At 37.9% G+C, this 213,310-nt stretch overlaps 2 protein-coding genes across 29 annotated transcripts in view; one reads left to right on the top strand and one right to left on the bottom strand.

Moving 5' to 3' along the window:
• The window catches only part of LYSMD4 (LysM domain containing 4), a 6,685-nt gene extending 5,390 nt beyond the window's left edge, over positions 1-1,295 (top strand). For all 4 annotated transcript variants that reach the window (XM_045899509.3, XM_045899511.3, XM_045899510.3 and 1 more), the window contains one exon: positions 1-1,295. This exon is cut by the window's left edge and continues 1,164 nt beyond it. The gene's annotated coding sequence lies outside the window, so the exon portion shown is untranslated.
• A 23,940-nt stretch (positions 1,296-25,235) lies between these two features.
• Positions 25,236-201,028, bottom strand: MEF2A (myocyte enhancer factor 2A). Of its 25 annotated transcripts, none has more exons than XM_054513342.2 (14): positions 200,494-201,024; positions 161,004-161,089; positions 158,471-158,530; positions 156,399-156,514; positions 120,696-120,886; positions 91,542-91,745; positions 62,909-63,058; positions 60,560-60,779; positions 59,385-59,444; positions 47,575-47,762; positions 38,214-38,237; positions 34,493-34,619; positions 30,678-30,804; positions 25,236-29,349 (listed from the first exon to the last, which is right to left on the bottom strand). In XM_054513342.2, the coding sequence occupies exons 5-14, from the start codon at positions 120,747-120,749 to the stop codon at positions 28,995-28,997; spliced, it is 1,509 nt and encodes a 502-aa protein (XP_054369317.1). In that variant the 5' UTR covers positions 120,750-120,886; positions 156,399-156,514; positions 158,471-158,530; positions 161,004-161,089; positions 200,494-201,024; the 3' UTR covers positions 25,236-28,994. The 25 variants fall into 25 exon arrangements, 24 of the variants coding, with proteins under 24 accessions (XP_054369317.1, XP_064426047.1, XP_064426048.1 ...); XM_064569977.1 differs by lacking the exon at positions 200,494-201,024 and adding an exon at positions 199,860-200,145; XM_064569978.1 differs by lacking the exon at positions 200,494-201,024 and adding an exon at positions 199,819-199,834.
• Between the last annotated feature and the right edge of the window lie 12,282 nt (positions 201,029-213,310).

The raw sequence follows: 213,310 nt of genomic DNA, 5'->3' as shown, positions 1-213,310 counted from the left end.
AGCCTTTTTTGAGGCAGTGTCACTTCTAGAATTGAAAAAGCCCTGAATCCGAATTGCTCTAATATCAAGTAAAGGGCAGTTCTCTTCCTTGTACTTCTAGAACTACTTAGTAATACCCAGGCTGGCTTTAAGGTGCCGCATGGTGTGGCCGGCACTTCCTGGCCAGAACATTTGGAGGCTTTTGCTCAGTTTCCCCTGAGGTGCATCCCCACTGCAGTGGCTGCCCAGATTACCCAAGTTAGCATTCTTGGAAAGAATTCTTGCTGGCCAGTGACTGGAGCTGAGTAGGTGCAGAGAAAAAGATGAGTGCCTATGACCGAGGTCCCAACAGGTGACACTTCTAAGGCCGAACAGTCTGGCATTGCTGAGAGCGGCAGCCCCTGGGTGTACCTGGAAAACAGGCGTAGGGAGAATAGGTGTGCTTTGTGCTGCTTCCCTTACTCTAATCTTGGGAAGTCTAGAGCCATTGCCCCAGAATGGGCCTCAGTGTTTTTCTTCGGGTAAATACACTTTATATAGTGTAGCTCATGATGTTAAAAACCAAACCACTTATTGGAGGGCCTAGAGGTGACCGTTGCTGTGAAGGCCATAAAAAGAGGGGTCAGGCTCCCATCAGTCTGAGGTTTTCCCATCTACACAGCAGCAGTCATGCTGGAGGCTCAAGGGAGGCATGGGTCAGCCTCTGAGGCCTTGCAGGTGGAGCAGGGGTACGTGAGGTGAGGGTGAAAGCCTGTTTGGCTGGAGCCCATCTCAGTCCCACGGAAAAATGGAAATGGGCTCACGTGGCTCGGAGAAGCCCGCCACCAGAGAGGAAAACAGACTGCACAAATGCTGAGCTTTGAGCTTTGAGCGAGGTTTATGTCATTGGACACATCAGGCCTAGAGATGAATTGAGAAGATTTCATCATTGTAAGAGGAGGTGAGTGTTGCAGAAGAGTACTTGAAATTGGCTTCTCATTTTTCTCCTCTCAGCTATGTGGAGAACGATTTGCCCTGGGTTCACTTAGTAAATTTAAAGTATCTTCAAAAGTAAATCTTTTCTTCAAAACCAAAATGGTCTTCAGGATAAAATGAACTCGTGAATTTTTGCTACAGGAAATGTTTTGATCATGTGAATGCTTTTCCAGCCAAATGTTTGTGCTCACTATGCCCCCTGGAGGCCACAGGTTTCTCTAACATATCACCATTAACTTAACGAGGCAGAGCCTGGAATCCCACGGGAAAATGGCTTTTGCCAGGCAAAGAATAAATATCTGTATCCTTTACTTTTTAAAAATGGAATAAAATAATTTCTTCTGTGAAGGAAAATTGATTCTTCTTTTTTTTAATTGGGGAGGGGTGGTATTTCCGAATTAAAAGATGTGCGACAATGTTGGAGAACATGGAGGTGTCCATGTCCAGGGGGTGAGGCCTGCCCAAGGGCTTGTGCTCAAGGTCACCAGAACAGGTGAAGAACAGAAGTGGTAAACCAGCACAGTCTCACTGATTGGTCTGTACAACATGCTTTAAAGTGGTTTTATTAAGTATACATGAGAGATACCATGAAGCTCATTTTCTACACATTTTACTGCATTTTTGGTGTCTTGGGAGTTAATGTTTTAAAGAAGTAATTAGATTTGATAGGTTGTGTTCGGTCCTTTTGATTGAACTATAGTGCCCAAGATTGTGGACACCTAGGGAATCTACGTCGTCAGGCAAACGATGCTCCCGTTTTACCCTGGGGTGACAAGGCTGCAGAGACTAAGCAGAAGTCTCAGGGTCACCCAGAGCAGGACTGCCCAGCCAAGGCCATGCCACAATCCTTCCTTGGGAAGCTGGTTCTTTAAATTGCCTCTGTTGGGGCGCCTCGGTGGCTCAGTCATTAAGTATCTGCCTTCGGCTCAGGTCATGATCCCAAGGTCCTAGGATCGAGCCCCGCATCAGGCTCCCTGCTCCGCGGGAAGCCTGCTTCTCCCTCTCCCACTCCCCCTGCTTGTGTTCCCTCTCTCACTGTGCCTCTCTCTGTCAAATAAATAAATAAAATCTTAAAAAAAAATAAACTGCCTCTGTTAATAGTGAAGCCTTCCCAGGGTTGAGGAAGAATGATAAACGTTCTTATTTCTCTACATCCGCACCAACATTTGTGAACTCTTGTCGTTTTGATGATAGCCATTCTAACAGGATGGGATATCTCACTGTGGTTTTGATTTGCATTTCCCTAATGGTTAGTGATGTTGAGCACCTTTTCATGTACCTGTTGGCCATTTGTATAATTTATTTGGGAAAATGTCTATTCAGGTGCTTTGCCCATTTTTTAATTGTTATATTTATATATATTTATTTTGCTGCTGAGTTGTGTGAGTTCCTTATGTATTTGGGCTGTTAACTCTTTATTGGATATATGGTTTGCAAATATTTTTTCCCACTCTGTAGGTTGTCTTCATTTTGTTGCTTGTTTCTTTTGCTATGCAGAAGCTTTAGTTTGATATAGTCTCACTTGTTTATTCTTGCTTCTTTTACTTATGTTTTTGGTATTATATCCAGAAAATCATTGCTAAGACCACTGTCAAGGAGTTTACCACCAAGGAGCTTATATTCAAGTCTTTAATCCATTTTGAGTTAATTTTTATGAGTGGAAAAAGATAGGGGTCTGCTTTCATTTGTTTACACATGAATATACATTTTCTCAGCACCATTTATTGAGGAGACTATATTTTCTCCATTGAGTATTCTTGGCTCCCTTCTCAATACGACTGTATATGCACCGATGTATTTCTGGGTTCTCACTTCTGTTGGTCTGTATTTGTTTTAATGCCATTACCAAACTGTTTTAATTACTATAGCTTTTATAATATAACTTGAAATCAGGAAGTGTGATGCCCTGCTTTGTACTTCTTTCTCAGGATTCCTTTGGCTATTCAGAGTCTTTTCTGCTTCCATATAAATTTTAGGATTTTTTTTTCTACTTCTGTAAAATTTGCTATTAGAATCTTGATAGGGATAGCACTGAATCTATAGATGGCTTTGAATAATATGGAAATGTAAACAATATTCAGTTTTCTAGCCCATGAACACAGGATACCTTTCCATTTATTTTTATCTTCTTTCATCAATGTTTTATAGTGTTCAGTGTAGAGTTCTTTCAACCTCCTTGGTTAAATTTATTCTTAAATATTTGTTTTTGATGTTACTGTAAATGGGATCATTTTATTTCTTTTCAGATAATTGTTAGTGTACAGACACACTACCAATTTCTATGTTAATGTTATATTAATAATTTTATGTTTATGTTAATTTTGTATCCTGGAACTTTACTGAATTCATTGATAAGATCTAACAGTTTTTTTTTTTATGAGTTTTTAGGATTTTATATATATAAAATCATGTCATCTACAAATAGAGATAATTTTACATTTTTTTTTTCAATTTCCTGCTTTTTATTTTTTTCTTGCCTGATCACTCTGGCTAGGGCTTCCAGTACTATGTTGAAAAGAGTGGTGAGAGTGAGCATCCTTGTTTTGTTCCTGATCTTAGAGAAAAAGCTTTCACCCCTTCATCATTAGGCATAAAGTTAGCTGTGGACTTGTCATATATGGCCTTTATTATGTTGAGGTACATTCCTTCTACACCTTATTTGTTGTTAAGAGTTTTTATCATGAACAGATGTTGAATTTTGTCAAATGTTTTTTCTCCGTCTATTGAGAGGATCATGATTTTTGTCCATTTTGTTAATAAGGTGTATCACATTGATTGCATATGTTGAACCACCTTCCATCCCTGAAATAAATCCCACTTGATCATGGTGAATGATCTCTGTAATGTGCTGCTGAATTTGGTTTGCTGGTATTTTATTGAGAATTTTTGCACCTATATTCATAGGGATATTGGCTTATAGTGTCCTTTTCTGTCTTTGGTATCAGGCAGTGCCTGATACTTTTCTGCCTTTGGTATCAGGCCTCATAAAATAAGTTTGGAAATGTTCCCTCCTTTTTCTTTTTTTTTTTTTTTTTAAGTTTGGAAAGTATTGGCATTAATGCTTCTTTAAATGCTTGGTAAAAGTCACTGTGAAGCCATCTGGTCCTGGGTTTTTCTTTTTTGGCAGATTTTTGATTACCAATTCAATCTCTTTACTAGTAACTGATCTGTTCTGATTTTCTGTTTCTTCCTGATTCAGTCTTGGTAGATTATATATTTTTAAAATTTATTCTAGGTTGTCCAGTTTGTTGGTGAATAGTTGTTCATAGTAGTCTCTTATGATCCTTTGTATATTTGTGGTATCAGTTGTGATGTCTCCTTTTTCTTTTATAATTTTGTTGACTTGGGTCCTCTCTCTTTTTTCCTTGTTTAGTCCAGCTAAAGGTTTGTCAGTTTTGCTTATCTTTCCAAAGAACCAGCTGTTAGTTTTATTAATCTTTTCTATTGTTTTCCTATTCTCTATTTCATTTATCTGCTCTAATCTTTATTTCCTTCTTTCTGCTAACATTGGGTTTACTTTGTTCTTCTTTTTCTAGTTTCTTAAAATGTTAGATTGTTTAAGATCTTGTTTCTTAATGTGGGTGCTTGTTGCTATGAATTTTCTTCTTATAACTACTTTTTGCACATATTCCATAAGTTTTGGTATGTTGTGTTTCCATTTTAGTTTGTCACAGGATAGTTTTTTATTCCCCCCCTTTAATTTCCTCTTTGATCCATTTGTTGTTCAGGAGAGCGGTGTTTAATTTCCATTTATCCATGAATTTTCCAGTTTTCTTCCTGTTATTTCCAGTTTCATACCATGTGTTCAGAGAAGATACATGATATGAGTTTAATCTTCTTGAATTTGCTTAGGCTTTTTTTGTGGCCTAATATATGGTCTATCCTAGAAAGTGTTTCAAGGGCACTTGGCAAGAATGTGTATTCTGCTGTTGTAGGATAATAATGTTCTGTATATATCTGTTAGGTCCGTTTGGGTCTATAGTGTTGTTCAAATCCACTGTTTTGTTTTTTTGATTCTCTGGATGATCTAGCCATTGTTGAAAGTGAGGTATTAAAGTCTCCAACAATTATTATATTGCTGTTTATTTCTCCTTTTATCCTCTGTTTTTGCTTTATATATTTAGGTGCTCCAATGTTGAATGCATAAATATTTACATTTTATATCTTTTTGATGGGTAGACCCCTTTATCTATATGTAATGACCTTCTGTGTCTCTTACCATTTTTAGTTTAAAGTCTATTTTGTTTGGTATAAGTACAGCTACCCCTGTTTTGTTGTTTTTGTTTGGTTACTGTTTGCTTGGAATACCTTTTTCCATCTCTTCATTCACAGTCTGTGTGTCTTGAGGCTAAAGTGAGTCTCAGGTAGGCAGCATATCATTGGGTCTTGCGGTTTTTCTTTTTTTTTTTTTTAATCTAGTCAGCTATTTTATGTCTTTTGACTGAAGAATTTAATCCATTTATGTTTAAAGTAATTATTGATAGGTAAGGACTTACTGTTGCCATTTCAATAATTGTTTTCTGGCTGTTTTGTAGATCCATTGTTCTTTGTTTCTTATCCTATTGTCTTGTTTTGTATCTTGAGGTCTTTTGGTGTCAATATGCTTTGAATTCTTTATTATTATTATTTTTTTGTGTGTGATAACTACAGGTTTTCCCTTTGTGGTTACCATGAGGCTTACATAAAATATCTTATAACACCTTATTTTATATTTTATTATTTATTTTTTTTAATTTTTAAAAAATGTTTATTATGTTATGTTAGTCACCATACATCATTACTTTTTGATGTAGTGATCCATGATTCATTGTTTTCGTATAACACCTAGTGCTCCATGCAGTACGTGCCCTCCTTAATACCCATCACCGGGCTAACCCACCCCCCCAACCCCCCGCCCCTCTAAAACCCTCAGATTGTTTCTCAGAGTCCATAGTCTCTCATGATTCATCTCTCCCTCCGATCTCCCCCCTTCATTTTTCCCTTCCTTTTCCTATGTCCTCCATACTATTCCTTATGTTCCACAAATAAGTGAAATCATATGGTAATTGACTTTCTCTGCTTGACTTATTTCACTTAGCATAATCTCCTCCAGTCCCATCCATGTTGATGTAAAAGTTGGGTATTCATCCTTTCTGATGGCTGAGTAATATTCCATTGTATATATGGACCACATCTTTATCCATTCATCTGTTGAAGGGCATCTCAGCTCTTTCCACAGTTTGGCTATTGCAGACATTGCTGCTATGAACATTGGGGTGATGACACCTTATTTTAAACTGACAACGTTTACTTCTCTCCCTTACATTTTAGGTTATTGATGTTAAAGTTTACATATTTTTTATATTCTGAAACCAATCACGTTGTAATTATGGTTATTATTACTACTATTTTTTGTCTTTTAAAGTAGAGCTGTAAGTCAATTATGCGTCACAGTTACTGTTTTACAGAATCTAATGTAATTTTGACTACATATACCAGGTAGTTTTATGTTACTTTCTTATGCTTTTATGAAATTAATCAGCATCCTTTTAATTCCACTAAAGAACTCCCTTTAACATTTCTTGGAAGGCAAGTTTAGTGGTGATGAACTCCCTCAGCTTTTGCTTGTTTAGGAAAGTATAACTCTCCTTCATTTCTGGAGCACAACTTGCTGGGTATAGAAATCTTGGCTGACAGTTTTTGTTTTTTTTTTCTTTCAATATTGTCAATGTATCATCCCTGGCCTGAAATGTGTCTGTTGAGAAATCTGCTGGTAGTCTTATGGGAATTCCCTTGTATGTAACTTCTCTTTTTTTTGTTGCCACTTTCAAAATTCTTTGTCTTTGATGACTTTTGACATTTTAATTATGATGTGTTGTAGTATACCCCTATTCAGGTTCAACCTATTTAGAGTCCTTTTGGCCTCATGGATCTGGATATCAATTTCTCTCTCCAGATTTGGGAAGTTTTCAGCCATTATTGTTTTAAGTATACTTACTGTCCTTTTCTCTTTCTCTTCTCCTTTGGCAGTTCCCATAATGCTGATATTGTTTGTGTTCCTTAAGTCTTGTAAGCTTTCTTCACTCTTCCTCATTCTTCTTTTTTTTCTTTTCTCTGGATAATTTCAAATATCCTATCTTCTAGAACATTGATTCTTTTGCCTTGTCGAGTCTGTTTTGAAGCTATTAAATTCTTCATTGTATTTTTCAGCTTTAGGATTTCTTTTTTTTTTTTTAATTTTTATTGTTATGTTAATCACCATACATTACATCATTAGTTTTTGATGCAGTGTTCCATGATTCATTGTTTGTGCATAACACCTAATGCTCGATGCAGAATATGCCCTCTTTAATACCCATCACCAGGCTAACCCATCCTCCCACCCCCCTCCCCTCTAGAACCCTCAGTTTGTTTTTCAGAATCCATCATCCCTCATGCTTTGTCTCCCCCTCCGATTCCCCCCCTTCGTTCTTCCCCTCTTGCTATCATCTTCTTTTTTGTTGTTTCCTTAACATATATTGCATTATTTGTTTCAGAGGTACAGATCTGAGATTCAACAGTCTTGCACAATTCACAGCACTTACCAGAGCACATACCCTCTCCAGTGTCTATCACCCAGTCACCCCATCCCTCCCACCCCACCCCCCACTCCAGCAACCCTCAGTTTGTTTCCTGAGATTAAGAACTCCTCATATCAGTGAGGTCATGATACATGTCTTTCTCTGATTGACTTATTTCCCTCAGCATAACACCATCCAGTTCCATCCATGTCGTTGCAGATGGCAAGATCTCATTCCTTTTGATGGCTGCATAATATTCCATTGTGTATACACACCACATCTTCTTTATCCATTCATCTGTCGATGGACATCTTGGCTCTTTCCACAGTTTGGCTATTGTGGACATTACTGCTATAAACATCAGGGTGCATGTACCCCTTCGGATCCCTACATTTGTATCTTTGGGGTAAATACCCAGTAGTGCAATTGCTGGATCGTATGGTAGCTCTATTTTCAACTTTTTGAGGAACCTGCATACTGTTTTCCAGAGTGGCTGCACCAGCTTGCATTCCCACCAACAGTGTAGGAGGGTTCCCCTTTCTCCGCATCCCTGCCAACATCTGTCGTTTCCTGACTTGTTAATTTTAGCCATTCTGACTGGTGTGAGGTGGTATCTCATTGAGGTTTTGATTTGGATTTCCCTGATGCCGAGTGATGTTGAGCACTTTTTCATGTCTTTTGTCCATTTGGATGTCTTCTTTGGAAAAATGTCTGTTCATGTCTTCTGACCATTTCTTGATTGGATTCTTTGTTCTTTGGGTGTTGAGTTTGATAAGTTCTTTATAGATTTTGGATACTAGCCCTTTATCTGATATGTCATTTGCAAATATGTTCTCCCATTCTGTCGGTTGTCTTTTGGTTTTGTTGACTGTTTCTTTTGCTGTGCAGAAGCTTTTTATCTTGATCAAATCCCGATAGTTCATTTTTGCCCTTGCTTCCCTTGCCTTTGGCGATGTTTCTAGGAAGAAGTTGCTGCGGCTGAAGTTGAAGAAGTTGCTGCCTGTGTTCTCCTCTAGGATTTTGATGGATTCCTGTCTCACATTGAGGTCTTTTAACCATTTGGAGTCTATTTTTGTGTGTGGTGTACGGAAATGGTCCAGTTTCATTCTTCTGCATGTGGCTGTCCAATTTTGCCAACACCATTTGTTGAAGAGACTGTCTTTTTTCCATTGGACATTCTTTCCTGCTTTGTCAAAGATGAGTTGACCATAGAGTTGAGGGTCCATTTCTGGGCTCTCTATTCTGTTCCATTGATCTATGTGTCTGTTTTTGTGTCAGTACCATACTGTCTTGATGATGACAGCTTTGTAATAGAGCTGGAAGTCCAGAATTGTGATGCTGCCAGCTTTACTTTTCTTTTTCAGCATTCCTCTGGCTATTTGGGGTCTTTTCTGGTTCCATACAAATTTTACGATTATTTGTTCCATTTCTTTGAAAAAAAGTGGATGGTATTTTGATGGGGATTGCATTGAATGTGTAGATTACTCTAGGTAGCATTGACATCTTCACAATATTTGTTCTTCCAATCCATGAGCATGGAACGTTTTTCCATTTCTTTGTGTCTTCCTCAATTTCTTTCATGAGTATTTTATAGTTTTCTGAGTAGAGATCCTTTGCCTCTTTGGTTAAATTTATTCCTAGGTATCTTATGGTTTTGGGTGCAATTGTAAATGGGATCGACGCCTTAATTTCTCTTTCTTCTGTCTTGTTGTTGGTGTATAGGAATGCCACTGATTTCTCTGCATTGATTTTATATCCTGCCACTTGACTGAATTCCTCTATGAGTTCTAGCAGTTTTGGGGTAGAGTCTTTTGGGTTTTCCACATAAAGTATCAAATCATCTGCAAAGAGTGAGTTTGACTTCTTTGCCGATTTGGATGCCTTTGATTTCTTTTTGTTGTCTGATTGCTGTGGCTAGGACTTCTAATACTATGTTGAATAGCAGTGGTGATAGTGGACATTCCTGCCGTGTTTCTGACCTTAGGGGGAAAGCTCTCAGTTTTTCCCCATTGAGAATGATAATTGCTGTGGGTTTTTCATAGATGGCTTTTATGATATTGAGGTATGTACCCTCTATCCCTATACTCTGAAGAGTTTTGATCCAGAAAGGATGCTGTACTTTGTCAGATACTTTTTCTGCATCTATTGAGAGGATCATATGATTCTTGTTCTTTCTTTTGTTAATGTATTGTATCACGTTGATTGATTTGCAGATGTTGAACCAACCTTGCAGCCCAGGGATAAATCCCACTTGGTCGTGGTGAATAATCCTTTTAATGTACCGTTGGATCCTATTGGTTAGTATTTTGATGAGAATTTTTGCATCCATGTTCATCAAGGATATTGGTCTGTAATTCTCCTTTTTAATGGGGTCTTTTTCTGGTTTGGGAGTCAAGGTAATGGTGGCCTCATAAAACGAGTTTGGAAGTTTTCCTTCCATTTCTATTTTTTGGAACAGTTTCAGAAGAATAGGTATTAATTCTTCTTGAAATGTTTGGTAGAATTCCCCTGGGAAGCCACCTGGCCCTGGGCTTTTATTTGTTGGGAGATTTTTGATGACTGCTTCAATTTTCTTAGTGGTTATAGGTCTGCTCAGGTGTTCTATTTCTTCCTGGTTCAGTTTTGGTAGTTGATACATCTCTAGGAATGCATCCATTTCTTCCAGTTTATCTAATTTGCTGGCATACAGTTGCTCATAATATGTTCTTATAATTGTTTGTATTTCCTTGGTGTTGGTTGTGGTCTCTCCTCTTTCATTCATGATTTTGTTGATTTGGGTCATTTCTCTTTTCTTTTTGATAAATCTGGCCAGGGGTTTATCCATCTTGTTAATTCTTTCAGAGAACCAGCTCCTACTTTCATTGATCTGTTCTGCTGTTCTTTTGGTTTCTATTTCACTGATTTCTGCTCTGATCTTTATGATTTCTCTTCTCCTGCTGGGTTTAGGCTTTATTTGCTGTTTTTTCTCTAGCTCCTTTAGGTGTAGGGTTAGGTTGCGTATTTGAGACCTTTCTTGTTTCTTGAGAAAGGCTTGTATTGCTGTATACTTTCCCCTTAGGACTGCCTTTGCTGCATCCCAAAGATTTTGAACAGTTGTGTTTTCATTTTCATTGGTTTCCATGAATTTTTTTAATTCCTCTTTAATTTCCTGGTTGACCCATTCATTCTTTAGTAGGATGCTCTTTAGCCTCCATGTATTTGAGTTCTTTCCGACTTTCCTCTTGTGATTGAGTTCTGGTTTTGAAGCATCGTGGTCTGAAAATAGGCAGGGAATGATCCCAATCTTTTGGTACTGGTTGAGACCTGATTTATGAACTAGGATGTGATCGATTCTGGAGAATATTCCATGGGCACTAGAGAAGAATGTGTATTCCGTTGCTTTGGGATGGAATGTTCTGAATATGTCTGTGAAGTCCATTTGGTCCAGTGTGTCATTTAAAGTCTTTATTTCCTTGTTGATCTTTTGCTTAGATGATCTGTCCATTTCAGTGAGGGGGGTTTTAAAGTCCCCCACTATTATTGTATTATTGTCAATGTGTTTCTTTGCTTTTGGTATTAGTTGCCTTATATAATTGGCTGCTCCCATGTTAGGGGCATAGATATTTACAATTGTTAGATCTTATTGTTGGATAGACCCTTTAAGTAGGATATAGTGTCCTTCCTCATCTATTACAGTCTTTGGTTTAAAATCTAATTTGTCTGATATAAGGATTGCCACCCCAGCTTTCTTTTGGTGTCCATTAGCATGGTAAATGGTTTTCCACCCCCTCACTTTCAATCTGGGGGTGTCTTTGGGTCTAAAATGAGTTTCTTGTAGACAGCATATTGATGGGTCTTGTTTTTTAATCCAATCTGATAACCTGTGTCTTTTGATTGGGGCATTTAGCCCATTTACATTCAGGGTAACTATTGAAAGATAGGAATTTAGTGCCATTGTATTGCCTGTAAGGTGACTGTTCTTGTATATTGTCTGTGTTCCTTTCTGGTCTATGTTGCTTTTAGGCTCTCTCTTTGCTTAGAGGACCCCTTTCAAGATTTCTTGTAGGGCTGGTTTTGTGTTTGCAAATTCCTTTAGTTTTTGTTTGTCCTGGAAGCTTTTTATCTCTCCATCTATTTTCAATGACAGCCTAGCTGGATTTCATATTCTTGGCTGCATATTTTTCTCGTTTAGTGCTCTGAATATATCATGCCAGTCCTTTCTGGCCTGCCAGGTCTCTGTGGATAGGTCTGTTGACAATCTAATGTTTCTACCATTGTAGGTTACAGATCTCGTCTCCCGAGCTGCTTTCAGGATTTTCTCTTTGTCTCTGGGACTCATAAGTATTACTATTAGATGTCAGGGTGTTGACCTATTTTTATTGATTTTGAGTGGGGTTCTCTGTGCCTCCTGATTTTGATGCCTGTTTCCTTCCCCAAATTAGGGAGGTTCTCTGCTCTAATTTGCTCCAATATACCTTCTGCCCCCCTGTCTCTTTCTTCTTCTTCTGGGATCCCAATTATTCTAATGTCGTTTTGTCTTATGGTATCGCTTATCTCTCGAATTCTGCCCTCGTGATCCAGTAGTTGTTTATGTCTCTTTTTCTCAGCTTCTTTATTTTCCATCATTTGGTCTTCTGTATCACTGATTCTCTCTCCAGCCTCATTTATCCTAGCAGTTAGCACCCCCATTTTTTATTGCACCTCATTAATAGCCTTTTTGATTTCAACTTGGTTAGATTTTAGTTCTTTTATTTCTCCAGAAAGGGTTTCTCTAATAACTTCCATGCTTTCTTCAAGCCCAGCTAGTATCTTTAAAGTGATGATTCTGAACTCTAGATCTGACATCGTACTAATGTCCATATTGAGTAGGTCCCTGACAGTCGGTACGACCTCTTGTTCTTTTTGTTGAGGTGATTTTTTCCATCTTGTCATTTTGTCCAGAGGAGAATAGGTGAATAAGAGAACAAAATGCTAACAGGGCAACAACCTCCCCAGAAAATATACTCTAAACAAATCAGAAAAGACCTGAAGCCAGGGGAGAAGAAAGGGAAAGAAAGAAAAAAGAAAAAGAAAAAAAAAAAGGTAAAAACAAACAAAAACAGAACAAAACAAAAAAAACAGAATATGATCAAATATGATCAGGCTGGTGCATAGATCATTGCCACACACTAGATTCTGGGTGTATTTTGGTCTGTTAGAAGAAAGTGCCTCCCAAAATTTTAAAGAAAGAAAAACTTATATATGTACAAAAATAAGGGTTGATAGGATGAAGGGATGGAATATGACTGTAAAGATGAAAATTATAAAATTTTATAAAAGGAATTGATAAGTTGTTTGAAAAAAAGAAGAGGATTTAAAAAAAAAGGGGGAGAGAATGTGATCAGGCAGGAGACTAGAACAAAGCCATACACTAGAGATTTAGGGTATATTTTGATCTGTTAGAAGAAAGTGTATCTCAAAATTTTAAAGAGAGAACAACTTTATATATATATATGCCAAAAACAAGGGTAACTACTATGAAGGGATAGAATATGACTCTAAAAATGAAAAATAAAAATGTTTTTTTAAAAAGGGATTGATTAGATGTTGGTTGAAAAAGGGAAAAAGAAAAATTCAAAAAAAAAAGTTAAAAAAAAAATTAACTTTCAAAGACTAAAGAATCATGGGGAAAAAAGCCATGGACTCTATGTGCTGTATTCCCCTAGCGTTGGAGTTCTGGCATTCTCATTGATTGGTAAACTTGGTCTTGGCTGGCTGTTCTTGCTGATCTTCCAGGGGAGGGGCCTGTTGCTGTGGTTTCCAAATGTCTTTGCTGGAAGTGGAATTGCCCTGCCCTTGCCCGGTCCGGGCTAAGTAATCTGCTCAGGTTTGCTCTCGGGAGCTTTTGCTCCCTGCAAGCTTTCTGTTCAGCTTTGGAGGACGAGAGTGAAAATGGCGGCCTCCCAATCTCCGCCCCGGAGGAGCCGAGAACTGGGGCCCCCACTCCTCAGTGCGCCCCCAGAGAAAAGCAGTCAGTCACTCCCATCTCCCCGGTCTCTGGCCACGCTCTGTGCTCACCCGGCCTGTGACCAAGCATTTCTATCTCTGGCACCCGACCCCATGTGGAGTCTCTAAACCCTGCAGATCCCTGCGGTGCGCTCCCGCTCCACTCCTCCCGGGGGAGGAAGGGGAGTCTCCCCAGATCTGCCGCTTGTTGGGTCCCTGCTGGAGGAGCAGTGGCCCAACTGTGCCATGGATCACGGTTTATGGCAACCCCGAGCTGAGAGCCCACTCCTTGCTCCGTCTCTGCAGCCAGCTTCCCCGTTTTGATACCTGGGAGCTCTGCCACACTCAGGCACCCCCGGTCTTTCTGTGACCCTGAGGGTCCTGAGACCACACTGTCCCGCGAGGGTTCCATCCCCCGCTTAGCCACCGGAGTGACGTCCCTCAGCGGAGCAGACTTCTAAAAGTTCCAATTTCGTGCTCCGCAGCTCTATCACTTGCCAGAAGCGGCCGACGGAGGCCCCTCCCCCGCCGTCTATTCTCCCGAATATCGCCTCGGATTCACTTCTCCACACGTCCTATCTTCCAGAATGTGGTCGCTTTTCTGTTCAGAGAGTTGTTGCTCTTCTTTTCTTCGATCTCCTGTTGAGTTTGTAGGTGTTCAGAATGGTTTGATCCCTATCCAGCTGAATTCCTGAGACCAGACGAAATCCAGGTCTCCTACTCCTCCGCCATCTTGCTCTGCACCCCTTTCTTTTTTTTTTATATGGTTTCTTTTTGTTGAACTTCTTGTTTTGCTCATGCATTGTTTTCCTAATTTCATTTAGTTTTCTGTGTATTCTTGTAGTTCACTAAACTTCTTTAAGAGGAATTTAAGGGGATTATTCTGAATTCTTTGTCTGGCAGTTCAGATTTTCATTTCTTTAGGGTCAGTTATTGGAGCTGTTACTAGCTTTCTTTGGCAATGTCACCTGTATCTGATTTTTTGTGATCCTTGATTCCTGACATTGGTATATGCACATCTGAAAAGTATTCTCTTCCGGACTTTACAGGTTCTAGACTTTACAGGGGGTTAAGCCCTGCAGTCTCCCCTGCAGTCACCATGGGGCAAGGGTGGAGGCTTTCAGAGAGGGGCCCACAATGCTGGGGGAGTTGGATTTCCACCCCGGGCTCTTTTTTCCCCGCTAGAGGAACAGTAGGCTATTGGTGTGCTACTGTGCAGGCCTGAGTGGGGGGCAGTGAAGTCAGTGTGTAGCCACGCCTCTTGCTAATTACCTTTCTACTGTGATCTGTCTTGGTCTCTGTGGTGCTTCAACCTCACCTCCATATTCTAGGGTTCTTCCAGTGGTGTCTTGTACATGAATAATTGTTCTTGTGGGGGGGGGGTAGTAAAGTCAGGAATGATTTATGTTGTCATCTTGGTGATGTCATTCCTCTAATATTTTTCATCAAGTCTAACTACTTAGTTTATTTTTGGGTTGTCTAACATAGTTTTTAAAAATTTTTATTGTAAAATATACATAACATAAATACACCGTTTTTAAGTGTACAATTCTATGTTACTAAGTACATTCAGTCTTGTGCAACCATCACCACTGTTCATTTCCAGAACTTTAATCTTCCCAGACAGAAACTCTTTATTTATTAAAGACTAACTCTCTTTCTCCCCTTCCCATGGCCCTGGATAGACCTTCTGTCTCTATGAATTTGTCTACTCTAGTAGTTCCATATTAGTGGAATCATACACTCATATTTGTCTTTTTTGTGTGTCTAGCTTTTTCACTTAGCATATTGTCTTCACAGTTCATCCATGTTGTTCCATGTGTCAGAATTTCATTCTTAAGGTGGAATAATTCCATTATATGTATATACCACATTTTGTTTATCCATTTAGCCATTGATGGACACTTGGATTGCTTCCATTAACATAGTTTTAAAGGGATCCATTTAAATAGATTTTCAGTGTTCTATTCTGCCCTTGATCAGAGAGCCAGAAATCTCACATTTAATTATTATTTTTGGTAGAAAAAAAATGTATTTGCCAACAATTGTTACCTTTTTCCTTTCTCCCTTTTTATTAAAGTAAATTCACTCACTGACTCATTCATTCATTCATTCATTCATTCATTCAGTAGACTCTGTGTTGACTATATGCCTGGCCCTGTAGGCGATACAGCTGTAGTAGAGTTTATCTTCCCAATACACAGTAAACAATAGACGATAAAACAGTCACTTCAGATATAAAAAGTACTATGAAGATGGCATCAGGGAATTTTGGTAGAGTATACATGTATGGGGGGAGTATACATGTAGGAGGGGGAGTGTACTTTGGAGTTCCAAGGAGGTGATATTTGAATATAATCCATGTGCAGAATCCTGAAAGATCTCACCAAATAGTCCATATTCCCTTTCAGTTGCACTCTGAAGCCTTTGGGGAAAAAGAATAAATTTCAAATTTCAATAGGCAAAAAGCTGTCTTCAGGGAATACTTAAAAGATACAAGATGAGAGGAAAGCCAGTCAGATATACATTGTTCATAACTACTTGAGGAAAGAGGAAAAAGGAAGAAAGTCTCAGTGTTACTGCTTAAAACATTGCCTGGCACCAAAGGGCATTGTCCAGAGTTCTGAGCACAGGCGACTGTGCAAGCTGAACTGAGGTGGTTTGGAAGCCTGGGCATCACCTGATCCAGAGAACAGTAATCACTTGGAAGCCATGTGTAAGAGAGCAGACAAAGGGGCAGATTTCTGTACAAGGTGATATCGGAATCTCAGTTTCCCAGTCAGTTGGCTGGTGTTGAAATGCTGCTGCAGAGTAGGACAGTGATTGCAGCTTTGATTACAGGGTGCTTGCTTGCTTGTTTTTTTAAAATTTTATTTATGAGCGGGTGAGAGAGAGCACAAGCAGGGGGAGCAGCAGGCAGAGGGAGAAGCAGGCTTCCCGCTGAGCAGGGAGCCCGATGCAGGGCTTGATCCCAGGACCCTGGGACCATGACCTGAGCCACAGGCAGATGCTTAACCGACTGAGCCACTCAGGTGCCCCTCTTTTGTTTTGTTTTGTTTTTTGGTTAAAGAATGTTAGTAGTAAGTTTTTTTTTTTTTTAAGATTGATTTATTTATTTTAGAGAGACAAAGAGTGCAAGTGGGGGGAGGGGCAGAGGGAGGGGAGAGAGAGAGAGAGCAAGAGAGAGTCCTTAAGCAGACTCCCTGTTGGGCATGGAGCCTGATGCAGGGTTGGATCCCAGGACTCAGATCATGACCTGAGCTCAAATCAAGAGTTAGATGCTCAATGGACTGAGCCACTCAGGTGCCCCAGGAAGCTTTTCTTAGAAGGGTTTGCTACTCACTTGTAGCTACTATGCAGGGGGCAATGCCTGCCTGTTCCCTGTGGGGTTTTCTCCAGCTACAACCATTGCTTTCATGTTGCTTTTTATTTTCTTTTTGGTTATTTATTTTTCAAAGATTTTATTTACTTGAGAGAGCATGGTGGGGGGGGGGCAGAGGGAGAAGCAGAGTACCCCCTGAGCATGGAGCCTGATATGGGGCTCAGTCCCAGGACCCTGAGATCATGACCTGAGCCAAAGTGAGCTGCTTAACTGACTGAGCCACACAGGCGCCCCTCAAGTTGCTTTTTAAACGAGCAGAGAAGCTTCCCTCTCCTGGCCTGTTTTCTACCATTTCTTGGAAAGCTTCTTCCTGACATAAGCCAGGAGCTCTTTGTGGAAATGTTTGTCTGAAAGAGTTACAACCATTTGTATATAAGATGGGGTTTAAAAATGTTTGCTTTCCCTAGGAGATCAGGGTAGCTGTCCCTGTGTTTTGGCAGGCCCACCACTCCCTCCTACCTGGTGTCCTGGAGGGAGTGTCTGAGAAGGCAATGGGATGACCTCCTGGTGGGTAATGTATCCATTTATTCAAGCAATGTATTTGGAGCACTGTGTCTGCCAGGTGCTAGCTGGGACGGCCCTCAGAGGTGAGGAAGATTTGCCTGGAAGATTCCACCGGGGAGATGGTCACAGCTCCAGGTAAGGCCTTGGCTGCAGTAGGATGGAGTGTGGAGGGAAGAATTGGGAGGAGACACGTCTAAAGTCATTGAATTGAGACAGTAGCCGCTTGGATTGGCAAGGCAGGACGGAGCTTGGCTATAGGAAGGACCCAAACAGATGTGAAGATTTCTCTTTGGGAAAAGACTGGGATGAAGTGCAGAATAAAAACAATCCTCATATAATCCATGGCACTCCTCAGATGCCAGGTAATGCTCTAAGAGCTTTATACACCAACTCATTTATTTCACCCTTACGGTATCCTCGGGAGGTTGGCACTTACTATTCCTATTTTATTAATGGAAAAACAAAGCTAAGATCCTGTAACTTGTAAATGGAGATGCTGGGAGTCCCACCCAGGTTGACTGGCTTGGGACCCTGTGCTCTTTAGTCCCTTTGCTTGGGGCTTTGCTGCTCTGTGCCTCCCAAGACAGAGTTTTAGGAGGAGACAGAATTGAGAGAAGAGAAGGAAGAGAAGAACTGAGAAAATATCATCTGATCCGCAATGGGTTACTGGCCATGTGTGATAAGTCAGATCCACTGCCTTCACCCGAAGAACTGTAGACTCGGCATTTACCTGCCTATTTTCTGGGTGGTGCCAGTGAGCTAGGCTTCTTAACTATGAAAAAATAAACCTCATTTGTGTCAGTAAAGGAGTCTTCCTTAGCCATTTCCCTGTGGTACTTAACACCTTGGGCCAGGTTCCTCCAAGCTTATTTCCAGCGAGAAGGGCCTGCTGGTTTCACCAGGCCAAGCAGAGGCATGGGGTGTGGGAGATCTATTTTGCCTGTTCTCCAGGAGCCACCTGGGTACAGCGAAGCTGCTGAGGAGAGATGGGGCCACCCTCCCTGCTGTCCCACACAGGCCCCACAGCCCCAGGAAGGACTGGCAGGGGTGACGTGCAGATCCAACCTGTGCCCTGTGCCCTCTTCCATCCCTTCATCGTGTGGGAGTCCCAAGGGACTGCTACGGCAGTGCTCTGGGGAGGGGGTCTGATCACATGGAGACCTTCCCAGATCTTTAGAAAATACTATTGTTATTTTAAATTCCATTCACCACCCCGAGTAAGGAACATGTGCTACCATTCATTCATTCACAAACCTTTCAGAGCACCAATTATATACCAAGAGGCTGTGTGAAAACAAGGCATGGCCCCTGCCCTCAAGGTGCTTATAATCTAGTGGGAAAGGTAAGATTTATATAAGGGTGGTGATGTGGTAGAACGTGCTGGGCCCCGTGAGAAGGAAATGGAGAAGATGATACATGGTTGATAAAACAAGACAGGTTTTCTAGAGAAGGTGGCATTTCCTTAGTTGACACCTGAAAGGGCAGGGGGAGATATCTTTTTGATATCCTGTCATTTCCTTTTGATATATACCCAGAAGTGGGATTTCTTATTTTTAATTTTTTGAGGAACCTCCATGCTGTTTTCCATAGTGACTGAAGCAATTGATGCTCTCATCAACAGAGCATAAGGGTTTTCTTTTCTCCACACCCTTACTAACACTTGTTACCTCTTTTTGATGAAGGTGGGGTGATACCTCATTTTGTTTTGATTTGCATTTTCCTGATGAGTAGTGATGTTGAGCATCTTTTCATGTACCTGTTTGTCATCCTTACGTCTTCTTTGGGAAGATGTCTATTTAGATCCTCTGCCCATTTTTAAATCAGATGGTTTGTTTTTATACTGTTGAATTGTATGAGTTTTTATGTATTTTGGATATTAGCCCCTTATCGGATATGTGGTTTGCAAATATCTTCTCCCATTCGTAGAGTGCCTTTTCATTTTGTTGTTTCTTTTGCTTTTTAGTTTGATATAGGCCCACTTGTTGATTTTTGCTTTTGATGTTTGTGCTTTTGGTGTCATATCCAAAAACTCATTGCCAAGACCAATTTTAAGGAACTTTTTTCCTATTTTTTTATAGAAGTTTTATGGTTTCAGGTCTTATGTTTAAGTCTTTAATCCATTTTGAGTTAATTTTTGTGAATGGTATAAGATAGAAGTACAAGGTCATTCTTCTGCATGTGGTCATCCAGTTTTCCCCATACCATTTATTAAAGAGACCATCTTTTCCCCAGTACGTATTCCTGGCTCCCTTGTCAGTATTAGTTGACTCTATATGCAGGTTTGTTTGTTTGTTTTCCTGGGCTCTCAATTCTGTTCCGTTGGCCTGTGTGCCTGTTATTTTGATTACTATGGCTTTTGTAATATAGGTTGAAATCAGGAAATGTGATGCGTCCGGGTTTGTTCTTCTTTCTCAGTATTGCTTTGACAGTTCAAGGTCTTTTGTGGCTCCATATAGACTTTAGGATTGTTTTTCTATTTCTGTGAAAATGCCATGGGGATTTTGATACAGTTTACACGGAGTCTCTAGATGGCTTTGGGCAGTATGGACATTTTAACAATATCCTTCCCATCCATGAATGCAGGTCACTGTTCCATTTCTTTGTCTTCCTCAATTTCTTGCATCAAAGTCTTACAATTTTCACCACACAAAACTTTCACCTTCTTGGTTAGATTGTCCTAAGTATTTTATTGTTTTAGATGCTAGTGTAAATGGGATTATTTTATTTCTTTTTCAGATATTTTGTTGTTAATGTGTAGAAACACAGCTGTTTTGCGTATGTTTATTTTGTATCCTGCAACTTTACTGAATTTGTCAATTAGTTCTGGCAGTGTTTTGGTTGTGTCTTTAGGATTTTCTATATATAAGATCATACCATTCATAAGCAAAGACAGTTTCACTTCTTGTCTTATTTGGATGCCTTTTATTATCTTTTTAACTGATTGCTCTGGCTAGGAGTGTGACAGTAGGTATCTTTCTCTTATTCCTGATCTTAGAGGAAAAGCTTTCAACCTTTTACCATTATGATGTTGGCTGTGGGTTTGTCATATATGGCCTTTGTTGTGTTGATGTGTCTTCCTCCTATACTTAATTTGTTGAGCATTTTTATTATGAAAAGTTGTTGTATTTGTCAAATGCCTTTTCTGCATCTGTTGAGATGATCGTATGATTTTTATCTCATTCTACTACTGTGTCTAACATCCATCCATTGATTTGTGTGTGTTGAACCACCTTGCATTCCAGGGATGAATCCCACTTGATGGTGAATGATTCTTTTAATGTGGTAATGAATTTGGTTTGCTAATATTTTGCTGAGGATTTTTGCATCTATATTAATCAGGTATAGTTGTTCGTAATTTTGTCTTGTAGGCTCCTTATCTGGCTTTGGTATCAGGTAATGCTGGCCATGTAAAATTAGTTTGGGAGTGTTTCCTTCTCTTCATTTTTTTGGAATAGTTTGAGAAAGATTGTCATTGACTCTTCTTTAAATATTTGGTAAAATTCACCAGTGAAACTGTCTGGTCTTGTACTTTTCTGTGTTGGGAGGCTTTTGTGTGTGTGTGTGTGTGTGTGCGCGCGTTGGGAGGTTTTTGATTACGATTCAATCTCCTTTATACTTGTCCACTCAGATTTTCAAGTTCTTCATGTTTCAGTCTTGGAAGGTTGTACATTTCTAGGAATTTATCCATAGCCTATGGATTATCCATTTTGTTGGCATATAATTATTTATAGTCTCTCATGATCCTTTGTATTCCTGTAGTATTTTGGAGTTCCCATGAGGTTTACATAAAAAATCTTATAGATATCAGGGTGTATTTTATGCTAATAACAATTTAATTTGATTGCATATAAAAAAATCTATCCTCTTCTCTGTTTTACATTTTTGATGACACCATTTACATTGTTTATTGTGTATTCATTAATGAACTGTCAAAGCTATACCTAGGTTTCATACTTTTGCCTTTTAATCTTTTTTTTTTTTTAAGATTTTATTTATTTATTTGACAGAGACACAGCAAGAGCAGGAACACAAGCAGGGGGAGTGGGCGAGGGAGAAGCAGGCTTCCCCCTGAGGAGGGAGCCCGATGTGGGACTTGATCCCAGGACCCTGGGATCATGACCTGAGCCAAAGGCAGATGCTTAACGACTGAGCCACCCAGGCGCCCCTTGCCTTTTAATCTTTAGGTGAATCTTTATCTAGCACATCACCATATTAACAGTGTTAAGGTACTCTAAGCCTGACTCTATACTTCTCTTTACCAGTGTGTCCTATATTTCCATATGTTTTGAAGCTACTAGTTAGTATCCTTTTGTTTCAGCTTGAGGAACACCTTTTAGCATTTTTAAAAAAATTTTTTTTAAAATGTATTTTTTTTTTTTTTTTAAAGATTTTATTTATTTATTTGACAGAGACACAGCGAGAGAGGGAATACAAACAGGGGGAATGGGAGAGGGAGAAGCAGGCTTCCCAGGGAGCAGGGAGCCCGATGCGGGGCTCGATCCCAGGACCCCGGGATCATGACCTGAGCCGAAGGCAGACGCCCAACGACTGAGCCACCCAGGCGCCCCAAAAATGTATTTTTTTAAAGATTTTATTTGACAGAGAGAGACAGCGAGAGGGGGAACACAAGCAGGGAGAGTGGGAGAGGGAGAAGCAGGCTTCCCACTGAGCAGGGAACCTGATGTGGGGCTCTATCCCAGGACCTTGGGATCATGATCTGAGCTGAAGGCAGACACTTAATGTCTGAGCCGCCCTGGTGCCCCCCAAAATTTATTTAACGTGGGCTCATTAAAATATTATTTTATGATATAAATTTGAGTTGGGCAAGGAGCCCAACACAGGGCTTGAACTCACAACCCTGAGATCAAGACCTAAGCTGAGATCAACAGTCAGACAATTAACCGACTGAGCCATGCAGGCGCCCCCCCCCCCCCTTTTAGCATTTCTTGTGTAGTTTAGTGGCAAAAGTTTAGCAGCTTTTGTTTATTAGGGGAAGATTTTATTATTTCACTTTCATTTCTGAAGGACAGTTTTGCTGGGTGAAGTATTTTGGCTGGCAATGTCTTTCTTTCAGCACTTTGAATTTATCATTCCACTCTCTCTTTGCTGTAAGGTATCTGGTGATAAATCCACTAAGAGCCTTATGGGGGTTCCCTTGGTTGAGAGAACTTTTTTTCTCTTCCAGCTTTTAAAATTCTTTCTTTGGTTTTAGACTATTTCATTATTATGTATCTTGGAGAACATTTTGGGGTGAAATTTTGTGGTGACCAAGCTTTATGAACTTGGATATCCAGTTCTCTTCCCAGTCATGATTTCTTTAAGCTTTTCATTCCTTTCTCCCTCTCTTCTTCTGAGACTCCAGTAATATGTACATTTTCTTTTGATTGTGCCCCATAACTCCTGTTGGCATGTTCCTTTTCATTATTTTTTCTAATTGCTCTAATTGCTTAAATTCAACTGATCTGCCTTCTCACCCACTGCCTCTATCTGTTCAACTCTGCTGTTGAAACTATTGAATTCTTCAGTTCATTGTATTCTTCAGCTCCAAAATTTGGTTCTTTTCTCTTTCTTGAGCTTCTCATTTTGTTCTTGTATTGTGTTCCTCATACTGTTGAATCATTTTTGTGTTCTCTTGTAGCTTTGAGCATCTGTATTACAATTATTTTGAATTCTTTGTTGGGCAATATTTGCATCTCTATTTCTTTGGGTCCAGTTAGTGGACTCTTCCTTTGGTAGAGACATTTCCCTCACCTCTTCCAGACTTCCAGACGTTATGGACGGATTTTGGTTAGAGAAGCCTTTCACTTACAGATAGGGGTGCAGTGGATCATGTTGTGGCCCAGGTCTAGTGGTGCAGGGCAACAAACGCTGGGGTGCGTGGTAGCAGTAGGTCCAGTTGGGGCAGGATGGCTCTTTGGCTCAAGCCACCGGGGCCCATGCTCTTGGTGACAGCATATCCCTTTGTCATCACCGCAGGGGTGTGCAGTGCCTGTGAGGGCTCCTGGGCTTCTCCGCCATGCCTCAAGAACCAGTAAGTAGCTAGGGACCAGGGCAGGCAGCATTGGTGGCTGGGGCCAATGGTGTGCACACACTCGGCTGTGAGGGGCCGGCTGTAGGTCTCTTTGCAGACGAAGTCATAGCGATGGGTGTCAGGGAAGGTGGCAAGGACTAGGGCCAACTATGGGCTCCCTGGCAGTGGCAGAGGACGCGAGTGTCAGCATGCTGCCCCTGGGCGAGCGTACTGCAGTGGAGGTCAGTGACAGGGGTCAGGTTGCAGAAAAGGTGGAGGAGGGCATGAAGGTCCTCGGCCGGAGGGACCAGCTCTAGCTGCAGGCAGGCCCAGTGGTGCTGGCCAGTAACACGAGGCAGGGCTGCCCCGTCGCTGTACCAGGGGGCACACACAGCGGCAGAGCTACTTACAGGTGGGCGTGGTGATGCCGGCCACGACGGAGGGGGCCTTAGTTGTCCTGTAACAGGGTCAGTTTCCTGATAGTGTTCAAAGTAAAGTTTAAAAAAAGCTTAAAAACGGGAGTTGGGGGGGAGTATACAGTGAAACCAATTAGTACAACTGTGATTTTGATTTTCTTCCCCAGCTGCCTTCAGCTGCTTTGGTCCAGAGCGATGCTGGCAGATGAGGTCAGAAAGTGACTGAAGTCTAGGACACGTTCTCTAAAGCTGGGTGAGCTGCTTGTCAGTTTGGGTCGTCTGGGAAGCAGATGCAGACGGAGCTGGGAGCGCAAAAGAGGTCTCGCAGGAGGGAAGGGGCGTACCCCAGCTGTGTGCAGTCACTGGCGGGGGGCTGGCCGAGAAGAGCTTGTCCTCAGCTCACACCCTGGGACAGCTGGGGACCAGGGCTCACCTCTCACACGCTGAGCTCAGCACGCTCTGCGGCGTGACGACACTAGCCTGCTGGCTCCGGCTCCCTCTCTGGACCCCCCTCACTCTTTGTGGAGGACGGGGAGACACGCCGGTTTCCGCAGTTCTACGACCAGGTGGTGCTCGGGCCCCTGCCGAGCGACTGGTCGGGCAGAGGAGAGCAGCCTGGAGGCTCCAGCTGGCGGAGGGCTCCAACTGAACACCCCTCTCCGTGGCTGGTGCCAGTCAGGCCCAGAAGGAGCTTAAAAGCAGGCTAAAGCCTAGAGGAAGGCACCCGCGGGAGTGAACCAGGAAATCGCAATGAATTGATTTTAAGTAGCTGCAGCTGGGATTAGGCTATTTTTAGCCACAGGACTCAACCAGCTTTCAAAACCTGCTAATAAGAGCCTCACTGTAGCCAGCGAGTAAAACCAGCACAAAAATTTAGCTTTTAATTTAACTGACAGCAAGAAACAGCTCAGTTAGGAGCTGGCTTAAAAGGCAAATCCAAGGAAGAGAACACTTTCCACTGCCAAGTTTAAGATAAGTTTTCACACTTGTCACTTTTGAAAATAATTCACTTAGTAAATCTGTCTTCTGCTGCCGCTCGCTCGGTATTGTGTGTGCATTTTGGGTAGACAGAACTTGCGTTCATTAGATTCCGTTTAACAGTAACCACCCCCCCCCCCCGCCCCCCGCAAGTATATCCTGCAAGCAGTCGTCAGTAGAGCCTGAAGCGGCTTACCCGATCCGATCCGATCCGCACCGACTGCAGAACAGCCCGGCTGGCCGATGCTAGGCCCTGGAGGGCCTGCTGCTTCCTGCAGGGACCCGGGCGGCCCAGGAGGGCAGTTCTCAGGAGCAGCTATGGGCGAGGCTGGCAAGACGCCGCCACCGTTTCCTTGACTAAGCCTCAAAGTAAGTAAAGGGGATCTGCAGGTGGAAAAGGTCTTTGTGAGGGGAAAGGACAGGAGAGGCATGGGGGGGAGGGGGGCAAGGGCGGGGGCGACTGGCGGCAAACATGACAGAGTCTGGAGTACACAGGAAAAGCCAGTCCGTCTTTACTGTAGTGAGTGCAGGATACAAATAGTTTACAACAACCTCTAGCATTTTCTTAACCATTTGATAAAAAGTTCACTATAATATTTATTGTATAATGAAGAAAAAACAACACATTCAGGGAAAAATTGAGATTAACTTATTTTTCTTAAAAGGTTCATCTCAAGGATGGCAACAAAGTCCAGCTTGTGCCGCCAAACGGTTTTACATGATCAAACCGTGTACAGCTTCTTGTGTGAACTGTTGACTACAAACATTTACCAAATACATAAATCTCTTTTTAAAAAAGCCATTTTAAATATAGCAAAGCAGTGTCTTCTTGCACAGCAAAGTGAAGAAAGTTTCTACAGAGAAATAAAAGTTTTACATTTGTAAAATCTTTTTCACATTCTAATCATCTAGCTTCTTATGATCCAATGCCAGGAGTTTTCTGGTTCCTTATTTACTATGTATTTCTTGTGCGCACGATGGTTAATACAGAAAATAGGTTAATGCTTTGTTAGTTGTCCTTATAGTTAAAGGAAATGGTAAAACATATGTTGTTCTTTCAGAACAAACCCCTGATTTAGTCTCTAACACAATGGACATAATTAGGGCTCAAAAGATGGAGTTTCGATCGGGACCATCTGCAGACATACAATGGTGACTCTCACTCTCAATGTAGGACCGGTTAGCGCACTGAGGGAAGGACAGCTGTTGGAAACCGTACTTGAACCAGTGCAGTGTCCTCTAAGCTTTTTTTGTTTTTGTCTTTTAGTAATAAAATACTTCATCTGAAGGATAAAATTTTCTTGTGATGGTGTCATACAAAACACACGAGTCTAAAACGGTAAGAAAAGTCAGTTCTAAAGAAACACCATTCGTGTCTTCCCCGCTCTGAGTTGGTTTCCACCAGGAGATGTGCATGTGTATGTGTTTGTACATGGAGTCTGGGTGAGGGGTGTCTGTCAAGTCCATACGCTCCAGGTCACACTGGGCAGACAGGAAAAGGGTTAACAGTCAAATATTCACTTCCTGAAAACGGAATACATTGTTACTTGGTCAGCGTAATTGAAATACAAACTCCGAGCCTCGTGTAATAGTATTTTAGAAAACAGTAGTTGTACTGATTATAAACCTGCATAGAAAGAAAGACTATTGAGATACAGTCAGAAAAGCCATCTCATAAGGCACACAAGAAAATAGACAGTAAATGCGAATGTGGTAACTCCTATTCCAATGTACAGCAGAAGTTCATGAACGTGCATGAATAGTAACGAAAGAATCACTTAACACTTTCAAAGCTATAAATGGTTTACAAAGTGGTAAGGATTATCTTGGAAATTCAGTGTTGGGAGACTGTCTTGTTTCCATCAGGTGTGACCTTATGAAGAAACGTGCCTGTATGCGGTTCAGTAAAGTAAGTACATTTTAAAGAGAAACTAATCCTTTCTGAATAAGAGCCCAACGGCCATCCTGACGAGAGGAGACAGCACGTCACCCTCCCTTTTTTTTTGGCTTCTATTGAAATTTACTACCCAAACTGTTCCTAAAACCGAATCCATTTTGTAGCTGTGAACACCACAGGTTTCCCCTGTACCTAATACCCATGTGTCAGTCAGGAAATCTGGCTGATGATTTGTCACAAATAGCATGAGGAAAATGTCAGAAGGCAGGCAATTTAGGGGGAAAAGCAAAATGTAAGTAAAAAATTGTAGGTAGCTGCTCAACATTAAGTTTAAAATACAAAATAGCAGCAATGTTTAAACCCTTACTTTGAGTTTCTCAGGAAAGGGAGTATTTAAAAATCTATGAGGAAAGATATACAGGACTTTGAATTTTGTTTGTGGCACAAGCCCAGGAAACGGACGAACCTGCCATCACGGCTTTGCTGTCTTCCTGTAGGAGGAAGGCCTCATTCAAAGGCTAAGCTGAGTGCGGCCCGGGTTTCGTGAGGACGGTGAGCCATGCCGGCTAGCGAAGGGCCCGGGAGAGAGCTTCTCCCCCCACCGAAGTGCCACTGCCATGCACAGAGAGTGGCGAAGGGTAGTATCTTGTGACCAGGTGCATCGTTCTATTTCAGAGGGGCCAGGAAAAAAAGATCCCTTCCCCCACAAATATTTTTCCCTAATCATTTACCACTTATAAAACCTTTGTGCTCATCTACTATTTTGCCATGTTCTCTAATATTAAATTAGGCCAGCTTTTTCTACTATATTTCTTTTCCTCACAAAAGGCAAGTTTTAAGTAATGCCTTATAAAATCTGTTACAACACATTTTATATTTATGCAAGATGAACTTAACACGTTTTTTTTGCCACTTTGCTATTTATGTACACATATAAAATATATAATGATGCTCAACCCATACAGCACAAAGATTACAATGTAACATCATCACACATTCACCACCAGTGAGGGGAGAAACCCCTTTATACAATCCTCTGAAAAGACTGGGCTAATAATTAAAATCCAAAGTACAGTATATTTAACAAAATAGTAAATATTAAACAGTGAATACTCTACTTAATAAGGATCTCGCCTTTTCCCCCCAAATTGGCGGCAATCCACAAAAATATACTTTTTAATCTGGTGACCATACAATACATAGGTACTTACATCAAAGGTGATCATATATTTAAGATGCTATATACACAAAAGAGTTTGGCTCAACTTTTAATTTACATATAGAATAATAAGTGTTCATGGCTTTTTTTTTCCAAGGTTCTGCTTGCAAGGTATTTTTGTTTGTTTTTTTTTTTCCCCTCTTAAAATAAAACTAAAAAGTTAAAACAAGATAAAGCTATTCTCTTAAAAAAAAAAGTTACAACATACAGCTTTGGCTTATATAAATAATTCATAGCAGAATGTGTTCAAAAGTAGTGAATATAATTTTATATATAGTCATCAATTCATAAGGGTGTTTTCTTTCATATAAAATATACATGAGCTAAAATCAGTTTCTTTAAGATATGAATGTAAAAAGAAACTTCTGACATAGTCCAATTATAACTTAATATATTAATTTATTTTGTTAATGCTCTATATTTCTAGGCTAGTATTTTCTGAATATCTCATGCGTGTTTTCTACTCTCTCTCTTTTTTATTAGCTAAAGATCACTTCTTTGACCCAATACATTTTTGCACGTGCAAAACAGTTATGTGTGGGGCTTTTTTGTTTTGTTTTTTGTTTTTTTTTTTTTTAAATATCAACAGCCCTTCCCATGCACCCCTCTGCAACAGAGACCCATGCCAGGCTGGGTAATTAATATAAATGACATTTTATGTACAGTATTGCTTTCTTGGTTCCTGCTTTTCTACTGCTCTGTTCTACAAAGCATTTTTCTTAAGTAACTACAGTCACTGCACAGTTAAATAAAACAAATAGGGGCCCTCTAGGTTTCTGCAAGCTAGTGTGGGAGAATTATATATGGGTACACGTTTCTCTGCAAAAACTGGTTATCTTATGAAACAAGTAGTCCAAGGAAGTGCCAGACTAGACTCTGCCTACAGGGCGCTTTGTTTGCCATGGGACGCACATCTGCAGATCTACGAGGCAGGTAAGTGCCCAATTCTGTATGCAACACACACCCACACACACACACACACACACTCACGCCCACATACATATATATATAAAGGGATATATATGTATGTATGTACGTATAAATATAGTTAACTCATGTCCTTATTTACCGATGTAGATATGTAGGGCAGTTCGCTGCAGATCACGAAGTACGAACACCAGCCCGGGAGCCTTAGGTCACCCACGCGTCCATCCTCATTCGCTTGACGGAAGGGCTTTCTCTGTCCTCCGTGGTGGGGGGCCGGCCAAGCACGATTGGAGAATGGAAGTCGCCCCGTGGGTCCTCCCGGTCACTACCATCATAGGAACTGCTCGAGCTGCTCAGACTGTCCACAGGGGAGCGCCCCATTTCCTGCCGGGGCTGGGGGGGCTGGGGGGGCTGGGGGGGCGGCGGCTGCGGCGGCTGCGGCTGGAAGCCTGACGGGGTCATTCGATCCCGGGGAGGTGAAATTGGTTCTGACTTAATGTTGATGTTCTGGTTGGTATTAATGGATAAATTCGAACCCTGAGATAACTGCCCTCCAGCACTGAAGGAAAGAAAAGATGTTAGACGGTGGGTGAGTGCATCTGCATAACCGGAATGGTACTGCAGCCACCGCCCGACTGGAAGCCCGTCAGAATTCCCAGGACTGCCTTTAATGCCCTCTCCGTGGAAGGAAAAAAATGCCCAGGACGGTGGAGAGCTTTGGGGTCTAGCTCCCCTGGCCACGGCCTGGGTCCTTCTGCAGGGAAAGGAGCCGAAACTGTGCGTCTGCGGCTGCGCGGGGAGCAGAATGGGAGGGAAGGACTACGGGCCCTGCGCGCAGCTTCCTCTCTGCTCTGGCCCTGGGACGGGCGCAGCTCATCTGTGCGCACGGCAACGCGAAGGCCGCCACCGGACCCTATTTTCCAGGGGGAGGAAACCGCCTCGGAAGGCCAACTTGCTCAGAGCAGCAGTGTGTACAGGCTTCTCCCCCAGTCTGCGCGCCAAGCCCTTTCCGCTTGCCGTGTGTTCATTTAGGACGAACAGACCCCCTGAGGGCCAACGGGCCAAGAAAATCAAAGAAGGAAACTCTCCTTGGCTTTCTCCGTGGACAGGAGGGGAGGAACAACAGGGGTGGGGTATCTTGTGTGTGAATCCGGCTACTGGGGTTCATGTGGTTGATCCCAGCCCGCTGCACACACCGAACCTCACTAAGAAGAGTTCAACAAAGAGAACATTCCTTATGGGCAGGGTGAGGGCACAGGAGGGAGACGAGCTTACGGTGGTGCCCAGGGGGTATCCGAGAGCGCTAGCAGGAGGGAGAACCAGGATGACGGCCAGGTGGAGGAGAGCATCTCAGAAGAGGGGACACAACAGCAGACCCAGTTGGCTTCCATGAGTGTTGGCTATTTTCCTATTCCCTTTGTGCACGGATAACCACCAAAGCAAAAAAAAAAAAGTGTGTGTGGGGGGGGTGGTGGGCCTGAATACCTTTAAGCTGCCTTTCTTCCAACACTGGGATCAGATGTAGACGTGGGAAAGGAGGGGTGGGACTGGGTGGCTTAATGGTTGGCTGGTAGGTAGAAGGGAGGTGCAGGTGGGAGACGTCTGTGCCTCAGTACCCCTTGGTTACTATTTTGAGTCCCTCTACCTCCACAGTAGAGAAGCCTTGCTCCCCAGATCTCTTCAGGGAATGCCTAGTTTGATCAGTATCCAAGCTATTATCTAGAATCACATAAAGGAAATATTTTCTCCAAACACTTGTACCACGTAAAAAAGAGATCATTCTAGGACAGCCACATGACAGTAAACAGCACAAAAGACTGTAACCGACAGAAAAATAAAGCGCACGGGCTGGGGGGAGAGACTCGGGGACAATCTCTAGGTACTCACACCAGAGAGCTGAGGGCTGCTTGTCCTAAATGGTGCTGCTGCCAGGCCGACACCTGTCCCAGAGACAGCATGCCCGGGGAGTTGAAGCCCTGCAGGGCCGACAGGTCTGCGCTAGTCAGCGAGTAATCTAGGACAAGGGAAGAAGTATTACTCGTGTGTGGGCGAGAAGGCCCAAGCAAATCCGTTTTTCACAGAGTAGCTCCAAAAGTTCCCCGGTTGAGAGAAGCCAGGTACTTCCTAACATAAAAGACACAGGTCTAAACCGACAACAGTTTTTCTTTGGGGAGGTTTACAGGTCCTAGCTGCATTTGCTTGTGTGGGATTATCTCAATAAAGTCAGTCTCAACTCTGTACTACATGTTTACAGTTTCCTAGCTCACAGAAAGTTGAGATCCTTTTTCCAGACTTGTAAATAGAAATAATGACCAGGCCATCGCTAAGGGACGTGCGTATGCAGCTGTCACCTTACACATGCCCATCGCTCCCCGCCCCCGGGGAAAAAGGAGCGACAGATGGGACAGAGCCTCGATCAGCAGCTCTTCTCTTCTTGAAGTACCGGGGAGCAGGAAGGACAGAGCACCCCTTCTCGTGCGGGGCCAAGCTCAGGGGCCTGGAGAAAACGTTAGCACACGACTGATGAACGGCGGTCGTTCACAGTACGGGGCTGTCGAAGATCCCGGACTGCGTGCAACACAACTTCATGAACAAACTTACGTGTGACAAGAGTATAATAGAGAATATAGCTCATTTTCTCTGAATGCCTCAGTCATAATCACTTTGGCCGAGACTCAGGACAGTAGGTATCATGCACACGTCGAGCTATTTCAGTTCTTCATTAACACTTCTCTTTTCCATACAGTTTTAAAGAGAGGTGGCAAAAACTCTTCTACTTTTTACTGCTTTCTCATGTCTCAAGAGAGGTATTTAAAGAAGCTGGTCTTCCTAGTGAATTAACACTAATAAAAAAGGGACTGAGTGGCAAGGACATAGCTGGTGCTTAGGACTCTGCCTGCCTCTGCACTCTGCTCATGCCACGATCTCCGACCGCCTCATCCACTCCCCGAGGCGGCGGCACGGGAGGTCCCGCACACTGGTGCCTTCCACAGCGCCCCCTGCGGCCCCCAACTCTCTACCTCTAGGTCCTCCCAACTACCTACTTGGTATGCCCATTTGGATGTCTCTCCAAACACCTCAAATTTGCCACCCGAACTGGCCGCCTCGTCCCCTCCAAACCTGCTCCTTATCTTAATAAACGGCACCGATATTCACCTGGTTGCCCGTGCCAGAAACCTGCGAGTGTTCTTGATCCTTCTCTCCTACCTCCACCACCACCCACCAAGGCCGGTCTGATCTCTGTGTTCTCTCAAACCTGCCCGTTTCACCAGCTCTCCTGCCACCGCTAAGCCATCAGGATCCACTACTTGGGCCACCATGCTACCCTCCCGTGTGGTCTCCTGGCACGCAGTTCTGCCCCTATGAACACTAGCCAAAGTGATCTTAAAGTTAACAAATATGCTCCAGGTACCTCTCTGCCTCAAACTTTCTGGCTTCCCAGTGCTCCCAATATCCAAAATCTTCAACATGGCCTATAAATTGTTACTCACCTCTATAGTTTCAACTCTACACACCCTGCTACCTCCCCCCATCCCTCCAGCCATGCTCCGCTCTGCTAGCCTTTGTACACAGTGCTCCCTCTCCCTGGAACATTCTTCCTGCTCTGCCCGGCTGAATCATGTGTGCCCCTTTAGTGAAGCTTCAAGTAGCTCTTCACATGACTATAATAAATGATTCCTAGAGCCGTCAGTCCTGTGTCTTTCTCCACTGGCAACCATACACTCTTGTGTGCCCGGCCCAGTACCTGCCACATAGCAAGTGCTCAATAAATATGTGTTGAATGGATGCGCGAGCAGGTCTGTGAAGCTAGGCGTGACCTTACTGATGGGCATGAGGAAGTATCTGGGATTCCTCCACATAAAAACTGTTGTACTTTCTGAAATGTCGCTCATCTCTTCATCCCTTTCCTGACCATTTGGTGTGAGTTTGACTCTATGTACAGAAAGGCAGATGACATTCTAGAGAAAGATGAAAACGGACATGTGTTTAAAAAGGGCAACTAAATACAGTAAAAATAATATTGTTTAAAATTAAGCCAAAGACATGCTCCGGAAAAGAGCATAGAGACCAAGTCAGTGAAAAGAAGGAATGAGACTGAGGCCAAGGGATTGATAGTTTTGAGAGAATCGGACTCTGTTTTTATGTTTTGGTAATTCCTTCTGGACTTTTAAAAAACAAGTTCTTGCTAATCCAATAGCATGTCTAAAAGCATGCACAGTGGAACGTCTACGTATACTGGAAAACCTGTCATGAAGTGCTCAGGAAACTGCTCTCGCTTCGAACCAGTTCAAGCCCCATCTTTGCCGCCCGTGCTCCTCTGAACCTTTCAGCTTGTACGTGTCCCTCTTTCCTCACGTTCTCAAGAGTGCAAACTGCTAAGCTCCGCTGCTCAGGACTTCACCTCCAGAGCTGCCACCTCAGGTACATCCTGTCTCCCTAGCTGGCATGAATCTGGGACAAAAGCTCCATCCCTGGCATACTGTCACTCATACAGCTGATGATCACTGCAAGGACACAGAATTTCTATGGATGTGTTATCTCTTGCTTTACTCTAGATTTGCACTTAATAGATTTGGACATTTTTTCATACTGATTGTTAGAAAAGGTAGTGGACATTTTCCTAAGAGGCTTTCTTTTTTCAACAAAACCTTTTAAAATTCTGTTTTAAATGAACTACATGGAATTAAAGTGACAATCAAATGTATCAATGGCCTCAGGGAGCTTCAGACAGCAGTTTGAAAGCACCGTGCTAAAGCATTTACTCTGAAGTCTAAAATTAGATGATTTTTATTATAGTCTACTTAGAAGAATCATGAAAGGATGAATGCCCTGCACTGCAGTCTGAATAACTGACAAGGTATCATTTAACTATTTCCTTCTTTCCTTCCTCCTTTGAAGCATCAGGTGTTTGGCTCAGCGGGTGAGAAAGCGAAACCACACGCGCCGGCCTTCGGCCTCTCCTCAGAACGGCTAATCTGGAAGAAACCTGCTGCACGTTGGGCCTCTGCAGACCGCCTGCGTGGCTAAGAGCGCCCCTCCGATCACTCAGCAGTGCTAACTTTGCCTACCAAACCCCCGAAACAGGGTATTTTAAAATGAAATGTCTAAATAAACATAAATGAGTGAGAAGCTCCTCTCAGAAGGGAGGAGTGACTGGCTCTGAGGAGAAACAAGAAAGGTCCCGGTTTGGCTCCTAAGGCACAAAGGACAGAAACAAAACCAGGCAGTTACACAGAGGAAAACACAACCTGCCCGGCGCAGCGACACATCTGCCACATTTCGGAGTCCTGAGTCCCAGGGGATTCCGTCTTTCTGCCAGTGGGTTAACACAGGTGAGAAAACGGTCTCCCTTCACCAGCCTGGAGGAGTGGCATACTGTGTAATGAGACACGACCGAGAAAATGCCAAGCAGCAGTCTCTCCTCCTCCCTGGTTTGACGCACAGGCCGTAATTCTGGGAACAGCTACCTGTTTCTTCGTCAAGGGTAAGTAAAAGTTGACACTGGGAAATCATTCTCCAATCAATGTATTTTTTTGTACATTTTTCAAAGCTAACTTTTGTTTTTTAATACACTCAAATGTGAACCTAAAGAACTGGAAATAATTTATTTCAATCAATATACTTTTAAAAAAATCACAGAAGCACATGTTGATCACAAAACAAAGACCTAAAATCCACAGAAGGCAAGAGAGCAGGCTCACCAGTGTTGTAGGCGGTCGGCATGGCTGAGTACACGAGTCCCTGTGGAGGCAAGCTCGGGGTGGTCACAGACACGACCGGGGTAGCTAGAGGCTGAGTAGCTTGAGAACTGCTTATCCTCTGGGTATTCTGTGAGAGAGAGAAAAAAGTGTCATTATTTGAGTATTTATATTCAAGCCTAGTATTTTAAAAATAACATTCAATTTAAAAGTGACATTTTTCACAGTTTTATGATGTGAATGTCATTATTTCTTAAAGCAGTCATGATGTGAAAAAAACCTTAAAAATACTAATGGGAACAACTAAATATTTAATTTCAAGGGACACAGTTGTACATTAATTATTCATTTTCCCTTGTCTTTCATAGTGTTTATTGATGGCAAGGATATATCCTTAAAACAGAAACTTGCATTATGGGCGAGAATGCTTTGATGTGTCACCATAAATGAGGACTTGCAGGCACTGCAAACACCACACCAGGCTGCCCCAAATCAAACACCTAGGTTTTCGAGACTTGAGGAGAGCCAAAAGTCATTTGTATCCTGAGAGTGTAAGTCCATGAGTTTAGGGATCAAAACTACTTGTATTTGCAGCATTCACATGTTAACGTGGTGTTAAGTCTTGGCATCCTGAAGTACAGCTTGCTTTCAGTTTTCCTTCCCTGTGATCCTGCAGTTGCTACACACACACACACACACGCACACACATGCGCGCGCGCGCACCCCCCCCCCCCGCAAGTGCCCCGCCCCCAAACATGCTCAGCCTCCCCCACGGTCACCACCACCCACCCAGTGACCTATTTCTTGGCAGCAGGTTCAGATATGCTTCCCTCTGCATAGGCTCCTGACTCTTCTGAAACGAGAGGCTTTGCGTAGAGAGCCTGTGACTAACGTACTTTTCGTAGGACTGTGAATGGAGCAATATTAAATGCTTGCTGACCGACTCCATCTACACAGTATCCTATCCACACTGGCAATGAATTTAAAAAAACCAACTACTGAATAATCAAGTCAGCCTGAGATGGCCACTCCCCTACGTGTCGGGAGATGACGACACCTTCTCACCACAGGGGCTTCAGGGAACGCTCCAAAACCAAGTTCAGAGGGAGAGAACGGACTCCATGATCCATGGGGTCAGCACCCAAGAAGGCCAAAGCACAACTACTCCAGGGTTATACATGTATGTGTGTGTGTGTGTGTGTGTGTGTGTGTGTGTATGTATTTAATGAAGAAGTTACAGCCTGATAATGACATTTGGGGGTCTAAGCCGTATCAGTGAAAGTACATTCAGTGCCCTTGAGGTTATAAAGAGACAGAGTGTGATTCAATTTTCCCTCTCACCACTTCCAAAGGGTAATCAGATGAGGGCCTTTGGCTAGATTTAGATACTTGAATGTTAATCATCTCAGTTTATTTCATTAGTTTGTATTTTCCACCCAATCTTAAGTTTCTGTTCTAATTAAGAAAGACCATTCAGGAGGTGGTTACAGCACCTGTGTTTCTGTCCCAAATTCACTACTTCCTAAGCAGGGGGGAAATCATTTCACCTTTCTGAACCTCTGTTTGTACAGTAGGGAAGACAGTGATCTTTGTGCTGCCGGCCTGTGCACCACTGTGAAGCTCTAGCGAGCCAAGAGGTGGGAAGTGCTTTGGTAACTCAAGTACTACACAAATATAACATAGTATCCTTAAATGATCTTCCCAAGAAACCCTCTGGCCCAAGATTTCTACATAACTGGTGGGACAAATTTCTACATAACTTCGGAGCCACATAACTTCGGAGCCACAGGTATGGCCCCTGGAGCAACCCTGGAGTAGAGGCGCTTTAGAACAGCAAGGCTTCTTAAGGAATGTCAGCAGTCTGCCTCTCACCAGAAGAGTCTTTAGTGGAGGTTCCTGTTTTTCCTCACTTTGGGTCCGAGCCATCCAGGATTATATTTGAGATTTCAAACCAATCTGAACAACTTTCTAAATGCTAAGAATCATTGGGATCATATTTTGGTTCTGACCACAAAGCTCTGCATTTAAAACTGATTAAGTTTTAGAGTCTGAATCAGCTTAAGTTTTAAAGAACATGAACTGTTTACGGTTTTTGGTTATGTCTTTGTTTCTTAATTACAAATATTTTTTATTTCTTCATTTTGTAGTTTTCAAAGATTTAGAGAAATTTATCTCTGAGACTCTATCTGGGGGGTGAACTTTAAGTGGGTGGAAGTCAGTGTACGGTAAGTGGCAATACCCTTTCATCTCAGCATCAAGTTAATAATTTTAATGAATTTTTGAGGTAGAGATACACTTTGGACTTAATCTAAGATTTGATCACTGGAAACTCAAGAGTCAGACAGTAGGCAAAAGAACACAGCATGACCCAGTTTGGCCTGGCTCTATCCATGGCAGGACTTCATTTCCAAGGCAATCTTCTGGCATGGCCTCATGTGTGTAATAGTGAATGCCACTGTATCGGTTCCATGCATCAAAGCTCCTAATGTCAATGGCATTGATTTTTCTGAGTAAGAGACTTGTGGGACCACTAGAGGGCAACATACTGCTACAGAATTGAAAGGAAGCATTTGTGACAACTTCCTAAGGGTAAATAGTCAAATTATTTTATCTTGAATTATAAACTTCCATTTTCTAATTATTACCGTATCACTAAGTAAAGTATCTCCCCAGAAGAAGGTCTAAATCTGCACATGATATAATCCAATACCACAACTGATGGCAGACTTGTATATTTTAGTTTACTAAATACAAAACCACATCTAAAACTGTGAGTGATCACAAAGTTAAAGGATGATCTATTTTAAGGACAGAGCACAGACAACCTTATCTAAAAAGACATAAACGGTGCAAAACACACCAGCATGCATATATATGTAATAATAAAGTATAAATAAAACAGATGCCTTCCCCCCATGCTCTCATGCAATCTGAACCCTTGTCCATGCTACAAACTAAACATTTTCAAGTTTTTCCCCCTTAAAGTCACTAATTAGCAACTGACTTTGAATTTATATGATCATTTCTGTGAATTCTGGGTTTTAGTCCCCAAAGAAGAGAGTTATTTTTAGTTAAATTTATTTTCTAGAAGAAAAGCCAATAGAAATCATTTAAGACAAAGGGTAATAGCTACTTTTAACAACAGAGTATGTCCTGATAGAAAAAAGTAAATTTGTGTATATTAAATTACAGATATTCCTTTCAGCAAACAGGGAACCCCCCCTTATGGTTCAGATCGTCTCATGCAGTATGAAATAATTTCAACTCTGAAAAAGGTGACCTCACCAAAAATGATGTAATCTTTTTGAAAGAAAGAGAAATAACACAAGACCATGTGTTACAATCTGAGGAACTTTGAGGGTGAAGTCATTTTCTAAAAATATGTTAATAATTTGGGGAACTATATAAGGTATTTTGTATCTTTTCTTAAAAAAAAAAAGCTGTAACAAGTGTCTTGTGATCATTGACAGCTATTGTTTTAAAGGCTCTGTTCCAATGTTCCCTCCAACAAAATGGGTCAAGATATATAATTATAAAATAGAAAAACGAGATGGACTCTGCAGTACCAGTAGATTGGTTCAGTTATTAAAAGTGCTCGGATAGTGTTTAAGAACAGCAAGAAAAACTGTGTAACAAAGGGAACACTGGTTAGATAAAAACATTTAAGAGAATTAGTACTTTCTAGATCTTTTGCAACTCCCTTCAAGCAGAAACACACACTCACCAACTCCAATTCCTCTTCCTCCGACTGCACTCAGCACATGAGAGGGATACGAGAGTTACTAAGACTGTTGATACTCAAAAATAAAATATTTCTTTAGAAAAACATGTTATTTGGACACTAGCAGTTGCCTGGAACTCTAAAGAAATGATTAAATATATGCAATGAATACAAATATAAATTATTTATTGTCTCTCCACTGGGAACGGATTTCAGAAGAAAGATTGTTTTAGTCAGGCCAGGCTTTAAAGCTGTCCCTGCTCCCCGGCTTAGTCTGCTCCTGAGTCAGCCTCACCCGCACATGGCCAGGCGATTGCAACTATTTAGTTTAAAAGGAGTTCCTAAACATGATCCCAGTTTATACTTGAAACCTTGAGAATACTTCATCCTCCCATCCCTAGCCCACCTGGCTACACATGTCCATTATTAAATATCTTCTAGATGTGTGCTCTTTGGTTGGCAGGAATTATTTTGTTTTCTGATTTCCCACCACAGCTAGCACAGTTATGAAACAACAAGAACTCAAACATTTGTTAGTAACAGTTTTGAATAACAAAGATTGAGATGCAAATACAGCTTTCATATGTATAATTTCACTGCAGAAAACAATAACACGTATGAAGCAAATGAGACGGAAGAAAAATGAACTGATAAATCATGTCCAGAAAAGAAATGAAGGACACATATTTGCTCCTTTTCTCTAAGCATTTAGAAAATACTAATAGGCTAGAAATAATCGACTAAATAGTGTTTTATTTTACTTAAAGAAGTCAAGCTTTTCTGTCAATCTATGGAAGGTGTCTGTATAAACATCATTGATAGAGGAAACCCCAATCTGAAAGCCAGTTTACCTGCAAACAAACTGTAAAATAGGCAGGCTGGTTATCTACTCTGAAAAACAATCACCTGGCCTACAATTGCTATTTCAAATGTGGGTAAAATGCTCTTCAGCTGTTGAGTTATACAGATCTTCACATTCCTCCATCTACAAGATATGCATGGAAATACTGCGGGTAAGTGCTGTATGGTTTTCACTTGAACCTGCAGGGACAAGGGTGTAAAATAGTTTATATGGCAAATTCTGAGTATTCTGCAGTGATGCTTCATGATCTCTGAAACAAAGACCAGGCAGAGATAACCCTGACCAGCTGCTAAATGCCTAAATGCAGTTTTGTCCTTACATTCTGCAGTTTACTAATAATTCTTATCAACACATTTCTGAGCCTTAAATGAAACTTTCTGTAGTTTATATTTCTGAAAGAGAAGCAGGTATTTCACATCCCATTCCTGAAAGGTGAGCCAAATGACTATCCTGAATGCCCAAATGTTTTTCTTTTTGGGGTTGTTATACATGTATATATTTTTAACTTTGTATCCTGCAATAATCATATCCTTAGAGAGCAGTTGCAAAGAAAACATACTATCACATACCCCAGCATCACTCCCACCCAGGTCTACATCCCAAACATGAGACAACTGTCAAAACTAACAGAGTTTTGCAGTCCTGAGTTACTGCAGCAGCAGTAACTGAAGCTATAGGACTTCACTTGGATTTCACCAATGTCCCTTTTCTGCTCCAGGACCGGATCCTGCATCCCACATGCCCTTCCCTGTCACATACCCTTAGTCTCCTCTGGTCTGTGACCATTCCCTCCATCTTTCATTTTTCATGACCTCAACAACTTTTGAAGAGTACTGGGTGGATATCTTGTTGAATGTCCCATAATTTGGGGCTTAGATTTTCTCAGATAGCATGGATTTTTGGAAGAGTACCAAAGAGGTGATGTGACCCTCTTAGCACATCGTATCAGAAGGTTATGTCATTCCATTATCGGTGATGTTAAGCTCGATTGCCTGGTTAAAGTCGTGTCTTCCAGGATTCCCCACTGCAAAATTACTACTTTTCCCTTTGTAATCAATTATTTGGGGAGAGACATTTTGAGGCTATGCAAATACCCTGTTTCTCCTTAAACTTTCGCTCATTTTAGCATCCATTGACCCTGTGTGGCCATGATCTCTGTACTGTGGTAGTTACAATGATGATTTGCTATTTCTCTCATTCTTTCTACATGTAATAATTAGAATTCTTCTCTAAGGGAGAGCTGTCCCTTCTCCATTTATGTATTTGATCATTTATTTTTATCAATAACAGACTTGGTATTTTTTATTCCTTGGGTACTAATCCAATAGTGTTGTTACTTATTTTGTTGCTTAAATTGTTCTAGTTTGGGCCACAGGAGCTCTTCTGAAAGGCTGGTTCCTGTAACCTTTTCACCTGCACTTCCTTATCCTCTGGCACCTCCGATTCATCCAGTGTTTTCATCGCCCCAGCTCTATAATCAATCATTTCTCCAAGGAGTCCTGATTCCTTTTATTGGAGAAGGTTTTAGAAACTAAGATCTGAGTACTAGGTGTGCTCGGTTACCAGATGTCATTGTCTGAAGGGGCCTGTCAGATGAGCTAGGAAATATATGATGTATACTATTTATGTTTATACACATTTATATTTCTCTATCTATATATGTTAAGAAAGTTAAGTTCATACTGAAACCTCCACCAACAACCCAGAAACAAGGGTTCACTGTAGCCTTCCCCAACCCCCACCCACCTTGCTTATTTGTAACTTTTTCTTCCCCCAACGAGAAACCCAGCTTTAACTACAACACATTCACTGTTTGAGAGTGTGTGTGTGTGTGTGTGTGTGTATAACAAATGTACCATCTTGAGCGCAATGCTTTCCTACAATTTTTTGGTTTTCTCTATCTAGAGTTAAAACAGTTTCCAAAGTTACTGAGCACTCCTTCCCCATCCCCTTCTGTATCACCCTGTTACAGACTTGCACTACACTTGACATTCATGTGTCACGGTCTATATTCTGTCTTCAATTCCCCCTGGAATCCTGGTTGATTTTAACTGCACAAAAGCACAGACTCATATGTACATCCAACAACACAGGATCACAGAATAGTTCCATCGCCTCAAAAATTTACCTCAAATTCCCTTTGTAGTCAACTCCTCTCTCCGTCCCTGGCAACCGCTGATATGTTTTGCATTTTCCAGAATAAAATATAAATGGAATCACATGCTATGTAGTCTTTTGGATCCAGTTTCTTTCACTTAGCAAAATTCATTTAAGATTCATCTATACTGCTGTGAATAAATGGCTCATCCCTTTTTATTGCTGAGCAGTATTCCTTTGTCTGGATGTACCACAGTGGGTATATCCATCCATTCATCTGTTGGAAGGACATCTAGGTTGTTCTCAGTTTTTGGCAACTATGAAAAATACAGATTCCTGTAAGCACAGTTTTCAATTCATTTGGGTAAATTCTTTAGGAGAGGATTGTTGGGTTGTATGACAAGTATATATTTAACTTTTAAGAAGCTGCTGATCTGTTTTCCAAAAGTGGTGTATGATTTTGCATTCCAAGCATGAATATATCAGAGTTCTTGTTGCTCTGCATCCTTATCAGAACTTGACATTTTAGTATTTTTGGTTTTTGTTTTGTTTTTAAGTAGGCCTCAGTGGGGCTTGAACTGGTGATTCTGAGATCAAGAGTTGGACACTTAACCCACTGAGCCACCCAGACACCTGTTTGAGTAGAGCTGACACATAATGTTACATTATTTTCAGGTGTACAACACAGCAATTCAACAACTCTGTATGTTATGCTGTGCTCCTAAGTGTAGCTCCCATCTGTTGCCATATAATGCTATCACAGTATCACTGATTTTTTTATTTTTTAAATCTTAGCCATTCTAACAGATGTATAGTTGTATCATCCTGGAAGCAAGTCCTTTATCAGATAAGTGATTTGCAAACAGTTTCTCCTAATCTCTAGGTTGTCTTTTTATTCTCTGGATAGGATCTTTTACAGAGTAAAACTTTTTTGATAGTGAAACTATTTTGACAGCATCAATGTATCAAAATTTTCTTTATGGATCATGTTTTTGGTGTATTTTTTTTTCCAATGTTTTCTTCTAAAAGTTTCAGAGTTTTGTATTTTATGCTTGAGTCTATGCTACATTTTAACTTTTGTATAAGGTATGAGTTATATTTTAAGGTTTCATTTTTGCATATGGATGCTGAATTGTTCCAACAGAGTTAGTTGTACCAGCTATCCTTTCTCCATTGAACTGCTTCACTGCCTTTGTCAAAAAACAACTAAATATATTTGTGTAGGTCTATTTTCTGGGCTCTCTGTTTTGTCCATTGATCTATGTGCCCACCTTTTTGCCAGTACCTCTTTCATTCCTGATATTGATAACCCATGCCTTCTCTTTTAATTTGGTCAGTTCGGCTAGAAGTTTAGCAATCAAAAACTAGGCTTTGGTCTGACTGCTTTTCTCTAATGTTTTTCTGTCTTAAATTTCATTAATTTCTGCTCTTTTTCTTCTGGTTGCTTTGGGTTAAGTTTGCTCTTCTTTCTTGAGTTTAAGTAAAACCTTACTGATTTGGTACCTTTCTCTTTTCTAATATAAACATCCAATGCCTTGAGTTACACACACACACACACACACACACACACATTTTATAATTTCTCCTGAGATTTCCTCTTTGACCCGTGGGGTATTTAAAAGTGTGTTTTTTCCTCAATATATAAAGATTTTTCCTTTCTGTTATGGATTTCATTATGATCAGAGAATATAATCTGTATGATTTTGATTTTTTGAAATCTGTTGAAGTTTACTTTATGGCACAGGAAATGGTCTATCTTAGTGAATGTTCCAAGGGCCCTTAAGAAAAATGTTATGTTCTGCTGTTGTGAAGTGTTCTGTAAACGTCTCTTAGGTCAGGTTGGTTGAGTATTGCTCAGGTTGTCTAGACCATTACAGATTTTTCTGCCTACTTGTTCTGTCAATTACTGAGAGAAGAGTGTTTAAGTTTCCAACTACAATTGTGGATTTTTCTATTTCACCTTTTAGTTCCATCAGTTTTTGGTTTATGAATTCTGAAGGTGTGCTGTTAGGTGCGTATACATTAAAGATAACTTATTTCTTGGAAAACAGACTGTGTGAAGTCCTTCTTTTTCCTTGGTAATATTCCTTATTATGAAATCTACATTGTCTGAAATAATATGGCTACACTAGCCTTCTTGTGGTTAATGTTTGCTCAGTATGTTTTCTCTATCTGCTAACCTATGCCTTTATATTTAAAGTAGGGTTCTGTAGACAGTGTATAGTATGATCTTCCTTTTCTTAAACAATCTGACATTTTGTCTTTTAACTGATGTTTACGACCACATTTGGTGTGATTACTTGTATGGCTGGATTAAAATCTACAATCTTGCTATCTATTTATTTGTCCCATCTGTTCTTTATTTTTCTTTTTTCTCCCATATCTTGGGCTATTCGAGCATTTTTTTTTTATAATTCCATTTTATCTCCTCTATTGACTTTTTATACCTCTTTTAAGATTGTTTTCTGTAGTTGCACTAGGTTTTGTAACATACATCTTTAGTTAATTAGAGTTCACCTTCAAATAGATATCATATTAGATGCTTACAACTGTATTTACAATTTGCTTCTCTTTTGTTGTCCTATATTCTATTTTTACATGTGTTATAAGCACAAAATTCATTCCCACTATTTTTGCTTTAGAAAGTAGTGATCTTTTAGAGCAATTAAAAAGAGAAAGATGCTCGGATTCTGGTTTCTAAACCATTCTCCAATAAAAAGGAACCAAGGTTCCTTGGAGAAATGACTGATTCTAGGACTTGGGCAGGAAATATACAAGATGAGCCTAGAGCATTTCATAGTAACTGAAAAATTTAAAAGTAACTTCCTCCATTACCCACCCCCCGAAAAAAAAACCCCACAAGGATGAAGGTGTGTTTTCAGATGCACAGGAACCAACTGAACACTCCTCAATAGCTAGAGCTGGAATATGAGCAAACGAATAAAACAGTATTGGTAGAACTATATATAAACAGAATTTAGGAGTATTATTACCCAAAATATAAATGTCCGTAAGTTTGTATTAATATAAATCATAAAATAAATGAAAGTAAACAGGTAAGTCACCTGTTCAGAAAAACTCCAAATAATTGATGTAGATATTCCGCCCTCAAGGAGGTACAGCCTAACTCCCCACTCCTTAAGTATGGACCTTGCATAGGGACTTCTTTCCAAAGAGGACAGTACGGAAAGGAAGAAGCACAGAAACCCACGCAACGATACATCAGCAAGGAGGCCAAGGTTAACATCAATAGTAATGATTCATAATAATACTATGTACCCTTTGTATGGGTGATAAAAATGGCACTTTAGTTCTGTGGCCTTCCTCCCCGAAACCCATAACCCCAGTCTAATCATGAGAAAAACATGAGAAAAAATCCCAATGGAGGAACATTCTACAGAATACCTTACCAGTACTTCTCAAAACTGTTAAGGTCATTAAAACAAGGAAAGTCTTAGCAACTATCACAGCCAAGAGGAGTCTGAGGAGACATGGCCACTAAATGTAATGTGGTGTCCTGGATGGGGTCCCGGAACGCAACAAGACATGCAGTTAAAAACTAAGGAAAAATGAATAAAGTATGGAACTGCGGTGAATAATAATGTATCAATACTGACCCGTTAGTTGTAACTAATGTACTATACTAATGCAAGATGTTAATAATAGGAGAAACTGGTGTGAAGCATTAGGAGAACTTTCGGTACTATCTTTGTAATCTAAAATACAAGGTTTATAAAATGTAGGGGAAAATGAATTGTGTTTTATTTTATCTTCATTTATTTCATTTCCATTGTTCTATATTTCTTTGTGTAGATCCAAGTTTGTGCTGGTATCATAGTCCCTCTTCCTTCGGCGTTTCTTTAGAACAGATCTCCCAGCAATAAATTCTCCAGATTTTTGTTTGAGAAAATTTCTATTTCTCTTTCATTTCTTTTTTTTTTTTTTTTAAGATTTTATTTATTTATTTGACACACAGAGAGACATAGAGCAAAAGCAGGGGGAACAGGCAGGCAGGCAGGCAGAGGCAGAGGGAGAAGCAGGCTCTCTGCTGAGCAAGGAGTGAGATGTGGGCCTCGAAGCCAGGACCCTGGGATCATGACCTGAGCTGAAGGCAGATGCTTAACCGACTGAGCCACATAGGCACCCCTTCTCTTTCACTTCTGAAAGACATTTTTGCTGGATACAGAATTCTACGTTGAGGGTTTTTTGTTTTGAATTCCAGTACTTCAGGTTACTCCACTGTTTTGTAGCTTGCAGAGTTTCTGAAGGGAAGTATGGTATAAATTCTCATCTTTGTTCTTCTCTTTTCTCTGGCTGCCTTTAAGATTTTTTCCTTGTTGTCCTTTGCTTTTAACAATCTGAATGTGTGTATTTGTCCTACTTGGTCTTATTATTTTTTTCAACTATTTCTTCTTCTCTGTTCTCTCTCTCCTCTTTTTGGAATTCCAATGACAAAAATGTTAAACCACCTGATCAAAGTTCAGAGCTCTTGGAGGCTTTGTTTTGCTTTTTGTTTTATTTTCACTCTTCTTTCTCTTTGTATTGTAGTTTGGGTAACTCTACTGACCTACAGACCAAGAGGCCTTTCCTCTTGCTAGGTCTTTGGTGCACAGTTTAATTTAATTAGGAATCGGGCTGCATTTGAGCTTCACCGGTGCAATGGTCACCCTCAGTGCATCCAGCCTGGTCTTCACAGCCCCCTGGGAGGAAACGAGCGCTGGTTTGCCAGGCGTTGTGTGTGTTTTCCCCAGAGGCTGCTCCACTCTCAGTCAAAGCCTTTCCTCCTTCTTGGGTGTCCTGCCATGCTCCCGGCATTGTTCCTGCCCCTCTGCCACAGCTTCAGATGGCTTTCCTTTTCCATTTCTCGAGATACAATGGGAGGTCACCAATGCCCAAAGGGTGACACTTTTTGTTCATCTCCTCACAGATTAAGACTTCTGGTCCACAGGACAGAAAGGGGAGAAGGGTCTAGGCAGCACATTTGGTCCCTATCACAGGGGCTGCTCTTCCCCTTTCCCAGCCACACACCACAGTGGAGGCTTTTTCAGGACGTTCCCAATCTCTTCTGTGAGTACCCAGTGGGGTTCACAGAGAAAAAGCCTCCGAAAGAACTTGGACTCCCCCTATGTCCCAACATTAGGGCTTTACATGGGCCTGCCAGGGAACACCTGGCCTCCAGCAATTCACCAAGCATCTGAGCTGAACTCTCATTACCTGTGTCCTACCTACACAAACCAGGGCTCCAATGTCCTCTCCCTGCAGTATCTGTCTCTCCCTAGAGTCCGGGCCACTTGGGAGCCATGAAATCTCAGCACTACAATCTACTCAAGGAGAACTGGGAACTTGTTTGTCCAACTCGTTTTCCTTGTAAGGCTGGGAGCAACATAGTTTCCAGCTTTCTATCTCCAAATGAAAAATTACTCGTTTGTTTCTTGACTTAAGAGGTTTTGGTCCTGGCTCTCTTTTATATTACCTTGGACAAGTACTAACTTCTCCTTCAGTTTCTTCATTTCTACTCAGCCAAGATTATAGCAGAACTGACAATCAAATGCGACGATGCATATGAAGATGTTTGGGAACTATAAAGCATTATACATATGTAGATTATCTAAAGCCTGATGGCATCAACTTTCATTTAGCAAAAAATCAAATAGTGCTGCACTACAGAGAGAACACCTGGCATATCACACTGCATGTTAGTCAAGCCATGCTATACTAGGAATGGTTTTAAAACTTGCAAACATATTCTGATTTTTTTTCAATAAGAAGCTAAGGGAGATAAACACACTCTCCTCTTCTTCATAAACACAGGATTCAAAAGCATATGACGCTGGAACTATGAAGACATTGCCAAGGGCTGGGGTGGGGAGACCTGTATTCTTTATAGAATTGAATGGGAAGGTTATTTGAGAAGGAATAAACAAAGAAAGATTATTTGGAGAATAACTCATTCAAGTTTTGATGCATTATTCCCTATTCTACAGTGGTTCTCTCTAGTATGTAGAAACACTGACAATATAGTGTTTCTCCTACAGAAAAGCACGTGTAATCGATTACTGAAAGTATGTAAAGTCAAGATAGAAGAAATATTTAAGTCAGGTTTAATTTATGATTTTGGTGATGGAATCTCTGAGCTAAGAGACCAGCATGGTAAAATTAAAATTAAGCCTAACAACCTCTCCCCATTTAGCTTTAATTTTAAATAACCACTAAGCATATTTACATCCTGTTTTTCTATAATCTGATTTCTGTGTATTTAAAATAGACCGATCTCTTCAAATGCCAACTTCAAATAGAAATATTCCTTAAGAAAGGGTCTAGATTCTATGGAAGTACAGAAAATTCCAAGAAAAATATAGACTGGCTGTATTTTTAAAGAATAAGCTGAAGAAAAATTTAACGTACCAGTGGAGGCATCATGCCCTTGCTTGAAGGAGGGATGACAACTCGAAGATCTGGTTTTCGACTATTCATTCCAAGATTGCCACCACCTGGAGGAGGGGGAGACTTTGTAGGCATAACTTTGCCTAAACTGTTTGCACCAGTAGTTCCAATCAAATTTGGAGAAGCTCTTGAGTTTACGAATCCGTTCCCTGGAAAAAGGAAATATCATTCATTAATGTGAGAAGAGTCGTGAAAACACTTTGGTAGAAATATGAAACAAGTGTTTCCTAGTCCTAGTTTCAAATAAATTTTGTAACAAAACTCATTAGTAACTGACCACGTATCTTTGAGTATTTTAAAAATAAGCAAAAATATCAACCCAAGTCTGAAATACACATAAAACTTAAGACTTATGCCATCTATTTCCAGTCTTACTGCGTGGACCTGCTGAGAGATACTTAAAACGCAAGATCCATGTCTAACAGGGCATTTCCTACTGGGGACTGAGATAATGGAGATGTTCGAAGAAGCCGCCTGAGACCGCCCTAGTCACTCATTTGGGCAGTAGAGGGCAGCAGAGGCACCCCTACTAGTCCGAACCTGAACCCGCTACCGCGACTGGGCCAACTTCGCTACTGCAGCTTCTTTAGCACCCTAATGCTTCGTCTTCACCAGGTACTTCCTCCTTACTGCTCCACCTCTAGCCATGCTTTTCTTTGGCTGCCAGTAAGGTCTTCATTAAATATTTGTGGTTTGTCTGACTTTAATCATCCTATTCCTGGTTTTCCACTTTCTCTAAGAGAGCAGTCTCTCTCTCTCAGAGGAAGTAAGGACGTGTGTACTCGGTGGTGATGTTCTATATATGCAGTACTTCTGGGTGTCAGTTGAGCTAGGAGATCAATGTAAGAGATCATCCCTATTTTCATGGAGGCTGCAGTCCTTCTACTCCTCCTCAGGGGTAGCAGCCATGTGGTCTGGGTGAGCCGACTCCATCAATCCCTGCTTGGGGACAGTCCGAGCCACTGTACGCAGGCATTCTCCCTCACCACCATGATGGGACCTGGGAACGTCCAGTCGGATCCTAAGTAAAGCAGCTGTTACATGATGGTGAGGGAGACTCCTGCATTCCTCCAAATACGACTGAGGAAGAAGCATTTGATTCTCGAGCCATTCTGAGATTCAGAAGAAAGCCAGAATGAGGAAAAAGGTGACAGGGAAAGGAGAACTGCACCCCGGGAAGACTGCATGCCAAGAAGTGAAATGATGCGTCTCAAAGAGCTGCAATGAGTTAATGGCAGAAAACAATCACGTAATGTACGGTGATTAACATAACATAAAAAAAAAAAAGCATTTGTATTGGGTTATCAGAACATTTTAAATCTTTGAAAGTTTCTTGAATGGGACAGAAATATTATTTAAAGATTTTTTTTTTTTTTTTTATTTGAGAGAGAGCACATGAGAAGGGGGAGGGTCAGAGGGAGAGGCAGACTCCCTGCTGAGCAGGGAGCCCGATGCGGGACTCGATCCTGGGACTCCAGGATCGTGACCTGAGCCGAAGGCAATTGCTTAACCAACTGAGCCACCCAGGCGCCCTATTTAAAACCATTTACAATCCTTATAGTGTTTGGTGGTTTATAAAACATTTTCAGGGGGTGCCTGGGTGGCTCAGTCAGTGAAGCGTGTGCCTTCGGCTCAGGTCATGATCCCAGGGTTCTGGGATCGAGCCCTGCATCGGACTTCCCTGCTCAGCGGGGAGGTCTGCTTCTCCCTCTCTCTCTGCTGCTCCCCCTGCTTGTGCACACGCTCTAATAAATAAATAAAATCTTTAAAAAAAAATAAAAAATTTTCAGGTACAGTATTATAATGAATAAAGGCAACTGATCAATAGAATTCTAAAATTTAAAAAATGTAACTAGAGAGGGATTAAGTACTTGAAGATAATCAGCTGAAGAAAATGGATGCTTCAATATATCTGCTTACAGAGTTTGAAAAATATGTTAGTTATTTGGCTGTATTATTTATATGAATAACTAAAAATTGACGTTTGACAATGTGATCTAATCAACGTTACTGGATCCTAACCAGTACCATTTTCAAAGGACAAAGAAAACTGAGTGGTGAGGCGTGGCCCTGGGGAACTGGCCCGCATCTCTCCAGTCGCTGTCATTCAAACTGTCAGGATTCCAGATGACCAGTCTTCCTCTCTGCCACCACCTCCCTCACTCTCACCCAACTCACTCCTCCTGCTTTCTCCAAAACTTTTACCAAGTGACCTACCAGTTTTAATTCATTTACATGACTTAATTTTTGCTGTGAGGACTGGTATTTCAGTTAACCTGATGAGGCTATTTCCTGCATTCTACTTCCATTATCTTGAAACAGTAGGTATTAAATCTGGGCGAATCTCCTTTCCACACCCCACAGAGCAATTCCTGCATTCTGTTGAGCTTCAGAAAGCAGTGCTGTTAAACAATCTCTTCACCAGGCCAACCCCTGTGGAGCAGAGCTCATCCATGCGTTGGGCAGAGGTAACTGCTAAGGCAAGTCATCTGAATATAAAATGCTCATCAAGTAATTTTTCAAAAATAGGCTTAATAGAAACTAAAAGAATGTTGGATTAACAAGTACAGATTAACATTTCTCTCAATAGGCACAAATGTTTATAATCTCTTTGATAACATTTAGAAGATTCTTATTTACTTGATTTGTACTCAAATCTGAAGGATAAAGCAATATTTCTTCTCAAATACATTACAAGGTGATGCGAAGCTAATGCAGAAGAATGCATTATCAAGAAGCTCTAATACTCTTTACCCATGTGGATTCTAGGATGCTTTTCAGCTACATATAATACCACAGTAACCCAGAGTGAAGGGACTCTAAAAGCATGGTATTTCTTAGTGTGAAGTTGGGAGTCTGCCGCAGATAATTATTACAGAATGATGTAAGTGTCTGGTGACTTGTCAGGCTGAAACAGGATAACCTTATATGTACTATTTGTTATATTGTGGAGTGTAGTGATATACTATCAAATATACTTAATTCCCGTTCATTTTTTATGACAAAAATGTAGATACTTTCAGTATATAACTCATCTTTCCAAAGCCTACAAATTTAAGAATTAAAGTACCAACTCTAAATGAATTAACCCAATGTGATTATCATCAAAATGTGTTCTAAGGTTTTAAGGTAAATTATGCCCTGACACAAACATGATAAAAATGCTCTTGGGCAAACTGCATACCGATGCCTCCAGAAATTTAAGAAAGCTAATCTCACTTATGGTCCCTACAGCTCTAAGGCAGATCATGCAATTATATCAGTCTGGCTCATATTTCAGAATATCCTATCAGCTGGAATAATGTAGTCAAGTGTCTAGAAAGCACTCCATGTCCTTAATACCACTCTTTTAGGGCTAAATTGTAGACAATGATGTCATTAATGTTTTACTACTATGAATCTAATTCAGAAGTTGAACTAACATGCACAGGATTTTGAAAATCTCAAAGAATTCTGAAAAATTTGTCCAAAGCAAGGCTCAAGAATTGATTTTATCATATCTGACAAATTTTCATAAAATCTGACAAACTTTCAGCTGATTATTCAATAAATAAAAAAGAACATTTTAAAAATCTATACAATTATCTTTTGTATAAAGAACTGAATGAGGTTTCTAAAATTAAAAAAGACCATGGTTTGTTTTTTTTTTATTCTTATGTTAATCCCCATACATTACATCATTAGTTTTAGATGAAGTGTTCCATGATTCATTGTTTGTGCATAACACCCAGTGCTCCATGCAGAATGTGCCCTCCTCAATACCCACCACCAGGCTAACCCATCCTCCCACCCCCCTCCCCTCTAGAACCCTCAGTTTGTTTTTCAGAGTCCATCAAGACCATGGTTTTTAAAATCATAGTCGACACATTTACTTGATTCAGTGGAAATTCCTATATGACAGACAACATGGGTTCTGTCCATTAGAAGTTTATAATCTACAACAGACAATGCTCATGAAATCCTGTGTGTCTCTTCCTGAGTACTGTATTCATCCTCTCAATCTCTCCATGTGGGCAGCCCCAAAGAGGCTTCTCCTCCTTCAGAGACCTCACGCATCCCCCTGGCTTTAACCATTGCCTCAATAGGACTCTTAAGTCTGTTTCTGCTCTTTATATCTCCTAATTTCTAGTCCACATGCAACCATATCCCACAGAGATGCTGCTGTCATCTCAAACGCCACCAGTTATAAACCCGTGTACTACCACCACCCGCTGTCACTCCCATCCAACTTTCACAGAGCTCCAGCTTTGTTACTCTTTATACTGTTTCTCATTTCATCCATCTCTTGAGCTGCCACCGCCTCTGCCACACCGCAAGCCCTTACTATTACCTTCGCTTACCCCTAAACAATTCCAAGAGCTTCTTGAGCCTTTCTATTTCTAGTCCAGTGTATTTTTTTCTTTCTCAACATGTTTTAAAAAAGTGAAATTGCTGGATATCAGAGACTTTATTTTATGCTTGATCTTTAAACACAGGCCCGAAGTTAAAAGGAATTCCTGAAGTCATCTGAACTACAGTATTATCTAAGTATTAAATGTCAACTTTCAGTAGAGAAATATACTTAGTATGCCAAATCAGATGGCCACTACGGAAGATGTATACAATTTTCAGCACGTACAAAACTGGCAGGTTTTACTTGGACAATGACAGACTGAAAACAAAAAATGATGTTTCAAGGAAAAACAATTGAATGCTCTAATGTACTGTAATAAAAATGTTATGATTGTGGAGGTACCAACCATATCAATATAGAAAGTTTAAAAACTAGAAGAAGAGAGAGAGAACTCCTACTTCCACCATCCCAACATAACTATGATAATCAGTTTGGATTTCCCCTCCTTTTCGTTTTCCACATGCATATCTTTTGCATAGTTTTAAATCACAACTAAAAAGGAATTCAGTTGAAAATTTCATTTACATAATTTTCATACTGTTAATACGTTGCTTTCTTCCTATTATTCACTACTATAAATAAAGTTGCAGTCAATCTTTGAATATTCTAGTTTATTTCTTTAGGAGAGAATCCCAGCAGTGGGATTCGTGGGCTCAGGGGCATAAACATTTTTATGACTACTGAAACATCTTGCCAAAATCTTTTCAGAAAGATCATTACTAATTTACAATGCTATAAGCACACAGAAGATCATCAGTTTCCTCACACCTTCATTGGCTCTCCAGGCCACAACACAAGTGGTAACAGTTGGCAATTAGTGAGTTGTCGTTTTCTCTGCCATTTCTATTTAAATCTCCTGATACATCCTTTCCATTTTTAAAATACTAGTTGGGTTTCCTTTTTGAATTGTACATTTAGGTACATTAAAAACCCACCTACTTATTAAATATTCCCCTATCTGCGGCTTGTATTTTATCTTACTTTTTCTCTGAAGAATGAGAAAATCTTCTATCTCACATAAGACGACTGGAGAAAAGTAGCTGCAAGCCCAGTGGCTTTAGCAGCTCAGTGTGCAGGACCCTGCGCTTTCCAGCTTTCAGCTCTGCCATCCTAGGTTTTTGCTGGCCTGTCCTCTGATACCATTTTGTTTCCTGATCTCAAGATGGGGCTGTACATCCAGCTGCCACATGCAGTAACGCCCAATGAATCGAGTCTTTGCCTGAAGACTGCTAAGTCCTTCTAGGAGTAGGAATGTGTGTATGAATTTTTCTCTCTCTAGATTTCAGAATTAATAGTATAACACCTATACAATGTACATTACATTCTCTTATAATTTTAAAAGTGCCTCCACATTTGGGGTTTGTAATTCCTTTTTAAAATCAAGTGTATTTATTTAAAAACTTAGATTAATGTAGCACATAATACAAAATGGTGCACAAAACAAAAACTTACAAATCAAGGATTTAGCATAAAGTAAACATCCACGTAACCATTACATCAGTAAAAAAGAATACTGCCAAAGCCCTGAAAGTCTCTAAAACTGGGCCCCCCAAAACATTCCTGTTGTTCCACCCACCCAAAATAACCAGTACTGTAACTATTACAGTGACTTCTTTTCTTTATAGTTTTATCACCTATCTTATCTACACATGCATCCTTAGCACTGTAATATTGCTTGGCTACTTTTCGAACTTTATTTAGATAGAATCATTTCATATTTGCATCCACTGTCTTTCATTCATCATGGTGTGGTGAAATTCAGCCACCCTATTAATTCCTGCTGTAGTTTCTTCCTTTTCATTGCAGTATAGTACTCCTTCATATAAATGTACTGTCTCTTATTTATTTGTTCTACTGTTAACAGAAGCTTGGATTATTTCTAGATGTTGGCTGTAACAAATAATGCCATGCCCATTCCTTTACATATTTGTTGATGCTCATGGTACACCATGCATTTCTCTACAGTACATAAGAATGAATAAAAATGGTGGGTTGTAAAATATATATATCTACAACTTTAGTAGATAATGTCAAAATGGCTGCACCAATTTGTACCGCTATCATCAGGGAATGAGAGTTTGGAATTTCCCATAGGCTTGTCAACACTTGGTATTATCTGCTTATTCTGCTTTACCCATTCTGGTTGGTGTATGATGCTTTCTGTGGTTTTAATTTTGCATTTTCTTGGTTACTACGATTGAGCATCTTGTCACATGTTTATTGGATACCTAATAACTTCTTTTGTGAAATGTCTGTGTTCTCATGCACATTTTCAAAAATCAATTTTCTTTGGGGTGCCTGGATGGCTCAGTTGTTAAGCGTCTGCCTTCGGCTCAGGTCATGGTCCCCTCCCTGCTCGGCAGGGAGCCTGCTTCTCCCTCTCCCACTCCCCCTGCTTGTGTTCCCTCTCTCGCTATGTTTCTGTCAAATAAATAAATAAAATCTTTAAAAAAAGATCAATTTTCTTTTTCATGATGATTTGTAAGTATTCTTCATAAAAAGCCCCGTTTACTCTATGTATATGATCTACATTTCCCCACTCTGTCTTGCCTTTTCATTCTCTTCATGCTGTTTTTGATGAACAAAGATTCCTAATTTTACACAAGCAAATCAATCTTTCTTTTGTGGTTAGGCTTCCTCTCGTTTCTTATTTAACATGTCTTTCCCTATTCTGAGTTTGTTCAATGCTTAAAAACCTCAAGGATGCTTCTGCTTTCCCTATTACGTGGGCCTGAAATATCCTATCTTTTGGGAAGCAGAAGACTCAACAAAAATTAAAATAAGACTAATGGCGGGCTCATCTATAAAAATATTATGCATTTGAAAATTACAGTAGCAGTAAATATGTTATAGTTTAAAGGTTAAGCGAAACTATCTGGAAGTGGCTCATGACAAGTCTCTAAACCTGGACTGACAAAATAAAAGTTACTATACAGATTATGTATAAAAAATTTGTTTTAAACAAGGGTCTTTGGATATTGGTTGCTGGCTGAAATATTTTGTCACCAGAGAGCTTATCTCCATGTGATTAAATTCTCTGAAATTTGTTGATACTTTTTTTGTGGCCCAGCATGTGATCAATTTTTAGTTTTATGGACACAAAGAACTTTTTTTTTTTTTTTTTTTAATACAAAAGAACACATGAGACGTCTCGGTGGCTCAGTCGGTTAAGGACTGCCTTCGGCTCATGTCATGATCCCAGGGTCTTGTGTGTGTGAATTTTTTTCTCTCTAGATTTCAGAATTAATAGTATAACACCTATACAATGTACATTACATCCTCTTATAATTTTAAAAGTGCCCCCACATTTGGGGTTTATAACTCCTTTTTAAAATCAAACGTATTTATTTAAAAACTCATATTAACGTAGCACATTAATATGCTACATTTATATGTAGCATCGGGCTCCCTGCTCATAGGGGAGCCTGCTTCTCCCTCTGCCTCTGCCCCTCCTCCCTGCTCATGCTCTCTCTCTCTGACAAATAAATAAATAAAATCTTAAAAAAAAAAAAAAAGAACACAGATACTGGAAAGAATGTTTACTCTGTACTTTAAGTGTAGATGACCACACTCTAGTGTGAAGAAGGGGGATGGTGCAGACGTTAGATGTAGCTACCGCAAGGGGCTGTTACCCTCTGATTCACTCTACTTCTATGGTCCTGCCTTTTGGGAGCTCAACACAAAGTGACAGGAGCACACTGGACCCTCCCAATTCTTTGTGGGCCCTGAACTTTGATCTCTCTGTCCCCTTAGGTTTCTGAGGCTGTCCTACTCCACTGTGGAAGTGGCAAATACCACCTGAGGAAAAGCAGTCACAAATGCTGGGCTCACCCTCTTCAAGGCTCTGTCTCCATCATTCCCTGAATCTTGAGCCAGGTATTCTTCATTATCTTGTTAGTTCTCAAATGATTTCAAGCAGATTTTACAAATACTTTGCCTAGCATCTGTAGGTGTCTTCAGCGGAAGGGTTGGTCCCAATGACCAGGTCTGCTATTATCATAGCACAAGACTAACTGTCTTGCTTGTCTTTTTTTAAACCTCAATTTTAATTTCATTTATGGAAGCTTTCATTATTCAAAAACTCTATGTATCATCTTAAGATCAGAAGCAAGATTTCCCAAAATGTTTTATATGATACTAATTATGAACGATGGCTTTTCATGAGGAAAAAAAATGAAGGGTTCTATTATGCAATAACTTTGTGTAACCATATGTTATGTACTAAGTTTAATGATTCACAAAATAGATTAGCATTTTAAAGGCTCCGGTAAGTCCTACAGTGAAGAAACCTGTTTAGTTTTATTTAATGCAAGGTTTACCAAACATAGATAAATCCTTCTTCTCATACAGTTCCAAGAAACATATCTTGAAAAGTATAGATTAGAAATCATTCTCATACCTTTTAATATTTTTTCCTCTAAATTTCTCTGGGAATTTAAACTGTTTAATCTTTTCATTCATAAAGAGTATATCTAGGTATAATAATGAGTTTAAACTATTTTTTCCAAACTACTAAACCAAAATGGCACCATTGTTGAAAATGAGCTTACATATATTATCTGACTCTTCCTCACAAAAATAACATTTCTAAAATACCCATGACAGATCATTCATTTTAGGGAAAATTTATACTAAGAAACACGTTAAACCCACATATGCTCTAAGTAGTTCAGAGAAATAACTGCTTCCAGGTGGTATCTGAAATAAGTGACATAAAAGGTCTATTCAGTTAAGTCTAAATTCTGTTAAAAAGCAGCTGTAATACACACGCCATTCAGAATACAATGCAAACAAGTAGAGTTAAGTAGAAGTACACGTAGTATAGGTTAAATAGGCATGTATGAGTATGAACCAATGAAGAATCAGGACATCCCATCTTGATGTGTTATGAGATGTTGAGGTGTACCCTAAGAAGCAGGGTTTATCTCTGTGTATACGTAATAATGGAAACAGACTTTTAAATAACTCACTAAAGGGGCGCCTGGGTGGCTCAGTCGGTTAAGCGTCTGCCTCTGGGTCAGGTTGTGATCTCAGGGTCCTGGGATCGAGCCCCATGTCCAGCTCCCCACTCAGCAGGTCAGCGGGGAGGCTCCTTATCTCTCTCCCTCTCCCCCCAACTCATGTTCTCTCTCTCAATAAATAAAATCTTTAAATAAATAATTCACTAAGCACTTAAAATATTTTAATACTTACTTGAATTTAAGTTTTAATAGAAACTGATGTTCACTAATCATGATTATTAACACTAAACACATTAAAGTAGTTGCCTACGATGGGGGGAGGAAGGGCATGGGAATGGAACAGAGAGGTATAAAAAGGATAATGCACAGCATACCAAGATGCTTTATATAAACCAATGATGATGATGTGCCATGATCTGAGGAGTGTGATTATGTAGCCCTCTAAACATGAGGGTCACGATAGGGAGAGGAGGCTTATAAAAAAAGAAAAATGAATGAAAAAAACAAAAGGAAAAGGGTTATATGCAGAAGGTCAAATCAGGATGATGACAAAGTCTGAGTTTCAAATTACCAAAGGGAACACAAAAAAACCAAGCAGCAGAGACAAAGTCTAGATTTACAGTTGCATGGCAGGTAAGAAAAAAACAGTGAAGTGTGGAAAGTACAAGAAAAAAAATGAGAATTGAAACACTTGTTTGACAGGAGGAAAAACCATGTTTACAATATGCCAGAAGGCGGGAAAAAAAAGTAAAGGCAAGGGGAAAACACATTAGAAATCTCTGAAGAGTTTAACTCCATGAAATAAAACTAATTTTGGAAATAAACCAAGAGTTAGTTACAATTAACATTAAATGAAATAGAAATTTTTGCTTCTAGTCTTAACTAGGCTAGGAAGCAGAAGGCAAAGTAAGATGGACAGTACTGGGGGAGTAAAAACATATGGGAAAATTTAACACAAAAAGAGTATGTATATGGGCATGCAAATAACTAAAATGGAGTTGAAATAAACTATAAATATTTGGAAATATACATACAAGTATAGCAACCTAATGTATAACTGTTAAGACAGTTATGAATTTTCCACAATTAATTATGTTAAAAAGGATCCTACAATGGATCTCATATAATTAATTCTATTCAAAGAGCAATTAATACGTGGCAGACATATTTAGGCATTTATCCTACTTTAGGTCACTATGTTTTATAACTTGTCTCGGCAATATCTGTTTCTTTCTCATCATCTTAAATTAAGTTATTCAATCATCTCTACAATTTTCCTGAGGCAGAAGCTCCTTACATTTTTATAGAATGAATGGGCTGAATACATGCAATTGTGAATTTTTCCTAGAAGTGATCTGTGTTCCAAAGTCTCCAGGAGCACACAATATCTAAAATCAGGAAGGAAATTCCTGCCCTTGTTTTCAGATACAATGATGACAACTGTATTTATCACAGATTAAGAGACCAAGACCACTTAATGTGATGATAATCCAAAGGAATACAGTTATTCTTATAACTCTTTGACATATATGCCATATTTTTGTAATGTTCAGTTCACAGTGTATCTTTGCCAGCACTTCAAGGTTGGGCAGACATATTTAAAACATGTGTTTAAACTTGCTAGTCACCTTTGGAAAGGACTGCAAAGTAAAAAACAAAACAAAAACAAAACCAATTTGGCTATAACTGTGACAAAATGTGAATGTTTTACATGTGGTCACCAAAATAGATCCTTTGAAGACAAACTTGTCAGCAAAATCTTTGTAGCTCTAGAAGTAGGCCCACCCTTTCTTTGTATTGCAACCTCTCTAAAAACATTTCATGCTATTATAAGATGTATCAGTTTGCTAACAATCTAACTTTGGTGAGAATAGATGATACAGAAAGCTTCTCCTTAAGAAACTGGCTTGATGTAAAAACTGTATGAAGGCAATTTCATCTTTAGCAAAGCACAGTATCTGCTATAAAGGAGGCACTCAAGGCCAAGGCATAAAGAACAGAGCAGGGCTGTTATTAAAAAATGTTAAGTACTAGTAAAAGTACTCCTCAGGGGCGCCTGGGTGGCTCAGTTGGTTAAGCGACTGCCTTCAGCTCAGGTCATGATCCTGGAGTCCCTGGATCGAGTCCCGCATCGGGCTCCCTGCTCGGCAGGGGGTCTGCTTCTCCCTCTGACCCTCCCCCCTCTCATGTGCTCTCTCTCATTCTCTCTCTCTCAAATAAATAAATAAAAATCTTAAAAAAAAAAAAAAAAAAGTACTCCTCAGAAGAAAATTAAGTCTACAACAGGACATGTCTACTCTGGTCATATATCCATTTTTTCCTCTTCATTTGGTAAAAGGCCGTATTTGAGGGACAATATTCCTTTTATCTCAGACAGGATAGATGCCTACGAAGTAAAACAGGAGTAATTCACTCACCCACTGGGCTGCTCCCGGCTCCATTTGGCACTGTGAGGTCTGAAGTGCTCAACATCCCACCTAAAAATTTTGGAGAGAGAAAAGAGAGGCCAAAAAATGAACATGAATTGGTTCTCCTTATCTGAATGAAGTAACCTGCACTCCTTTCCTAAAAAACGAAAATAAAAACTAGCCTAGACTGAATTTGGCATTACTGTGTAATATGATGTAGTTGAATGTATATATAAAAGCTCACCTATCAAGCTCTGGATGCAAATGCCTTTCTGTATCAATATCAAATAGTACATATTGATAAGAATGGGGGCAGTGCTGGGGCGCCTGGGTGGCTCAGTCGTTAAGCGTCTGCCTTTGGCTCAGGTCATGATCCCAGGGTCCTGGGATCGAGCCCCGCATCGGGCTCCCTGCTCAGCGGGGAGCCTGCTTCTCCCTCCTCCACTCCCCCTGCTTGTGTTCCCTCTCTGTGTCTCTCTCTGTCAAATAAATAAAAATCTTAAAAAAAAAAAAAAAAGAAAAAAAGAATGGGGGCAGTGCTAATGGAGTACTATTAAATCTAGGACTTAAAGGAGAGGAGACACTGCATTACAAAGAGTAAAGCCGTAAATGCACTGCAAATTTCTGCTGAATTCATGAACTATTCTCTGTATTTTTGACATGAGTGACTCACACTCAAACTTTTAAATCTTTGCTCATGATATTCTTTTTTTTTTTAAAAGATTTTATTTATTTGACAGAGAGACACAGCTAGAGAGGGAACACAAGCAGGGGGAGTGGGAGAAGGAGAAGCAGGCCTCCTGCAGAGCAGGGAGCCCAATGCGGGGCTCGATCCCAGCACCCTGGGATCATGACCTGAGCCGAAGGCAGACGCTTAACGACTGAGCCACCCAGGCGCCCCTTTGCTCATGATATCCTAATTAAATTTTCTGCCTGTCAAAGTATGGCTTTCCCATGATAAGGAAAGTTATAGATGGCAGATTCTGTGTATCGTTCCACTGTGCCCGAGAGGATGCTAGAATGCCACAGTAAATCCTCAAAAATATTCTTCAAAATGGAGCCAATTATGTAGCAGTGACTCTTGCTCATCAAAGACAGAACATTAAAGGGTAGCAAGATAAGAAACTGCTTATGTTAGCAATTCTTTTCCTTAAAGAACCAGCAGAAGAGAGACCACTACGTACCTGCACTGCCAGTACTTGGTGGTCTCTGAGGGACTCCAGGGGATACATTTCTGTGTAATGTGGCTTGAGGCGGAGACAGCATGCTTGAATCTGCTAATGTCGAGCTGGCGGCCAAAGATGGGGACACAAGTGAACTCCCTGGGTTAGTGTAGGACAAAGCATTAGGGCTGGTCACAGGGACTGTGACAGACATTGAGAAGTTCTGAGGTGGCAAACCAGGCTGTAAATAAAGAACAAGAGAAAACTGTTAGTTTCATTTTCATCTATATTAAATGTAATAACTTATGAACTTTAATTTGATAAGGTAAGTCCAGTTATTAAAAGTAGAGGATGGGGATAGTTTCTTACTAAATCAATTGGCAGATTTAAGTTGCTTTCTTTAGAATTATATTTGAACATGAGTATGTTTGACATAACCTTTTCAATTTCCATTTTTATATATAAATACATATATACTACTATAACGTGTATATATATATATTTCAAATATTCTTGGAGATGAAAATTAGATGTCAGAACCTGATATTAGTGTTGTCAGATTTAGACATTACAAAATATATCGTTGTTACCAAGTAAGCATAAAATTAGCACTCTTAAATATCCAAACCAGTTTAGTAACATTACATTTCTATTGAGAGATTACAAATAACAAAAGGGGAAAAATACGTACACATATTATAAATATAATACACCAAATGTGGGACAATATAAGTAAGCCCTAGTTTGATTTAATTGACTGACATTATTAACGGACAAAACTTAAAAAAAAAAATCAAGTCATATATACACAACACACTGCAAAGAAACCATCTAAACAATTTAACCACTGACAACCTATTTTTAAATTGTATGAAGATTAAATTACAATTATAAATGCTATCTTACTTCCCTCCTAAACATTCTACACCCCCTTAAAGTAATATTTGCTATTTCTTCTTGTATTTCCTCCATTGACCACACATAATATACTTAATTAACCATGAAAATAACAGTTCTCTTTATAACAGCTTCATTATAGAGAAAGAAAAAAGCTTTCCTCTCCCCATATTTTAAAACAGCGATTGCAAAGAGCAGTAACACTGTGAATTCAAAGTTGGAAGAATATAGTTTATGTACTCTATTCAATAGTAGTTTATTTCAGAAAGAAAATTATCATTCATTAGCTGATATAAAACAATGGATATATGATAAAAATTTTTTCAAAGGAAAAGCAATTTTATTTACACAATATTTTGCAGCTTAACATTTACTACAAAGTCACCAACATCTATGTGAGGTCAGAAGGGATTTTATTTTGTTTGCTATTGTGTTTTTTTAAGAATTATAAAGGTATTAGCACAGAAATACTTCCTTAAGTCTATTTTTCATGAGCTTTTTATAGTAAAGGACTCCTTTGGAGAGATAATCCATGAAGTATAATTCAACGCATAGTTTTTAAGAGAATTATCTCCGACAATGAGATAAATACCAGCAGTGGAACCAATCTGTTCCATGAAGCCTACAATACAGATATAGCATTAGAAAATCAGATCTAGAATAGCTGTTTTAAGCAGCTCTTGCCAACGAGCTTCCCGTGAGAACTCTTTGAAGAACTATCAAAGAAGCATGAACTCAAAAAAGTACTGGTTTCCATGATGGTTAGATGTATGAGCATAAGAAAATTTTAAACCAACTATTTGTTTTACAACCAGTTTAAGAACACTGCGTCCTTAAATTAGTATCAAGCCAAGGCTCTCTTCCTCAATACCTATAGTAAAAGAAAAGAAAAGGAGTTTGGAGGTATTTTGCCAAATAGTTTTGGGACATTTACAAAGAACCAAAGAGTAAGCTACTACTATTACAGCAACTATACAAAATAATTAAAAATAATTCTAAAACACCAAATTTCCTAATAAATCTAACCATTTTATATTTTATAGTCTCAAGATCTATTTACGTACAGGTAAACTTTTTAAAAGTCATGAGAGAGAAAGGGAAATCTTATACACACCCTATATATTTACAATCATGGAAATTTAGAGCTAGAAGGGACCTTAAAAATTACATAAGCCAACTCATTCACTTTACAGATGAAAAAACTGGAATCCAGGAGGGGTTTATGCGCCCTATCCAAAGGTACAGGAGATAGTAAGTAGAACTTAGATTAGGATGTTTTCTCTTCACTTCCATGTTTAAGACATTGAACATGTATTATAAGACTGCAACAAATTTATTTTGAAGTTCTATAAAACAAAAAAAAACTAATGAAATTTTTTCCCCTTCTACTTATTGGTTATCATCACCCACTGTGAAAATAAACAAGAAGTGTAGCCAATCTCTTCATGCACAAGATAAAAGCACAAACCATACTTTAGTACTCACTGCGATTTTATGATTCCGCATCATATTATCAAATTCCTCATTAATTTTTTTATATTTTTCTTCTGTATGTGGAGTTAGCACATAGGAAGTATCAGGGTCTGGGCTGTCGCACCCTCTGTGTTCCTTCTTGTTCAGAGCCTATATAATGAAGTTAACAAAAAGGATCAACAAATAAAAAGTAGAGGTAAAGTAAAAGTACTTACAGGGCCTCGTTTGAAAATAAAATCACTATCTTCATTTAGTTTGCTGAATCTGTCCTCCGAGAGTGGACTGTGCTCAAAGTAATCGTCAGCATCAGGGCTCTCACAACCATTAAGGCCTTTCTTTCTTAAAGTCTGAAATACAATTGGAAAATTCACACACAAATGATACTAACTTGCCATGAGTTTTTTTGTAAAATTTATTAAGAGAGCACAGACTGAATGAATTGAGTTATTACAAGAGCCACTGAAATGGTTTTAAATGATCACAAATGTACTCTAATCCTCCAAATAAGGTAAACCTTAGATATAAGCAAAATTAATGCTCCCATCATACATTAAGAAAAAAAGGAATGTTTACTTGTTTGGATTCTTTCTTCCCAAACTTCCTAGAGAATATTAAATTACTCACGGCTCTGAGAGTTACAACCTGAATCTGGTAACATCCTGATCAACATATCTGATAGGGCCAATGAGTGTGCGAACTGACATAGAAATGTATCAAAATGATGCTTTGAGAAGCTATCATAGTACGTTTACAAAATGAACATTTCAGCAACTTCATCTACTGAAACTGCTTTCTGCCTGAGTTAATCCTAGCCACCAGAAAGAATCAGCATTGTATCTCAATAACTGCATTCCTAATTTGTTCTTAAATACTATCATTTTCCTACATAACTTTGAAGCATAAAAACTCAAATACTTATTTACATATGGCAGTAATGACTCTTTCCTATGTAGAATATACATATTATTAGTGACTTTATTAGTGACACTGAACATGTATTATAAGATTGCAACAAATTATTCTGAAGTTCTATAAAAGCAAAAAAAAAAACTAATGAAATTTTTCCTTCTACTTATTTTTAAAATTTGTAATAAAACTTTACTCAGCATGTATCTCCCCCCCCCCCCCCCCCCCCGCCCTTTGCTAGCTCTTTCTATAGAGCTCCTTAATGGGTTGATCTAATCCACTGAACTGACTTTCTGGAAAACTTTCTTGAGTGTCATAAAAGTATCTCCTAGACCGTATGTTCACCTTTTCTTCTTCTTACTTTGAGGTAAAAATATAATGAACAGTTGGCTTTCTGATTTTTAATTTTTTTCATTAAAATCACCATGAAATGACTTATCCAATATTTAAAAGAGTAACTTTAAAACCAGGGGCCTGACAATTCTGTGGAATATTATTTCCAGAATGTCTAAATTTTTAAAAACCCTGATGAGTCTTTTTTTAAAGTAGAATTACAGAGTTCAACAGTTTAAATAGCTTTGAGACTTGATTTTCCAGCCAACCACTGAGAAGTTCTAGGAAGTTAAAATCTTCCAAGTAAACTGACAAAGTTTAATTGGGAAACAAAGTTTGATCAATAGATTAGTATTATGTAAGTTTGTTAGTAAATGGTTATTTAAATTAGATTTAAGATATACTTTTAAGTAATTGGTAATAATCTTGGTATCCTTTAAAATATGATTTACAATAATTATGAATGCTTATTTTATACCTTTTATTCCTTGAAAGAATATAAACACACAATAGGTTAAGATTTGAGAATTATTTTAGTTTCTCTGAAGTCAAATTATTTTAAAATCACTTTAGTCAATTTGATTTTTTCATGCTTACAGAATCATAAGAAATCCTAAGTGCTGATATGTTAACTTCTCAAATTACTTAGCATACACTAGGATTCCACATACAATACCTGAAACCTCCACCACAGCACAATCACTAAACATAAGCATAGAGCAAACACTACATGTACTTCCCCAACATTGGCCCCATGGCCCTACGTTCTATGGATCTAACTAATCACATGAACTTTTATGTGTACTTAGCCATAAAAGGTCCTGTTATTTAGAACTAAGGGATGGAGACATGTATTCTCCCCCGTTCCCAGTAGCAAGTTCTGCTTGCCAAAGCTCTGCAAGTTGCTATCAGCGATGAAGATGTTAACACTCAGAATATTGGAACACAATGAACTCTTATAACCTACACAGCCCTAGAAACAAAACAAATATAGTTAAGTGCCTACACAAAGATTTCATCATGAACTTGACTTATTCTAGCCTGAAATCTCTAGATATTTTCCCATCATATTCATGTATCTTAAGACTAGGAAATTCACAGTCGTGCTCTTCTCTAACAGCAACCACCAAGTATGTGCCTCTTTGAAGTCCTTTTAAATTACTGAAGAAAAAGAATATGGCCTTTTTAAGTAATTACACAAAATTTTTATTCACAACAACAGGGTTAACCCTACTTGTACTCATGAGGAAGAATAGTGCTCTGGTATCTCCAGCTCTGCAAGCCTTCACTTCAGATGGGGTTCCTGTCATTGTGAGGGAATTTAAGAGGCTCTATCAGCTCTGGAGATAAAAGGCTCATGTACCTCTACTGCATATCCAACTTGTGTCTTATCACCAGAACACGAAGAGTTGTTGTGAGGACCAACTACCATAAAAAGACTTTTTCTGTCATCTTTATCGTTACCACATAGCTTAATAGTAAAAGTTTCTCCGGTGTCACAGGTACTAACAAATGGAATGCTGTAATCTATTAACAAGGCTAGGTGAGGCATATAAGAAACAGGCTAGCTTCAGTTTTTTCACATGCTTCAAGTTACCCACAACAAACACACTTGCTCAATGAAGAAAACACAGTCTGAAAGGCTACCATTTTGAGGAATCTGCTTTTAAGCGCATTCATTAAGGGTACTAGCACGGTGCACAGTCTGTGGCTATTACTGATGATTATAATGTTCCATTCTGAAGTAAACGGTACTTCAAAAGTACTTTACTCTTGTACATGAAATTGACAGCTTTCAGTGACGTTATGGCATACTTAAGGGGAAAATTCAATTATGCCAAAATACTTTCAATTTCAGGGGTGTGTATCATGCAAGTTGATTGAAGTTGCTTTTCTTAAATAATTAAGTTATTAATTTAAGCTAACTTGATACAACCTGTTCTATGTTCTTTTGTACCAGTGTTCCAAACACGTTTAATGATTCCAACTGCAAAGATTAGTTAAATGAAATCCTAAAATGAATGCAGCCACAATTTTCATCAGTGCATTTCTATAAAAGACAGAAATTTTATTTTTGGAGGGTCAGCTAAGCACCTTTAACAAACATTTCTACTCCTCACAATAAAGTTAAACTGTATTACGATTTTAATGGCTCTTCTTTTTATATTTTGGGCCAATTCGGTCAGGTATTTTCTGCGTACTTTAATCTACGGTATAAAATATAGGTTTTAGACTTTTTTCCCTAAGAGTATTCAAGTCTTTTACACAATAAACTTAAAAAGCAAACATATTTCAAAATGGATTGTGAATTAAAGGTGGCCAATTTTATTTTTTTAATATTTATTTATTTTAATTACCATATAACGTATTATTTGTTTCAGGGGTACAGGTCTGTGATTCATCAGTCTTACACAATTCATAGCACTCATCATAGCACATACCCTCCCCAATGTCCATTATCCAGCCTAAAGGTGGCCAATTTTAAATAGTTTTTTTAGCTTACGTGCTCTTATTAGCAAAAAATAATGTATTTAAATTTTTAGATATGCTTATTCTCCATGGAAATTATATATACACACATATACAAAAATATATAAACAAATACATATATATATACAATCATACATACGTTACCATAACCTTCCGTTTCTTAATAAAGAAATCTAGTATTCATGGTATTTTTCACTGAAATTAGTTTAAATATTTAAACTACACAAAGTCTGAAATAAGAACTGATAAAAATACCAGGGGGCTGGCATTTTCTGGAATTTTGAGATATGCTACAAAGTTTTAGACTCAGAAGTCTATACTGCCCACACCTGACAAGACTGTGGCTTTACTGCCTACAAAGAACTGAAATGCTCTTTAATGTATGCTCAATTTTATAACTGTCAAATTCCATTCCAAACAAATAGAATCACAATACTTAGAAGCAAAACTATGGAATTAAAAGTACTCAAAAGGTATATATGCATGTTTTTTTAAATGCACAAGGAGCTAATTAATCTATAATATCATCACCCACCTTAAATCTCATTTCTGTCAAGCACTGAGCAGTAAATGCTCCATAAATATGGCATGAATGGATAATCAGATCTAGCACAAGATAGGACTACTTGTAAAATAAAGGAATAGTATGTTTTAAGTTCCAAGGAACTTAAACTAAATAGAATTTTTTTAACTAAGGAAAGTTCTTCTTTTCCTCATTTTTAATAATCATTGCTAATTTTGAAAGATACTTCGTATTCTTCCTAGACACTTTGAAAATGAAAAAAAAAACCACAATTTTTTTAAACTGAAAATTTGAGAGAAAAAGGCATCAAAATTTATTAAATTCAACAATTATGAAATGAATACTAGTAATTCTAACCAAATCAAACACAGACTAGAACCAGAACCTATAGATCTCCCTCAATCACACAACTCTCTCCTCTCCCCTCTCCAGGAAATACTATCCTACCTCTGTGATGACAAAACTTTCTGGATTTTCTTTATAGGTTTAACACATATATACATCTCTAAATATATTATTTGGTTTACTTTTAAATATTATGGGAATGGAGTATTACACAATACTCTCAAGGGAGTCAAAAGTCAAACATGGATTTTCAACTGCACAGGGTGCTGTTTTCCTAACTATGGAGTTGTTCAAGGGTCAACTATAATTGCATTGAAGTACATTTCTACCTGCAATGAGGAATTGATTTGCATTCCTCTGATTATTAAGGAAATGAAGCACATTTCATACCTACTGGCTATCTGAATTTTCTTCTAAGTGCCTGTTCAAGTTTTCTATTGACTTGTTCATCTTTCTCTTATTGCTTTGTCATTTTTTAAATTTGAAATCAACATGAGTCCTTTGTTAATTTTATGCATTATAAAAATATTTTTTCATTCTGTGGCTTTAAAAAAAAAGAAACACTTGCCTTCAGATAAAAACAGGTTCTTAATTTTAACAAAGTCAAATTTACCATTTTTTTTCCTTTATAGTTTTTATGTCTTAAGAAATCCTTTCCTACCTCAAAATCATGAAGATAGTCTCCTATACCATCTTCTAAAAAGCTTTCAATTTTGCCTTTTGCATTTAAGTCTATAATCTTCCTAGAGGCAGATTTTATGCAATATATGAGGTAGGTTCCCTTAATGGTTTTCCTATATATCCAATTGTCCCAGGACAATTAAAGAGTCTGTTCTTTCCATTTATGCACATGGTTCTGTTTCTGAGCTCTCTATTACTTCACTGCTATGTTTGGCAATTGGTATTTGTGCCATTGTCATAGTATCTTCATTACTACAGCTTTAAAATTAGCTGCAATATATTGTAGAGCAAACCCTCTCACACTGTTACTCTTCAGGGTGTCTTCTTTTCCCCTTCAATTTCCTTTTATTTCAGAATCAGTTGTTGAATTCTTAAAAAAACAAAAAAATCCTTGGGATTTTGACTGGCATTTGACTCTATAAAGATTATTTTTTTGTAGCACAGATGTATAAATATTGAGTGTTCCATTCCACAATGATGGGATAATTCTGTTCAATCAACCCTGCATTCCTGAGAGCAATCCAACTTAGTCATGATGTACTGTCCCTTTTATACACTGCTGGATTTAATTTCTGTATTAGTTAGCATAAATAACATGAGATGCTTTAACAAACAAAAATCTCAGTGGCTTAACCCAATTAAGTTTCTTATTCATACAAAGCCACATGAAGATGCTTCTTATCTGAGAGAGACTTGCACGAGATTATTCAGAGCCCAGATTCATTTATCTTGTGCTTCCACACACAAGACCTCAAGAGTTCCCGTCTGGATTCTCCGTACCTGGCTAGCAAACAGGGAAGAGAGAGTACGAAGATCATGTGGGAGGTATTCGACAGATGAGGCCTGGAAGCAGCATGTGTCACTTCTACTCAAATTCCATTGGCCAATTTAGTCACACGGCCACTCCCAAAGGGAGGCTGACAGAGTCTATATGCGTGCCCAAGCAGTACAGAAAATGGATCAAAGTGAAAATAAGTGTCTCCCCTAAAAAAGATGTGAACTCAAAGAAGTAGACTAGTATTTTGTTTAGGAGTTTTGCATTTATGTTCAGTGAGGCTGACTTCTGATCCTTCTTAGAACTCTCCTTGCTGGTTTTGCTATCAAGGTCAGGCTACCTCATATAATGGTAAGACAGCACATTTCTTTTGCAGGTAGTTGTAGGCATTGCCTTCAGGCTCCTTCTCCAGTTCCTCCATAATCTTATTCCTATCTTCCTCAGTAAGAAGTGTGTGGTGTTCAAGCTATGGCTTCTTTGAATTTTAAGGTATCCAATTCTATGTTACTCCTAGGTTTGATTGCAAAGAGCCCAGCAAATGGCAGTGATACTTCTCCCCTCAACCCGGAGCAAAACCAATAGTTTTAGGGGGCCCTTAACTCACAGAAACTAGATATTGGGCAACCCAGTAGCCTCAGCTTACCAAGAGGGATAATGTAATTCTGTTGTAAATCTTCACACCTAAGTATTTCTTTTTTTTTTTTTTTAAGATTTTATTTATTTATTTGAGAGAGAATGAGAGACAGAGAGCACGAGAGGGAAGAGGGTCAGAGGGAGAAGCAGACCCCCCGCTGAGCAGGGAGCCCTATGTGGGACTTGATCCCGGGACTCCAGGATCATGACCTGAGCCGAAGGCAGTCGCTTAATCAATTGAGCCACCCAGGCGCCCTACACCTAAGTATTTCTGATAAACTTGATTCTCGGTGCACTGTGAAGTCAGGAAAGTATATCTTCAAAACTCTTGGCTCTTGGTTTTCACCATCCCTTCTTTGTGTGTTTTTTTTTTTTTTTACTTGTACAAATGACTGAATTTGCCTTCCTTTTTTCCAACAAAACTTACTGAGAGCTCCTACTAGGTTCTGATGTTCACTGATGAAATAGACATGGGTCACTGTCCACATTAAGCTTGTGAAGGTCATGTGATCTTCCCATGAAGACTAATTTCTACCATGACACTCTCACTTGGGTTTTGGACCCCTTCTTCAAAAGCCTGAGGTGGTTTAGTTGCAAAACTGATAAACAGGTTGAGGGAGGAGGAGCAAGATGGCGGAGGAGTAGGAGTCCTGGATTTCGTCTCAGGAATTCAGCTGGATAGGGATCAAACCATTCTGAACACCTACGAACTCAACAGGAGATCGAAGAAAAGAATAGCAACAACTCTCTGAACAGAAAAGCGACCACTTCCTGGAAGGTAGGACGCACAGAGAAGTGAATCCGAGGCGATATTCGGGAGGATAGACGGTGGGGGAGGGAGCCTCCGTCAGCCGCTTCTGGCAAGTGATAGAGCCCCGGAGCACAAAATCAGAACTTTCAGAAGTCGGCTCCTCTGAGGGACGTTGCTCCAGTGGCTAAACGGGGTGTGGAACCATCACTGGGACAGTGTGGTCTCAGGACCCTCGGGATCACAGAAAGACCAGGTGTGCCTGAGTGCGGCAGAGCTCCCAGGTAACGGAGCAGGGAAGCGGGCTGCAGAGGCGGAGCCGAGGAGTGGGATCTTACCTTGGGGATGCCATAAACTGTGATCAGCGGCACAGTCGAGGGGCTGCTCTTCTAGTAGGAACCCAACAAGCGGCAGATCCAGGGAGACTCCAGGTCCTCCCCCGGGAGGAGCGGTGCAGGAGCACAGCGCAGGGATCTGCTGGGTTTGGAGACTCCACACCGAGTCGGGTGCCAGAGATAGAAACGCTCAGTCACAGGCCGGGTGAGCACAGAGTGCGGCCGGAGACCGGGGAGTTGGGAGTGACTGACTGCTTTTCTCTGGGGGTGCACTGAGGAGTGCGGCCCCAAGTTCTCAGCTCCTCCGGGGCAGAGATGGGGAGGCCGCCATTTTCACATCTCGTCCTCCAAAGCTGTACTGAAAGCTTCCAGGGAACAAAAACTCCCGAGAGCAAACCCAAGCAGATTACTTAGCCCGGACTGGCAAAGGCGGGGCAATTCTGCCTCTGGCAAAGACATTTGGGAACCACGGCAACAGGCCCTCCCCCAGAAGATCAGCAAGAACAGCCAGACAAGACCAAGTTTACCAATCAATGAGAACAGCAGAACTCCAGCGCTAGGGGAATATTGCACAAAGAATCCATGGCTTTTTTACCATGATTCTTTAGTCTTTCAAAGTTAACTTTTTTAACTGTTTAATTTTTCTTTTTCCCTTTTTCAACCAACATCTAATCAATCCCTTTTTTAAAAAAAATCTTTTTTATTTTTCATTTTTAGAGTCATATTCTATCCCTTCATAGTAGTTACCCATATTTTTGGTATATATGTATATATATATATATATATATATATGTAAGTTGTTCTCTCTTTAAAATTCTGGGATACAGTTTCTTCTAACAGATCAAAATATACCCTAAATCTCTAGTGTATGGCTTTGTTCTAGTCTCCTGCCTGATCACATTGTCTCCCCCCCTTTTTTTTTAAATCCTCTTCTTTCTTTTTTCAACCAACTTATCAATTCCTTTTATAAAATCTTTTATAATTATCATCTTTACAGTCATATTCCATCATCATCGTATTAACCCTTATTTTTGTACATATATAAGTTTTTCTTTCTTTTAAATTTTGGGACGCACTTTCTTCTAACAGACCAAAATACACCCAGAATCTAGTGTGTGGCACTGATCTATGCACCAGCCTGATCATATCTGATCATATTCTGTTTTGTTTTTTTTATTTGTTTTTATCTCTTTCTTTTTTTTTCTTCTTTCTTTCCCTTTCTTTTCGCCCAGTTCCAGGTCTTTTCTGATGTGTTTAGTGTATTTTTTCTGGGGACGTCGTTACCCTGCTAGCATTTTGTTCTCTCATTCATCTATTCTCCTCTGGACAAAATGACAAGACGGAAAAAATCACCTCAACAAAAAGAACAGGAGGCAGTACTGACTGCCAGGGACCTAATCAATACGGACATTAGTAAGATGTAGGAACTAGAGTTCAGAATGAAGATTTTAAATATACTAGCTGGGCTTGAAAAAAGCATGGAAGTTATTAGAGAAACCCTTTCTGGAGAAATAATAGAACTAAAATCTAACCAAGTCGAAATCAAAAAGGCTATTAATGAGGTGCAATAAAAAATGGAGGCTCTAACTGCTAGGATAAATGAGGCAGAAGAGAGAATTAGTGATATAGAAGACAAAATGATGGAAAATAAAGAAGCTGAGAAAAAGAGAGATAAACAACTACTGGATCACGAGGGCAGAATTCGAGAGATAAGCGATACCATAAGATGAAACAACATTAGAATAATTGGGATCCCAGAAGAAGAAGAAGAAAGAGAGAGAGGGGCAGAAGGTATAATGGAGCAAATTATAGTACAGAACTTCCTTAATTTGGGGAAGGAAACAGGCATCAAAATCCAGGAGGCACAGAGAACCCCTCTCAAAATCAATAAAAATAGGTCAACACCCCGACATCTAATAGTAAAACTTACGAGTCTCAGAGACAAAGAGAAAATAAGCTGAAAGCAGCTCGGGAGAAGAGATCTGTAACCTACAATGGTAGAAACATTAGATTGTCAACAGACCTATCCACAGAGACGTGGCAGGCCAGAAAGGACTGGCATGATATATTCAGAGCACTAAACGAGAAAAATATGCAGCGAAGAATACTACATCCAGCTAGGGTGTCACTGAAAATAGAAGGAGAGATAAAAAGCTTCCAGGACAAACAAAAACTAAAGGAATTTGCAAACACAAAACCAGCCCTACAAGAAATCTTGAAAGGGGTCCTCTAAGCAAAGAGAGAGCCTAAAAGCAACATAGACCAGAAAGGAACACAGACAATATACAAGAACAGTCACCTTACAGGCAATACAATGGCACTAAATTCCTATCTTTCAATAGTTACCCTGAATGTAAATGGGCTAAATGCCCCCATCAAAACACACAGGCTATCAGATTGGATTAAAAAACAAGACCCATCGATATGCTGTCTGCAAGAGACTCATTTTAGACCCAAAGACACCCCCAGATTGAAAGTGAGGGGGTGGAAAACCATTTACCATGCTAATGAACACCAAAAGAAAGCTGGGGTGGCAATCCTTATATCAGACAAATTAGATTTTAAACCAAAGACTGTAATAAGAGATGAGGAAGGACACTATATCATACTTAAAGGATCTATCCAACAAGAAGATCTAACAATTGTAAATATCTATGCCCCTAACATGGGAGCAGCCCATTATATAAGGCAATTAATAACAAAAGCAAAGAAACACATCGACAACAATACAATAATAGTGGGGGACTTTAACATCCCCCTCACTGAAATAGACAGATCGTCTAGGCAAAAGATCAACAAGGAAATTTAAAGACTTTAAATGACATGCTGAACCAAATGGACATCACAGATATATTCAGAGCATTCCATCCCAAAGCAACGGAATACACATTCTTCTCTAGTGCCCATGGAACATTCTCCAGAAGAGATCACATCCTAGGTCACAAATCAGGTCTCAACCGGTTCCAAAAGATTGGGATCACTCCCTGCCTATTTTCAGACCACAATGCTTTGAAACTAGAACTCAATCACAAGAGGAAAATTGGAAAGAACTCAAATACATGGAGGCTAAAGAGCATCCTACTAAAGAATGAATGGGTAAACCAGGAAATTAAAGAGGAATTAAAAAAATTCATGGAAACCAATGAAAATGAAAACACAACTGTTCAAAATCTTTGGGATGCAGCAAAGGCAGTCCTAAGGGGAAAGTATATAGCAATACAAGGCTTTCTCAAGAAACAAGAAAGGTCTCAAATACACAACCTAACCCTATGCCTAAAGGAGCTGGAGAAAGAACAGCACATAAAGCCTAAACCCAGCAGGAGAAGAGAAATCATAAAGATCAGAGCAGAAATCAATGAAATAGAAACCAAAAGAACAGCAGAACAGATCAATGAAAGTAGGAGCTGGTTCTCTGAAAGAATTAACAAGATGGATAAACCCCTGGCCAGATTTATCAAAAAGAAAAGAGAAATGACCCAATTCAACAAAATCATGAATGAAAGAGGAGAGATCACAACCAACACCAAAGAAATACAATTTTAAGAACATATTGTGAGCAACTCTATGCCAGCAAATTGGATAACCTGGAAGAAATGGATGCATTCCTAAAGGTGTATCAACTACCAAAACTGAACCAGGAAGAAATAGAAAACCTGAACAGGCCTATAACCACTAAGGAAATTGAAGCAGTCATCAAAAATCTCCCAACAAACAAAAGCCCAGGGCCAGATGGCTTCCCAGGGCCAGATGGCTTCCCAGGGGAATTCTACCAAACATTTCAAGAAGAATTAATACCTATTCTTCTGAAACTGTTCCAAAACATAGAAATGGAAGGAAAACTTCCAAACTCGTTTTATGAGGCCAGCATTACCTTGATCCCCAAACCAGACAAAGACCCCATCAAAAAGGAGAATTACAGACCAATGAACCAATGAACATGGATGCAAAAATTCTCACCAAAATCCTAGCCAATAGGATCCAACACTATATTAAAAGGATTAGTCACCATGACCAAGTGGGATTTATCCCTGGGCTGCAAGGTTGGTTCAACATCCGCAGATCAGTCAATGTGATACAAGAACCATATGATCCTCTCAATAGATGCAGAAAAAGCATTTGACAAAGTACAGCATCCTTTCTGGATCAAAACTCTTCAGAGTATAGGCATAGAGGGTACATACCTCAATATCATAAAAGCCATCTATGAAAAACCTACAGGGAATATCAATCTCAATGGGGAAAAACTGAGAGCTTTCCCCCTAAGGTCAGGAATGCGGCAGGGATGTCCACTATCACCACTGCTATTCAACATAGTATTAGAAGTCCTAGCCACAGCAATCAGACAACAAAAAGAAATCAAAGGCATCTGAATCAGCAAAGAAGTCATCAAACTCTCGCTCTTTGCAGATGATTTGATACTTTATGTGGAAAACCCAAAAGACTCCCCCACAAAACTGCTAGAACTCATAGAGGAATTCAGTCAAGTGGCAGGATATAAAATCAATGCACAGAAATCAGTGGCATTCCTATACACCAACAACAAGACAGAAGAAAGAGAAATTAAGGAGTTGATCCCATTTACAACTGCACCCAAAACCATAAGATACCGAGGAATAAATCTAACCAAAGAGGCAAAGGATCTGTACTCAGAAAACTATAAAATACTCATGAAACAAATTGAGGAAGACACAAAGAAATGGAAAAATGTTCCACACTCATGGATTGGAAGAACAAATATTGTGAAGATGTCAATGCTACCTAGAGCATTCTACAAATTCAATGCAATCCCCATCAAAATACCATCCACTTTTTTCAAAGAAATGGAACAAATAATCCTAAAATTTGTATGGAACCAGAAAAGACCCCGAATTGCCAGAGGAATGTTGAAAAAGAAAAGCAAAGCTGGCGGCATCACAATTCCAGAATTCCAGCTCTATTACAAAGCTGTTATCATCAAGACAGTATGGTACTGGCACAAAAACAGACACACAGATCAATGGAACAGAATAGAGAGCCCAGAAATCGACCCTCAACTCTATGGTCAAGTAATCTTTGACAAAGCAGGAAAGAATGTCCAATGGAAAAAAGACAGTCTCTTCAACAAATGGTGTTGGGAAAACTGGACAGCCACATGCAGAAGAATGAAACTGGACCATTTCCTTACACCACACACAAAAATAGTCTCCAAATGGTTGAAAGACCTCAATGTGAGACAGGAGTCCATCAAAATCCTAGAGGAGAACACAGGCAGCAACCTCTTCGACCTCAGCCTCAGCAACTTCTTCCTAGAAACATCGCCAAAGGCAAGGGAAGCAAGGGCAAAAATGAACTATCGGGACTTCATCAAGATAAAAAGCTTTTGCACAGCAAAGGAAACAGTCAACAAAACCAAAAGACAACCGACAGAATGGGAGAACATATTTGCAAATGACATATCAGATAAAGGGCTAGTATCCAAAATCTATAAAGAACTTCTTAAACTCAACACCCAAAGAACAAATGATCCAATCAAGAAATCCAATCAAGACATGAACAGACACTTTTCCAAAGAAGACATCCAAATGGCAACAGACACATGAAAAAGTGCTCAACATCGCTCGGCATCAGGGAAATCCAAATCAAAACCTCAATGAGATACCACCTCACACCAGTCAGAATGGCTAAAATTAACAAGTCAGGAAATGACAGATGTTGGCGGGGATGTGGAGAAAGGGGAATCCTCCTACACTGTTGGTGGGAATGCAAGCTGGTGCAGCCACTCTGGAAAACAATATGGAGGTTCCTCAAAAAGTTGAGAATAGAGCTACCATACGATCCAGCAATTGCACTACTGGGTATTTAACCCAAAGATACAAATGTAGGGATCTGAAGAGGCACGTGCACCCCGATGTTTATAGCAGCCATGTCCACAATAGCTAAACTGTGGAAAGAGCCAAGATGTCCATCGACAGATGAATGGATAAAGAAGATGTGGTATATATACACAATGGAATATTATGCAGGCATCAAAAGGAATGAGATCTTGCCATTTGCAACAACATGGATGGAACTGGAGGGTGTTATGCTGAGCAAAATAAGTCAATCAGAGAAAGACATGTATCATATGACCTCACTGATATGAGGAATTCTTAATCTCAGGAAACAAACTTAGTGTAGCTGGAGTGGTGTGGTGTGGGAGGGATGGGGTGGCTGGGTGATAGACATTGGGGAGGGTATGTGCTATGGTGAGCGCTGTGAATTGTGCAAGACTGTTGAATCACAGATCTGTACCTCTGAAACAAATAATACATTATATGTTAAAAAAAAAAAAAAAAAGAAGATAGCAGGAGGGGAAGAACGAAGGGGGGGAATCGGAGGGGGAGACGAACCATGAGAGACGATGGACTCTGAAAAACAAACTGAGGGTTCTACAGGGGAGGGGGGTAGGAGGATGGGTTAGCTTGGTGATGGGTATTAAAGCAGGCAAGTTCTGCATGGAGCACTGGGTGTTATACGCAACAATGAATCATGGTACACTACGTCAAAAACTAATGATATAATGTATGGTGGTTAACATAACATAATAATAATAAAAACTAAAACGAAACTGATACACTGGTTTTGTTTTTTTTTTTTTAATGAACGAGCCAATTTATTAACCCAGCATCTGTTGTAATGCTTCTGGGTGGAAGCTGACACCTGTCTGGTGATTCTTTGCAGATCTTTTGGTGTCTGGTGTCAGTTTGCAGCCCCTATCTTGGTCCTTTTCCATTGTTTTCAGCCCCAAAGCCTTGGAGGACCGGTGGGCTACATTCCTGGAGCCTCTGTTTAAGTGGCTGGGCATGACCCCATTTCTCTGACACCCCCCATAGATCTTGGTTATGGAGCTGACCCCAGCCACGCCCTGTAGGTACAGGTGCTGTGCTGTGGAAGCAGCCCGTGTGCAGAACCAGTTCTCATCAGGGACACCTGGGTGGCTCAGTCGGTTAAGCATCTACCTTCGGCTCGGGTCATGATCCCGGGGTCCTGGGATCGAGTCCCACATCGGGTTCCTTGCTCAGCGGGGAGCCTGCTTCTCCCTCTGACTGACACTCCCCCTCCTTGTGCTCTCTCTCTCTCTGACAAATTCTTTAAAAAAAAAAAAAAAAAAAAAACAGTTCTGATCACAAGGAGCCAGCAAGCTCTTTATGCTATAGTGTCCACCCATTTAGGGACTTTCAGCTCCCCAGACTTTTTCAGGAAGATGGCCAAAGCGCTGATGAACTCCTGCTAGTTCATGTCTTTTATAGTGACTCCAGCCATAGTGTGGCCTCTGCACTGCCAGCCAGGAGAAAGGGAGCAATGGGGTTTCCCAGGCACGTAAGTCAGGCATCCTGCCTTCATTCTTGAAGATATTTTCTCTGGGTACAGAATTCTAAGTTGGATTACAACTTCTTCTCAACCCATTCAGGGTATCATTTCATTGACTATAGATTTTCATTTGCTGCTATTTAGAGTCAGCACTCCTTTGAAGATGATCTCCTCTGTTTAAGTTTGTCTCTTTGTCTTTTGTTTTCTGTAGTTTCACTATGTCTTAAATCAATCCTGGAAAATTGTCATTATCTCTTCAAATATTGCATCTGCCCCCATTCATATTCATTCTCTCTTCCCCTCCTTCTAGAACGCCAAGAAAAATTTAGGCTAGAATTTCCAACCAATCTTCCCTTTCCTCAACATCTTGTATTTTATACCTTTTCTTCTCTTCGTGCTGAGCCTCCAGATAACGTCAGTTCACAAATTCTTCAGCTATGTCAAATATATTTCCAACATGTTTACTAAGTTCTTTATTTTGGTTATTGTGGTTTTTTTCATTGCTCTAAGTATTTCATTCAATTCCGCCGTATCACTTCTAATTTCCTGTTTCTTGCAGATACTTTCAAGCTTTTTTATTAAAACAGAGTGAAGCTGTTTATAATCTATGTATAATAATGAGTATCTGAAGCATTTAGAAGTCAGTTTCTGCTATTTCTTCTGCATTTTGCTTATGGTGCCTTGTTTTCTTTTATGGTTGGTCATCTTTGTATGATGGACGCTCTCTGGTTTTAAAAGATTATTTGAAAGAGATTTTTTGATGCCTTGAATAAGGTGCCTTTCTTCAAAAAGTATATCAATTTGCCTCTTCCAAGTACCTGAGGCAAAAGTTTTCCTGGACTTCCTGTGTTAAATGACTCTAGACAATGAGTGATTCCACACAATGCTGGTACTTGTTTTAGAACCTCTCAGAGACAGGTTCTCTTTCTTACTTTTCTTATTCTTCTCTTTCCCCCATCTGTTCAGTACAATAGATCTCTCCTTGCAATCTTTTGCAAGTAGGGAAAAGACTGGATTTTTTCCTCTTCCCAAGGTCCCAATTTGATATGGGAGGCAATCCATTAGACTCAGAAACCTACAAGTAATGAGTTGCTCTTTGCCTCTGGATTCATCAAAACCTGAAGCTCAGTTTTCAACTGTTTTATCCCCGTGAGCAAATGACTCAGGGTAACCAGAACTTTAAATACTTCTTTACCTCTTACGTTCTTACCTTTTCTTAGATTTTGGTCTGGCATGTTCCTAACAGCTCTTTAATGCTATAAAGAAGTTTTTGTACAATTTATATAGTATTTTTAGTTCTCTTCAGCTGAAGAGTTGGTCCAGATAACCTGACCCAATATTACAGAAATAGAAAATTCATTGTTGTTAGGAAAAAATTAATCAAATATTTTCTAATGACATCCACAAAGTTTTTTGATGTTGTATTTGCTTTTTCTTTAAGTTAAATGTGGAAAAGAGTCCCACACTTTCCACAGAATTCCACTGTCAAGTTCTTCAAAAAGTTCAACACAGAGCTATCATACAACCTGACAAATTCCACTCTTAGGTAGATACCTAAGAGAAATGAAAACATGTCCATACAAAAACTTGTACACAAATTTCATAGCCACATTTTTGTAACAATCAAAAAGTGGAAATAACCTAATGTCCATCAACTGACAAAATGTGGTGTATCCATACAATGGAATATCATTTTGCCATGGAATGATGTACTGATACATGCTACAATATGGATGAACCTTGAAAGTATTATGCTAAATGGAAGCCAGATACAAAAGAGATTATTTATATGAAATATCCAGAATAGGCAAATCCATAGACACAGAAAAAAGGTGTTTGCCAGGATTAGGAGGTAAGGGGAGTTGGGAAATGACTGCCAATGGTTGATGAAAATGTTCTGGAATTAGTGTTCATAGCTGCACAAACTTTTGAATATATTAAAAATTGTATAATTTTAAATGGTGAATTAAAAGTTAATCTCAAGTATGTCTATAACACCCCTTGTGGTAGCCACTAGCTACACTATGTTGCCTCACTGAACATTCAATCCCTCCATTTCACATGATAGTGAAAGATACTGGGGGCAATGATTTATAAAGATACCAGGCAGTGTGAAAGCACTTTATGCAGGTTGCAGAAAACGCTGGAAATCTTTACCACGATTATGAATAATCACACTGGAATTTGTACCTATTGAGTCCTATACCCAGGTATATTAAGATTACAAGTGAACAGAACTATATGAAACAAAAGCCAACAGAATCTATGAAAACAGCTTTTATACCTTAAAAGAAACCAGCAAAATAATACAACTTCCCCCCCACTGAATAATCTTCTTTTATATAGCAGCCACTTATTCAGATGAACATCAGCTGATGAATGTGCTTTAAAAAAACAAACAAAAACACCTTCTATGATTAAACAATACAGTCTGCTCTACTATACTGTGTTTTGGCATGTAAATTAGGTGCTATGAAACTGATAAACAGGGAATGGTGTCAGTATAATAAAGAAGTCACTCTGGTTCACTGGGGATTTTTCCTAGGCAAGGGGAGCCAGAAAAGTGGAAACAGAATTAGAACCTTTAGCAGGAGAGGAGAAAGACCTCCTGACAGCAGGAGCATTTACAAAGAAGAAAGAAAAAAGAAAACTGAAAACGAGCGCTTCAGAGAAGTATTCCCAGCCTTGTCGAAGGTTGTAATATTTCCCATGCTCACTTTAATGGCACCCCCCCCCAGCTTCTATTGTTTATTGCTACACTGCCATCTGCACTGTCCTAAGACCCACTATCTCCATTCTAATTAAATGTTGTCAACATTTCTACTCAAGTAATTAATTCTGTGCATTTATAATACCCACTGTGGTAGCCACTAACTACACACTAAGTTGCCTCACTGAGCAGTGCAAGTTCTCTTTTTAATTACTAATTATTTTTTAGTTTGTGTTTCTCAGAACACAAAGTTGCACAGGTTTTGGAGTTTATGAAATTTTTCAGGAATGCATAAACTGCATTACAGCAGAGGCACCTGTACGTTTTTCTTTTTAAGTCTGTTTACTTCTCTAAAGGTTGGAAATAACATATACTGGGAGTCAATGTGGAAGATGGGGCAATACAGCAATAAAGGCAGTATTTCCAGGGTTATAGAGTATAGAGAATCACATCCCTTCATTCCTTCATTCTTGAGCTTTATTTCCATTGAAACATACTCTATACTTTTGTCCTTAATAGCTTTGGGTAACATTTGATGAAGTTGTTTTGTTTTTAAGATTTATTTGAGACAGAGTGTGTGCGTGAGCTGGGGGGAGGGCAGAGGGAAAGGATGAAAGAATCTCAAGCAAGACTCCACACTGAGCATAGCACCCGAAACGGGGCTCGATCCTGTGACCCTGAGACCATGACCTGACTCAAAATCAAGATGGACGCCCAACCAACTGAGCCACCCAGGTGCCCCTGATGAAGTTTTAAGAGTACAAATTAACTGAAGTAAGCAACACTGCTTTTAGTTCAATTTTATAGGTCATTATTAAGCTGTGTGCTGATCTTTGGGAATCCACTGGGAAGAATATTGATGTTCTTTAGCAAAGACTTTGCCTCAAAAGTTCCACAGTCTTTCTGAGATAGACCCAGGGTCTTCAAGAAAACATTATTTAAGTCTTGGTTTTGTCATTGTGTACTTGTAAGATATTGGACCAGTCCTTTGCTTTGTTTGGACTCCTGCTTTCTTACCATTTAAATGAAGTAAGAACTAGATCAGGGTTTTCCAAACCTTCTTATAATACATAAACTCCTTTTAACAATAATTTTGGTCAGTCACTTTTTCATAATAAATAATGATTTTAAGTAAAAATACTTTAAATTGTTACGTTAAAGGAGATATTATAAAGATTATTTATAAAATAATACTTGATCACGTTCACATTATGGTTGAATTCTAAACACTTCCTTTTCTACAAATGATGCTCTCTTAAATTTTTTATAGATCAATTAAGAAGAAGCATTGACATGTCAATATACCATAATCTTTAGAACGCAGTCTAAACCTCCACTTTAATCACCCTTCCCCATTCAAACTAAGTGGAATAGCATTCTTCTTCATAAAATCTCAATATTACTAAAGACCTATCATAATTAAAAGATGAGATCTTTAGTCTATTTTTAAAAGTTACAATCTTCTTTTAAAACGCTGATAATCTGCTGTCAGATTAGTATTCTTGTAACAATTATTTGACTACCTAAACTTTTAAACACCTCTAAAGGCTGCCCAATGCCCATAAGACAAATGTCAAACACCACAGACTGATATTCAAGGCACTCTATCAACTACACCCAATCTGTCTGTTCCTTACCCTTAATTATTCACCTATACAAACTCTTTATTCCAAAGAAATGTGTATGATGTGTAGTAATATTAAGATTTATTTTTACTGTATGATATGTATATCCAGTGTTTCTAGCACCATTTATTGAAAAAACTTTCCTTTTCTCACTGATTTACCTTAGCCCTTTTGTCAAACATCAATTAACCATGAATGTATGGGTCTATTTCTGAGGTCTGTGTCTTGTTCCACTGAGCTACAAGTCTATCCCCACCTAATGCAAATACAAACTTTCTGGATTAAGGTAGCTTTATAGTACGTCTCAGAGGTGGAGTATCTAGCTAGAATAAGCCAATCAGCACTTTCCATCTTCTCCTCACCACCATGATCAGTGTACTGCAGGGAGGAGTGTGGAAGCATGTTATCTAAGCCAGCATAACAGAGTTAATTTTAGAATATTTGGTGAAAACTCTAGGACACAACTAATCTCTGATGCTTTATATTGGTGCTTAACAATATGGTAGCCACTAGCCACATGTGTTTACTTAATTAAAGTTAAAAATACAGTTTCTCAGTTGTACTATTTATATTTCAAGTGCTCAACAGCTACATATGACTCATGGCTACCATACTGGACAGCACAAATAGAGAACATTTCCATCACCACAAAAAGTTCTACTGGATAATGCTGCTACAGATGACGCCATGTGCGGATGTAAGGTCGGGAGCTGCCACTGTCAACATGCAGTAACCAGCATCAGGACAAAGCTGATGCCTGAGAAAAGGCAGAAACCTGGAGCCCAATACAACAGAGCAGCGCCTAATCTCTACCACACTGCTGTGTTTTTTTGTTATGTGATATAACACCTACCCCTATTTTAAAGGCGAGTTTCAGTCAGGTCTTTGTTACCTGGAATTAGAAACAACCTGACTAATATAAAATAGGTTTCAAAATGCTTTCACAGGGTGCCTGGCTGACTTGGTCGGTAAAGAATGCAACTCTTGATCTCCAGCTTGTGAGTTTGAGCCCCATACTGGGTGTAGAGATAACTTAAAAATAAAAAATCTTTTTAAAAAATGTTTATGCATACATTATTTTAATTGATCCTTAAAACCCACAAGATTGAGAACTTTAATCCTGTCTCTTTTCCTATTAAACAGGTACCATAAATATTCAATAAATAACAGATTATTTTAGCAAAGAAATGCTAATTATAAATACTAAACATAGAAATTTATTTTGGATCACAATAAGTAAAGTATCAAATAACAGAATTTGAGAATTAACACCTTTCACAAAATGCCTAAACCCTCACCTAAAACCCTTACTTTCTGCTGTCCTACAGAACATAACTGATAGAATTTTTTTATACCCCAAAGTAACAGAACAATTTTTAAAAACTTAATTCAACTATAACAAATATGATAAATAGCACTAAAAATATTTTAATTATATCATACAATGAAACAATCCTATATGAACACTGGTAGCATGAAAAAGCAAGCTGATTTTTAAAATTCCTGTACAATACTAGTTACTATTTCTAAGCTTTTTTGCAGAATATAAACATTTTTGAGGTTTTCAAGAGACTTTGGAAATAACTCAAGCCTAGAAATTACCACAAAATAACAAAGCAGTCATATGAAAAGAAAATTTCTATAAAAACAAGGCATGAGAGAATAATATTCTCTGTTGAATTATAAAAGGTTATTTCCAATATGAATTCAAACTTTGGTTTATTCTCTAAGACTCAAACTTGTAGCTTATTTACCAAGTTTCAAGAATCACTAACATTTAAAAAACAATCTTAAAAGTAGACCTTCTGATCTTTTACTGCCAATTAAAATAAGAACTTATAGGAAATATTCTTTGAGTAAAGAAATATAATCACACATCAGTGTGCCTACACATGATTTTTCATAGAATATCCTTAGTATACACAAGTATCAAAGCACGTATCAAAAACTGATTTGATTCACAAAATCAACCCACCAAACAAAACCTACAAAATTATAAATTATTTTCCAAAATATAAAAAGTTCATACTACCATTTGGAATGGTTTACAGGTCAAGCACTGATTGTGTACTTTAAATTTAAAAGTAGGGTTATGACTAATCTATGCTAAGAAGATACCTCTCTTTCTTTAGACTCTAGATCCTTAGAGTTTCTCTCAAAACTGAGCTACAAAAATAACTTCAAGCTTATAGTTCTAATAGTAATATAGTATTTATATGCTGAATGATTACAATTTGATGGGAAACATCAAAATCTTGTGATTCTAAGTGTCTTGAATCTATACTGAAATGTATCCAACAAAGGAACTTCTGTAGAAAGATAATAAAACAGCCAACACATCATTTTTTTAGGAAAACAGCAGAAATATGGCCAGTTATTTCCACTGTCTAGCACAATGCCCTGTACATGGTATGATAAATATCAGTACATTAAAAATGTAAAAATAATGCATTATATTCAACATTTTCACCCTTTTCCTCCTCCCTTCCTTTAAACCCCTTTCAAAAAAAAAAAAAAATTACAAGTGTGATTTGAACACAATGTATTGCTTGGGAAGTGCAAGAGAGTCAGTAAAACCTAGACACAGCTCTTTCAATAGCTACCCAAGCCTTCAGGAGAAAGTCAAGGGCCTCAGACACCTCTCTGGGATCTGGTTTACTTCCCAGGTCTTGGCTATTTCCACTCTTCACACTATATTACTACAGCTATACTTGTCTGAAGTTAACTCCATAAAATAATTGTATTATGTCTCATTTCCTAATTTCCACATAAGCTGCCCCTTTGAGCTAGAACACCTTTCTTCTACCCCTTTCCCTCTCCAACCCTGTCCTTTAAAGGACTAAGATGATGGTGTCACCTCTAGAGGAAGTTTTCTCTGACCACTCCCCCAATCCTCTGTACCCCTTTTCTCACTGGCCAAAAATTTGGCTAATGTAGCAAAGAACTTCCAGAGGAAAAAGAACAACTTAACTGACTGTAACTACTAAAACACTCAATCCCTAACACAAAGGGACATAAAAAGGATATATAGGTATTCACTGATGAACACGAGAAATGCATTAGAGAAATGTAAGCTGTATTATAAAGTGATAGATCTCATCCTTTTCCCGCATGAACTCCCATTCATATATCAAAAACATCAATCTCTGATGGGAGAAAAATCTGACCTCAAGAAAATAAAAATCACACGCAGAGATGCACAGTTCCTTAAAAAGCACATACATGAAAACCAATAATTGTATGATAAATAATAATATTTAAATACATAGTAAAAACAAAAAAAGTCAAACTGAAATCGCAAGAGCTACGGTGATTGCTGTGTGAGGTGATGGTGCAGGACAAGTGAGAAGAGGAGGAGGGCCATGAGGATTGCGTGCCTCACCCTGTGTATCACCGTCCTGCTGCGCCAGGCTCTGTTAGGAATAAAAGAGCAGGGCAGGGGGCTGGAGGTGGAGGGAAGCTTTGTCTTGTCTTCAGATGTCTCATTATTTTTCCCCTTTCCCTGCCGCTCCACTGCAGCCCTGTAAAACATTAGGCAAGCCTCTTAAGTACTCCCTGTCTGTTCCATTCCTCATCTGTAACACGGGGAGAAGAAAAAAAAAAAAAACTGGCTCAAAAAGGCTCTCTGAGAACATTATAATACTGTCAGAAAACCGAAGCATAATCATGCCTCCGATTCTATAAGGTCAGTACTAGATGATCTCAGGAGACAAAAGTCATTTATCTTTCTGTTTTGCTCAACTGAGGAACTGTAATCCATCGCCCACACATCCCCACCAGACCCCATAAATACATTCAAAGAAGCACTTATAACCATGTAGTAGTGAATTGAAAGATAACCCATTAGTAGTATGTCCCCTAGTTTGGAATTCACACCAAAATCGGCATGCTATTTTGGATTGCTTCTTAGCAGGTCTTAAAAGTTACACTTTGTGCTTGCTCACTGCTTAAAATTATTTCTGAGAATGTTCTTGGAAATAAAAATATTTAAGAAGCTGGGTGACCACTGCCCAGAGACTGCACATTAACTCAAAGCTTTGAGTCTCACTGCACTTAGGACAAGTTAATTCGAGTTCATACAGTATTACTCAGACCTCCCCCCAGGAGTTTTTGCTTCAGTAGGTCTGATGTAGGGCCCACAAGCTTAGATTTCTAACAAGTTCTCTGGTGACACTGCTGCTGCTGGTCCGGGGTCAGGGTACCACACTCTGAGAGCCACGGATTTTAAAATAATGTACTCCTGCCATGGTCAACTTTCACTGTGAGCTGTTTTTATTTAATAATTGGTAGATGCATCATATATTGATCCCCTGTTTTCCTCTCTTTTAAGATATTGATCATTTCTAAATTCCTTTGTAATCTGAAAGGAGGCAGGAATAATTAAGACTCAAAAAAAGCAGATTTTCTCTTTCTTCAGAATCCAAATTATTGTCATCTTACTTCATTTATCACTGTGTCTCAAATTCCTCATCTGTGAAATGGGGACAATAAGAGGGTTCAATAAGAGAAAATAAATAAAAGCCCCTGGAACAGTACCAGGTTATGTTAGCAACTAGATAAATGTCATCTATTATTCCTACTGAATTATCCCCACTCATTTTCCATTTATTATTGAGGAAAACTCATTCATGTTTGCTACATGTTATACATCACTGACTTATATACAAAATCCTTATCCATTCCTGGTGAAATGTTCTGGAGCTCCAATGGGTTCAATAAACTGGGGAGCAAAGGGAGGTTATAATGTCAAAGAGCCAGGTTCTAATCCTACTTCTGCCACTAAATTGCTACATGACTCTGGGCAAGTCATTTAATGGAGTCTCAATCTCCACTTCTGAAAAAGCTTACCTTGGATATGAAGCTCAAACGAGATAATGCAAGAGGAATTTTTTTTAAGTACTACAGTATTCCTGTCATGAGGAAGATACCTCTATCTGGGAACAGTTTATAAGATATCAACTAAAGAGATAAGTAGCCACGGTCTCTTACATTCTTAAATAACAGCACAATGATATGAATCACCACATAAGCTATTTGCTGAATATTCTCCAATATCACCAAGTCATAACTATTTTTAAAATATTATATGCAGGAACATATAATATTTCAAATATTCCTGCAAAGTGAAAGAAAGAGAAAAGTGGATACAAAAGTAATCTCAGGGATTTTTGAGTAACAGCTGCTAAAATCCTCACTTCTTGGTTTTAGCATAATTTTTATTTTGATGCAGAACCCTTCTATTGGTCCTAGGCTTTTGTTTAGCATAAACACAAAGTATATATACACACACGTGTATGAATAACGGTGACCAACTGGTGAGTTTCATTACTAGTTTCTAATACTCTAAGTTGAATCCAATGTTCTTATAAAATTGCATACTACAGTTCACAAGCTTTAAATCTTAATTTACTGAAAAGATATATGGGGGTTATAACATTGTTTTTGTACATTTCAATTAAATTACCAAACAAAAAGTGAGCCACATATTTTTGTTATCAATGCTTAATAACATGGAAAGATATAATGTATCTCTCTGATGACATTCTTTACAGAATGTCTCCTAATGAAATATAGGAAATAAAGTAGTAAAACTCATCTTTTGTAAGGAATAAACTCCTAAAAAGCCATGTATAAGCATTTTCAAATAAGATGCCATTAACACAGCAGCAATACTCTCCATTATAGAGAAATCCAGTTATGAAGTCTCTTATAAAGTTTATCTTAACGACACTCTCCTAATTTAACTAATGTGTAAGTTTCCATTTTCATTTATTTAGCTTTCTCAATATAGGAGATATATATGTCCCACAGGACACTACAGACTTCAAAATATCCAAATGCAATTTAAAGTATGTGAATGCTGTTGATTTTTTAAAAAGCCATATAGAAGTAATTTTTTATCAACTATAATTGTTAAAATTAAAATTTTAAGAAACTAGTTTTAAAATATAAGTAATGTGAAACAAGGGACAGCAAAGACAGAACACCATTCTGTAGATGGGTTTCTAATACTCGAGGTTAAAATCAAAAGATAGATAAAATGTGAGCTTATCATCATAATATCAACTACTTTTAATATACTATTTCACTGTGTTCCCAGAAACCATACTAGATCTAATTCCATAGGCCTAATACATGCACATCCTTGCAGGTGTGGCTTTTCAGTAATATGGGGGAAAGTAAAATGCTACTGATCTTAAAGACTAACTTACATGCAATAGGAAATAGGTGAATTCAGGTTAGAGGCCTTATGAAGGTTGTGCTCAAAGTTTTCAGTTAGTCTCACTGTGGACCATATTACATTAGGAAACACTCTAACATGGGTCACTTATAGTTGTTTATGGTTCCATTTACTGCTGATGAACTCAGTCCCAGGAGATGGCTTTTTCAGCCATCTAGAAAGTTATGTCAACTTATTAGAAGTTTACAGATATAAAATCTTCAGCTGATACAAGTGTATCTCACTGGTTTACAAAACTATGAGTAGAAAGAAGAGTCTTGAGGCCTGAATTAGAAAATTGCTAAATAACATCACTTTGCAGAGTCCATGGTACACAGGAGCCCCTCGAATATTTCTGTTAAATAAACAAATGGACAAAAGTATGCTTCCAATTACTACAACTATTTGAGAGGAAACTATATGAAAAACTGTATGAAAAAAATACTTACAATGGTATTCTCATTCTTTAAATGAGATACTTGTAAAGCACTTGGAAGTGCCTGGCCCATAGGAAGCTCTGTATGTATTTGTCATTACTCTTGTCCTAGAATCTTAGTTTGGTTCACAACAATCTTTGCAGCTGCAACGTATAAGCCATGACCACCACTGATAAAAGGAACTCAGATAGTGCACACCACTAGTGAGGCTGCAGTTGCATTACTTTCATATGTGGAAGAAAGAATATCTAGGATAACCACTATTGTTTTATAATGAAGATTAATTCAGGAAGCTTAACATTCAAGGTAAATTCAGCCTTATAATTTATCCTACCAACAAACTGATCCCTTATAAGCCAATGTGTCTTCTATAAATTGTATTTATATAATTCAGAACTCCATAAAGAACTACTGATAATATTCATGTTCACTTGTATCTAAGAAATTCAATTAAAAAGAAAACATCAAAATCCCAATTGATAATTGACCTGCAAAAGTTTTCCTTCACACTGAAGTAAACTGTAATACAGGAGACTGCTAAAACATGTTTGGGATTTACTCTCTTACACTTTGATTGCTGACCACAACAGAGATGAAGACTGAGGTAGTTTGGAAATTCTGTGAGGATTAAATCAGACTATATTCTTCATATTCTCTAAGGAAGTAAGCTTTAGGCTGTGCGAAGACCCTCAACTTCCAGGGGCCAAGAACAACAACTGCTGCAATGAAAGAGCAGAGTAGTTAGGGTTAAGGAGGTGGCTGCCTTCTACAACGAAACTAGCTTGAATATCTATTTGTTGGCATTATTAAAAGTCAACTCTATTTCTTTGACTTAGGCAGTGGAGCGTTTGATAAGATACAGAGATTTTTAAAATAAGATGTCATTTTAAATTAAACACACCAGGGATCCTCTCCATTACAAGGGAATCCAGTTATGAAGGCTCTGATAAAGATTACCCAAATAATGATCCCATAATTTATAAAATCACGATTCAAAATGTATTATGGTATAATCGGGAAAGAGTCTAATTTGTATTGCACATAAGCGATAAGATATACCACAAATGCTAAATAATATAAAGTAACTTAAAACTGATATAATCATAACTGCATTAAGGGGTTTGGCTAAGATGTAACCATGTTGTTTAACTGAAGTGATCAACAAAAGCAAAATCAAAAGCTTCGTACACATTTCAGGGGATGTTCATAGTAATGAACCATTTAAATAAAACTGTGGGGAACAAGCAACAGAGATGAGTTGTAGCTGTAATTATAAGATGCTTTTACTTCTCACTGCAAACAACTGATTAACTGCTAAGAAGTAACAGAAGTGTTTTTTTAATTATATGTAGATTTTTTTTTTTTTGCAGTAACAAACTAAATCAATTACTGTCCAAAAAGGAATGGTTGCAGTAGAGTAGTAGGTATAGGGGAAATTTTAAATGCATTTAATCAGTAGAGGCAGGTAAATTAGATTCCTACACAATAAAATAGTTAAAGAAGCTTTATCTTAATTTTAATTACTCAAATAAAATCTACACTAGGATTTCATTTCTTCCTTTGTAGTTAGTTCTGCATCGTTTCACACAGTTTTAGTATTTTCAACAAGGAAATCCCTAGTTTACTGAAACAGTTCTCTAATTCAAAAACCAAGCCAAAGTATATAACTTCTGAAGTAGTGGGGGAAAAGTTCCCTCTTTTGAATAAAAATGAAACAAAATCTCTAAATGTAAACAAAAAGACAAAAGTATTAAACTAATTTAAAATGCCTTTAGAAATATGAATGGAAAATTATCTTTTATAAAAATATTTTACAGAAGAGAATTAAAGGGGAAAGCATACAGATTCTCCTTTTTGAAGGTTTTGTTTTAAAACACTATTTCTGAGTAAGACAGAAATAATTCCAAAAAATTCTTTTTATTTTCACTTTAACTAGGTTGGCAGAATTATTAGAAATACTGAAGGACAGCAGATAAGGAAAAAAAAAAAAAGTGGAGAATCTCTTCCCCCCCCCAACAAGTAAAGTACTAGTCACAAAACAGAAATATTATTTATGTCATTTTCTTCCATTTCATTAGTGTTTAAAATTGTGGGTAGTCACTGACACAATGAAATGATTAAGACATATTAAAACTGTAACTTCATACTATCCCAAGTGATACAGTTTCTTATAATATTAACTTTAAAACTCATACAAAATAATCATAGGTAAAATGTATTATACTGCTGTACATAGTACAGGATATGTTTATAGCATAAGTGGGTCACTACATAGCAATAATCAGATCCTTCTAACAAATGAGTCAGAGAAAAAAATATATATGTATGTATTATTATAGCAATAATTAGATCATCCCAAGAACTGATTTGGAGAAAAAAAATAAATTTTACGTATGTATATAAAAAATATATCTTTGTGTATTTTTTATGCATATAAAACTGATTTATAATTTGGATTGAAGCAATCTGACAGTTTTAAAAGTTATTAAATGGAAACCTTAATTATATCTTCAATTTAGGCATTACTAGAATATATGTGTTACCTCAACAATATCCGAGTTGGTTCTGCTTTCATGAGGTTCATTATACTCTGTATACTTGAGAAGAACTTTGTCCATGTCAGTGCTGGCATACTGAAACAGTTTGTTAGAGCTGTTGAAAATGATGAGTGCTATTTCACAGTCACAGAGCACACTAAGTTCATAGGCTTTCTTCATTAGTCCAAACTTTCTCTTTGTAAAAGTAACCTAGACAATCAAAGGAAAAAAAGGTGTATTTTTAGTAAAAGCATTAGTAGTACTTGAATATAGGCTATCTAAAGATACTGAGTCAGATTCCAAAGTTGAAAAAGGTTCCTAGCCTCATGTTCCACACGAGCCTCTTTACTCCCCCCATCTGCCACAAGACTATAGGCCTACATTTAACTTATAACTCCTGATAAAGCACTCTCCTGAGGAAGTTTTCCTTTATCCCTGGCTGCCAATCTGCTGCAGAAGGCAAAGAACCACAGTTGACCACTGGCCCCTTATCATCCAGTTTAAAATTCACAGTCTAGGGTCAACAAATTCCCCAATGTCCTCAAATTCTTCTTTGACTATTTCTTCATTTCCAACTGAAACCTGTCACCTGAAGTCCTCTCAAATAGAGACCAGTTTTTGTCGGTTTGTTTTAAATATTACATCCACTATGGTCAAGAGCCTGAAAGATAAGTAAGTCCTTTTTGCTTTCTATTCTATCTTACAAGTTAATTTTTCTTCCCCTTCAAAAGCCCCAGGTATTTTGAAGGTCACACCATGAAATTTATACCACCCAATAATTCTCCTTGTGATGGGCACCAAGTGACCCCATCATGTACTGATAACTCTCACCTGGTACTTCTCTTTCTATCCCTACTCTTATCTCTGGTGACTTCAGTATCTGAGTAAAAAAAAAAAAAAATCATTGCAAAAACCTCCCCCAACCTCCAAATGATCCACTTCCACCACATGTCAAGCACCCACTCCTACTGTCACACCTTTAACTCTGCCATCACCAATAATCACATCACCTCCAAAATCTCAATTTCATGTATTCCATTTTGCCTACTATCTAGCTCTATTTCGTATTATCTCTCCAGAAATTTTTTAACCTTTATCCAGTCCTCCAATCCATTTACCTCACCACTTTGTTACTGTCTCTTCTCATGTCCTTTCTTCCCTCACTGAAGTGCATATGCCCCTTCAAATGACTATGCTTGTATCCTTTGGATAACCAAGTGATATTTTTGAAACATAAATCAAATTGTTTAAGAAGTTTAGAGCTTTTTACTGCACTGAAAGTAATATCCAAACTCATTAAGTAAACAAAATAAATTCTCTGGCCTCAAACTCCCTGTCTGAAGTTATTTCCCATCACTCTCCTTTACATCCATGAAGGCTCACTGATGTGTTTGTGTGTGTACTTATGTGCATGTGTGTGTCTTCCTTAACCACCAGCTCCTTTCTTCTTTAGGAACTTTGCTATTTTCCCTCCTTGTGGAACACTCTTCACACTATATGTGCCTACTGGTTCCTTTCCTCACCTTGTGAAAATAGATCTCTTATCATTATTTAATCTTTTAAAATATCCTCACAATATAAATACACAAACAGATAATTTTATATAAATGCATATATATGTAAATAGTATTTTATGGTTGCCTCCCTACTTTCCCCTGCACCAACATAAACCTCTTTACCAGTGTTTTCGACTCAGTATTTTTCATTCCCACACTTTTGCACAATATCATATAACCATATTCACATATACATGTATACATACATAAGGGATTTGGCAGCATTGGACAAAACAGGGACTCTATCAACAATACTCTTTATTTTACTCATTCACCCACACCTTGTGGATATGCCTCTAAGTCAAATGGTATACACTAAGGTATTTTTCATATAAATGTTACAACTGCTTTGCTAGTATGACAGATGTAAAATAAAAATCTCATTTAATATATACTTCCTAACTAGTAGTGATTAGATATCTTTTTTTTATATTTGTTGTCATTTGGGATTTGCTTTCTCTATACTTCCCATCTTTTGACCATTTTCATACTCTGTGATTTTTCTACTTATGTAAGTAAAAGCTCCTTAGACAGATATATTAACTATGTTTTACAAATACTTTCTCAAATTTCCCACTTACATGTTAACTTTGTTCACATATTTGTCATTAAAAAGTTTTAAACTTCTATTACTGATTTCAATACTGTTTCTCAGAATCCTGGCATGGTATCACACCATTTTAAGAATATAATGAATATAAGAATGCCATTATTAAAACTATTTAATAGTAGTTTTATTATTACTATTGATAAATGAAATTTTTGAAATCATTTATGTCTTGAGATGCACTTAGATGTACTTTCTGCACTTAAAATTCTGAATTTAGCAAAGGTTTAGTCAGAAATGTTTTTCCATCACTTCTAGTACTAAGAAGAGGAAGAAAATGACAATCACCAAAGCATTTCTTCCAAGAATAATTCTTACTCTACTCAAAGGCTTTCAAATTAAGTGAGCTATGAACAAGACAGTATTAAAATTGAGACAAGTAATGCTGCTTCAGTATATCCATTAAGCATGACTGGAGAAAATTCTTTAAAACAAAAAATAGGGGTGCCTGGATGTCTCAGTCAGTTAAGCATCAGCCTTTCGCTTAGGTCATGATCCCAGGGTCATGGGATTGAGCCCTACATCAGGCTCCCTGCTCAGCCAGGAGTCTGCTTCTCCCATTCCCCCTCCCCCTGCTCATGCTCTCTCAGATAAATAAAATCTTAAAAAAAAAAAAAAAAAAAAAAAGATAGTTCACTATCAGTAAAAAGAGTATGCCAGTCCCTGCTGTCCTTTCCAAAAATACTATTCAAAAATATTTCTTCTAAGTTATCAGTAAGAAGGCGTTCAAGATGAAGGAAGGAGTTAGTGGAGGAAGAGACTCAATTTATAACAATATCCTCTCTATTCCTCCAATTTACCATAGGTCTAAAAGAGCTGCTTCAGTAGTTGGAAAAATGTGTACAAGAACACACTTCTATTTCAATGATGACACCAAAGACATTACACTGAAAACTAGAATATTAATATTTCACTTTCAACTTTCATAAATGAAATCTTTCTCATTTTATCTATAGCACTTAGTCTATTTTTAAACACTCTGGTTTACTGCTAGCAACTTATAGGAGATTAATAATATAAAATTAACTTTATATTCTTATAAACTGTTTTGTCATCCCCTTATTTTGCAATAACTTCAAATTTACAGAAAATTTTCAAAAAACACAACATTTTTGATATATCTTCAACCAAACTCCCCACCTATTAACATTTTACCAGGTTTGCCTTGCCTAAATAAAACACACACACAATTTTTTTTTCTGAATCCTTTGGACTAAGGAAGAGGTTGCAATGTCCTTTTGCCCCTAAATATTTTCTTAAAAACAAGGACAAACAAAATTATCAAAATCAGAAAACAAGGATATAGCACTATTATCTAATCTACAAACATTATTCAAATTTCTCAATTATCCCACTAATTTCCTTTTTTTCCCCTAGTACAGGATCCAATCCAGAATCAGATGTTGCTTTCTGAAAACTGCATCCTCTTTTTTTTAAATTTTATTTTATTATGTTATGTTAATCACCATACATTACATCATTAGTTTTTGATGTAGTGTTCCATGATTCATTGCGTATGGCGAGGGAAGCAAGGGCAAAAATGAACTATTGGGACTTCATCAAGATAAAAAGCTTTTGCACAGCAAAGGAAACAGTCAACAAAACCAAAAGACAACCGACAGAATGGGAGAAGATATTTGCAAATGACATGTCAGATAAAGGGCTAGTATCCAAAAGCTATAAAGAACTTATCAAACTCAACACCCAAAGAACAAATAATGCAATCAAGAAATGGGCAGAAGACATGAACAGACATTTTTCCAAAGAAGACATCCAAATGGCAACAGACACATGAAAAAGTGCTCAACATCGCTCGGCATCAGGGAAATCCAAATCAAAACCTCAATGAGATACCACCTCACACCAGTCAGAATGGCTAAAATTAACAAGTCAGGAAACGACAGATGTTGGTGAGGATGTGGAGAAAGGGGAACCCTTCTACACTGTTGGTGGGAATGCAAGCTGGTGCAGCCACTCTGGAAAACAGTATGGAGGTTCCTCAAAAAGTGGAAAATAGAGCTACCATATGATCCAGCAATTGCACTACTGGGTATTTACCCCAAAGATACAACTGTAGTGATCCGAAGGGGCACGTGCACCCCAATGTTTATAGCAGCAATGTCCACAATAGGCAAACTATGGAAAGAGCCAAGATGTCCATCAACAGATAAATGGATAAAGATGTAGTGTATATACACAATGGAATATTATGCAGCCATCAAAAAACCCCGAAATCTTGCCATTTGCAATGACGTGGATGGAACTAGAGCGTATTATGCTAAGTGAAATAAGTCAATCAGAGAAAGACATATATCATATGATCTCACCGATATGAGGAATTCTTAATCTCAGGAAACAAAGTGAGGGTTGCTGGAGTGGTGAAGAGAAATTAAGGAGTCGATCCCATTTACAATTGCACCCAAAACTATAAGATACCTAGGAATAAATCTAACCAAAGAGGCAAAGGATCCGTACTCAGAAAACTATGAAATACTCATGAAACAAACTGAGGAAGACACAAAGAAATGGAAAAATGTTCCACACTCATGGATTGGAAGAACAAATATTGTGAAGATGTCAATGCTACCTAGAGCAATCTACACATTCAATGCAATACCTATCAAAATACCATCCACTTTTTCCAAAGAAATGGAACAAATAATCCTAAAATTTGTATGGAACCAGAAAAGACCCCGAATAGCCAGAGGATTGTTGAAAAAGAAAAGCAAAGCTGGCAGTATCACAATTCCGGACTTCAAGCTCTATTACAAAGCTGTCATTATCAAGACAGTATGGTACTGGCACAAAAACAGACACACAGATCAATGGAACAGAATAGAGAGCCCAGAAATCGACCCTCAACTCTATGGTCAAGTAATCTTTGACAAAGCAGGAAAGAATGTCCAATGGAAAAAAAGACAGTCTCTTCAACAAATGGTGTTGGGAAAACTGGACAGCCACATGCAGAAGAATGAAACTGGACCATTTCCTTACACCACACACAAAAATAGACTCCAAGTGGTTGAAAGACCTCAATGTGAGACAGGATTCCATCAAAATCCTAGAAGAGAACACAGGCAGCAACCTCTTCGACCTCAGCCGCAGCAACTTCTTCCTAGAAACATCGCCAAAGGCATCCTCTTTAATCTGAACCATTTCCTCAGTTTTTGTCTTTCAGGACCTTGGTACTTGTGCAGAATACAGGCCATTTATATTATCATATGTCTCTCAATTTGACTTTGTCTAATGTTTCTTTCTGATTAGGTTCTGACTACATTTTTGGCAGGAACAACTTAGAAGTGATGTTCTGTCCACAATATATCACCTGAAAATCCACATGACATCTATTTGTCCTGAAACTGATATTGTTAACTTGGTTAAGGTAGTGTCTGTCAAAATTTTTTCCCCTGCAAAGTTACTATTTTCCCTCTTGTAATTAATAAGTATCCTGTGAAAATTTCTATGTAAATATCCTATTTATCAAACTTTAACAAACTGATTGTAACATCCATTCTTGATTCTTGCCTAAAAAATTACTATGGTGGTTGTCAAATGGGGGTTTTCTAATTTTGTAATACATAATACCTACATTTACTACTATTTGCATTTTATTTTATTTTTTTTTAAAGATTTTATTTATTTATTTGAGGGAGAGAGAATGAGAGAGAGCACATGAGAGCGGGGAGGGTCAGAGGGAGAAGCAGACTCCCTGCTGAGCAGGGAGCCCGATGCGGGACTCGATCCAGGGACTCCAGGATCATGACCTGAGCCGAAGGCAGTCACTTAACCAACTGAGCCACCCAGGCGCCCCTACTATTTGCATTTTATTATAAGACAGTTTGCTTTTCCTCCATGTATGCTTTTACTCATTCATGTCAGTATTAACTCATAGGTTATCTTATTCTATCATTATAATCAATGTCTTTATTTCTTTTGATGTTTAAATTGTCTTTGATTTTACCAATGAGAGACCCACTATGCTGGCTCCTGTGTGCATCTGACATGTTCCCAATATTGTCTGAACTTCAGGCACAGTGAGATGTTCCAGGGAACTGCAATTATATGTAAGCTGGACCTTTCTAACCTACCTCCCTTTTCAAACACCTTCTCTATAACTCCCTGAACAAACATCTCATTTCCACTTAGTTGTTTTCCTGCTTTCCTTCAGTAATCTTAAGGTTTCACTTGAATCTAGTCTTCTGTCATCACTGTGTAATTTAGTCTTTGTTTTGATATGTTATCTTTTTTTTTCTTTCTGGAGTTTAATCACTTTGTTTCATCGTTATACCTTTGAAAAAATCCAATTTTATTCTTAGTATTTCCAAATTCTGCATGATGATTTTTTTTAATCCGTCACATTTCTAAACACTTATTTATGGAGAACTGTTTCAGCTTGGAATTATCATTTATCAGATTTTTTTCTATTTTTTCATTGTTTGGGGGCAACAAGTTCATCACCTGAACAGCTATAAATTATCAGTTTGTTTTCTTCTTTATAGTAGTTTGCATAGGTGAAGATTACTGGCCTCACTGAATTGCAATAGAAAAAACTGACAGTGGGAGGGTGGAGTTCAGTATGGTCTCTTTAATGGAAGTCTTTTTTTAAGGTATCAGCAGTAGGGAGAGGAGTTTTGTATCATTCAATATATTTTTTTATATTTTTTTTTATCTTGAAGGATTTCTGTATCTCTTCCCTTCTTTTCCATTCAATAAGCACTTTCCAAAGATTACCTCTGCCTTCCTTTATATCCTCCTTTCCTCCAAACAGTTACCTTCCCAAGACTACAGAGTCTGTTTGATCTACAAGTAGTATTTTTCAGAATTTTTGTACTTATTAGGGTAGACTTCCCTTTTTTGTAATGATTTCAAATCAACTTTAAACAGTCACAAAGTCTTTTCTTTTTCTCCCTTCCACATAGTTTTTCTTGAAGTATGCTTGCTCATGTCAAAGACTTGCAGAAGTTTAAGAAAATAGCACACTGTAACTTGGTAATATTTTCCTAAAGTTAAAATGAATTTGGACATTGTTTCCTTTCTAGTTGTGCCAAGGCTGTAGGTTTCGTATAATTTTATTCGTTCTTCATGCTTTTCTGTATTGATTTTTTTGGAACTTATGTTGAGAGAATCAGGATTTATGCAGCTCCCATTACCTTGATTACTAAGAATTCCTGCCATAAATCTGAATCTTTGTTTTAAATACATGTTATGTCATTTCTGGAGATTTTCTCTGATCCTTTCTTGTCTTTGTCCCTTTTAGTCTCTCTTTTGCCTTAGAATCCCCTTTAATATTTCCTGCAGGGCTGGTTTAGTGGTCATGAACTCCTTTTGTTTTCATCTGGGAAACTCTTCCCACCTAAAGTTAAAATGATATCCTGAATGATAGTCTTGCTGGATAGAGTATTCTTGGCTGTAGATTCTTCCCATTCAGCACTTTGAATATATCATGAAACGGCTTTATAAATTACATGAAACACATTAGATATTTAATTTTATTTTAACTATTGTCAAATTTAAATAATCCTTAAAGTATAACTATTTCAGTTTTAGGAAAAATAATTTAGGCAAATTTTAAATTGTCATTTTACCCCCGTTCTACAATCACTATGGAAAAAAAAAATAGGACTAAAAGCCTAACCTAAAAAGACTCATTACTTCTATAAATTGAGACAAATTTGTTTTACCCTAAATAGTTTTTTGGATTTTGTTATCAAATCTGGGACTCATATAATTCTCTGAATTTAACAAGGTTGGATTGTACCATCTCTAAAAGACCATCTATACTTAAGATCCCAAGTGCCTGCAAAGATTTTTGTATGATATATATTTGGGCACATCTTTGTTGTTGAATTTTTTTGAATTCAACAATTCTAAACATCACTCAAAGTTCATCAACATAAGTATACTCTTAATCCCCTTTATCTATTTCACATATCCTCCCACCCACCTCCACCTCCCTTCTGGCAACCATCAGTTTGTTCTCTGTATTTAAGTCTTTTTTTGTCCGCCTCTTTTTTCATTTGTTTTGTTTCTTAAATTCCACATGAGTGAAATCGTATGGTATTTCTGTTTCTCTGTCTTCCTTATTTCACTTAGCATTTTACCCTCTACGTCCATCCATGTTGTTGTAAAATGGAATGATCACATTCTTTTTTTGGCTGAGTAATATCCCATTGCATATATATACAGTATCTTCTTTATCCACTCATCAGTCAATGGACACTTGGGTTGTTCCCTTATCTTGGTTATTATAAATAATGCTGTAATAAACATAGGGATATATAAACTTTTGTGAATTAGTGATTTTGTTTTCCTTGGGTAAATACCCAGTAGTGTGATTCCTGGATCATAAGGTAGCTCATTTTTAATTTTTTGAGAAGCCTCCACACTGTTTTCCATAGTGGCTGCACCAATCTGCATTCCCACCAACAGTGCACAAGGTTCCTTTTTCTCCACATCCTAACACTTTTTATTTCTTGTCTTTTTTATTCTAACCATTCTGACAGGTTATTAAGGTGGTGATCTCTCATTCTCGTTTTGATTTGCATTATCCTGATGATTAGTGATGTTGTTCATGTGTCCATTGGCCATCTGTAGGTCTTCTTTGGAAAAATGTCTATTCAGGTCCTCTGCCTCATTTTTAATCAGATTGCTTGTTTTTTTAGTACTGATTTGTGTAAGTTCTTTACATATTTTGGATATGAACCCTCTGTTGGATATATCATTTGCAAATATCTTCTCCCATTCAGTGGGTTGCCTTGTTGTTTTGTTGATGGGGGTTTCCTTTGCTATGCAAAAGCTTTTTATTTTGACGCAGTCCCGATAGCTTATTTTTACTTTTGTTTCCCTTGCCTTAGGAGATACCTAGAAAATTGTTTCTACAATTGATTCCAAAGAAATTATTGCCTATGTTTTCTTTTAGGAATTTTATGGTTTTGAGTCTCACATTTAGATCTTTTATCCATTTTGAGTTTAATTTTGTGTATGCTTTCAGACAGTGGCCCAGTTTCATTCTTTTGCATGTAGCTCTCCAGTATTCCCAGCACCATCTGTTAAGAGACTGTCTTCTCTCCATTGTATATTCTTGCCTCTTTTATTGCAGATTGATCATATAAGCATGGGTTTCTTTCTGGGACTTTATTCTAGTCCATTGATCCATATGTCTATTTTAGTGCCAACAGCACACTGTTTTTTATTACTACAGCTTTGCAGCGTATCTTGAAATCTGGGACTGGGATATCTCCAGCTTTGTTGTTCTTTCTCAAGATTGCTTTGGCTATTTGGAGTCTTTTGTGGTTCCATACAAATGACAAGATTATTTGTTCTGGTCTGTGAAAAGTGTTGGTATTTTGAAAGGGATTGCATTAAATCTCTAGATTGCTTTTGGTAGTATGGACATTTGAACAATTTTTGTTCTTCCAATCCATGAACATGAAATATCTTTACATTTGTTTGGGTCATTTTTAATTTCTTTCATCAGTGTTTTATGGTTTTCAAAGTATAAGTCTTTCACTCCCTTGGTTGAGTTTATTCCTAGGTATTTTATTATTTTTGGTGTAATTTTAAGTGGGGCTGTATTCTTAATTTATCTTTCTGCTACGTCATTATTGTGTATACAAATACAACAGATTTCTGTATATTAATCTTGTACCCTATGACTTGACTGAATTTTTTTATCAGTTCTAGTAGTTTTTTAGTGGAGTCTTTAGGGTTTTCTACATATAATATAATAGTCTTTAGGTTTTCTACATATAATAATAGTCATCTGCAAGTAGTGACAACTTTACTTCTTCCTTACCAATTTAGATACCTTTTTGAATAAAAGTAAGAATAGACATCCCTTTCTTATTTCTGGTCTTAGAGGAAAAAATTTGTCAGTTTTTCACCATTGAGTGTGAGGTTAGGTATGAGTTTTTCACATACTGCTTTTGTTAGGTTGAGGTATGATCCCCCTAAACCTAGTTTGGTGAGAGTTTTTATCATGAATGGATGTTGTACTTTGTCAAATGCTTTTTCTGCATCTATTGAAATAATCATATGGTCTTTACCATTCTCTTGTTAATGTGATATGTCACATCAATTGATTTCTGAATAATGACCCATCCAAACCACTCTTGCATCCCTGGAATAAATCCCACTTGATTATGGCAAATGATTTTTTTTTTTTTAAATGTATTGTTGGATTCAGTTTGCTAGTGTCCTGTTGAGGATTTTTGCATCTATGTTTATTCAGAGATAATTAGCCTGTTATTTTTCTTTTTTAGTAGTGTCTTTATTTGGTTTTGGTTATCAGGGTAATGCCGGCTTCATAGCATGAATGTGGAAGCCTTCCTTCCTCTTCTATTTTTTAAAATACTCTGAAAACAGTTAAGTATTAACTCTTCTTTGAATGTTTCGTAGAATTCACCTGTGAAGCCATCTGATCCTGTATTTTTATTTGTTGGGAGTTTTTGATTACTGATTTAATTTTATTGCTAGTAATCGTTCTGTTCAATTTTTTTTTTATTTCTTCCTGTTCCAGCTTGGGTAGGTTATATGTTTATATGTTTCTAGAAATTTAATCATTTCTTCTAGGTTGTCCAACTTGTTGGCATATTATCTTTCATATTACTCTCATAATCTTTTGTATTTTTGAGGTGTCAGTTATTTCTCTTCCTTCATTTCTGATTTCATTTATCTGAGTCTTCTCTTTTTTCTTGATGAGTCTGGCTAAATGGTTATCAATTTTGTTGATCTTTTCAAAAAACCAGCTCCTGGTTTCATTAATCTTTCCTATTGTGTTTTTTTAGTCTCTATTTCATTTCTCTGCACTAGATTATTTCCTTCCTTCCTTTCCTTCCTTCGACCAGCAATACAAAATAACTCTAACATGCTAAGGGGGTCTAATGGAAAAAGCAGACAATATGCAAGAATATGTGGGTAACGTAACTAGAAAGATGGAAATTCTAAAAAACTTTTTTTTAAATGCTGATAACTGATTTGCTAAGAAAGAAGAGAAAATGGAAGCATATAAAATGCTCAACTAAAACCACAGAAAGCAGAAAAAGACTATAAACAAAAAGAGGAATAAAGAATTAGGGCAACTAATAGAATACAAATATGGTAGTTATTAATCTAACTATATCACCAATCACTGTAAAAGTCAATGGCCCAAATACACCAATTAAAAAACAGATTGTCAAGGTATCAAAAACAATACTCAATTATATGCTGTCTACAAAAAACCCACTTTCAATAAAAGACACATAAAGATTAAAAGCAGATAAAGATACACTTTGCTAGCACCAATCAAAACTAATATAGCTACATTAATTTCCAGCAAATTTCAGAGCAAGGAAAATTATCACAAATAATGAAGGGCACCACACAATGATAAAGGAGTCAGTCCTCAAGAAGACATAACAACCCTTAAAGCATATGAACCTAACAACAAAGCATCATAATATATGAGGCAAACTGTTAAAACTTCAAGGAAATACAGAGAAATTTACTATTATAGGAGGAGACTTCAACATTAAGATGTGTAGCTATTAAATGCATTTGATGTTACTAAAAAGAAGAAAACAGACATCTTGCCTAAATTTAGTGAAAACTATTAAATTATACTACATTTCTATCAGAAATGCTGGATACTGGTTCCAACAGGCAGAAAATCATTAAGGGCATAACTGAACTCAACAGCATCATTAAGCAATTGAATGTAACTGACATCAACTTCATCCAACAACAGAAGAATCCACATTACTGTCAAGCTCACATGGAATATTCACTAAGACCACATTCTGGGTCATAAAAACCTTAACAAAGTTATAAGAATAGAAATCACATAGTATAGGTTCCCAGATGACAATGAAATTAAATAAATCAGTAACAGAAAATTGGCTGAAAAATCCCAAAATACTTAAACAGCATACTTCTATTTTTGTGTGTTTTTTTAAATTTATTTTTAATTTAAATTCAATTAGCCAACATATAGTACACCATTAGTTTTTGATGTAGTGTTCAATGGTTCATTAGTTATGTATAACACCCAGCAGCATACTTCTAAATAACACATAGGTCAAAGAAGAAATCTCAAGAGAAATTAAAAACTATTTTGAACTAAATGAAAATAAAAACACAACTCATGTTTTGAGATGCAGTGAAAGCAATGCTTAGAGGGAAATTAGTATTAGATGCATAAATTGTGAAAGAAGAAAGATCTAAAATCAATGCCCAACATACATGGCATTAAGGAATTGCAATTTTCTCAAATTGCAAATTTGACAATGAGATAACTACAATATGCCTTACTAAAATGGCAAAAATCAAAAACACCAACACTAAATTCTGGCAAAGATGTGGAAAACCAAGAACATTCATTCACTGATGGTGTGACTACAAAATGGTACAGCCACTTTGGAAAACAGATTGTCAGTTTCTTACAAAACTAAACATACTCTTACCATATACCCAGCAATCCCACTCTGGTATTTACCCAAATGAGTTGAAAACTTTTGCCCACATGAAAACCTGCACATGGATGTTTATAGCAACTATATTCATAAATGCCAAAAGGTGGAAGCAACCAAGATTTCCTTCAGTAGGTGAATGGAAAAACAAACTATCGTATATCCAGACAATGGAATATTATTCAACTTTAAGAAGAAATAAGCTATCAAGCTGTGAAATGACATGCGGGAACCTTAAATGTATTATTACTAATGGAAGAAGATAATTTGAAAAGGCTACATACCGTATGATTTAAACTATATGAAATTCTGGAAAAGGCAAAACTATGGTCAATAAAGAGATGAGTGGTTTTCAGGGGTTAGCAGGAGGGGGGATTTTTAGGGCAATGAAACTATTCTGCATGGTATTATAATGGTGAATACATGTCATTATACATTCGTCAAAACCCCACAGACTGTACAACACTGAGGGTGAACCCTAAAATAAACCATGGACCTTGGGCAATGATGACGTGTCAATGTAGCTTTAACAGTTTAAAAAAACTGTACCACTCTGATGTGGGATACAGGTAGTGGGGGAACTGTGCATCTGTGGGAGCACAGGGTATATGCAAACTTTCTACTTAATTTTGCTGTGAATCTAAAACTGCTCTAAAAATAAAGTTTATTTTTAAAAATGGGTAAAAAAAAAAAAAAGTCCATAAGTGTACCTTTAAATAGTCTTTAGAACTGTGAAACAATGTTAATTGTGGCATTTTCTCTCCTCACCAACAGCTATGATATGCTTTTCCTTCCATGAACTTTGTCTCATCACTGATCTAGACTTAAATCATTACAGTAGTTATTGAAAAAGCTGAGGATCTCTAATATGATTAAAAGTAATTGTTTCCACTACAAAGTTTTTTTCCACAGGCATAAAATTAAGTGACTATACTACTACATTACAGAGATAACCTATACATGTAAAAGAGAAGCAATAATGAAAATGTATTTCACTGTACAAATGAAAGATGTTCCTTATTTTTCAATAAATTTCATTTCCTATGTAGTATGATAAAATTAAAATGTAGCATAATTTAATAGTTTTCACTAAATTTAGGCAAGATGTCTGTTTTCTTCCTTTTGGTAACATCAGATGCATTTAACATCTAGGTGTCTTAGTACTTAATTACTTTATTCTAATTTTACAGAGATCTTAAATTCTTAAAGCCTTATATTTCCTTTATATTTCTCAGTACACAAAGTACAAAGTGCCACATATTATAGGACCACACAAATATCCTGTTATGCTAGTGAACTGACTGAAAATATGGTTGAGAGTTTCTTTTATTTAAACTTTCATTTGACTAGAAAATTTAATTACCCAAAGCAATCCAGCCTGCTTATGATACTTATTTATAAGAAAGTTGGCCACACATCCAAAATACTTTTTATGAAGTATTTTTGAACACTGCCCTATGTTTGATATTTTAATTCTCAATATGAAACACAAATTACAAGTTACATAAAAAAAAATCTCAACATCTGTTGAAATATTTATTTTTACAAATAGATTTTGGAAGCAAACAAAAAGGAAATGGAATTCGGGTGGGGGGGGACAACAAAAGAAAGAATGAAAAGATACTGATTACAGTTTAAAGTAAAACCATAAAAAAAAAAAGGTAAAACCATTCTGCCCAAGATATTACACTGTAACAAAATAACAAGATACAAAGGAAGAAAATAAGCCTTTGGAGTCTCTACATTTTGCCTCTACTTTAGAGGTTGCAATTAGAAATTTTTGGTTGTCATACAGAGATTTTCCTTTTAGACATCAGTTTTCTAAGATATCTAAAAGTGGGTATCAGTCAGTCTCCTCACTGGTATACTGTTAATTAGTAATGTTGCAAGAGAGCTACATTTCAGCTCATAAATTTCATGTGAAGCAGATAACATAACCTAAAATTAGGCTAGAGAATACTGACTACATTAATTACAATTCAATATGCAGTTTATTATTTCAACACAATTACTATTTTTAAGTTGAAGATCTAAATTATATTAAAGTGACATAGCTTTGTTATTTTAGGTTCAAGAGAAATCACATTTATTTTCAATTCAAAATGGAAGAATGAAACCATGTTTACTCCTCTTGAAAGTCACTAAAAACGTGAATGAATGAATGAATGAATGACCATGGGTTTTCTTCTCAGAAAAATAAGGCCTCTAAAACATAAATTTTCATTTGTCCAACTGGAGAAATTAAAATACAAATGAGATTCTTCACAAAAGTGGCAATGTCACAGCCCTGTGAAGATCTAGACAAAGATCCTTTAATTAGTGCTGTAAGATTCAAAAGTGTGGGAAGGCCATGAAAAAAGTGGTGGAGAAAAACCCATAGAGACCCAGTTTTAAATGCAGAATGTTAAGGGATGTAAAACCAAAAAAAAAAAAAGGAATTTTGAAGAAAAGCCTCTTGGGGCACTTAGGTGGCTCAGTCAGTTAAGCATGTGACTTCAACTCAGGTCATGATCTCAGGGTCCTGGGACTGTCTGTCAGGCTCCATGCTCAGTGGGGAGTCTCCTTGTCCCTCTGCCCCTCCCTCTGGCTCTTGCTCTGTCTCTCTCTCAAATAAATAAAGTCTTTAGAGAAAAAAAAACAAAAATAAAACCTCTTTTGTTAACTGTACCTAATACCATTGCCAAAGATATAAAATAATGACCTAAAAAGTGAGCTATTATCACTCAGAAAAGAACCAGCCAAAAAGGAAATTGTAACAGAGATTAAAGCCACAATAAGGAAATTCAAAGAATCAAAACAAAAATAAAAAATTAATATGAATAAAGACATTGGGTATGGTCAACAGAAGTATACTAAAAAAGCACAGAACAACTGGAAAAAAAAAATATTTGTTTAAAAATAAAACAATGTCAGAGAATTTCTGCCTGTGCTCTTTTCTGGGATTTTTATGGTTTCAGGTCTCACATTTAGGTCCTTAATCCATTTTGAGTTTATTTTTGCGTATGGTCTAAGAAAGTGGTCCAGTTTCATTCTTTTGCATGTAGCCTTTTCTGACCTGGTCATAGCAATATCCTTCTAGATATCCCTTCTGAGGCAAGAGAAATAAAAGGAAAACTAAACTCTTGTGACTACATTGAAATAAAAAGCTTCTGCACAGCAAAGGAAACAACTGACAAAACTAAAAAACAACCTAGGGAATGGGAGAAGATATTTGCAAATGACATACCCAATCGAGGGTTAATATCCAAAATATATAAAGAACTTATACAACTCAACACCCCCCCAAAAAAATAACCCAATTAAAAAATAGGCAGAAGATACTGAACAGACATTTCCCCAAAGAACACTTTCAGACGGCCAGCAGACACATGAAAACACTCATCATTACGGAAATGCAAATCAAAACCACAGTAAGATAATCACCTCACACCTATCAGAATGGCTAAAATAAAAAACTCAAGAAACAACAAGCATTGGCGAAGATGTGGGGAAAAAAAGAACCCTTGTGCACTCTTGGTGGGAATCAAACTGGTGCAGCGCAGCCACTGTGGAAGACAATAAGGAAGGTCCTCAAAAAACTAAAAAAGAACTACCCTACGATCCAGTAATCACAGTACTGGGTATTTATCCAAAGAATACAAAAACACTAATTCAAAGGGATATATGCACCCCTATGTTTACCCCTGCAGCATTATTTACAAAATATGGAAGCAGTCCAAGTGTCTATAGATTGAAGAACAGATAAAGAAGATGTGGTATATATAAACAATAGAATATTATTCAGCCATTAAAAAGAAATCTTGTCATTTGTAACAACATGGATGGATCTAGAGAGTATACTGCTAAACTATAAGCCAGTCAGGCAAAGACAAATACTATATGATTTCATTCATATATGGAATTTAAGAAACAAAACAAATGAATACAGAAAAAAAAGAGAGACAAACCAAAAAACAGATTCTCAACTTAGAGAACAAACATATAGTTACTAGAGGGAAGGTGGGGTAGGAGGATGGGTGAAATAGGTGAAGGGGATTAAGAGTACACTCATTTTGATGAGCACTGAGTAATACATGGGACTTTGAATCACTGTATTGTACACCTGAAACTAACATAACCTGTTAACTGCACTGGAATTAAAAAAAAAAGTATAGCTATACCAAATGAAAAAAATTTAAAAGATAAAATATTAAAAAGCCACATACTTTACACACACACACACACACACACACAAATGTTAAGTAATCAAACGCACGGCATATTCTGGTTAAGTTACTGAATGTCAAGTCGCTTGTCACAAGAAAAGAAAAATATACTCAGTATGATGCTGGCAAAACTAAAAGCCAGAATGCCTTGAAATAATCTCTGCAATGTTCTAGGGAAAAGGAATGGGGTCCTAGAATGTCATACCTAGCCACGTCATACTTCAAGTGCAAAGCAATGAACATTTTTAAACATAAAAATACTAAGGGAATACAGCAACCACAAGCCCTTCTTGGAAGAAAAACAAAACAAAATAAAATTTGCTGAAAAAAATCTAGTCATCTAAGTAAAATATAAATTGAGAAAGACAGATTTTTTTCAGTTTTGTTCAATACTGCATACTCAGCTTCTAAAATGCCACATGGAACTGAGTGGTGCTAAAAAATTCTCTAAATTAATCCATAAACCAGGAAACAGATTAAAACAACAAAAGGATGCAAAAGCCACAGTAAAGAACCACTGATAATCAATGAATCCTTTCCATTCAGATCTATGATTAAATAACTGAAAATCAGGATTACAGAATAGAATACAACTACTAATTTTAACAGTATTAAAAAAAATAGCAAATTGAGATTTCTGACAAGATGATGACACAGCATCTACCTCCCTTAGAATTAAACCAGTGGTGGGGCGCCTGGGTGGCTCAGTTGGTTGAGCATCTGACTCTTGGGTTTTGGCTCAGGTCCTGATCTCATGGGTTGTGGGATCGAGCCCTGCATTGGGCTCCTCACTCAGAGGGGAGTCGGCTTGAAAGATTCTCTCCCTCTGCCCCTCCCCCAACTCATGCTTCTCTAACTAAAGAAATCTTAAAACACACACACACACACACACACACACACAAACCCTCCAAGGTTGGTAGATTTCCATCTAGATAAAGTATCTTCTTCCAATGCTCTTTTCCTTGGGGGACTCTGTGTAAAGCTGTAATCTGATGAGTTCTTTAAGGATAGAAGGAGTGATATGACTATGACATTTTTGATGCCTGAGGCCCTCAAACAAATTGAAATCAGTAAGATGGTATAAAATAGTGCAAATATACAAACAATAACAAAGAATAAAATCCAAGTAAACTGGCAAATCAAGAGATATTATCAGACTAGATAAAAAAAGAAATCCAGCCACATACTATTTACAAAACATATACTTAAAGCATAAGGACTTAGTAAGGTTGAAAGTAAATGTAGAGAACTAGACCTATTGAGAAAATACTAGCTGTAAGAAAAGTATAGCTATGTAAATGTAAGATGAAGTAGATTTAAAATAAGCATGTTTCACTGAGAATAGAAAAGATCAATATATATTGAAAAATTCACCAAGAAGATAAGATAATTCTAAATACTCCTAATGGAATGTAGTCCCAAAATATATAAAACAGCATGTATTAAACTAATAACATGTAGAAAGAAATTGACAAAGCTGCTTCTAGGTAAGATGAAGTAACTGGAAGACCAAACAACCCACTGAGATGAACTAGAAAAACAGGATAAAATACAACAGAAGACACTGGAAAGCTCCTGAAGGAAGAAGGACTTAAGGTGCCAAGACTCTAGAGGGGTGAGAATCTGACAGATCTGAAATGGTGTTCTGCAGCTGTTCTTCCCCTGCAGCCCTTTACAGATTCTGGGTACAGGGAGATTAAGAATCTAGCCTTTGTTTGGACAGTGGGTTGCTGCTTTGATAAAGAGCTTTTGTCCTGGGAGTTGAAAACAGAAAACTGAAACTCCAGGGGTCAATAAACTAGTGAGAAGGGAGGAACAGAAACTGAGGTGGTCACTCTGAGCTGAATGAGGTAGGAGGTTAAAAAGAAAAGAAAATTCCTATATGAGTTCTAGCAGTTTTGGGGTGGAGTCTTTTGGGTTTTCCACATAAAGTATCATATCATCTGCAAAGAGTGAGAGTTTGACTTCTTCTTTGCCGATCTGGATGCCTTTTATTTCTTTTTGTTGTCTGCTTGCTGTGGCTAGGACTTCTAATACTATGTTGAATAGCAGTGGTGATAGTGGACATCCCTGCCGTGTTCCTGACCTTAAGGGGAAAGCTCTCAGTTTTTCCCCATTGAGAATGATATTCGCTGTGGGTTTTTCATAGATGGCTTTTATGATATTGAGGTATGTACCCTCTATCCCTATACTCTGAAGAGTTTTGATCAAGAAAGGATGCTGTACTTTGTCAAATGCTTTTTCTGCATCTACTGAGAGGATCATATGGTTCTTGTTCTTTCTTTCATTAATGTATTGTATCACACTGATTGATTTGTGGATGTTGAACCAACCTTGCAGCCCAGGGACAAATCCCACTTGGTCATGGTGACTAATCCTTTTAATATACTGTTGAATCCTATTGCCTAGTATTTTGGTGAGAATTTTTGCATCCATGTTCATTAAAGATTTAGGGCATGTACTGCATGGAGCACTGGGTGTTATACGCAAACAATAAATCATGGAACACTACATCAAAAACTAATGATGTAATGTATGGTGATTAACATAACATAATAATAAAAAAAGAAATGACCATGTAATTGAAAACAAAGAGAAAAAAGGGATCAGATAACGAAATCTACAGGTAATCCAATATAGGAGTTAGCAGACAAAAACTCTATCATTAATATTTTCCAAAAAACAGTGGAAAGAATACATGAAAAGATGGGTAATTTCACCAGAGAACTGATATCTATAAAAAGAAAAATTAAAAAGAAATTCTATAGTTGAAAATATACTACCAGAAATTAATAATAGTAAGCTACTAGGTGTTTTAACAGCTAATTTTTAAAAACCAAGAAAAGGATTACTAGAACACAGAAAACATTACTAGAAAACAGGTCACTTACTATAAAACATTCAAATAGAAAGAGAAAAAATAAAAATTGCATAAGAAATATATGAGACATACTCAAAAGCACTAAGTTACATGTAATTGGAATTCCAGAGGAGAAAAGCATGAATATAAGTAATATTTGAAAACATAATAAAAAAATTAACTACAAATGAAAAAGTAAAAATCTTAAAAGTAACCGGGGAGGGGGACACACACATTATCTTCAAAAAAAGGAAAAGAAATACTGAAAGCTGGTCTCTCCAAAGAAATGATAAAAGTGATAGATGTTGGAAGACAACGGTTTCAAAGTATTAAGAGACTATTAACTGTCAACCTAGAATTCTATAACCAATAAAAATAGTTTTCAGGGTCCCTGGATGGCTCAGTTGGTTAAGCATCTGCCTTCCAGCTCTGGTCATGATCCCAGGACTGAGCCCCATCTCAGGCTTCCTGCTCAGCGAGAAGTCGTCTTCTCCCTCTCCCTCTGTCCCTACCCCTTCCATGCTCGCTTGCTCAAATAAATAAATCTCTTTTCTTTAAGATTTTATTCACTTATTTGAGAGAGTGAGTGAGCACAAGCAGAGGGGAAAAGCAGAGGGAGAGGGAGAGGGAGAAGCAGTCTCCCTGCTGAGCAGGTAGCCCAATGCGGGACTCGATCGCAGGATCCCATGATCATGACCTGAGCCGAAGGCGGACATTTAACTGACGGAGTCACACAGGCGCCCCAAGAAATCAAATAAATAAACAGAATCTTAGAAAGAAAGGGAGAGAGAGAGGGAGGGAGGGAGAGAGGGAGGAAGGAAACAGCTTTCAGGGGTGCCTGGGTGGCTCAGTCAATCATCTGACTTCAGCTCAGGTCATGATCTCAGGGTCCTGGGATGGCAACCAAGTCAGGCTCCGCGCTCAGCAGGGAGTCTGCTTCTTGCCCTCTCCCTATACCCCTCCCCGCCCACTCATGCATGTTTGCTCTCTCAAAAAAAAAAATAGAATTAAAAAAAAAAAAAAACCAGCCTCTACAATGAAGATGATACAACCTCATAAAAAACAAAATTGGGCAAAGGATTTGAACAGACATTTCTCCAAAAAAGAATACAAATGTCTAATAAACACATGAAAATGTATTCAGCATAGTCATCAGAGACCTGCAAATCAAAACCATGAGATACCAGTTCACACCCACTGGGATGACTATAATCAAAAAGGCAAACAATAACAAGTGTTGGCAAAGGTGTGGGAAAACTGGAACCCTCATATACTACTGATGGAAAGCAAAATGATATAGACAACTTTGACAGTCTGGCAGTTCCTCAAAATGTTAAAATTTCCGAGTTACCACATGATCCAGCAATTCCACACCTAGGTATATCCAAGAAAAATGAAAATACATGTTTACACAAAAATGTGTACATGAATGCACATAGCATTATTCATAATAGCCAGCAAGTGGAAACAACCAAATGTTCATCAACTGATGAATAAACAAAATGTAGTATATTCATACAATGGAATATTATTCAGTCACAATAAAGAATGAAGTACTAGCACACTCTACAACAGGGATGAACCATAAAAACACTATGTTAAGCAAAAAAAGACAGTCACAAAAGATCACACAGTATATGATTCGACTTATGTGAAATATCCAGAATAAGCAAATTTACAGAAACAGAGAATAGGTTAGTGGTTTCCTACAGCTAGGTGTATATGGGGGGAGGGGAATGGAGAGTGACTGCTAATGAGTATGGGGTTTCTTTTAGGGGTGATAAAAATGTTCTGAAACGGGGCGCCTGGTTGGCTTAGTTGGTTAAGCATCTGGCTTCTTGATTTCTGCTCAGGTCATGATTTCACAGGTCCTGGGATTGAGACTTGCACTCAACATGCAGTCTGCTTCAGATTCTTTCTCCCTCTCCCTCCTTCTCTGCTCCTCCCTTCTCATGCTCTCTCGTTCTCTTTCTCTCAAATAAATAAAATCTTAAAAAAAATGTTGTGGAAGAAAATAGTGGTGATGGTTGCACAACTCTGTGAATAAACAAACAAAAAAACCCACTGAACTGTACATTTTCATTTCAAATGGGTGAATTTTAGGATATATGAATTTTAATCTCAATAAAGCAGTTTTTAAAACTGGGATAAAATAAAGACACATTCAGATAAAAATAAGAGAAGACTTGCACTAAAAGAAGTAACAAAGGGAGTTCTTTAGGAAGAAAGAAACTAATCCCATATAGAAACATAAAGGTAGAAATAGCAGTGAAAAGGATCAGTGTGTATTTATGTGTATGTGTGTGTGTGTGTGTGTATGAATATTGACTGTATAAAACTTTGAGTTTTAATTTATCACATTAAAATGCATAGTAACAAAAATGCAGTAAGCAGGAAACATAAATAGAGCCAAGTATGCTGTATGGTTCTAAAATCAGGGAAGAGGTAAAAGAAGTAATATGTGTTATACCAGTTATTTTGTAATAAGTCAAGAATATATGCTATAATTTCCAGGGCAAAACATTAAAAGAAAGGCAAAACAATATGCAATGAAGAAATTACTAGAAGAGAAAAAGATAATTTTACAAATGTAAATCAAAAAGATGACCAATGAGGAAGAAAAAGGAACCTAATATATATATATATCTGCATTTATATTTAAGATATCTTGTTTAAGATACTTTTTTTAAAAGATTTATTTATGTGCTTGAGAGAGAGAAAGAGCGGGGGAGGGGGGCAGAGGGAGAGAGAGAATCCTTTGGCAGACTCCCTGCTAAGCGAGAAGCCAGACATGGGGCTCAATCCCAGGAATCCCAGGACCCTGAGATCATGACCTGAACCAAAACCAAGAGTCAGTCGCTTAAGTGACTGAGCTACCCTGGCGCCCCAAGCTACTCTTCTTAAAAAGACTATGATTATATGATGGGATAAAGAGTTAAAGTCTTAGAAGAGATTTGCCCAAAATATAAGGATAATGAAAGGCTGAAGAGGATACAAGATATAACAAGCAAATACTAAGCAAAAGAAAGCTAATACAAAGTATACTAAGCTAGAACAAACAGCTTGAAGGCCAACAGTAGTAGTTATAATAAAAAAAAAGGACATTTCCTAATGCTAAAGGTGTCAATCCACCAAGAAGATATCACGAGCTTAAATCTATATTCAACTCACAGCTCCAAAATGCATAAAGTAAAACCTGAAACTAAAAGAGAAATAGACATGTCCACAATCTTAGCCAAAGACTGTAACACAGCCCAAGAATATCTATCAGTAGTTGACAGAACAAGCAGCCAAATAATCAGAAAGGTACAGTCCTTCTGTAGGCCTGAAAAACACAATTAAGATATCTAATCTAATTTTCTCTTCCCTGCTCCTCACATATGCATACCACAGTAACCAAAAATAACAACATACTCTTCCAAGTGCAAATAAAACACTTACCAAAACTGACCAAAAAAGCCTGGGTCCTAAAGCAAGCCTTAACACATTTCAAACAACCTCAATCATTTGGAACACATTCTCTGAACATACTGGAATCAAGCTAAAAATCAGTAACAAAAAGATAGCTTAAAAATCTCAAATTTCTGGGGCGCCTGGGTGCCTCAGTCGGTTAGGTGACTGCCTTCGGCTCAGGTCATGATCCTGGAGTCCTGGGATCCAGTCCCACATTGGGCTCCCTGCTCAGCAGGGAGTCTGCTTCTCCCTCTGACCCTCCTCCCTCTCGTGCTGTCTCTGATTCTTTCTCTCTCAAATAAATAAATAAAATCTTAAAAAAAAACAACTCTAATTTCTTAGAGATTTTGCAACACGTTTCCAAATAATTCATGTATTAAGAAAGAAATCCCAGTATAAATTTGAAAATATTTTCGGCAGAATAATAATGAAGATGAAAAATCATTATTACAATTTGTGAGACACAGTTCAAATCAGTGCTTTCAGGGGAAAACATAATTCTCTAGGATTTGTTAGGAAAAAGAGAAAGGCTGAAAAGTCAATGACGAATGTAAAAAAAACCACTGTCCAAGAGGAGAAGAAAAGACAGAAATAATGTACGATAAAACAACTGTATGATAAAAATACTTTAGCAAGCTAAAAAGTTCATTCTCAGAAAGGGTTAATAAAACTGACATACTCTCAGCAAGACTGCTGAAGAAAAAAAGACAAAAAGTAACAATATAAGGAATGGAAGAGAGAATATAAAAGAGAGCATGAGGAATATGAAGAAAATAAAAGCATATGGACGCTGAACTTCAATAATATTAACAATTTAAATAAAATAGACAATTCCTTGAAAAACCGAATTTACCCAATTGACAAAAAAGGTAGAAAAATATGAATCACTCTTTCTCTATTATAGAAATTAAATATTTACTTTTAAAAACTCTCACACAATAAACTCCAAGTACAGATTTACTAGTAAATTTTCGAAGTATTTAAAGAAGAAATATACCACTATTACACAAACTTCTCCAGAGAACAACACTTCCCAACTCATTTCATAAGGCCAGCATAACTTGTCATAACCTAACAATGATATTACAAGAAAAAAAAAATTACAGACTACTCTCACATACACATACTTGCAAAAATCAAAAATGGAATATGAGCAAATCAAATCAAATGATATATATAAAAAGGTTAACAAATCACAAGGTGTATTTCAAGAACGGTGCTTTAACATTTCAAAATCAATCAACATAGGATACTACATTAAAGAAAAAAGGGGAGAAAAATACCATAGAATCATCTACATAAACTCAGAAAAAGCATTTGATAAAACTCAATACTGAGTCGGGATAAGAAATAATGGCATTAGAAATAGCAGAAAACTTTTCTATTCTGATAAAGAGGATCTTTTTAAAAAAATTCTCGGTAGGGGTACCTGGGTGGCTCAGTCACTAAGCGTCTGCCTTCGGCTCGGCTCATGATCACGGGTCATGATTCCAGGTCCTGAAATCGAGCCCCATTCCAGCTCCCTGCTCAGCGGGAAGCCTGCTTCTCCCTATCCCACTCCCTCTGCTTGTGCTCCCTCTCTCACTATGTCTCTCTCTGTCAAATAAACAAATAAAATTAAAAAAAAAAAACCTCTCAGTAAATATAATTAATGATCAAATATCAAATGTTTTTTCCTAAAGTTGAGAATGAGACAAAGGATGACCTCTACCTCCACTTATATTCAACATTACACTGGAGGTCCTAGCTAATACAATGAAACAAGATAATATAAGTTAAAGGATTTCAAAAAGAAAAGTCACTGTTCACAGACAACATGACAGTTTACGTAGGAAATCCAAAATAATGCACATATAAACTATTAGAAATAAGTGAATTTTGAAAGTGAATTTTGCAAGATTGCTAGACACAAAGTCAACATTAAAAAAGTAAACTATACTTTTATATACTTAGCAACAACCATACAGAAAATAAAATCTGGGAAAAAAACATAGTAACACTAAAAAAAATTCAATACCGAAAAATAAAATAAGAAATGTGTAAGATCTGTACATTGAAAACCATCAAACATTATGGAAAGAATTAATGAAAACCAAGTGTAAGATAATCATATTTATTAATTACAAGACTTAATATTGTAAAGATTTCAGTTCTCCCTAAATCAATCCATACATCTAATGGGAAAAAACAAAAACAAAAACAAAAAAACCCCTAAATTCCAGTAAGTTTTTTTTTTGTTTTCTTGGTGAATATTGACACAGAAAAGAAAAACGGCAAGAACAACTACTCAGTCATGCAGAATATCATGGTAGAGAATCTCTACTACCTAATATTAAACTATAGTAAATAAAATAGTGCAGAACCGAGCAAAGATAGAAAATACACAAATGGAACAAAACAGAGTTCAGAAACAGCCCCACATGTGTATGATTACTTGATTCACAGCAAAGGCAACCCTTGTCAAGCAATGGAGGAAAGATGGTTCTTAAAACAAATTGTACTGGGTGAACTGAATATTTATCAGGAAAACAAATCTTGACCCCAAAACCTCAAACCATACACAAAAGTAAATTCCAAATGGGTAACAGATCTAAAACATGAAAGGTAAAAAACAGAAGAAAGCATAAAAATAATCTTCATGGATTTATGATAGGTAAATATCTCTTCAACACAACACAAAGAGCATGAGCCATAAAGGAAAAAAAAAAGAAGGTAAACTGGACAACATTAAAAAAAAAAAAAAAGGTTGAAAAAGTGAAAAGGCAAGCCATGATATGAGAGAAGTTATTTGTAATGTACATAATGAACAAAATACTCACAATTTATTATATATAGAATATATACTAATAATTAAAAGAAAAAGGCAGTGAGGCAGCCCACTAGGAAAAAATAAACCGAAAAAGAAGTAAACAGGTAAGTCATAAAAGAAGGTATCTAAATGGCCAATAAAAATATGAAAAGGTAATCAACTTCATCAAACATCACAGAAACTTAAAATTAAAATGTTACTTTTGCTCACCCACCAGAACAGCTAAAATGAAAGGGATAAAAACTAGCATCAGTGAGTATTTAGAGCAGCTGGAACTTTTACGCACTGTTAGCAGAGTGTAAATTATAAATTAGTACAACCACTTTAGAAAACTCTATTGCTATTAAAACTGATCACAGATATACTCTTTGACTTAGCAACTGTACACTTCGGTATATACCCAAGTGTTCATATGTACCAAACACACATACAAGAGTATTCAAAACAGCACTCTTTATAATAGTCTCAAAGTAGAAAACAATCCAAAAGTCTGTGTACAATAGAAATAATAAGTATATGCATTGTGTTCTATCCACACAGTGGAATATTATACATCAATGAACATGTAGAAAATCCATCTACATATATACCCACATGCAACAGTAACATTAATTTCACAAACATAATGTTGCCCAAAGGAACACATGCTGTTCACATAAATTCAACAACAGGGGTAATTAATCTATGTGTTAGAAGTTCAGTTAATGACCTTCCTTCCCTGGGGCAGGGAGATAATACCTGGGAGATAGGACAGAGAGTTTCCCGGGTGGTGCACTGGGATATGCTGGCTACATGGCCATGTACTTTTTGCAATAACTCACTTGGCCACACTTAGGATTTGTGCACTTTTCTTTATGTTATACTTTAATACAAAATTTCCTTTTTAAATAGAAATGCATAACGCCAAACACAAACACAAGGTTTCACCAGAAACTCCTAAATGGAAGTCAAGTGAAAGCTTCCAAGTAGAAGTGAAATGAGGTGAAGCAACTCTTAAGTGCATGACAGTGTCACCCCCAAGATTTTTCATTCACTGTACTAATGACTTGAAGTGTGATTTTATCTTAGTAGTTCAAAAAATCCAATCATTAAAAACTCTATTTGCTATTACCTCCTTCAGTATTGCTCCCTAAACTACCCCAACCAGAGGTTTATAGTTCCTTCCATAAACTCTCCCATCACCTAAGCTTACCCTCTATCTGCCATATAGTTAAATCTCTTCTGTAGGCTATATTATTTTTAATGAGTTTCCAGTGCTTAACACAGTCTCTCTCTGATATAGTAAATATTCAAATTTGGATGAATAAATGACATAAATTCTCTTCTGCACAGAAACCTTTTTTTCCCATTTTAATGCAAGAATAATGAAATTTTAACTAAGAATCCACAAATCCAAAATGACAAATTAAGTCTGTGCCTAATCAAACCTGAAAAATAAATTGCCCAACTACCTCTTCTGTATCTTTTCTGCATTCTTTGCCAAAATCATCTGAGAAGAAATTTAGACACCCTTGCCCCATCTGGCAGCTTGGTAAGAAGATGACTTAGGTAAATTCAACTTATTAACAGGCTAATTCCACTTGCTGAGTTATAGTGGTAGGCTCCATCTTTTAATAAGATCATTTCCTTAACTTAAAAAGTTCCATTACACAGTCACTTACATATTCCTAGCTCCTTTTTCTCTCTAAACATGTGGGGCCTTTTCCACTGGTAGATCCAGTGTATCTATGCTGAATTTAAACATGACTCTCTATGGGATAATTAGAGTTCAGGGAATGTTATGTGCTTTCCCAGTTCTCTGCTTTTATGTTATTCCCTTAATAAGCCCTATTTTACATTTATATCACATGTGTTCATGAAGCAGGTCCCCCATGCCTCCTCTACCTGTCACAGTCCTCAGATTTATAAAGGGACATTTACTTGCAACCTTGCTTAGAATCATTCCTTTGGAATGATGGAATGGTTATTTTATCACTCTCCCCTATTTTATCAACCTTCATAAAGAATCACACTGTGTGAGCCTTATACTTTAGCTAAAGAATTTTCATGAGATGAAACAAGAGCTCTCTTCATTTAGGTCCACTGACAACTCTAATCACTTCCACTAACTTCTCTACCAGCTACTCAGCTGAGTTTTGTCTCCGATTATATCCACATTACCAGGTGAATTACTACTCAGACTCTGGAGAATATATCTTTAGTACTCTCCTGTTCCTGGTAAGCTTCCAGAAACCAGCTTTTCTGGAAATTTCTCCTGAGAGGCAAACTTTCCAGAGAAAGCATCTCCCCTTCCTGCATATGCTGTGACTACTAGTTTATTTACGATATTCTATGAAACTATTTTTCCTTCTTTCCTTTAAACCAAGGGCTTGGCAAACTTTCCCTTAAAGGGCCAGAGTAAAGATTTTAGGCTTATGGGCCATACAGTGTCTAGGCATATGGGCCATACAAAGTAAAGATTTTAGGCTTATGGGCCTACTCAATTATGCTGTTATAATGTGAAATCAGCCACAGACAATATGTAAACAAATGCACACGGCAGTGTTCTAACAATGATTTATTTATAAAAACAGCCAGCCTGCCCATGGACCAAAGTTTGCCAATCCCTGCTCTAAACTCTTACAACTTCTGGTCTTCATATATCAGTATTATAATTATCTTGAATTTGTAAGGGTTTACAGCATTGGTGCTGAAAATTAAATTCAATATATTTTATCAATTAAAACTGAGATCAATATATAAATGTTCTAGGAATATTTGCGATAATATGAGTTATAAAAAAAATTCTCATTATTTGTTGGTTAACCAAAAAAATTTAAGTGACTAAAACACATTTACTGATAACTGTAGTTAACTTAGGTATTACCTAATTATGAAAATAGAGCTGATAATTTACAGTAATAATATATTAAACACTAATGAACAAATGAACAGAAGACTAAGTATACTATGATAAATCTACACAATGGACAGTAGTGGTGGGACTACAGTGATCTTTTCTTCTTTTCCCCTATGTTTTCTATAATTAACATCTATGATTTCTGTAATAAAAAAAGTTTCTTTAAAGCACACGATGACAAGCTAAAAGTGTTAAAATTGTTTATTTAGTTTGAGAATAAAAATATTTAGACTTGAAATTAAAGAAAAATTCATTCTATCCTATGCTTCTCTTTAAAAAAATATATTTACATCAAAAATAAATAAGTTAAAATTTTCATTTACCTGTCGGTTCCTTTCATCCATTATGCGTGTGATTTGAATTTTCTTCCGCCCCATTTTCAGTCACCTTTCCTTCCTTATATTCCAAATATTTAATTCAAAATTAATTTTCTTCAATACCCTAATGCATCGTACACAGCTTCTATTATTTCAGCTTCTAGTCCAAGGGCTACAGCTGAAATTTTCTATAAGATCTAAAAGAAAACAAAAATTAGAAAATTTAAGTTCTATAAGTTTGCAAATCATGAAAATGTTATACAAATTTCAAACCTGCTTCTATGCTGCACATAGGCAGCCTTATTAGCTGAAATTCCTGGTTATATAAAATTGGTAGTTAAGTTGAAGCTTTGTTAACTTTACCCCTAAAATATCTCTTGAATCTTTTTGTGCCTCTAGTTCTGGCTGAAAGAGTGCAATTATAACCTTTGAGTTTTTCTCAATGCATATAATAATAGCAACAACAAGAGCCAATGCTTATTGGGATTTTTGTATGTGCCAAACACTTTTCTACATACCTGATATATCTTAACTCATTCAATCCAAACTGCAATCATTTTGGGTATAATTATCATCTCCATTTTATAAATAAGGACACTGAGGCAGAGAGATCCTAACTCTGTCCAAGGTAACACACACAGTAAAGGGCAGAGCCTGGAATATGAACTCAGGGACTCTGGTTCCAGAATTTCTCCTCTTTAATGTTATAGAATATCCTTGAAAGCTTCTGATGCCCTTCATGTCAAAGGATGAACTAATAATCTAGGTAGCCCCAATCTGCCTTTACAAACTATTCTTGCAAACTGCCCTAGCCACCACCAAAATTACTGTCAATCCACAAAGGCACCATATGATTTCATAATAACGTCCACTTAAATGAAATACTGTTCCTTTTAGCCATTTAATAAAATCCTCCTTATCAATCAAGATTCAGTTCCCCCTGATAGAGTAAACCATAGCACCTTACACTTTGTGGCTATGTGTATAATAAATTCTAAGTCCATTTTCCTCTGAGACTGTGAGTCCTTCAAGAACAGGATATTTTTATTCCATTTATCTCTGTAATTCAATGACTGGCAATGATATAATTTGTCATGTTCTGAATAACAGTTGTGTGAAAGACCCAGTGTTTTTAAAACCTACATAATAAAGTATTTACAAGGGAATGGAAGACAAATACTAAAACACTCACAATAATAAATTCTCAGGGGAATTTTACTCAAGTATTTTTAATATTGTGCATATATAGCCATAAAACTTTAAAAGTACTGTGCAGAGGCGCCTGGGTGGCTCAGTCATTAAGCGTCTGCCTTTGGCTCAGGTCATGATCCCACGTCCTGGGATCGAGCCCCGCATCGGGCTCCCTGCTCAGTGGGAAGCCTGCTTCTCCCGCTCCCACTCCCCCTCCTTGTGTTCCCTCTCTCACTGTCTCTCTCTCTCGCCAAATAAATAAAATCTTTAAAAAAGTAAATATAAAAAAATAAAAAATAAAAGTACTGTGCAAATCCATGTTTGATTAAATCTGACTTTTGCTCAAAAGCAGTGAGTTTTTAAATTCTTATCACTACCATCATTACTATAAGCATGGCATTTCTTACATATCTTCCCTTGTATTCTTTTATTTCTTCATTCATACAAACATTAACTGAACATCTATTAACAACTGATAACCTATTAATTGATCACCTACTTGCAAAAATGTACTTCCAAACACTGAACTAAGCACACAGGGTAAAGTGTTAAAAAAAAAAAAAAAAAAAGGCATGATTTTTAATCTCACAAGAGTTCATAGTTTAGTAGGGGAAAACAGACTTTAATCAAACTATCATATAAATGAGTCTGTACAAATTAAAATTAGGAAGTTCATGTATCTGACCTAAATTCGTATGTTAGGGAAGGCTTCCTTAGGAATGTGCCTCATACCCAAACCTGAGTATGAGGGTGTACATGCTAGGAGAGAATAGCATGTGCATGGAAGCAGGAAACATTAGAAAAACTGAAGGGCTAGTCAACTGGTGGGAACCAATCAAACAAACAGCTGTGCTGTAGAATGTTTTTGTTTTCTCACGAGACTGCAATATAAACCACTAGAAGTCAGCTTATTCAAATCATGTTCCCTAATAGATCACATTGCAATCAATTCACATTATAAAACTTGCACTGTAGTAGGCAAGATAAATAGTCATACCTTTCAACACTAATGCCTATAAGGTATATGTACTATATTCTCTTTTATAATCTGAAAAATTCTGAATGTTAGATCATATCTGAGCATTTTCCTTTTGATCAACCTTCTCTTTCTCTTTTTTTTAAGATTTATTTATTTATTTTAGAGAGAGGGTGAGAGAGCACAAGCGAGCACAAGTGGGGGTAGGGACAGAGGGAGAGAATCTTCAAGCAGACTCCAAATTGAGCACGGAGCCTGACAGAGCGCACAATCCCACAACAAATGAGATCACAACCTGAGCCAAAAACAAGAGTCAAATGCTTAACTGACTGAGTCACCCAGGAGCCCCAAACCAACCTTCTTCTAATAATGACAAAACAACAAGAAAAGTAATCTGTTCAAAACCACTGGAGAACTTTCAACACAGAATTGAAGGCCTGAGATCTGGAAGAAAGAAGTGAGACCACACTTCAGACTAACTTTCCCTCTAGTTATTAGTAGATTCTTAAAATATTGGCTGAGCCCCACGTCAGGTTCCCTGCTCAGCGGGGAGTCTACTTCTCCCTCTTCCTCTCCATCTGCCCCTCTACCTACTCGTGCTTTCTCTCTCACTCTCTGTCTCTCAAATAAATAAGATTTTAAAATATATATATTAAAAAAAAAAAAAACCCAAAAAGCATTGGCTGAAAGGCTGAGAAACTAAACAGAGCTTTCAAGAGATCTATGGATGGGACACAAGAATTGATTCAGGGCCTGCCAAAGAATACCCCCAGTAAACACACCAGGAATCTGGAGGGAATCCAAAGGACTATACCCTAAGTATAAAGGTAAACTAGAAATAGACCAGGCCAATAAGGAGGAAAGTGTAGCTTCAGATCATCTCAATCCCTGATTAGGTTAAGGTAATCTGGGCTACCTAGTGTCATTAGCCTAGCTGCATGCCAGTAAAAACTTCTGAAAAGATTTTAGCAAAAGTAAATCTTACCAGCAAAAGATAACATCATCTAGAAATTCAAATGATCTTATCATTTTTTATACAAAATGCCTAAAAATAAAAAATAACCAGTCAAGACCTGACTGAAAACTAAGATTTTAAAATGGCAAAACAATCAGACCCATAGTAGGTCCAGGTAATGGTGTTATCAGAAAAGAACTTTAAAATAAGTTAATGTGCTTAAAGAATTAATAAACAAAGACTTAGCAGACAATGTTAAAAGTATGGAAAACAAAGAATTGAAAAATACAATTTTGAAAACAGAAAATAAAAAATTGACAATGAGTTTAATAGGTTAGATTACAGCTAAAGAATCAATGATCCAGGGGCGCCTGGGTGGCTCAGCCGGTTAAGCGTCTGCCTTCGGCTCAGGTCATGATCCCAGGGTCCTGGGATCGAGCCCCACATCGGGCTCCCTGCTCCACAGGAAGCCTGCTTCTCCCTCTCCCACTACCCCTGCTCGTGTTCCCTCTCTCGCTGTGTCTCTCTCTGTCAAATAAATAAATAAAATCTTAAAAAAAAAAAAAAAAAAGAATCAATGATCCAGAAGATAGGAAAGAGGAAAATACACTGACACCCAAAAAGACACAAATTGGGAAATACAGAAGAGTGTGAAAATATTACGACACATGGATCCAAAATACATGTAACTGGAGTCCCCAAAAGGAAAGAGAAATATTTAAAGACATATAGTTAAAAACTTTTTAAAAACTTACCGGGGGAGGTGAAAAGAGAAAAAAAACCACATCAAGCCACAGACCCAAGATCTACAAACTCCCAAGCAAAACAAATAACAAAGAAAACCACAACCTAAAGCATATCAAAGTAAAGAGGGTGGATGGAGGGAAAGAGAGAGAGAGAGAGAGAGAGACAAAGAGACAGAGACAGCCACAGAGAGATCTTAAAAGTAGCCAAAAAAAGAAAGATTGACTTTAAAAATAGTAAGATTTATAGGTGACTTTTTCACATAAATAATGGAAGTCAGAAGACAATGAAATGACATCCTCAAAGTGCCAAGAATGGGAGAAATGCCAAACTAGAATTCTATATCTGGCAAATAATACTCTTCAGGGGAAAAAAAAAAAAAAAGGCAAAATACAGACATTTGTAGTCAAATAGAAACAAAGAATTTAACAACAAAAACACTGAGGGAATTTTCCAAGTAGAAAGAAAAAAGGATCCCAGACACAGCTTAGATATTGCACCAAAAAGTAAGCAAGCAAATAAATAAATAAATAAGAATAAGGAACAGGGTAAATATGTAACTCGAAGTGAATACTGACTAAATATAATAACAATACGTTGCAGAGTTTAAAATATTACAATGCACAACAACAGTACAATACAGTAGTAAATGAAGTTAAAGTGTTCTAAAACCCTTTCATTTAATGGGAAATAGAAAAGGTACATTTTTACTTTTTGGACTTCAATTCAAAGATGCATGTAAGAATAGTAAAAGTGCATAGAGCTAACAAGCTAATGGAGGGGGAAAAATGAATTAATAACCCAAACTGTATTTAAAAAAACCAATTTGATGATTACAGAAGTACATCTTAAATGTGAGTATATAGAAAGAATGAAAGTAAAAGCATGGAGAACAATATACTGTGCAGAACACAAATCAAAACAAAGTTGTGTAGCTATACTTTATTACAGTATATTTTAATGCATGAAATAAATACATGAATAGAGATACAGCAGGACACTTCATTACAGTTAAAAATTCAATTCACCAGAAGGAACTAACAATTCTAAATCTGAATATGCCTAATAACACTTAAAGTCAGGAATCTGTTCCTTAAAATCAGATATTCTGTACAAAATCCTTACTAGGACATTATTTTCCATTATTTTTTTATTTTTTTATTTTATTTTTTTTTTAGATTTTATTTATTTATTTGACAGAGAGAGAGAGAGAGAACAGGTAGGCAGAGAGGCAGGCAGAGGGAGAGGGAGAGGCAGGCTCCCCGCCGAGCAGGGAGCCCGATGTGGGGCTCGATCCCGGGGACCCTGGGATCATGACCTGAGCCGAAGGCAGCCGCCCAACCGACTGAGCCACCCAGGCGCCCCTTATTTTCCATTATTTTAAATAGGAAAAATTATGTTACATATAAACTCATAATCCCCAATCATTTCTCTTTCAAAACTGAACTGAAATACAGAAAATGTCCACTTATAATAGGAAATTATCATGGTTAGGTTGTAAAATACTACATGACTTCATACGCAATAGCATTCTCACTGGCTTTGTTTCCTTCTCCACAATTTAACGCTTTCTGTGTTAAAAACACTTTTTGTGCTTTCTACAAATCTAAGCAAAATTAAGGGCCAAATACAAAAGGCAATTAGAAACTTATTCAAGACAAACACATATGGCAGATAACAGCTCAAAGCCTTACTATATGGTAACCTCCTTCTTACTGCCAAGCAACAGAGACACACATTCCCTCTGTTGACAGCACATGCTTCAAAAATGTCTACATGTGACTCTAATGTTCTACAACTGGTTTGAAATTTAATTTGTGACTTTTCCCACACATCAGTTTAAAATATTGTACTGAATTCTGCAGATGTAAAAACATACTTTTTCCCCAAACATTTACTTATTTATTTGAGAGAGAGCAGGGTGGGGAGAAGGCAGAGGCAGAGAGAATCTCAAGCAGACCCTGCTGAGCACAGAGCCCAATGTGAGGCTCAATCTCACAACCCTGAGATCATGACCTGAGCAGAAAGCAAGAGTTGGACACTTAACCGACTGAGCCACCCAGGCACCCCAAAAACATACTTTTTCCAAATAAACTTCAGCCAATACCAAAAGAACTAAGTGAAGACCACAATTCTAGCAAGTTGATTTTAACACCGTTTCCTCAGTAAGTAATGGAACAAGCACACCAAAACAAGGAACAGACCAGAAGAAACAGAAAAAGATTTGAACTTTACAACTAACAGTCTGACATATAGAACACTACACCTAACGAGCAGAAAATACATTCTTCGTAAGTGCATAAAAATGTTTGCCAAAGTGACCACATGCCGGATATAAAATAAACTGCTAACAAATTTTGAAGGACAGACATGTTTCTCTGACCTCCAATGAATTAAGCTATAAATAACAATATAATTAGACAATGCTTATATTTTGAAATTAAGCAATAAACTTCTAATTAACGCATGGTTCAAAGAAGAAACCACAGTCAAAATCAGAAAAGACTTTGAATGGAACGCTATTAAAATTACATCATATCAACAGTTATGGGATGCAGCTAACACCATGCTTAAGCGGGAAATTTATAGCTTTAAAATACATATATGGAGGAAAAGCCAAAAACCAATGTTCTAAGCAACCATCTGAAAGGGTTTTAAAAAGAACAAATTAAACCCAAGACAGTACAAATGAAGAAATAAAAGAGCATAAAGTAATGAAATAGAAAACATACAACAGAGATCAACAAAACTAAAAGTTAGTTTTTTGGAGGGAATAATAAAACTGGCAAGTCCCTGGAAAAAGTAACAGAGGGGGAAAAAAGAAATCAAAAACACAATCTGGCCCCAAAAGTCTTAGATTTAAAAATATGAACTTGTTTTTTATAACATGTCCTGTATTTATCACATGAAGATTAATACAAATAACCAAAAAAATCTGAAAGTAAATTATATCAAACTAAACTGGCAGGTATAACTCTTTAACCACTACCTCCATATTTCCAGCTCAAACACTAATAACATAATTATAACACTCTTTAGATCCCATTCGGTCCTATAATTTAATTACACCTACCACTTTTTCACTGTCCCTCACCCAGTTTATGTCTCTCTTTATCCAATTAAATTTTCATATGCCCTCACTCCCTTGGCTCTTGCTCTCCCTCCTCCCTCTACTCATTTCCTGGGAAAAAACCCACTCTTGACTACCTGCTTGCTCCCATGTAGCTGAATATGGCTGAGAATAAACAACCATGCTAACCAGGCTAATTAATCTGTCTTTAAGTTTAGCAATTTTCCATTTCCCAGTTACCTGCTTGATTATTTTATGCCATATTCTCTCTCCTCACATCTCCAACACTCATCACTCATTCTCACTTTCAGCTGATGACTTTGCTCCTTAACTTCCTGCCATCACACCTATCAACCCATCAGCATCTGTCCCATTACACACGCCTTCTTTCCTATTTAGGTCTCGGCTACAGCAATTCCTCCTTTCTTTCCTTCAAAGTCAAAATTTTCTTCTATACTGAAGCACTCCCACTGGCAAAAAATTAAATAAAATAAAAGACGCTATTATTTCAGTTACCTAAAACAAAACACAGAAAACAAAAAATGTCTTGATCCAGAAATTTAAAATATACTAATAGAAAAATCCATCTTTGCAGATTCTGAGAAGTTTCAATTTCATAAAGATGTCCATTCTCCCCAAATTAATCTCAAGATTCAATGCAATCCTAATCAAAATGCCAGCAGGTTTCCTTTTATTATATGCAGAAACTAACAAGATTATTTTAAAATTCATTTGCAAATATAAAGAACAGTCAAAACTAACTTGAAGGATAAAGCTAAAAGACTCACACAATCATTTAACAGACTTATTATAAAGCGATACTAATTGAGATGGTGTGATTTTGCCCCAAGGGCAAACTTAAATCTAACAGAAGGAAGGAAATAGTAAAGATTAGAACAAAGATAAATAGAGAATAGAAAAACAAGGAAAAAAAAATAACAAAACCAAAAACTGATTTTCCAAAAGGTTAAAAAAAAAATGACTTTTAGCTAGACAAAGAGAAAGCAAGACTCAAATTATTAAAAAAAAAAATAAAAAATGAAAGTGGGATCATTACTACCAATTCCAGAAATAAATATGATTGTAAGACAGTATGATGAAATAATAGTAATGCCAACAAAATGGGTAATTTAGATAAAATTGATAAATTCCTAGAAACCCAAAACCTACCAACACTGAATCGAAAAGGAACAGAAAAGCTAAATAGATCCTAGTAAGGAGACTGAATTAGTAACCAAAAACCTCTTGACAAAGAAAAATACTCAACCTGATGGCTTCACTGGGAGTTCTATCAAACATTTAAAGAGCTACCACCAGTCTTTCTTAAACTCTTCCCAAAAACTGAAGGGAAAGGAACACATCCTAACTTATTCTACAAGGTCAGCATTACTTTGTATCAAAGTCAGACAATGACACTAAAAGAAAACTATAGATTAATAGCCCTTATGAAGACTGATGCAAAAATACTGAAGAAAATACTAGCAAACAAAATCCAACAGCATGTTAAAAGGATTATACACCATGACAAAGTGGGATTTATCCTGGAATGCAAGGATGATTCAACATACTAAAATTAATCAGTGTGATATACCATATTAAGAGAATGAAGGAAAAAAACCACATGACCCTCTAAATTGGTGCAAAAGAAGCATATGACAAAATACAATAATACTCTTTTATGATAAAAACAATCAACCAGAAACAGAAGGAAACTACCTCAACATAATAAAAACCACATAGGAAAATCCCACAGCTTACAGCATGTTCAAATGGTGAAAGACTAAAAGCTTTTCCTCTAAGACCAGGAATAAGACAAGAAGGACTGATTTCACCCCTTACAGATTCAACAGTGGAAGATCTAGCCAAAGCAATTAAGCAAGAAAAAGGAATAAAAGGTATCCAAACTGGAAAGGAAAAAGTGTAAGTATCTCTGTTTGCAGATGATATGATCTTATATGTAGAATCCCCTAAAGATTCCACAAAAACCTGTTGAACTAAAAAAATCATCAAAGTAGTAGGATACAAATGAACACATTAAAAAATCAGTTGCATTTCTACACTAACAAGGAAGAGTCTGAAAGAATAATTCCATTTACAATAGCATCAAAAAAATTTTAATATTTTAGAGAGAGCATGCACATGCGAGAGGGGAGGGGGCAAAGGGAGAGGAAGAGAATCCTCAAGCATGCTCCCCACAGAGCGCAGAGCCCAATGTGGGGCTCGATCTCAGGACCCCAAAATCATAACCTGAGCTAAAATCAAGAGTCGGATGCTTAACTGACTCGAGCCACCCAGGCACCCCTACGATAGCATCAAAATTTTTTAAATACTCAGGAATTAACTTAGTCAACGTGAAAAGCTTGTACACTGAAAACTAAACAACACTGATAAATTAAAGAAGACACAATAAATAAAAGACACCCTATGTTCACAGACTGAAAGACTTAACGTTGTTAACATATCAATATTGCCCAAAGTGAACTACAAATTCAATGCAATCCCTATGAAAATCCCAATGAGGTTTTTTTTTTAATTTTTTTTTATTCTTATGTTAATCCCCATACATTACATCATTAGTTTTAGATGAAGTGTTCCATTCATTGTTTGTGCATAACACCCAGTGCTCCATGCAGAATGTGCCCTCCTCAATACCCACCACCAGGCTAACCCATCTTCCCACCCCCCTCCCCTCTAGAACCCTGTTTGTTTTTCAGAGTCCATCGTCTCTCATGGTTCGTCTACCCCTCCGATTTCCCCCGCTTCATTCTTCCCCTCCTGCTACCTTCTTCTTCTTCTTCTTCTTTTTTTTCTTAACATATATTGCATTATTTGTTTCAGAGGTACAGATCTGAGATTCAACAGTCTTGCACAATTCACAGCGCTTACCAGAGCACATACCCTCCCCAGTGTCCATCACCCAGTCACCCCATCCCTCCCACCCCACCCCCCACTCCAGCAACACTCAGTTTGTTTCCTGCGATTAAGAATTCCTCATATCAGTGAGATCATATGATACATGTCTTTCTCTGTTTGACTTATTTCACTCAACATAATACCCTCCAGTTCCATCCACGTCGTTGCAAATGGCAAGATCTCATTCCTTTTGATGGCTGCATAATATTCCCCCAATGAGGTTTTTTGCAAAAATATGAAAAGCCACCCTAAATTCATATGGAATCTCAAGGGTCTCCAAATAGCCAAAACAATCTTGAAAAAGAACAAAGTTGGAGGAAGCACACTCCCTAATGTTGAAATTTTCTATAAAACTACAGTAATCAATACAGTATGGCACTGGCATAAAAACAGACATATAGATCAATGGAAGAGAATAAAGAACCCAGACAAATCCATGAATACATGGCCAAATGTCAAAAAGTGTCCATGGATACTATCAACAGAGTAAAATAGCAACCCACCAAATGGAAGAAAATAATTCTGTATCACATTTTCTGAGATTAATATCCAGAATATATAAAGAACCCCTAAAACTCAACAACAAAAATAGTCAAAGGACTTGAACAGACATTTCTCCAAAGAAGATACACGAATGGCCAATAAGCACATGAAATGATACTCAACATCACTAATCATTAGGCAAATGCAAATCAAAACCATAATTACATACCACTTTACACCATTCGGATAACTATCATCAAGACAAACAAAAAACAACAAACAAGTCTTAATGTGAATGTGGATAAATGTGAAACCTTGTGCTTTGTTTTTGGTAATGTAAAATGGCACAGTTGCTGTGAAGAACAGGATGGTGGTTACTCAAAAAGTTAAACAGAGAATAATCATTTGATCCAATAATTCCACTTACAAGTCTATACACAAGAGAACTGCAAGCAGGGACTTGAATATTATATTTGTACATCTATGTTCATAGGAGCATTATTCACACTTAAAAAATGGAAACAATCCCAATGTCACTGGCAGATGAACAGAAAAACAAAATGTGATATCTATATACAATGGAGTATTTTTCAGCTTTACAAAAAATCTTATCACTTGGGGCGCCTAGGTGACTCAGTCAGTTAAGTGTCTGCCTTCAGCTCAGGTCATGATCCCAGTGTCCTGGGATCAAGCCCCACATTGGGCTTCCTGCTCAGCGGAGAGCCTGCTTCTCCTTCTCCCTCTGCCCCTTCCCCCTCACTCATGGGTGTGTGCACGCATGCGCGTTCTCTCTCTCAATAAATAAAATCTTTAAAAAAAAAAAAGATACCTTCACTGGTGAAACTGTTATAAAAAAAAAATCCTATCACTTGTTACAACATGAATAAACCTTAAAAATACATGGTAAGAGAAATAAATAGGTCACAAAAAGACAAATATTAGACAATTCCATTTATAGGAGGTACACAGAGTAGTCAAAATTCAGAGAAAGTAAAACGGTAATTGCCAGGGATGAGAGGGAGGGACAAATGGGGAGTTACTGCTTAATGGGTGCAGAGTTTTAATATGGGATGATGAAAAAGTTCTGGAGATAGATGTCGGTGATTGCTGCATAGCAGTATGAGTTTACTTAAGACCACCATACTGTACATTGAGAAATGGTTAAAATGATAAATACTATGTTATGTACATTTTACCACAATTTCAAAAAATACAAATACTAAAAAAAGTATATACACACCTTTAAAACAATCACAGGATTATGATTTTATTAATTTAAGCTAACCACTAACCCATTAGGTCAACTGAGTACTAATTTTTCTATATGATAAAGAAACAGAAACATTTAAAACCAACCTTTGGAACTAACACTGATCTTTAGCAAACACAGATGGATATTTTTTCCTACAAAGTAATGTATCTTATCCTTGGTGGGGGAGGGAAGGAATCTCACTAAATCCCAAGGCCTAGATCTGTGTTCAGACAACATTAAAGTAAAAAATTAGTTTAAACTGAACTCTCAGTTAACTGAAATTCTTTTTAAGTAGGTCATTTTTATAAAATCAGAAACTAGATTTAAAAAAAGACTCCCAATATGGGGTCCACTGTCTTAATTTAAGAAATACCAGGGGCACCTGTGGTTCAGTCAGTAGAGCATGTGATGATCTCAGGTTATGAGTTCAATCCCCATGTTGGGGGTATAGTTTACTTAATTAAAAAAAAAAAAGGAAAGAAAGAAATATCATAGACTCTAACACTCAAATTCATACTAATACTGATCACAGATGTTCAGTCTTTTCAAATCAATTTTGTTTACTGTTTTAAAGAAACTTGTTGCTTAAGTTAACTAAATATTGTAAGAGCATGGACTTTAAACAGAAGGTGAACTTTACTTTTTAAGGTTTGCTCTTATTAAATAAACACCAATCTCTGAGTTCATCAGAACATCTCATTTTGATAATTCTGGTAAATCAATTATTAATTTTTTTTCAAAAACTACTAAAAAAAACCTTTGTAATAAAAGTAACTACGTACAATCAACAACTGGGCTTTTTAAACAAGTAAACAAGTACTTAACAAGAGAAAATCTTTAATGATTCATTACTGCTTTAAAAGAAGGGAACTTAAGGGACACCTGGGTGGCTCAGTCAGTTAAGTGCTGGCTCTTGATTTCAGCTTAGCTCATGATCTCAGGGTCCCAGGATTGAGCCCTCTGTTGAGCTCTGTGCTCAGGAAGGAGTCCACTTGAGGATTCTTTCTCGCTCTCCCCGTGTCCCTCCCCCAGCTTGTGCATGCACGTGCTCGCTCTCTCTCTCAAATAAATCTTAAAAAAAGGGGGGGGGGACTTAATTTAATTTGGGACATATTAAACTTGAGATGGTCATGGATCATACAATTGAAAATGTCAAACAGGAAGCTAGATATAAGACTTAGACATTAGAGCTAAAAATATGCCTTCGGAAATCTTGGGCATATAGATATTATTAATGTTGTGGGGAAACAATGTGCTCACCTAGGGACAAAATATAAACTGAAAACAGCACCAAAGTCCCGAGGAACAAAAAATTTATTATTGTTGCATATGAATACCCCAAAACTATCCTCTAGACATAAGGTTTTTAAACAATGTGGTCGACATTAAAGGAAAAAGAATTTATTAAAGATTCTATTTACTTATTTGAGAGAGAGAGAGCGAGAGTGCAAGCAGGGTGAGGGACAGAGGGAGAAGCAGACTCCCCACTGAGCAGGAAGCCGGATGCGGGGCTCCATGCAGGGACTCTGGTATCATGACCTGAGTCGAAGGCAGACACTTAACCAACTGAGCCACCCAGGCACCCCTAAAGAAAATTTTTTTAAATTGTTCTCAAAAAGAAATCTTCCAGCTTCCCTTGAAAAATGCATTCTACTCCCAAGAATTTATTCTAGTTTTCCTTTTTTCTAAAATAAATATCATTGTTGTGATAAGGAAAAAAGTTCCTAAAAACAACACAATGGCTGCTTTTAAATTTAAGAAGAAAAAAAATCCTGAAAACCAAAAACCATGGACTTTAAACATCACTGAAATCTTCCTTCTACTTTAGCATTTTGCGCCATTTCCAATTACTCTTTCTTCACAACTTGCTTGGAATTTCAAAGCACTATCTGACTGAGAAGGTCCATTGGTATTTGAGCGAGAAGCCTGGATCCTAGCCACAAACATTTCACTAAATTAGCTGCATAACCTTTGGTACCTGACAATTTCTAAAACTAACTTTTTATAAGAGGAAAATTGAAATTATACATATTTTATGTACCACATGGGGCTAGAACAAAATACTACACAATTGTAAATATTTGAGGGAAAGTGAATCATTATTACTACTAACAAATATATTTCCAAGCATGATATTAATATTTATGATCAGAAAAAAGTGAGTATTTACTATGTTCATGCTATTTCACATATTTACTTCCCTTGAAACATATTAATACCTTTTTTTGTACATACAATAGAAATCAGGAGAAAAAAATGGAAATTATAATTAATTTCCAATAATTAAATGTCAAATGGGTATCTAGGGTTATAACATATAAGAAAGCAAACTAAAACATGAAACAGATAAAAGTATATTATATATATATTATATATATAGTTTCTATACAATTAACATTCTTTTCCTTAAGCTTAGTAGATACTCTGATTTCTTCCTTTTTCTATAAATAGTTTATCAATGAAAAGAAAGGGAAGTGCAGAGTCAATCTGTTCCAGGACCCATTTTAATCTACACCTTTTTCTTTACCAAACTTCAAACGAGGTGCTTGAAAAAGAACAGAATCCTATAATTTTCAAATTACCTTAGAAATCATCTTGTATTGCTCTTCCTCTTCCCCTAAGAGGCCTGAGGTGATCTCTGAAAATGGTTCACTATTCACCTGACCCAGAAAACCCTACACAATCATGTTAATCAAGAGGTTCAAATCTTCATGTTCACTTTAAGAACACACGTGAAACTGCCCAGCCCATCCAAGAGTATGCATATCCGAAAAGCCACCAAGTATCTGAAAGATGGCACTTTGCAGACCCAATGTGTGCCACCTGTCACTATAACAGTGGAGTCGGTAGGTGTGCCCAAACAGTGGGGTTGCACATAGGGCCAGTGGCCGAAAAAGAGTGCTGACTTTTACTGCACATGCTTAAAAATGCAGAGTAATGCTGAACTTAAAGGTTTAGATGTAAATTCTCTGGTCACTGAACACATCCAGGTGAACAAAGTCCCCAAAATGTGGCACAGAACTTACAGGGTTCATGGTCAGATTAACCCAGATACGAGCTCTCCCTGGCACACTGAGATGATCCTGACAGAAAAAGAGCAGATTGTTCCTAAATCAGAAGAGGAGGCTGCACAGAAGAAAAAGGTATCCATCCAAGAAGAAACTGAACAAACAAAAACTTATGGCCCTGGGAGGGGGGGGTAGATTCTGCATAAAATAAATAAATGCAAATACAAGTAAAAACAGAAAAAAAATATTTTAAAAGAAATCATTCGCTATCATAATCCCTACCCCTTCCACAGGGAAGCTGAAACCCAAGAAGAAAAGTGAACCATCCAAAGTCTCAGTTCAAATAGCCAGGACTTTTTCTACTATATAACATGGCAGTCGTTCCGTACCTGTAGTCATTCATACACTAACTTCTCAATCTTTCTCCCAGGCACTCTCAACACTCCTATTTACCTCTTTTTTCTTTACATCAATTCCCATTTTCACTTTAATAAATGTATTTGAATATAAAACTTTATTACTGATATAACAAAATATTAGAACTTGCCACAAATGGAAGATAGCCTTAAAAATAATGAAAACATAATTAAATATCAAGTAAAATGGAAGCAATTACATAAAATGTTGGTATGTATATATGTGTATGTGTGTATCATGGTATTACAGTTTCCATGATTATATGGTAAATGTATATATAAATATATATGATACATAATATATATAAAAGTGGTAACTTTAAGTACCATGATTATATGGTAACTATATATATAAACATATGTAATATATAATATGTAATACATAACATGTACAAAATCATGGTAACTATAAGTAACAACAAATTACCTAATTTGTAAAAAACGCACACCTGAAAATAGTATCTTCAGTAAGAAGAATGAGACTGTAAAAAAATTAGTATTAAAGAAGGATTCGGGGCGCCTGGGTGGCTCAGTCGTTAAGCGTCTGCCTTCGGCTCAGGTCATGATCTCAGGGTCCTGGGATGGAGCCCCGCATCGGGCTCCCTGCTCTGCGGGAAGCCTGCTTCTTCCTCTCCCCCCTCCCCCTCCTTGTGTTCCCTCTCTCGCTGTGTCTCTCTCTGTCAAATAAATAAATAAAATCTTTAAAAAAAAAAGAAGGATTCGGCTCCATTTCATTTAGGAAGACAACTCCAATTTTTAGGTTTAATGTAAATTGGATCAAAGAATCCCATCTCACACATGTACTTCATCAAAAAAGGAAAAGAGGGTGCCTGGGTGGCTCAGTCATTAAGCGTCTGCCTTTGGCTCAGGTCATGATCCCAGGGTCCTAGGATCAAGCCCTGCATCTGGGGCTCCCTGCTCAGCCAGGAGCCTGCTTCTCCCTCTCCCACTCCCCCTGCTTGTGTTCCCCCTCTCGCTGTGTCTTTCTGTCAAATAAATAAATAAAAAATCTTAAAAAAAAAAAAAAAAAAGGAAAAGATTTGGGCAACCTTCTCTGAAAGGGCTGAATATTGATAATTAATTAAAAGAGTCACTTTTATTCAACAGATTTTTGACTCAAGAGAAATTCTAGAGCCTTCTTCCTGAACGTGAAATTTCAAACAGTTATGAGAAGTAAGTATTATTCCATTCATTTTGCCATCCAATTTGGGGAAAATGCTTTTTCAAAAATCTTCTATCAGGCCTTTCCAGTATCTTCTCATAATATTCAAATTATGTTCACAGTCAGTTCATTAGGTAAGTTCGTAACCATAGGATTCAGACAGAGTAAGTTTTCTACTATGTATTAGTTGGTTCCATGGAGAAATGGAAGTTTTTCAAGGGCTCTGGAACATAATAACAGCAAAGCACCTTACACACATTTATCTTCTTAAATTCTTACAACTTCTTTATGAGATATGATATTATTCTCACTTTAAATCTGAGAAAATGGAAACCAAGACCATAAGTATCTTTTCCCCAAGGTTACAGCTGCTAAACAGCAGAGCCAAGACTCAATCCCTGTCTATGTAACCCCAAAAGAGTGCTCATGATTAGGCTATGCTGCCTTAGTAAGAGAATCAAGAATCTAAAAGCCCTGCATCAGTTTTCCCAGAGCAGCTAGTGTCCTGTGCCAAACACCAGACTTGACCAGTGGACCCTGAGTCCAGGGCTACCCCAGATCCAAAGTCTGGCCACAAAAACCCTTCATTTCACTGTTGGCAAAAAGCATGATGGGGGAGAAGGGAGAAGCCAAAGACTACCAACCCTAGCAGGATAAAGAAACCCTACCACCAATTCCATAGCCTGGTTCCTTCCCTCCTTCCTTCTCCCTCCTATCCTTAATGGCCATGGCAGGGGCACCACAGCTGCCTCCTACTACTACTTTGCCCACACTTTGGGACACAGATCTTCCTTAACCTACTATACCATTCTTGCACAATTTAAAATTCACATATGCCTCAGAAGAAAATATTTTTAAAGTCTTCAGCACATATATTGATGTTTACAACCACTTAGAAAAATGTTTATTTTTTAACTTTTAACTTTGGAACTTTTTATTTTAAAATAATTCCAAACTTACTGAAAGTTGCAAGAACAGCATTCACTCTTTCCCTCATTCCTCATGGTGTGAGAGTGCATGTGTGCTGTTATCCATATATAAATATTAAAACATTATTGCTCTGAACTACTTGGGGTAAGTTGCATATATCATGCCCTGTAACCCTCCATACTTAAAGAATTTCTTAAGAACATTTCTTATATAACCGAAGTACAGTTAGGCAAATTTAGGACACACATCACTGATAAAATAAAGTGCAAGCCATATTCTAATTTTGTCATTGTTCCAATAATGTTCTTTAGAGCTTGTCCCCCTCTTCATTACAGGATCCATGCAGATCATATATCACATGTAGCTGTCAGTCTCTTCAGTCTCTTTAATCTGGAAGTGTTTCTGGGCCTTTGCCTATCATGAGAATACAAGCCATTTTTCTATAAAATATTTCTCAATTTAGGTTTGTCTGATGTTCCAGCACAATTCCCAGCCAAAATATTGCATAAGTGATCTTGTATCCTTCTCAGAGTATCACACACCCAGAGGCATCTGATGTCCACCTACCCCTTTATTGATGTTTATTTTTATCATCTGAGCAAAATGTCATCCAATTTCTCTGCTATATACACCTATTTCCCTCTTGCAAATAACAAGCTATCTGTGGGAAAACATGTTAAAACAATATACTCTACTCCTCAAATTTTTCCCCTGGACAACACGACAATTATAAAATGATGGTCTTCCAATTCCTTTCCTATTCCCTCCACACTTAGTGTGAGGAAAAGCCCTCTCCACTGCTCTGTATTACTTATACATTTACCTGTTAGTTCCCAGTATGGATAAGTATATTCCTCTTTTATTCAATGGGTTATAATCCATTAACCTCCTTACTAATTATGATGCTCACATTATCCCCAACTTGGCCAGTGGGACCCCTCAGGCCCAAACTGGGTCCTATGTCTTTCTAATACGCACTCATCACTGCTGAGAGCACTTCCTTATTTCTGGCCCAACAAGATGTTCTAGACTCATCTGGTATGTTCCTGAGCCATCCCTAGAATAATCCATTTATCCAAGTGATTCTGGTTCCTTTCACTGGAGAACAGTATTTAGAAGCCAAGATCTGAGTGGTGCTAAGTGCGCTCCTTGCTACTGTAGTGCCACGGTTTTAAGCCATTTCTAGGAAAATATAATATGAACATATGTTCATATTGATACCTCCAATCCACAAGGTTCTTCTCTGCCTTCTCTAGTCACTATTTATTCTTCCCATCCTCTATGGTAAGAACCTGGGCTTGCAGGCGCCTGGGTGGCTCAGTCAATTAGGCGTCTGCCTTCGGCTCAGGTTGTGATCCCAGGGTCCTGGGATCGAGCCCTGCGTCCGGGCTCCCTGCTCAGCCAGGAGCCTGCTTCTCCCTCTCCCACTCCCCTCTCTCGCTGTGTCTCTCTCTGTCAAATAAATAAATAAAATAGCAGGGGGAGTGGGAGAGGGAGAAGCAGGCTTCCCGCGGAGCAGGGAGCCCGATGCGGGGCTCGATCCCAGGACCCTAGGATCACACCTGAGCTGAAGGCAGACGCCTAACCAACTGTGCCACCCAGGCACCCCTAAAATAAATAAAAGCTTAAAAAAAAAAAAAAGAACCTTGGCTTGCAACATCAATACATTTATTCATTTGCTTAATACAAAGTTTCTCAACTACAGCACTATGGACAATTTAGAATAAAAATTCTTTGTTGTGGGGGGGGGAGGATGGGAATCCTGTGTATTATTGCACATTTTGTAGCACAACCTGACTTCTATCGACTAGATGCCAGCAGCATCCCCCTCTAGTCATGAGAATCAAAAATATCTCCAGAAATTACGAATGTCCCCAACAGGCCAAAAGCCCCCAGGGAGAGAAGCACAATACACACAAAATAGTTTCAGCATTGCCTCTCTTATACTATTACCAAAAAAAAACAAGAACAAAAACAAAACAAAACACTAAAAAAGAGCTCTGTATTTGTTTTACAGGTTTTTTTTTTCCCCCATAGAATAAGCAGATAAAGTCAAGTACTATATTCAAAAGTTATCTGGACCAGTTCCCTTTCTTTCCCCTCTTCAGAGTGGTGGTTGCTCTTCACTTACTATTACTATACCATTGGGTTCATTTCCATTTGCATTCAATTTTAGGACTATTTTCCCTCATCCTTTTTAATTTTAATAAAACCTTTTGTTCTTATTTTTTTAATATATAGAACATGGACATGTTTTCTACAATTCCAAACCATACTAAAACCTAGAATCAGAGAATGTCCACTTTTCCCTACCTCTCTCCCCTGCTCTCCCTCTTATAATCAATTTCAACATTTGCTTTTCTTTTCTACAAAAAGATACATGTATGTCTTCTCTTACACAAAAGTAACATACTATATTTACTCTTCTGCAACTTTGCTTTTCTCACATATATTCTGTTTTTCATTTAACAGTTCATAGAGATCATCTTCATTTTTTCCACTGAATTTCACTATAAAGTCTATTATTTATTAAAATAACACTATGAAAGACTTAAAACCAAAAGCTTGACATTTTTAATTTTATAAACTCAATATAAAAAGCTCATGTTTACTTTTTAATTTTTTTTTTAAGATTTTATTTATTTATTTATTTATTTGAGAGACAGAGTGAGAGAGAAAGAGCACAAGAGGGGGGAGCGGGAGAGGGAGAGGCAGACTCCCTGCTGAGCAGGTAGCCCGATGCGGGACTCGATCCTGGAACTCCAGGATCATGATCTGAGCCGAAGGCAGTCGCTTAACCAACTGAGCCACCAGGCGCCCACATGTTTACTTTTTTAAAAGATTTATTTATTTTAGAGAGAGAGAGCAAGGGAGAGAGAAACTCAAGCAGCCCCCACGCTGAGCGGAGCCTGGCGTAGGGCTCAATCTCATGACCCTGAAATCATGACCTGAGCTGAAACCAAGAGTCGGACACTCAACCAAACACGTGACCCAGGCTCCTCAAGTTTTGAATTTTAAAAAGGAAAAGAAGAGCAGACATTCTAGTCCAAATTATTTTTTTACAGACAAAAGAAACTAAGGTTTAGAAGTAACAGTCTCAAAGCCACAAAGTTCAGCCCAAAAACCACATAACTAGCAAATAAGTACTAGACACTATGCTAAATACTAAAGAAACAAAGATGAATTTTTTAAAAAATCTTTCCACCTTCAAGAGAGCCATGTAAATAAACATCAATACAGTGTTACATTCAGTGCCAGACTTAAGTTGACCCTTGAACAACCTAAGGGTTAGGGAAGCCTAACCCCTCCCTCCACCATGCAGTCGAAAATATACATGTAGAACTTTTGTTTCCCCAAAACTTTACTAATAGCCTACTGCTGACCTGTAGCCTTACCAATAATATAAAGTTAATACACATTTTGTACGTTACATGTATTATACTACTATATTCTTACAATAAAGTAAGCTAGAGAAAAGAAAAGGTTATGAAGGAAAACATAAGGAAAAGAAAATACATTTATGGAACTACACTGTATTTATAAAATAAAATCCATGTATTAAGTGGACCCACACATTTCAAACCTGTAATGTTCAAGGGTCAAATGTACATCATTTACAAACAGTGAAGGAGGGAGGAGTTAAGTGTTTGTTTTATTGGTTTGTTTGATTTCAGGTTTGTTAATATGTCTACTGGGATAGAGGGCACATGGTATCAAAGAAAAGGATATGGAATTAAAAAAACAACATAAAAAACCCTAAGGAGTTAGAATGCCTGGGCTAGGGCACAAGGAAGGCATTTGTAGGAAAATGAGAAAAGATGATACTGGAGAAGCAAGCAGGAGATATATGGACTTTATTTTAAATGGGATGGGAAGACATCAATAGTTTTATTCTGCTTTTGCTATTAATTGTGTGACCTTGGAAATGTCATTTGACTTCTCTATGCCAAACTAAATAAACCAAGGATAATAACATATGTATCATTAAGTGTATTCATAAGAATAAATGCAGTGATATCTATAAAATCCTTATTAGAGTACCAAGCACATATAAAGTGTCCTATAAATGCTAGCCAGTATTTCAGCTCTAACATTCCACAATTCTAATTAATATTTATAAAACACTTCTAAAAATGAAATCTACAGTATCATCTGAAGAATATAATCTCTGCTGAACAAAGATTAATTGTATCTTTGGGAATACTATTAGACAACATAAATCATCACTGAAATGATAGTGAGGAAAGTTGAAGGACATCCAAAGAGTTATTAAAGATATAATTATTAAGAAAAAAAATATGCTTCATCAACTTGACTTCAACAGACAAATAAGATAGTATTTTCTTCTGCAGAAAATTTCTTTCACACTTTTAGGGAAACAACAAAATGCTGCAAAGGGTTAAAAAATCCTCCATCAACTTTTCCAAATCCTCTCAAATCAAGTGTAATAGCTCTACAATGTACCTCTCCGATGTCTTTCTCACAGTATTAAGTGTTTTGCAACTCAAGGAAAGGATCTGTTCTCTCCACATAGTAAGAATACAATAACAATTTCATAGTTGCCATTTCTTTGCCATTGCAAAAGTCTGTGTTGGTTAGTTAAAAAAAAAATTAATTATAAATAAAAATTGCAGGTATAAAGTGCAACAAAAAAAAGTGACAATCGTCAATATTTAGAGGCAAGAAAACAAGCATTACTACTTTCCAGTGACATCTAACCAGGAATATGGGGGAAATTTTCCCATCTTTGACTGCATTAACAGAAAATCACCCATAAGAGTTATGTAAATAATATTCATCTGCATTAAACATTTTTTTCCTAAATCCTCATTTTACTTTATAATGTTTAATGTCCAATAATTAGAAACAGACATGGATCCCAATCTCTTTTGGTTACACATAAGTAAACTGCAGCCAGAGACAACAGGAAGCACACCCCAAATCCCAAAGCTGGTCAGGAACAGAAGTGGGACTGATAAAGGCATCATACAAAATATTTTAAACGACATTTATGCAAGCAAGGATCTCATTTTCAATAATATTCTCAGAGAGAAGGACAATCCCCAAAAGATAAAAGCTTTGCGTATTTTCAAGACAATTAGATTTCCAGACAGAAAGACACAGAAGATCATAAAGAAAATAATTCTTCAAATTCAGTGAAATCTGCTCTGTGTATCTGATAAGGTAATTATATGGACTACCATTAGACAGAAATGTATTTTCAGAACAGCCAAGGGTAAGGAATAAAACTTCAAGTGTTTAGTTACATGTGGAAAACAATATAGTAAACATATCAAAGCATAGAGACAATAGTAGACACATACACATGCCCATAAAGAATATTCTAGCTCTATATAGCATCCCAAGTTATGAATCATTGTTTTCTATAGACACAGAATGTAAAACAATCAGAGAACAAAAAACTTTACCCTGCATCGTTTTATTAACAAGTCTGTGGCCATTATAAACAGAAGGAAGACTCCTCTGAGTCCAGCCTTTCATTACTAAATGAAATCAAGACAACAATTTATTCTTTATAGGGTAGAAAGATTATTTTATATAATTAATTAAGAACAAATGCATTCCAAGAAATTTTGTTATATTTCCATTATATTTCTATCATTAAAAGATGTGATTCTTGGAATTTCAACTAATTTGACTGCATACCTCCAGAAAATTAAAGTTTAAACCCAAACCCTACCTAAAACAGTATTATGTACTTAAGAAAATGTGCACTTAACATTAATTACCAATGAGAGCAAGTCACCTAATCAATACGTTTTTTGAAATTCTCAATTTTATACAAGAAAGGATTAAAAGTCTAGCTACTAAAGAAAAATTCACTTCATACAACTTCAGCTAAGAATCTTAAAATGCCTCAAGGTAACATTGCTCCTGGGGTGCCTGGGTGGCTCAGTCAGTTAAACATTTGACTCTTGATTTCGGCTCAGGTCATGATCTCTGGCATCAGCTCCACACTTAGCACAGAGCCTGCTTAAGATTCTCTCTCTCCCTCTGCTGCACCCCCCCTCCCACCATGTGCACACACATGCACACTCTCTCTTAAAAAAAAAAAAGATAACATTGCTCCTATCCTAACAAAAAGACTCATATAGCCTACACAAGCATAACTTTTCTTAAGTGTATCAAAACCCTGAGGTTGCAGGGCAACCACATGAATGGAATTCCACAGGATGACAAAACTCTCTCAGCAGATAGTACACATGAACTGATTCACCTCTGCCAGAACATGGGACAAATAGGATGTTACCACAAAAGCTGCTAAGAAACTAGCTCATATTTTAAAGTATTCGTAAAGGCTGAGTGAGTGAGTTAGTTTAGAATCTCTAGAAAATGCAGACAAAGGGGAACGTGTTCTTTTCCATGGACCTGTTCTACATGCTCACAAGAAAGCCTAGAGGGATAATACAAAAGATATGAGAGAGGCCTTCTTGGTGACACACAAACACAAAATGTTCTCCACTTTTCAGACATCAGAGCTGTTTACTAGATACAGGACTGTGGGCTACGATCAAGTAAAATTCTCTTACCCTTAGTTTTCAAATCTATAAAATGTAAATAATACACTTCACACAGGGCTCTATGAGAATTGGTCAAATAAAGTAACTGTTCAGCACTTGGCACATATCACGTGCTTAAAAAATTATACTTATTACTCAACTGATTCCAACTCCAAGTACCTATTTGATCATAAAATTAATGACAGCAACACAGGCTTGGCTGCCAGCTATGGAAAATCTAAAAGGCAAAGGAGTCAAAAATGGGGGGTTGAGAAGCACACAAAAGATCAATCTCAAATTCTGCTAATTTAATAAGATATTTAGAGAAACTCATCAGATATTATAAACCTATAAGAAATTTGCATTTATAATGAGAGGAAGAACTAGCTATTCAGGAGGAACCTGTGGTTCTCTTTTATGAAACGAAGAATCATCTCTTAATTTCCCCTGAAAGTTCATTATTTAAATATATTGGATTTTCATCAAGAGTATTTACTCTTTTTAACATGTTTTCATTTTATACCACAGACATTACAATAAATGGACTGGATTTATTGATAGGATTCTTTATTACTTCTGACTACAGAGAGAAACACTCGTTATTCTCTATGCCTTTTTTTTTTTTTCTTAACTCTTATCTTTATTAAATATCCAGGGGTTTTTTTGTTGTTGTTTTTTTTTAAGATTTTATTTATTTATTTGACAGAGACACAGCGAGAGAGGGAACACAAGCAGGGGGAGCGGGAGAGGGAGAAGCAGGCTTCCCGCTGAGCAGAGAGCCCGATGCGGGGTTCGATCCCAGGACCCTGGGATCATGACCTGAGCCGAAGGCAGACGCTTAACGACTGAGCCACCCAGGCACCCCTAAATATCCAGTTTGTCATCCATGTATCATTAGATTATACCATTTCTTCATTTGAAATACATTTCGGATTTACCCCTGACTCTCACATCTGACTGCTACTGCCTTAATGAAGTAGGAGATAGTGGAATGTTCATTTTCCTTGATGTAGATGTTTAACTTAAAAATGAACATTGTTAGATACTTAGGAGACAATTCATATTCCTTCAATTTCAACAATGAAAATAAAAGATGAAACAAAATAAGCTAGGAACAATCCAGAGCAAAGAAGTCTATTACTGATCATTGCCTTTTTCAACCCACAGTGTAGGTCAATCATGTATTGCTAAGAGACTATGCTACTGGAAAGGACAACTAAATAAATAAATTTAGAATGAAAGAGTAAAATACAAAAATGACAGAGAAAAGACAGAAGAGGGACCCAAACTGAGCAACCATGGAACCAACCTAACTTTGAATTTCTTGTTAGACAGGATGGTAAAACTCTTACTGTTTCGGTTAGCCTCTGTGGTACTTGCAAAGAAAGCATCCTACCTGATACATACATGCACACAGTTTAAGAGTTAATTATAATCTGTTCCCAAAGAACAAATTATAGACCTTTTTTAATGTTTCAAGTAGGTTATTTTCATAACAGATCATAAATATTCTTTCCTTGATTTATCACTTCATTTTATAATTTTTATTCTAGACATTAAAAAAGACAAATGTTTGTAAGACCAAAATCTTCTAAGTCAGAATCTCAGATGATACAGAGGCTGCTAGAAATAGGAAACAAAAATGCTTTGTAAATAAATATAGACAAAATACATATATAACCTGGGGCGCCTGGGTGGCTCAGTTGGTTAAGCGACTGCCTTCGGCTCAGGTCATGATCCTGGAGTCCCGGGATCGAGTCCCACGTCGGGCTCCCTGCTCAGCAGGGAGTCTGCTTCTCTCTCTGACCCTACCCCCTCTCACGCTCTCTATCGCATTCTCTCTCTCAAATAAATAAATAAAATCTTTAAAAAAAAAAATACATATATAACCTTAAAAACGAAAGTTTCCTATGCAGTTCTAATGAAAGCTATTTCTGATATCCTAAAGGCACCGTGTATACCATAGTCTTTACAAATGATTATGTGTGAACTGAGCCCTCAATTAAAAACTGCTAAACAACAGCAGTGTTAGATGACAGAAGCCAGCATTAAAAATGAGCAATCAATTCTTGTAATATACACAGATCATAATCATATGCAAAATAAAAGGCAAATTAACAAATGACTGTAACAAAGATGAAGTAGGAGATAGTGGAACAGTAAGCTTGATGATTTAGCTACTCACTGCTTCCTAAAATTCAAAAGTACCTTATAAGACTGCTTCAAAATTCTCTCACATCCAACCAAATTAATCAAACTTCAATTATGCTTCAGAATGGTTCTACTGGCATAGTGAGAATTTTTTTTCTTTACTGTAATAAGAAACCTTACAGCCACAGCTCTCAATAGTGTATCCACTGACCAAAAGAACCTTGAATATAGCATTACTTTACAGGCATTCAGTACGCAAAAGACATTCCACATCAACTGATAGCACAAAAATAAAGGTAGCTGATAGGTGATTTTTGGTTGTTTTTGTTTTTAGAACGTGCCTCTCACACTAAGTCCTTCTGCAAAGGGCTTACTGAAAAAAAGAAAAAAAGAGTACTTATTCCAAAGCCAGATCCTGAAGAAGGAGCTAGACTGTTAATACTAAGCTTGTCTTTCACGGATTTTAGGTAGGCACTAACAAGTACGGGCAAGGTAAAAGTCCTGAACTCACTCCCATTTATAAAATCTCCACTGATTACAGGGTCCTACAAGATCAAAGCCATTACAAGATCTTGTTCCAACTCACATCTCCAGTCATAGCACAATATTCTTCCAGAAACAGCTACTGCCATCTCTAGCCTAGGTTCTGCAATAGTCTGCTAACTGGTCTCAGCAGGCACTCTTACTCCTCTCCAATCTAATTTCCCCATTTTCACTAGAGTGATTTTAAAATGCAAATGTCACTTACCACTGTTCTTAAAGTCCAAACCCTATTAACATGGCCTAGAGAACCCTGTCTAATCTTGCCCCTGCCTCCACCCACCATCCTCATTCCTTGCCACTCTTCCTGTTACCCAGTAAGCTTCCAGGCATAGGCTTTTCTGTACTTAAAAAGCTCCTAAATCCTTTCTGCTTGCAGGGCCTTCACACACACTACCTACCAACCTCCTATCTCTTGCTAGGTCTCAACCCAAGCACTTCCCCTTACTACAAATTCCACAGATCCATTATGTCTCAGTATTAGCATTATTTCATCCAAAATGTTCCCTAACCCCTGAACTGTATTAGGACTCCTTCTAATACACTTTCAGAGCACATTATACTTCTCTTTTATGAAACTTACCACAACTGTAATTAATTACTTTACAATATTTCATTTTTTTTTCTCCAACCAAATTGTAAGCTCAGTGAGGGAGAAGATCAAGTATGTTGTATTTGTTCCTATAACTCCAGCAGCTATCAAAGTGCCTAGCCCAAAACAGATGCTCAATAAACAGATGCATAGTTAATGAATGAATGCAATAAATCAACATATAGCAAAATTCCAGGCCCCAGGCTATGAAAACTCTCTAAGAGCCAATCTTTTGAAGTTAGTCAGCTGTTCACTGAATTGCAAAAGGAAAGGTAACTTACCCACTTACCTAATAGCTACATATACCCATAGCTATGTTAGACATCAATGTATGCTATATTCATTTAGTAGCCACAATAATCCTGTGGGGCAGCTATCATTTGCTCCACTTCCTAGATGAAGCAACTGGGTACCAAAATGGCAAGTACTCTTCCAACATCACAGGAGACAGAAGTGAAATTCTGGCTCTAATGTCATCTATAGTATAACAATATAGCATCACCACAGTAACTATTTAGGCAGTGGCTAAAGAAAGGCTCTCAGTAAAAATGTCACAGGGACACCTTTGGATGGTCATGATCCCTCATTAAATAAGCTGAATTACAAAACCTTCAAGGAGCCATGAAACTCCAATGTCATGAGTCTATGCTACTTTTCAGTAGCAGCATTAGGGGAATTTCTGCCAAACTGTGCATGGTTGCATAAGAGAAACTAGGGAGGTGAAAGAACCACAGGTTACACTGTGTCCTCCCCCAGTTCCAACAACAGAGACCAATTTACTTGCCATTACAATGGCCTGTCAAAATACAAAGGCCATGGGCAGTTCTCAGCCAACTTAGAGAGTTCTGACCCCCTAAAATCTCTCTCTCAAGCCCTCCTATTCTATACAATGATGATGATACAAGGCCTTCCCTGCCTACCAAAGATAGATTTTCAACATTTGCAAAGGAACTGCAGCTTCTGTCTACTTCCCACTACTCCTCCTGCTTCAAGGTGACCTAAATAAATAAATAAATAAGATTCCTCCCATCTCAATGCTTGAGAGAATTAAAAGAATCACAATTTCTGGATTACCAACACACAGGGCTGGCCCAGGAGAAGAGGAGATGGTAGATGAGTGTAGTTAGAATGAGATTCTCTCAGCTGCTACACTGCTGCTTATTCTTTATGCACAGAACAATAATTATTATATATTTTAATGGATCAATAAAACTCATTGATTTAATGTAGCAGTTCTCAATTTAAATGAATACTAGATACAACTGGAAGAGCTAAAACATATTCTGCATGCATGAACTTACCCTACCCCCACAATAAAACTATCAAATCATAATTGACACTAATGTCCAAGCAAGAATAATTTTTAAAAGCTCCACAGATTATGATATACATCTCTAATTCAGAGAAGCTGTTTTATTATATTACAACACAAAACTCCTTATTCATTCAAACAATGATTGGCTATGTGTGAGAGTGAAGTGACAAAATTACATAAATGAGTAAACTCCTAAGTGTATTAGATTTACACACTGCACTTAACACACACATTAATACTCATTTTCATTAAGAAATACCTCCTCTCCCATTTCTTTGAATTACATGGCTTTCTTAATCTTTTTCTTTTTTCCCACATTTGATAAAGAAGGATACTAGAAGAATTTTATATTCCTCTTATTTCTTCAATGAGGGGGAAAAATAGTTTACACACGCCAAAAAGCAGGGAGAACATACATACTGGTTTAACTGGGACAGCCAGCTTTATGTGTATTGTGCAGGAGTAATTACTGAGTGATACCCCTCACTCTCAAAAACATCCTGGTTTGATAATATATTAGATCAGAAGTAGGCCACTCTTTTCATTTCTATGTAATTTTTTTTAAATTGAGTATAATTCACATGTCATAAAACTCACCTTTTTAAAGTATACAAATCAGAATTTGTCTTACTATATTCAAAGTTACAACCATCCCCACTATCTAATTCTAGAATATTTCTGTCATCCCCAAAAGAAACTCAATGCCCATTAACAATTTAAAACAAAACAAAACAAAACCACACAACACACACACAAAATCTACTGGGGAAATTAAAAAAAAAAAAAAAAAAGAGAAGAAAGAGAAGAAAGAAAGAGAAGAAAAGAAAGAAAGGAAAGAAAGAAGGAAGAAAGGAAGAAAGGAAGAAAGGAAGAAAGGAAGAAAGGAAGAAAGGAAGAAAGAAAGAAAGAAAGAAAGAAAGAAAGAAAGAAAGAAAGAAAGAAAGGAAAAGAAAAGAAAAGAAAAGAAAAAAAAGAAAGAAAGAAAGAAAGAAAGAAAGAAAGAAAGAAAGAAAGAAAGAAAGAAAGAAAAAGAATTTGAAACCAAAAAAAGAAACAACAATCATTCCTCACTCCTCCCTCTCCACAACTCCTGGCAATTACTTTCTGCCTCTCTATGGATTTGCCTATTTGAGATATTTCAAATAAATGGAATCCTACAATATGAAGACTTTTGTGTCTTCTTTTACTCAGCATAATGTTTTCAAAGTTCATCTGTGTTAAGTATTATCAGTACCTCGCTCCTCTTTTGGCTGAATAATACTGTATTTTATGAAATACCACATTTCATTTATCCATTCAACAGCTGATGGAAATCTGGGTTGTTTCCACTCTATTATAAATAATGCTGCTATGAACATGTATGTGTGTGTGGACATGTTTTCAGTTCTCTTGGATATATAGCTAGGAGCAGAACTGACGGGTCATATGGTAACTCTATGTCATTGAATCTGTTTGGGGAGTACTGCAATCTTAAGTCTTCCAATCCATAAATACAGTAATCTCCTGTCTTTGCATTTATTTAGGTCTTCTTTAATTTCTTTCAATGATGTTTTGTAGTTTTTGTGTACAGGGGTTACACTTCTTTTGTTAAATTTACTCCTAAGTATTTTATTCTTTTGATGCTATTATAAATAGAACTGCTTAATTTCATTTACAGATTTCACTGCTAACATTCTACATCATTCTTGATACCAAGAACTTTCAATGATATTTTAAAAAGTAATTAGAAAAGTTAACTGTATTTAAGTATAAATACCATGGATCTTTTAATTATGATCTACTAAAACAGGGAAAAAAACTGATCTAAACAAGCAAGAAACCCTACCGGGTACCCACTTTGCTAAAAGAGCTTTTTGAAAAACCAGAATCAAGCAATGTCAAATAATTTTAATCCCAATGTCATTATTGGCCAATGCAACTACATTACACACACACACACACACACATACACGCACGCACACATACAATGCCCTATATATATTCCCTTACAAAATACACACACAAAAAAATCACTCATACTGTAACAATAAGTTTGCCACACAACCTTGGAGGAAACTATCTTACTGTTAATTTTTAATGCAATCAGAGGTTTTTGACCTTATGGAATTATCTTTCAGTTACTTTTAATATAAGAACATTCTCCTTTGTTCCCTCTAAAATAGGATGCTTTCATTAGTGCTTACAAACAATTAAATCCAGGCAAAAATTCAAATTCTAAATTAATTTAAGACTATCATTAAACTACTGTTTTATGGAAAATGACTAAAGCATTCCATTTCAGCCAGAATTGTACATGTTGTATCTAATTACACATTTTAAAAATACAATGATATGTTGTATGAACGCAATAACGGCCATTAGTCACTATTTAAAGAAATGATTCAACAAGGAAAACAAACTTTAGTTCAAATATAGAGCTTATACATTCATGGTCACTGCTTGAAAATGCAGCTGTATCGTTGTATGTAACTTTCACAAAGGCAGAATGTACCCTACAAACATTCACACCTAATTTTATAAAGTTGACGTATAGTAAATTGTTATAAATTTTAGGTAAAATTCAAAAATACTAACATCTCATTAAAGAAATAAGATCAACAAAAGTACAGACCACATTGAGAAAATAATCCCTGACCAACTAGAAAAGGGATTGCTTGAAGAATTCTGTGGGTATTATGACATATTCTGACCTGCAAATTCTAATGCTATAAACCTTTCAAAAGAAAGGCAAGAAATCATTATGATTCAAGGCCACTATGAACAATGCAGAGGTTGTACCTTGTACATGAGTGAGTGGCCAAGAGAGCGCAAATGGGGACTGAAATCCAATTTGTTCTCTACCTTCTAAGCACTGAATGCTCACAGAGGGCAGCATCCACCAAAAACTGGGAGACGAACCTTTTTCTAGCTTTGTAAAAACTAGCTGTGGCCTGGCTATGACACCTCCAAATAACTAACTACTTGTAAGAAAGTTAAGACAATTGAAATACAGAATATTGGTGCCCCTACTTAAAATCGTACCACCACAATATCACTGCTTACTATGTGTTTATTTAGAATGTTTAGGTAAAATCATCAATAGAATAAATCATAAATAGGTTGGGGGAGGAGAGAAGTCATGTAAAAATCTAAAGAGTGATTTAAATATGGCATTTATCTTAATTTGGATTTCTTTGATTAATAACAGGTTATATATTTTTATATGTTTTGATCCTATACTTTTGGATTAGAGACATTTTAAAGCAAAATACTAAAAAATTTGAGAAGCTTAGGAATAAAATGTTCAGAGCCTATTCCTATTAGGCCCTATTCCTATTAGAGAAATAACAGACCTTGTTTTACGTAATACGTAATAAAGTGCTAAAAATGGTGTACTGATTACAAATACTGGTCACTTAAGCATCTTAAATTCACTACAGAAATTAAGTAAGTTTGACGGCAACTGGAAGTAAGATTTTCTAAATTGTGAAACTATGCTTCCTTAAAGCAAGAAATACTATTATTTTAAAATGATATAAATTATTAACCATGATAAATACTCCAAATACTAACTAAAAAGATACTATAACTTCAAAAAATTTTATCAGACCAGTCTATAAAATTTGTTTTTATTTCTAGATATACCAATGAATTGTCACGTGATTTTCAGTGACTCACTTCCTCACTACCTCACTCAATTCTACGAAGTGGAGCAAAAATATAGCTCAAACTCCTACAGAAAATTATGAGAATAAAACCAGAGAGCATCCTCGGCTCCTTACAGATAGGCTCAATATTATTAAAATCACTATTAGAAAAGAGACTTTGTGGGGCGCCTGGGTGGCTCAGTTGGTTAAGCGACTGCCTTCAGCTCAGGTCATGATCCTGGAGTCCCTGGATCAAGTCCCGCGTCAGGTTCCCTGCTCGGCGGGGAGTCTGCTTCTCCCTCTGACCCTCCCCCATCTCATGTGCTCTCTCTCATTCTCTCTCTCTCTCAAATAAATGGATAAAATCTTAAAAAAAAAAAAAAGAAAAGAGACTTTGTAAACTACCCTTATTAAGATTAAAGCCCAACCACACATAACCATTCATTCCCAGATTAATTACACCTACATAAGAGCAATGTCCTGTCTTCACACGGGACATGGAAGAGAAATAAAAGACACAGTTAAAACAAGGTGTGGAAATGAAAATGAGGTTCTAGTCTATCACCACCAACTTACTCTCCATATTAACATTCCCTTCATTTGTAAAATGCAGATATTCCAAAAACTTTTCAGGCCGTCATAATGATTTCCGGAAAAACTGCTTTGCCAATAATTATACCCTGTATAAACATGGATTTTGTCATCAATTCTCTATTTTATGATTCAAATACTACACATAATTGAAAACTTTTAACCTTATTTCATCTGAATCAAACCTATACATAAATGCTGTTGTATCTTTATTTATAAAGATGAATATGATTTGGGATATACCATCATACTCAGAATCAGAAAATTTCTTAATGATTATGGAAAAGAATTCAGAAATGCGGACAGGCATGCAATGGAATTTAGGAATTGGCATTTTTGGTGCTAACATGTAATTGTTCATAAACATAAAATGTATACATTTACCTGCTATATTTTTGCGTGTTTTGATCTTATTTTACATAAATGGAATCACAAATTATGAATTCTTTGTTCCTGGCTTCTTTTGAGAAACGTGTTTGCAAATTTCACCCGTGCAGCATGTAGCTGTACTTCAACCACTTTTATGGTTGAAAAGTACTGCGTTATATGAATAGATCACAATTTTATTTATTCAGTCAACTGTTGATGAACAATGTAATGAGTTTGAAGCTATTACAAATACCGCTGCTACCAATGTTATTAACACATCTCTTAGTGCACATGTTCATGCATTACTCTCAGGGATATACCCATGGAAAGAAATTACTGGGTCAGAGGGTATGCAAATATTAAAGTGTTTCCTAAAGTGGTTGTAATAATATACATTCCCACCAGCAGTGTTTAATGAGTTCTCATAACTTAACATCCTCTCCAAAACTTGTACTGTCCATCTCTTTTTTAATTTTAGCCACTCCAGTGGTTTATGATGAAGCCTCTTCAGTTTTAATTTATATTTCTCATGTTACTAATGAGGTTAAATACATTTTTCTTATGTTTCGTGCATATCTGGATTTCTTTTATGAAGTGTCTTTTCATGTCTCTTGTCATTTTTCTATTGTTTCTGTCATACTGATTTGTAAAAGTGCTTTGAACATTGATACATACATACATTTTGTCTGTTACACATATTGTAAGTATGTTCTTCCACTCTGGCTTCCCTCACTATGCTATTAGTAACTTGACAAGAATAAAATTTCTTTTTTTTTTTTTTAAAGATTTTATTTATTTATTTGACAGAGAGAGAGAGAGAGAGAGATAGCGAGAGCAGGAACACAAGCAGGGGGAGTGGGAGAGGGAGAAGCAGGCTTCCTGACGAGCAGGGAGCCCGATGTGGGACTTGATCCCAGGACCCTGGGATCATGACCTGAGCCGAAGGCAGACGCTAACGACTGAGCCACCCAGGCGCCCGACAAGAATACAATTTCTTAATTTTAAGGTCATAAAATGTATCAACTGTTTTATTTATATTAGTGGATTTTATTTCTTTTAAAGAAATCTTTACCTGTCAGAAGATCATGAACATACTCTTATACTAGCCTCTAAGGTTTATAGTTTAGCCTTTGACACTGAGATGTACAAATTAATCTTAACTTGATTTTTGCCTGTGGTATGGAAGATGAGTCATTTTTTTTCTGTATGGATCACCAATTGTTCTAGTATCATCTGTTAAATAATTCTTTCCCTACTACTCTACAGTGCCAGTTTTGTCATAAAGCATGCATCCATGTACATACACACTGGTCCTCTTCCAGGCTCTTTATTTCTTTTGTTTATCCTTCTGGCATTATTTCATGAAAGTAATTATTGTAGATTTATAAGTTTTGAGGAAAGAAAATCCTTCTGCTTTTGCAATACTACCTAAGCTATTCTTGGGCCAAAAAATTTCCTTCAAAACACAAAATGAAAACAAACTAATAAAAATTTTATAATATTGGTTAGGATTAAATCGAGAATAAGCCTCAAATGTGCATAGATTTTAACATTCAGAAAAATAAAACCTTAATGGGCAACTAAATTAACCCTATATAAAGAATGTTCTGGACCAATGCTGACAAAGCTTTAAAAACAAACAAGAACACCTCAGAAGGATTCAGCTGATACCAAGTAACTTATATGAATACAAACACAAAGCTCACCACTATGTAAAATAATACAAAAAACTTCTTCACTCAACAATCTCACACCACAACGTCCAGCATCCAAACAAAAATTACAGGGAATGGAAAGAAACAGGAAATGTACCCCATACTAAGAAAAGAGTCAATCAATATAAAGATACTCAGGAATGATAAAGTTAATGGAATTAACAGATGAGGGCATTAAAACAATGATTATAAATAAGCTCTAAATGTTAAAACAGGTAAAGGAAAACAGTAACATGATAAGAAGAGAAATGGGAGAAATAAAACTACCAGAGATAAAAAATAATTATCAGAAATAAAAAACACACTGGATGAGAGTAAGAAAAGATAATATATTGCAGAAGAAAAGATCAGTGAACCTAGAAATATGACAATATTAACCATCCAAAAAGAAAAAAGAGAAAAAAAAGTACAAATGCTGTAAGAGACAATATCAAATGTATAAAATTCTCTCCCCCACCTCAAAAAACAAATAACCAACTCTGGGGTCAGATATTTGAAGAAACAGTGCCAGTATTTTTCCAAATTTGGTTAAAAAAACTCAAGGAAACCTAAGAAGGATCTTCTCAAAGAAAACCATACTAAGGCACATCATAATCAAATGACTAAAACACAATCACTGAAAAAGTCTTAGACCAGTCAAAGAAAATAGAAAAATTACATCAGGGTCAGGGGCGGGGTCGTGCAGAGTAAGAAAAACAGCACACTTTGTATCAGAAACTATGTAAGCTATTTCAGAAAGGATTTCACAACGTATTACCAAAGATAAAGAGGGACATCTCAAGATACAGAACCCAATTCATCAAGAAAACAGAAGAAAATTAAATATGCATGCAACTAATATTAGAGCTTCCAAAATACATGAACCAAGAAGTGAAAGGAGAAAGTCCACAATTAAAGCTGAAGATTCCACACTCCTCTCTCAGCAATTACTGAAACAAACAGAAAATCAGAGGGATAAATTTTGAAAGACACTATCAACCAATTTGACCTAATTAACATTTTTAGAAAGTTCTACTCTACAACAGCACAATACACGTTCTTCTTAAGTGCGCACAAAACATTCACTAACACAAATAACATTATGCACTTCATAATAAATACAAAAAATATGTTCTTGGACCACAACATAATTAAATTAAAAACAAAGAGAAACAGGGCGCCTGGGTGGTTCAGTCGGTCAAGCATCTACCTTTGGCTCAGGTCATGATCCCAGGGTCCTGGGATCAAACCCCATGTCCGTCGGGCTCTCTGCTCAGTGGGGAGCCTACTTCTCCCTCTCACCCTGCTTGTGTGAGTTCTCTCTCTCTGTCAAATAAATAAATAAAATCTTAAAAAAAAAATAGAGAAGCATAACTAAAAAATTAGCCAAATATTTGACAATTAAATAGGTCAAAAAAATCACAAAGGAATTTAAGAATTCTTTGAACTCTGTGTAAATGAACACAAAACTTTATAAAAATGCAGAAAAAGGAAAATTTTAACTAATAATTGCTCCTTTAGAAAAAGAAGGAAAATCTCTAATACCAGAACAAAGGAGGGGATATCACTATAAATCCTTCAAACATTAAAAAGAGTAGGGATTATAATATGCAACTTTATGCCAATAAATGACAATTTACCTGAAATGGACAAATTTACTTGAAAGACACAAACAACTAAAGCTTATTTAAGAAGAATTACAATAAATCTGAATAGCCCAAATCAAAGAAATTGAGTTCATAGTTTAAAACCTTCCCAGAGGGACGCCTGGGTGGCTCAGTCGGTTAAGTGTCTGCCTTCAGCTCAGGTCATGATCCCAGGGTTCTGGGATTGAGTCTTGCATCAGGCTCCTTGCTCAGCCTGAAGCCTGCTTCCCCCTCTGCCTGCCACTCCCCCTGCTCGTTCTTTCTCCCTCTGTCAAATAAGTAAATAAAATCTTTAAAAAAAATAATAAAACCTTCCCACAAAGAAACTCCAAACCCAGAGGTCTTCATTAGTGAATTCTACCAAACAATTAAGCAAAAACACCACATGCATGGAAACTTTTCCAGAAGAGGAAATCTTTCCAACTCACTCTTATCCAGATACAAAAGCCAGACAAAACATTGTAAAAAAACTACAAACCAATAGCTACTATGAGCACAGATGAAAAAAAAGTTAACTAAATTTTAGCAAATTAATCCAGCAATATATAAAGTATAACAAGTCATGACCAAGCAGAGATTATCTCAGAAATGCAAGATTCCTTAGTTTGGTATTCAAAAAAAAATCAACATAACTAACTACATTAATAGATAAGAGAGAAAAAAAAAATCTGATCATCTCAATAGATGCAGAAAAACTGTTTGATAAAAATTCAATACCCATTCACAATTAGAAAAAAAATCTCAGCAAGCTATGAATAGAACTTAATCTCAGAAAGGGTATCTGTTAAAAATCTATAGTTAACATAATACTTAGTGGTGAAAAAGTGAATATTTTTGACCTAACATCAGGAGTAAGGCAAGAATGTTAGCTCACCACTTCTATTCAACATTGCACTGGGACTACTAGGCAGTGCAGTAAAGCAAGCAAAAAAATTAAAGGATAAAAAATTTAAGGGAGTCTTTATTCACAGACAAGATGATGGTCTACACAGAACATTTGAAGAACTATAAAAAATGCCACTAGAATGGGGAGCCTGGGTGGTGCAGCTGGTTAAGCATCCGATTCTTGGTTTCGGCTCAGGTGGTGATCTTAGGGTCATGAGATGAAGCCCCATGTCTTACTAAGTACAGTCTCTCCCCCCTCCCTCTGCCCCTCCCACTTGTGCCTCTTTCTGTCTTGCTCTCTCTCTAAAATAAATAAATCTTTTTAAAAAATGTTACTAGAGGGGCGCCTGGGTGGCTCAGACAGTTAAGTGTCTGCCTTTGGTCATGGTCATGGTCCCGGGGTCCTGGGATCGAGCCCCACATTGGGCTCCCTGCTGACCAGGGAGCCTGCTTCTCCCCTCTCCCTCTGCCTGCCATTCCCCCTGGCTTGTACTCTCTCTCTCTGTCAAAAAAAAAAAAAAAAAAAAAAAGTGTTACTAGAACTAATAATGAGCTTGGCAGAATCACAAATTACAAAGTTTAATACAAAAATCAATTATAAGTCTACATACAAACACCTGAAAACTGACTTTCTTTACATTACCACTTACAATAACATAAAAATATAAAATAGAGATCAACTTAACAAAATAGGTGTAATATGTTTATATTGAAAACTCTAAGAAAAACTAAAGACAACAGAGAAAGGTACCAAGTTCATGTATCAGAAGACTCAACATCCTTAGCAGGTCAATTCTCCTCAGTGTAGCCTCTAGGATAAAAGCATTCACAATTGAAATCTCATTAAGTTTTGTAAAAACTGTCAAGCTGATTCTAAAATACATAGAAAGAAATGGAAAGAATGCAGAGTAGAAAAACAATTTTGAAATAGAAGAACAAAGGTGGAGGATGTACACTACCTGATTTTAAGACTTGCTACAAAGCTACGGTAATCATTAAGACAGTGCAGTATTGTCATACATAGATATACAGATCAATAAAATGAAAAAGTCCTAAAAATGACCCACATATAATGATCAGTTGATTTTCCACAAAGGTACCAAGGTAATTCAACAGGGAAAAATACAATATTTTCAAAATTGCTTCTGGAAAAATTTGATTTTCATATGCAAAGAAATAAATCTTATCCCTTACCTCACGCCATATACAAAAGTTAACTCAAAAGTGGATCACACACCTAAAATATAAGAGTCCAATGCAGTTCCAAGACACAAGGGAAAGGAAAAAAGGTAGAAAAAATTTTCCCAATCCCTGTACCAGCCTCCCCAGTTTCTACCCCAAATTAGGGCAGAATTGTAGGGAAAACTCCTAACCTGAAGCTCTTCAGTCAACACATGAATCTATTCAAAAGGAAAGCACTTCCCATCTAAGTACTCACAGTAACTCCTAAGCAAGTAGTTATTAACTCAAACACAACCCTCATAGAAGCCTGCCATGAAGAATAAGACATATGTCTATGGATGCATAGACATAGAGTCCAGTGGAAGCAACATCATAAAGGATTCCTTTAAGTTTAAACAGGACCCAAAATATAACAGCTAAAGTTATGCCCTCAGCCATCCCTGAGGTTCACAGAAGGTGCAGAGTTCTGAACTATGGGCATCAAAATGGCTAAATTCCTATAGTGCTTACCTCAAATCACTTAGTTTTGAACAGTTAGTGGACAAAAGAAATGTAAATAAGATAAAGAGAAAAAACAAATATTCAAAAATTTACAGAACACTAACCAAGGTTTATATTTAAAAATGGGCATTAGACTCTATTATTCCCATCCTGCCTGTGTGTATACAAGTTCTGGACTGAAGGATGCTTTGCTTCAGATGAAAAAATAATGCATTTTCTCCTAGTTCCCCAAACTGAAAGATATCATAAAATGGGCTCTTCCTCTGTCAAAGTTTTAAAAGAAAAATATATAATCATAAGAAACTGGTACCATGGGGTGCCTGAGTGGCTCAGTCTGTTAAGCATCCGACTCTTGATTTCGGCTTAGATCATGATCTCAGGGTTGTGAGATAGAGCCTCACATTGGGCTCTGCACTGGGCGTGGAGCCTGCTTAAGATTCTCTCTCTCTCCCGCTTCCCTCTGCCCCTCCCCAATCCTTCCCTCCCTTCCCCTCTCTCTTCCTTACTCTCTCTCTCCCCCTCCCTCTCAAAAAAATAAAATAAAAATTTAAAAATAAAAAATTTTCAAAAAGAAACTGGTATCAGAATAAAGTACTTTAACAAATAACCCATTTTGTAAGTTAAGTTTTTAATACCACTTAAAAAAATTTACACTTTATGTTAAATAGAACTGTTCTTAAAACAAGTAAAAAAATAAATGTCAAGTACCACTCCCATTTTCTACTGATACCATCATCAAGCACAATCAATATCTAATATTTAAAATGTTAATGTTAACCTAAAACACATAAACTTTTGAAGAGGACTATACATCTTACAAATTGGAACCATTAACCTAGACCATTGTAAGTTTTTAAGTCAAATAGCCTACTCAGGGGCTTTGCAAATATGCACCTATGATTTAAGGTGGCAAATTCAAGTTACAAACATAAGTCTACATTTTTAAAAAATCTCCTAACTCTGCTTAATTTTTTTCTTTGACCCTTCCTAAGGTATTTCAAGAAATATTTGTCCACTTCATCTTTCATCTGAAAATCTTTCTCAGCTTATATCTAACTCATGCCCTCAAATCTGCACTTTCTCCCATCTATTGTCACAGTAAACATGGACTACTTACTTTCGATTTTTTTTTTAAAGATTTTTATTTATTTGACAAAGAGAGACACAGCAAGAGAGGGAACACAAGCCGTGGGAGAGGGAGAAGCAGGCTTCCCACTGAGCAGGGAGCCTGATGCAGGGCTCGATCCCAGAACCCTAGGATCATGACCTGAGCTGAAGGCAGACGCTTAACCAACTGAGCCACCCAGGCAGCCCTCTTTTTTTAAATAAGGGTAAATGATATGGAAGATGAAGTGAGAAAGATGAAAAAGTTAGAATTATCTTAGCAATATCAGACAAAATATACGAGAAACTGTCAGTATACAACAGAATGCACTTCATGTGGACTTTACAAATTTCCTTAATTAATCTACATTAAACCCCAAAATAAACTCCAAAAAGACTACTATTCAAGCTAACAATACAGTCTGATTTTTAAAAAAGGAAAAAATTTCCATTGTGTTTATTTACTTCATAACACAGAAAAATGAAAAATGTCTTACTAGAAATGATGTATCAGCAAAAAAGTGCACTTAATATGATCCTTGCAGAAAATTCTTCTTTGTTCCTTTTTCACAAAATGCAATTCCTAAAGAAAAAAAAATGAGATGGGTTAGCAAGTGTTCTTAACTTTAAAACAGAATTAAATATATATTTTGTCTTTATAAATTCCAACTCTCAACACTATGCCTGGCAGATAGCTCCACAAATACTTGCTGAATAGGAAAATAAATTTTTAAAAGTCATTTGTGGTATTTGCCTAATAAAAACATAATGTTAACCAATGGAAAATTTCTAATGTCACTAATCTGTTTTTTCAGGAAGTATTACTTAAATGTTCAGTAATATTCTATATACTCCTAGATTCACAAATTGGCTTCCTAGGTCCCATCTTCCTACCCTCTATATCACATGATATGCTTTATATTTACCTGGTACACACAGCCTACTGAAAGTACACTTTGCTAAAATAATTGAAAGTATTCACTGTATTATGTTCACATTTAGAAAAGAAAATTGTCAGAGGGTCAGTGATTTGCATTGCCATAAAATATGTTTGTATTCAAATACAATATGTATGCTTATAGCTTTCACTATCTTTTAAAGGTAACAATGAAATGAAAATAATGAACATAAGACCCCCAAAATGAACATAAAACTGATGTCAATCATTCATATTAAAAAAAGGAACATTTGTAAATACTAACCAATGGATCAGTACACAAAGAATAATCCAGTTTGCTTGCAATAGTAGTAAGGCATTTAGGTAAAAAGATGGTAAAAGCGCCCCCCTCACCCCCCACCTTCCTCACCCAGATTGGCCAGGACCAATTATGATGTTAATCCAATAATTTAGAATTGCATGACTGGATAATTCTACCAACTCCCAAGTAAATCTGCCACAACAAATAAAAATGGTAATTTCTCCATGGAAATAAGAGTCTTTTGAATCTGATTCAGCAATATTAATTATTGTGATACTGTAATTTTATTTCTATTTCAAATCAACACCTCTAGAGGGGAGGAAAAAACACAAATTGCCAAATATTCTTTTTGTATTAATGAATTAAGTATTAAAAGCCTGAACTTGAAGACATACAAAAATAAGCTTTTTCTGCAAGGTTAAAAAGACCTTGCTTTAAAAAGCCAATTTCAGCTTTTAATCTAATTAAACTGAAATGTAGAAAAGAAAAAAAGCTCCTTAAATACAGTTTCACTACCAACTTCTAAAAACCAGTAATTCAAAGTGAAACTGTTTTTCATGGGTTCTTGATCTAAACTAAACTCAAAATGTATTTTAATACCAGCTTTGTGTGTCACAGAAGGAATTAAAGTTTAGCAATTTGACGCACAGTAAATAACCAATTAAACACAAATTTGAGGAGCGCCTGGGTGGCTCAGTCAGTTAAGCATCTGCCTTGGGCTGGGGTCCTGATCCCAGGCTCCTGGGATCAAGTCCAGCATCGGCTCCTTGCTCAGGAGGGAGCCTCCTTCTCCCTCAGCCTGCTATTTCCCCTGCTTGTGCACTCCTGCACTCGCTCTCTCTACAAATAAAATCTTAAAAAAATAAATAAATAAACACAAATGTGATACATCCTGGTATATTTTCTTACATCAAAAATTCATTCTCAGTTCTATAAAGGAACTGTTACTGACAACTTGTGTTTTGTACACAGGTACACAGTTCTCAAATAATTTCTAAACAGAAATATTCTAAAAATCAAATTATTTTATAATAATCTATAATGAACCACACTCTCACCTTCAAAATAAAACTAAAATGTTAGTGCTACATCCAGTTATTATTAAATTTCACATATTAAAGATCCAAATCTCATTGCTTCTGTCCAGGCAAGAGCTAAACCACCTGTACCTCCAATTACTATTACTCCCAAATCTGATCCCAACCAACCACCTAGCTAGCTCCCCCTACCTTTTTTTTTTTTAAGAGAGAGAGCATGCACACATATGAGCAAGTGGGTGGGAGGGTAGCAAAGGGTAAGGGAGACAGAGAATCCTAAGCAGGCTCCACACCCAGCGTAGAACCCAAAATGGGCCGATTCCAGCACCCTAATATCATGACCTGAGCCAAAATCAAGAGTCAGACACCCAACCAAGTCACCCAGTCCCTCTACTTCTAATCAATCTACATTGTTGTTAACCTGGACTACAAGCCATTGCCCAAACTGTCAAGCTTTGTAATTCTGTTCAAGTTTTTACCTCTGCTGGAAACAGTGTTCCCCCATCTCTTAAACAATCTTCCCCAGTTAATGGCACCTTCTGGGACAGCAACCTCAAGAATACTCTTACCATCACAATCACTTCCAGGAGGTGGGAGGGGGTGTGTGGGGGGGTAAAATTATACTTAGTTTTGTAAGTATGAGTCTCTTCTATACTTTATGCTTTTTTTAGAAAAAGAACTTCATTCATTTTTATATCCCCAATATGTAGTTAACATCTGGAACAGAATTCAATATAGTCCATTCGGAAAATATTTACTGAGTATCCAATATATTCCAGACATTTTTCTAGGTGCTAGGGATCAGTCCCTATATCTATGACTGACCTCATGAAGCTTACATTCTAGTGGGGGAACCTACATCACACAATGAATAAGGAATGTGTAATATATACAGCAGTTACACAAAGTCCTTAATAAACAAAAAATAGACCAGGGAAGTAAGTACTATCATAGGGGATTAAGATTTGAAAAAGATCTAATGAGATAATAAGAGCAACTATAACAGCAGTATTTACCATATGCTAACCAGTATACTATGCTTTACATGCATCAACAAAGGTAAAGCGAACAATAATCTCACTATTACCCTCAAAAGGAAACTGAAATACTAAGAAGGTTCCTGCCAAGGTCACATAGTTAAGTTAGTAAAGTGGTGAAGCCAGCATTTGAACCCAGACATGCTTTTTTTTTTTTTCTCTTTTTTTTTTTATTCTTATGTTAATCCCCATACATTACATCATTAGATCTAGATGAAGTGTTCCATGATTCATTGTTTGTGCATAACACCCAGTGCTCCATGCAGAATGTGCCCTCCTCAATACCCACCACCAGGCTAACCCATCCGCCCACCCCCCTCCCCTCTAGAACCCTCAGTTTGTTTTTCAGAGTCCATCGTCTCTCATGTCGAACCCAGACATGCTTTTAACAGCTATGCACAACCACAGTTCAGTTCATGCTTTTTTTTTTTTTTTTAAGATTTTATATATTTATTTATTTGAGAGAGAGAGAGGCAGAGGGAGGGGAAGAAGGATAGGAAGAAGCAGATTCCCTGCTGAGCGGGGAGCCCAACATGGGGCTCAATCCCAGGACTCCAAGAACATGACCTGAGTCCTGAGCAGATGCTCAACCAACTGAGCCACTCAGGTGCCCCCAGTTCATGCTTTTGTTAAATGAATTAAATATGTGAAAAACTGAATGCATACTAAAGCAATGGATTCAAAAGACAGAAAAGCAAATCTCAGTCTCAGAGGACTGATACATTTGAGCAGCTTCAGTATATCAATACCTACATATGACATATACCCTGATAAATAACAGGTATCTGCTGTGAACAAAAATGATAAACACAATTTCTCAATAATTTTTAAAATGTTTTAAGTTTCTATATGATAATTAAAGAGAACTAAAAATTACACAAGGCAATATCACAAAAATCACATGGATAGGTCATTTAAAAAAAAAAAACTTTTAAAGAAGTACTCTGAAACAAATGAAAACATTGAAGACACTATCATTTCAATAACAGTTAAATGTCAAATATCACAGTTTATATTGTGGCACAAGTTACTATCAACTTCTAGTTTTCCATATTAACAAGAAGGTTTAAATGAAATGACTGTGATTCAAACTCTTCAAATATCTCAACTACATTTTACGAAGCAAATAGATAACACCTAATACAACTGCTGATGATACCTGAAAACCTGAATGACCCAAGATAATTTGCTCCGTAATGCCGTCTCTTGCTATATTAGCTTGTTAATTATGTGCTTAATCAGTGAATGCCAATAAATTAGAAAGCAAAATGAAACAAAGTGCTCCTGACATGATATTAACATTCCTAGTTTCAAGTCTTAAGGGCCTAAAATCCTAAGCATCTCCACTAGTCTTGATAAAAAACAAAAACAAAAACAAAAAAACCTCAATGTAATCATGAAGAAAATGTCTGCTTTATGTTTGAACTTACCAATTTCACTGGATACCTCTGCCCTGAGCATAATGCAGTGTCAAAGAAAAGAGGTTTCTATATTAAAACAGCTTTTAAAATCAATCCAGATTAAGGGAAAAATTAAACAGGCAAAAAATAAAAAAAACAAACCCCCCTCAAAAAAAAACCAGTCTATAAAAACACAATAAATGGTGCATATTTGCTCAAATATTAATTTCATTTTGTAACCAAAACTTAAGTTTACCAGCAATGGTGTTTTTAATTCAAGGAAGTGTCAGCTCTCACACATGGGCGTCAAACTACTCATGCCTTAAAAAGATTGGTACGAACCATGATATAGTAACTAAGTACCAGACACGATCTCCCAATGAACTCAACTAGAAAACTGATCAGATATATAAAGCTATAATTTTAAAACACGGGACACCAAGCAGCTGAGCACTGTAATACCTGAGAAAAACGAAAGTGTCCCCTACATATTCTGTATGCAGAGTCCAGAGGGTAGTGCAGGAATGGGAAGGCAAGCAGAATATGATGGACTCAGTGAGTAAGAGAGACAGACACTGAAATTTGAGAAGGCTGAGATAATGGGAATTTGTAGAGCAGAGGAGCAGAGAAGATGGACCTCAAGAAGAGAAAGCATTCCTGAAATCTACAGAGAGGTTTCTAGGGCAATTCTGCCCAAAAGAAACAACATGAATCTAAAATGTAATTTTAAATTTTCTAACCACATTTTAAAGGAAAATGAAGCAGGTAAAACTAATTTTAACATAATTCATTTAACCCAATATGCTCAAAATATTATCATTTCAGGATATAATTGATATAAAAAACAGGTATTTACATTCTTTTTTTCCAAAATAAGTTCCTGACATTCAGTGTGTTTTATACTTACAGCATATTTAAATTCAAACTAACCACAATTCAAGCTCTCAAGAGCCACAATGTGGCTAAATGCTACCATATACTTGATAATGCAGTTTCTTGAATATAAAGCTGTGTATAAGTAAAGTGAAACTCTACAAGGCCAGGCAAGGAATAAGGATCAGGCAGGCTCAAAAGTTCCGAGATGACATAAGACTGGGGGATGTGCAAGTTCCAACCAAAAAGGAGAAAGACTTCATTGAAACCTGGGGAAATCAGTAGAAAATGAATCAGAATCGTCACTTATATATTTAGTAGCTGTGCTAAACTAGTTCTAGAGTAAAGGCTACATTTGACTTGCCAAAACAAAGCTTAAAACCAAGCCTCAAAAGATTCAAACAGATCCACAAGAAATCTAACACCCTGCCAAAACAAAAGTAAAATCTCTCCAGAGTAAATCAACAAAATTCAGACAACAGTGTGAGGAACATCCAAGAGTCAGTCAAAACTTACCGAACATGAGAAAGTGGAGAAACGTAGGACAGATAACAGGGGGAAAATCTGACAAAAGAAAGAGACCTAGAACCAAGAGAGATGATATATTTAAAGACATAAACTTTAAAATATTCCAAATATGTTAAAGGAATTAAAGAAAAACAAAAGACAATTATTTTCAAAAGAATCAGTGGGAGCGCCTGGGTGGCTCAGTAAGTTAAGCATCTGCCTTCAGCTCAGGTCATGATCGCAGGGTCCTGGGATGGAGCCCCAGGTTGGGCTCCCTGCTCAGCAGGTAGTCTGCTTCTCCTTCTTCCACTGCCCCTCCCCCATTTGTGCATGCCTATGTGCTCACTCTCCCTTTCAAATAAATAAAAATCTTTAAAAAAAATAAAAAGAATCAATGGATTTTTAAATACGAAAAATATAGTATCTCAAATAAAGAATCAACTGGCTAGACTTAGCAACAGATTAAAACAGTGCAGGAAAAAAGATCCCTAACTTGAAAATATAAAAATAGAAAACAAAAAACAAAAAACAACAGAGCAACAAGGACTTGTGAGAATATCAAGGGCAGTCTAAAACGGTATAACTGGAGTCCTGGAAAGATGGGGAGACAGAAAAAATATCTGAAGAAATAAGGATCAAAGAATTTCCAGATTTGACAAAAAGTAAACCCATACATTCAAGAGACTCAATGAACAAAAAACAGGTTAAGCACAAAGAAACCACACCAAGTCATATAATTAATCATCAAACTGCTGAAATCCAGTAATACAGAGAAAGTCTTAAAAGCAGCCAGTCGTTGGGGGTGGGGGCCGCGGGGCAAACAACACAGACACATTACACATAGAGGAACAAAGGTAAGAATTACCAGGCTCCTTGTCAAAAACAATACAAACAAATTTAAAACAAAGGAACAAAGCTTTTGAAGTGCTACAAAGAAAAAAACCTACAAATCAAAATCTACACAAAGCAATAAAATCCTTCACAGATGAAGGGGAAATAAAGACATTATCAAACAAAAGCTGAGAATCTATCACCAGCAGGTCTGCACTACAAAAAACACTGAAAGAAGTTCTTCAGGAAGAAAAAGGATAGTAGAACTGTATAACAGAGTGAACCCTCATGTAAACTATAAACTTAGTTAATAAAAATGTACCAATATTGGTTCACCAATTGTAACATGTATATCACACAATTAAATGCAAATTGTTAAAATAATAGGGGACACGGGGGGGGCAAAGTGAGAGGGAGAACAGGGGAAGGAAAAGAAGAGAATATATGGGAAGTCTGTACTTTCTGCTCAATTTTTCTGTAAACCTAAAACTGTTCTAAGAAACAAGTCTATCAATTAAGAAACAGCAGATAGAAACTTCTACACAAAAGAACAACAACAATGGTGAATATGTGAATTTACTACCTATTTTACCTTTAATTTTTAAAAAGATAATCTGGTTGGCGGGGATGCGGAGAAAGGGGAACCCTCCTACACTGTTGGTGGGAATGTAAGCTGGTGCAACCACTCTGGAAAACTGCATGGAGGTTCCTCAAAAAGTTGAAAATAGAGCTACCATATGATCCAGCAATTGCACTACTGGGTATTTACGCCAAAGATACAAAAGTAGGGATCCGAAGGGGTATGTGCACCCCGATGTTTATAGCAGCAATGTCCACAATAGCCAAACTGTGGAAAGAGCCAAGATGTCCATCGACAGATGAATGGATAAAGAAGATGTGGTATATACATACAATGGAATATTATGCAGCCATCAAAAGGAATGAGATCTTGCCATTTGCAACGACGTGGATAGAACTGGAGGGTATTATGTTGAGTGAAATAAGTCAAACAGAGAAAGACATGTATCATATGATCTCACTGATATGAGGAATTCTTAATCGCAGGAAACAAACGGAGGGTTGCTGGAGTGGGGGGTGGGGTGGGAGGGATGGGGTGACTGGGTGATAGACACTGGGGAGGATATGTGCTCTGGTAAGCGCTGTGAATTGTGCAAGACTGTTGAATCTCAGATCTGTACCTCTGAAACAAATAATGCAATATATGTTAAAAAAAAAAAAAAAGGAGGAGGAGGTAGTGGGAGGGGAAGAATGAAGCGGGGGAATTCAGAGGGGTAGACGAACCATGAGAGACGATGGACTCTGAAAAACAAACTGAGGGTTCTAGAGGGGAGGGGGGTGGGAGGATGGGTTAGCCTGGTGGTGGGTATTGAGGAGGGCACATTCTGCATGGAGCACTGGGTGTTATGCACAAACAATGAATGGAACACTTCATCTAAAACTAATGATGTAATGTATGGGGATTAACATAAGAATAAAAAAAAAGCCAATGAATATCAAAATAAATAAATAAATAAATAAATAAATAAATAAATAAATAATAAAAAGATAATCTGATTGTGTAAAGCAAAAGTGGCAATAACATATAATAACCTGTAGAATAAAATGACAAAAATAGCAAAAAGGGAAAAAAACTGAAAATACACTGTAGTAAGGATCATTATTAGTAAGTGATGAAAGTAGACTGTGATAAGTTCAAGATTGCATGCTGTAAAACCCTAGAGCAACTACTAAAAAAGAAATCAATAAAATTAATAAGCCAAGAAAAGAGGTAAGAGGGAATGCTAAAAAAATAAGTAGCCTCCAAAAAAGAAAAAGAAAACACTAAACAGGTAGAACAAATTTTAAAAATACCTAAAAATGCTGGACTTAAATCCAATTAAATGAATTATTATGTTAAATATATAGGGTCTAAAGGTCCCAATTAAAGGTAGAGACTATCAGACTAGATTAGAAGCAGATATTGTAAGACTGGATAAAGTTACGTATCCCACTTTAAATACAATGACAGAGACAGATTAAAACATGAAATAGAAAAGGATATACCATACAAGCATTAATCATAAGAAAGCTGGAATGCCTATATTAATGTCAAACAAAGTACATCACAAGAGAAGGAATATTACCAGGTATAAAGGAACATGAATCATAATGCTTAGTGTCACTTTATCAGAAATCCAAAATAATCCTAAATGTTTATGCAGCCAATAACAGAGTTTCAAAACATACAAATAATGACAAAGCTAAAAGGAGAAATAGATAAATTTACAATTATAGCTAGAGAATTTCTATAGCCTCTCACAATAATCAATAAAACAAGCAGATATAAAATCAGTAAAGATAGGGGTACCTGGGTGGCTCAGATGGTTAAGCGTCTGCCTTCGGCTCAGGTCATGATCCCGGGGTGCTGGGATCAAGTCCCACATCAGGCTCCCTGCTCCCTGGGGAGCCTGCTTCTCCCTCTGCCTCTCTCTGTCTCTCATGAATAAATAAATAAATAATCTTAAAAAAAATCAGTAAAGATATATAAAACCTGAACAACACTATGAAGCAGAAAAGTTGTTCATGTCTCTTGGTATAGTCAACAAGAGAGAACATATGCTGGACCCATAAAACAAGGTACATATAAATTTAAATGAGTAAAATCAGGGGCACCTGGGTGGCTGAGTCTGTTAAGCACCTGCCTTTAGCTCAGGTCATGATTCCAGGGCCCTGGGATCGAGCCCCACTGTCCTGCTCCCTGCTCAATGAGGAGCCTGCTTCTCCCTCCCTCCCCCCACTCTGCCCCCACCTCCCCACCCCACCCCCCATGCTCTCTCTGGCTCTCTCTCTCAAATAAATAAATTTTTTTTTTAAAGATTTTATTTGACAGAGAGAGCACAAGCAGAGGGAGAGAGAGGGAGAAGCAGGTTCCCTGCTGAGCAAGGAGCCCGATGTGGGACTCGATCCCAGGACCCTGGGATCATGACCTGGCCGAAGGCAGCCGCTTAACCGACTGAGCCACCCAGGCGTCCCAAATAAAATATTTTTTAAAAAGAGTGAAACCATATAGAAAGGTTTTCTTTTTGAAGATCTAATTGACTTTATTAAAGGATTCATGAACCAGGCAGCACCCCATCTACCACGTAGAGAGGCACTCCCCAGAAACTGTTTTCTGACCACAGAAGAAAGACCAATAACAAAAATATATTGGAAAATTTTCCAAGTATTTGTAAATTAATAGATTTCTAAATTATCCATAGGTTAAAGAATTCATGAGGAAAATTTAAAAACACATGGAACTGAATAATAAAAATACATTATCTAATTATGTAGGGTGGAGCTAAGGATGCTTAGAAATTTATATCTTTTAAGTGCTTATGTTAGAAAAGAATAAAGATTTAACAATCGTGTTCTAAATTAGCTTCCACCTTAAGAAGCTGGGGAAAAAAAACACATTAAACTAAAAGTAGAGGTAAGGAAATAATAAAAGTAGAAACTGGTGAAATAGATGAGAGACCAAAAAAAAAAAAAAAAAGATAAAACCAATGAAAACAAAAGCTGGTTCTTTGAAAAGAACCCCTAGCTAGACTGATCAAAAAAAGAAGAAAGAAGACACAAATTGCCAAAATTAGAATTGGAAGAGAGGACATTACTACAGACATTTCAAACATTAAATGCATATTAAGGTAATAGTGCAATTCTATGCCAATAAATTTGACAACTTAAATGAAATAGACAAAATTCCTTGAAACATGCAGATTATCGACAGAAAATTTATCAACAGAAAGGCTGAATAACCCTCTAATTCAGAATTTTTTTTTTAATTCTATTATGTTATGTTATTTAAGTCACCATACATCATTAGTTTTTGATGTAGTGATCCACGATCCATTGTTTTCGTAGAACACCCAGTGCTCCATGCAGTACGTGCCCTCCTTAATACCCATCACCGGGCTAACCAATCCCCCCTCCCCCCTCCCCTCTAAAACCCTGTTTTTTTCTCAGGTCCATAGTCTCTCATGGTTCATCTCTCCCTCCAATTCACCCCCCCCCATTTTTCCCTTCCTACTCCTAATGTCCTCCATGTTATTCCTTATGTTCCACAAATAAGTGAAACCATATGATAATTGACTTTCTCTGCTTGACTTATTTCACTTAGCATAATCTCCTCCAGTTCCATCCATGTTGATGTAAAAGTTGGGTATTCATCTTTTCTGATGGCTGAGTAATATTCCATTGTATATATGGACCACATCTTCTTTATCCATTCATCTGTTGAAGGGCATCTCGGCTCTTTCCACAGTTTGGCTATTGCGGACATTGCTGCTATGAACATTAGGGTGTATATGGCCCTTCTTTTCACTACATCTGTGTCTTTGGGGTAAATACCCAGGACGGCAATTGCTGGGTCATAGGGTAGCTCTATTTTTAAATTTTTGAGGAACCTCCACACTGTTTTCCAAAGTGGCTGTACCAACTTGCATTCCCACCAACAGTGTAAGAAGGTTCCCCTTTCTCCACAACCTCTCCAACATTTGTTTTCTTTCCCTGTCCATTTTTGCCATTCTAACTGGTGTAAGGTGGTATCTCAGTGTGGTTTTGATTTGAATTTCCCTGATGGCTAATGATGATGAACATTTTTTCATGTGTCTGTTAGCCATTTGTATGTCTTCTTCAGAGACGTGTCTTTTCATATCTTCTGCCCACTTTTTGACTTGATTATTTGTTTTTTGGGTGCTGAGTTTGAGAAGTTCTTTATAGATCTTGGATACCAGCCCTTTATCGGTAGTGTCATTTGCAAATATCTTCTCCCATTCTGTGGGTTGCCTCTTTGTTTTGTTGACTGTTTCCTTTGCTGTGCAGAAGCTTTTTATCTTGATGAAGTCCCAAAAGTTCATTTTTGCTTTTCTTTCACTAGCTTTTGGAGATGTATCTTGAAAGAAGTTGCTGTGGGTGATGTCAAAGAGGTTACTACCTATGTTCTCCTCTAGGATTTTGATGGGATTCCTGTCTCACACTGAGGTCTTTCATCCACTTTGAGTTTATCTTTGTGAATGGTGTTAGAGAATGGTCGAGTTTCATTCTTCTGCATGTGGCTGTCCAATTTTCCCAGCACCATTTATTGAAGAGTGTCTTTCTTCCATTGCATGTTTTTTCCTGCTTTGTCAAAGATTATTTGACCATAGAGTTGAGGGTCCATATCTGGGTTCTCTATTCTGTTCCATCGGTCTGTATGTCTGTTTTTGTGCCAGTACCATGTGTCTTGGTGATCACTGCTTTATAATATAGCTTGAAATCAGGCAACGTGATGCCCCCAGCTTTGTTTTTCTTTTTCAACACCTCCTTGGCGATTCGGGGTCTTTTCTGATTCCATACAAATTTTAGGATTGTTTGTTCCAGCACTTTGAAAAATGTCATTGGAATTTTGATCGGGATGGCACTGAAGGTATAGATTGCTCTGAGTAGCATAGACATTTTAACAATGTTTATTCTTCCGATCCATAAGCATGGAATATTTTTCCATCTTTTTGTGTCTTCTTCAATTTCTTTCATGAGTGTTTTGTAGTTCCTAGAGTATAGATCCTTTACCTCTTTGGTTAGGTTTATTCCAAGGTATCTTATGGTTTTTGGTGCTATTGTAAATGGAATCATTTCCTTAATTTCTCTTTCTACAGTTGCATTGTTAGCATATAAGAAAGCAACTGGTTTCTGTGCATTGATTTTGTATCCTGCCACATTACTGAATTGCTGCATGAGTTCTAGTAATTTGGGGGTGGAGTCCTTTGGGTTTTCCACATAAAGTATCATGTCATCTGTGAAAAGAGAGAGTTTGACTTTTTCTTTGCCAATGTGAATACCTTTTATTTCTTTTTGTTGTCTGATTGCTGTTGCCAGGACTTCTAGTACTATGTTGAACAACAGTGGTGAGAGTGGGCACCCTTGACGTGTTCCTATCTTAAGGGAAAGGCTCTCAGCTTTTCCCCATTGAGGATGATATTCGCTGTGGGTTTTTCATAGATGGATTTTATGAGCTTGAGGAATGTTCCCTCTATCTCTATACTCTGGAGAGTTTTAATCAGGAAAGGATGTTGTATTTTGTCAAATGCTTTTTCTTCATCAATTGAGAGGACCATATGGTTCTTCTCCCTCCTCTTATTAATGTGTTCTAACACATTGATTGATTTGCGAATGTTGAAGCACCCTTGCATCCTGGGGATAAATCCCACTTGGTCGTGGTGGATGATCCTTTTAATGTATTGTTGGATCCTATTAGCTAGGATTTTGTTGAGGATTTTGGAATCCATATTCATCAGGGATATCGGTCTGAAATTCTCCTTTTTGATGGGGTCTTTGCCTCGTTTGGGGATTAAGGTAATGCTGGCCTCATAGAATGAGTTTGGAAGTTTTCCTTCTGTTTCTATTTTTTGAAACAGCTTCAGCAGAATAGGTATTATTTCTTCTATGAATGTTTGGTAGAATTCCCCAGGGAATCCATCAGGCCCTGGACTCTTGTTTTTTGGGAGGTTTTTGATCACGGCTTCAATCTCGTTACTGGTTATTGGCCTATTCAGGTTGTCAATTTCTTCCTGTTTCAGTCTTGGCAGCTTATAGGTTTCCAGGAAGGCCTCCATTTCATCCAGATTGCTCAGTTTATTGGCATATAGTTGTTGATAATAATTTCTAATAATTATTTCTATTTCCTTGGTGTTAGTGGTGATCTCTCCCCTTTCATTCATAATTTTATTAATTTGGGTCCTTTCTCTCTTCTTTTGGATAAGTCTGGCCAGTGGTTTATCAATCTTATTCTTTCAAAGAACCAACTTCTAGTTTCATTGATCTGATCTACTGTGTTTCTGGTTTCTAATTCACTGATTTCTGCTCTAATTTTAATTATTTCTCTTCTAATGCATGGCTTAGACGTCATTTGTTGCTTTTTCTCTCGTTCTTTAAGGTGTAGAGTTAGTTGGTGAATTCGGGATTTTTCTATTTTTTGAGTGAGGCTTGGATGGCTATGTATTTCCCCCTTAGGACCGCCTTTGCAGTATCCCATAGGTTTTGGACCGATGTGTTTTCATTCTCATTGATTTCCATGAATTAAGTTCTTCTTTGATTTCTTGGTTGACCCAAACATTCTTGAGCAGAGTGGTCTTTAGCTTCCACGTGTTTGAATTTCTGCCAAATTTTTTCTTGTGATTGAGTTCCAGTTTTAGAGCACTGTGGTCTGAGAATATGCAGGGAATAATCTCAATCTTTCGGTATCGGTTGAGACCTGATTTGTGACCCAGTATGTGGTCTATTCTGGAGAAAGTTCCATGTGCGCTCGAGAAGAATGAGTATTCTGTTGTTTTAGGGTGGAATGCTCTGTAAATATCTATGAGGTCCATCTGGTCCAATGTATGATTCAAAGCTCTTGTTTCCTTGTTGATTTTCTGCTTAGATGATCTGTCCATTGCTGAGAGTGCAGTATTGAGGTCTCCTACAATTAACGTATTGTTATCAATATGACTCTTTATTTTGGTTAACAGTTGGCTTATGTAGATGGCTGCTCCCATGTTGGGGGCATAGATATTTACAATTGTTAGATCTTCTTGTTGGATAGACCCTTTAAGAGTGATATAGTGTTCTTCTATGTCTCTTATTACAAACTTTAGTTTAAAATCTAATTTTTCTGATATAAGAATTGCTACCCCAGCTTTCTTTTGAGGTCCGCTGGCATGGAAGATAGATCTCCATCCCTTCACTTTCAGTCTGGATATATCTTTAGGTTCAAAATGAGTCTCTTGTAGACAGCATATGGATGGGTCCTGTCTTTTTATCCAATCTGCAACCCTGTGCCGTTTTATGGGAGCGTTTAGGCCATTCACGTTGAGAGTGATTATTGAAAGATATGAATTAATTGTTATCATGTTGCCTGTGAAGACGTTATTTTTATAGACTGTCCCTGTAAATTTCTGTTGTAGATCACTCTTGGGGTCTTTCTCCTTTTATAGAAGCCCCCTTAATATTTCTTGCAGGGCCGGCTGAGTGGTCACATATTCTTTCAACTTCTGCCGGTCATGGAAGCTCTGCATCTCTCCATCCATTCTAAATGAAGGCCTTGCCGGATAAAGTATTCTTGGCTGCATGTTCTTCTCATTTAGTACCCTGAATATGTCTTGCCAGGCCTTTCTGCCTTGCCAGGTCTCTGTGGATAGGACTGACGTTATTCTGATGTTACTCCCTCTGTACGTAAGGAATCTCTTCCCCCTAACTGCCCTTAAGATGGTTTCCTTGGTTCTAGGAAGTTTTACTATTACATGCCGGGGTGTTGGCCTGTTTTTCTTGATCTTAGGAGGGGTTCTCTGCCTCTAGGACTCGAATGTTTGTTTCATTCCCCAGATTAGGGAAGTTCTCAGCTACGATTTGCTCAAATACATCTTCTAGCCCTCTCTCTCTCTCCACTCCCTCCGGGATTCCAATGATTCTGACATTGGAATACCTCATGGTGTCACTTATTTCTCTGATTCTATTTTCATGGATTCGGAGTTGTTTCTCCCTGGCCTCCTCTTTTCCCTTTTTATCTATTATACTGTATTCCAGATCGCTTATTCTCTCTTGTCTCAATTACCCTAGCTGTTAGATTATCTAGATTGGATTGAATCTCATTGATTGCATTTTTAAGTTCTGCCAATTCACCTTTTATTTCTGCCCTTAGAGACTCTATGTTGCCATTAATTGATTTCTCCATTCTAGCCATTGTCTTCACAATTGCTAGCCTGAATTCCATCTCCGACATCTTGGTTATATCTGCATCCATTTGTAAATCTGCAGCATAAGTCATAATCTCTGAGTCTTTTTGTTTTGGGGGCTCCTCCTCCTAGTCATTCTGTTGATGGGTGTTTGAGGGAATGTATAGAGTCCAAATTATTGACCAGAACCCAAGCAAGATGCACCTGTTTTCTTGGACCTTAGGGTGGCTGGCCTCTTGTTTTCCCAGCCTGTCTTCTGCAGGAGGGGCCTGCCACGCTGTTACTCAGGCAACCCTGTTTGGGCGGAGTTGCCCTGCGCCCCTGTGGCGGGGGATGGGCTCAGTGGGAATCAGTCTTTGGGGCTTTTGTTCTCTGGCGCCTTTCCGCGTCAGAGACCGTTTCCAACCCTCTGCCTCAGAGCAGAGAGACCTCAGTCTATTCTTCAGTGAGCTCTCCAGGCCACACTGTCTCCGTTTCTGTCGGTGCTGCTATAAACTGCAGCGTCCTGGGTTGTGCGCCCCTCCGCAGCGCCCCCAGTCCTGCCTCCAGGTCGGGGCACGTCTCTGCCCTTCGCGCTTCTAAAACCGCCAGCCGCTCCCAGTTTGCGCGCGTGCGACTCCGCCGTTGGGGGTTCCCACCCCGGGGGTTGCAGTTCACCGGCGCGACCCCGGCGCACTGGGTTTCCATCTGGGAGGCTGCAGTTTGTGTGCCCGCAACCGTCGCTCCAGTTTCTGTCTGGGGGGGGGGCGGGGAGCTGCGGTTCGCGTGCGCATGACCCCGCCCGGTCTGGTTTTCCACCCCGGGGGCTGCCCTAAAGTTCTTTCCCGACGCTACTGGTCTGCGAGTCTGTGCCCCGTCCACAGCGCACGAAGCTGTCACTCACCAGCGATGCAGGATCCCCACGGCCAGGCTAATTCAGAAATTTTTTTAAAGATTTTATTTATTTGAGTGAGAGAGAGCATGTGCAGGAGAAGGAGCTGAGGGAGATTGAGAGAGAGGATCTCATGCACCCTCCCCACTGAGCAGGGTGTCTGACACGGGGTTTGATCCTGCAACCCTGAGAGCATGACCTGAGCCAAAATCAAGAGTTGGATGCTTAACCAACTGAGCCACCCAGGCATCCCTAATTCAGAAATTTTAATTCAAAATCAAAAGGCTTCCCACAAGGAAAACTCCAGACCCAGATGGCTTCCCTAGTGAATCTTCAAACATCTAAAAAAGATACAGTATCAGTCTTACACAAACTCTCTTAGGAAAAAGAGGAAGACGAAATACTTTCTAACGTATTTAATAAGGCCAGAATAATCCCAACACCAAAGCAAAGTAAGGAGAGCACAAGAAAAAGAAAATGTGTACTAGTATCATTTGTTTATACAGATGCAAATATCATTTATAAAATAGAAGCAGGCCAAATCCAGCAATATATAAAAAGTTAAACAGCAGTACAAATGGGGTTTGTCTCAGGAATGCAAGGTTGGTTTAGTATTCTAAAAATCATTATAACTCACTACATTAACATACTAAAAAAATGATTAATTTCAACAGATGTAAAAAAGCATCTATGCATGATAAAATACCCATTTGTGGGACAGTGGAGGGGGACACCTCTCAACAAACTAGGTTTGAAGCAAACTTCTTCAACCTAATGAAAGGCATCTACAAAAACCTACAGCTAATGATAAAGGACTGATTTTTCTTTTTCCTATACAACTGGAAATAAAGCAAGGATGCACACTTCCATTATTTCTATTCACCATTTTACTAGAAGTCCTAACAATCGCAATAATGCAGCAAAGGGGGAGAAAAAAGATATCCAGATTGGAAAGGAAAAAATAAAGCAGCTTCTACTCACACATGACATGACAATATACATAGAAAATCCCCCAAAATATGCAATAAAGTGTCTGGAACTAAAAAATGGGTTTTGCAAGGGTATAGGATACAAGATCAATATTTTTTATAAAGATCTTAATATATTTTTTTAATTTTCAAGTAAATTCCATGCCCAACATGAGGCCTGAACCCACAACCCTGAGATTAAGAGTTGCATGCTCTAGGGGCGCCTGGGTGGCTCAGTCGTTAAGCGTCTGCCTTCAGCTCAGGTCATGATCCCAGGGTCCTGGGATCGAGCCCCGCATCAGGCTCTCTGCTCCACGGGAGGCCTGCTTCTCCCTCTCCCACTCCCCCTGCTTCTCCCTCTCCCACTCCCCCTGCTTGTGTTCCCACTCTTGCTGTGTCCCTCTCTGTCAAATGAATAAATAAAATCTTTAAAAAAAAAAAAAAAAAAGAGTTGCATGCTCTACCGACTGAGCCAGCCCTAGATCAGTATTTTTTTAAAGTCAAATTTCTATATACCAATAATGACAAATGCAAAGTTAATCTTTTTAAAAATACCATTCACCATAACATGAAATATTTAAAGACAAATTTAACAATATACGTGCAAGACTATTATCCTGAATACTAGAAAACACTGAGAGAAATTAAGAAGACCTAAAAAAAATGGAGATATATATCATGTTTACAGATTCGTACACTCGATCAATATTATTGTGATACTGATTCTCCCCAGACTGATCTACAGATCCAACACAATCCCAATCAAAATCCTAGCAAGTGTTCTTGTAGAAAATCACAAAGATATTTAAAAATTTATAATATAGCTAAAACAATTTTGAAAAAAACCCAGAAGCTGGAAGATACAGCATGTTGTTAAAACACACACACACACCCCTAAATAAAGGGAACAGAATAGAGAATGCAGAAATAAATCCACACACACACGGTCATATGATAGTCAACAAAGGCACTAAGATAATTAAATGGGAAGCAGCCTTATCAACAAATGGCACCAGAACAAATAAATGAATCTTGATTATTACCTCATATCACTCACTAAAATTAATTCAAAATGATCACAACCCTATGAAAAAGGGTAAAAGCTAAACTGTAAAACCCCCAAAAGTAAACACAGGACAAAAAAATTTTCACGGCCCCATGTAAGGCAAAGATTATCAGAGAGGCCACAAAAAGAAGGCAAAACCGACAATTTTAGAAGGCTGACAAGCAGTACTTTATCAAAATTAAAACCTTCTGCTCTTTGAAAGACAACATTAAGGAGATAAAAATCAAGCCACATACTGGCAGAAAATATTCAAAATACATGGGGCGCCTGGGTGGCTCAGTTGTTAAGCATCTGCCTTCCGCTCAGGTCATGATCTCAGGGTCCTGGGATCGAGCCCCACATCAGGCTCCCTGCTGCGAGGGAAGCCTGCTTCTCCCTCTCCCACTCCCCTTGCTTGTGTTCCCTCTCTTGCTGTGTCTCTCTGTCAAATAAATAAGATCTTTTAAATATATATATATTCAAAATACAATAATGAAAATGAAAAAAGACTTCTACCTAGAACATATAAAAATCTCTTACAGTTCAGGGGATGGTGGCTCAGTCGGTTAAGGGTCTGCCTTCAGCTCAGGTCATGATCCCAGGGTCCTGGGCCCAAGTCCCGCATCCAGCTCCCTGCTCAGCGGGGAGCCTGCTTCTCCCTCTGCCTGCCGCTCCCCCTGCTTGTGTGCACCCACTCTCTCTCTCTCTCTCTCTCTCTCTGACAGATAAGTAAATCTTTAAAAACAACAACAGAAATCTCTTAACAGTTCAGCAGTAAGGCAAACAACCCAATTAAAAATGGGCAAAAGATTTGAACAAACATTTCACCAAAAAAGACAAATGAATACCCATTAAGCAAATGAAAAATGTTTAAAACCATTACTCATCAGGGAAATGTAAAATAAAACTTTAATAAAATGCCAGTATATATCCACTAGAATGGCTAAACTTGAAAAGGCTAACAACGCAAAGTGTTGAAAATATGGAGAAACTGCAACTCTCATTGTTGGTGGGATTGTAAAATCATATTACTCTGAAATCATACTTCAGTTTCTCTTAAAGTAAAACATAAGAAATCTCATTCCTTGGTATTTACCCAAGAAAAATGGAAATATAGGTCCACACAAAGGCTTGTACTCAAACGCACAAGAGTAGCTTTATTCATAATAGCTCCAAACTGAAAACAACCAAAATGTCCATGCAAGATGAATGGAGAAAGTGGTCTAGACATATAATGGAACACCAGGCAACACTAAAAACTAGGAAACGCTAAAAACAAACCACTTAATAGATAAACACAGATGAATCGCGAAAACATTTTGGTGAGGGTGTAAAAAAAAAAAAAGCCAAACACTCAGCATCATTTAATATCTGACACTAGAAAATTGAAAAAAAAATACTACTAAGGCTGTAAAAAATAGATTTTTAAAGACATAAATAGATACTAAGTCACAAGAAACAATATCTTTAAGTCAGTAAAACTTCACAGAAGCAAGCATTTAAGGAAGAAAGGGATTTAAGCACACATGAAACTAGGGGACTGTTCCAATTAGAGGAGCTAAGAAAGAAAGATGACACAAACTTGAATAGGTGTGAACAAAAAGAGCAAAGCAGAGTGTTGGATGGACAGATGGGCAGAACACAATTACGCACTACCTTGAAAATACGCAAGCATTTGAATTTAATAAGACAAAAAAGGCAAAGATAAGAGAAAGGCAAGCTTATCCTCTCAACTGGATAATGCACAATTCTAGCCTCAGTGCTAGGTATCGTTAAAAAGCTGGGTTCATATACAATCCCTACTAAAAAACAACCTATTACATTCGTAGCTAGTAGACTAAGATAGCATTGTGTCATAATAGTATACTAATGCCAAGAAATGCCCATTTTCCCCCATGCCCTTCCACCCTCATCTGGATCCCCCAAACTACCCATGAGAACCAAAATACCTCTTCACGCAGCTTCTGTTCTTTTTAAAAAGTAAAAAAGAAAATAGCTTGAGAAATAATACACCATACATTTCACCCACTTAAAGTATACAGTTGAATGTTTTATATTCAAAGGAATTTGCAACCACTACCACTATCTAATTCCAGAACATTTTCATCACCCTAAAAGAAACCCAGTACTCATCAGTAGTCACTCCCCCTTCCTTATCTCCACCCACACCTGGAACATCTACTTTTTGTCTCTATAGATTTGCCTATTTTGTACCTTTCACATTTATTAAACCATACAATATATGGTTTTTTGTTGGCTGACTTATTTCACACAACAATATTTTCAAGATCCTTCCACCTTTGTACCATGTATCCATATGTCATTCCTTTTTACTGCCAAATAATATTCTATTGTATGGAAATACCACATTTTATTTATTCATTCATCAGTTCGTGGACATTTGGGTTATTTCCGCTTTTTACCTATTATAATACTATGAACACGGGTATACAAGTTTCTGAGTGGAAATATGTGTCCATTTCTGCTTCTGCTCTTACAATAAAAAAAATTAGTGTCTTCAGATTTTCTTTTCTATAATCTCATTTCATTACTGTATACAACACCTCCCCACAATGATACACATAACCATTGTTATGCCACAGGTATAAATTAGGCATTTTAAGTAAATTAGTAGGACCTATTTTATTCTCCCAAATAATTTACCAATCTCCTCAATCTATAATCAGCAAGATTACTGACAGTTTTCACAGTATTTAATATTTATTACAAGTTCTGATGATGCTGTCATTCTTCAAGTGGAGGATGTGACCTCTGAAATGCTGAAGCTCCATTTATTCTACCCCTCAACCTGACCTTAAGGGCTAATACTCCCAGTATTCCTTCTCAGGCATATAGTTACTGGAACCAAAAGCCTCAACTACCCAAACTCCAATAACAAGAAGTACATTTTGTACACACCAAAACAATAACGAAAAAAGTTTAAAGTGGGCACACTTTAAAATGTGACACTAAAAAAATAAAATAAAAAAGTGACACTAGGCACCTAACATAATGGTCAAACATATATCACTTTGGTTAAACAGTCTGGTAAACTGGCAAACTGTGTCAAACAGACATCCATATTAATAAGGATGTTGGCCAGAATCTAGAAAAGCTTGGGCACTGTACTCATGATATTCTGCAACTTCCTACAGTTTTGAACTGGAAGAAGCCTTAGAAAGGACTTTTTAGGGACACAAATTCTAAAGCTTATAGAAATGAAATGGAATCCAGGAGTAAAATCCAGACTACCAATCTAATCCACTAAAATAGGGTTCTACCTATTTAAAACAATGACAGAAACACCTGAACAAATGGAAAAGAAGAAATCGAGAAGGGTGAAATATATAAAGTGGATTATGAGATACAAACTTCCAGTTACAAAATGAAAAAGTCACAGAGATGAAAAGTACAGCAAGGGAGTAAGATAGCAAGATGGTAATAACATTGTTTGGTGACAGATCGGGACTACATTTATCACAGTGAACACTGAGTAATGTATGGAATTGTTGATCCATTATATTGTACATTGGACACTAACACTGTATGTGAATTATACTTCAAATAAAGTTTCCAGTGCAGAAGGAAGGAAGGAAGGAAGGAAGGAAGGAAGGAAGGAAGGAAGGGAGGGAGGGAGGGAGGAAGGGAGGAAGAGAAAGAAATCCAAAAGGTCTTAAAGTTATCTCAAAAGATGGATACCGTAACTTATGATTTCCCTTGCAAGTTATCTGATATTTCTAAAGTGCCCGAATCTAAGGGAAGAATGAAGGGGGGGAAGTCGGAGGGGGAGACAAACCCTGAGAGACTATGGACTCCAAGAAACAAACTGAGGGTTCTAGAGGGGGGGGGGTGCGGGGATGGGTTAGCCTCGTGATGGGTATTAAAGGGGGCACGTACTGCATGGAGCACTGGGTGTCATATGCAAAAAATGAATCATGGAACACTACATCAAAAACTAATGATGTAATATATGATTAACATAACATAATAAAAAAAAATTTACAAAGTGCCTGAATCTGATACCTTTCCTAAGCGAAAGAGAACTGGGAAGAGTTACAACTACTGCCCTAAGAACTACACATTATCTAATATCTGTTATATCTACAACATATCCTAGGACAGTTGTGGCAATTATAAATTACTATAATACTTTACTTCTTTGCTAAGTAGATCCATGGTTGCACATGTGTCAAAATTTTATCTCACAGCAGAAAAAAGGTTAAGAAATATTGAGCTAGATCAGCAGGGGTAGAGATATCTTAAAGTCATTTTCAAAACCTTATTAGCTCAGTCCAGATCCTAGATTTTTGCACTTTACAGTCATTGAGAGACAGCAATTTAAAGATTCATTTATATTTACCAAGAAGAACTAACACACAAGCATAAATGCCTTCGATGCAGTGTGCATGGGTCTACTGCCTTCAGTATAAGGTCAAACATAGTAACTACGACAAGACAGACACAAAGTATTACTGGATTTCAAAAGAAAAAACTTCTAATTGGAAAAGAATCCATTTTTTATGGAGAGCAAAGCATTTGGTCTGGCCTGGGAAGGGAGACTAAGAAGTGGGATACAGAGAATGAAAAAAGGATAACCTATCTATTCATGCCTTCCACTTAGAAGGTATGTATTCCCCTACAATTCCCTTCAAATAATCAAAGAATGACCTAGCACTGTGCTTTTTAAAAAGTGGTTCTAAGGAGTATCCTTTAAGGAACTAAGTTTTCTTAATAAGAAAGGACATACACACCATCTTCATTATCCTGTATGGGCATATTAAGGAAGGCACTAGGTCACTTCCAAGCTTAAAAACTTTCAACAGCTCTTCCTTACCTGAGGAACAAAATCCAAACTGCTCAACATTCAAAGTGCTCTACAATCTGGCCTCAAGCTCTCTTTCCCACTTCACTCTGAAAAGCCCCCCAATCTAGCCCAACTGTGTGGGTTACATACCTCTCACATTCCTGTCTTAGTTCCTATGCTCCAACCATATTCTCTATATGAAATATCTTCTGCATCTCTGACAATAAAACTTGACATTCAACTCAAATACCAATTCCTTCATGAAGCAGCTCCCTTATCACTTCTGAATTCTCCTTCCCTGAGCTCCCCTAATCCATTCATTATGTCTAAGATTTACACACCACTTGGTAATTAGTATAACACAGCAATTAACAAGAATTTTACCCTCCCTAAGCCATTACCTCCTAGAAGCAAAGAGCTGTATCTCATAGGTGTTTTTATTTCAGAACCAATAATATAGAAACAATAGTTAAAGCACTGAGAATAGATAAGGGATAGCTTAAAAGAGGGAGTGAGGGAGCAGAGCCATGGACACTGCTTTGGGGCTACCATATTTACCAGTCAAAAGAAAAATGGGAGGGCAATAAAAAGAAAGTGTATAAAAACAGCCTGTTATTATTTAAGACTATTGGAAACTATGAAAACAGAAATGAAAGCTTACAAATGAGGATCCAAAGACAGCTAGGCACAGGTACTGATTAACTTTTAAACACCATTAGAAAGAGGTAGAGAATTCCAAAGATATATCATTGATAGCAAAAAATTTTAATTTATATTATGAAAGATTTCTGATGTTTAAAGTCAATGCACCTTTCAAACCTGGTTGGTATTTTTATTTTAAAAAATGTACAGTGACTAGTTTAAACAAGTCAACCTGAAACACTGACAAAAAACTTGTTAATTCTAGGGAAAGAAATGTTTAAGGCACTAAATATTTTAAACAACTAAATTCTAGAACCAAGCATAAAGAACTTCCACACATAATTCCAACTTCATGTTAAATAAATTTCTCATGTTAACAGGACACATAAAAGCATAAAAGACAGAACCAATTAACGTTAGCTACAGTAAACAGATTTAGTGCCATCTTATTAAACATAATAATGAACGTGTAGCCAAGGAATAACGCCACACCTACTATTTATTGTAATCAAAAGAGAATTGTCAAGATCGTAAAACGGAGAAAACCAAAAGAGAGTAGAAAAAGAATGAAAAGAGGTATATGTAGTTCAATTTTCAAAGAAATTAACATCAGATCAATTCCCAAGTTTAAAAGTTACCTTTTCTAAAAAGTTCACATACTACATTGCCATTCGAATAAACAAGTACCAAGAAGCCCTTGGCTAAATATAGTTCTATAACTCATTCGTGTTATAATAAAACCAAGGCATTTCCAATATACATTCTAGAAAAAAAACTTTGAATTAATAACTTTGCTTTACAAAAAAAGCACTTAAGACTTCTTGCAATAACTCAGAAACTGCATTTGCATGCTAAAAGAATGAAGTAAGAGTATTTAAATTAACTTCTCCTACAAGGTATTTTCTGGAGTCTCCAAGCTCACCCATGAAAGCTGACTGCCTATGTCTCTTCCTAACTAAAGGCTTTATAGCACTGACAGCATAATTCTAGATTCCTGCTCCCTTCCCCCAAAAGTAGAGACTTCAGTGAGGACAATGGTGATGGTTTATCTAAGTAACTCTAAAAATATTCCCCCAAACCATACGAAAAAACAAGAAAGGAAAAGGAAATTCTACACAAAACCATGCTTTCAGCACAGCCTTGAAGACAAAGAATGCTGATACTGCAAAACAACTGTGAGTGAAAACAGAAAAATCACCAAATCCTAGCACTTGATCTCTCAGGCTGTCACTCCATCCCTACTTGAACACAGGCTTGGAGGCAAGGAGGCTAGCAAAGGAGTGCCAGGGTTATTTGCAAGGACAATGAAAACTATGAAACCCACCCAAAACCTGAATATACTGGAAAAGTGTCAGAGCAGATCAGAACACTGACGCTAGGTAAGAAAGTTCAAAGTTCTGGTGATTTAAAGGAACAGGTGCCATTTAAGACACTAGCTGCCACATAAAGGGGCACAACTTTGAAACACACAGCTTCTGGGGGAGAAAGCGGGCAAAAGGAAGGGAAGAGTGCCCTTTCGCAACTGAATAGCAAAGGGAAAAAGAAAACGGGTAAAATTTAGGGTCTTGCAAGACCAAAAAGAATTATCAACTTGGAAGTCTCACAACCCTTCTCCAGCCACTAAAACCAAAACCACACACCAGGACTGTTCTATACTGACAGAAGAAGCACCAGTAAACCAGGAATACCATAAGACACCCCAATACCATACAGATGAACAAAAGAAAAGTGAAATCCAGAAAATCAGGAACCTGAATTTGACACATATCAACTGAGGAAAAACCCCTGCCAAAAACAACCTCCAACAACCTCAACAACAAAGCAGAAAAAAAGGTAAGTCAATACTCCAAATAGAATTAAAGATATTCAGGGGCGCCTGGGTGGCTCAGTTGGTTAAGCGACTGCCTTCAGCTCAGGTCATGATCCCGGAGTCCCTGGATGAGTCCCGCATCAGGCTCCCTGCTCGGCAGGGAGTCTGCTTCTCCCTCTGACCCTCCCCCCTCTCATGTGCTCTCTCTCATTCTCTCTCTCACAAATAAATAAATAAAATCTTTAAAAAAAAAAAAAGAATTAAAGATATTCAGACAAGCATTTAAGGATATGCAAACCACTTTGAATCAGAAATTCAAAAACTAAAAACAAAAATGGACAAAATACAAAGAGAAATTGTAAAAGGTGAATGAATCCAAAAAAGAAATGGAAAAAATAAAATCATTACAGAAATGCAGAATAAATTACAAGGCATCCAAGAGAATTGACTCAAATGAAAATAAGCTACCATAGTCTACCACAAGAGTTATGAGCCACATCCATCCACATTTGGTGTTATTTTTTCATCTGATTTCAGATAACTGTCTATCCACCACTTCATAATCACTCACAAGCCACAACCCCTCCAACACTCACATAAGGAAACTTCTTATCTTTTTCACAGTAAAGTGCCATATTTACTATGTATTAAACATTCAACATGTCTAAAACTACGCTGTTACTTTAAATATATTAGGTCCCTCTTTTTAATGTGTCACTGACAAAGCTTTTGAATATTATTCCCCTAACTCCCATGAACCCCGTGCTTTTTATTGCAGGACTTTGCACAGCATTAGATTTTTAGGAAGATGTGTACTGTGTCATAGCAGAACTGACTGCAGAAGTGTATGTGTGGATTACTATTCAGGCATATATTTCTTAGCTCTGCTGAAAAAGGCAGACAATGACACCCCAATAGCAATGAGCACACCTAGCACCCAGATCTCAGATTCTAAATGTCATCTTCCAACAAAAGGAGTCAGGGCTCTTTGGAAAAGAGGATAATACAGGTAAAATATAAATGAGCCTAGAGTTTCCGGTAGTACCAGAAAGTAGGGAAGTTTTGAAAAAAAGACGAAGATATGTCAAAAGGACACAAGAGTCCAACAGGAGCGTCTTTCAATGGTTAAAGCTGGATAATCTGAGCAATAAAATAAATAACGATAGCATCAAATTATAACCTACAAAATACCTCTGAATCTATACTGACATAAATAACCGAATAAATAAATGAGAGAGAAATGGCATCTCTTCAAAACAGAGGAATTTCAATTGGTAAATGAGAAAGGAACAAAAAAACTACAAAATTGCTATGAGGTGACTATTACAGTAATACAGGTATCCCCCACTTTTGGAAAGTTCACAATAAGCAACTTCACTCTTATGAGAGACCCACAATCGTACCTGTTTTCTAACTGAAAGAAATATGGAAAGGATTTTTGCTTTTAAGACGAAAAGGCAAAAAGAGGGAGCGGGAAGGGAAGGGGCACAAATAGCATCCAGCTTTTATTTTGCAAGGAGCCTTCGCGGAGGCAGCACACACCCTGAGCAGCACCACCAAGCTCCTTCCCTGAGAACTACACTCAGCACCGCAGTGTAATCTCAAACTGCCACAGCTTTGAATTCTGTTTGTGAGCGTCTGGGCTTTATCTCAATTTAGTGTGTGCATCCATTAACGTGATGTGTCCTAAGGTATCAGAAAAGCCGAAAGAGGTTATTTTTTTAGTCAAAAACCTCAAAAATTTTCCATATAAATTAACGGTGATGGCTTCTTTACACCAGTTCAGCTTTTGGAAGGTTTTACAGGAACACTCTACTATCATATACTGGGGAAAATCTGGAATTGCTGCAGGTTAAGTTCCACCCATGAATGCTAAAAACAAGTGAAAGTTTGAGAAGAAACAGGAAATTAACAAACTCTCAAAGTATCTCCAAAATATTTATCATTTTCAAAGAGAAAAACTATGACTTTACAATGGAGAAACCAGCAGAGACCGCCTTAATTAAGTACTCAAGATTAACATCACCAGTAATAAGATACTGACATCATGTACCCCTGACATAAAACGTATCTCTTGATATGCTACCATTACTTCAGTGGTGTTATTGCCAAAAATGTAAAATTCTAAATTAATCGTAAAAAAGCATCAGAGAAATCCAAACTGGAAGATATTCTACAAAACAATGACCAGTACTCCTCAAAAGCATCCAGGTCAAAAGAACAAGAAAAGAATGAATGAATATCACAGATGTGAGGACACTATACAATAATAAATGCAATGTGGGATCCGGGGCTGGATCCTAGAACCAAAAAAAAAAGGTCATTAGGAAAAAAACTGATGAAGCGCAAATAAGATATTCAGTTTACAGTATGTTAATATTAATTTCCTGGTTTTATTATACCACAGTGGTCCAACATTGGGGAACAATCTATACTATTTTTGCAACTTTTGTCTAACACTATTCTGCAATCCCATTTTTTTTTTTTTTTTAGATTTTATTTGAGAGAGAGAATGAGAGAGAGAGCACATGAGAGGGGGGAGGGTCAGAGGGAGAAGCAGACCCCCCGCTGAGCAGGGAGCCCGATGCGGGACTCAATCCCTGGACTCCAGGATCATGACCTGAGCCGAAGGCAGTTGCTTAATCAACTGAGCCACCCAGGCGCCCCCGCAATCCCATTTTTTTAAGTTTAGTATTAAAAAAAAGGAATCCCCACAAAATGATTAGTCTACTTTTTACAAAAATTTACTAAGTTATGGTAATTCCCATGGCAATTCAAAATTCATCAATGACATCGCATCATTTTGTTCCAACATTAATAACCAACTCATTATACTGAAAGAACAGATCAATGCTGCAATGTGATTATTTCCTGAGACGTAAACTGCAGAAGGATATGTAAATTTGATACCGTTTTATAAAGCTTTAAAACATGAAAAACACTATATGTCGTTTAGCAATATATATGGATAGATGGCCTTAAAAAAAAAAATGAATGGGAAAGGTAAATTCTTATTTAAGACAATGATTACCTCTGCAGAAAAAAGGGCAACAGGATTTTTTTTTTAAAGATTTTATTTATTCATTCAAGACACAGAGATACAGAGATAGAGAGAGAGCACGAGCAGGGGGAGAGGCAGAGGGAGAAGCAGGCTCCCTGCTGAGCCAGGAGCGGGACGTGGGGCTCGATCCCAGGACCCTGGGATCATGACCTGAACTGAAGGCAGATGCTAAACGACTGAGCCACCCAGGGGCCCCAAAAGGGCAACAGGATTGAGAAAGATCCATTATATTCATCCTGCTAGTATTCATTACATTATTCACTCTAATTTTTGTATGCCAGTTATGTTTCATAATTTTTAGCCACTACTGAGAAGCACGGACATTTTTAGCTATCTGGGGCAACAATCTTCTGCTTTGTTTTTAAAAAAGTTTTCATTGTTGTGGGGGTTTGTTTTGTTTAATAAGACAATCTTACTAAGAATACCGTATTTGAAATTTTTCATTTCTGTTTTCCAAACCAAACAATGAAAACTTTAAGATCATCTTAAAATAGGGTCCTCTGCCTTAGGACAGACATATCCTTCGGCTTTTTTTATAGATATATATACAAATCCTCCCTGTTTCGTGATCACTTCATACCTTCATTTCCACAGCCAAATCCGAAGGCCTTGTCATCACCAGGAAGTCTCCCACTTCTGGCTACACCTCTTTATCCTTCCAGGCACTCTCTCATCCAGTACACTCATCCCCTCAAGCCTGCTCTTCCTCCTGTGTTCCTATTTCAGTAAACTACCCATTCACTCCCTCAGTTGTCCAAGCCATAAACCTAGTCATCACTCTTAACTTTCTCTTTCACCTTCCATATGCCCTCCATCCTGAATCCTTTCATTCTACCTCCTATGTATCTCTCAAATCCACTTATTTCTTCCATCCTCATCCTACACTGTAGTCCAAGCCACCATACCTCTTTTAACTAATTTGTTGTAACACCCTCCTAATTATTCTTCCTGCCTACCACTTTTAACTCTCTCCAAAGAATTCTCCACAGTGCAATCAGTATTATCTTTTTAATTAATTTCCTCCCAGGCTTAGACATTTCGATTTTCCCTAGAATAAAGTTCAAATTCCTTAAGACGGCTTATAAGGGCTCTTCATAATCTGGCTCTGATTTTTGTCTTCAGCCTCATCTTTCACTACTCCTATGGTACCTGCCCTCTCTTACACTGCCTGATCCATCCATACTGTACTGTTTCTCCAAGCAATCCAAACTCTCTAAGTATTATCTCCTGTCCTTAACACAGGTCTGGTAAACTACCCACCCTCTTCACAAGGTTAAGTCCTCTTGAGGCTTTAACCTAAACAAAAGGTATCACTTCTCTGGGATAAATTTTCCTGGCCTCCCTGAAACTGGGTTAATCACCCCTTCTAAATGCTCCTACAGCACTCTGCATGGTACACATCAAGCATGTAGCAAAGTGGATAATAAACACATATATGTCCATACTCCCACTTGACTATGAAAGCCAAGCCTGTTCACTGTATTCCTCACTACCAAGGCCAATGGACTGAATTAATAAGATACTAAAGACCAAACTGTGAAATAAATTGCCAAAGTAACACAATACTTACAAAGATAACTCTTGGCCCAGGTGCACAATATTCTTTCCACTATACTTTGTGGCACTTAATTTTATGTTCATAAACAATTCAATGTTAATTAGGTATAAGGCATGTAACACAGAGTTTAAAAGGATCTAGATATCATCTCATTTTATAATTAAAGAGATGCCCAGAAAGGTTATTACCTGCTGAAGAACAAAACACTATTAAACAGCAATGCCAACATTAGGTATTTTGATGTTCTTTAATTACATACTTTAATCTCAAGGAATTAAGTTTTTAAAATTTTAAAACTGAAAAACTTTAAAGTTTTTCATTTCTTCTAGGATAGCAATGTTATTAAAAATAGAACAAATGAATCACCAATTCACTTAAAAGTTTCCACAAAATTACCTACAATGTTATAACAAACATAAGAATATTTAATTATGGTGTAAGAGTAATAAAGATAATACTGAGTCATTATTATAATTATATATTATAAGCAACACATGGGTATCAACTGTGTTCAAGGCACTGTGGAACACATTCACTAAATATACAAAGAGATATAAAACAGGATTCCTAACTCCCAAGAAGCATATAATATGTTTAGGAAAAGAAGAACCAAGCATTTTAGAATTAAATAGAAAAATTAGGTAAAAGGAATCACTTAAATTATTAACACTTTCAAAGGAAAAGGAGTTTCAGGAATGTAAAGAGAAATCTATTGCCTGAGAAATCAGCATAAACTCAAAATTTCTCAGGTTGGTCAGCTGACAGGGCTCTAAAACAATGTGAGTTCGCTATCAAGGAGCATACCAACTGCCCAGTTCTTGGTTTCTAAATAGTCTTACCCAACAAGAGAAACCAGAACTCCTTGTAGAAATGGCTGATTCTAGGACAGCAGCAGGAAAAGCAGATGATGTGCCTGGAATATCTTGTCCCAAAAGTAAGGAAGTGCTCCAAACATGATAGAAACATGTCAAAACCATCAATAAGTTGAAGGATTTCTCACTGACCAAACTGGAGTTAACTTGGAACGTCAAAATGAATACTGAGAGTAATCAAGTATAATCCTGCTTAATAAAAAAGAATCTATGAATTTATATTGATATTAAGTAAGCAAATGAGAAGTAAAAGCTCTTCTTTACAATGTATTACCAAATATTAAATGCAAAAGAATAGCTAGACAAACACCATTTTGGAACCACTGTATAATAATGGACTCAGGCAAGAATCAGCAATGAATGCTAAAACGATTATGTGAACATTTCTGGGAGGACAGTATTTACACAGTCTGAAAGTGCCTCCCCACAGATTATTCAGTAATAACAATAAGGACAATGATAACTTTTATATGGAGAAAACTGGCAGGCAAACCTTAACTAAGTGATCCAAGTAAACATCACCAACAAAGGGTCAAACTGACATCATATTGCCAACTGATGTGATGCATTGAGGGGTATATCATCACGTATTTGGTTGTCCTGCCAGAAATGCATAACCTGAATCTAACAAGAATGAAGCAATATGACAAACCAAAACTGATGGACATCCTACAAAACAAAGGGCCTGTACTATTAATGTCAGGAAAAAGAAAAAAAGTTGAAGGACTGTTTCAGATAAAGGAGACAGAAGACAGGAAAACTAAAATGTAACAAATAATATTGTATTAGAAAAAAATGCTACTAAAGGATATTATTGGCACAACTGAAGAAATTTCAACATAAACTATATACTAAATCACAGTATCAATATTAAGTTCCTTGAATCCATCATACCGTGGTTATGTAAGAACATGTCTGTTCTTAGGCAATACCAACTGAAGCATTGAAGGGTTAAGGATCATGATGTGTGCAATATACTCTCAAATGGTTCAATAATAAAAGTAATCATAATAGGAAGAGGAAGAAAAGGGAAAAGAGGCGGAGAAAAGGAGGAAGAAGGAAAAAGAGACCAATAGAGTGAATTCTGCTATTACAATAAATGTTATTATTATTAAGTTCAATAACATTATATGCTTAATATGTGGTTTCACTGTTAGCAAAGTACACAGTGCATTAATGCAGCATTTCCATCTATTCCTGGAATGTTTTGCCTCAAACAATTTGCCTCTGATTTTAACTGAATAAACTTGCATCTTTGGCATACTCCAGAAGATGTAATCAAGGAGCTTCAAACTATAAATAAAACAAAATAGTAATATCTATTTTCAGACTTTGGGGCCACTCTGCAAATACAAAAAAAGATAAAGCAATTGTGCTAAACATTAACAATTAGCGTATCTAGGTGACCAGTATATGAGAATTCATTGTATTTTCCTATAACTTTTCTGTAAGTTTTTTCCAAAAACAAAACAAAACAAAAAAACCTGTCAATGCCGAAATGTTACTTTGGGGAACAGAGTCATTTGTGAAAAACAAAATCTTAACTCCCAGATTCTTTTCTCCCTTTCCCTTCATAATCCATGTCAAATTAAGTTTAATACCATTACGAAAAAGATTTTCAGCATTAAGATAAGCATTTTGCTAAAGTAGTCCCCAAATCTTTAAAAAGCCCATTTGCAAGTCAGCTGTGCAGAATGTTGAATGATTTTCACTATTACAAATAGTGGATAAGTTCCTAATGTTTGGCACAAAAGCTCTTTGATAAATCTTCATTAGCAATACAATTGAATTAATATTGTATTTCACATATACTGTGTTAAATTGCACACCCTCCTAGCGTGGATAAGCTGAAGAGAGGGAATGTTGGTTAATAAGGAACAACCAGTAACTAATTATAATTTCTAACACTATTTTTACTAGGCTATGCATTTCAAACTGGAAATATAGCCCTCAGACAAGATGGCCACTCACTCCCCAGAAAGAAGGCAAAATGGAATCTCAGGAAATGCCACTTGGGCTAAACAGCTCTGACATTCCTGCCCTGACCCAGAATGCTGATGACATGTTAATATGTACAGAAAATGCCTAAAACAGTATTTTATAGTCTGAAAAGTACCTTTATAATTTTTAAAGTCTGATTTGGTTTGGGTATTTTAGTTGATTAGGACATCTTCCATTCAACATTTACTGAGCATTCACTATGCACCATAATAGATTGGTAGGTACTAAGCATACACAAAGAACACAATAATCTGGACGCCTGGGTGGCTCAGTCGTTAAGCACCTGCCTTCGGCTCAGGTCATGATCCCAGAGTCCTGGGATCGAGCCCCGCATCGGGCTCCCTGCTCGGCGGGAAGCCTGCTTCTCCCTCTCCCACTCCCCCTGCTTGTGTTCCTTCTCTCGCTGTGTCTCTGTCAAATAAATAAATAAAATCTTAAAAAAAAAAAGAAGAACACAATAGTCTTTGACACAGGAACTCTGAGTAGCTGAAGAAAATGACATCAACTACAATCCCTTAAATATTCTAAAAAGGGAATTACTCTTCAAATAGGGTCTGTATCAAGAGCAAGGGAGACAAATTTTGTCTAGAGACTAAAATTGGTATCACACATGACACCTGAGCTACAACTTAAAGGTAAGAGCATTCCAATCTCTGGCAAAAACATGAACAAAGATACAAAAGCACTAATTCAAATATTTCTGTCTTCCGACCATCAGGGTTAATACCTGGGGAGACAGTTATCAACAAGATAGACAAGGCCTCTGCCTTCATGGAGTTTACATTCAGGTAATGGGAAAAGACAATAAATAGCTATAACTAAAGAAATAACATGTGTACAAATTATAGTGTCTTGAAGGAGATAAGATGCACAAGAGAGTAACTAACGAGGTCTGACATTAAAAGTATGGCCTGAGTGACAAAGTGAGATCTGGGTCAAGTTCCAAAAGATTAGGTCAACCAGCCTTATGAAGAGCATCTCAACCAGGCACTGCAAAAAGTGCAAAAGACCCTAAAATAGGAAAGGACGCAGAAAGTTTAAAGAACAATAAGAGGACTGTGTGGTTGGCATACAATAAATGAGAAGAACAATGAGAAGCAGAAAGATTATTCAGGGCCATTCAGGCCATGGAAAGTAGTACAGACTTTATTTCAAGAGGAATGGGAAGTCACTGAAAGATTTTAGGCAGAGAAATAACATGATTTAGGATCTTAAAATGATCCCTAGGGCTGCTCTGTGAACTTCTGAGGAGCAAGAAAAGAACAAGCCCAGTTAGGAAGCTACTGCAGCAATTCATATGAGAGATAATGCCTTGAAATAAAGAGGTGGCAGTGAAGACTAAGAGTGGTAGGCTGGCTGAAGATAAATTCTGAAGGACAAGAGAATGTTCGGATGGACTGGATCTGAGAGAAAAGAAAAAGAATCCAGAGTGGTATCTTTAAGGTTTTGGCATGAGTACTCCCATTCATTGAGATGGAGAAGGGCCAGTGAGGACAGCAGAGTTTGGGGGTAGGAGAGAGGAAGAAGGTTGTGGGAGAGGAATAAATAGCTATACTTCAGTCATATGGCTAATATTATGTTTGAGATTCCAACTAGATTTCCAAGTGGATATCAAGCTCAGGAAAATTCTGGGCTAAAAAAATAAAAGTGGGAGTCATCATCCTGAAAATACATGGCATTTTCAGGGAAGAGCAAACAGCTGGCCTTAACTGGGTCATAGAAACTGAAGGGTAATGGCGGACAATGAGCCTGAAGAGATCAGATAGAATCATATAAAGTGAACCATGACTAATAATGACAATAGCAGAAGCAACAGTGATAGTAATAGTAGGGGGAAAAAATTACTGTATTTTAGGTACCAAGCACTGTGCTAAAGGGTTTATAACATACATCTTATTTAATCCTCTCAACAACTCTATGAAAAAGATAATATTATAATCACTATTTTATACACCAAACTCAAGAAGATTGAGAAATTGCCAAAGAACACAAAGTGCCAGAGTGGGTATTCTAGCTTAGGCAATCTTGATTTTAGAGGCTAATTTCTTATCCCTTAAATTACTGCCTCTCTACTGATTTTATGTCTTCAAATATTTCCTTAAAAGAATGACATTTACATGTGAATTTTAGAAATATAATTCCAGTCTCCATGTAAAAGGTGAATTGCTAGGGGATAAGAGGTGAGATAAGCAAACATGGTATTAGTCAAGGCAAGAGCACCTTGTTTTACTAAGCCAATAGTTACAAGTTATTTTACCAGGTTAAATGAAGAGTTTCCCTTTGTTCCAACAGTCACAAATCATACCTCAAACTAATCCAAGTCAACGTGTATAGCATGCTGCTTGTAACAAAAATAACCTGGTAAAAAGGTCCAGCTTATGCAGCATAAATTTACCACCCACTATCAAAACATTTCTCAAAACATACAACATTATTGATGGTTGAATTCTTTTTTAAATTCATAAAGTTTATATTTTTGTATAAGGAAGAAAATAAAATTAGTACTGACGCAAGACAACCATAAAGATGTGCCTTTGTTGATATTAGAAGTCTGATCAACTGTCTGTTTTTCACCCAGGTTAACAATTCCTCTGGCTTTCAGCATCATCAGTTATTAAACTGATGAAGTAAATTACCTGCTGTCATACACCAATGTTCAAATATTTGGTATTCTATCCACCTCACAAACCAGCTAATTTTTTCTTAACTCATAAGCTTGTGATTTCATTGATTACTAAGACAATTCAATATTAAATATTAAGTTTAGTAAATATCAATTAAGTTCAGTAAATACAATTATTCAAATCAGTAAATAACAAATATCTGTATAAAAATATAGTATTTATTAAACAAGTGTCAACACGTATGCTATGCATGAGACTAATAAATGGGTTTATACTCTTTATTATAATAAACTGGACAGAGGGTCCATTACAGATTACACAGATAAAGCATACACAAAATCATTTAGTTCCATACGCAGTAAAATGACATATAAAAGCTTAAAGATTACCCACTAAAGAAAAGCTATTTTTAAAATATACCTATTCCAGATAGGCAATAAAAATATTTTTCTAACTTCAAATTTTAAATACTGTATGTTGAAGACAACTCCCACAGATAATTCCTAAAAGACCTATTTCACTGAGGAGTAGGGAAAATACTTACATTTAACTCTAATTTTTTCTCTTTTAAATATTTGGAGAGACTGTTGGACATCACAATCAATGACTGCAGATCAAAAACCTGATATAGCTAAATAAACATTTTATGTATATATATTGTGACAATGAATTTAAAGCGCTGGGATTTTTACACCCAAAAAAATATATGAGCATTCTCCTGTATTTATACATTATAAGAAGTCCTTTTGGTCACAGACACTAAACATTCAGGTACTGGCAGAGTACATATATAGTCTTCACAGGAAATAAGGGAATGTTTAGAGGAATGGATATACAGAGGAAGGGATAAAGGGAGATCAGGCAATATGCATTTTTGTACATTAGCCTGTGCTAGGAACTCTCACACCCATTATTTCATTTAACAGTAACAATTCCATGGGGCAGGTAGTATAATTCCTTCCCATTTTATAGATGTCTCATAACTTCATAAGTGGCAGAGCTGGGATCTGAACCAAGATGTGATGACAAAGTCTTACAAACACAGCAGGACCTGTCAAAATGTTCTTTTGCAGGAGATTATCTAACTGGAAGATTGATTTGATTTTCCATATTTACACCTCTCTTATTACTTAAACATTAGAAGGCACTCACTTCTCAATTTACGAAGAATGTTCACAGATTTTCTTTCTAATCTGGAAAAAAGCAATACTGATCATTTTCAACCCACAAAGCAGTATTTTCATTGCTCTATCACTAATAAAAAAAAACTTCAGCTAGACTTTGTAGCATTCATATGTACCAGGAGCATGTCTCCATAAAAGAAAAAAAAAAAAAAAGGAATATGGTGTGATTCAAAGGCAAAATATATGAAACTGGAAATACCCACAGAAAATTCAAGACCATCATCATTGTATGTTAGGCTAAATTTCCTCTGCCAGACTTATAAGCAGCAAAGGGGGGAAAAAAAAAGGTAGCTTTCCAAAACTTGACTGACAAGCATGTTACTTCCCTAAGAAAACAAACTGGCTTACAGTTTCCTCCTCTTAAATCTGAGCAAAAATCTACTGACACATTTAAGTTTGAAATATTTCAAACTTCAAAATCATGTTCTAATAAAAAACACTTCCATAATTACTTAACCACCCTCAAAATAAACTGATATTTCTCTCTTGGTAACCAATTAATGAGTGACATTGCTATTGCGTGAATATTAATAAAATTAATATTAACCTGTATTACATTCTAAAAGAAAAATACAAAGCTATAATGCAATTGCTTTGAAAAACAAAACATCACTACTTGAAACAACTCAATATATCTTTCAAGATTATTTCTGGTTGCATTTACAAAAAACAATCTTTGACACACATACCAATTAAAGAAACATAGAAACTCTAAGAATTTGGAAGGAAATTATTCTCAAACCATAATTCAACACAGTGACATTACAATTATTATTTCTGCGCCCCTAGGAGCTACTTTCCTTCCACTGAACACCCCCTACATTTCATTCCCTCAACATTTTAAACTTTTGCTGGGAAGTAATTTAAAGAGTTAAACATAATTTTATCAACTTTGTTCTGATATGAATAACCATGGCTTTATATATAACAATAATGTGAATTAAATGAAATAGATATGCAAATAATTATGTTTAGAGAAGTCATTATTACTTCACCATCGCTGTTTTAACAAGTAAGTTTCTATTGGAAGCACTCTTCCAACAGAACTGTTAAAGACTGGGTCTGCAAAGTAAATCACTAGCTTAGCTCTTCACATGTTTTATTATAACACTATTACCACAACTTTTTACAATGCTCACGAGAATTAAAAGTGATTCCAGAATCAATTAGTGCATCATCATATAGAAGTAATCTCACTATTCTGGAGGACACATGTGTTCCTTATGTTTGTTATAAAGTCTAACTAAAACTGGCATCCACTTTAATGAAAACACTTTTAACTCTTCTCCTAAAACAAAAGTTGCCATTCATAGGAAAAATAAGAGTAAAGACTGAACCCTCCAAAAATATACCAGAAAAAAAAAAAAAAAAACCAAAACAAAAATGTACATACAAAAGCCGTAATAGCACAACATAGGTATTTTATCCTCACCTTATAAATTCATATTAAAGTAAGTGCCATTTTTGTGTTTAAAAAAAAATTTTTTTTAAAGCTATTTTGTTTACCTTTTCCACAGACTGTTCAAGTACTGCCAAGGTAACAGATTTTAAAACTGACAACTGGAGTACTTGGCAGTTGCCAAAACAACACAGCTGGATTCTTAAAGGGAAAGTACTCTTGTGTAATGTACACCTCATTACGGCTTTGGAGAACCTTCTCTTCATATAGTAAAAGATGATACAAGACACAGGGGAAACATGCTGTGTTAAAAAAACTTGAAAAATTTTAGACATGTGTTTAAAAATACTTATACCATTGTTAACACATCACAGCAGGCCTAATAGCACACTAATTGCAATACCAATCTTGTAAACTAAAATGCAGGTCAACACTATGCTGCACTTCTTTAATCTACACACGGTTTCCCTACTGGACCATGACCGGGGGCTCGCTTCGTAGCCCAGAAATCGTACTTCAAGTCTGAAGAACATTTTTATAGTTACACTTTCACGGCGGGGGGGGGGGGGGGGGGGGGTGTTTTTCTAATTCAGGGATGCTCACCTCCTTGAAACTTGTTTGCACTATCTCACCTACCAATTTAATCCTCGCGGTTCAAAGATAGAGGATATCGAACTAAATGGCAAAGTTTGTACCACTAAAACCTTCCCTGAGAGCCGGGATCCACCGGGATGTCAGGGCAGCTAGCTGTTCCCTCTGCAGCCCCTCCTTCCCCGCGACGTCTCCCTGCACCGGAGGGCGTCCGCACCCCGCAGGTGCCCCCAGCCCGGGCCACCTCCCGGCCCGCCCCAAATACCGACCCGGCCACTGACATCTCCACACACGCGCCGAGAGTTCGGACCTGAATGTTCCGCCCGCTTCGACCAACCTTCTCCCAAAGCAGAAGTGGGGGAACTTCTTCAAGTCCAACCACCGCGCAGAGCACCCCCGGCACGAGGGGTCAACCCTTTAGGGAGACCCGGGCGCGGAGAGCAGGAGGCAGGAAAGGGCCTTCGGGCGCTCCGCCCCGGAGAGGCTCCGGGCCCCCAGGGAACTCGCTCAACTTTCAAGGAGGCGTCGTCCACCACCGCCCCCCAGCCCCAAACGCGGTGCGCGCCCGGGGAGGCTCCTCGCGCGGAGCCCGCACGGCGAGCCTCCCTCCGCCAGCCCGCGACACCGGTCAGACCCCGGGCCCGCCCTCGGGGCACCCCGCCCCCACCACCGCGGGCGCCTCGCCCCTCAGCGCCAACCCCGCGCGACCACCCCGCGCCGCCTCCCCGCACCCCACCCGCCCCGTCGCCGCGCGCCTGGGACTCCGGCCCCCTGCCAGCCGGACGCCGCCCTGCCCTGCCGTCCCCGGAGCCCCGCGGGCGCCCCTCGGCCGCGCCGCCCCCCGCCCCAGCGCCCCCCAGCCCCTACCCGGCCCCCTCGCCGAGACGCCGCCCCCTCTGGCACCGTCGACCCCGCGGACCGAACCCCGCCGTCGCGGCCCTCACCGTGTCTCCGGCGCAGCTGGCGAGCGCACACACGCTGCAGCCCGGGCCAGCCACCAGCGCTCCGCGCCGCCCGGAGCCGCCTCCTTCAGCCCGGGACTCGCCGGGACATCCGCGCACGGATCCCCACACCGGGGCTATTTTTAGGAGACAGGCCCCGGCCAGACCGGAACTCGTTCCTGCCGCCGCGCGTGCGCACTACGGCTTCGGTCCTCGGTGTCCCTCCGCCAGCCTCGCCTTTCCCTCCCTTCCACTCGGCTCCTTCTCTCTCTTTTGCTTTGAGGTTTCTGTTCAGAGCTGGCTTATCCTTTCGGTGGGTCCTAGAGTACTTGGGATGGGAAAGACGAAGATGCGGGCAAAGAGAGTCACAGTGGAAACAAACGCTACTCCACAAGGACGCGAGGGGCGGACTATGTTTTTCCGGGTGGGTGAGACGGATCACCCGGCACAGGAAGGAGATGACGGCGGTTTGGCGCCGCGGCTACAGGCTGGAGCTCCCTTCCCTCTGAAGGACCGTGTTCTCCTGGAAGGGATACTGGTCACTTGATGAGGGCCTAGGCGCCTCCCAGGGCGGGGCGGCCCGGCGGCGTCGCGCCCTGCAGCCCCAGCCTCCCCCTGCCGCCTCCTCCCTGACCAGCCCGCTGGGGCCGGGACCGGGAGCGGCTTTAGTGACGCGGCGCGTGGCAAATCGCCGCGCGTGGCCGCCGGCTCCAGCCAACCGGGGGCCCGGGGGGGCGGGGCCCGGGGGCGGGGCTGGGGCTCCGGGGCGCGAGTTCGACAGACGCCCCGAGTCCGGTGCCAGGCGGAGTCCTTCGGGCCGGCCCAGACACCTCCTGCCGAGCTCCTGGGGCCGCGGCCAGCCTCCTTCTCCCCCCACCGCCGCCCTCAGACCACCCCGGGCCTCCCCCTCCCTCCCCCGCCCAGCCGCAGACCTCTGCTCGCCACGCACGCGCCCACGCCCTCATTGTGGTCAGGGCCGCACCTGTGCTCGCGACTGGGCCGCAGCCCGGTCACCCTCACTGAGCAAGCACAATGGGACTCCGGTCCCTGGCGCGCCCCGGCGGCTCGGACCCGGGCCGGGAGAGAGTAGGACTTGCAGGGGCCTGGAGTGGGCAACCCCTTTCAGCCTGGCGAGCCGAGCGCCCTACGTCCCGGGGGAGACACAACCTCCTACTCTGCAGTATTCATAATAGCGAATTACTAATAGGCATAGCTATAGTATGCCTTGAGCGCCAAACTATGTGCGGAACATTTTGCACGTGTTAGCTCATGTATTCCTTACAACACCCCCCATGAAGTAGATTCAGTTTCTATTCCCATTTTACAGAAGAGGAAAGGGAAGCTGAGCGCTAAAGCGACCCTTTGAGGTCACAGTTTAAGAGGAGAGAGCACTGAGGATTTGAACTCCCAACCACCCTGCATACTGTCTTTTCTGAGAGAGGTGCAAAGGAGACGTGCTTGGGACTGCCCTTCTGTTTTGTGGGGTTATTGGTTTTGTTGACGAAGGTCATCAGGAGGTGAGCCATTGTTGGTCCTTGCATCCTGAAGCCTGCTGACCTCTGAAGAGTTTCTACAGCCACACTGCCTACATCTGCACCTAGAGGTGCCTATGCAATGAACAGAAAGCCAAATGGTTATTTTCATTGGAAGATGAGAAACTCAGTACCGCAGCACTCTGAAACAAAGTGATTGGGGTGGGTGAGCCGATGAGCAGACGCTGGGCAAACGAACTGGGAAGTTACAAAGGAAGCTGGAGGCTCGCGGGCTTCCTCTCTTAAGGACGGGGCAAGGTACCGGGGAGAACCCAACACAAAAGCAGCAGACAGACACTGGAAAATAAACCTGGAGTTCTGCTCAGAGCCCCATAGTAACAGTTTTCAGAAGAGCCAGCAGCAAGAACTATAGGCAAGTTTTGAAAACACATTAAAACTTGGTGTAAATCAGCGAGTCACATGGAAATACATTAGCGAAGCATAATCACTATTATTTGCAATCAAAATAACCAATTTTAGGAAATCATCGCAGCTTCTATTCAGGTCTCAAAAGCATGTATCTGAAGTTCAATGTCTTCAGCAACTTCCAGTGCTCACCTTGGCATAGACCATGTGCAAAACACTTGTGTGTGTCACTGGCTTGGAGGAAACTTCTGAGAAGCATCATCTTTCAGTCCTCCAACTCTTTCTGGCCTCCTTAACGCACTCAGGTATCCAGGTATGTCTGAATTGAAAGGACTCAGCATTGTAGTAGGCACTGTGATATGGAAGTGAGCAAGAGCCGCCTTTCCTTCAAAGGGGCCAGCAGGCCACGGGAGAGATACACCTTAAAACACAAGCCAGTCTGCTAATCACCAAGAGAGAGGTTTTTGAGGACACCAGAAAAGCACAGAAGATGAGTATCTAAGAAGGGAAGACAATTACGGAGGGCTCCTTGGAGGAGGCAGTCCCATAGTGAAACTACAAAGTGTCCGGAAGGATGAAAAAGGGGCGCCCTCATTATGTCTTGATCTGAAGAATAAAGCCCAGGCTCTCTTGGAGGCAGCGATCCCTGACCACCTGGCCAGCGTCGCCCCTCATCTCTTCCTGCCATTCAGAAATCTAAGAAGTTTCTCTCCACACACCAGGCTGTTTCTTCCTGTGAGCACGGTAAACCCTCTTTATAACCATTAAGTCTCCACTTAGGCATCATTTTCTCTAAGAGCGTTTCCGTACTATAGTGCCTAGTTGAAGTGCTTCTTTACGTATGTCTGCCTCCTCCCTTTTGGAGAATTAGCTCCTTGAAGACAAGAACTGTGATTCATTCTTTGTTGATCCAAAATACCTAGCACAGTGCCTGGCCCATAATAGACAAGGAAGTAAAAGTTCCTTAAATATTTATGAGCAGGCTTTAGGCAGAAGGACTGCTGTATGCAATGAGTGTGGCTCAAGAGAGAAACCATGGCTAGTATATTGCGCCTGAAGCCTGGAGTCTGGATTAAGTGCTCAGGAGCAGTAGGAGATAAGGCTAGAAGACGGAGACGGTGCAGAGCCTTAGCAAATCCAGCTAGGCCATTTGGATTTCTTTCTGAAAGCAATGGGAAATACTGACAAATTTCAAATGGTGGAATAGTTTGACCTATTTGACATTTCCGAAGGATCACTTAGGGCAGTAGTTGGGAGCAGGTGAAAGAGAGCGAGACAGGAGGCAGGGTGACCAGTTAGCAGGCACGGCCACTGCTGGTAGAGCATCCCCTGCACACACTTCCCATCCCCAGAGATCTCCACAGCCTGTCCCCACACATGATGATGCCTTCCTGTGTGTCTCTGTCGAGGGAACACTTTGGCCCTAGGAGAGGGCTTGGGTCAGTAGACAAATACCCTAGCTTCCTCATGCCTCGGGAAGACAATTCCTAAGCATGTTCCCCAAAGTCTCTCAAGGGTTGGGGAGCGGGGATCACAGTGGATTGGGCCCCAGTTGTCCTCTGTGGTGACCCACTCAGCCACTTTTTGTTGTCTCTCCTCATCTCCCCTATCTCACATCCCCCTTCCCTCAGAGCCCTTGCCAGGATCACCTTCCAAATAAACAACCCATACCCAAATCCTTGTTTTGGGATCTGCTTTTCAGGAGACTCACTTAAGACAGACGGTAACTGAAGTAAGGAAGAAAGAGGACCTAAATGAAGATAGTTGCCTGACAGTAAGGAGAGAGCAGGAACAAAGCAAAGGGATAGCTGGAAGGTAGAATTGACCTGCTTGCTTTCACTGAATGTGGGGTTAGGGAAGGTAGAGGAGTCTCTGTTTGCCCCGAGGTTTCTGATTTGGGGTCCCAGGTGGATAATAACAGCATCATTTAAGTGGGGAACACTACTGGAGGGGGCTGGACAAGACAGGAATGATGAGTTCCATTCCATTCATGTTGAAATTGAGATGCCTATGGGACAAAAGTGTCCTTAGCCTTGTGGGGTTGGAGAAAGATACAATTAGATGAGACTGGACAATGTAGGGAGGGCTTTCTGGAGGAGGAGAAATTTAAGCAGAATTTTGAAGTTGAAGTATATGAGCTGGTGGAAAAGAGAAATAGCTTATGGAGTGGAAGAATGATGAGAGGTATGGACAGTAAAAAGAATGGATTAATAGAAAAAAGTAAGTTTATCTCAACGAGGGAAACCTCAAAGAGTTTTTAATTTGTGAGCTGCTTAAAGATAGGAACCATGCCATGTTCAGTCTTGTGTCCCTGACACTTACATGAAGTTAATATTTATGAAATATGGTGTGAACCAGGCAAAATGTCTCAATAAATATTTTTCATGAAGTCTTAGTCTCGCATGAGCAAAATTAAAAATGGAAGGTTTTTAGATGGCAAAGACATATGAAAAGATGCACAACATCACTCATCCTCATGGAAATGCAAATCAAAACCCCAAAGAGATATCACCTTACATCTGTTTGGATGGCTAGAATCAAAAAGACAAGAAATAACAAGTGTTGGTGAAGACATGGAGAAAAAGGAATCCTGGTGCACTGCTGGTGGGAATGCAGATTGGCACAGCCACTATGAGAAAGAATATGGAGTTTCCTCTAAAAATTAAAAATAAAAATACCATATGACAGTAATTCCACTGCTGGGTATTTACCCAAAGAAAATGGAAACACTAATGTGAAAAGGTATATATGTACCCCTGTATTTATTGCAGCATTATTTACAATAGCCAGTATCTGGAAACAACACAAGTGTCTGTCGATAGATGAATAGATAAAGAAGATGTGGGATATATATACAATGGAATATTACTCAGCCATAAAAAGAATGACATCTTGTCATTTGCAACAACAGGAATGGACCTAGAGGGTAATATGCCAAGTGAAATAAGTCAGAGAAAGACATACACCATATGATTTCACTTATGTGCAGAACCTAAAAAACAAAACAAATGAATAAACTAAGAAGCAGGGAACATAGAGAACAAACTGATGGTTGCCAGGGGGGAGGCAAGTGGGGGGATGTGCAAAATAGGTGAAGAGGAGTAGGAGGTACAGGCTTCCAGTTATGGAATGAGTAAGTCCTGAAGATGAAAGGTACAGCATAGGGAATATAGTCAACGATATTGTAATAGTGTTGTATGGTGACAGATGTATAGAGATATTGAATCACTATGTGGTATACCTGAAAGAAATGTAATATTCTGTGTCAACTATACTTGAATTTTTAAAGAGATATAAAACAAAATTGAAGGCTTTAAATGTGTTACCCCAAATTAGTGAATTCTCCAAATTCAACTTTGTCTTTTTTAGAAATATCACATATAAAAACTACATCTTACTTGTAAAGTGACTTGCTTCACTTGTATATTTTACTTGTAAATCTGACATAGGATTTAATGACTTGTAAATATTTGAGAAAATCCAAATTCCACCTTTTAAATTAAACCCAAAGACAAAGATATAATCTAATTTGTACTGTACATCACAGGTTCTTTAGAGTTAAAATCATTAATGTATACGTGCGAAGAGTGAGACCTCTCACACATTCTTTTTCTATTGCAAGGTCCATGATAAACATTCAGATCTAAATGCCATTTTCCAGGGGCGCCTGGGTGGCTCAGTCAGTTAAACGTCTGCCTTCGGCTCAAGTCATGATCTCGGGGTCCTGGAATCGAGTCCCGTGTCAGGCTCCCTGCTCAGCGGGAAGTCTGCTTCTCCCTCTCCCTCTACCTGCTCCCTGCTCGTGCATGCTCCAGCTTTCATTCTCTCTCTCTCAAATAAATAAAATCTTTAAAATAAATAAATGACATTTTCCAGTAAAAAGGAACCAGAGGGCGCCTGGGTGGCTCAGTTGGTTAAGCAACTGCCTTCGGCTCAGGTCATGATCCTGGAGTCCCAGGATCGAGTCCCGCATCGGGCTCCCTGCTCAGCAGAGAACCTGCTTCTCCCTCTAACCCTCCTCCCTCTCATGCTCTCTGTCTCTCATTCTCTCTCTCGCAAATAAATAAAATCTTAAAAAAAAAAAAAGGAACCAGAGCCCCTTGAAGAGATGGTTGATTCCAGGACTGGGAAAGGAAAACAAACTAGATAAACCAATGGTGCCAGAAAGCAAGGACTTGCTCAAAAAATGGTGGGGGCCTGTCAAAGAGACACAGGAGCTCACCTGAAAAAGCTGCCGATGGCAAAAGCTGGACCAATTTGAGCAAAAATAACGCCAGCATTGGACTATAACCTATAGAATAAAATAAATACCCATGAGCCCATACTGATAAAAATAATTGAATAAATAAATGAGGGAAAAAGTAGAGATCTTGCTTACAGTAGAATTCCCACACACACACACACACACAAAATGCAGAAGGAATGGGAGCTATACATAAACCCCCTTCAGGCAAACACCATAGTTAACAATCTGTTGCAGGCAAGAACTATTAATAGATACAAAATTAGTGGGTAAAAGGATGATGAGAAACAGGACATTCACATAGTCTCAAAGTAATTCCCTACAAGACATTTATTAATTACATCAGGAAAATAGTAACTTCTCAATAGCGAAACCTGGCAGACACCACCTTAACCAAGTGACAGAGTAACAAAGTGTATGGACTTCATGGACCCCGTGATATGGTGCAATGAGAGGGGCATATCCCTTCTTTGGTGTTCCTGCCAAAAGGTTATAACCTGAATCTAATCATGAAAGAACATCAGACAAACACAAATTGAGGAACATTCTATAAAATAACTGACAGCTAAGTGCAAAATGGGATTCAGGATTGGATCCTGGTGCAGAAAAGAGACCATAGTGAGAAAACTGGCAAAATCCAAATAAGGCCTGTAGTTAGTATGTTACATCAATGTTAATTTCCTGGTTTTAATAATTGCACTATCCTTACATAAGTTAACACTGGAGGAAGCCGGGTGAATGCTCTGTATGATGTTTGCAACTTTGGGTAAGTCTAAAATCATTTTAAGATAAAATTTTTTTAGGTGATAGAATATTTTAGTGTTACTCAACTCCACGATAATAACTATCATATGGAATTCATATAACTGGTAGAAAACATTTTTACAATATCTCACAATAGTAGGCTCAACTTCAAACTGGCCAACATTAAAACTATTGGTAAAATGTTGATGTATGTTTTGAGATGATCATTGTTTTGAATTAAGAGGGAAAAACACAGAAGATAAAATGTTTCCAGTTACTACACAAAGCAATAAAGTCCATGGCTGCCATGTGGCTGTTCCTAAATATCAAAATGTAAAACACACCCACCCACACACATACGCGCGCGTGCGCACGCACACACACGTTTAACTTCTAACATTGCCTATTACATCTTTTTCAGGCCTTAAAAATGTTGTTTTCACTTTTCTTGTTTGAATATCATGTGGGCTTTTATTCTTGAATGCCTGATGATGAAAAGGATGAATTCAGGTTCTCAAAGAAGGGGATAAAAGAACTTTCCTTTGCTCGCAATTTGTATTCTTATGTGTCAAAGTCTACATAAAGATTAAATAAACTTTAAAAATGTGAGAAATTGAATCTTTGACAGCTGGATGTTTTATGCAATTGAACTTCAAATAAGTCTTTCGATTTCTATTATATGTTGTCATTTTGTTATATTGTATTTTTTTCTTCCGCACAGAGTTTATTCAGACTTTGTGATTCTCTCCCCAACCAACAATACATTCACATGTCAATTATAGTCATTCCAAACCTTGAGTTTATTCTGTTCACTTTCTACATTCCATCCAAAGAGGAGGTGCATTTCACTACCCTCCCCAGTATTCCATTCACATCTACCCCATGCATATGGGATCATGATCTCTCTCTATTGTCCGCTTTGCTTGTGCAGTTTTGTCATAGATGTTTCTTCTAAAGGCTGGAACTGTCCTAGTTCCCCCTAGTAATTTCTTTCAATACGCATCCCAAGTATTACCAGGCTCTACCATTTCTAATAGGATGTCCATTTAGATCTGTTCTAGACCTATATATCCCTCAAGATCTCATAGAAAAGTCAGTTCTCTCTGTGGTGGCCACAATATACAAATCATTCCCAAATTGCAACTTAAAATCTAGCAAGGATTTGTATTCATCAGAACTTTAGAAGACTGAGACAAATCTGGGAGTCACTGAAGAAGTAAGACCACACATTTTAGAGTCAAAATGTCCTTTGTTTAAATCACGCCTTTGCCATTTCCCAGGCATGTAACTTCGGGCAAGTTTCTCAACCTCTCCAAACCTTGATTTCTGCACATGCAGGATGATAACAATTCTTACTAAAGGTTATTTTGAGGATCGAGTAATTTACATAAAGCACTCACATAAGCACCTGCATGTACCCACATCAGTAGTAGCTACACGTGTGGTTGCTCACTGATGCATTCCACAAACTTTTCCTGAGCTCTTACAGGGTGCCAGGCACCCTGCTAAGCCCTGGGACTATAGAGACGATACATGTTCCCATGAAGTTTCTAGTCAGACAATAAAAAATATATAAACAAAAATATATATTTTATATAATATATATAATACATAAAAAATATATAAACAAGAAAATGTCAGAGAATGATGTTATAAGGACCATGACAAAAATAACACAAGACCATGCACTAGAGTAAAGGAGTGGATACCTTAGCTAGGGGTTCAGGGAAGGCATCTCTGAAGCAGTGGCACAGAAGCTGGGTGACAAAGTTGCCAAATGAATGAAGACCTGGGGAAGAGTGTCTCAGACAGAAAGAAAGAATAAAGTCCCCCAAAATGGGACTGAGCTTATTTTGTCCGAAGAACAGAAAGAGGGCAATTATGGCTGGAGCAAGTTTGGGGGCTCAGGGTGGTTTGTAAGCCATTGGTGCATTGTGTTATCTAGGTAAAAAAAATAATAATAAAAGAGCAATAAATTAAATTGCCGGCACGTTGGCACAAATTATTCCCTTCCTGTTCAAAAGGTGCAAGAGAGGCAACTGTCTGTCAGAATGTTAGTCAGCAGTTTTTAGCTGCAAATGAAAGGGACCCAAGTCAAATCAATTTAAGCCAAAAATTAGAAGAGGGAGAATTTTGTTGGCTTGTTTGAACGAAAGATTCAGGAGTATTTCCATCTCCAGCATTGCTGGATGGGAAGCTAAAAATTACATATCCATTCTCTCTCTCTCCTCATTTACTCTGTTCTGTGCCCAAAATGCATGCGTTGACACTTAATCCCCAGTGTGATGGTATTAGGAGGTGGGTGGGGCCTTTGGGAGGTAATAAATTATTGAGGATGGGGCCCTCATGAATGAGATTAGGGCCATTGTGAAAGAAGACTCCCTTGCTCCTTTAGCCTTGCAAGGATACAGTGAATCCAGCAGCCTATGAACTAGGAAATGGGCTCTCACCAAACACTGAATCTGTCCAGACATTTATGTTGGACTTTCCAGTCTCCTGAACTGTGAGAAATAAATTTATTATTTATAAGCCACCCAGTCCATGATATTTTTCTATGTTAGCCTGAACGAACTAAGACAATTACCCCTGAGAAAGAGTTTTCTTTAAATTTTATTTGCAAGATCCCAACGGTGAGCCTGGCCTAGGTCACATGTCTGGCTCTGCTCCATCATCCCACTGTGGCCGGGGTGATAGAATGCTCTGATTGGTCACTTTCAGGTCACTAGCCCCTCCCAGAGTTCTGGGAGGGGGTTGAACTCACCAAAACTCCAGGTCCACTCAGAGTGAGGGGTGTAGTTCCCCCAAATTGGGATGCTATTATCTGAAGAATGCCTACATGCCAGACAGACAGAAAGAAAATAGACATCACAACATCTGAGCAGCAGGTGTTGATTGTACGCTTGTAGTTAGACTATCAGTTACAGAAATTTGGTCCCTTGCTTCAGTGCTATCCCTGGGCTCCTGAGGGCAAAGAGACACAAAAGGAAAATGGTCAATAAGAAACCTAACAGATTATATTATAGGGCACGAAGTTCCATGCACTACCTTGACATCTTTGACCCTCCCATAGTTCTAACCCTGAGTTCCTGGTTCTCACCAGACACGTGTGCCCACTACCCGGCTAGCTCCTTCATCAGCCAGACCAGCCACACCCAACCTAGTCCTGAACCTAATAGGTTTCATATCCCTGCCAGTCCACACAATTATCCAAACAGGCAAATCACATTCTCCTATAAGAACCAGGGGGAATCTCACCCTTCTGTTACTAAAAAACTTTTCTCCCACAGCTCTTCCTAGTTCACCCTGCTCCCCAGTGCAGCCTTCATATGGCCCTGCATGGGGTGGACAGAGCCCAGCTGTTCACACTGCTCTGTTAACTGAGCCCTCTTTGGACTCTAATAGACCCCAAGAGCTCCTGCTGGTGGTTCTGTGGGCCTCTGTGTAAACTGGCAAAGCATCTCCATACCCTTGGCTCTCAACCTCTCCTCTCAGACGATCTTCTTTAACATGAGGCCTGGTGCCAACCCCATGGCATCTTACTCATTATTGCCTTGGCCGGAGTCTAGCTGAGGACCTAACACATAGTAGGCTTGGATAAATGTTCCCTGAGTAAAAGAATGGATCTTTGTCTTCAATCAGGCAACAGCAAAGTGTGGAACATTTTGGTCTGATGCAACTGCTTGAAAACTTGGTTTAAGTTAGAGCCAAAGTGACCAACCCAGAAAATCTGAGAATGGAAAATCTATTTTATCCTGGGCTTTACAGAGGAAGGAAATCCTGGAGGTCAGAAGCCATGGTTTCAATGCTCACATTAGAGAAGTATCAAAATGGACTTTTTTTTTTTTCTAATGAGGCTTCATTTTTTATGCTTACATTTTCAATGAGGTCCCTGTTTTTGTCAGAAATTTCAACCCCTGCTGGGTAATTGCATAACCCCTGGCTTTGCTTGGCCTGCATAGCTTGGCACGACTGTCTTTTTTTTGGTCCATGCTGTAGGCAAGATTTTTATGAGGCTTGATTCTTGTCTTGACTTTATTTGATCATGTATATCTGTAATTCAGTGCAGAGATTAAAGCAGATAGTACCTCTTAGCACCAAGAGGGTGAATACCAGAGAAAATGGTAACAAAGTATTTAACGTATACATATCTTTCCAGAAATCATGCTGGGGCGTGACTTAAGCACAATGTTTCAAGGGGCTGGGTCCTCTCCTTGAGAAGCATTTGCAAATTTTCAGCAGCTTGGGTAAGTTGGACTCAGCCTGCCAAATAAAAGATTGAAGAACTTCATCAAAATTCTTCCCTAGATCTGTGTCCTGGCCTTTGGATCTGCAAAAGGGTGAATTTTCGAGCAACTTCTCATCAGAATACCTGTTCTAGAGTGAAACACAGTGGCAAAGCTGAGGTTACAGAAAGACTCCATTTTTTCACCTTTTCGATTTAAAAATATGAAAAAGTTTGTTAACACACTGAGTTGACAAGGGTGTATAGAAACAGGGACCCTCATGCATTGTTAGTGAGAGTGAAAATTGGTACAATCTCTTTGAAAGGCAATTTGGTTACTATCTATCAGAATTTTATTTTATTTATTTATTTATTTATTTTAAAGATTTTATTTATTTATTTGACAGAGAGAGACACAGCGAGAGAGGGAACACAAGCAGGGGGAATGGGAGAGGAGAAGCAGGCTTCCCGCGGAGCAGGGAGCCCGATGTGGGGCTCGATCCCAGGACCCTGGGATCATGACCTGGGCCGAAGGCAGACGCTTAACGACTGAGCCACCCAGGTGCCCCAATCTATTAGAATTTTAAATGTACATACCCTTGAACCAGCAATTCCATATCTAATAATCTACCCCAAAGAAATATGTATATTCGTTGCAGAATTGCTTATGGCAGCAAAATAATTCAAAAAAGAAATGAATATCCATCAAAGTGAGGTTGGGTAAATAATGTATAGTACAGCTGTATAAGAGAATATATTCAGTACATACTATAAGAATATACTGTATATATATATATATAGTCCAAATTTATTGAATATATATTTATTAAATATATATATAGTCCGAATTTATTGAAATCTGTTCCAGAAGATGCAATTCAAATAGCAACTACCATCTGTGGTTTTAAGGTATGTAGAAATCTAAGTTATGTTTGGCTACGCAAGAATATAAAGTACATTAATTCAAGCTACAGTGTAAAAAGAAATAGTATATCCTCATTAAATGAAATGTTTGCAAGTGGTTTTTTTCTTAAGCACTAGGGACAGCCCTTTTTAAAAATTCAATAACGAAGCTTAAATTCAATGAGATACCCTCTACTTACTGTAACATGAAAGATGTTCACACTGAGACACTTCGGCCCCAACTTTCACTGTATGATATATACAGAATTAATAATATAGTAATATATGCTGTGTGTGTGTGTCTGTCTGTCTGTCTGTCTGCCTGTCTGTCGAGATCAGTGGTTTTCAACAGGTAGAATATCTGATAATATCTGGAGACAACTGGAAGGGGCGTCTAGTGGGAAGGTGCTATGGGCATCTGGTGGGTAGAGGCCAGGGATGCCACTAACCACACCACAATGCACACCAACAGCTCCTCCTCCTTATCCAGCACAAAACGTCAACAGTGCCAAGGTTGAGAAATCCTTCTCTCAAATTTTCATACATAACAACAGTAGCTCCCTCTGAGAAGGGAAAGCGAAAGACTAGATATAACCTTTTTGTACCAATGGAAATTTTACATGTGTCTACAGTCTATATTTGCTGTACTACATATTAAGCAGTTTTTAAATGTGCATTCTCAAGCTCTTTCAGGCAGGGTATCAGAAAGCAGCAGGTTCCACAAGAGGCACTTCTCTATTTTTGTCTCAGATCTCCTCCTTGCTTCGAGCAAATGACAGACACAGTGAGTAAGCCTGAGGACAAGAAAAA

This window comes from Mirounga angustirostris, unplaced genomic scaffold (genome assembly GCF_029215605.1).
Source record: "Mirounga angustirostris isolate CCGP_5_RB_7025 unplaced genomic scaffold, mMirAng1.0.hap1 SCAF_9, whole genome shotgun sequence".
In the NCBI taxonomy this organism is placed as follows: domain Eukaryota; kingdom Metazoa; phylum Chordata; class Mammalia; order Carnivora; family Phocidae; genus Mirounga; species Mirounga angustirostris.
This window is presented reverse-complemented; position numbering and strand designations above follow the sequence as displayed.

What these genes read in the sequence shown, in the direction of transcription:
- MEF2A (XM_054513350.2), bottom strand. Translation starts at nt 120,749, where the DNA reads ATGGGGCGGAAGAAAATTCAAATCACACGCATAATGGATGAAAGGAAC. An exon ending in CCAACTCGGATATTGTTGAG is followed by an intron (nt 63,256 to 91,541) that starts GTAACACATATA and finishes ATTGTATTTCAG; the next exon opens with ACTTTAAGAAAGAAAGGCCT. An exon ending in TGCGGAATCATAAAATCGCA is followed by an intron (nt 60,780 to 62,920) that starts GTGAGTACTAAA and finishes CTTTATTTACAG; the next exon opens with CCTGGTTTGCCACCTCAGAA.